The sequence below is a fragment of the Dasypus novemcinctus genome, chromosome 23 (assembly GCF_030445035.2).
Source record: "Dasypus novemcinctus isolate mDasNov1 chromosome 23, mDasNov1.1.hap2, whole genome shotgun sequence".
NCBI classification, from domain to species: domain Eukaryota; kingdom Metazoa; phylum Chordata; class Mammalia; order Cingulata; family Dasypodidae; genus Dasypus; species Dasypus novemcinctus.
In genome coordinates, this window is record NC_080695.1 from 17,836,218 (window position 1) to 18,120,797 (window position 284,580).

The 284,580-nt window shown below is 48.1% G+C and overlaps 5 protein-coding genes across 10 annotated transcripts in view; 3 read left to right on the top strand and 2 right to left on the bottom strand.

The window, feature by feature from the left end:
• The first annotated feature begins 22,115 nt into the window (after positions 1 to 22,115).
• Positions 22,116 to 167,782, top strand: HIP1 (huntingtin interacting protein 1). Of its 5 annotated transcripts, none has more exons than XM_058285919.1 (32): positions 22,116 to 22,301; positions 121,420 to 121,483; positions 124,496 to 124,638; positions 124,886 to 124,942; positions 129,476 to 129,556; positions 134,833 to 134,909; positions 135,362 to 135,423; positions 141,664 to 141,804; positions 144,068 to 144,125; positions 147,191 to 147,266; positions 147,385 to 147,525; positions 147,811 to 147,908; positions 148,277 to 148,349; positions 148,891 to 149,074; positions 149,633 to 149,721; positions 150,117 to 150,233; positions 151,772 to 151,873; positions 152,119 to 152,262; positions 152,693 to 152,828; positions 154,328 to 154,414; positions 155,008 to 155,115; positions 155,196 to 155,332; positions 156,877 to 156,987; positions 157,419 to 157,477; positions 157,878 to 157,971; positions 158,861 to 158,961; positions 159,242 to 159,347; positions 160,120 to 160,243; positions 160,581 to 160,642; positions 163,139 to 163,247; positions 164,010 to 164,089; positions 164,488 to 167,782. In XM_058285919.1, exons 1-31 carry the CDS (start codon positions 22,182 to 22,184, stop codon positions 164,060 to 164,062), a joined length of 3,114 nt encoding a protein of 1,037 aa, XP_058141902.1. In that variant the 5' UTR covers positions 22,116 to 22,181; the 3' UTR covers positions 164,063 to 164,089; positions 164,488 to 167,782. The 5 variants fall into 5 exon arrangements, with proteins under 5 accessions (XP_058141902.1, XP_012378249.2, XP_058141903.1 ...); XM_012522795.3 differs by having other exon boundaries at positions 164,010 to 164,083; XM_058285920.2 differs by lacking the exon at positions 22,116 to 22,301 and adding an exon at positions 88,789 to 88,972.
• Positions 167,783 to 193,405: 25,623 nt separating this feature from the next.
• Positions 193,406 to 220,788, top strand: LOC101436935 (nuclear envelope pore membrane protein POM 121C). Its single transcript, XM_004452131.5, has 13 exons — positions 193,406 to 194,021; positions 194,912 to 195,127; positions 195,447 to 195,605; positions 199,092 to 199,172; positions 199,731 to 199,902; positions 212,623 to 212,714; positions 213,101 to 213,174; positions 213,585 to 213,709; positions 213,873 to 213,975; positions 214,234 to 214,413; positions 215,308 to 216,948; positions 218,020 to 218,142; positions 218,513 to 220,788. The coding sequence occupies exons 1-13, from the start codon at positions 193,453 to 193,455 to the stop codon at positions 218,608 to 218,610; spliced, it is 3,633 nt and encodes a 1,210-aa protein (XP_004452188.4). The 5' UTR covers positions 193,406 to 193,452; the 3' UTR covers positions 218,611 to 220,788.
• A 111-nt stretch (positions 220,789 to 220,899) lies between these two features.
• Positions 220,900 to 226,020, bottom strand: NSUN5 (NOP2/Sun RNA methyltransferase 5). Of its 2 annotated transcripts, none has more exons than XM_012522799.4 (10): positions 225,895 to 226,020; positions 225,618 to 225,740; positions 224,925 to 225,099; positions 224,735 to 224,843; positions 222,587 to 222,725; positions 222,380 to 222,495; positions 221,836 to 221,974; positions 221,380 to 221,468; positions 221,158 to 221,301; positions 220,900 to 221,085 (listed from the first exon to the last, which is right to left on the bottom strand). In XM_012522799.4, the coding sequence occupies exons 1-10, from the start codon at positions 225,985 to 225,987 to the stop codon at positions 220,971 to 220,973; spliced, it is 1,242 nt and encodes a 413-aa protein (XP_012378253.1). In that variant the 5' UTR covers positions 225,988 to 226,020; the 3' UTR covers positions 220,900 to 220,970. The 2 variants fall into 2 exon arrangements, with proteins under 2 accessions (XP_012378253.1, XP_004452182.1); XM_004452125.4 differs by having other exon boundaries at positions 221,380 to 221,590; positions 221,796 to 221,974.
• A 13,940-nt stretch (positions 226,021 to 239,960) lies between these two features.
• On the bottom strand, positions 239,961 to 252,660 carry TRIM50 (tripartite motif containing 50). Its single transcript, XM_004452132.2, has 7 exons — positions 252,432 to 252,660; positions 251,408 to 251,820; positions 247,521 to 247,616; positions 246,381 to 246,611; positions 246,259 to 246,281; positions 245,216 to 245,340; positions 239,961 to 244,284 (listed from the first exon to the last, which is right to left on the bottom strand). The coding sequence occupies exons 2-7, from the start codon at positions 251,804 to 251,806 to the stop codon at positions 243,695 to 243,697; spliced, it is 1,464 nt and encodes a 487-aa protein (XP_004452189.1). The 5' UTR covers positions 251,807 to 251,820; positions 252,432 to 252,660; the 3' UTR covers positions 239,961 to 243,694.
• Positions 252,661 to 258,061: 5,401 nt separating this feature from the next.
• FKBP6 (FKBP prolyl isomerase family member 6 (inactive)) overlaps positions 258,062 to 284,580 on the top strand; it is a 29,355-nt gene continuing 2,836 nt past the window's right edge. Inside the window, exons 1-8 of the mRNA XM_058285922.1 lie at positions 258,062 to 258,207; positions 258,333 to 258,450; positions 258,834 to 258,923; positions 259,606 to 259,808; positions 260,884 to 261,003; positions 270,722 to 270,916; positions 271,041 to 271,150; positions 271,877 to 271,969. Coding sequence (XP_058141905.1) covers positions 258,151 to 258,207; positions 258,333 to 258,450; positions 258,834 to 258,923; positions 259,606 to 259,808; positions 260,884 to 261,003; positions 270,722 to 270,916; positions 271,041 to 271,150; positions 271,877 to 271,967 — 984 coding nt within the window. The 5' untranslated portion in view covers positions 258,062 to 258,150 and the 3' untranslated portion in view covers positions 271,968 to 271,969. The remainder of the gene's footprint in view (positions 258,208 to 258,332; positions 258,451 to 258,833; positions 258,924 to 259,605; positions 259,809 to 260,883; positions 261,004 to 270,721; positions 270,917 to 271,040; positions 271,151 to 271,876; positions 271,970 to 284,580) is intronic.

Sequence of the window (284,580 nt, forward strand, 5' to 3'; positions counted from 1 at the left end):
TCTCATCAGTGTGATACCTTTATTACAAGTGAGGAAAGAATGTTATAACTGTACTATTAACTCTAGTCCATAGTTCACATTAGGGTGTGTTTTTTTCTCCATATACCACCCTACTTGTTTTTTTAAAGATTTATTTTATTTATTTATTTCTCCCCACCCCCTTGTTTATGCTTGCTGTGTTTCTTCACTGTGTACTCATCTTCCTTTTAGGAGGCACAGGGAACTGAACCCCAGGGCCTCCCATGTGGGAGGGAGGCACCTAATCACTTGAGCCACCTCCACTCCTGGCTTTACTGTGTCTCATTATATTTTCCTGCTTGTGTCTCTTGATTGCATCATCTTGTTGCATCAGCTTGCTGTGCCAGACTGTCACATCAGCTTCCTGTCTGGCCTGACTTTTTGAGGCACTGGGAACTGAACTGGGACTTTCCCTGTGGTAGGCAGGACCTCAGTCACTTGAGCCACATCCACTTCTCCCACCCTATTATCAACACCTTGCATTAGGGTGGTACATTTGTTATAATTCATGAAAGAACATTTTGTACTATTAACTACAGCCCATCATTTACGGTCCTACGCTTTAGCTTTTAATTTTTATTCTAGTAACATATGAATGACCTAAATAACAAAAAATGACCTAAATTTCCTCCTTTCCACATTCAAATATATAATTCAGTACTGTTCATTACATTCATAATGTCGTGGTACTATCACGGCCATCCATTACCAAATCTTTTCCATCAACCCAAATAGAAACTCCATTATAATTAAACATTAGCTCCCCATTCCCTACCTCACCCTGGCCCATAGTAACCTATATTTTAGGTTCTGACCCTACGAAATTTCTTATTCAAATTTTTTCATATCCATGAGCTCATACAATATTTGTCCTTTTGTGTCTGGCTAATTTCACTCCACATGGCGTCTTCAAGTTTCATCCACTCTGTAGCACACAGCAGAATCCAACTCTCTTTTGAACCAGCGGTTACATCTGCTTGGTTCCCTCGTTATGAGTCAAATAAAATCTTTAGCACATATTCATTTTTGTATCTGTGTGTAAGTGATGATTTTTTACTTTTCCTGAAAATTCTCTTTTGACAACACACTTCAGAGATGAGGACAGAGATTCAGAGAAGTTAAGAAACTCGCCCAACTCAGCTCATGAGAGGCAGTGGTGGGAATTCCGATATCTCCTGGGACCCCAGAGCCCCCACCCCTTCCCCTGCCCAGCATCCCACACCAGGATGGGGCAAGAGAAGGGCTCCCTCTACTGGAAGGGTCAAGGAAGGCGAGGTTGTTTAGAGGCCTGGGCAAAAGAGCGTGGCTTCTGCCAGCAGAGACGGGCCCTCCCAGGAGAGGCAAGAGCACGTGCGGAAGCATCCAGAACCTGGGCATGGAAGGGCAAGGTGTGCTTGGAGAACTGGAAGGAGCACAACGGGGGGACAATGGGAGGCGGACTGAAAGCCCGCAAGAGCCTCCTGGGCTGCGCTGGGGAGTCTGGACTCAACCAGGGAAGCTACAGAAAGAGCTTGTTAAACAACCAGACCTATGTTTGGGAACATATCTCTCTGACACTGGTAGCAAACAGGCTGGGGATACATTCAAAGGTGGGCAGACTGCTGTGCAGTCCACGTGAGAAGAATTCATCTGGAGGGATGAATTCCTGAGTCATCCCAGGGCTCAAATCCTTGGTCCCCTCCAGGGCTAACCTTTGATTCTCTTCTGAAGCTCTCTGGTTCTTCTGTGCCCCACCTATGAATAATCTAAGACATCTTTGATGGAGTGCGTGAAACAATGTCTGGCACATGTTAAATTCTTAATACCAATGCACTCAGTAAATGAAGGAAGGAATAAAAAATAAAAGAGAAGTCTCAGCGGTGGTTCTTGGTGGATGCAGGGGAGGGCAAGTGGCTTCTCAGGATGGCTGGAAAGGTTTCCTAATGGGACTCGCTCCTGCTTTCAACAAAGCCTCCCCGACACCCGCGCCCTGACTCCACTGTGCTCTGAGGTGGGATGGAAGGGGGAGGGGGAGGGTGGCCGGGAACCCAAGCATCTAGGTGGAGTTTGGCTCAGTAGATCCCAGGACACTTGGAGCAGAAGAGAGACTCTGTGCTTGGGGAGATAGGAGCCGAGGACTGGAGGTAATGGGGCGCTCCTTCAAAGCCAGTTGCTCTTGTCTTCTGCCCTCTACGTCCCTGCTCTGTTTGCAAATAGCCTTGTCTCCTCCAATATTAACTCCATGAAGTTGTGACTCCACCGGTCCATTAAGGCTCCCCCCGGGCCGGCCAGGCAGCCACGCAGTGCATTAGAGCCCAGACAATGGGCCACGAGGTACCAGCAGCGGGGGCTCGGCATCCACCCAGGAAGAGCTGGGGAGCTGCCGCGCCGACTCCTCCTCCCCGCCAGCCAAGGCCCCCTCTGGACCACGCGGGTGGTGGCCCCCCTGGACCCCAGGGGCCTCCTCTGCAAGGCTTGTTCCTTCCTCTGCACACACAACCTGCGGAGAAGGCCATGAGCGTGAATGGACTTGGGGTCAGGCCGCCTGGCCTTGGACCCTTGCTCCCCACTCATCAGCGCACAGTCCTGGTTCCCGAGCCTGAGCCCCCTTGAGCGCCAGGCTCCTCACCAGTCAAATGCAGATTGCTTTGATCCTGAGCTCGTGGGTTGCTCTGAGGACTGCGTGGGCTGATGTCTAGAAAGCTCTTAGCCGACACCTTACTCCTGACAGGTAGTGGTTCGTGAGCAGTCGCTGCTTCCGCTCTTGTTTTTATTATGGTTACAAGAAAGTTAGACAAGATGGTCTGGAGGGTTCTCTCAGGCGCTAAGATTCCGTTTATTTTTTAAATGTGTATCAAACACCTACTATGTGCAAGGCACTCTTCTAGATGTGAGGATACAGGAAGGAATAAAAAAGAGAAAAATCCCTATGCTCACAGAGATCAAGTTTTAATGGAGGAGATAGGCAATAAGCAAAAAAAAAAACCGAGTAAGAAAATTATATAATATATTAGAAGGTGGTAAGACCTATTAGAGCAAGGGAAGGGGCCCAGGGAGTGGTCTGCAATCTGAATGTGGTCAGGAAAACTTCACTGAGAAGGTGCCATTGAGCAAAGACTTAGAGGTGAAGGAGAGACTCTTGCAAAATCTGGGCCAAAAAAAAAAAAAGTTCCAGGCAAAGGCAATAGCCAGTGCAAATGAGGCAGGAGAGTGCCTGGCTTCGTTGGAGGAGCAGCAAGGAAGTGACTGGAGAGGAGTGGATGAGAAGAGAAAGAGCAGGTGACATCACAGAGATAATGGGACCAAAGCATGTAGGAACTTGTGGCTTATTGTAAGGAGAGAAATGGTGGGGGGGGGGGGGGGCAGTGCAGAATTGGTAGGATCAGAGGACTGCAGGTCCCAGAGGAGTCAAGGTGCTGGAGCAGAAAGGTGGCTCATTGCACAGACACGCTTTCTCTTCTTTTTCACCAGGAGGCCCCAGGGATCGAACCGGGTCTTCCCATACGGAAGGTGGAGGCCTTATCACTTGAGCCACATCCGCTTCCCAGGTCTGTCACTCTTGATCTCTGCCAAAGAAGGGGTGAACTTACCCCTCCGGGGAGGACTCTCTGTCGGTGCCTTTTGCTGAGGCAGGAGCAGGAGAGCTGGGCTCAGCCCTCCTGACCTTGTGGGGAGCAGAGGACTCCGGGGAAGCCAGAGGCACTCAGAGAAGATGGCGCCCTCTTGACCTCATGGACAGAGGTGGAGGAGGCCTGGGAGGGGAGGGCCCAGATGTGGGTGCAACTCGATTCCAACGTGGAGCAGCACTGCCAGGTGGCGTGGCATCAGATGTCCAGAGGTGAGGGAGGTTTGTGATGGACCGTTCTGGAGGGCATCTTACCCCCTTCAGGCCACTGCTGCCTGCACTCTGAGGTCAGTTCAGGCACGGTGGACTCTGCTAATGTCTCTTCAGCATCTAATAGCCTGTGAAGCGTTTTCAAATCCCTTCTCTCAGTACTTGCCACACTTATTTTTTAATCAGGGGAACTCTTTTTCAAAATAAATCTGGAACCACGATGTAAACACCGAGTGAAGTTGAAATTTATATGGGGAAGCGGATTTGGCTCAACTGATGGAGCGTCTGCCTACCACATGGGAGGTCCAGGGTTCAAACCCAGGGCCTCCTGGCTGCGTGTGGAGCTGGCCCATGCGCAGTGCTGATGCATGCAGGGAGAGTCACCCTACATGAAAAAAGTGCAGCCTGCCCAGGAGTGGAGCCGCATACACGGAGAGCTGATGCAGCAAGATGACACAACACAAAGAGACACAGATCCCCAGTGCTGCCTGATGAGAATTCAAGCGGACACAGAAGAACACACATCAAATGGACACAGAAAGCAGACAAGGGCGGGGGGCAGAGAAATAAATAAAAAATAAATGAATCTTTTTTTTTAAGTAATTTATATTATAATTTCAGATTCATAAAGGAACTTAGGGTAAGGCCAATTTATGATCTCACCTGGGTTGAAATTTGGTGAGGCGTTGCTTTTTGGTTTATTGCTTTTAAAGAGTTAAAAATACATCACTTAAATGAAATTCTAATAAAAATGTTTCTAGAATTTCCAGGACTTCCAAGGAATTTCACTGCATTTAAAGTAGCTGCCTCTAGAAAGTGAGAATTGGCTTACACAGGGATGGTAGGGGAGGGGGCGGTGGGGAGGGGAGGGAGGGGAGAGGAGCAGAAGGAGATTGCTTATTTTTATTAGCCTTAGAGAACTATTTGATATTTTAAAAACCTAAATATTATAACTTTGGTAAACATAAAAAATTTTTAAAGAAGGGAGAAAAAGAAATATAACTGCAAGGTTTTTTTCCTTTAATCCATTATTTCCTTTAATTACTGAGGTTGGAATTAGTTAAATCCCCATTGTACTGGTAAGGCAATTGAGGGTCAGAGAGGTTAAGTGATTAGCACATAGTAAGTGGGTCTGGCACTTGGCCCAGGTCAGCTGATTCCAAAGTCCGTGCTTTCCCCCAATTACTGGAGCTCCCTCATCCGAGGAAGACGTGGCCAGCTGCCGAGGACACTTGGTGCTGGGAAGGCGCCAGACTCAACTTCCCCTTCTTTGTCTGCTACTGATGCCTGAAACTCCTTTAAGAGTTTAAATGAAATGCAAATAAAACGAAACTTCTTTAAGAGAAGGCAGAATCTTTCACTCCACAAGCACCAGGAAAAGAAGTGGCTCTCATTTGCCACTCGCTTGCCACTTTCATTGCGAGTTCCTCTTTCATGTGCTAAGAATCTGAATCCCTGAAATAGAAGTAGCAGAGATCTGCTGTATTTGGACCCTTTTCTCTTCCCAACAGCACCCCTCTCCTGATGGGTGCAGCTTTGGAGGAAGGGTCACCCGGTGCTTGCCCTAAGGCAGAAGACTGCTGCGGGAGCGGTCCAGCCCTCCTTCCTCTCACTCCCCTGCTCGGCCTCACCTACGCAAACTGAATATTGAGCAAGTGAGAAAGAAGGAATGGGTGGATCTACCTCTTTCTTTATTTTCTTTTTTTATTTCTCTCCCATTCCCCCCCCTCGCCCCCCATTGTCTGGGCTCTGTGTGCATTTGCTGTGTGTTCTTCTGTGTCCGCTTGTACTCTTGTCAGTGGCACCGAAAATCTGTTTCTTTTTGCTGCGTCATCTTGCTGTGTCAGCTTTCTGTGTGTGCGGCGCCCTTACTGGGCAGGCTGCATTTTTCTCATGCTCGGCGCTCTCCTTACGGGGCGCACTCCTTGCGCGTGGGGCTCCCCTACGCGGGGGACACCCCTTCGTGGCAGGGAGTGCGCGCATCAGCACTGCGCATGGGCCAGCTGCACATGGGTCAAGGAGGCCCGGGGTTTGAACCTTGGACCTCCCATGTGGTAGGCAACCACTGGGCCAAATCCGCTTCTCTGGATCTACCTCTTGGTTTCTGCTTGTGGCTCCTGCTTCTGTCTACTGCTGTGTAACAAATTACCCCAAAATTCAGTGACTTAAAAAATGAACGTTTACTATTTCACAGCTTCAATGGATCAATAGGGTTTCTCGTTCGGGTTCGCTTAGCGCGTCAGCAGGGTTGGAGTCAGCTGAACGTGTATGTGGCACGGGGGTCTGCCCCCCAGATGTCTCATTCATGTGGCTGTAAACCCCAGTTCCTTGCCACGTGGGGCCCTCCCTAGACTGCCTGAGCGGCCTCATGACATGGCAGCCCCCGTGTCCCAGAGCGAGCAAGCGAGAGAGGGTGAGCAGAGAGAGAGCTGCCGAGCCGGGTATGCGCTACGCTACCCCCAGACCTCACCCAGGAGCCATCTGGGCTTTCCCTTCGTTAGCAGAAGCGCGTCACACCCCAGGGGAGGAGAACTAGGCTCTGTCTCTTGAAGGGAGGACTATCAAAGATTTTTGGACGTGTTTTAAAACCACAATGGGAAAAAATAAAGAGAAAAAAGGAATTGAAAAAACAAAAACACCACACGTACCTTCTCTTGCCGCTGTGCTAACCCTGGGCTCGTGCCTTACCCTCCCACCTGCCCATTCCCCAGCAGCAGGACTTGGCTGCAACTCGTGGGTACGTGACCCATTCGGTCACCCAGGGCCGGGGCTTGGAAGGGCTCCCACTTTGTTTAAGGCCCTGCTGTTTTCTGGAAATTCGTAATAATTTTTGAATTCCACATTTTCATTTTGCTCCAGGTCCTACAAATTAGACCTGCCAGAAAGTCTTTCTAAAAATTCCCTTATATTTGAGCTAGTGAGCATTGATTTTCTGTCTCTCTCTCTCTCTTTTTTTTTAGAAGGTACTGGGGAATGAATCCAGGACCCCATACATGGGAAGCAGGTGCTCAACCACTGAGCTACAGCTGCTCCCCAACAAGAGGTGGTTATTTTCAATGATTTGTTTGTTTGTTTTTAGTTGAGCCAAATCCACTTCCCCGTTTGTTTGCTTTTAGGAAGTACTGGGAATCAAACCTGGGACCTCGATCATGGGTAGCAGGCACTTAACTACTTGAGCTATATCAGCTCCCTCACTCTCTCTTTTTTTTTTTTAGCACAGTTGTAGGTTTACAGAAAAACATGTAGAAAGGACTAAGTTCCCATATACATCTCCTCCCCAGGTTTCCCCTATTAGTAACATTTTGCGTTAGTAAAGTAGCTTGTTACAAGTGATGAACTGATATCATTCAAATTATGTTATTAAATATAATTCATAGTTTACATTAAGGTTTACTCTGTGTTGCAAAGTTCTAGGGATTTATTTTTTTTCATTTTTATTTTGATAACATATATACAACATAAAATTTCCCATTTTAACTACCTTCAATTACACAATTCAGTCTTGTTGATTACATTCACAATGCGTGCCACCATTACCACTGTCCATTACCAAAAATTTTCCATCAACCCAAACAGAAATTCTACCAATTAAACATTAACTCCCCATCCCCCACCCCACCTCTGGCAAACTGTATTCTAATAACACACATCAGCAGGGTTGCATATTCTAGTTATTTCCTATAAATGAGATCATACCATGTCTGTCCTTCTGTGTCTGGTTCATTTTTCTCAGCAAAGTGTCTTCAAGGTTCACGTGTGTAGTCGCATGTATCAGAACTTCATTCCTTTTTATGGCTGAATAATATTCCATTGTAAACCTATATCACATTTGTTTATCCACTCTTCTGCAGATGGACTCTTGGGTTGCTTCCACTTTTTGGCAATGGTGAGTAATGCAACTAGGAATATTGGAGTGCAAGTGTCTGTTCGAGCCCCTGCTTTCAATCCTTTGGGGTACATACCTAAAAGTGGGATGTCCAGTCATGTGGTAATTCTATACTTAACATTCTGAGGAACTGCCAAACTGTTTTCCACAGCGGATACATCGTTTTACGTTCTTACCAACAGTGCACCAGGTTCCTATTTCTCCACGTCTTTGCCAACACTTGCTTTTTTCCATTTTTAAAATAGTAGCTGTTCTAGTGGGTGTGACGTGGTATCTCACTGGGGTTGTGATTTGCATTTCCCTCTTAACCAGAGTTGATATTTGTGGCTTGCCACCAAAGCTCTCTAGGCTACAGTGACCTTCTCCTGTACAGATTTCTGTGCACTGTGGACCAGTTCTGGCACGTAGTAGGCACTCTACCAGTACTTCTTGATTACAGAAATCATCACACTAGTAAACCATATGCCAGATCTAATCAGTTTCTGATTATGTACTTCTTAAGGGCAGGGATGGTGTCTTCTGTGGTCACCGTTATTCCGTGGCTCATAGATAGTGATCAATAAATATTTCACTTGAAAAAGCAAGTATGGAAGGAGGAATAGAATCTAGGTATGTCTAACTCCAAGCTCATGTTTTTTCCTCTTGACACTTCTGTTTCATCAAACGGTTCGTACTGTTTTGTGTGTGTGGCATTTGTGTGCCTGTGGCCCCATATTATTTGTCAGCTAATAGTGTCTTACCACTAGACTACAATCTCCCTGCAGGAATGGACCATGCCTGCTCTTTTGCCGTGGCGTTCTTGTACTTGGCACAAAATCAGTCGTGATCAGTTGATTGACTAGTAGATGGGATCACAGCCAAGCACTAAGGCGCAAGATAGAAACATAAGCACAGGTCTGTTTTCCTGTGTTTCTTTTCTTTTTTTTAAGGTTTATTTTATTTATTCCTCTCCCTTTCCCCTGTTGTCTGCTGTGTGCATTCACTGTGTGTTCTTCTGCATCCGCTTGCATTATCCTGCAGCACTGCATCTCTTCTTTGGTTGCGTCATCTTGCTGCGTCAGCTCTCTGTGTGTGCGGCGCCACTCCTGGGCGGGTTGCACTTTTTTCACACGGGGCGGCTCTCCTTGAAGGGCACACTCCTTGCGCGTGGGAGACCCCTTTGCGGGGATGCCCCTGTGTGGCATGCCACTCCTTGTGCACGGCAGCAGCACTGCGCATGGGTCAGCTCACCACACGGGTCAGGAGGCCCTGGGGATTGAACTCTGGATGCTCCATATGGTAGACGGACGCTCTATCAGTTGAGCCACGTACACTTCCCTCTCCTGTGTTTCTTAACTGCAAAATTTGATACGGGTTGAGCAGATCATTGGAAAAGGAGGCTAAATCCCTGCATTAGAGCAAGAGGGTAAGTGTCATGGCTGACAGACCTGCTGCTAAAGGTTGGCCAGCTGGGGTAGGGGCAAAGGTGGGAAAATAGGCCCTGCCGTGTGTTCAAGAACACACAGGTGTGGCCCCAGAAAAAGCAAAAAGATCGTCCAAGGAAATGGGTTTCTTAGAGGATCTTGCATCATCACAGACAATAACTGAGAATTCGGGGTGGCCTTTGGCCCTCTTTCCCACATGCTCTGTCACCCACTTCTTGCAGAAGCCCCGCACCCAGCCCACGGGCCCTCGACCCTGCCTTGCTCGCTGCTGCTGGAGTCTGGCTGGCCCTCACCCGTCTCCCTGGCACACACCCCAGCAGCCCTTTTCAGTTGGAGACAATTAAAAATGACAGAGCCTTGACAAGAGCCTTGTAAAATAGTTCAAAATATTCTAGTTCATATGATAGTAAATTTTGAGTAAAATCACTTAAGATATTCTTTTTTTTTTTTTTTTACTTAAGATATTCTTGAGGAAAGTTCAAAAGAACATGTTTTACTCAAGAGAGGCTGTGCCTCCCCGTAATCAAGAAAACTGAGAGGATGCTGAGAATGAAAGGCTGAGAAAATGAAAGCCTGGGAAAACGCTGATGGAAATGTAGCCCAAGCACACTCTATCAGAAATAAGTCCCTCCTCTATCTTAAGCCTTGATCATGAGAATCTTGCAGTTCACAATTTTGCGGGTGTAGCAGCATCATTTTGTTTTTTTCATAACAGAGCTGAAGCTCTCCCTTGAGCCCTTGAACTTCTAGGGGGCAGGGATATCTCGGGCAGTTCGTGGCCTCGTGATACTTTTCTCCAGGGGTTCTCTGACGGTGCCAAGGCAGAGGGGCGCCCCAGGTTCTCAGTTGTCATCATCGGTCCTCACTGTTACCCCCCCACCTCCCGGCCACCCGCAGAGTCTGATCCCTGCAGGTCCTTGCTGTGTCTGCTCCATCTGGGCTGCCAGGCCTCTTGGCCCATGGCCCCCCTGACTTGGGTTCACAGGAAACGTTCTGCAGCCCCCCCGCAACCACGCTGCGGACCCTGGGCTCTGGGGTTCTCTCCGGCCTCCTCCTGCTGCCCTGGGACCCACCAGAAGGAGGCTGTGGCTCCCTCTGCCTCAGGCTCCCCACACCTGCCTGCGAGTTCTGTTGTGTCTCCTTCCGTCCCCAGGCTCAGACAGGGAAGCGGGGGTGAAGTGTCTTTCACAAGGACCCGGCCAGTGTCTGACCCTCCCTTTCAAGGTTCCCCAACTTCCTCGGTCAGAGAACGTTCCCTGGTCTCGGGATGGAGCCTCCTGACTCCTCCTCTCTTCTCCCCAATCCACCGCTTTGTGGCGTAACTGATTCTTCTGAGACTTTTGAAACCCGAGCACTAGGCTTCTGCAACGCTGAAGCATTTGCCCCTTCTTTTCCTAGTCTTTCTCTCCCCTGAGGCACTGGCTAAGGGGCAAAGGGCAAAGGAACTGTGTCTGAGTGTGTGGTGGGAAGAGGGTGGAGAGGAACCTCGGAGAGCCGCTCAAAATACTCCCCCGCCCCCGTCAGGGGACTGCTCGGGTCACTGTGCTCGGGCGAGCTCAGAGCCAATCCTGTGGCCCTGTCTGCCCTCTGACCCCGGCTTCTTGCTTCCTCCTTTTTTTTTTTTTTTTTAAAGATTTATTTATTTATTTTATTTCTCTTCCCACCCCCCCCCACCCCCCACCCCAGTTGTCTGTTCTCTGTGTCTATCTGCTGCGTGTTCTTCTTTGTCCACTTCTGTGGTCAGTGGCACCAGGAATCTGTGTTTCTTTGTTGTGTCATCTTGTTGTGTCAGCTCTCCGTGTTTGCGGGGCCATTCCTGGGCAGGCTGCGCTTTCTCTCGCGCTGGGCAGCTCTCCTTACAGGGCACACTCCTTGCGCGTGGGGCTCCCCTACGCGGGGGACACCCCTGCGTGGCAGGGCACTCCCTGCGTGCATCAGCACTGCACATGGCCAGCTCCACACGGTCAAGGAGGCCCTGGGTTTGAACCACGGACCTCCCATGTGGTAGGCGGACGCCCTAACCACTGGGCCAAGTCCGTTTCCCATCTACTACCTTTCTTTTTTTTAAGGAGGTGCTTGGAATTGAACCTAGGACCTTGTACATGGGAAGTTGCTAAATCACTTGAGCTACATCTGCTCCCACCATTACCTATTTATTTATTCTCCTGTCACACTTTTTGGAGGAGTGGCAGTCGCTGCTTCTCCAGCTCATATTTATTTTTTTAACGATTTTATTTTACTTATTTCTGCCCACCCCCTTGTTGTTTGTATTTGCTGTGTCTATTCGTCTTTCTTATTCCTTTTAGGAGGCACTGGGAGCCAAACCCAGGACCTCTGATGCGGGAGGGAGGTGCCTAATTGCTTGAGCCACCTCCACCTCTGCTCCCTGCTTTGTTGTGTCTCTCATTGTCTTTCCTTCCCATGTCTCTTGTGCCATCTTGTCATGCCAGCTCACCGCACCTGCCTGTCATGCCAGCTCACTGTGCCTGCCCATCATGCCAGCTCACTGTCTTCTTTAGGAGGCACCAGGATCCAAACCAGCGACCTCCCATGTGGTAGGCAGGAGCCCAGTTGCCTGAGCCACATCTGCATCCCTCCAGCTCATTCTCAATTCACTTCTCAACTCACCACATTTTGGGGTCCAGACATTCTCTCAAAGGCCCAGATTTCCACCTCTAGGTCCTCTTGTCTCCCTCCCCTGACTTCTCAAGCCCTCTGTTATTATCTTTTTTCTTAACAATAAAACCTGCTGGCCTTCCTTCTATTCCTCCAACTTCATTTTCTCCATCTACTTTAGCTTCTTCTCCTTGACCTCTTCTGTTTTGGTCAAGCAGATACCATGCAATGGGTTATGGGAATTTATTGGCTCAGTTCTGAGGCTAGGTCAAGTCCAAAATCAAGGCATCGTCAAGGCGATGCTTTCTTCTGAAGACTGGTGTTCCGGGCCGGCTGCCGGTCATCCTTGGTCCTGGGCTCCCCCGTCACATGGCAAAGCACGTGGCAGCCTCCCCCTTCTCTTCGGGGTTCCCTTCACTTTCAGCTTCTTGCTCCCCGTGGCTTTCGCCTCATCTGAATTTCATTCAGCTTCTAAAGGACTGATTGGGATCCATCCCATAGGGCCACTCCTGAACTGAAGTCACCTCATCACAAATCCTACCTACAATGGGTTCACACCCACAGGAATGGATTAGGTTTAAAACGCGTTTTCCTGGGGGAATACACAGCTCCAAAGCATAGAACTTCTATAGATTTCTTTGTATATGTTTCTTCTCCTTTGGCCAAGAATTATAACTAAAACTCAATAGAACTGAGGCTGAGAATTCAGAGTTCTGCCACTTTAAGCCCCCAGCTTGGTCCCCTACACCCCGCTTCTTATGCCTGAGTCATCCTGACCCATGTGCGTAATGTAAAACCAAAATCAGATAAGCCGTAATAAGGTACGCTTGTGTGGTATGTGAATACATCTCAACAAAACTGCTTAAAAAAAAAAAAAGAGGCAGGAAGCGAAGGCCAGAGCTCACGTCCCATCTCACACTTGCAAGGAGGAGCAGGGTGACCCCGTGATAGGATCAGTTGCCCTTAATTCAGAGTGTTCTGAGTGTGAGTCTCAGCTCTGCCACTAGCAGCTGAGAGGCCTTGGGCAAGTACCTTCCTTCTGTCTCAGTTTCATCATCAGTCAAATGGCAATAATAATAGCACATACCTTGTTGTCGTTCTGAGAATTAAATAAGCGCTCCAGGTATCTCTCTTTTTAAAAGATTTATTTATTTATTTATTTATTTATTTACTCCCCTCTACCCCTTGTTGTCTGCTCTCTGTGTCCATTTGCTGTGTGTTCTTCTGTGTCTGCTTGTCTTCTCTTTAGGTGGCACCAGGAACCGATCCTGGGACCTTTCGAAGTGCGAGGAAGGTGCTCAATCTCATGCACCACCTTAGCTCCCTCATCTGCTGTGTCTCTTATTGTCTCTCCTCTGTGTCTCTTTTTGTTGTGTCATCTTTTTGTGCCAGCTCTCCACTTAGGCCAGTTTGCCACACAGGCCAGCACTCCTGCGTGGGCCAGCACTCTGCTCAGGCCAGCTTCTTTTTACCCGGAAGCCCTGGGAATCGAACCCGGACCTCCCATATGGTAGAAGGGAGCCCAATCGCTTGAGTCAATACACTTCCCTCCCAGTATCTCTCAGAAGCCAACCACTTGCACAGATTTTACCATATCAACATAAGCTTTTAGAAAATGTCTCTACAGTTTGTATTTAGCCTCATTATAAGCAAAAATTTCCTTGAGTCTATGACTTTGAACTGCTGATTGTATTTATTTTAATATGGAGTAAAATAAACCTATCTATCTGTAAAAAAATGTATACTTGATGAAAGTTTTTTTTTGGATAAGTGTTTTTGCAAATATTTTCTCCCAGTCTGGGGCTCGCCCCAAGTGTCTGTCCTGGGTCCTCCTCTCCTGTCTTGCCAAGGTGCATGGCTTCACCTGTCATCTCCTTGAGGTTATTGACACCCAGATCACATCAACGATGTTGATGGCCCTTCTGAAGTTCCCACCTGCTGATGGACATCTTTGTGTGGCATTTGACACTTGCTGCGTCCACAGCTGAAAGCATTCTCTTTCGTTCAAAACATTCCTCATCTTCATTGAAGGCATTATTTGGCTAGTGCAGGATGAGGTCAACTTGCCCTGCGGACACATGACCCCAGTCCATCCCCTGGGCCAGTTCAGTGCTTTTTCCCCAGCCCTGGTTCACAGCTGTCTGTCTGGCTGCGCCTTGGGTTCCTATTTTGGCTTGGCTCTTCTGGCTCCTGGCTTGGCACAGCTCCTGGTTTTACCATTGGGGGGAGCTCCGTGCCAGCTCCCCCTGTTCTGGTCAGGTATGGGGCACCCCAGACCACAACCAGCAGGGCTCTGCTGCCCCCTAACAGGTCCCTGCCCCTCTCTGCAATCTACCCAGACCCCTCATTTACCCACCCTTAAAGCTTTGAGAACTGGCATGGACGTTTCAAAATCTGGCAAAGCTTTAAGATAATAAAGCATAAATCATCCCTACATAACTGCAAAGAAGCTTTCAAACGTGGAGCTCAGACTACACACTATTTAGTAATAAGGTGAGAGTCTGATATAACCAAAACACAAAGCACTTCTTGGGCTGTGCTTTTGTAATTTCTGTGTATAGGAACTATTTTATGTTTACATTTTCTTAATTTTATTTTTGTAAATTATAACATATAAAACAGAATATCTCCCCTTTTGCACTCAATAGCCCCCTACCTGGATTTATCCTTTCACACCTTTTTCTGAGTTCATTCCTATACACAAAGCCTATGTACAGCTCTGGGGGAATTTCACTTGCTTGTTTTTACCAAAATAGAACCATTCTGTACATACTACTCTGCAACACGCTTCTTTTCCACGTGACATTTTCCAAGTCAGTAGATAGAGATCTACCTCTGTCTTTTTTCTTATTTATTTATATAATTAATACACAGAGAGATATACATACATAGAGAGACAATTCTGCATAAACAGGATTTTATTCTTGTTTAATTCTCAAAATATCTGGAGAAACATGGCTCTCTCATACCTCTGTTTTAGCATTAACCACCTTGTGTGAGAAATGGTTTTTTTTACACATAAATCCGTGAGCAAGCAGCAGACTTATAACCTTATTAGCGCCATGCTTCCTCCAATGTAGGAGCTCAATAAATGTCTGCTGAAAGAATGAAAGACTGTTTTCTTACTCTTCCTACTTTACAGATGGGGAAGAGGTTTGGAACATTAAGGAAGTTGTCCAAGAACCCACAAATAAAACTCAATAATCTTAAGGCTCAGACTCAGGTCCCTGTCATTGTAAATCCCTGACTTGTGCTCCGGGGCCTGACTCATACTTACCCGAGTGAATAATTTAAAACCCAAACCAGGTAAACTTAAAAAAAAATTTTTTTAAAGATTTATTTATTTATTTATTTCTCTCCCCTTCCCCCCCCCACCCCAGTTGTCTGTTCTCTGTGTCTATTTGCTGTGTCTTCTCCTTTGTCTGCTTCTATTGTTGTCAGCGGCATGGGAATCTGTGTTTATTTCTGTTGCATCATCTTGTTGTGTCAGCTCTCTGTGTGTGCGGCGCCATTCCTGGGCAGGCTGCACTTTCTTTCGCGCTGGCGGCTCTCCTTACGGGGGCGCACTCCCTGCGCGTGGGGCTCCCCTATGTGGGGGACACCCCTGCCTGGCGCGGCACTCCTTGTGCACATCAGCACTGCGCATGGGCCAGCTCCACACGGGTCAAGGAGGCCCGGGGTTTGAACCACGGACCTCCCATGTGTTAGATGGACGCCCTAACCACTGGGCCAAGTCCACTGCCTAAACTTAGAAATTGAATACTTGATACATTCTAGATACAAATCCTTTGTTGGATAAATATTTTGCAAATACTTTCTCCCAGACTGGGGCTTGTCCTTGCTTTTTTGTAGCAGCGTTTTTTGAAAAGCAAAAGTTTTTTAATTTAATTTTATTTTTATTAAGTCCTATTTATTGGTATTTTCCCTTTTATAGTTCATGCTTTGTTGTTGTAGTTAGGAAGTCTTTGCCAAATGTAAGCTCACTAAGATTTTGACCTAACTTTTATAAGTTTTATAGTCTTGGTTTTTACACTTAGATTTATAATCCATTTTGAGTTCATTTTTATATATGATGTGAGGAAAGGATTGCAGTTCACTTTTTTGCATATGGTTCTCTAATTGTACCATTTGTTGAAAAGATTACCCTTTCCCCCATTCAATTGTGCCTTGCAACTTTGTGGAAAATCAACAGACTGTATACTTGTGGGTCTATTTCTAGACTCTTTAATCTTTTCTATTGATTGACATATCTGTCTTTTCACCAATACCTCACTGGTTTGATTACTGTAACGTTATAAAAGGTTTGAAATCATGCAGTGTAAGTACTTGAACTTTATTCTTTGTTTTTCAAAGTTGTTTTGGAGATTCTAGATCTTTTGCCTTTCCATATTTTAAAATTTTTAGAATTGCCTTGTCAGTGTCTATTACAAAGCTGGCTAGAATTTTGGAATTGCACCGAATCTATAGACCAATTTAGGGAGAACTGACATTGTAATAATATCGAATCTCTGATCCATGAATATAGTATTTCTCTTCATTATTTTGATTTTCTTTAATTTCTCTTACAATGTTTTGCAGTTTTCAGTGTGCATGTCTTTCACATCTTTTGTCAAATTTATCTCTAAGTATTTCATATTTTTTTATTATTGTATGTGATATTGTTTTCATAATTTCAATTACTGACTTTAATTGTTGGTATATAAATATATCATTGAATTTTATATATTGACCTCAATTATTACAACCTTGCTAAACTTACTTATTAGTTGAGTAAGAAGACAAGTAATCCAATTTTAAAATGGGCAAAAATATTTTAGGAGAAACAGGATATTATATGGTGTCATAGCATCTCCACTAAACTATGTATTAATTACAAAGGGAAAATAGAAACTTAACAGTGGGGAAATATGCTAGACATGACCTTAACCAAGTGATCAAGTTGACAATTATATGACACAGCCACACCTGATAGAATGTCCTGAAAGGGCTCATTACCCCTGTAGTATTCTTTCCAAAAATTCATAACTTTAATCTAATAATGAGAAAAATCAGGCAACTCCAAACTGAGGGGCATCTCACAAAATACCTGTTCATAAAAGACAAGGAAAGAATGAGGAATTATCACAGATGGGAGGTATAGCAGTTAGACATTGTTTATGAATTCCAAAAATAGATATTGGATTTTGTTTGTAAATTGGTCTGTTCCTCTGAGTAAATTAGATGGTCTTGGATTCAGCGGTTTCACTCTTACTTGATTAAATTATGATTAAGGCTTCGATCGGGCCAAGTCGGTAGGATGTTGAATCCCTCTCCCCTTGGTGAGTGGGGACTCACAGAGAAAATGACAAGGCAAATGAGTTAGTTGGATTTTTGAACTGGAGACCAGGAAGTAAACACACGGGAGAAAGCAGAGCAGCTGAGCCCGGAGAGAAACAAGCCCATGGTGATAGCCGAGACTTATCCCAGTATCATTATCTGCTGATACTGGAAGAAGCGGGTACAACTGAGTCTTAGAGGAAGAGGAAGGCTGAATGTCGGCAGCCATCTTGCTCCAACACATAGCAACAGACTTGGGTGAGAAAGTAGCTCACACTTTATGGCCTGGTAACTGTAAGCTCCTACCCCAAATAAATACCCTTTATAAAAGTCAACAGGTTTCTGGTAGTTTGCATCGGCACCCCTTTGGCTGACTAATACAGGAGGAGACTAAGGAAACATTATGATTAGAGACACTGTGGGATCCTGGGTTGGCTCTTAGAATAGAAAAAGGGCATTAGTGTATATGTGAAATTTGAGTAAGGTATGTTATGCAGTTAATAGCATTGTACCAATGTTAATTTCATAGTTTTGATCATTGTACTGTGGTTACTTAAGATGTTACCTTAAGGGGGTTGGGTGAGGGTTATACAGAAACTCCTTGCACTATATTTGCAATTCTTCCCTATGAGTAATTTTTCTCAAAAAGTTGAAAAAATATGGGCAAAATACTTAAGTGAACACCTCAACAAAGAGGATACAGGAAAGTGAAATAAGCATATAGAATGACTTTCAATATCATGAGTTATTAGAGAAACACAAATATAAACAATAAGATAGCACTACACACTTACTAAATTGGTTAAAATTAAAAAGACTGACCATACCAAGTGTTGACAAAGATGTGGAGCAACTGAAACTCTCCTACCCTGATGCTGGGAACGTAAAATGGTACAACCACTTTGGAAAACAATTAGGAAACTTCTTTAAAAGTTAAACACAGGGAGCAGATGTAGTAAACAAACAAATGAAAAACATAACTTTCATTGGGGAGCAGATGTAGCTCAGTGGTTGAGTGCCTGCTTTCCATGTATGAGGTCCTGGGTTCAATCTCCTGTACCTCCTTTAAAAAAAAAAAAAGTTAAACACACCTTCACCACACAATCCAGACATTACAATCCTAGGTATTTACCCGAGGGAAATGAAAGCATATGTCCATTCAAAATCTTATACATAAATGTTCACAGCTGCTTTTTAATTTGTTTTTAATTTTTATTATTGAAGTGAAATTCACATAACATAAAATTAACCATTTTTAAGTGAACAATTCTATGCATTTGGTACATTCACAATGTTATGAAACCACTATCCAGTTCCAAAATATTTCCATCACCCCCGTAGCAGTTTCATATAATTGATGAAGTCAAAAAAGAAATGTTGGATTACACTTGTAATCTAATCTGTACCTGGACATGATTGAGTTATGATTAGGGCTTGGAGAAGAACAGAGTTGAGGGTTTCTGATGTTAGAGTTTTGATGTTGGAATTTGATGCTGAAAACAAGCTGGAGCCCCGGCAAGTAAGCTCACAGTGGAAAGAGAAACCAGCACCAGGAAGAAAGGAACCTTGAACCCAGAGAAAAGCAAGCCCCAGGAATATAGGAACCCAGGAAGCCTGAACCCTCACAGAGGTCAGCAGCCATCTTGCTCCAACACATGACAATAGACTTTCGTGAAACCAAGCCATGAAGATATGGCCTGGTTTCACCAAACTTATGCTTTATGGCCTGGTATCTGTAAGCTTCTACCCCAAATAAATACCCTTTATAAAAACCAACCAATTTCTGGTATTTTGCATCAGCACCCCTTTGGCTGACTAATATAATCCCCAAAGGATCCATGTACCCATTAAGCAGTTGCTTCCTCATTCTCCCTTCTCCTTCCCCCAGCCCCTAGCAATCACCAATCTGCATTTTCTCTATGGATTTACCTATTCTGGATATTTCATGTAAATGGAACCTTAAGTTATGTGTCTTTTTGCGTCTGGCTTCTTTCACTTAGCATAAGGGTTTTGAGTTTCATCGCTTTGCAGCAGGTATTCATAGCAGCTGGAAACAACCCAAACGTCCATCAGCAGTTTAATGGATAAACAAATTGTGAACTATCTAGTCAATGAACACAATTCAGCAATATAAAGGAACAACCTAATGATACCTGTAACAACATAGACGAAATTCAAGATAATTACTCTGAGTGAAAAAATCCAACGAGAAAGAGTACATACTGTGTGATTCCATTAATATAAAATTCTAGAAAATGTAAACTAAACTACAGTGTTAGAAAGTAGATCAGTAGTTGCCTGGGCCCAGGGACTTGGTAGGAGATAGGGATGAATTACAAAGGAACATGAGGAAACTTTGGGGGTGATAGATGTTTATTATCTCGATTGTGGTGATGGGTTTGCGGGTATATACATGTGTCAAAACTCACCAAACTGTACATTTTAAATATATGCAGTTTAATCTATGTCAATTTTATCTCAATCAAAGCAATAAAAAATGTGGATTTGGGCTCCAGGACCTGTAGGAATCAGCTTCTCTCTTCTTTTACCAGATGTGCCAGGTCCAAACTAGGTGTGGGGTGGCCATAGTTCACCAGCTATGGAGAGACAGATGACGGGACACGTTCCCCTGTGGGTTTCAGGGACTTCCCAGAGATAAGGATTTCACATCCAGAAGGTAAGGGCTGAATGAAGCCAACAGAACCCTATAATAGTTTATGGCCTGGGAAAGGGTTTTGCTGCTGTAGCAAGAAGGCAAGCTTTACTTTCACCTCTCCTTTCACAGAGGAGGTAATTCGCTTGAGTCGCTCTCCTCCCCTTGCTTCCAAACCACACATTCCTGAACTCCTACTCTGGTTTATTCTAATAAGAACTAGACTATCCCTTAATCCTTGCTTAAAGGGCCCATGTTTATTGGAGCCATAAAGTCTGAGCAAAGGGTCATAAATCACTCCATATCCTGACCCCTCAGAGCGCGAGGCAGGTAGGAATGGGCACCCAGAGGTGACGTTATTTTGAATCTTGTCTGTTTCTTCAGTGTTTTCACCCCTGCGTAGCTCCTGTGGGTCCCATGCCGGGAAGCTTCATCTGCCCCTCCAGCACCAGCTCCTCCCCTCTTCTCCACCCTGCTCCACACCCATAAAGGAGAGCACTGGCTGCGCTGCCCTTGTCCTCTGGCTTCCTGTAGAAAATCCAAGGACAGACAAGAGAGAGAAACTGGGGTGTTCACTCCCCAGCTCCCTCCCTGCCAGGCTGGGTTCTCCTTCCTGGGATGTCAGGTGTCTCCTCTCTCACCACTCACCTGGCTCAGCTGGAGCACCCTCCCCTTGTCACTTCAGGCTTAGAGGTGACAACGGTTCCCCGGTTCCCCGGTTCCCCGCCGTTCTAGCTCCTCAGTGCTTCACTGTCAAACTCTCAATGCCCCCTCTGAGTGAACAGTCCTCATCCTCCTAGAACTCTGATACAGCTTCACTAACACCCCAAACACCCTGGGATCTGTTGTCTGCATCCCCCAACAATGCAGTTTCCTGAGACCTCCCCTCCTGGACTCCTGCCCAGCCCCACGCGCCCACTTGCCCTTGGTCTCTTCCTTGTTGATACTCTTCCGTCAAACCCTGAAGTCATCTCCTCTTCCTCAACCAGCTCTCCCACCGTGCTCCCGGACTCCATGTCATCTCCATCTTTCAGGACAAAGCTCACAAAGTAGGTGACAGCTAACTTCTCCCCATAGGGACCCTGGGTGGGGAAGGGTCACCCTGATGCCTCAAACACCATGCAAGTAAAGGTAAGCCCAGTGTGCTAGCTCTGCAAATAATGCCTCATGGCACACTCCATTCCCATCCCACTGCCACTTAAAACTCCTTCCTCTACAGAAATTCTGGATTCACAGCTGCCTTCCCTCTCATCCCCTTTGCCCACGCCTCATTCACGGAACGTTCCAGGGACAGAACTTTCTGCCGCCCATTCTAGCTGGAGTGTCCCCATGAGTCTCCTTCCTTCTAGTTCTCGCCCACAACCCTGTCCACCCACTGCCAGCCCTAGGGGCAAAGCACGGGCAGGCCAACGTCTCCAGGGGCTCCCTAGCACCAGCAAGTACCCACACCTTTCTCCACTTCTCTCCTGAATGTGTGCATTTTTATCAAAAGTTGTTAAAACTTAAAAAAAAAAAAAATACCCTTGACTCGCCCGACTCTTTAATGCTTAACGTGGTCATTAAAAACATCGCAATTGGACTTGCATGGAAAACGTTGAACTTTCTCAGCATCTTCTCTAAGGACCCCACTTCTCTCTGGCTGGTGGAGAGCGGGGCAGCCCCGAGCCCTGGAGAAACAGAAGTGCCCACAGGGGTTTCCGCCCACGAAGAAGTTCTGGTTCGGGTCCAGATGATGAGAGGCTGGGGAAGAAGGTGTCCGCGGCAGGTTCCCGCCGTCCTTACCCAGGGGCCGGCAGGGCTTCGGGGCAGGAGCAGGGCGGGGGAGGAGGCGGAAAGCAGCAGACCGGGGGCTGGGGGGGGGGGCCCGGCCCGACGCCGACCCTCCCGCCCGGCCTGGCCTGGGGCAGTGCCCGGAGCCGAGCCCTCGCCGGCCCTCGCCGGCCCTCGCGCGCCAGGCCCGAAAGGAGTAAACAGGCTGTTCCAGCCGGGCCCGGGCTCCCCGGGGGGGTCCGACTCCCGAGCCCGCGTGACCCCCGCCCTCCGCCCGGGAGGACCCAGAGCCTCCAGGGGCGCCTTTCACAGCGAGGCGGCGCTCGGGGCTGGGAGGCGGCGGGCGCAGGGGGGTGGCGAGGGCTGGTCGGGGCAGCCCCCAGGTCCCGCCCCCCGGCCGCCCCGTCCCCGCCAGGCGCGGCGGGGCCGCGGTGACGGACAGGCCTGCGGGCCCATCGCGGCGCGCGCTGCGGCGCCCGGCCCCGCCCAGCCGCGCCGAGCGCGCCGAGGGGCTCCGGAGGGGGCGGGGCGGGGGCGGGGCCTCGGGGAGAGGGGCAGCGCGGCCGGCCAATGGCGGGCGGGAGCCGTCCCGTTAGCGCCGGATCCCGGCGGGCAGGGCGGGGCGGGCGGCGCCGAGGGGATCCCGGGGCGGCCGAGGCCGCGGAGTCGGCGGCGCGCGGCGACATGGACCGGATGGCGAGCTCCATGAAGCAGGTGCCCAACCCGCTGCCCAAGGTGCTGAGCCGGCGCGGGGTCGGCGCGGGGCTGGAGGCGGCGGAGCGCGAGAGCTTCGAGCGCACCCAGGTGAGCAGCGGGCACCGGGGCGGAGCCGGGGCACCCCGGAGACCCCGTGTCCCGAGAGGGCTTGGAGCGGAGTCGGGGTCTTGCGGGCCGGGGAGAGGCCAGGGCCAGGGGGTCCGCGAGGGGCGGGCATCTGGTTCGCAGATCCACGCGATCCGAGGAAGTGGGGGGCCCCGGGGCATCCCGGCTGGCCTGGGCGGGGTAAAGGGTGGGAGGGGCGGGGGCCGGCCCCGAGGAGCTGGGCTGATCCGGGCCGCGGGCGAGGCGGGGGGGGGACCAGGCGGGGACAGCACCGGGGTCCCAGGGGGAGAGGAGTGGGGAAGGAGCCGGAAAGGGGCCCTAGGCGGGAGTGCGCACTGGGGGCCACGTGGGGTGCACTGGGGGCCACGTGGGGTGCACTGGGGCGGGGAGCCGAGAGGAGGGGAGCCCTTTCCTCTCCTCTCGAGCCGCCGCTCCTCCGTTGCAAGGACGTGGCCCTAACTCCTTAGCACCCCTGCGACCCCTTGGCACCTTCGACCCCTTGGCACCCCTTGCCCCACGCCTCCTGCCTGGTGCTCACCACCCCCAGCTGTAAACCCCAGAGGGCGGGGGCCAAAGGGTCTGAGCGGTGCGGAAGGAATGTAGGAAATGCAGCGTGTGGCGAGCCTGGAAGGTGACTTGGGACTGGAGGAGGGGACCGGCCCGGGGGCGCCTGGCCGCCAGCTCGCTGATGGTTGGGATGCGCTGCCCAGCCGTGCCCAGAGCCCTGACTTGGGGTTTTGTTTCCTGGCTCCAAGATGCGCCTGACAGCTCATAGGCAGAGTGCCCTATTCGTCCAGCCTGAGCAGGGCGTGGGGCCAAAATTCCTCAGTGTCATCAACAAAAAGCCACAATCCATTTTTACCTCAGTTTTTTAATGCCTGATGTATTGATTTGACTGAAGCGAGCTGACATGCTTATGCTGTGCATCGGTTCATTTGCATGTAAAATCCATTTCAAAGGGTACAGCAGTTCTTTTAATCCCAGGGCCAAGATTTGTCCTCTTGCTTGCTCTCAGAGAGGAACCTTTGCTGACCCAGCTGGGTGCCCACTCGCCCTCCCGGGGCGGGGCGTCTCAAGTATGTGCCACTGATTTCCCTCAAAATACAGTAGAAAGTTAGGAAAGGGCATTGGAGTTTCTGAAAAGAGGGTGGGGACCGGATTGGAGTGTTCTGTGTAGGGAATCTTGTGAAGAATAAAGCTGTTCACCTCAGGGGACTTCAGCCCCTTCTGGGTGCAGACACCCCTTGCCCCACACTCATCTCCTCTTCTCAGAGGGGCAGGGAGAGGTGGCCATTTCCTGCCTCCCAGGGCTGCTCCTCTGGCTTTATGGACGGGATCACTGAAAAGCAGATTTTCTCTGTCTGGCCAGGCAGTACCTTGGGTATCATGACCTGCACCAGCTGCTTACAAGACCTTTCTCGTCCCAAGGAACAGTGCAGATTTTCTTTTCTTTTTCACGGAAGAGGAAAATAAGTAGGTGTTCTTTTATAACAACCCATTCCTGCTATAGATTCAGATAAGTGAAAAACTGGAGCAATAGAGAAATACACATAGGACTTTGACCCACTGCAGGGATGGAAATTAGGTTTGTGAAAGTTTCCCTCCATAACGGGCATGTCCTCTGGCTATCCAGGGACAGCCTGACAAGGAGTCTAGGTCAGTGTTTTCCAGTATTTTACATTCTGCGAAGCGGTTGTACTTGTCCACATTGGACTTAGTGGCCTGTGTGTGTGTGACTGGAGGAGGAAAAGAGAGTTTTTCTATCGTTGAAACTACTTAGGGAAGGAGGGAAGTGAAGAAACAGAAAAGAGAATGTTCCTAAAACCCTGCATTAGCCAATCTGCAAATATGTATTTTGTTTAATGACTACTTATTAAATGTATAATGAAATACACAATTGAGTTAGAAAAAATTGTTTTTAATGAGTTACAGACCATGAGAATCAGCCAAGGCAATAATTGTAACTAATTACCGTGTTTGGCACTTTTCTAAATGCTTTACTGTATGCATCATACCTTATTTAATCTTGACGAAAACCCACAAGGCAGATATCAATCACATTTTACCGCCGAGGAAATTGAGGCACAGAGAGGTTAAAGCAACCTGCCACAGCTGGAAGTAGCCCCGACCTTTAGCCACTTCCTTAGGCTGCCTCTGAGTGTAGACTAGGATTGAGTTTATTTCTGGGCGGATGTGCAGGCCACGTGGCCTTACCCGGCCTCACCTTTCTAAGCCTCAGTTTCCTAATTGTAAAGACAATACTCGCCTTGCAGGTCTTGCGGGAACTAAGTAATACAAAATGTGTGAAGGCATTTTGTGCCCTGAGCAGTGCTATTCAATGTAGCGTGTGTTACAGCCCCACTGAGGCAGGAGACTGTAGAACAGTCTAAGCTCTTCAGTGGAGGGGCAGAAGTGATACTAGGTAGTAGGAGCCAAGAGCAAGTGCAGGCTCTGAGTGCAGAAAGGTTGGGAGCCCTCCCTGAGGACCCAGCACTACCTTCCAGCTGGGTGGAGAGGAGGGCACGGGGCTTTCCAGTAATGGGGAACCGTCTGGAGGCAGAAATACACGCGGGGTGGATGTGAATGAGGCCAGTGGGCTGAGATGGAGAAAGGGGCAAAATTGGGCCCTTCCCCCTCTGCACTCCTACAGCACATTTTGTCCACTGCGCCTCGTGTTTGCCACAGACCCTGCCCAGAATCATTACTCTCTGCGTTGCCCTCGGTAAACGGGGAGCGTCTTGAGGGCAGGCCTGGGTCTGGCGCTAGCTGAATCCTCCCAGTCTTCACATGGCCAGTCTCTCTGCCAGAGTGGGGACCCCTAAGCCCCCTGGTGGCCCAGCCACTGCTGCAGCCCCCACCTCTCAGGTGTGTCCCTCACCCACACCGTCACAGGCAATTTTCTGGCTTTAGGCCTGTGAAAAGTCGTTCTTGCCCTCCAAAGAGCTGGGGGTTCCTGCTGTAAAAGTGCTATCTTTTCGGGAACACTTTTCAGTTTATAAAGCATGTTTTTTTAGCTATCATCGAGGCTGTGTGGAGGTGAGGCTTTATCATCCTCATTTTGTGGACGAGGACGTTACAGCCCAGAGAGTTTGGTAACTTGCCCAGGGTCACTCAGTTGGTGAGTGGAAGGGTTGGGATTCGAACCCAGGACTCCAGGTTCTGAGTCTCAGACTGGCCTATTCTACCCCACTGGCCTCACCCCAGACCAGAGAGTGATCCTGGAGCAACCTTGGAGGGCCGCAGCTCACAGACAGACCAAATACCCTGTCTGTGTTTACTTAGCAGGAAAATGGTTCTCTCTGTGGTTTGTTATTCTTTGCTCACCCATTTAGTGAGCACATACCTTCCAAGGAGCCCAGAGATGAGTAAAATAAAGAGACCAGCCCCAGAAGAGCTCAGAGGGGAGGTGGACCGGAGACTGTGGGGCTCCTCTCCAAGACTCTGTAGTCCTGCAGCTACATCCCTGGATGCCATCAGAAATGCAGGAGCTCAGGCCCCACCCCAGGCCCACTGAGTCAGAGGCTGGATTTTAACGAGAGCCCTGGGTGTTCCTGTGCATGCAAATACATGGGCAGCGCTGCTCTGCGGTAGACAAGTAGGATTAGAGGAGAAGACAGGCTATGGAAAGAGGCGGGCGCCTACCCTGACTTAGAGAGTCACAAACTGAGTAAAGGATGGTAATGGATAATTAGGCATTGGGAAGAGCCATGAGACTTGGGTTCTAGAGAGGAAGAGAAAGAAACAAATATTTATTGAGGGCCTGCTGGGTAACTAGGAACATGCTATGTGATTTATATCAGTTATCCTCTTTAATAGCTCAGGCTCAGAGAGGCTAAGTGACTGGTCCAAGATCACACAGCAAGCAAAGGGTGATGCCACGACTTCAACATTGGAGGGCCAAGTCCCTTTCTCCACGTTTAAGACCAGGTTCTCAACTCTGGCTACACATTAGAACTACAAAAATACTGTGTTCTGGGCCCCAGGCTGCAGAGATTCTGCCCTAGTGGCTCTGGGGCGATTGTTGGCCATTGGTAAAGCATCTGGGTAATTCTGTGCAGGCTGAGGCTGATGTGCTCCTGCGGCTCTGGGATGGCTGAGTCCTTGCAGGTTATACCTGGAATACAAAGACGGCCCTGCGGGTGAGAAGACTCTGCCTTGGTGTTTGTAAAGTGCGAGGCCAGGTTGTATAACGGCCCCCCCTGCCTCACGAGTACCTAGGCCCCTTCTCCAGCCGCCATTGGCCAGGTGTACAGAGCATCCGCATGGCCTGAGCTCGGAGCAGGTGCCTTCTGCCAGGAGAGCTGAAAGTGAGCCCCGTTTTCGCATCTACTGTGCTTTACAATCAGAGACGCCTGCTTATACACAAGGTGCTGGGCCCCTCCCACCCCCTTAACTGGCATTGAAGACTAAGAGCGTTCTTAGTCGGTGGCCTTGAACCCCCCTGCTTTTCCTCCCACCGATTAAAACAGTAACTGCCGTTTGCTGCCCACTTACCGCGTGCACGCGGTGGAGACCTCGCACGAACCTCCCCTTCCCGTTCGTGCAGTATACACACGGATTCTGATCCCTGTTTGACCGACGGGGCGGTGGAGGCCGAGAGGGCTTAATAACCAGCTCAAGGCTACGAGAAAGTGATGGAACTGGGGCTCCGACCAGGAAAACCCGCCCCAGGGCCCAGCTTTCCACCGCTGGCTCACCTATCACCGTCTGCCCCCTGCAGTGCTCTTTCTCCTTCCACCCTCTGCCCAGGGGTCCCCAGGGCGCTGTGCTGCACCCACTTCTCTGTTTACTTCCTCTGCCTCGCCTCCACCTGATGGTCTCTGTTCTCACTTCCCTGATGCTGGCTCTGTACCTCTCCCTCCTTACTTCCCACCGGACATCCCTGCTGGGTAACCACATGCAGCCTGACTCAGCCTGCGTCCCCCAGGCCCGGACGCCCATGTCTGGTGACCGGTCCCACCGTCGTACCCTTGGCGCCGGCCCCAAGTCCTCCCTCGCTCTGGCTCTCAGCCACATCCTGGAGACTCCACCTCTGCGTGCTTCTCTTGTCCACCCCTGCTCTGCATTCCCACCCTTCCCACATCTTCCCTGGATTGCCGGAATCCCATCCTCCCTGCGCCCCACACCGTCGGGGCCAGACTGGTTATCGCCAAAGCCCATCCCTGCTGTGGAACCCCTTTTCCAAGAAACTTGGCCGACTCCCCAGAGACCTCCGCGGTGTGGCGCCATCAGGGTCCCCAGTCCCTGTCCTTCCCCAGCTTTCCCTTGCACTGCAGCTGTGCAGGAGACCCCCTGCAGGCTGGTCCCACCAGACCACATATTCAGGTGGGCGTAAGGCGCCCCCCTGCCGCCCTGCTTCTGCTGCTTTCTCTACCTGCACCGGCCTCCCTTCTCACTGCCCATCTCAGCTACCACCTCTCCCGAGACCACCTTGGCCGGTCCTCGTGGGGGCCCTTAACTACCATATGGCCCTCACATCTTGTCTTTCCTTCCAGATTCGAAACTCTTGGGGGTAGGGTCTGGGTTTCAGTGCCAAGTGGAGGCCTTTGCAGGAGGCAGGCACCGGTGCCCGTTTGCCAAATGCGGGCACGTGAAAGAGTCAGAGTTGCCGCAGGTTCTGGAGAGCCGCGGGCAGGCCCCTGCTTGCAGGGCACTCTTCTCGTGCACATTTTGGAGATGCTCGCTCTGTCTCCTTTGATTTCTGCAATGACTAATTCTTACTACGTGCCTATGTGCCAGGCCCGTGCTCCCACAGGTAAAACCCACCTAGGAGAGAGCTCAGAGTCTAACCTCGGAGTTAGGGCTCCAGGGTGATTGTTTGAGTCTCTGCAAAGTTAGGAACACTTTATAAGCATTTCCTACAACGCGGTCTTGGACTTTCCAGGACTTCTTTCTGATTCAGGTGGGACCTTCCTGAGCTAGAAAATTTCACCAGGAAGGGAGGGTGCCTGGCCAGGTGGATGGCACCGACAGGCAGTGGTCCGTGTGCAAGTGCTGGGGTTTGCAGGGAGGTTACGATGAGGGCACAGTGATATGAGAGCTCTCCCTGGAGAATGAAAATCTGGCTCTGCTACTGAATTTCTTATTACAAAATGTGGAGGGTAGAAAAGATTCCTGAGGGTCCTTCCAGCTCTCAAATATTTTAGCTCATAAAACTTCTGTAAGCAAGCTCTGACATTGTGAAATAAGGACACACATCTCCTCTGAGCATTCCACTGCTCTCTTGAAAGGTTTCCTGCTCCAGTGACGTGGGGCTCGTGAAAGTACATGTCAGAAAGGGGTGGGGAGTATCCAGGGGGGCCAGGAAAGCAGGTTCTCAGCCCCTTCTGGGTACCAAAAGGATTTCTTGCCTGGTACATCTACAGTCCACTGATGTAGACTGTTTTAAGCTTCTCCATCCAGTGGCCCATTTGTTTCATTAGTTCAGGACAAAGTATGGAGGAGACGCGGGCATGTTGGGTGTGCAGCCTGGTGCAGTGGTGCAGTGGCCTGGCGGCCAGTTCTCCTGCCTCAAGAAGGCCTGATGGCCTGGAGATTTGCCCACCTAGGAAAGGGAACTTGTCAGCCCCACCTCCCTGGCAGGGTGGAGGCTGCTTCCTGTTTCCCTGCCTGGGCAGGCAGGGAGGAGCCCTGCTGTGGTCAGCTCATGGTCAGTACAGTCAGCCGCTGCTGAGGGGAGAGACAGGATTTAAGGTGCTCCTCTGGTCAGGCAGGAGAAACGAGAGTGGTGTCTTTTCTTGGATCTGAAAGGTGGCTGCTGCTGCCTCTGCTGTCACTGCCATGAGACAGGTCAGGAAGCTGGTTGATGTCCAGTGTGGCCATCAACAGCCAGCACTCTTCATGGTTGACATAGGAACCTTATAAAGCATCTTTGCATATACCTCTTTCAAGGCACAGGACAACCATGCAATGGGCGATTGTCATTTTTCAGTTTTGCACACTGAGGCTCAGAGAGGTTATAAGTGTCTTGCCTAAGAGCACTCAGGAAGTGGCAGAGCTGAGATTTGAACCTGGGGTGTCACGTCCCAAATTCTATACATTCCTTTCTATATCTGTCTCTAAATCTGAAGCCTGTGCTGGGGCTGGTAACTTAAGAAGGGTACAGAGATTTTTTTTTTCTGAGTCCTTTCAATTTATTTATTTGGACATGTAAAATTCCTCCTGGGAAAAGATTTTTGCAACACCTGAATATACATCAAAATTTGCAAAATAGGTTTTAAAACTTTTTAAAAAGCAAAAACCCCTATAAATATATATATATGTATGTGTACATAACCTAATAGAAAAATAGTCAGCAGGAATTTCACAAATAGATGATCTCTAAATCATCAGTAAACATATGAAAAGGTGCACAACTTCATTAGTAATCAGGGAAATGCAAATTAAAATTATGATGAGATACTAATACATGTCCACTAGAATGGCTAAAATAATAATAATAATAATAATAATAAAAGAAAACTAATAGAACCAAATCTTGGCAAAGAATGGTGCAATGAATATGCTCCTGCCCTGATGATGGAGCTGGAAACTGGTACAACCATGTTGGAAACAGCCAGGTATTATCATAAAATTGAAGGTATGTGTACCTATAACCTACCAGTTCCACTAGGTTGAAAAGTATCTCCAAAAGAGATGTATCAGAATGTTCATAATCACATTGTATAATAGCTCTAAACTGGAAACAACCCAAATGTCCATCAACAGTAGATGGGTAAATAAATTGTGATCATAGCTCTTCATTAGAACACTGTACAACAATGAAAAGTAAATAAAGTATAGTTTCTTTTGACAGTATGGATGGATCTTACAAACATAATGTTGAGTGAAGAAAAAGCCATTTTTATAAGGTTCAGAAAACAGGGAAAACTAAACCAGCATTAGGGGCACTTGCTTGGAGGGTAAAACTAAGGAAAACAGGATGTGATTACCATAAAAATCAAGATAATGATGATCCTTGAGTGCATGGGAGGGTTGGTAATTGGGAGGGTGCACAGGGAAGCTTCTGAGGTCCTGCCAGTCTGTTTCTTGGCCTGATTGGTGGTTTACGGTAAAGCTGTCCTCTATCTATCTATCTATCTATGCATCCATCATCTATCTATATCTTTGATCCATCCATTTATTTACCAGTAATATTTTAATGACTATTTAGGTTTCCATTATGCACATTTTTATTTTGTGTGACTTTCTGTAAGTATATTTCAGAATAAAAAAGTTTTTTTTTTTATTTAAAAAAAAAGAAAGAAAAGAAAGCACCTCCTCCTCCAAGGGAGTAGGAGGCAGTGCCTTGCAAGGGTAAGCACCTGCTCCTAGGTGCTGCCCCTTAGATTTTCTTTCTTCCTTTGAAGTCCCTCTCAAATCCATCCACCCCAGGGAAAGCAGTCCTGATGCTGCCCCTGGGAGCTGGGAAGTTTTTGATTTATGAGTCATGCATGTCCAAACCATATTCCCAGCACTCCTGTAACTTGTAGCCGTGAAGCCGAGGCCCTGTCATTAGCCCACCCTTCGCATATCACTCTCAGCTGTCTTGCATTTGTGTCTTGTCTCTACTTCCTGGCAGATGGGCCCTAAATTCCTCTGAGGGCAGGGGCCAGGGCTCACTGGAATTCAGCGTGTGGCTCCTACACCTACCACGGGGCTGCACAAGCTCAGGATGTCTGTGAAATACAAAATAAATGAGGTGGTGGAAAGTGCTTAAAGGAGAGGAGGAGAGCAGAAGGTGTCTCCGGGCCCAAAGCGAGCGTCTTTCCCTGCAGGCTGCTGGATGGTGGGCTCCTGGAGTTCAGAACTCAGGCTCGGCTCCAGTTCCAAGGATGTCGATCAGGTCAGGAAGGTTGGAGCCAAATGAGCTGCTGTGAGAAGCTTGGGAATGCTGCCTGGTAACGTGGTGGCACTCTGGCCTGCCCCAGGGCTTCTCCAGTGCTGGGATACAGTTCTGGATGTGTGGTCCTACGGCCAGCCCACCGTGGCGGTTCAGAGTGCGAGTCCTTCCATCTTACTTACCTGTTGCGTCTCCTCTCCCGTATCGGACTGGAAGCAAATGCCTTCTCTGTCTGGTTTTCCTCTCATTTGCCTCGGCTGATGCTTATTCTTCCTTCTCATTTCCCGCCGTCCTTCAAGCACAGGCATGAGCTCTGTGCTTCCTCCTCCGAGCAGGATCCAGAGCGATTGCCTTTGTGTGGACAGTCAGCTCGGAGCTCCAGCTGGGAGGCACTCAAAAACCTCTACGTTGTAACCTCAGTTTCCTCATGCAGTGTCTGGTCCTGAGCGATGCTCGGTAAGGCTTCGTGGGATGGAGGCTAAAATATTTTGAATAAAGGACAAATGAGCATCAGCCACTGGTGGCCCCATTCCCTACCCAGGAAACCACTGTGAGCAAACGCTGAGCCTGGAAGCAAACGAGGCAAACCCTAAGCCTGGAAGTGAATGAGCTCAGTGGGAACCACCCAGGGCCCCTGAAGAGACCAGCGCTCTCACGGAACTGTGGGTGATTCCAGGGGGACTGCCTTCTGAATGTCACCGCTCCGACTCCTGCTTGGAAGTGCCCTGGCAATCCCCATTTTCCCAGCATCCTGATTCCAGGATCCTTGTACAGCCTAGGCTCCCTACTGCCTCGGTGAAAAACCCAAGCCACCTAACCTGAACTCCGGCTACTGTCCTACACTTGCTCTTTTCCCTCGCTCTCGGTTTCAGCAGCTCGTGCACCATTCCCCGATCTGCCGCTCAAGCAGAAATTTTCCCCATCATCCCTGATGCCCCCTTCTTCTCTCTTCTGGGTTGCCGTCCTGCAGAGCTCCAGTTCTCCGTCTGCACTGCCCCTGCCTCAGGTGTAGGCTGCACCTCTCGTCTGCAAGGCCCAGCTGGCCTTCCTGCTTCCAGGCTCCACCCTCATGAGATCGTCCCCCTCCCTGGCCCTGGAGCTCTCTTTTCAAAGGCACAATTGCTTCTATCACTCTTATGTTTTCAAAACCCCTGTTTGTTCCCCATTACTCTGAGCCCACTGCCCCGCTCCCGCAGCCCTCAGCGCTCTCCCAGCACATCCCCTGCCTCTCCCCCTGTGTCTTTCCAGACCTCCCCATTTCTTTCTGACCTAGCATGCCCTCCCGCTTTGTCCACCTGCCAAACTCCTCTTCCTCCTTGCAGTCCCGTCTCAGATGTCCCTTGCTCTGGGAACTTTCCCCTGCTCTTCCGTTCAGAGTCACTCGGTTGTGTTTCTGGGTCCCGGAGCTTCTGTCACACCGTGTTAACGTGTCTGCCAGGGTCTCTGCCCCACACAGACTGCAAGCTTCACTGTGGACTCCCCCACCCCCACCCCAGGCATAGTGCTGGGCACACAGTAGGATTTCAGTAAATGTTTGTTGCATGAACTGATGGTGCTTATTAAGCCCCTGATTGTATTTGATTGTTGCTGTACCAGGAAACTGAATCGGCCCGGTTCTCACTCTAAGGCCAGTGCGCCTGGCTTTGGTGAACATATCTGCTCTGTTTCAAACTGAACTGACACAGCAGCTCTGGCAACACTGGTAGGATAAAGCCGAGTGTGCTTTAGGAGAGGAGAATTCAGGGAAGATGAAGGAGGCAGCTCCTGGGATCGGTATTCCCGGTTTATGATCTGCAGTGGGGCTGGTGGGATAATTTGCCACATCTAATGGGGCAGGCAGAATAATGCCCCCTGCCCCACCCCCAGTCTTATCCCTGCTCTGACCCCTGGGACCTGTGAGCCTGCTCCATTCCATGGCAGAGGGACTTAGCAAATGTTAATGGCCTGTTAGAATAGGGAGGCCACCCTGCGCTAGCCAGGTGGGCCTGATTTAATCACATAGCCCCTTGAAAGCAAACAACTGGGAAGAGGATGTGGCTCAAGCATTTGGGTGCCTGTCTACCACATGGGAGGAGCCGAGTTCAGTTCCTGGTGCCTCCTAGAGAAGATGTGCAAGACAGCGAGCTGGTGCAACAGGCTGGCATGGTGAGCTGACACAACAAGATGATGCAACAAGGAGACACAAAGAGGAAAGACAATGAGAGACAACAAAGCAGAGAGCTGAGGTGGCTCAAGTGATTGAGCCGCCTCTCTGCCACGTGGGAGGTCCTGGTTTCGCTTCCCTAAACCTCCTAAAGAGAAGACTAAAGAGAAGACGAGCAGACACGGAGAGCTCATAGTAAATGGACACAGGAGACAGCAAGCACAAACAATGGTGGTGGTGGAGAGAAATAAATAAAGTAAATCTTTAAAATAAAAAAAAGAGCAAACAACCTCTGGCTGCAGGCAGGAGAGAGATGCTCTAGAAAGGGGAAGTCAGAGGCCCCAAGCGTGAGAAGGACTCGCCACACCGTGCCGGAGATGCAGGGCCCCACGGCTAGGATGGAGAGAGGCCTCTAGGAGCTAGGGGTGCCCCCCAGCTGGCAGCCAGCGAGGAGATGCGCATCTCAGTCCTGCAACTGCCGGGAATTGGAGGGAATTGGATTCTGCCGACAGCTTGAACGAGCTGGGAAGCGGATGCTGCCCGGAGTCCCAGTTAAGGGATACCGCCCTGCGATGCCCGCGCTCTGGCCCAGGAAGACCCCGCTTGGCCTTTTAACCTACAGACCTGTGAGATAATGAGTGGGTGTTATTTTAAGCTGCTAAATTTGTGGTATTTTTTATGTCAGTGATAAAAACCTAATAGAGGATGATAGCAGGTCACGCCTTGCTCTAGTCCATGCCTGGCTGCTCAGACAGGCCTCCCTTTCAGCCCCGGAGGGATACTTGTTATTTCATTTGTGCTCCTTGCGGCCATAGATAAAACCGTGGATTGCCACACTTGGCACTCATTCACAGAAGTTTCATCCTGGAAAAACAATTCAGCAGCCTGTTCAAAACATTCCTTCCTGCTGGGCCACGAAGTTCTTTGGGGCTGTTCCAAACCCGAAGATAACAGAGATAATTGACTTAACCCTTTTTTTTTTCTTTTTAATTAAGAGCTGTGCTGACTATGGAAAAAGGTGGGTGGGAAATCCCAGGGCTACCAGAGGCTCCTGCTGGTGCTTCTGCTGAAAGAGGGCTGACTTACAGGCAGGAAGCGGAGGTGGGAGGAGTGAGTGGCTTTCCCCGGTGAGGGCCTGGGTGTCCTGCTCCTCACTCAAGGTCCCAGGGGAGGTCAGGAGCGTCCCGGTGTTCCTGGCCGTAGCTGCAGGGCAGGCAGGAGCTCCCAGGGCCCTGCAGTGAGAAGCGGGAAGCCTCGCTGCTCCTAGTTGTGGTTCTCTCTGTTTTCCATGGTCCCCACCCCTGTGAGGCTTCAGATGGGGTCAGTGAACCAGCGGGGTTGGAGGAGATTGCCTCAGAGGCTTAGGGAATTGGTGATGCTGGGAAGGTGCAGTTACTGAAGTACCTGCCCTGCCAGAGTCTTCTGGCCCCCCCAAATTTTTTTCTTAAACTTTTTACTTTTAAAGAATTTCAAACTTACAGGACAGTTGCAAAAATAATGTAAAACCCATACAGAGAACTCCAAAATACTCCCCTCCACCCCCAGATCCCGAGATCCACCAATTTTAACATTTTGCCACATTTGCCATATCATTCTATCATCTACCCTCTATCTGTTCTCTAAAAGTTTGAGTCGACTGAGAATAGGATAGTCACTTATGTCATCACCTTTAAGTATAGTTGTCAAGTTTAAGAACTTTAACACTGATATAAAAACTTAGTCTAGGGATGCGGATGTGGCTCAAGTTATAAGGCCTCCACCTACCATATGAGAGGGCCCGGGTTTGATCCCTGGGGCCTCCTGGTGAGAGAGAAGAGAGGGCGTGCCTGCGCAGCGAGCCAGTGCCCGCGTGGCGAGCCGAGTAGCCATGCGGTGAGCCAAGTGCCCGTGTGGTGAGCTGCGTGCCCACGTGAGTGCCCGTGCGGTGAGCTGAGTGTCCACGAGTGCCAGTATGGCAAGCTGAGTGCCCACGTGGTGAGCCAGTGCCCACATGAGTGAGTCATGCAGCAAGATGATGACTCGACAAAGAGGAGAGTCAGGGTGAGGCACAGTGGAGACCAGGAACTGAGGTGGCACAATTGACAGGGAACCTCTCTCCATATCGGGAGTCCCCAGGATCGAATCCTGGGAAATCTTAGAGGAGAAAGACGAGAAGAGAAGACAAGGAGAGAGGAGGGTGCAGGGGATCGCACAGCAAATGGACACGGACAGCAGAAGCAGCAGGTGGGGGAGGGGGAGGGGGAGAAAAGAAAAAAGGGTCAGTGTATACATTTCAGATGAGTTAAGTAATTAAATTTAAAAACTGAAATAAAATAAAAATATTAAGGAAAATATATATGATTTTTTAAAAAACTTAGTCTATATTCCAACTTTTTCGTATGTCCCGGTAATGTCCTTTTGAGCCTTTTATCCTCCATTGTTAGAGCCAGTCCAGGATCATCTATTGCATTTAGTTGCCAGTATGTCTTTAGGAGCTTTTTTTAAAATTTATTTTTGTTGTTGTGGAAACATACCTGTGACATGAACTTTCCCATCTGAACCACTCTCAAGCATCCCATTGCTCCACTGCCTTTTGACAACGCCTGTCTCTTGTTATTCCAGCTTTGCTCTTCTGATTCCCGGCTTCAGACTCTGAATTCTGCTTGGCTTTCCTCTCTCTCTGAGATCCTTCCTCATGGGTAACCTCGACTGTACTTAGTTTCTAAGGGTTACTTCTTCTGTGTTGGTCACATGGACCCGTATCCCCAAAGAGCCACCCCCTCAAGGTCACTCTCTCAGAGAACTTATCTGGTGAGAACCATTTGCAGTTGGCATGGCATGTCTGCCCTGGTACCACCTGTAGCCCTCTGCTTAGGGCTGCCAGGTACGGCTGCACAGATTGGGCACTGCTCAACTTTGGGGGTATCTTCTGATTCTGGCCTGCCCATCGTTAGGCCATTAGGCCTAGGTTAGAGCACATAGCAAAAATTATTTCATCAGAGGTACATGGAGTGTCTGTATATGATGCCATGGCAGTAAGCCTGTGGCTAAATCTACCAAATCTATTCAGTTTAGAGACTGTTAGGGCTGGGAGGGATAGCAGAGATTCTTTGGTAAGTGGTTACAAGCTGGTAGCCTACAGATGTGTTTCTTTTGGACCATATAGCATTTAATTATTATTATTTTTAAATAGACCTGAAACCTGTAGACAGGAGATGAAAACTTTGCTTCACCAGGGTCTCCACCCCACAACCCCCACCACCCTGTCTGATACATGCGCCTTGACCTCCAGGCTCCTGGAATTAAAGGCCTGGGGTGGCCCGCGCATTTAGAAGAAGCTGGGCAGAATCTGTGCGTTTCTGGCTCTAAGGCAGGGGTTCTTAACCCTTTCCTTCCACGGTCTCCTTTGCCAGTTAGCTGAAAACCACGGACCCCTTACTAAGTCCACACTACACTGTGTATTATATGATAAATATATCACACCCGCACCAACATGTCCACACGATAATGTTTTTTTGAATTTTCAGTTCAAGCTCATGAAACCCCTGAAACCCCACATGGACCCCCTTGGGGGGATCCATGGGCCCTGGTTAAGAACCCCTGTTGTGGCAAAAGTCTGGACCAGAGATGGCAAGTGAAAGGATGGAGAGGCTGCAGAATTATCCAGGCTGGAAGCAGGGGGACGAGGGATTGGGGAGAATATTTTCCTGGCTCCCAGGTCAGAACACTGAGGTTGAGTCATGGCTCTGCCCCATCACTAGTTGTAGGACCTTGGTTTTTGGTTTTACATTTCATTTTCACTAAAGTTATACATGTGCGTAGTTATAAGAGGCAAATAGTTATTCAGGCTTGTTACCAAAACACAGCAATTTCCCAACCCAGCTCTTTCCCCTCTCACCAACCATTTCCTGCTTCCCAGGGGCAACCAGTTTCACTTATTTTAACTGCTTTATTGTTGACCTCCCTCTATGGAAGATAAGGCTCTAGCTTTCATTCACACATGTACCCCCGCCCCCTGCCGTGAGAAGCATGTGCCACCTTCCTCCCACAACACCCTCCAGAATTTTAACTCTGTGTCCACTGTTGACTTCATTATGACATGGGAAATGCCCAGGACAACTGGGCTGTGTAGTGCACTGAGATAGCTTTTCCTTTCTTACGTATATTCATGGAGTAAATCATTATCTTTGTTTGTTGCTTGGATGTCTGTGTCTCTAGCACTAATTTATCCATACCTCTCCCTCCAATGTGTAAACCACCACTTAATACAAAAGGTGTTCCATCAGTTTCATCATTTTAGGGTCAACTGAGAATGTGCATGTGAAGGGACTTTATAAGAATCACGATAATGCTGACTGTTGGTGACCATTGCTATCTGGAACTTTCTTCCCAAGTCTCCAAAGTAATTATAGGGCAAACGAAAGGATGCTGCACTGTGCACAGTGGGGAGCGAGGCATGTGGAACCCAAGAGACAGAAGAGGTTAAACATATTTATGGGGCCATAAGGAGTTAGTATCACTGCATAGGTGATTGAGCTGTGATCCATCATGCAGAAAAGTCCAAGCTATTAAAGGGGGTCCTTATGGCATAGAGAATGGCCTGGACCCCTTTGTGGACCTAGTTAGAGGCAGAACTTGGGGCCAGATGCACTGGACTGATCCGTCAGCATTAATGGTGTTTCTCTGGGAGGAGAAAAAAATTCCCTCTGATGCCTGGAGAGGAAGTGACTATATGATGATGATGAGGAGGAGGAGGATGATGATGATGATGATGATGAATGTGTGGTTATCTCCTTCATGCCCAGTTCCAGGGCTTGGGAGTTTTGAAAAATCGTTTATTTTCATTTATTCTGAGTACCACTTGAACATACCTCGAATGTCTTTTGTCATGGGAAATGGAAAATAAAAGCCAAGTGATGGGAGAGTCTAAAATGACTTGGGTAGTTTCCCAGCCACTCTTCTGCCTTGAGGGTTTGGGGTTTGGGGCAGGCGTGGTTGACAGCTGGCTGTGAGGCCCCCTGGGCCTGTTTCCTCTTTTGAAAATTACTTTTCACAATGGTTCGGCCTACAATCCCTTATCCACGATTCAGAAATCTCCTAAGCTCTGAAAGCCAAAAGTTCTTTTCAGAGTTAGGTACCTGACCTGAACCTGTCTTGAGACTATTTATAGTCATTAGGTGCCTGCCTTAGCATGGATAGTCTTTACATTATGCTGCAGAAACATTACTATGTTTGATTAGAGGGTGTTGCCCAGATTCTAAAATTCTAAATTCCAAAATACGTCTGGCCCCAAGAGTTTGGGATAAAGGATTGTGCCTGTAGTATCTACTCCTGCCTGTAGTATCTACTTCCCTGTGTTGTGAGAGGGTTTGAATGAGATACCACATATGTAAAAGATGAAGAACTGTGCCAGGGAAATACTATGTGCTTAATACATGTTAGCTGTTATCCTTCTTATTCATTGGTTTTCAAATTACTACTCATAGGACTAGGAATGGCTAGAGAGATTAACCACCCAAGTCCAACTTCTACATTCAGTCAAAGTCATGATGAATGAAGACCAGAAAGAATTGAAGTAGCAGCTTGTTGTGTAATAGAAAGATCCAGAGATAGAACCAGGTTCAAGTGCTGTCCTGCCACTTACCACCTTTATGACCCTAACCTCTTTGCCTCACTATTCTCATCTGTAAAATGGGGATAAAAATACTGACCTCCCAAAGTTGCCCTGACAATCCAGAGACACTCAAAAAGACAGTGTATTAAAATGAATGGGAGTTTTGAGCTGGAGCCTGGCAAGTGAACACACAGGAGAACACAGAGGAATAGAGATGGTTCCTTAGACATGGCAGAAGCCCCAGGGAGAGAGACAGAGCTGTTTGCCTGAGAGTCTATGGCTGGCCTTGTGGAGAGAGCACAGCAGCTGAGCCTGGAGAGAAACGGAGCCCCAGGAAGAGAGGAACCCAAGAAGCCTGAACTCTTTGTGGACATCGGCAGCCATCTTGCCCCAACATGTGGCAGTTGACTTTGGTGAGAATCAGTGCCTTCCAGAACAAGGTCTTAGTCATGAGGGGATTTCATCCAGCTCCAGCCATGGTGCCAGACTCGTCTTCCCCCAACCATAACAGAATAGTCAGTGGGTTTTATACCCTGTCAGGCAGGGACTACTGCCTAAGCAGCTGGAAGCAGCTACAGAAAAATGACCACTGCCCTTCAGCTCCCCCTTAAGAATAAGGGTGTCAACCCTCTGCGAGGGGAGTCGAGGCAGGTTAGTGTAGGGAAAGGGAAGACTTGGATCACAGCTGAAGACCCGGTAGAGAACATGCCTGGCAGACCACAGGGCTGTGAGACCCCACCTGAGGAAACCTCCTGAGGAGAAGGCTGCTGAAAAGATCCCACAGTACCCTGGCCATGAGGTCCCATTTGGAACTCTTTCTGGGGTCAAAGAGAAGCCCCAGATAATGCCGAACAGGCCTCCTCATTGGGCCCCTGAGAGCTAACAGGCGGGGACCGTGAGGCAGCCAATCAGAACAGCAGACAGCTGGCCCAGCATTATGAAGGGGGCAGAGTAAAGGTTTTAAAAAGGTCTAAGCCAGAGCCCTATGTGCACGAATCACCCTGTAGCATGCCTGCTGTATTAGTTAGCCAAAGGGGTGCTGATGCAAAATACCAGAAATTGGTTGGCTTTTATAAAGAGTATTTATTTGGGGTGAGCGCTTACAGATACCAGGCCGTCAGCATAAGTCACTTCCCTCACCAAGGCTGTTTCCATGCATTGGAGCAAGCTGGCTCCTGGGTTCCTCTCTTCCCAGGGCTTGCTTCTTCCTGGGCTCAGGGTTTGTCTCTCCATGGGGCTGGCTTCTCTTTCCTCTGTGAGCTGACTTCCCGGGACTCCAGCTTAAGACTTCAGCATCAAACTCCAGCATCAAAAACCCAACATTAAGAACCCTCAACTCTGTCCTTAGCCGTGCCTTTTATCTGTGAGTCCCCACCCGCCAAGGGGTGAGGACTCGAAGCCCTAATCATAATTTAATCATGCCCCGGTACAGACCAGATTACAAGCATAATCCAATATCTATTTCTGGAATTCATAACCATATTTAACTGCTGTACCTGCAATCCATGCCTCTGATTGTGTATTCTTTTCTTGTTTCTTAAACTCTTTACTCCTTTGCCTACCCTAAAAAAAAAAAAAAGAATGACCCCTGATGTGATGACCTGGGAAGGGCATGTCACCTCTGTTTTTTTCTTGCACAAAGTATATGACTTCAATCTAATCATGGAAAAGCAGCAAATTAAAATTGAGGGCGTTCTACAAAATAGCTGACCAGTGCTCTTCAAAAGCACTGAGTTCTTGAGACATCATGAAGCTTGACTACAGAGCTGTCACAGGTTGGAGGAGACTGAGGAGCCAAGCAGCTGAACACAAGATGAGATCCCAGATAGGGTCCTTACAGAAGCAGGACAGCAGTGGAAAAGCTGGTGAACCCGAATGAATTCTGTAGAATAGTTAATAGACTTGTACCTAGGTTCATGTCTTAGTTTTGATCTATCTAGGGTTATGTAAGATGTCAGTAAATATAAGGGGAGGCTGGGTGAAGACTATACAGGAACCCTGTACTATTTTTGCAACTCATCTGTAAGTCTAAAATTATCCCAAAATAAATATTATAAAAAAAGAATGTCACGTTGCCTGGCAAACTCTAGTCAGGCTGAGTAAATGTGTGTCCCCTCCTTCTCTGGGGCCTTTTACCCCTGGGGAAACCAGAGATCCACACAAGCAGCAGGACAAAGGACAGAAAGTGTGGAATGGTCCAGGATATATCAGCGTAAGGAGAGGGCCGGGTGCCTGCTGCTAAGAGGAGGTGCTGTTTGACGTTAATTTGCTTCAGCTTTCCAGCAGGATAAGGATGAAAAAGAGTTTCAGTGTTAAACCCATTCAGTAGTTGTTAGGGGCAGCTGAAAGCTGCCCTGCACCCCAGGTCTGGAGGCAAAAATGGACTAGACTCGTCTATGCTGTCTAGTAGAAACAGTCCTGTCCACCTCCACCTGTTGCAGCAGACGTAATGCAGGCAAGTGGAAAGCCTTCTCAGTCAGACAAGCTGAATTCCAGCTCCAGTTTTGTTACTTATTGTCTGGTAGGAACCTTAGGAGAGTTTCTCATCTGTAACATGAGATAGTTGTACTGATATCTGGGCTCGCGTGAACGAGAAGGTCCAGGGCAGTAGAGAATGTTGACTGTTGGTCCCCATGTCCCTACCCCCAAACACCTTCCCTAATGTTCCCAGCTGGAAATGCCTGCTGCCCTCCAAATTCCCCTTGGTGCTCACTTTGCGCCCTACCAAGGGTGCTTTCTAGGGATTACCTTCTAGTCCCATGGTTTGTGGGTCTCCTCTGCCCCAAAACCTAGAACACTTAGGGCTTTGATTGTAGGGGCCACTGAGAACATGTGTTAATGAATGAGTCAATGAATGGATGTGTGAGTGAATGAATGAACAATTGAATGAGTAAGCAAGTGAATGAGTGAGTGGGTGAGTGAGCAAGTGAATGGGCAATTGAATGAATGAATAAGTGAATGAATGAGTGAGTGAATGAACAAATGACTGGATGAGTAAACTGATGCCCCTTCGGCCTCTCTGGAAGAGGACGGTCTTCCACATATGGATATAGTATTGACTCAAAGAGTGGCCGGGTGTCAAGCTGCTTTCCAAGATGGCCTTGGAAGAATTCAGTGTAAACATACCCTTTTGTTATGACACCCCTCACCCCCATCTTTTATGCCAGTCACCTATCCGGAAAAAAACAATTAGCTCCTTTCCTTATACTGTTTGAACATCTTAAGCTTTAAAACTGTTTCGTCAGTGCCTCAGAATTCTCCCGGCCTCTCTCCTTGTTGCTGAGAACTTTTTGCCACAGGAAATCAGGCTCATTTTGCGGGCCAAATAGTCGCTAAATATAGCCTTCCAGCACAGATATTTAAAGAGCTATGTTGATGATGTTATGTCTGAACAGAGAAGGGGAAGAAAATAACTTTTTTTTTTCTGCAAGGAAGAGTGACGTTACACCAGGTTTTCCGTGGGGCCGCAGGGAGCAGAGCGATGGTGGGGTGTGAACATTTTAATTTTGTAGTTACCAGATGGACATCCTGGGACCGTCACGAGCTCAGGGTTTGGGATTTAGATTTCTGCTGCCAGGCAGTCATCTCTTGATAATTCCTTCTCGTTGCTATTTAAAAATACCTCCTGCTCTGGACAGTGACCTTGGGCAAGTGGGCCCTCCCTGCCCAGGCCCAGGAGAGCTGTGTCCGTGAGAGCCCCTTCTGCAGACTGGCCTGAATTGGGTCCAGAGATTCACCCACCCGGCTACCCGCCCTAATAGAGGCTCCTCCTCGCTTTCTCGTAGCATCGCTCCCAAGAACAAGGTGACAAAGGTCGAAGATGTCGGAGTGTGCTTGGGCCCTGGGAGCTTTGAAAAGTGAACTGCAGATGCAGAGAGCAACAAACAGTTCAGGGCGCAGAGAGACAGGTCTGGAGGGAAATGCCACTCCCCAGGGGTGTCCTGGGCCTTCCCTGGGCGCAGAGTCCCACCTGCTCTCCTCTGCCTCCACCTCGGGCTGATGGGGGCAGGGAGGAGGTCAGGAGAAGGGCTAGAGTGTACAGAGCAGGATGAGATTGTTTTTGTTTCTCAAATGTCCCCTCTAGAATGTAAATAGGACTTTTCTAGGAGTTCTTCTGAACTTTGGGTGGCAGGGAAGGAGCTGAACTTTTATATCTCTTTGGGAAAGAAACTTAAGTAGCTCTTTCTATAAGAAGCTCTGCACAGTAACTCTTTGTCTTTGTGTGTCTGAAAATGTCTCCATTTCACCATCTTTTTTGTTTTCCTTTTTTAGGTTTTATTGATACTTGTCTGGTGATCAGTACACAAATATCATGAATGATTAATGCTAATATCAAGGAGCCAAAAGCAATGTAATGCTTTGCTCAAGAGTTACTCAACTGATGTGCCAGCTTAAAGCTTGGAGACAATTCATCCACAAGTAGAGGACATTAGAGCCCAGAATCTTAAAATATTGCTACTCTAAGTCTTTTGTTGCGAATGTCTTGATAACACAGGATGTGGTATCTTACACATTATATCCATGACACATTAACAGTTACAGAAATTTTGTACTTTGCCTATCTATTACCACAGATAATATAGAATTCTGTTAGGGAGACTAAAGATCATATAAAAGACATATTATGGGGTAAACACAAATATAAAAGATAGGTAATTTAAAATGCTTGGTTGTGACTGCCATATGGGTTATGTATCATTTTAGATTTTTTATAGTGCTCTTCACAGTCTATAGAATGTTAAATTTACATCAGACAAAGCATTCCTTAATCTATCATGCTACTAATTTCTGGTTTTACTGAAATTAAATAACCAGCATATGACTTTACCTCTTTAAAAGTCACTTGTTCTTATCTAAAGATGTACTAAAACATGGGATAAGGTGGGATTCCATGCTTCTTAAAAATATGTTTCTGGAGTACAGAAAATTTGTATTAACAAAATAGTTGATTAAGCTGTTTCTTAGAATTGTAGGAGAAGGGTATGTAAGAAGTACCACTAAATCTGATACAAGACAGCTTTGTTTTTCTCCTGGTGCGTTCAGGTCTAAAATACCCTTATTTGTTAGATTCCATTTTTTGCTAGTATCCTGCTTGATGGTCCTCCTTTGCCCATTTTCTTGTGCTCCCTTTTCCCTTTGGTTGAGAATTTCCCCTTTCCTACTTCCTTTTTTTTTTTTTTAAGCTAGGATTCCATTTTTCTAGGCCAGGTTAGATGACTATTTGCTGATCTTTTGGGGGTTTCCTCTTAGTGCCCATTCAGCAAAATTGATTTTCCTCCATGTCATCGTGGCTGCAAGAGGTGACTGTGGACACTACAAGGGTACAGTGCCTAGTGCCCATGGGTGCCACAGGAGAGACTCCCCAAAGCCGTTACCTGGGCATCTCCCCTCGTGCCTGAGCTGCTGCGATATAAGGTAGAGCAGAGAGAACAGGATTAGGATCTTGTGCCTTCTTACTGCACTCCGGGTTCTTTTTCTAACTCACTCTGAAACTATTATTCCATTGTCTTCAGGCAATTAATTCATCTAATTATTGGTCCCTTGTGGATAATCCACTTTTTCTTTCTCATAGCTTTCAAGATTCTTTTCTTTTAATGTAGTGATATGCAATATGCAATGTGTTTTAGTTTATCCTGTTTGGGCATTGTTTTAGCCTTTCCTCTAATTCTGGAAAATTCTCAACCATTATCTCTTTGATTATGGTCTCTGATATTTTTCTTTATTTTTCCTTCTATAACTCTCTCTGTTCCCTGGGATGGTGATTGTCGTCATCATCTTCTTGTTAATTGTCCTGGGTGAGTCCAACAAACTGGAGAGTAGGTATGGCAACTCTGTCGAGATTCAGGGCCCGACTGGCACATGGGCAGCCCAAAGATTTAAGTCTCTTGGACATACACCTATCAACTCTAGTACTAACTATAGATTCAAATAGATGGGGCAGAAGAGCCATGTGTAGGGAAACCACCACTGAGTCCAACTCTGTCACACTGGGGAACAAATTCCAAAGTAGGACCCCCTGGCAGGGCACCAATCTCCTGAGCTGTCAGCCCTGCCCACAGTGTCTGGATGTCTCCAGAGCCCACAGGAGCCCTGCTGTTTGAGGCAATATTTAATTCGGCAGCCAATGAGATCTTGCTGAGACGTGGATAAACCTAACCTCTGGAATGACCTTCTGACTCACTTTAAAGTCTATCTTAGCCATATAAACTCATTTGTCTTTCCCCTTTCTCCTGTTGGTCAAGGTCTTTTTCCCATTGCATTGCTAGTTGGCACTTGGTTCTTTATAAAATCCACTTTGTTCTTTAGGGGACTATTATTTCTAGTTTCTGGGGTATGACTGTACTCTCTGTTGAATCTGCTGCTTGCATAGCATCTGTGTCTTTTGTAATTCTCGTCTGTGAGAGCCTCTTTGGAGGGGATTTTGTTTTGTGGGGTCCTGCATATGTGTTCTGTGTTAGGTAGTTTGATGGTTGTCCCTCCTGACCCCTACAGGGCTCAGTGGTTCGTCAGTTTTTATTTGCGTTTCCAGGACGAGTCGTCCATACTTCATGGGTAGTGGAGGAACTTGACACAACTTTCAGGTTGGAGGCTCTGGCTTCTCTCTAGTCTCTCCAAAGGCTTGTGGTGGGCAGTTTGGCAAGGAGCTCAGATGCAGATCCTGGAGTCAGTAGCCTCAACTCCCTTCCTGCATATGAAGTTTGCATTCCCTATAGTAAGTGGATTTGACTACCATTCACTGCACCGACTTTCTGGAACCTGCAGATGCTTACAAGCTCTTCTACATGTTAGATTTTTTTTTTTAATGTTATGTCTACATATTTTTAGCATGTCTACATATTTATAAGGTCTTCTGTATGACAGCTGAGTCTGCTATCTTTACCAGAACTCTTAACTCCCTACTACTCCTCTACAAAGTAGCCAGAGAGATCTTTAAAAAGCATAAATCACATCACTTCACTGCTCTGCTTACAATTCTCCAGTGGCTTCCTATTTGATTAGAATAAAACCCACCTTCGTTCAGTGAACTGTAAGATCTTCTGCCAGAGGCCTTTCACCCTGGCCAACCTCATCTTGCTCCCCGTGCTTCAGTTTCATTGGCCTTTCTGCCATCCTCACCACTTCATTTTAGAACCATCCTGCTGGCCCCTCTACCTACAGGGCTCTTCCCACATCCCTGGGGTCTGACTCCTTTTTGTCTATTTTCAGCCCAAAGGGCTTCCTCTGACTCCTTAAAGAAGCCATGCCCCACTCTCTGTGTCACAGCTCCTTGTGCTTTCCTTATGACACTTATCACTGGGTGGGATCATCCTGTCTGTCTGTTTGGGGCCTTCATCGTCTGCCTTATCCCTGTACCGTAGCAGAATGGAGGCTCTGTGAGCACCATTACTCACCATTGCTTCCTCAGCCTCCACCCCAGCGCACTGGGGCCAAAATTAACCCCCAGGCTTCTCCTCTGTCGATTAGACAGTTTAACTCCCTGCCACCTTTCCTTAGAATTTCTACCCAGAGTTTCTCTGGAAGAGCCCTGGACTTGGCGTCTGTATTAGTCAGCCAAAGGGGTGATGATGCAAAATACCAGAAATTGATTGGTTTTTATAAAGAGTATTTATTTGGGGTAGGAGTTTACAGGCCATAAAGCATAAGTTACTTCCCTCACCGAAGTCTGTTTTCACATGTTGGAGCAAGATGGCTGCCGACGTCTGCGGGGGTTCAGGCTTCCTGGGTTCCTCTGGGCTCAGCTCCTGTTTTTTCCACAAGGTCAGCTGTAGACTAGCAGGTGAATGGTTCTGTCTCTTTCCCCAGGGCTCCAGCTTAAGACTTCAGCATCAAACTCCAACATCAAAACGCCAACATTAAGACCCCCCAACTCTGTCCTTTGCCATGCCTTTTATCTGTGAGTCCCCACCCTCCAAGGGGCAAGGACTCAATGCCCTAATGATGTGGCCCAATCAAAGCCTAATGATATGGCCCAATCATTACTCAATCACACCCAGGTACAGACCAGATTACAAACATAATCCCATACCAATGTTTGGGATTCATAACCGTATCAAACTGCTGCAGCACCCAAAGTTCAGTGCTCAAGTTCAAGCTGTCAGCCGTCTTCCCCGTGGGATCTTGGGCATGTGATTTACCTTCTTAGAGTCTGCATTTCCTCATCTCTAAAATGAGGACCACCCTACGTGGTGGAGTTCTTGTGAGGATGAAATATGAATGGTCTCAGAGCCTCGGGAGAGGTGACAACAGTCATTCTTATTTAGGCGTAAAAGTGTTCATGTCCTTCTTGACGAGGGCTTTCGAGGGCACTGCCTGCCCAGGTGCCCCACGCCCTAAGTCCCTTCTTGCTGCTTTTCTCCACACATTGTCTTGCGTCTCTGCCCCGGCTCCTTGGGGTGACTCCCTGGACAGTGAGCCCCATGCCAGTCAAGCAGCCAACGTGCTGTGCTGAGACTCGTGTGTAAAAGCCGGAGCCTGCCCTCTGGGGGGGTCTCCCTGGCCCCTGGAGGGCAGGGGTCCTGTTGTCTTGCTTGGCTTGTCCCACAGAGTGGGGTCAGCGTTCTAGATAAAAGTGGTTTGGTTGGGATGCGCAGTCGAGGAGCAGACCTGCCCTTGGCAGCACTCATCATTCAGCACATGAGTTTCCCAGGTGCCCGCAGCGCCAGGGGCCAGAGCCGGGTCGCCCGATTGCTGCCTTCAGGCTGCTCCCAGACCTGAGGGGGCGCGGACAGTCCTCGACGTAACGCAGGAGTGGAGGGTGCCAGAGAGGGTGGCGAGAGCCCAGGAGGGCAGGACGCAGCGTCGTGGTGCTTTATTAAAGAGCTCCGAGCTCACAGGGTAGCCGGCGGCGCTTCTAGACGGGACAGCTTGCAGAAGAGGAGCTCCAGGCAGACTGGGGACCCCGAGGCAGGTGGGCCTGGAGGGCAGGCAGGGTGTAGCCAGGGGAGGGAGGTTGAAAAGCGTGAGGAAGCAGTGACCACTCGACGCAGGGGTCACGAGTGGCGTCCCAAGGGCTGGACTGTTTGCGGACTTGTTTTGTTTGGCCCACACAGTGGTTTTCTTAAAAATTGGAACTTCATGTCTTTATATGGAGAACGCGGTCTTTCCTTCACCACCCTCCTCACCATTCCCACTTTTCATTCTCCTCCCCCAACCCGCCTAAACACACTTATTCAAGCAACCAGGACCCCTGCTCTACCTCTAAAAACCCAGGAGAATCACTGGAAAAGTCTTAGAATGAACAAGCACATTCAGTATAAGGAATAAAAAGGTTGGGAGTGAGATAGGTATATAAAAACCAAGAGCATGTTTTCCTCTATATCAGCAACTGGCTTGAAAACATATTAGAAAACAGATCCTGTTCACCAAAGCAGCAAGACCATAAAATACCTTTTTAATAATCTGTAAAATCTACAGTTGTTCACTCCAAAAAATATTTATTGAGTGCTTGCTGTGTATTTTCTTTTAAATTTAAAAATTTAAAATGTATTTAAGTCTTTGAACAGATAATGCATTCACTTGGTTCAAAATTTAAACAAAGGAAAAAAGTGACAAAGTTCCCTCCACTTCTGTCCCTCTACTGCCTAGAGCAAGAAACACCGTTTCTTGTTTTGTCCACCAGATATTTAAATTCACATACCAGGGAAGCAGATGTGGCCTACCACATAGAAGGTCCAAGGGTTCGATACTCAGGGCCTCCTGGCTCTTGTGGTGAGCTGGCCCACGCGCACTGCTGCTGCGTGCAAGGAGTGCCGGCCCACGCAGGGACGCCCCCGTGTAAGGGTACCACCCACACAAGGAGTGGCCCCTGTGCAAAGAGAGCCACCCACGCAAAACCATAGCCTGCCAGAAGTGCCACACATGGAGAGCTGACACAGCAAGATAACAACAAAAAGAGACACAGATCCCAGTACTGCCTTATGAGAATACAAGCAGACAGAGAATGGACACAGAGAGCAGACAACGTTGGGGGGTGGGGGGGTGGGAGATGGGGAATAAATAAATCAATCTTTTTTAAAAATTTGCATACAAGCAAATAGGGATATATTGAAATACCACACAGCCCCCCTTTATGCAAAGGATTATTCAGAATCTTGCCTTTTCACTTAAAATTCCTTGGCAATCTTTTTCTATCAGCATATAAAAGACTTCCTCATACCTTTTGCAGGTGAATAGTAAAAATACAGATTTTAGATAAGACCCTGGGCTCCAGAGAAAAAATTGTCTAGATTTGAAACTTAGTTCTACCACTTATGTCCTTCAACTAATTACATCATATCTCTGGGTCCCAGTTTCTTTATGTGTAAATGGAAATAATAGGTACCTACTCACATTGTTACAAGAATTTAGTGAGATGATACTTATGAAGTGCTCAATAAGAGTGCCTGGCATCTCTGAGCCCTCTGCTAGCTGCTTTTCTTATTCTTATTATAAAGATGCCTCCTCTAAATGCAATTTAGGGTAAAGGGATAAAGAGCAACTTGGATGGAGGATTTTAGATCATGTGATCCTTATGGAAATCATGAAACTTTACTGGGAAAGATAAAGTGGGTGAATTAGTGGAGAAACCTACTTTGTTTTGGGGTGGAAATTATGGATTTTGTAATGGTGTCAGCTCTTTCTGGTATAATTTATACTTGTATAAATATTCCAATAGGATTTATTTGGAATATTTGCTAAATTGTTCTAAAATCTATCTGAAAGTGAGACTAACTTAAATAGTTGCAGTGAGGAGAGTGATTATATTGTAGTCATTAAAGCAGCAATTGAAATAATGGCTTAAAAATAAACAGATTAGTAAAACAGAACAAATAGCCCAGAAAGGTACCTTCTTACACATGTAACTTAATTAAATGGGTAAAGTTGGCTTTAAAAGTCCATGAGGATTGTGATAGTGGGTTATATCATTGGATGGAGACCCATACAATGAGAGTGAAGGTATACCCACATCCTGGGGAGGACTGATGTTCTCAAATGGAGGGAATTGTATCTCGAGAGAGAAATGGTGGCTCCCAATGCATTAGGGCAGTCAAGCATGTCACGCCCTCAACATTGTTGCAAGTATCTCTGAACATGACCCTTCAAGCAATGAAGATTGATTGTCACTGTGGGCCCTGAGGGGAGGGGGAAAGAGGTATTGAATAGATGGAATCAGTGTAACTGTGGGGCAATGGAAGTGTTCCACAAGATTATGCAAGGATGGATATAGGACATGTTAAATTACACCAAAAATGTATAGGGGCCTATAGGCTAAAATGTAAATCATAATGTAAAACATAAGATAACTAAAAATTTAGAAAATTGTATAGTCTGAAATATAAACCATAATGTAAATCCAAGTGTAACCTTGTTTGAAAGCTATTGTCTCAATATCTGTACATCAGTTGCAGTAAATATAGTATGAACATGTAAAAAGATTATTGCTAGGGAAGGGACAAAGTGTCTTATGTTGGATATATGGGAGGACCGTATATTGTATATATGAATTACTGTGATCTAAAACTTTTATGAAGACAAGCTTAATAATTAGGGAAAAAAGAAAGAAAGAAAAAGAAAGGACATAGACACTGAGGAAGAGATGGAAGAAGTTTCCTTGCCAATGCGCATACAGGGCCACACTAATTGCAGTGATGGAAGGCAAACATCAAAAACAAAGCTTTTTCAGTTTTTAGTTGTTGTTGTTGTTTTTTTTTTGTTTTGTTTTGTTTTTTTAGTATTTGATATTTATTTATTAAGGGAAATTATTCCATAGCCCACATATTCAAGTTACTTAATTCAGGAGCACAGACAGGTCAGTGATAAACATCCAGGGAACTCAATCCAAAGAAATTCTTTATGTTTCAAAATCACTTTGCACTCTGAAAGATACCAGGCTTCCTCATCTCCTCAAAATCTTTCATGGAATCATAATTTCTGTAGAAATCTGCATATGCCTTTTTTTTTTTTGGTTCAGCCACACCAAACTTATAGAGAGCTGCAAACCCCAGCAACACCACAAATGCTGCAACAGTACAAATTCACCAAAAGGCCTTGCATCTGAGGTTTTGCCAAAGCATTGGAAGGCATGGTAGTTATGCTCCTTAACACTAACGTCCTTCCTTACAGACAGAAAAATGGATCCGTTTTTAGTTTTTCGATACCCCAATTTATTTTTACTTTAATTTTTCTAAATTAGTATGTATTCTATACCTAACCTTTAAACCCATCAATAGTAAAATATTTGATTTTACTGTTAATTGAACCTGGCAATATATTGGGCTTCATTTTCAAAGAACTTTTGAATCACAGAGAGGTTCAACAATGGCAGGGGAGGAATATCGGTGTGGGATGTTATTGATAGGGGGCAGATGGTTGGGAGGGAGTTTTCCAGGGCATATATACAGGGTACGTAAAAATGTTTGGATATTTTCATAGTGGTTACAGTTAAAAATGACAACTGAGGGAGTGCTGAGTTGCTAGCCAGGGGAGGTCTATCACATTCCCTAATGGAACAGCAACAATCCCCCAAGTGCAACGGCAAATACCAGAAAAGAAGGATGGTCCAACAATGAGCCCTTGATACTAATGGCTATGCCTGTGAGCCTGTGTGCCTGAAATAACTAGGCCTAGAACTGCAAGGTGCCTAAGAGTTACCTCCTGAGAGCCTCCATGTTGCTCAAATATGGCCAGTCTCAAAGTCAAACTCAGCAGGTAAATGCAGTGCCTTCCCTGCCAGCATGGGACATGACTCCCAGGGATGAACCTCCCTGGTGCCAAGGGATTACTACCAAGTACTAGCTGATGATGTAACTAGAAAACGACCTTGAATAAAAGGGTCAACTCAGACCAGCAGTATATCTCAGCCTACATGTAATATCAGGAGTTAAAAATGCTTTTTGACCTTGAATAAAAGGGGGAAATGGAAAAGACAAATGAGTTTATATGGCTATGAGTCTCCAAAAAAGAGCCAGGAGGTCATCATCAGAGGGGTTGCCCTTACACAAACCTCAGCAGAGTCCCAGAAACAGCTAAAGTAGATACAACCCCAGGTATTGGTTCTTCTGAGGGCTACAGAGACCCACAGGTTCTATGGTCATGGCAGATGGAGTTCAGTGCCATGTCAGTTGGCCCTACTTTGGAGTTTGTGTTCCTAAGTGTGATGGAGTTGGACTCAGATGTGATCTTTGTTCACAAGCCTCTCCTGTTACTTTTACTGGACCTGTGTTGGCGCTGGGGTTTAGTGTATACTCAGGGGACCTGAATCTCTGGGCTGTCCATGTGATAACCAGGCCCTGAGCCTCAGCAGACTTGCAACTCCTACCCTCTGGTTTATTGGACTTACCCCACTCAGCTAACATGGAGGTGAAGAAGGTCAACCACCACACCAGGGAGCCAAGAGTGCCTACAACTGAAAGCAGGAGAATTGCATCCATCATCGATGTGAAATCTGAGCTCCCTCTCGATATAGATGTGGAGTGGACATAACCATTTCAGGGTCCACAGGATGGAGGAATAGAGTATGGATTAGAGTGGATTTACTGATATTCTATTCATGAACTATTGTGATTAGTAATCAAAGAAAATGTAGCATTGATGTGGAGAAAGTGGCCATGGTAGCTGCTGAGGGTAGGGAGTAGGAAGAAGAGATGTGACGTGGGGGCATTTTCAGGACTTGGAGTTGTCCTGGGTGGTACTGTAGGGACAGTTACTGGACATTGTATGTCCTCCCATGGCCCACTGGGTGGACTGGGGGAGAGTGTAAACTATAATGTGGACCACTGACCATGTGGTGCAGCAGTGCTCAGAGATGTATTCACCAAGTGCAATGAATATCTCATGATGAGGTAGGAGGTTGCTGTTATGGGAGGAGTGGGGTGAGGGGGATGTTGGGTATATAAGGATCTCATATGTTTTGAATGTAACATTAAAATAAATAAATAAAGACCAAAAAATGAGGAATGGAAAGATCATTTGGTAAATTAGGTGAGGCTAATTTGGTTAGCCGTTTGGGATGGGTGGATGTTGTATTTTAGATCTTCACCTCACACTGCATGCCTAAATAAGTTCCAGATAGCTTAAACAGTTAAGTTTATGGGGGTAAAAATCAAACCCTTAAAAAAAACAAACATTGAGTTAGGTAGAAGGAAGCATTTTATATAGGAGAGAACTTCTGAGTTTTAAAGCAGTCAAGGTTAAAACAATGAAATAAACATTGATTTCTGTGATGACAGAGTTAAAGGCTCCATGTCAAAGCACAAAAAAGGTTTCAGTTTATGTAGCAGATGAGCTACACACTTGCATTTTAGCAAGATTGACTACAATTATCATTATTGCAATAATAAAAATGATAAAGACCCAAAAGTACAAAGAGAATGACAGAGGATCTCTATCAAATAAGATATTTCAATAAATTTTGGAAAGGAGCGAGGGGTTGCTGACAGAGGAGCTCTAATGCGCTCTGCTGGGCTCGGAGAGGCTGGAACTTGAAGACGTTGCCTTGAGATGGGGGAGGCAGAAAGGAAATCAGGTGGAGAGGATGGGAGTCTGGGAGAACTGACAGATACCCCCATGTACCCACCTGTTCCAGCAGGCAGGCATTTATTTTGCAGCTATAGACCACACTGGAGAGACTGACCTGGAAGAGCTTCTACCTCGGAGACTCCATGAAGCAGAGGATGGGGTGTAGCAGCTGCTGAAGGCAGGGGATAAACTGAGAGTCTGGTACCTTCACTCCATCCAGAGGAGCCCAGTATATGTAGCTAGCTGGGCATCTACCTTCCAGATGGACAATTAGAAGATGCTCCTCTGGAGAGATCCAAGCCCTCAGAGGAAAACCCTGCTCAACCTGATGTTCGTTTGAACACCAAAGAGGGCTGACTCCTTGCATACTGTCCCTAACATGAAATTTTCCAGTTGATGAGCTCTATCATGCACATGGAACTTCCAGATAACTTTTCAGAGCCTCACTGCTAAATAAACAGCTAACCAAGGGTTGGTTGCTGTATAAGGAAATTCAAGTCTCTAGCAAGAATAAAAGCACCAAAATAAACAATTAGGAAAAAGCAGTCTGCAAGAAACAAAGAAAATGAAAGTTCTGGAGAAAACTTCAGAAACTTCTGAATAGAACTCTGATAGAGTTCAAGAGGCCAGTACATCATAAAACAAAAATAAGAAGCTATGAAAAGAGCTATAACTTTATCAGAAGGTATAGAAGATAGAGTTAAGGAAATCTCTCAGAAAGTGGGAAAAAAAAGACAAGGAGTCAGAAAATATAGAGAACAGATAAGAGACATATGGATCAATCCAGAAGGCTCAATATCAGATTACTTGGAGATCCAGAAAGATAAAACAGGCAACAAAAGGGAAGAAATGAAAGAAATAGTACAAGGAAATATCTTAGAACTGAGGAACACATCTGCAGACCCAGCACAATAAATGACAAAAGACACACCCAGGCATGGCACTGTGAAATTTTAGAATGCCAGAGTTAAAAAGGGGATTCTCCAAGCTTCTGGAAAAGAAAAATGGACTCAGGCCAAGGAATAAGAATAGAACTGCCCTGAAGTTTTCAGTAGCAACACTGGATGCTAGGTGTCACTTGCTTTCAGGCATTGTGGGGGAAAATAGTTTTCAATCTATTATTTCATACCTAGCTAAATTATTAATAAAGCATGAGTGCAGAACAAGGATATTTTCAGATAAGCTCAGATGCAAAATGTTTCTCACCATGAACCATTTTATTAAAGAAAAAAAGACAAAAGGAAGAAGAGAGCATGAGATCCAGTAAAAATGGATCCAGTCGAGGCCAATGGTGAAGGGCCCAGAGGAGGTGCCTCCTGGAAACAAAGGGCCCCAAAGAACATAATAGAGCATTAGGAAAAAGTTGAGGATATGTATGTGGAAAATTATACAAGTACAATAACAAAGGGATTATTAACTACAAAAAAAAAAAAAAAAAAACGCAAAAAGTTGAACAAGAATGGAAATGTAATGATAGTTTTCCATTTGGCTCTGTGTTGAATGACATTTATGTAGTCATAATTTAAACACTGATTAAAATATTTATAACTATCGAGAAGATGGGAAAGAGAAGATGGTCGGATGTCTAATTATATCTTATCTGTCATAATAGGAATTCATTAGATCACATTTAAAATTAGTAAATAAAAAAATAGTAGTATATTCGTTGGAAATATGGAGTTTATTACTACTTAGTAGGAGGGAAAAAGGTAAAAAGTGAGATTCCAGAAGAGTGGAATCAGGGTGTCAGAAGGGGACAGACTGTTGGTTGCTTATTAGAACCTGTCCTTACCACTAGATTTTTAAGCTATATTCATGTATGATTTTGATGATTTTCATTAAAACATTAAAATTAGTAAAAAGAATCATAGAAATTACAAAAAAAAAAAAAGAGTGAGACTATGCTTTTAAAAAACGTGATAAAGAGTAAATATCCGTAGTATATAAATCACTTATACAAACCTATAAGAAAGACACAAGGTTCCAATAGATACTGGACATGAATATACTAGATGACTCACAAAGAAAGAAAAAAATGTCTTAGATCTAAGAGAAATTAGAAAAAATAACACAGTAAGATAATTTTACATTTTTTTTTTGGTAATGAGAAAAATGCAAAATACAAAACAGCCACTCTTTTATGCTGCTGATGAAAGTACAAATGTGTGTGATTTTTTGAAAAGCAGTTTGGCCTGATGTGCCAAGAACCTTGAAAATATGGGTAACCTTTGAACCAATAATTAAACTTATGCAACACTATCCTAAGAAAATAACTTGAAATATACGAACCCCCCTTACATGCAGAGATGTTTATCACAGTGTTAGAATAGCAGGAAAAACTTGTAAACAACCTAAGCCTTCGGCAGAAGGTAGAAGGGTAATTTCTGCTACACCCAGCGTTTTGAGAAATGCCTAGCACATACTGGGCACAAATGTAACAGTTGTTGAGTGAATGACTACTTCCAAAGGATGGGCTATTAGGCAACCATTTAAAATTGTATTTATGATGTGTTTTTAAGGAAAAAATGTTAATTAATGAAAAGGAAGATAAAAAGAAAGCACACAAAAAAGAAAGGAAGAAAAATGTTACGCATTACCTCTGGGTGGTGGAATATTAAATAATAAAAAATCTGCCATCTCCTGGCTGCCGCTCCTGGGGTGGGATAGTTTGCCCTGAACTTCCGCTGTGCGCTCACTTTCTCTGTCGCACTATTTGAGTTAAGTCTTCTGTCTTCAGTAGAACAGGGAGCATCCAACTCTCTGCTGAGCATGCAAGGACTTAGGAAATTTATGGCATTGATTCTCAATTCTTACTTGTACCCATTTTGCACCAGGGACCAAGGGCACAAACTTGACGGAATCCCTCACCCCAGGCAGCTCCCACCTGAGTGCAAAATACAATCCACTGGGCTCCAGGCCACTGTCTGTGCCCCCGCAGCAGAGGACAATGCTGTTTCCAAGTTCCCTGGTGGCACCCACGGTGCACCCTTCTCAGCCTGTTCCCTCACCAGCCAGGCCTTGGGTGTCTGAGAGCTTGTGTTGCTGACCACCCTCACCCTCTGCTTGTGCTCGCGGCCTGTGATAGGGCTTCTCTGGGAAACAGACGCGGTCACTGACCGTACCACAAGGAGACTGCCCCCAAGTGCTAAGCCACAGCCTAAAAATTTACTTACATATATGCATGTGCAAATATGCATATACGCATATGCTAACGTACATCGTCCATACATATATACACATATAAATAATTTTCTACGAGTTGGTACGGCTTTTGCAGTAAGACAAAAACAAAACTCTGCTTTGTGTTCTCTCTGAATTCACTCTGCTTGTTTGCTTCTCCGTCTTGCTCCCTGGTTTGCTGTGGGTTACCCAGAGGCTCTGCAGCGGGAGTGGGGGGCTCAGTCCTGGGTATGACCTCGGTCTGGAGCTGAGCCAGGGGGTCTTGGCGAGGATGAAGGGGGCCTTGAAGAGACCCCTGTTCAGCTGCCCGTGGGAAGCACAGTCTCCTTGCCATCCACATCGGGGCCACCCAGGTGCCGCAGGACCGCCCTGCTGCCTGCTCTTGTGGAGGCTCGAGCAGTTTGAAGGCTGCTGTTGTGAGCCCCAGCTGGGGGTCCCATGCCAGCCTTTGGTGGGGCAGGAGGAACGTGGCCCACCTGCTGGTTTGTTGCAGCTGTCCCTGGGAGAGGACCCAAGCCGCTGAGGGAGGAGGCAGCTGCTGGCACGGGCACAGGGCCAGGCGGGGAGAATCCGGCAGCGGATTTGCGGCGAGGGCCTGCCAGGTGGTGCTTTGTGTCCCCGGTGCCCGCATCCGGAGGCGCGGCTGCAAGCAGAGCCCTGGCTAACCCGGCTCCCCCGCATCCGGAGGCACTTGGCCTCCTTCCAGGCGCGCCTTGCCGGGCTCGGGGCTCGGCTGAGCGCCCCACCCCTGCAGGCCCCGCTCAGCCGGTGCCCCTTCAGAGCCCAAACTCCACATCCCCTGGGGCTAATCGGCCTGGGTGAGCTCCCCTGTGGAGCTGAGAGCCTTGTGTTGATGTGGTGGGGGTTGCAGACAAGACTCACCTGTCCTTCTCCCACCCCAGAAAGTTCTGTGAACCTGCCCTGAGCCTGAGGGGGAGGAGTCCTCAGCGGGTTTGCAGTCACAGTCCTGCCATCCAGGACCGTGGCACACACAGAGGGTCGGCGACCGTGTTGGGTGCCGAGTGTGGGAAAGACCAGTCTTTGCCCACAGGTTAGTGGTGGGATGCACAGGAGTGTGAAGGAGCTGGAGGACTCTTTCCAGGTGGGGATTTAGGTATGGAGATCAATTTGGAAGTTACAGTCAAAGCCTAGAGCTAAGGAAGACCCGGGGGAGGGGCAGGTGAGGGCAGCACCAGGCCGGCTTCTGTGCCTGGTGAGGTGCCTGCTGGACTCCTGGTGGAACTGGGGTGCTGGTGGGGTTGGAGATACAGGTCAGCCCCAGTGGACCAGGCAGCCTGAAGGCCCTATTGCCACACTTAGAAATGCTACATAAAATAGAACAAAGTCCTCCTAGCTGCCTAGAAGTGCTCCTCAGATAGGAAGAGATGCTCCTTCTCACCTGCCTCGTCCTGCTCTGGGGCTTCCTGGGGCGCCCTCCCACTCCTTGCCTGTGAGTCTTGAACCTGCCTTCATAAATGATGCGGAAGCAACTGGTTAGCCATATGGAAAAAAAATAAAATTAGAATCTTACTTTATACCTTCACTAGAAATAACTTCCAGGTTTATTAAAAGACCTCGCTATGAAAACCAAAACTTTAAAACTTTCAGAAGAAAATATGAGAGGATATCTTTATGCTTTTAGGTAGAGGGGTGGGGGAAAGTTCCTTAAGTAAGATACCAGAAGCACCAAAAAATAAAGGAAAATATTGATAAATTTGATTACAGTTAAACTATAAACTTTGCCAACAAAAGATGCCATTGTAAATGAAAAGATAGGGCCCCGGCTAAAGAAGATACTTGTGATGCAGAAAATTGGCCAAGGATTAGCCATCTAAGACAAGAGTCTGTAAGTAAGAGACATGAGCCAAGTGAATGAAAACCTGAACGGGCATTTCACAGAAGAGGAACCTTGAAATACCATGTCACACCTATTTGATAGTCAAAAATTTTTAAATGCTGGCAAAACAAATACTGGCAAATAGAAGGAGTCATTTGGGCACTCCTTAGCTGGCAGAGAGAGGGTACATTGTCACCACCACTCTGGAGATCAATTTGGAAGTAAAGTTTAAAACGTATATCCCGAGTCATAGCCGTTTCGCCTCTAGGCACATGTGCACAAGGACCCGTGCATAGGGTTATTCGGGAAGTCCTGAATAATCAGTTTTTGAGTATGGAAAGTTGGAAACAACCTAAATGTCCACCTACAAGAGAATCGACAATTTGACACAGTGGAATCCTAATCAGCAATTTGTATTCTATCAACCCAATTGCTCTTTTTCAATATACATGTTGGGCACAAAAAAGCAAGTAGGAGTTCAGCATACACTTAAGATGTAAAAAAAGCAGGAATGGTACAACCATTTATATACTATTTATGTAGAGTTTGAAAACATGAAAAACAACACTGCATAATGATTTGGATACACACATATGAGTAAACGTTATGGAGACATAACAGGTGAGCAAAGAACACCAAACTCAGCGTGGTGGTTACTTGGGGAGGGTGGGTAGGCAGTGGGGTTGGGGAGGGCACACAGGCCTTCAACTCTGCCAAATGTTAAGATTCGATACTGCTGGGTGATGAGTATACTGGTGTCACTGTGTTTTTTTCTACTTTTCTGTTGTTGGAAAGGAAAGGAAAAGAAAGGATATCGTCCTGGAGCCAAGAGGAGAGGTGACATGAGGACAAGGATTTGGGGAGTCACCAACAGGCAGGACCATGAGCACATCCAAGGGGAGCACCCACATTTGAGGGGTCAGTGGATGAAGAGGGGCTCCTGGAAGAAGCTGGGGACCAGGAGAGAATTGAGATAGAGATGTGGAAGAAGAGGGCTTTGGACTTGGCAGTGAGTTGTGGCAACCGAGCTAGCAGCTTAGGTGGATGGAGAGGGCAGCAAGTAGATGCAGAGGGTTTGGAGCGGATGGTGGTGGCAGTCTTTTGAAAGAGCAGTGCCCAAAGGAAGGAAGGAAGGAGAGCAGCAGCCTGGGAGGAGGAGGGCAGACTTGAGGGAAGCTGGAATATGCAACTTCACTAGTGCCCACTTGCAAAGCACAGAGCTGGCCATCTCAGGTCTCCTGCCCGATTCAAAGCCTGTGTATGTCTCAGATCCCCAGTCTGCCCAAAGGTGACTTACACAGCCTGGGCTGGGGAGGCTGGAGGGTCAGCTCTGTCATGCCATAGGAGAGTGTTTTAGTTTCCTGGCTGCTAAAATAAATATCCTGCAATAGGTTGGCTTAAACAACAGGAATTTATTGGCTCACAGTTTTGAAGGAAAGAGTAGTCCAGAATCTAGGTGTCATCAAGGTGGTGTTTTCTCCCAGAAGACTGTAGCATCTGGGGCTGGCTGCTGGCGATCCTTGGTCCTTGACTTTGCTGTCACATGGCAATGCACACAGTGACCTCCCCTGGCCTCACTCGGTTCTGTTGACTTCTGGCTTCTTCCCGTGGCTTTCTCTCCATGAGCCTGAATTTCATTCTGCTCATAAACAATCCAGTAATAAGATTTAAGGCCCATCCTGATTCTGATGGGCCATTCCTTAACTGAAGTAATCTCATCCAAATGACCTGTTTACAAAGGGTTCACACCCACAGGAGTGGATTAAGATTGAGAACATGTTTTTCTGGGGTGCATAACTCCAAATCACCACAAGGGGTAAGTGTGGGGACCTGAGGCTGCAGTCCCATTAGGAGGGCACAGCTTGTTTTGGGACACCACCTTCAAGCTTGCTGTCTGGTCCCGCCTGGTGGCCTCTGGAAATGTGTAGCCCTCAGTCTTCCAGCTTTAACTGTCCTGCTCTCACATGACAGCAGATCTCCCTGAAGCCCTTGCACCACTGTTGTCAACTGTGGTGCTCCAGAAAGGGTGGCTTCGCAGCAGAGAACTGTGAGACTCTCGGGGAATCCTCTAATCACTCTGTGCCTCAATTTCCTCAAATGAATTTTATAGCATGTGGGTTTTGGAATGTGTATGTGTCTGTGTATTTATCTGTCATTGCCTTCTTAAGCATTCTGAGGTCATAGACAACTCCTTTCCTAGGAAATAATAGTATTAATGCCCTCTAAACTACAATGTGTTGTTGTTGTTGTTTTCTTTTCTGTAAAAGAGCCTATTGGCTTAGATTAATAGCATTGAAAACTTTTAAATGTATTTATTTAACAAGCATTTCTGAAACTCCTACCATGCACAAGCACTGACCCAACACTGAGTATGTGGTGGGTGGACAAGACAGGACCAGGTGTTGGATGTGTGACAACAGGTTGCTGTGGTTACAAAGAAGAGCAGATGTAGCGGGGTGGACATGGGAAGATGTGCCTGGTCTGCAGAGAGCAGAGAAGAGACGTTCAGACTGAGATTCAATGGAAGAGAAGGCATTGGCTGGAAGGAAAGTTCAAGAAAAACATTCTAGGTAGAGGGCCCAGCTCACATGAAGGCCGGAAGATGCCGTTCATTCCAGGAATGGTGTCAGGTGACTGTGGTGTAGAAAGGGAGGGCATAAAGGCTTTAAGGTGGGACTGAGGAGACTGCAGGGGCAGACTTGCAGGGCCTTGAGGCCCTATCGAACATGTTGTACTTTATCTTAAGGGAAGTGGAAGACTTTCAAAGGGTGTGAAGCAGAGGAGTAGTGTGATTGGATCTGCAATTTTTAAAGATCCCTCTTTCATATACTAGCAACCGTGTAAGTATTTGAATGAGGTACACTAGAGGGGCTGCTTCATTTTATTAAGAAGGTATTTATTAGCAGATTCAGGCACTGTGCTAGAAGCAGGGGATACAATATGTTAGACAGAGTTCACCCTCATGGAACTTAGGATCAGCAGGGAAATCAGTAAGCAAGTACATATATGATATAATGGCAGATTGTGATTAGAACTAAAAGGTAATAGCAAGTTATAGGGGTAGAGACTGAGTGAGAAGGAGAGGGTGTTTGGAAAGGCACCTGTAATTTAATCAGAGACCATAATGAAGTGATGGAATCAGCCAAGCAGAGATCACAGGAAAGAGTTTTTCAGGCCAAAGAAATAGATGTGCAAAGGCCCTGAGGCAGGAACAAACTTCTTGAAGACACTGCAAGAGGGCCAGAGTAGCTGGAACAGAGTGAGTGAGGCAGAGAGGGGTAGGTGGAGAGACAGTGGTGAGATCATGCAGGATCTTCTAGGCTCAGGAGAGAAGCTTGAATTTTATTCAGAAATGATAGAAAGCCATTGGAGGGCTTTGTGCAGAGGAGAGAAATGATCTTCACATCTGTAAAAGAACATTTGGGGGGTGTGGGGAGAAAAAGATCATTTTAGAGTGATAGCAATGAAGTGGCAGAGTAAGAACCTCCAAAAATGTGCCCTTCCATAAAAAGAATGAAAAAAAAAAAGGCAAAAATTGTCAGAATCAATTTTTCAGAACTCTGAAAATTAACCAAAAGCTTACAGTAACCCAAGGGAAGTTTAGTCAAGAAAAATGGCTAACTCTCAGTAAGAACAGCTTTGTGGTGTTTTAACATGCCCTAGTCCCACCTCTTGCTTTCTCATTTATCAGTCTCCTTGAAAAATACCACCCTGCATTCCTAGTACTGGAAGGAGCAGAATGGAGCTGGAGCTCTTTCAAATCCTTGTTCCCAAAATAGTCATTAGTTGACTTGTTTGGTGGTGTCCTGGAAGACCCCACTTGAAAGGCTTGTGGTTTTTTTGTTTTGTTTTTTGTTTGTTTTTAACCTCACTCAAACTCTCCCAGTGCTAAAAGCCTCTCCCCAGGGATATTTGTTGAATTTTTTTAACATCACTGCTGCCTGAGGTGATGTATAACAGTTGGGCAAAAAATGGACTAATACAAGCTTAAAAGGAAAGGCTGAGGAATGAGATGCCAATAGGGACCTTTTAAAAGCTCTGGGAAATTTCTGGGAATCTAGAAGGCCATATGTGTGTGTCAGCTGTGTGCATTTTTAGGAAAGATTTGAGAAGATACTCATCTCTCACCTCTAACTGACCTTGAGGTTCTTCACTAGCAGGATGTAAAAGCTAAAACAGAGTTGTAAATTACCAGGCTGAATGTTGAAGGTATCTGATAACATGCATTCAGAGCCAGACTGGGAAATGTATTGGTTCCAGTAGATTAAAGACATCTCTGTCCAATCAGTAGCTGACCACTAAGCTAATTGAGTAGAGAGTTCAGTGGCTACACATGGCAAAGAATACAGACTTTACAGGTTAGTCCAGAAAAGCCACTAAACAAACAAATAACAACTACAACAAACAGCAAACATCCCTGTGGAGGGGGAAGAATCAGATTTCCAGAGTTGTTGCATCATATTATTTGAAATGTCCAATTTTCAATAAAAATTATGAGACATGCAAAGAAAAAATACAGTATGTCCCATACACAGAGGAAAGCTTTCAATAGAAACTGTCCTTGAGGAAGCCCAGATGTTGCAATTATTAGACAAAGACCTTAAATCAGCTATTTTAAATATGTTCAAAGAGCTAAAGGAAATCATGTCTTAAATGAAAGCATGGCAGTGACATTTCACTAAATACAGACTGTCAATAAGGAGATAGAAATTACAAAAATAATATCTAAAGTTTTAAAGTACAATAGCTGAAATGAAAAATTCACCACAGGCAGAAGAAAGAATCAGTGGAGTTAAAGCTAGGTCAATTAAGATTATCCAGTCTGAGGAACAGAAAGAAAAAGAATGAAGGAAAATAAACAGAGCCTCAGGACCTGTGGAACACCATCAAGCATATGAACAGGAAAAATATTTGAAGAAACAATGGCCAAAGTCATCCGAAATTTGATTTAAAACATTAATGTACACATCCAGGAAGTTCAGCAGACTCCAAGCAGGATAAATGCAAAGAGAGCATACTTATACTTATCATGATTAATTGTCAGAAGACAAAGAGAGAATAAGTGAAAGCAGCAAGGGAAAAATGTCTTATCATGTACAAGGGAGCCTCACGATTAACAGCTGATTTCTTTCCAGAAACAGTGGAGGTGAGAAGACAGTGGGATGACATATCCAAAGCAATGAAAGAAAAGAAAAAAAAAACAACTGTGAACTAAGAATTCTAGACTTGCAAAACTATCTTCAAAAATGGAGAAATTAAGACATTCCTCAGCCTGATAATGGACATCTGCAGAAAACTCAGTTAATATCATACTTAATTGTGAAAGACTGAGAAATTTTCCTCTAAGAACAGGAAGAAGATAAGGATGTCTGCTCTCACCACTTCCAGTCAATATTGTACTAGAGGTTCTAAGAAAGGCAATTAGGCAATAAAAAGAAATAAAAGTCATCCAGATTAGAAAGGAAGAAGTGCAATCATCTCTATTTGCTGATGATGTGATTTCTAAAGAGTACACATGTACACACACACACACACACAGTTAGAGCTAATGAACAAATCCAGCATGGTTGCAGGATATAAAATCAATATTGAAAAATCAGTAGTATTTATATACACTAGCTATTAAAAACCCTAAAATAAAATTAAGAAAACAGTTCCTTTTACATTAGCATAAAAAAGAATATCATACTTGAGCATAAATTTAACCAAGGAGGTGAAAGACTTTGTACACTGAAAACTATAAAACATTGCTGAAAGAAATTAAAGAAGACCTAAATAAAAGGAAAGATATCCCATGTTCATAGATCAGAAGACTTAATATTATTAACATGGCATTTCTCCCCTAATTGATCTACCGATTCAATGCAATCCCTATCAAAATTCCAACTGTCCTTTTTGCAGATCCTAAAAATTCATATGGAAATTCAAGGAACCTTAAATAGCCAAAACAATTTTGAGAAAAGAAAATAAAGTTGGAGGACTCACATTTCCCAGTTTCAGAATGTACTGAAAAGCTACAGTAATCAAGACAATGTGATACTGGCATAAGAATAGACATATACAGTAATGGAATAGAATTGACAGTCCAGAAATAAATCCATATCTTTATGGTCAGTTGATTTATTTATTTATTTATTTATTTATCCCCCCCCTCCCTTGCTGCTTACTTGCTGTCTGCTCTCTTTGTCCACCCACTGCACGCTCCTTTGTGCCTGCTTGTCTCCCCTTGTTGTGCCACCCCACCACACCAGCCCCCTGTGGGTGTGGGCCATCAACTCCCCACAGGCGTGGGCCAGCTCACCCCTGCAGAGGCCCTGGGAAGCGAACCCAGGGCCCCCCATACAGTGGGTGGGAGCCAAATCAGTTGAGCCACACCCACCTCCTAGTCGATTTTTGATAGTGGGTCAAGACCATTCAATGGGGGAAGACTAGTCTTTTTAACAAATGGTGCTGGGAAAACTGGACATCCTCATGCAAAAGAATGAAGTTGGACCCCTACCTTGTACCATATATAAAAATTAACTTGAAATTAATCAAAGACCCAAATATAAGAGCTATAACTATAAAACTTTTAGAAGAAAGCATAGCTTAAGTCTTCATAGCCTTAGATTAGATTTGATAACTAAAGCACCAGCAACCAAAGAAAAAGTATATGGACTGTACGTCATAAAAATTTAAACTTTTGCATGTCTAAGGACACTCTCAAGAAAGTAAAATGACAACTTGTAGAATGATAGAAAATACTAGCTAATTACATGTCTGATAAGGATCTAGTATCCTGCATATATAAAGAACTTTTACAACTCAACAATAAAAGAACCACCTAATTAAAAATTGGACACAGGATTTGAATAGACATTTCTCCAAAGAAAATATGCAAGTGGCCAAAAAGCAAAGGAAAAGATGCTTACGTCATTAGTCATTAGGGAAATTTGAATCAAAACTACAATGAGCTATCAGTTCACACTCACTAGGATGCTATGATAATTTTTTTTAAGCACAGAAAATAATAAGGTTTGGCATGGAAATTGGAACTCTTATACATTGGTGGTAGGAATGTAGTATGTTACATACGCTGTGGAAAATGGTTTGGCAGTTCCTGAAAACTTAAACATAAAATTACCATATAACCCAGCATTTTCACTCATAGTTACAGGCCCAGGAAAACTGAAAGCAAATGTTCATGCAAAAACTTGTACACAAATGTTTGTTGCAGTATTAGTCATAATAGCGAAAAAGTGGAAACAGCCCAATGTCCATCAACTGGTGAAAGATAAACAAAATGTGGTATGTGCATACAGTAGAATATTACTTAGGCATAAAAAGGAAGTACTGATACATGCAACAACATGGGTGAATCTTGAAAACATTATGCTAAATGAAAGGAGCCCATGCAAAAGGCCACATATTATGATTCCATTTATATGAAATATCTAGGATAGGCAAATCTATAGAGACAAAGTATATTACTAGTTGCCAGGGAGAATAAAGAGTGACCATTGCTCTTTGGGGTGATGAAATTGTTCTGGAAATAGTATAATAGTTTTTCAACCTTGTGAATATACTAAAAACAATGGAATATTACCATTTCAAATGGGGAATTTTGTCTTATGAATTCTCTCTGAGATTATTCTGGCTGCATATAGAGATAGACCACAGGGGGCCAAAACGGAAACATGGAGACCAGACAGGAGGTTGCTGCCTTCTCGTCCAGTGGCGAGGTGATGGTGCCCTCGCTGGCTTGGAGGAAGGTCCAGGATCTGGGGTGCTGGGGAGAGGCCGGCCTCAGGAGTAAGAGGGGAACCGCTAACACTGAGGCCAGAAGTAAGAGGGGGCTACGGGCAGTGATGGAGGCGTTTTAGATAGTTGGGCCTTTTGGTGTGGCATAGAATGTCTTATGAGCTATGAGGGCAGAGGATGTCTGGAAGCTTCAAATATCTGTGGGTAAGCAGAGAGCATGGCTTGGCTTTCAGGAAGGCCATGGAGCCCTGGGACCGGCTGTATCCTGGGCTGCTTGTCGGGAAGTCAGTCGTCTTGAGTTGTACCAGACCACGCTTTTTGAGTTGGAAGATGGGGAGGTTATTGTAGCAGTTTGATAAGGTTATGAATTCCAAAAATAGATATTGTTTGTAATCTAATCTGTACCTGGGCATGATTGAGTTATGATTAGGGCATTGAGTCCCCACCCCTTGGTGGGTGGGGATTCACAGATAAAAGGGCATGGCAAAGGACAGAGTGGGGGTTTTCTGATGTTGGAGTTTGATGCTGAAGACTTAAGCTGGAGCCCTGGGAAGTCAGCACGCAGAGGAAAGAGAAGCCAGCCCCAGGAAGGAAGGAACCTTGAACCCAGAGTAAAACAAGCCCCAGGAACGTAGGGACCCAGGAAGCCTGAACCCTTGCAGACGTCAGCAGCCATCTTGCTCCAAAATGTGAAAAGAGACTTTGGTGAGGGAAGTCACTTATGCTTTATGGCCTGGTATCTGTAAGCTCCTACCTCAGATAAACACCCTTTATAAAAACCAACCAATTTCTGGTATTTTGCATCGGCACCCCTTTGACTGACTAATACAGTTATCATTGCTCAATAATACAATCCATAGGCTGACTTTAGTAAAATGTGTGTTTTATTAAATCAAAGTGGCTGGGTTGTCAAGAATTGGCATTGTATTTTACAATTGCAGTTTCATTTTGAATTGGGTATATGCAAATTCATTAATAAAGGAGTTGAATATAGAAATAATAATGCTGAATGAACAGTTTGATTTACAGAATTTTTCCATCTGCAGTGTTCTCACTTGGTCTCTATGACAACCATCTGAAGCAAGTTTTATTATTTTATACCCATTTTTATATAAGGAAATGAAGGCTTATGGAGTGAAAACTTTTCTGAGTGGCCTGAATCCAGGTCTCCTCAATCTCATGATCTTTCCATTATTATTCCGCGAACCAAGCAGATGACTTTGTTTTTTCAAATCCTCAGGGTTTGTTGCCAAGTTATCTTTTCCCTGAAATTCTATTTTTATATTGTCTTTTGATACTTGCCCATGTATAATAACCATGCCAGTGATTATTTTAAATAACATTTTTTTTCCTGTAAATATTAATAAGTTAATTGTAGAAAATCTAGAAAAACGTGTTTAAAAAAATCACCACCCAGATAATTACTGTTAACATTTTAGGGTATTTCTTTCCATTGTCTTCCTGTAAGTAACGTATATATATATAGAAATATATATATATTTCTTTTTTTTTTTTTTAATGTTTTCACAGAATTGTGCTCATACTATATAAACAGTCTTGCATCCTGCTTTTTAGTTTAGTATGGTATTGTGAGAAGGAGCGTAGCATAATGGTGAATTTCAGTAGGCCCTGGAGGCAGAATGCTATGTCCTGTAAGCTGTGTGCCCTTGTGGATGCCACTTAACCTCTTTATCCCTTAGTTTCCCTCCTTTGCCCCAGACACCCTCTGTTCTTGGTTTTATGTCTGAATCATAGCCACCCTTTCTTCCACTGGCCAACTGGTCCTTCAATTCAATCCGTCTTGCTCACATCCTTGGATTCCTTGCTCAGTAACTCCTGTAACACCCACTCCAGCCATGGGTCCATCCATCCTGCCTGGGTTCCCGAATGCTCCTTGAGAAGACTACCCAGCAGGGAATATTGGCATCTCTTGTCAATCCATGGTCTCCTAGTCCTTTTTTCTTCCTTTGTAATTTTTCTTTTGTTAGATTAGATTTATCTTTTAAAGAGGTATACATGCAAATAATTTTAAAATCTCTACAGTACAAGAGGGTAAACAATGAACTGTAAATCTCCCTCCAACCCCTCTCCCCCAACCTCTGGCCCCATTCCAACAGGAAGCCCCCTTTACTCTCTCTGTCTGTCCTTTCCGAGACAGTCCATGTATATGCAGGCATACTATGTGGATGGACTTGCAGCACTTTTCCTCTTAGCAATATAGATCTTGGGTTTTGTTTATATCAGAAGTGATGGCCCTGCTTTTTGTTCTCAACTGCCCTATAAGGGGAAGGCTTTTTGAAACATGCCATGGGGGAGCTAGTGTATTTCTGTGGTTGAGTGCCTGCTTCACATATATGAGACCCCAGGTTCAATCCCCAGTTACCTTATAAAAATAAAAAGCCATGAAAACCTAGAAGCCCTAAAAGAAAAGTTGACAGTTGGCTACATAAAAGTTAAATGGTTTAGTACAAGAAAAGATGCTGTAAACAGGCAAGAAACAAATGACATCCACATTCGGGGGGCCTTCAGCATTGTCAGCTGTCCTTTTCTGCACCCTCACCCCTTTCTCAACAGTCACACTTTCTCACCTTCCTGCCCTTTGGAGCTCCACCGGCCTCCCTGCTCACTCACTTGTCCCCTACTTCACCAGAAAATCAGCACCATCGTATGGACATGCTCTCTGCTTCCCACGACTGCACCGTTACATGTATTTGAACGTGTACCCATCCATTCCACCTCCCTCCATGTAAAATGAAAGGTCTCACCCCGTCCAAAGCTGACACCTCTCCTGTCGTGTCTTGCGGTGCTAGGACCATTGATGACCTGGGTAAGAACTCTAGAAGTCACCGTTGCTCCACTCCCACCCCACCCCCACTTACCTCTTCTTTCTGGATTTTACCTCTTCTTTCTGGGTTTTACCTCCTCAATATGCCCTGCTCTCTCCTCTCTTCTCTTTCCTACTTCCTCTGTGCAGGCCTGGACCATTGCAGTGCCTCGCCTCCTCCCTCGTCTCTGCTTTCCACATTGTCGTCCTTGGAACTGTCCTCTGCACAGCCACCAGTGTCTAAAACTCCGATCTGCCCATGTTCCGGGCCACATACCTTCAACTGACCATCATCTGCCTCCTCCATCAGCTAGCCTCATCTCCTGTAGTTTGGGGGTAGGAGCAGTATGAAGTGGATCTCAGAGCGCCTATGACTTGGAAAAGCTTCCTCCACCCCATTGGAGTCACAGTCCTTCAAGATTAAGTCTTATCATCCAAGGCCCTCCCCTCCATGACCCCTGATTGCCTGACTCTCCAGATTCACCTGTGAGCATCCCTTGACTTGGACTTGTGACACCAACTTGACACATACCTACCACTCTTCTTCCAAGAACACGCCTAGTAACCTCTTTCATGAGGGCAGCTACTCTTGTCTTTCTAAACCCAGCTCAAGCATCATCTCCCCTGAGCACCAGTCTGGGTTGGCTTTTCCCTCCTCTAGGCTCTCATAGCATCCTGCTCACACCTGAGTGCTCCGCAGAGCAGTCTGGTGGCCCGGCTGTCTCCTGGGAAGCTAGTTGGGAGCTGTGTGGCCCCAGCTGTTTTGCCTCTTCAGATGTGGAGCACATCACTTCACCACGTGCTCCTCAGCTTCGGGTCCCAGCAACCCATTCTGGCTCAGTGGGAAGAGGCCCACTTCCTTCCTTCATTGCTCTTGCAGTGATACTGAAACTCTGTTGGGATCACCTGTCTTTGTTCTTGCCTCTCCCGCTACAGCAAGGTGCCTTGGGAGCAAGGACTATGTCATCTTCCTCTCTGTATCTCCAGTACCTTCCCAGGGCCGGACACATACCTGGTACAGAGCCGAACCAAAAAGGAACGTGGCAAACCACAGATTGAGTTTAATGTTTTCTTGGATATTATACCAGAACAGATGTTCATAAAGACAATTTATGAAATGAAATGAAAAGGCAACTTATGAAATGAAGTGTAAACTCTTGTCGTTATATTCCAAAATAACCACCCTGCCAATATTGGGTGGGCAACGGTGGCTTGGCGGCTGTTCCCATGGTGGAAGGTGGGGGTTTTCTTTGAGGAAGCTCAGCGTGGGTCACTGGGCAGGTTGCAGGCTGCGGCTGGGATCTTAGCTTAGTGTGTCGTCTGAGACCTTCCTCTTTTGTGTCATCAGTGCTTCCCCCTCTCCCGTCCCTCCTTTCAGCCTAGAAACATCCCTGTGGTTCTCCTAACCTTTAAAACTCTTTTTTCCTACCCTGCATTGTCCTCAAGGCACTCCTCTCTCTCCTTTCACACTCTTGCAAGAAGAGTCCCTCCTCAGTGTCTCTACTCCCACACTTTTCACCCAGTTCTAATCTGAAAACACTTTTTCCCAGTTGTGCTTGCAGGACGCCACTTCCTCTTGGCTCTTCTTCACTTCTTCATCTTTCCACCCCCTTCCTCTCAGCAGACAACTTAGCCTTATTGAAAAGGTGGAGACCTCCTGGTGTGAGCTTCCTCTCCACTGCTCATTTCTCCTACCATGATGTCTTCAGATGCCTTGTCTCCTCTCCCCGCCTAACTCTTCCCTGACTGTGGCTCAGCTTGCTCTCTTGAGCCCATCTCCTCCTCAAGACCTTGCTCCATCACGCAGCTCTCCTTTGCTGCAGTTCCCACTCACCCCCTTCCTTCTGCCTACTAGCATGTGCAAATCTTTCCATATCCTTAAAAACGCTATGCCCTTCTCTGAATTTTTCTGTCCCCTCAGGAACTTCCTGTGATTCTCTGCCCATCACCAACAGCCTTTTCCAAAGAGAAGCCCACCTCCCTGCCTCCATCTCCCAGCCGCTGAATGCTAGAGAGTCCAAGTTGTGCCCAGGGGCCTGACCCACACATTTAGTGCTGCTTCCCCGGTGGCCCCCACTTCTTGTCCTCAGGGCTCTCTCTGCAGGACTTGCCAACCTCTCCTCCTTGTAGCACCTTCCTCATCTTCTCCTTGCCCTTGCTGGGTTCCTGCAGTGGCTGCTCTTCCCGTCTTAGGTGTAAGCTTCCCCCAAAGCTCTGTCCTTGGTCATCTTTCTTCTTTCCACTTTCCCCATTGTCTACAATAATAAATACAGTGATGGAGAAAAAGTCCTGAGAAGTCCTTGAGGATGAGGGGACTCCTTTGTGTTGGGTTGCTGTTCTAGGTCTTCCATTGTTCTTGTCTTTGTGGTGGTGGCGGCCTGAGGGGTTCCTTAGGCCACAGGGAAAGGGTTGGGAGAGCACACACCACAAACTTTCACTATTTTTCATTCTGAAGACAATATTTCTTTGTCTTCCGACTTTGCTTATTATTTCTATCACTTGTATCTCTTCCTGCTCTTAACCTCCACAGAACTCTGCTAATGCTTTTCTCACCAATCAGATAGGACCTTACAGCCATTTCTCCATGAATGCCATCCTAAGTACTTCACTGCTAGACTTGAGCTATCAGGACTTGACTTATCGTACATCTCCCAGAGCACATAACAGAGATCCTTGCATACAGTAGGCCCTTAATAAATGCTTCCTCAGCAGCATCAGTTAATGGAGTTTCAGATGTGAACAGACCCAGGTTGGGATTCTGATCCTGGCCTTGACCCTAATTAGTTGTTGACCTCGCATGCACTGCTTAACCTTCTAATCAAAGTAATGGTGGCCAACCATTGCCAGGATTCAGTGGGGTAATGGCTGCTCAGAGGATGCAGTCGCTCCCCTCCCTGGGATGGGGAGGAGTGGGAAGGAGTGGAGCTGGGGAGGGGCACTAGTATACCCAGTGTATTAGTCTGCCAAAGGAGTGCTGATGCAAGATAGCAGAAATCAGTTTTTATAAAGGTATTTATTTGGGGTAGGAGCTTACGGATACCAGGTCATAAAGCATAAGTCACTTCCCTTGCCAAAGTCTGTTTTCAAGTGTTGGAGCAAGATGGCTGCTGACATCTGGGAGGGTTCAGGCTTCCTGGGTTCCTCCTTTCCTGGGGCTGGCTTCTCTTTCCTCTGTGAGCTTACTTCCTGGGGCTCCAGCTTAAGGCTTCAGCATCAAACTTCACATCAAAACTCCAACATCAAAAACTCTCAACTCTCTCCTTTGCCATGCCTTTTATCTGTGAGTCCCCACCCACCAATGACATGGCCTAATCAAAGCCCTAATCATAATTTAATCATGCCCAGGTACAGACCAGATTACAAACATAATCCAATATCTGTTTTTGGAATCCATAACCACGTCAAACTGCTACACCCAGTGATACCGAAGTCAAGTAGTTTTGCAGGATTTGGGGGGAAAGGCTGCTCTGGCTTCACTGCATGAGGGATCTACAGTTTCAGCCTTGGGGCTGTCCAGTGGGAGGAGAAAAATGACCTAAAGCAGAATCTGAGCCCCGCATTGGTACTGCTTGATGTGTCTCTGCTCTGTAAGTGACTGGCCAGTTGTTGGGATTTTACTGCCCTTGATATGGCCCCTGTGACCTTCACGCAGTCCTCCCTTGGCCTGCTTTCCTGCTGTTTTTATTTCCTGCCTCCTTCCCTCCTTTGCCCTACTGCAGACGTGTCCACAGATGCCCCGAGTCCCTCTGCCCCCTTCCTAATCTTTCCTCCCTCAAGTTCAGCTGCTGATAGGACATGCCAAACCATTATCTCAATTCTGGCATCACTTCAAATAGCATCACATGAACTAGTCCTGGAGCTGGACAGATTTGTTCTCCACTTCCCAGAATCCTTTTAAAATGAGGAGGAGGCTGGCAAGCCAGCTGGTAAATCCTTTCGGAGAGATCCAGGAGCAAAGCTATGTTACGTCCGTCATATCTTGGTAGCACAAGCAGTCCCCAAGACCCCATCTTACCCAGCTTTGAATCCACCCCCTCCCCGTGGAACGTGGCTCCTGGGGGTACCAAGTAAAGGAGGCCTGGGTGAGCAGGTGGATGGACAGGTGAGCCCACACAACTGGGAGACCGGGATTCCCCCAGCCACGTAGGAACAGCGAGAGCAACGAAGTGCTGTGGAAAGAGCTTCAGCCGTCACATTTGTTGAGTGCGTAAAATGGGAGACACGAGTTTGGTTTCTAGGCGAGCCCCTCGCGCCTCCGTGTCTCATTTAGCTCAGCTGTAGGATGGTACTGTGCTCCTGCTTCCCAGGGTGTTGAGAGGACCGCGGGAGGTGGGGAGCCAAAGCCATAGGCACCCACTGGTGCTAGGGACCGTGGAGCCCTCGTGTGCCCCAGCGCCAGGATGGCGTCTTGCACGTTTGTGAAACGAGTCCATGCATGCCTTCATACGTTCGCCAAGTGTTGCTGGACGGCCTGTCCTGGGCCAGGCGCTGTGAGAGAGATGGAGGCTTGCCCTCGCCATCACTCATGGTCCAAGACAACCCCCAGGAGTCCCAACTCCCTTCTCATTCTTTTGCCATTGACTCTAGACTGTGTTGTAATCCCCCTTTTTTTTTTAACTTTTATTGCAGTATCATATATACAACCTAAAATTCCCCCTTTTAACCACGTTCAAGTATACAGTTCAGTGATATTAATTACATTCCCAATGTTTTGTTAACCATCACTACCGTCCTCTTCCATCACCCCAAACAGAAACTCTGCACCCAGGCAGCACTCACTCCCGTTTCCTCCTCCTCGCCCTGGTAACCTGTAGTCTACTTTCTGCCTCTATGAATTTGCTTGTTATAGATAACTCATCTTAGTGGAATCATGTGTTACTTGTCCTTTTATGTCTGGCTTATTTCATGTTTTCAAGGTTCATCCATTGTAATATGTATGTATCAGAATTTCATCCTTTTTCATGATTGAATAATATTCCATGGTATGTAGATACCACAATTTTTTTATTCATTAATCTGTGGGACACTTGGGTCGCGCCCACCTTTGGCTATTGTGAATAATGCTGCTAGGAAAATTGGTATACAAGTGTCTGTTCAAGTCCCTGTTTTTGGTTCTTTGAGGAATATACCCAGGAGCATAATTGCCAGGTCATATGGTTAATCTATGATTAACTTTCTAAGGAACCACCAAACTGTTTTCCACAGTGGCTGTACCATTTTCTAGGCCCACCAGCAATGTAAAAGGGGTCCAGTTTCTCTGCTTTCTTGCTATTTTCTGTTTTTAAAATAGCCATCTATAGTACAAATACGAGAATGCTCTCTCATGAACTGTAACAAATATATAGAATACTGACTCATGATATCAACAATAGGATAGCTTGTGGGAAAAATAAGCTAGATATAAGCTGTGGATATAGATAGCAGTAATATTATGATTATGTTCTGTCATCATTTGAAACACATGTGTCACAACAATGTAAGGTGTTGGTGGTGGGGTGATGTATGGGATTCCTGTATAGTGTGCGTGATTGTTCTTTAAAAGTTTGAAATTTTTCAAAAGATGTATTTTTATTTATTTCTCCCCACCCCTTCATTGTTTTACACTTGCTGTGTCTATTTATCTTTTTTGTTTCTTTAGGAGGCACCGGGACCCAAACCTAAGACCTCCAATGTGGGATGGTGGTGCCCAGTTGCCTGAGCCACCTTCACTCCCTGCATTGTTGTCTTTCATTATGTTTTTCCTCCCCATGTCTCTTTTTGCATCATCTTGTTGCATCAGCTCACCACGCCTTCCCATCATGCCAGCTTGCTGTCTTCTTTAGGAGGCACTGGGAACCTCTGCTCCCTGCTTTGTTGTGTCTCTCATTATGTTTTTCTTCTTCTGTCTTTTGTTGCATCAGATTGCTGTGCTGCCCATCATGCCAGCTTGCTATCTTCTTTAGGAGGCACCAGGAACTGAACCAGGAACCTCCCATGTGGTGGGTGGGAGCTCAGTCACTTGAGCCACATCCAATTCCCAAGTTTGAAATTAAAAAAAAAAAAATAATAATAATAGCCATCCTAATGAGTGTGAAGTGGCATTTTTTTGTGACTTTGGTTTTCATTTCCCTAATGGCTAATGATGTTGAGCATCATCCTGACTTCTTAAAACCCAGAAAGAAATGCTAGTGGAAAGCTTGCTTTTGAAGGAGTCATTTCCATGTTTAAGGAGCAGAATGGATTTTAATGTGGAGAACAAATAGACCAGGTACCCTGCAGGCCAAGCAGGTTGAAACTTCTCAGGGGGAGCCTTTTTGGGGTTTCTGTGTGAAGGGAGGAAAGAGAAGTGATTGTTGATACTGTCTGCACTGCCACCCTTGACCCCAGAAAAAATGAGGGGGCTGTGGTTTCCCCACCTTGGCTTGTAGGAATTCAGGGGACAACTGCCACCGGGCTCTCTACAAACACCAGATCTAACTAATGGTGTCCTTGGCCCCACTTGGACCCCGCTGGGAAAGAAGCCTGCTAATCTGCTTTGGTCCCTGTTAGTTTCCTGGCTGTTCAAACAAATATCCTGCAATGGGTTGGCGTAAACAAAGGGAGATTTGAGGCTAGGAGAAGTCCAAAACCCAGGTGTCACCAAGGCCACGCCTTCTTCTAGAAGACTGCGGTGGCCTGGGGCTGGCTGCCGGCGGCCTTGGTCCTTGGCCTTTCTTTCACATGGCAAAGCACATGGCAGCCTCTCCTGGCCCCTCTGGGTTCCACCAACTTCCAGCTTCTTCCCGTGGCTTTCGGTGTGTGTGTGTCTGAGTTTCTTTCTGCTTATAAAGGACTCCACTAGGAGGTTAAGACCCATCCCGGTTAATTTGGCTGGCCACACTTTAACTGAAGTAGCCCCTTCCAAAGGTCCTATTTGCAGTGGGTTCACAGCCACAGGAATGGGTTAAGATCAAGAACATGTTCTCCTGGGGTACTTTCTGGAGCTCAGAGAATTTTAAAGACATTAATAGTTTCCTAAGTATTTTCACTTATGTTCCTTTTCATTTTTCCTTTGAGAAAGGTGGCTTTAATACCCATTTAATGGCCAAACAGAGGCTCACAGAGGGTAAGATGCCTCAGATTACACAGTGTGTGTATGTGTGGGGGGGGAGTGTGGGATAGGGTCCCAACAGGTGTCAGCAACAGCCTTATCAGGTACCTCATTGCTAGTGGGGTTCCCAGAACAGAGGTGAACCCCGGCCTGGGGAAGGGGCAGGAATTCCTCAGCGTGATGGCCAAAGCATGTATTACCCAAATCGTGTGCTCCAGTGAATGCAGCTGACGTGTTTATGCTGTGCATTGGTCTTTTCAGGAGAACATGAGTAAGAGTTGCCGCCACACCCTTCCCGTTCACTGAAGGGAACGCTCCCTGGAGAGGTGTCAGTATTTCTTGTAATGGAGGGATTTTGCCCGTGCACTTGCTTCAGGGGCTTTGCTCCAAGTCTGGAAGAGCTGCTTGCCCTGGGCTGGGCTTGGAGTAAGACCAGGATCCTGCCCTCAGTCAGCGGCCCAACTGGTCCCCCTGGAGCTAGAGCTGGGGGATCACCCTGCCTGGGGGTGCTGGGGAAGCAAAGCTGACAGCCTGGGGGGAGGGGGGCTGGCTCAGGCAAAAGCCCTGAGCATGGGGTGCACCTGGGGCTCAGAGCAAGCCAGAGGAAGGCTGTTGGGACTCCCCTCCCACTTGAAAGCCATGCGGTGTCTTGGGGGATTTTAAGGAGGGGGTGAGCTGCTTAGGCCTGTGTCTCTGATGGTCCCCGTGGTGGCAGGTGGAGGGTCCAGAGCTGAGGGGACTGCCCTGCCCAGCACCTCACCACCCATGACCAGGGTACTGTGACAGAAGTGGGCCCCTGGCCTGGAGGTTCTGCAAGCCCCGGGAACACCTTCAGAGGGAGGGGGTGGGCATGAAAACCGCCGGGCTCCAGAGCACCTCGACCCTGCCAGCTGCTCAAGGCAGGCGGTGAGGGGCCTCTCCCCAGCGCCACCCCTCCCTCCAGCCTCCCCCCACCCCTGCCTGCCCGCACTCCTGCCTCCCTGCAGGAGCCCCGTGAATCTCGCCCTCCGCGCCTGCTCATTCCTCTGCTTAGAAAACCTTTAGCCCGCTTCTGGAGCGGTGCTGCTTCCTCGAGGAAGGTGTGCCTGGCCTCCTGGCCACCCCCGCCCCTCCTGGGTGTTCCCGGGAGGCCTGAACAGCCTTTCTTTGCAGACAGCCTCAGTGCCTTGAGACGATCTGTTGTCGGATCTCTGTATTCACAGCGCTCAGCCCTGGGCCATGCACACAGTAGGTCCTCAGGAAGGGCTTGCTGGGTTCATACAAGGGGTTCTGGAGCCCCAGGGGAAGGGGCAGGCAGAGGGTGGTCCACACAGTCAAGGGAGACGTCGTCGTCGTAGGCAGAGCAAGGCCAGATCCTGGCGCGCTTTGATCCGATCCACTAGCCTGCTAGACCCGTCACCAGGCCGGCGGCTTCCCCAAGCGCCTCCGCGGCGCGCGGTCCTTTGCCTTAGCTCCTTTAATCCGCCCAAGAGCGGGCGTTACCTGGTTTCCAGGGGGAGACACTCCCTCTCAGCATCCACCCCAAAACGCAGGCAAGGCCGCATCTGCACCCCATCCTTGGCAGGCGTCGAGCTGTGAGTGCACCTCACTGAAACCTTCCCTCTTCTCCCCTGTGGCTTCTATCTTCCAGCTCATCCTACTCCAGGATCCTGGTTTTTTGTTTTTTGGGTTTTTTTTATTGAAGTATATCATTTGTACATGATCACACATAAACAATGTATATAGTAAAGATTGTGAACTTACAAAACAAACATACATAACATCACACAGGGGTCTCATACATCACCCCTCCACCAACTCTTTGCATTGGTGTGAAACACTTGTTAGAAACTATGCAAGAGCAAAGTCAAAATAGTACTACCAATTATATTCCTTATCTCATATTTGGTGTATTTTTTCAACCCATATTATTATTTTTTTATGTGTTTTTGTTACAGATATTGTGAACTTGCAAAACAATCATGCAGATGTGTAGGTTTCCCATACAACTCCACAGGCTTTGTTAATTTGTTACAGATTATGAGATAATATCATCAGACTGTTACCACCAGTCATGGTCCATAGCATACATTTGGCACACTTTTTCCATACACTTCCATTATCAACATAGTACAGCTTGGCATTAATGCAAGTATATTTTAGTATTGCTGCTAACCACAGTCTCTAGGTCACACCAGTTGTAGTTTTCCCATGTTTCGCCATATTCCCATCACCCTGCAATAGTGATGTGCACCTGCTCTAGCTAACAGGAGGACTCTCTTGCATTTGTACCCTTAACCACAATTTTCAACCGCCTCGGGGTTAACTGTGTTATTCAGTCCCTAGATTATTCTTTAGCTTTCTTTCTACTGACATTTACTTCCCCAGACTACATCTTTCAGTCACAATCCCATTTATAAAACAGTTTTTACTCAATATAATGTGTTACTATCAACTCTATCCATCTCCACACTTTTACAGTCAAGTTAATTAAAACTTCTACGAACATTAAGCATCCATAGTTCTTCTCCACCCTGCTCTTATCTCCTTATAAACCTATACTCCAGGGTCCTGTTTTAAATGATTGTTAGTGCTGACAGTAATGATCAGCCTGCGTGTGGTGCCTGAATAAAAATAACAACTAACAACTAACACTAGGTGTGCCAGGCTGTTTTCTATGCTACATGTATGAATTCATTCAATCCTCAAAATAATCCTAGGAGGGAGCTACTGTTTTTAACCTCATTTTATAGTGGGGAAACTGAGGCACAGAAGGGTTGAGTGTTTTGTCCAGCCAGGCTCTCATCTGGTTTTCACCCTGGCCATTCGGCAAGTGGCTGCTGCAGGCAGGTGTTGCTCTCGGGGTTCCGATTTAGAAGCCCCTCTCCATTCAGCCTCCCTGCCGGGCCTTCGGGATCGGGGCATGTTTTGGCCATGAGGAGTGTCCTTGAAGATGCTCTTACCCTCTCTCCTTCTCACGCGGGCAGCACGCTCACAGGTGCCCCCCGCTCCCGCCTGTGTGAGCAGCTGCCTCCTGCCAAATGATGTGTGTGCTGAGCGCCCATGTTGTGACTCTTCAGAAGAAATATGTGGGAAACTCTGTACTTTCTGTATGATTTTTCTGTAAACCTACAACTGTTCTAATATTTTTTTTTTAATCTTTTTTTTTTTAAAGAAAAGAAATATGTGGAATGACCAAGCACCTAAAAATAACCCAGGACCAATTTGGGGACTGGGGTGGGGGGGTATGTGTGGCTCTGTGTCCCTTTCTCCCCCTTCCTCTCCCCCAGCCCTCCGCCCTCTCAGCTGGCAGCTGGGCCAGGCTGGCTTCCTGGAAAACTGTAATAACATGGAATTAGCCCGGCCACCTCCCTGGCCGGCGCGGATGCGGGCGCCCGGTCCCTGCCAGCGGCTCTGAGCCGATGTTTCCTGCCCTCGGCCTGGTCTGCTCTCCTGGATCACTGGACAGATGCGTCCCTGACCTTGTCCTCCAGGGGAGGAGCCGTGCGAAAGCCTCCCTGAGCGAAAGGGGGGGCCGTTCGAGGGTGCCCACAATGCCTGCCTGCCTGCAGGGAGGGGCCGGGCGGGCGGAGGCAGCGTGCTCTGGCAACCTGGGCCACTGCGTCGGGGTTTCCAGGCAGGTGTCCCGACTCCGAGACTTGGCAGAGTGGCCCCCGTCTGTCTCGGGGCCTCTGACAGGTGCCCCACCGCTGCCTGGAGAGGCCCTAGGAACCCAGCAGATCTTTGTTGCCCAGAACCCCCAGCTAAAGCAGCAGCCTGAGACCAGGCCCGCTCTCCTCCTCAGGGGACCTTTTCTGAAGAATGGAGATTGGCTCTCTGGGGTGTGCTAGACACTTCCGTCAAACTCGGCCGTGCTCTTGTCTCTTTGCCCCGTGATGCCAAACATGCAGGAAGGGCCGGCCAGTGGATGCCTCTGTTTAATATGCCAGGAATGGTAGTGGGAAGAGGGGAAAAAATTGCCAGGGGCAAAGGTCAGAGGTCTCTGCTGATGTTCAGCCTTTTCTTTTTTTTTAAATCTGTGAGGCCAAGGGATGGAAAATTCTAGGTGGAAGCTAGGAAATTCCCAGGGTAGAAGTGGTAAGGGAAGTGGCAGCCCAGACTGGGGCGGGGGTGGAAGTGGGGGTGGAGCCATGAGGCTTGGCTGCAGTCCTTGACAGTCTTGGCTGCATGTTGGAATCTCCTGAGGAGCTTTAAAATTCCGATGCCTCGGCTGTCCCCAGACCAGTTCCATCAGAACCCCCAGGATTCTCAGCATGTGGCTGCAGTGAGCCATAGCAGCCTCGGTTTCCCTCTGCCCTCCACCTGCTCCTTCACTTCTTTTTTTTTTAAAGATTTATCTTATTTATTTCTCTCTCCCCACCCCATCGTTGCTTTTACACGTGCTTGTCTTCTTTGTTCCCCTTCACTTCTTTTTGGTTTTTGTAGTTTTTTATCTTTTTTTTTTTTATAGATACATAGATCACACAAAATATTACATTAAAAAATATGAGGTTCCCATGTGCCCCCCTCCCCACACCCCCATTCCTCCCCCATCGACAACTGCTTTCATTGGCGTGGTGTCCCCTTCACTTCTGACTTCTCCAGGTCTGAGGGGCGGCCCACGTGCCCGCCGTCCTGCGCCGCAGGTGCTCGGGACCGAATGCGCAGTGCTGCTTCTGCTGGCTTAGGCCACATTCCTGGAACCAGGAGCATTTGCAAAGTACGTGGCTGTGACTTCCTTCAAGTGTCCCTTTCTAAATACTGAAGGGAAAGAATCCGTTTAAAAAATGTCCTTATGATTCAAAAGGGAAAAGAAGTTAAATGAAAGTGCCTCTCACCCACAGCCCACCAAGTGGCCTCCCGAGAGCTGCCCTGCCTTTCCCTGGCTTGGCAGGGTTGGGTTCTCATCCTGTGACCCGGTGAGCCTCCCGTGTGGTCCCCCGGGTGCCCTTGACGCAGGTGGCTCCCGGATCTGGGCCTCTGGGCTGACCTGCCCAAGCTGCAGGCCCCACCGCGTCCGCCGGACCTCCCCCGGCTAATGGGGAAGCAGCAGGTCCGACTGCAGGTGGCCAAGCCCGCGTTCCCCCCAGCCCAGGGCTGGCTCCTCCTGGCTCCCCTCCACGGCGTCATGTCCCCTTCTCCAGCCAGGCTCCCCCTGCCCCTCCTTCGTCCCTGCAGCCGGTCTCCTCGCACCCCTGTTCCCACCTGGAAGCCTGTCCAGGCTCCCACAGCAAAATGGCCAAATCAGGTATTACCCAAATTGTGCATTCTAGTGCATGCAGTTGATGGGGGTTTCCAGCCTGCTCCTGCCTGCAGCCTTCCAGGCACCACTGCCAGCAGCTGGGCCTGAGAGAATCTACCTCCCGCTCCTGCTGCCCCCACAGAAGGGACCGCAGGAGCTCCAGCCTCTTTGTGATCCACAGGCGCAGAGGTGCTCGGCCCTCCTGACCTCAGGGGGGCCACGTCCGCACCTGGTGGGCTCGCCGCTGTAGCCCACCCTATACGGCAGCCTGCGAGGGTCTCCACTGCCTTCCCAGGAGAGCCTCAGCATTCCAGCTGGAATTCTTTCCATGCTGTAACTCCCTCGAGCCCCTGATGGACCCACTCAGCGAGATGGCTCTGCTTCCTGCCCAGCACCCACACGGCTCTCCGCCACCCTGTGCCTCATGCCGCCACATCCGTCCATCCCTGCATCCACGCTCCATCCACATGCTCTGCTCCTGATTTTCTGGGCCACCAGCCTCCCCTCCAAGGCTCCCATTCACATGCTGTCGGGACCCAGGTGGCGGGGTGCAAGTGTGTGGGTGCCTCCTGCAGTCGAGGACCTGGGGCAGTCCCTGTCCGGGCAGAGCCCCCTCCCCGCCCCAGGCCAGCCCGGCCCTGCATTGCCTGCCCGGCTCGTCCTAAAGGACCTGAGGACTCTGGGAGCCCTGCTGGTGTTCTCTGGATTTGAAGCTTGTCTGCCCGCTCACTCCCCCTTTATGTGAGTGCCTGATCACCTACCTCACAGGCCGCTGGGGGGTTAGACAGCTCCGGGGCCTGGCTCACTGCAGGCGAGTTCCTTGCTCACATAGACCCTGTAGTCTGCAAAGCAGTGCGCAGATGTTTATTAGCTTCATTGCGGCTCCACAACGTGGTCGCTGTGTTTGTATTTCAGTGACTAGGCCTTTTTTCTTTTTTTTAAGATTTATATTTTATTTATTTCTCTCCCTTCCCCGCCCCCCCCCCCCCCACCATCTTCTGCTCTCTCTGTCCATTCGCTTGTGTGTGTTCTTCTGCGTCTGCTTGCATTATCTGGCGGGAAACTGCGTATCTTTTTTGTTGCGTCATCTTGCTGCGTCAGCTCTCGGTGTGTGCAGCACCACTCCTGGGCGGGCTGTGCTTTTTTCATGCGGGGCAGCTCTCGTTGCAGGGCGCATTCCTTGCGTGTGGGATTCCCACATGCGTGTGGGGATGCCCCTGTGTGGCATGGCACCCCTTGCATGCCGCAGCACTGCCAGCTCAGCACCCGGGTCAGGAGGCCCTGGGTTTGAACCTGTGGTAGGCAGGCGCTCTAGCAGTTGAGCCATGTCCGCTTCCCAATGCCTAGGTCTTTATTAAGCAGCGGCTCGGAGGCCTTGCGGGGATGTGGACAGCTCTGTGCTCCGTGATGGGAGGATCAGGCCAGGGGTCAGACCACGTATGCCTCCTGCCCCCACAGGCTGGACATGTACAGTCCCAGCAACGGGCTTACAGAGGTGGCCTTGACCCACCATCACCTGTTCGCTCCGTCCTATGAGCATCAGTGTGTGGTGGGCGCAGGGGAGGAGGAGAGCTCGTGGCCTGTTCCCCGGGGACCCGGGGCTCCTGCAGGACTCAGGACTCTGAAGGGAGGTGAGCTGTTAGTGACCTGGCCCTGCGGGACAGAGAAGGGTGAGGCTTCTGGGGCAGGTGTAGCCCCTCCGGAAGCCGAGCTGTGCTTCACAGAGGGTGTCCACGGAGATTCAGGGCTCAGCAGATCCATCCGGAGTTCGGAACCCCTGTGCCCCCAACGTGCCACCGGCTGCCCTTGCTGGCCCGGGGCTTCACCGAGAGAGTTGCTCAGCTTCACATTTTGTTGTCACCATGTTACCAGCCTCTTCATCTTGCTGAGAGGTTCCTATAAAATGAATTTTGTGTAATGAAAGCAAACAACTAAGATCCCATATAAAATTAGAAATGTGCTCCAGGAGGTCCAGGGGTTGGGTCGGCCCGCTTTTGAATATTGAGATAGGCGTCAAGCCCGTGTGCAGCCTACAGCATCGCTGTAGGGGAGCAGATTTTAGTCCCCACCTAGCAATTCCCTCTCCTTTCTAGCACTTTCTCCAATCTGCATTCTCTACCCGTCTCTGGCTTCATCTCATTCCCCTCTGGCTATGGGATTTTTTCAGCCATGCCTACTATCTCGTCCATTGCTTTCAGCTTCCTACCTAAACTGCAGTAATTTTCTTTCTACCTCATGTTTTATAGTTAATGTATATTTTAACTTCAATTTCAAAATTTGGGATACCTGGGACAAGGCCAGTGATCTCTAAAATATAGATCTGTTTAGAGTGTGGTGATGAAAACTCTGGTTGGGGGAACTGAGGAGAGCCTTGCTAGAGCCCTTCCTTGCACAGCCCCAGCAGAATCCGTAACCCAGCAGCACGGGCAGAGGGAGCTGGGACTGAAGTCCAAGAGGCCAGTTAGCAGGCCCGCATTGGAACCACAGTTCCCAGTGTCGGCTCTGCCTTTCTCTGATGAGAAAGAAGGGAAGGCAGTCACATTCACTGTATTCACAATCAACTCACAAGTTTTTAGAGCAAGGAAAGGTAACCCCATAAATAAAAACTAGACGAATAACAGCATAGTTGAAAGGCCTGCTGACCCTGGGCAGGGCAGGTGTCGGTGGGCAGGGCCAGGCCGGGTGTCGGGGACTGTGTACAGCACCGTTCAGTAGGAATACAAAGAGTGGCTGTGAGTGTGGGCTGGAACTGCGCCTGCATTCATCTCTGGCTCCACTGCTTATCAGCTGTGGCGCCCTGGGCAAGTTACTTAATGTCTCTGGGCCTCTGTCTTCTTATCTGTGAATAGGGAAAATAATACCATGACTTACCTTATAGAGTTGTTGTGGGGACATATACAAGAGATAATACTTGTATAGTGCTAGCAATAGGCCCTGGCACACAGGAAGTACTCAGTAAATGGCATTTGTTGCCAGCTGTTGTTATTATTTAGGGAATGACATGAGCCGGCCCTCCTCTCCCCGGTATCACACATCTTCCCAGTCACCGCATCACTCGAGAGCCCTTGTCCACAATGGCCAGGCCTTGGGCACAGCCTGCATCGCCCTGGGATGGGGTGGTCTGTGCCCAGCGTTTTCTCCCCACCGACTGTGAGCCCCGTCAGGCAGAAGCTTGTTTTCGGGCGCCTCTGCACCCTTAGTGCCCTGCCCCTTACTTGGCCTCCGCGGCTGTACCTCGCAGGTATTCTGAGATACATCAAAGGTCTAGGAACTCGTTTCACAGGCAGCAGAAGGCTTTTCCCACTGGAGTCAAGGAGAAGGTTTGTGGACTTGTTAGAAAAGGCCACATTCTGCCCAAGGAAAGCCAACTGGGAAGACTCTGCCACGGAGCCAGTGGGGTGCTGTGCTGTGCTGGGATCTCCGTTTGCAGGAGATTGGGAAGATTGCAGTAGGAAGATTAGGACCCACACAGCTACTGGTTGTTAGCAAATGTCCTGTGCAGTTCTTTTTTTGCCTTCCTATAACACCTATTTATTGTCATTTAAATCTAATATAGCAGAAAGGACACGATTATCATCAGCTTTTTATCCTTTTCTCTTATGAGAAAATTAATTCTGATTTAAGTTATTTTTTTTTAAGGTCATCTCAAGCTTTTCAGGAACTAACCATCTAGTGAATTGAGAGACAAGTGTGCTAGCCAAGCCCTGGTCAGCCTCCTACTGTACGGGTGCTGTGTTTATATTGTTTTGCTGAATTCTTGCATCAATCATGGATGCAAGAGTTATAGCTTCGTGGAAGCTATAATATTTATTATCCCTATTTTTCAGGGAAGGACACTCATATTCAGAGAGGTTAAGGGACTTGCATTATCTAGAAAATAGTAGAGCCAGAATTCAGCTTGAGATCTGGCTGACTCTAGAGCTTACACTTTCTTTTTTCTTTTAATATTCATTGTTATTATGCCAGTAATAATATATCATTACATACTCCTTATAACAAATAGGCAGGGGTGCGGGTGTAGCTTAGTTTGAGCACCTGCCTCCCATGTACGAGGTCCTGGGTTTGATCCCTGGTACCACCAGAAAAAAACACTATAGGCAAAGCAAAAGAACCTCTGACCACACCTCCCACCCCAGCGCCTTCCCAGGTTCAGCAGTGCACTCCTCTACAATGCCTCCCTCCCAGTTTCCTCTCCTGCAAAATAGGTGTAATAATCATCATAATATCTCTTCCATTTGCCTTACCCGATTTTTAGGATTAATGAGTAATGGACGAAAAGGCATTTTGTAAACTTTACAGCTGTCTGCATACACTTATTAATAGTAGCATAGTAAGTAACATACGTTACTTAAGGCCCTTCGTTGGGAGTATTTGTTAGCTCAGACCTCATTCCTGGGAATTAATAGGATTTCATGCCTCTCAAATACTCTCTCAGGCCCTGCCCTGAACGTCAGCGAGATTCAGGTGGTACTGGTAGAGCTGGGCTGCAGGATCACACTTTACCAGTAGGTGTCAGCCTCTACCAGAACGTATCCTCTGCACCTTTGGTGCAGAAACCTCCTGGAGCCATTCTGCTTTGTAGTGTACATGGAGCAGGGATGCGGATATGGAACACCGGCTGAAGAGAGCCCCAGGGGCTAAGTAAGAGGCAGGGCACTAAATCCCTGAGACCCAGCTTCTGACTGAGGAGGCTCACGGGCCAGAGGGGAGAGAACCCTGAGCACAGACCTTTCCACCCCTGAAGATGCACGTTGTATCCGAGGGCTGGCCACTGTGGACAAGGACTCTCTAGTGACCAGATAAGTCTGGATGGGTCAGGGATGGCTTCAGAGAGAAGGTGACATCTGAGATGGGACCTGAAGGTTGAGAAAGAATCTTCCAAGCTGAGGAAGTAGGAAGGCGAGCAGTTTGGCAGGTGGGAGGGCTGGGAGACTAGGAGAAGGTAAACTAGAATGGAGAGAGATAAGGCCAGACCATTAAAGACCACGGCTGACGAGTGACCCAGGGAAGGGTTTTTTCTTTGGGGATGGACAAGGGGAAAATGGCAAATAGATGTATGGGATATGAAGGAGGTGGGATGCGGCTGGGGGCAGGGAGGCCAATAAGGAGGTGCTGTTGGGAATTTTGGCCAACAACAGGAGCAAGAGTGGCCAGTATTGGGAGTAAAGACATGGACTTCAAACTCTTTACAAGGAAGAATTGCTTGGCCATGGAACCTGATTAGATAGAGCGGGGTGGAGGAGTTGTCAGTGGAGGAATTAAGACTAACTTTGAAGATTCTTGCTTGGGCAGCTAAGTGGAGGTGGGCCCGTTAAGTGAATCAGAAAACATAGGAGAAGGAGCAGATCCTGAAGATGGGTGGGGGAGGGAAGTTTATCTTTGGACTTGAATATGAGGCTCCTGTGAAGCTGCAGCCTGTCAGATGGAGACGTCCAGTAGACAGTTGGCTATCGTGGCCTGGAACAGATGAAGAAATGACAGAGTAGCAGCCCAAGGTCCACCGTATTCTTGTTTCTGGACAAACTGCTCCTCTTTCTGTCCAGTTTATTCAGAGGAGCTCCCCCAGCTTGGGCCAGGCGACCCAAAGCCTCAGGCTGCTAGTGCTTGTTCCACGTTAATAATCACAACCGCAGCATGGCTAGAAATGTCCTTCCTTAATAACCGGAGCCTACTGGATGCTTCCACTCTGGAGTGTAGAGTGCCAAGGCAGCCCCACCTTACCACCTCTTCTCCAAGTCTGGACCTGTCTGCCCAAGGCAGGCACCAGTCATATCTGCAAAGTCTTTACCAGATAAGGTGACATTTACTCGTTCCAAGGATTATGACCTGGTATCTCTGGTGGCCATTATTCAGCCTACTACAGGCAGGGTGTGACCCTCGGCACCACGTGTTACCCTGTTCGTTTTAGAAAAAAAAAACGAGGTTTACCAGCTAAGGTGCCAAGATCCAACGGGAAACCTTGACTGGGGACCCCTGGCCGAAGGGTTCATAACATTTTTTAAACATATAAAAATCTATCCATCATTAAATCAAGCAGCAAATAGTAGAGAGCTCATCTGTGCTGGGTGACTACAGCTGGTTCCTGGGGCCCTGCTCTCCCTGGGGTGTCAAGCCAGATATGGAGGCAGCCGTGTGCTTTTCTCCCACTCCCCACCACGCTTGAGTTACGCCCATGGGCACGCGTGGGTAGTGGGAGTGTGGGAGTCCAGCTGGTGCTGACTTCCTTGGCTGGGGCAGCCCCTGGCTGGGGCACTGCTCATGAAGGGCCAGGCAGCCCGGCATGAGGTGGGTGGTGGCCCTGGGGCAAATCACTGTGCAGTCCAAACCAGCTGGAGAACCCCTGACGGTTCCACAGAGCTGGGAATGACAATAACCACCCCAACGAAAGCCCCCTACATTCCTGTACTTCCACTTCCACCTCTTGTGGGTCTCAGGGCCTCGGTGGCTGGGGACCCAGTCCCAGCACCTGTTCATTTGAGTGGGTTTTAAAAGCTGGGCACTCCGACTGAGGGGCTGCCCGGTGACAGCCTGGCAGCTGTCTTCTGCTTGGGCTGCGTGTCCTCCGTGCTGCCTCTCCCGCCCCTGTCCCTGCCAGGGGTGGACCTGGCACAAGCCTCTCTCCTTCTCTGGGCCTCCCTTCCCTCATTTGTGTAAAGTGGGGCTTGGTCCCAGTGGGCCCTAAAGTCCCTGCTGCCTCTGCGGCTCCCAGGCCTGACTGCTTATCGGATTGTTTGAAGCAGACTGGCCTGGGGGTCCAGGCTTTTTCTGGAAACCTTGCCCCAAAAGAGCACCGGGAGCCCTTTCCCTGCCACTCCCTGCCACTAGCAGGAGTGTTTGCTCCAAGGACCCACCGGGCACCGAATGAGGAATGGAAGATGCTGGCTTGAGTGAAGGGCTCAGCTACCTGGGGATACCTGCTCCACCTTCTCTTTGCCCATCTCTTTGGAGACCTCAGACTCATTTGGGCGTCCCCTCCTGTTTAGCCACAGGAGGCACAGAACAGGCTCTGAATTCCCCCTTTGTCCAGTGAAGCCAAGTGGGGAGGGGCCGAGCGGACCCCCTGCCCCCACTGGAATGTCTGCTCGCTGCGCCCCCTCCTCCTCCTCAGACGGCCTCCCCCGCCCACTTCCTGAGCCCCACTGATCCCACCACCACCAACTCGCGCGCGCGCGCACACACACACACACACACACACACACACACACACACACACTCACACACACACTTCCTGGCGGGCTCGGCCTCTCGCCCGGGGGCTCCGTGCTCCCCGCCGCCTGGGCTCGGGGGGAAGCGACCTTTTGTTATTCAAATCACACGCTGGGCGTGCGCTCGGGGGGCCGCAGGCTCCGGCCGCGGGGAGCCGTCTGGGGGTGACCCCCGCGCCTCTGCGAGCGTGGCGGCGCCCGGGGCTCCTGCTGCTGCTCCCGGGATTTCCTCGCCCGCAGGGGACGGCGGGCGGGTGTGCGGGAGGCGCCGCGCCTCCCCCGCCCCGGGCGCGCGCTGCGGCTCCGCGCCGAGCCCCCTCCCCCTCCGCCCCGCCCCCCTCCCCCGCCCCGGTCCAGCCTCGGTGCCGCCGCCGCCGCCTCGCCTGGTGCGCGGGGCCCTGCCGGCCTCCCTCCCCACGGCATGGCACCATCGGGGCCGAATTAGCCGAGAGCAGCCTTTGGGGGAGCCGGGATCTCAAGGGGGGTGGTGCTGTGCAGCCTCGGTCATGGATGTGAGCAAAATGGTAAGTAGCAGCAGGGGCTCGGTCGTGGAGCAGACAGCCCCCCCCCACCCCGCGCGCTCTCCCGTTCTCCCTCCCGGTTGGCTCGATGCATTGAAAGTTTCTGGATTGTTGATCCTGCCAATTGGCCCCAACTCCCGGCGTGCTGGAGGAGGGAGCCGGGCCGGGATCCCGGGGGCGGCCGGGATGGCGCTCCCGGTTTCCCGCCGCGCTGCTGCCTGGGCTGCTGGGGAGATAGCCGACCCTCCAGGCAGAGGGCTGCCGAGCTCGCCTCCCAAATTGGGAAGCCAGCCCGGTAGAGGGAGGACAGAGCTGCGGCCAAGGGCCGGTCCTCTCCCCTTCCCGGGACTGGTGGGAAGATTTGCAGGGTAGGGGGGACACAGGTGACTTAACCATGGAGAAAGTGAAGAATCCTTGGGACAGATGGGGAGAGGGTCTAGATTTACCACTTGTAAATCCCAGCTTCGCTTGGCCTCTTAAGCATCTGACTCCCCATCTTGACTCCCCATTTCAGAAAAGGGCTTCCCTGGGAGGGCTCTGCGCCAGCCCCCGGAACACCACATGCGCTTCTGAGCAGAATAAATTGTAGTTCATTGATTGAGCCCGAGAAGCAGCCCTCAGCGGGTGGCAGGATGTGATTTGGAGAGCCCTGAAAAAGGGGGGGTGGGGTGTGGATCTCAGGGAGCACTGGAGACCTGGGGAACTGCAGGGTCCCAATTGGCTTCCAGTGTGGATGGAGATTTAAGGGTGTCCTTGAGCTTTAGCCCAGCACACGGCCCCCCTCCCCCAGCTTTGCAACCCTAAAGGCTGGAGGGTGCCCCTTGGGTTTCAGAGGAAAGAAGCTGGATTGGGGGGTATCTGTTTGGGGGAGGGGTCTGGGTCTGTACCTCAGGGAAAAGAAGGCTTTGAAATTTCAGTTCATTTTGTAGAGAATTAGGCTAGTTTTCCCGAAAGGGTGCCTTCTGAGGCGATCGTCACCATGGCGAAGGGCAGGTGAGTCCTGGTCCGGCCTGGCCTTGGCGCTGTGTCTTGGGAGACGGGGCATATGTTAGGGGACAGTGGTCTCTTCCTTGGCAGAAGACCAGTCTCAAACCGACTGGGCGCTGCCCCTGGAGTTGGGGGCTGGGGTTTGGGGTGATGATAATGACACCTGCCTGTCCACTGTCGGGCAGTGCCAGGAGCCCGGCCCTCACGCCGGCCCTCACGCCGGCCCTCACGCCCTATCCACCGTGTGCCATGCAAGCTTGCTTTCTCTGGGTGGCCTCAGAAAAGGAGCCTCTGTGCATCTGTGGGGTGGAGATGTGGAAAACCCAGCAGCACCTGGGCCTTTTCCTAGAGGTGTCTGTCAGCCAAACCTGCCTGGGCTCTAGAGGGGAGGGGTGAGGACTTGCTGCTCTATCCTGAGGGCTGGCTGAGCCAGCTGGTGCCCGAGCTTTCTTCTGCCCAGAACTCAGGTTCCTTCCAAAGCCTGACCTGTGAGGACCACAGAGACCTAGGTCGCTTCTGACACTGCCACCTCCCTCCCTCCGTCCCCTCATCACAGTTAATCCCTATCATTTCTTCAGCAAGTGCTGCATGAAAGGTACAAAGAAACATGATATATGGCCTCCCTGCTCCCCAGGGCCTTGAGCCACTAGGTGAGGGGTCCAGAGAGATATAGGCCAACTGAGCAGTGCGTGGTCACGACAGGTCCTGGTGGGTGGGCCACAGCTCCAAGGGCTGGGGAGGGATGGGGTGGGGTCTGAGAAAGATCTGGGCTGCAGAGTTCAGGGGGACAACGAGGACCCAAGCTGGGTGCTGTTGGCTCTGCTGAGAGCAGTGAGGGCCGTGGGATGTTGATAGAGTAGCTACAAGAGGAGTGGACTGAGCCTGTTGGGTGAGGTGGAGAGCATTTGGCTGGGACAGAGGTTTGGGTTCAGGAAATGTTGGGATTGTTGGCTGGGGACTGACCAGGAAGGCCTTAGACGCCAGCCCACCTTGGCCTGTTGGCACTGGGTAACCTCTGGGGAATTCTGAACACAAATATCACCAAACAAAGGCGATGTTAAATTCTCATGAAACATTTGAGCAGCCCAGTGCCCAGCCCCAGAAATATTGCTCTCAGCTCTTTACAAAGAGCACAGACATGGAGTAGCGGGAAGAGCCTTCCCCACCCGAAGGAATTGGCCCCTGCTTCTCATTTCTACAGGAGGCCAAAGCTACTTTCTCTTCTGACCATTAAATCTCCACCTTTTATTTGAAGTCTTCACTCTGAGAGCCTTTGGCTTCAGGGTTGACTCCAAACCCAGCATTTCAGCCACATCCTTGACCAGCGTCCCCTTAGGGATTTCTCTTGCTTATTGCTGAATGAGATAAAGCAACGAGAGTTCGCTTGACTTCCTGTGTGATTCTGAGCAAGTTTCTTAACCTCTTAGCCTTACCCGTAAAACGAGAACAATAATATCTGCTATGAGGATCCTAGTGAAGATTGAAAATAATTCTTTTCAGGCACAGGACCTGACATGGCAAGTTCTCCATACAGGGTGGCTCTTATGATAATAATGATTTCCAAGTCCCACCTGGCCCTCAGGGTGACTCTGATCTCCCCACACTCTTTATTTTCTTGATTGGCCCACAGAGCTGGGCACAGGCTGTATTTCAATTGGCTGCTCTTGGGACCAATTCTCCCAGGTCTAGTTATCTTTCTGAATGAGGGCACAGATGACTGGAGACAATGGATTCACCAGCTGCTCTGACCAATGAATTTTTGATGACATCAGATACCTCTGCCCAAGGGAGAACCGGTTAGCCAGGCACACACGGATAAAGCACCAGTGCCTTTTAGGGGGCTGATGACGGAGTCTGCCTCCACCGAACACACGGACTGCACAGGATTTCCGGAGCAGAGCCAACACTGTCAGTTCTTACCAAAGAAAATGGATGGTTTATGTAACGACTTATATTCATATAGTGCTTTACAGTTTACAAGGTATTTTCACACCTACTCTCACAACAGCCCTGCGAGGAAGGCAGGGCAGGGAGAATTAGCCCCTTTTATAGATAAGAAAATTGGAACTCAGGACAAGTTAAGCCCAGGATCCCAGACCAGTGGCAGAATCAGATTTGGTACCAGTTTTCCTGACAACCAAAATATAGGTTGTTTTAGTTTCCTTAGCCGCTCAAGCAAATACCATGAAACGGTTCTGCTTAAACAATGGGAATTTATTCGCTCACAGTTTTGAGGCTGGGAAAATGTCCAAGGCAAGGCAGCATCAAGGCGATGCTTTCTCCCTGAGTACCAGCGTCCTGGGCTGGCCGCCCGTGCGCCTCGGCTCCTCTGTCACACGGCAAGGCTCATGGTGGCGCCTCCTGGTCTCTTCTCCTGTTCCATTTCAGCGTCTTCCTGTCGCTTTCTCTCTCTCTGAATTTCATTCTCTCATAAAGGACTCCAGTGATAGGATTAAGAGCCATCCTAATGGATTAAGATGTGCTTGAGGTGGGTCACATCTTAACAAGTCGCCTCATCAGAAGCTCCTGCGTACGATGAGTTAGCTGTTCAGAGGCTCCGGGGGAAGGATGGCCTCCAAGTCCTTGCCGACCAGGAGGCTGGCTCAGCACTTGCGCTTCGGGAACGGTCCTCTGAGACCTATGGGTGCCACCGCTGAGGTCTGGTGTGGCTGGCGGCGGAGCGTTTGGCTTCCGGTGCAGAGGCAGCTCATCCTAACACTGGCGAGCAGCTCTGGAGAAGCGAGTCTACGTGTCCTGGCCATTGGCTTTGTGCCTCCGCCACTACAGCTTCAAAACCTCAGCAGAGAGAAGCGGGCGTGGCTCAACTTGCAGAGCATCCGTCTACCATATGGAGGGCCCAGGGTTCAATCCCCAGGCCCTCCTGACCCGTGTGGAGCTGGCCCATGCACAGTGCTGCTGTGCGCAATGAGTGCCCTGCCACACAGGGGTGCCCCCGTGTAGGGGTGCCCCAGGTGCAAGGAGTGCACCCCACAAGGAGAGCCGCCCTGCGTGAAAAAAAGTGCAGCCTGCCCTGGAGTGGCGCCGCACATACAGAGAGCTGATGCAGCAAGGTGAGACATAACAAAGAGACGCAGTTTCCCAGTGCTGCTGGATAACGTAAGTGGACACAGAAGAACACACAGTGAATGGCGGGGAGGGGGGAGGAGAGAAATAAATAAAATAAATCTTTTTTTTAAAAAAAAGCTCAGCAGAATATCATGGATCAGGCGGCTTGTCCCAAAGACCCCTGGAAGAAAGTCAGGTATCCTAGATGCCAGCAAGGAAGGAAATATGTTCTTTGCCTTTTTTTTTTTTAACACTTAGGAAAGAAAGTTTTTGTTTTACCATTGTTGTCATGGATCACAAGAATGACCTCTTTTAAGATGAGGTTCAGTTCAATTCCATGGGAATGCATTGAATTTCCCACTTTACTCGCAGGCCCCTTGGTGTGGATTTAGGGTTAGGGAGACAGCTGTGGCCAAGTGCTTGTCTGTTGAAGGGCTTACAGAGTCTAGGGAGAGATTTCCTTGACATGCATTAAGTGCAATGGCACGTTAATAAAGCAACTGTAGCTGCTGTATCATCTCTAGAACCCTCCACCAAGATTGTTTTCTTTTTTTTTTTAATAGATGTTCTCCAATTGTATTATTATTATTTTTTTAAGATTCATATATTTATTTATTTCTCTCCCTTTCCCCCCCTACCCCGGTTGTCTGTTCTCTGTGTCTATTTGCTGCGTCTTCTTTTGTCCGCTTCTGTTGTTGTCAGCAGCACCGGGAATCTGTGTCTCTTTTTGTTGCGTCATCTTGTTGTGTCAGCTCTCCGTGTGTGTGGTGCCATTCCTGGGCAGGCTGCACTTTCTTTCACACTGGGTGGCTCTCCTTACGGGGTGCACTCCTTGCGTGTGGGGCTCCCCTACGCAGGGGACACCCCTGCGTGGCAGGGCACTCCTTGCGCGCATCAGCACTGCGCATGGGCCAGTTCCACACGGGTCAAGGAGGCCCAGGGTTTGAACCGCAGACCTCCCATATGGTAGGCGGACGACCTGTCCATTGGGCCAAGTCCGCCGCCTCCTAGATTGTTTTCTTAACCACATTAGGAGGCGGGAATTTGTGTCCCTGCTTCACCTCTGAGAACCTGGCTTCATAAGCCCCTCCAGTAAGCCAGAGGCCAAGTTCAGGTACAAAAATGGTTTCACGACAGCCCAGCCCACTGTGCTCTGCAGTGGAGTCACCCCTTCCTCCTGTCCTGTATCCACTCTGCCAGCTCAGCTGGGTAGTTTTCTTGAAGAGCCTGGTTCCACCTTTCTTCCTCTCTCACCTAGAGTGGTCCCAGTCCAAACCCAGTCACGTGGTCCGGCAGCTGCCCCTGAGCCAAAGGAGGCAGCAGCCAGCCACAATCCGCGCTGCCCCAGGACCCCAAAGAAGTTAAGCCATATGTCTTTTAAGGAAAAAACCCCCATGTCTCCTTTAGATTCTGAAGTTCCAATGCACCTTTGATGTGGAGGTGATTTCTGCAGGCAAGTAGGGGATTTGAGCATGGGGCATCTTGGCGAATGTGGTGGCTGAGTTAGCGGGACTCCACAACTCCTTCCCTTGTGCACGGAGGACCAGGCAGTTGACTTCGGGGTCCTTCTGAGACTGCGCCAGGTGCCAAGCGTGGGCTTTAGAGTCACATTGGCCCCAGGCTAAATCCCACTGTTCCCACTTGCCAGCTCCAAGCCTGGACAAGTCAGTTGGCCTCTCTGGGCTTCAGTTTCCCCATTTGTCCGATGGGGCAGTATCTGCAAGCTTGGGGCCAGGGGGTGTTGAGATGGCCTGTTTAAAGTCCTTGGCTCACAGAACGTGCTTAATAAGCGACGGCTGTCATTATTAATATTTGTGCTCATTCATGTAGGGCAGTACATCAACTCTTAATGCTTTAGCTGAAGGTGTAGGGCATCCTTCATTCCGAATGCTCACGCTGCTGGGTGAGCTCCATCTGGTGGGCAGGCAGACGTGTTAGTACATAATTACCATATGCACAGGGTACACTGAGGCAGGGGCTAGCATAGCAGAGGGTGGGAACGACTGGCCGGCGGCTCGAAGAGAGACATCCTGAGGAAGATGGGGGGGGGGGGAGGGTGCTCCTGGGGGTAAGGAAAGTAAGGGCCTTTCCGGGCCCAGACGACCACGTGGGCAGAAGCCCCAGATCGTGAGGCCTGTGGTTGGTCCAGGAACTCCCTGTGGTCTGTGCTGGGAGAGCAGACCATCCCATCTCCACGGGATGGGCAACGTTCCCAGGACGGACCTGGAGCAAAGACACGGGATCCCAGTCTTTTCGTGCCCCCGTCCTTCCCTGGCAGTGCTTCTGCTCTTCTTGAGGCCGGGAGCAGCGATTCCATCGATGACCACACGTAACGCACAGTAGGTGCTGAAGGAATGAAGGCACCGATGCAGAAAGGCGAAGGCTTTCCAGTTGAGAGGGGGGCCCTGTGTGCAGGCTGGACAGGCGCGAACAAACCTGGGGAGCGGAGTTTGAGCAGGTTTGTTAGGAGCAGAGCCGGAGAAATGAGAGGGCAGGGAGGAGGTGAGGGGCCGGCAGGGAGGAGGTGAGGGGCCGGCAGGGAGGAGGTGAGGGGCCGGCAGGAAGGAGGTGAGGGGCAGGCAGGGAGGAGGTGAGGGGCAGGCAGGGAGGAGGTGAGGGGCAGGCAGGGAGGCCCAGGTGAAAAGGAGTCAGTCTCCAGGACCCGGAAGTGGGGCTGTCTCCGCATGGCTGTGCTCTTTGGGCTAGAAGTCTTACACGTCCTTCTGGTCCCAGGGCCTGGAAGTGGCCCTCACTGGCACCAAGGTAAGCATGGGAGCCGCAGACCTTAGACTGGGGACAAGAGTTTTGCAGTGAGCATTTCACTAACTTTCTACTGACTTGGGTCGCTCTTCGGAGCACCCATTTCTCAGAGCGGATTTTTTTTTTTGCAAGCTGTCTTCCCATGTCACTGCCTCCGTAACCCAGCCAGGCCTTGGTGCTGGGACAGCGGTGTTGCCAGTGGTTATGGCAGGTGAGGTTAAGGCACCCAAGCCCTGGCCACCATCCCTGGTGCCCTGCACACTTAGGAAGATTGTCCATTCCATCAGCAAACACTGAGGACCTACTCGGGCCCTGTGCCAGACACAGAGAATGAAAAAGAGAGTGTGGTTGTTTGAGGGATCCCGTCACCAAAGAGGTGGAAGAGACAAACAATTATAGAGTAGGATGATAAGTGCTCTGTTAGAGATTTAGGCAAAGCCCTTTGTCTAAAGGTAGGACGCAGAGGTAAGAATCATTCATCCTGCCAGGTGGTACAGGAGGTTGGAGGTGACACATCACTGGCCCATTCACTCATTCATTTATTCAAAAAATATTTATGAGCGCCTGCCATGTGCCAGGTACTGTTCTAAGCACAAAACATACAGTGATCCCTGCCTTGTAGAGCTTCCCTCCTGTGGGCAGGGGTGGTCAAGGTAAATGAGGAAGTTGTGCAGCATATTGGAAAGGTGGCAAGTGATCCGGAGAAGAGAGTGGGTACATGGCTGCAGGCGCCCTAAGGACTCATAGGTCAGCACTGTCAGAGGGGTGAGCCAGTCATTCCTAGCAGGGGCTCTTCCTTGGCCGGCAGTGCACCCGGGGACCCCTGTTCATAGTCGGCTCTTGGCCTAAGTCTTGGCTCTCAGCCTTGACTCCTGGCTCCCTGTGGAGAGACAGTGACATCTAGGCCCTGGGGCTCCCCATCACTGTCCTTCAGCTCATTCAGCTTTGAGCCCAGGGGTCAGCTGTCTTCCACAGAGGCCCTCAAACTCCTCAGTTTCCCCCCAGACTTCTTAGAAGTTGGAGGGAAGATGCTCCCTCTTGTTTCCAGCAAATTCCCCTTCAGGGAGCCTGGGGTCAGCTGAGCCTTCTCTGGCCATGGTCCTGGGTGTGTCTTTGGCGCCATCAGCAACACAGGAGGCCCTCTCAGCCGAGCGGAAATGAGGGTGGGGGCGACAGCGTTTGGTTCATGTCCTTTCAGTACCTCCTCAGAAAGAGCGTGGGTCCTGTGCTTGCTCAAGGTGGAGAAACTGAGGCTAAGGGGAGAAGTCTATCCCTGTCCTCAAGCCAGGATTCCTTACTGTGAATTCTAGGCTTTTCCTGAGGCAGTTTTGGCTTCTCAGTGCCCAAGGGGGGCCAGCCACAAGATTACTGGGTTTGCCCCGTGCTTGACGCCCCTGCACACCGCTCCACTTCTCTCCAACCTCTGGCCCCGCGGCTCTTCGCTTCCCCACCCCTAAGGAAGCGCCCCCTTCACCACTGGAGGAACAGAAGCGAGATCACCGGCTGTGCCGCGCTAAGGAGGGTGCATCACCACCCAACGACTGATGATGAAATCCACCTCCGAAATTAGCAACTACCCCTCTCTCCACTTAGAAACCTGCTTAGCACATCCTCCCCAGCTTGTTCTTACTCCCCAGGATTGGAGCAGGAAATAGCCATCAGGTGGGACCCGCCACGGCCTCCCCAGGGCCCGAGAACCTGCAGTGCTCGGCAAGACCTGTGCTATGATTCTGTGTTCGTAAGGACTTGTTCTCAGAAGCTAGGATTTTCCAGCCACCTCTGTGTTCCTGTCCATGGAGATGAGCCTGAGTCACCCTTCCCAGGGCTGGAAGGACAGACGGCTGGGGTTGCTGGCCCGGCCTGGGATGAGAGACTCTTGGCTCCATTCTAGCTGTGCTGCTTACTTGTGTGGTGGTCTGACTGGTGGAGCCAGTCGCTCAACCATCCTCAGTTTCCTCCTCTAACAGTCCCAGGATTGCTGTAAGGGTTAAATGAAATAATGTATCACCCCCCATCCCAAACCTATTTCTTCCCCGGGTCTCCCATCTCATGAATGGCAGCACAGTCCTTCTAATCTGGGAAAAAAGTTGGGCATGACCCTTGCCTCCTCTTCCTCTCACCACATGTCCCACCCATCAGTAGCTCCTGTCACCTTTGCCTTCAGAATAATTCAGATGAGACCACGTCGCAGCATCTCCACTACTGCCACCCTGGTCCAAGCCACTGTCGTCTCTGGCCTGGCTTCATGCAATGTCTTCATTGTTGTCCCTGCAGTCTATTCTCAAGGCAGCAGCCAGAGGGGTGCTTCTAACAGGTCGGATGGAGCCATTCCTCTGCTCAGAACCTTCCAGTGGCTTCCCATCTGGCTCAGAACAAAGGCCAGTCCTTAGTGGTCACAAGGCCTCTCCCACCTCTGACCTCTCCACTCCAGCCACACTTAACCTCCTGGCTGTTCCTTATACGGGGTCCTGCTCAGGACCTTTGCACGACCTGCTCCCGCTGCCCGGAAATTCCCCCCACCCCCAAGTGTCTGCAAGGTTAGAGTGCCCCTCTCGAAGATCCATGTTCCTGTATCACCGTCTCAGGACTGCCTTCCCTGATGACCCTTTTTAAGATGAAAACACCAGCCTGGTACACCCCATCCCCGTGCTCAGCCTTACTCTATTTCCATAGCACCTATCACCGCCTGACACACCATACATTTTGTTTCTGTGTTTAATGCTGTTCTCTCCCCACTAGAATATAAGATCCTCGAGTAAATGAATGAGTAAATAGGGAAGACCAGAAGAGGTTTGGGTGACCCATGAGAAACTCTTTTAGCCATTATTAGCCAAAAACAGGTGACAGAGAGCAGGGTTGTCCCTGGCTGGATAACTTTTGGAAGAAAATAGGTGACCAATCTGTATTGGGCCACTTCTATAGTTAGCCAGACTCCATGGGAGGAGAGCTATTTTTCTGAGCTTTATGTAACAGATGTGGTTTTGTATAAGTCACACTTCTGTAAACCGAATCCTATTTTAAATGTACTAGCGGAGATTGCTATTTAAAGGAAGCTGATGCCAAATTCTTTTGTAAAATGAATAATAATAATCTCCTAATTTGTACTTAGTGTCAAATCACATTTTCCAAAAAAATTCATATTTACTGATATCAAGGTATGCTTGTGTGAGGTGAAGAAATCTCTTCGTTTTCCATTTTTCCACTGTCTTCATTCTTTCTTTCTCCTTATCCTCATTCTTCCTGCTTTTCCTTCAGCTGAGTCTTTTTTCCCATAGACTCTAGCATAGAATGTTCTTCTGTAACATGACCAAAATTAAGGGTGCGATGAGCAGCGGCTGCTCCCCAGACCAACTGAAGCCACATCTGGGGGTGGAGCAAAGGAATCTGTTTGGAGTATCTGTCTATGTACCTGGGGAACAGAGTTAAGTTCCCAGGTGCTGTCCACGTACAGCCAGGTTTGCCACCCACTGACCAGAGACCACCATGTGCTATTTGCCTTTCATGCGTGCCGTCTTTACACGCCGTAGAACTGATGAGGCTGGACAAGTCCCTTTTGGGGCTTTGCAGAAGGCAGCTGGTATGAATTTGGCCAGAGACTCTTACCAGATGGGCTGATTTGTATGGGAGCTGGAGTCCCGGAGCTCAGGAATCCCCCCTCTTAGTACATCGTCTGCCCTGTTGATATCGCAGATGAGAGCAAGGTCCTGTGGCCACTGCCTGAGGGAGTTTCGTTCCCATGCTCTTCAGAGCGTCTGCCTGATGTGAACTTGGGCTTCACCAGCCTCCTACCCATCTCTGTTTCCCTTCCAACTAGAATGGGTCAGCAGGAGCACAATTATGTATTTGGGGCACTGGTGGAAGGTGTGCAAGCCACTAACACCGGCACCCGCGGCTCTGACAACAGTAGGCGGTTGGCCTAGATAGAGATTGTTTGGCCTTAGGTCTGGTCTTCAGGAACTCATTCTAGGTCTTCTGAAAAACATGCTCCTTTTGACTCTCACCAGACCACGAGACTGTAATATCTGCTAATAGGACAGCTGGGATTTTTTTATAAGATGAGAGAAATCCAACTTTAAGGTAACAAATGTGTTGAGGTCAAAGCAGAGGTTTAGTAAATAAGGTGGCGTGGCGAAGAGTGCAGTTACAACCATTTCAGCAGTGGAAGGCGCAACGTGTACCTGACTGAGCAGTGGGTTCCAGCCCCGCCCTGTATGTCTTGACCTCTCTGAGCCCCTTTGTTTATCTGTGAAGTATGCCCCAACTTCCTCACAAGGTTTCTCAACATCAGTTAGATGACATATGTGAAAGCTAAACAAAAATGGAGAAGTGCTGTCACCGTAATTATTCAAGCAAACTTCTTATTTGCAGATTTGAGTGAGCCAAACCGATACACTGGAGAATGGTCATCATTACAGAACTATTTGCTGGAGCCAAATAAGTTGTTTTCATCTAGCCACTTCCTTGTTGTTAAAAAAGGGAGTTCTGTATATTTACAAGCTGCATTTCAGGAAAATAAGGTTACAGTTATGTGACGTAAAGGCCACCACCTGAAGTGAGAAATGAAGCTGAAGAATGGGATGTTGAGAGGGGTGATACCAAAGCCAGCTGGAGGTTTGGCTTTCACAGGATCGGGAACCACTCTAGGTTTCTGAACAGGGAGAGTCCATGAGTAGAACTGTGTCTGCAGAAAGTTTTTCTTACAGCTTTATTTGGGGTCAATTGTGGTAGAGAATTAGAGACCCAGGACCAGTTATATATAGTAAAACAGGTGTGAGATGGGGGTGTTTGAGGGGCTGGGGGTGTTGGGGAGTGCGAAGCAGGAGGGCTTGGCTTACCTGGCTACTCAAGTGCCCTGTGACTCGTTCACCTCATGGATGGAGACTCCTAAGAACACCTGGAGTTGTCCTACATGATATTGCAGGGACAGATACTGGACATTATATAACCTGCCATAACCCACTGAATGGACTGGGGGAGAGTGTAAACTACAATGTAAACTATCATCCATGTGGTGCAGCAGTGCTGCAAAATGTATTCACCAAACGCAATGAATGTGCCACAATGATGGAAGACGTTGTTGATGTGGGAGGAGTGGGGTGGGGTGGGGTGTGGGGTATGTGGGAACCTCTTCTGTTTTTTTAATGTAACATTTTTTGTGATCTATGTATCTCAAAAAAAGACAGTTTAATTTTTTAAAAAACATGGGGAAAAAAGTGAATGAATTTATGGGATGGTAAATTGGTACACATTTAAAAGGACAATTTGGCAATATCTACCTTGTAAATACTTATGCTCTTTGATGAAAAACTTGTGATAGAAATGTGTGATGAAAGAAATGGACTGTGGCCTAAACACAAATGAACAAAGATATTCATATAGCTTTCTCATTAAAATGAAAAAATACCAAAAAATAAAAAAGAACCGGCCTCTGTAAGAGACACAAAGCCGAATAATGGGTGGTTCCTGTGCTTGGGGCGATGTCAGTCAGGGTTGCCTTGCCCTCGTGTTTTGAGGTAATCAGAGGAAAGTTGCTCTATATCAAGTAAAAGAGAGCAGAAAAAACTGACCTCAGAGTTAGAAATCTGGGGAAGTAAGAAGGGGGGAGGGCAGTGGAGGGAAGCTCAGGAAGTTGGGCAGTGCTGGTGGTTGGAGGTGGACACAGCAGGGCGACCAGCTGTCATCTGGAAGGCTCTCCCTGAAGCCCGAGCAAGGGCACTGCTCAGCGGGGATTGAGTGGTCAGGACATGTCTGTGGGGCTTGTCCAGGGGCTGACTTTCTAGTCAGGCCAACTTGCCCAAAGAGCAACTACCGTGAATTCTCTGGTGCAGTACTTGTATTCATGACGTTGCGGTTCTAAGGAAGGGGAACTGAAGCGTCCTCCATGACAGAACTGTGAGGAAGAGGGCTCTTTCCTCAGCCCCTGCTCCCTGCCAGTGTGAGAGGGTAGCCTGGCCAGCCTGGCCTCCTCCCTCAGACTTGCTGTCTACTTTCTTTTTTTTTTTTTTTTTTTAAACTTTTTTTTTTAATTAGAGAAGTTATGGGTTTACAGAACAATCATGAATAAAATACAGGATTCCCAAATATCACCATATTATTAACATCTTGCATTGGTGTGGAACATTTGTTATAACTGATGAAAGCATATTTTTATAACGGTACTATTTTTTTTTTGCTGTCTACTTTCTAAGACCTTCCGAACGCCTCAGAGGCACCCCAATGTGGTCAGAAGTATTCTCAAGGGGAGATGCAGCTGGGAGATGGGGAAAAGGAGGAGCCCCAAGACCAAGTCAGATAGGAAGACAAAGGTACAGGGAAAGCGGTGAGCTGTGCCTGAGGGCGCGACAGCAGGACCAGCGAAAGCTACTCTGAGTAGACCATCGGGAGAAGTGAGGGCCTGAAGATGCAGAAAGACAGATGGCATTTCCCCCAGGCAGCTGGCAATGGTGTCCGCAGGCAGGCCTGGGTCCCCCTTCCTGTCATCGGTTGCCCCCAGGCCAAACGGTCTGATTACTGTGCCTGCAGTAAACGTTCTGGGGTGCCTCAGACATACGGAGCCTGGGGATCTCCCAGCCCAGAGGCAGAGGCGGAGAAAGCAAGCCCGGGCCCCAGTGGGCAATGGGGGAGCTGACCCCGGAAGGCCTCTCCCAGCAGCGCCTGTGAAGAGCATTTGAAAGAGCAGAGCGTTGCCAGGGGGAGGCCGTTCCCCTCTGGACCCATAACTAGGGGCAGGTGGGAGAGGGGCCTTGGGTAGAAAGGAGATTACTTTTCCAGGGGCTCTGAGCATTCTGGATGATTTTTAGCAAAGGAAAGATAGGTTTTCCTCCTATCTGGCAAAAGAAAGTTCTTCCTCTCTGGCAAAGCTCCCCGACTCCCAGCCTAAAAGGTTCTGTGCTGGCCTGAACCCCAAAGAACCAGGCCCCAGCAGAAGGGACTGTCCATTTGCCAGGCTGCCTCCCAGTTCCTCTCACTCTCCCTCCCTCCCTACTGCTCTCTCTCTTTTTTTGCTTGATTTTATTATAGTTCCTGTTTTTATTCAAAATTAAAGAAAGTAGCTCCATTACCTATTAATATAAAAAAGTTCTGCATTTTGACATAGAACACAGTGACATATATCAAAGGAAAAAAATCCGGAGTTTTTTCATGACTATTTTTTAGGTGTGGTAAATACACATAACATAGAAGTTACCGTTTTTAAATGTACAATTCAGTGGCATTAGGTGCATTCACCATGTTGTACAACCATCAGCACTATCTAGTTCCAGAACTTGTCATCAACACCCTAAAAGGAAACCCTGTACCCTTAGGAGTTACTCCCCGTCTCCCTCACCCCAGCCTACCCTGCCTCCACAACCACTAATGTGTTTTCTATATCTATGGATTTGTCTATTCTGGGTATTTCACTAAAATGGGATCGTGTAATATGTGGCCTTCTGCATGGACTTCTTTCACTTAGCATCATGCTTTCAAGGCCCATCCATGTGGTAGCATGTAGCAGTACTTCATTCCTTTTCATGACCGAATAAGATTCCATTGCGTGGCTAGACCACACCTTGTTTATCCATTCATCCACTGATAGACATTCGGGTTGTTTCTACCTTTTGGCACCTGGGAATAATACTGCTATGAACCATCAAGCAGAATGTGTAGAATGTTTCATTTCAGGGACGATATACCGAGGAGTGGAATTGCTGGGTTGTATTTTAATTCTATTTGTAACTTCTTGAGGAACCACTAAACTGTTTTCCACAGTGACTGCACCATTTTGCATCCTTACATACATTCTCACTCCTTATCAACACCCGTTATTTGATGGGGGAGGGGGTTCCTTCCAATTTTCGCCATCCTAGTGGATGTGAAGTGGTATCTTATTGTGGTTTTGATTTGCATTTCTCTCCTGACTGATGGTGTTAAGCATCTTTTCATGTGCTTATTGGCCATTTGAATATCTTCTCTGGAAAATTTCTATGCCCATCTTTTAATTGTGTTATCTTTTTATTGTTGAATTGTAAGAGTTCTTTTTATGTTCTGGATACTAGACCCTTGTCAGAGATACGATTTGCAAACATTCCCATTCTATAGGCTGTCTCTTCGCTATCTTGATAGTATCACTTGATGCACAAAAGTTTTCATGAAGTCCAATTTATAATTTCATTTTTTGTTGCTTGTAATTTTGTTGTACTATCTAAGAAACCAATGCCAAATCCAAGACGGTGAGGGTTTTCCCTTATGTTCTCTTCTAGGAGTTTTATAGGTTTAGCTCTTATTTTTTAGGTCTTTGATCCATTTTGAGTTAATTTTGTATAGGGTATGAACTTGGGATCCAACTTCATTCTTTTTGCAGGTGCATATCCTGTTGTCCCAACACCATTTTTGCCAGAGACTATTCTTTTCCCCATTGAATAGTCTTGGCACCCTTGCTGAAAATCTATTGGCCATAGTGTATGAGTGTACTTCTGAACTCTCAGTTCTGTTACGCTGATCTATATGTGTATCCTTATACCCATACCACTATATTTTGATTACTGTAGCTTTGTGGTAAGTTTTGAAATCAGTAAGTGTGAAGAACTTTGTTCCTCCTTTTTAAGAGGGTTTAGGTTTTTCTATAGGAATTTGATGATTAGCTTTTCTGTTTCTGCAAAGAAGGCTTCTGGAAATTTGATAGACTATGTTGAATCTGCTCCCTTCTCTCTTCTCTCTTTTTAAAACTTTTTTCATTATGGTAAAATATACATGCCATAAACATCATTTTACGTAAACAATTCTGTAATATTAAGTGCATTGATAACATTGTAGTAACTACTATCTATGTCCAAAACATTTCCAACATCCCAAACAGAAACTCATACCCATTACGGAATAACTCCCCATTCCTGCCTCCTGCCACTGCCTGGTAACCACTGTTCTGCTTTCTGTCTCTAGGAATTTGCTTATTCTAAGTATTTCATGTAAGAGATTTCATACAATATTTGTCCTTTTGTGTCTGACTTATTTCACTCAGCTTGATGTCTTCAAGGCTCATTCATGTTGTAGCATGTACTAGTCCTTCATTGCTTTTTTTTTTAAGATTTATTTTATTTATTTCTCTCCCCTTCCTCCTCATTGTCTGCTCTCTTATGTCCATTCACTGTGTGTTCTTCTGTGTCCACTTGCATTCTTGGCAGCACTGGGAATCTGTCTCTTTTTGTTGCGTCATCTTGCTGCATCAGCTCTGTGTGTGTGTGTGCGGTGCCACTCCTGCGCAGGCTGCGCTTTTTTCACGTGGGGCAGCTCTCCTTGCGCATGGGGCCTCCCTACACAGGGGACACCCCTGGGTGGTGTGGCACTCCTTGCGTGTGGCAGCACTGTGCGTGGGGTCAGCTTACCACACCAGCCAGGAGGCCCTGAGTTCAAACTCTGGACCTCCTATATGGTAAGCAGACACTATATCAGTTGAGCTACATCCGCTTCCCTCCTTCGTTGCTTTTTATGGCTAATAGTCCATTGTGTGTGTTTACCACATTTTGTTTATCCATTTATCTGTTGATAAACACTTAGGTTGCTTCTACCTTTTGGCAATTGTGAATAATGCTGCTATGAACATTGGTGTACAAATCTCTCTCCACCTCCCTATTTCCCATCCTTTTGGAAAGATACCCGAAAGTGGAATTTCTGGGTCATTTGCTGATTCTCTGTTTAATTTTCTGAGGAACCACTGAAATGTTTTCCCACAGCGACTACGGTAAACCATTTTACATTCCCATAAAAAATGTATAAGGATTCCATTTCTCCACATCCTTGTCAACACTTACTATTTTCAGTTTTTTAAAAATAATAACCATCCTACTGAGTGTGGACTGATATCTCCTAGTTTTGATTTGCATTTCTCTAATGGTTAAAGTTGAGCAGCTTTTCATATACTCATTGGCCATTCGTATATCGTCTTTGGAGAGGTCTCTGTTCAGATACTTTGCCCATTTTTAAAATGGGCTGTTTGTTTTTGTCGTTGAGTTGTAGGAGTTCTGTATGTATTCTGGGTGTTAAACCTTTATCAGGTATATGCTCCCACTCTCTCTTACCAGCTCCGCTCACACGGGCACTCACCTAAACGGGCCCTGGACGAGGTCACCAGTGACATCCTGTTGTCAAACCCATTGGCTAATTCTCAGCCTTCATTTCACTTGCCCCTTCAAGCTGTATTTGACAGTCAGTCTCTGCATTTTGCTTGAAAGACTTTCTTCACTGATAAAGGTGGCCACTTTTATTTACCTTTTTTCTTCCCTGGTTGCTCCTGGTCCCCTGACTTCTGGCCCAGCCCAGGGCTCCATTTGGGCCTCTTTTCCTTTTCATTTACACCCACTTCCCTGCTGACCTCATTCAGCCTTGTGGCTTTGAATGTCCTCTCTAAACTGGTATCTCCCAAGTCCCTCTCTCCAGTCTGAACTTCTCCCTGCCTTTTTTTTCTCCCCAAAGATAACCATTTATTAGTAGTTTAGCACTCTTTTTTTTTCCAATTGAAAGTATTTTTAGCCTAGAGTTGTCCAGCTTAATATCTGTACCTCACTTAGCAGTTAGCATAAGCCTGATACAAGGTGATCAAGCATTAGCCATGAAGGCTTTTAGTGCTCACACATACCTTGGCAGGGAATAAGACATTGGGGAAGAGCGCGTAGGCATTCTAATTAATCACCTCCTCCGGCCTTTCCAGCATTATCTTTTCCTGCATCCTCCTCGGCTGATGCATCAATTTCCAACAGACCAACCACTTGGCTATAGGCTTTGCTCCTCTCACAACAGAAATGCCATCTCACCCATTTTCTGCCAGTCTCTGGCCATCAGGATGTTCAACCACATCTCAAGCCTAATCACAAACAGCCAAATTCCTGGTCCTTTCCCAACAAACCCGCCCCTTCCCCCGTCCTCCCGGCTGCACCGTCATCCTCTGGTTGCTGAGGTTCGAAACTCCGAGACTTCCTTGAGCCCTCTCTTTTTCTCACACCCACATGCAAACCAGCAGCAGGTCTGACAGCCCAGCCTTCAGAAAAGATCCAGACCCTTCCACCTCTCCCGCCCTGCCACCCACACGTCTAGCCTGGATTATTTTAATAGTTTCCTGATCATCGCCCCGCCCCCTCCTACTGTCAGGTCTCAATAGTGCGGCCAGAGTGCTCCACAGAAGTGCGGCTCATCGCGGCAGTCCTCTGCCTGGAGTCACCTCGCGCTGGTCTCCCAGGCCCTACCTGGCCTGGCCACCTCGCCTCTCTCTGCTTCGGCCCCGTCGGTCTTTCTTGCTGTTGTTCAAACACGCCAAGCAAAGTCTTTATTTTTTTAAGGGAACAATTCAGTGGTATTTAGTACATTTCCATTGCTGTGCAACCATTACCTCTATGCTCCAAAACATTTTTCCTGACCCCACTAAGCAGGCACTCCCCATTTCCCCTCTCCCAGCGCCTGCCAACCACTAAGCTACTTTCTGCCCTTACGGATTTGCCTATTCTGGATATTTCTATAAATGGAATCATATACTTTGTGGCCTTTTGCTCCACACTTAGAATACTTCTTTCACTTAGAATACTGTTTTGAAGGTGCACCCATCTATCAGCACTTCCTTCCATTTTATGCCTAAATAATATTCCATTATATGCATACACCATGTTTTATTTACCCATTCCTCTGTTGACAGGCATTTGGGTGGTTTCCACCTCTTGGCTATTGTGCATAGCGCTGCTGTGAACACTCATGTCCCAGTTTCTGTTTGAACACCTGTTTTTTATTCTTTCGAGCATATACCTAGGAATGGAATTGCTGGGCCATTGCAGTAATTCTGTTTAGCTTTCTAGGAACTGCCAAACTGTTTTCCACAGTGGCCGCACCGTTTTACATTCTCGCCAGCCGTGTGCAGAGGCTCTCATTTCTCCACATGCGTGGCAACAGTTGCTGTTTTTCCGTTTTTCATTATTATGGCCATCCTGGTGGGTGCAGGGTCCTGTCTTGGCACACTTGGGCTTTGCACTTGCTGTTCCGTCTGAAATGCTCTCCCCACAATGTCCACTTAGCTCCCTCCCTTCCTTCCTCCAAGTCCCTGCTCCAGTGTGGCCTCACGGGACCATCCCCTGTAACGTGGCACCTGTCCTGCCCCCACACTCCCGGTGCCCTTTCTCTGCCTCACTTTTCTCTTTAACACCATAACTGTCCACCGTGCTGTGTTCACTTGCTGTGTGGTTTGTCTGTCTCTCTCCACTAGAATGTAATCCCAGGAGGGCTTTGCTGTTTCCTCAGTGCCAAAAACAGTATCTGGCACTTAGTGGATCCCCCCAAAATATTTGTCAATGAATGAAGTTTAAGAGAGGAGAGGCCAATTATGAGGTCCCAGAGTCATGGGATCACAGGGTCCAGGGGGGCCTTAAAAACCGTCTTGTATAAACATGCCAGTGGTCAGAGACCCCCAGCCCAGGCCAAGCATCACTGCCCACCTTCCACGGTCTCCTTGTCCACCTCTCACTCAACTCGCCTTTTAAAAAAATTTTTTTATATACAATAAAATTCAGCAATGTTAGTGTTCAGGTCAATGAGTTTTGACAGTCGTGTGCAGTTAGGTAACCCCTACACAATCAAAATACAGAACGGTCCCGTCACCCCCAAAAGCAAGGCCCTCTGTAGTCAGCCTCTTTCTCCACCCCCAGCGCCTGGCAAACACTCATCTGTTTTCTCTTCCTATGGTTTTGACCTTTCCAGAATATCACATAAACGGAAATAAGTAGCATGCCACCTTTTGAGGCTGGCTTCTTTCACGTAACACGTGCTTTTGAATTTGTCCCTGTTGTTGCATGTATCAGTAATTGGTTCCCCTTCACTGCTGAGAAATATTCTATTGTATGGATGTACCCCAGTTTGTTGAACCATTCACCAGCTGAAGGGCATTGGAGTTGTTTCCCGTTGGGTTGGATGTGAATACAGACTCTGGCTTCTAATTCTCCTTCCTAGGTTCCCATGCTGGCCCTTGAGGGCTTCCCTTTTACAGCTCACCCTTTTTTCCCCATCCCCCCTCCTGCCACCACTTTTCCTAATTTTGTTCCTAATCTGGCATTCTGGGATTCCCTGTTCAAATCTGTTCACCATCCTAGTTAAAATTACCTGCTTTATCCGTATCCCTCTTAGAATGGGGTGTTTGGAGCCGAGCACATCCTTTGGAGCTCAGCAGAATCTCTGACACATGGTGGGATGAACTAATAGTACTCCACGTGTGGTTGAAACTTGCAAACTTGGGATGGATTGGCTCCAGTTCTAGGTAATATACCGCAGTTGATGTAGCTCAAATGCAAATTAACGCTTGACATTTTATTTTATTATAGTGGCCACATTGTATTAATTCAGCAAACTTTTTGGAAATATGTGCAGTTGGATTATGGGCCTGGGGTATTCTGTCGCAATGATTTTCACCCATGGTCACATCCTATCAGTGTCATCCCAGCGCGTTTCCTGTCCCTCCCAACATCAGTTGGATCACTGTCACTTAGTGGTAAATACGGGGACCAGGACCCAGGCTGGGGCACAGCACACCTTACCCCCAAGGTGATGGTGGCTCCGTACTCCGCATCCAAGCACAGGACATCTGTCCTCATGGACTTGCGCACAGAGGGCCAGATGGTAAATATTTTGGGCTTTGTGGCCATTTAAGGTCTCTGTTGCATATTCTTCTTCCTTCTCTTTCTTGTTTTCTGCTACCTCTTCTACTTGTTCAGCAAACCTTTAAAAATGTAAAACCCAATCTTAGCTCGGGGCCACACAAAAACAAGCTGCAGGCTGGCAGTCAGCAGTTTGCCAATCCCCGGTAACCCATTGTTTCTTAATCTTGTCTGCAATTAGCGGTTGAGGGACTTTGTCAAATGCCTTGATGATGGGAATTCAGATACACACCACTTCTACTCTGTTTTCCTGAAATACTGGTCTAGAAAACAACAAAGGAAATGAGGTCAGTCCCACACGACTTGTTTCCAGTAAAGACATGCTGGCTCCCAGCAATCTGTCTCCTTTTCCTTCTGGAGTCTCCTGGATAATGTGTGCAGCTTTACCTTCTTCTCTTCTGGTAAGTGATGATGAGGCCCTTTCTCTGCAGTCTTGCCGCCGGCCCTTATAGTGCTTTGCTGATCACCTTTGCTGTTCACCTTCAGCCCTATATGTTACTCCTCCAAGTCAGAAACCTTGAGAGCACCCAGCAACAGGGCTACAGGACTAATGGGACCTCTCTCAGTCGCTCTCTTTTTTTTTTTTTTTTTGAGGTATTGGGACCGGGAACTGAATCTGGGACCTCGTATGTAGAAGCCGGTGCTCAACCACTGAGCCACATCGGCTCAACCTGAGTTGTTTTTTTTCTTTCCATTTGTTTGCTTGTTGTTTGTTTGTTTCATTTTTTTGTTTTTTTAGGAGGCACCAGGAACTGAACCGGGGACTGGACCCGGGATATCCCATGTGGGAAGCAGGTGCTCAACTTGCTGAACCACATCTGCTCTTCTCTCACAGTCTCTTAACTTGCCTTGGCCTTGAGTTTTCTCTTGTCATTGCTCACTCTGCCTTTTGCAAGTCAAAGATCATTCTGGACAGAAAGGACAAATGTGATAGAGGGGCTTGTCACCAACATTATACCATTGGCCAAAAGCAGCGTGCCCATCCCTTCCTTATTCTTCTTTTTGCTTTTCATATGACAAGGTAGTCTCTGGGGTGTCCTCAACATTTTCTGGATCCCATTTTGGCTTTAGCTCCCTGACACCATTCATTAGCCTGTGCCGCCCGCTGGCTCACGGACACGAGTGATTTGTGTGCCCTGTCGGGTTCCTTTGCTTCATGAAGTGCTTTTGAAATCGCGTACTCAGAGGGAGGGAAGGAAGCAAGAGGGAACAGGAAGGAGGACAGTCTCTAACTCCCCTCCACACAGTTAGCTCCTTCAGCTGCGTGCTCCATGGCGGGGGCAGCTCGGCACCTGGCACCTGCACTCACCTGTGCTGCTCGCCCATCACAGGCTGGTGTGAGAGGCCGACCCTGGAACTCCAAGCTGCATCACGTGTGCTCCTGCAGCCCACATAGTGTATGCAGTATGTGGCAGTCCTGCCTCGCATACAGTAGGCATTCCATAAAAATCCCAACGCCCCAGTGCCTCCCACTTGTCGCATTCTCGTTCTTCAGCTATTCCTGGTGCTTCCCCATCCTGGCTGCCCTCCTCCAGCCCAGCCAACTGGAGGAGTGAATTCCGTTCTTGAATCCTCCACCTTCTTAAACCGCCGTCCCTTGCAGAACATCAGATTGCCAAGTAGCGTCTTTCTTTTCACTGAACCCTTGGCAATCTGCCTGACCCAGGCAGGTCAGCCCGCGGCATGCACTCAGAAGCCAGTTGATGTTTGAGGGCTTTCAAGTCGGGGGAAGGAGGAGATGTGATCCTAGCTTAGTGTCCCTGACCTGTGGCGCAGAGCACACAACATACTTTTTAAAAAAAGACCCTCTTATAAGAACATGCAAATGAGAACAAAGTATTTGGCTATATGGTGCCTAGCTAAGTATGAAGAGAGGATAAGAGGACAGCTGGCTCTCATTAATTAGGGCAGGTTACACTTAAATATAAGCAAGATTTTTCACTGGAGGGAGAGAAGGAATTGTGACTTGGGGAAGGTGAGGGTGAAGCATCCCAATCAGGATAAAGAATGTTCAGAAGGTCAAGCAGGCAAGGTACTGTGGGCCGGTGAGGATGTCTGCTTGGAGAGCACTGGGCAGAGCAGTGTGTGCACGGGGGCGGGGGGTGGGGGGTTGCAGAACGGCAGGGAGCTCACGTTTTAGCAAGGAGAGGCTGGCAGCATGCAAATGGACAAACGAGGGAATTGCAGGTGGCACTAGGGGGAAATAGGGTGGTTGTGATAAGGAGAAACTGCAGGGCAAGGGGTGGGGAGGTACTTTAGGTGGCAAGGGAGGCTGGCCAGGAAGTGGTATTTGAACCACCTGAAGGGGGAGAAAAATCCAGCCTTGCAGAGAATGGGAGGAAGATCATTCCAGGCAGAAGGAACATCAGGCTCAGAGAGAATTAGAAGTCTTGAGAGCAGTGGTTGTGCACCTGCTTTCCTATGTACGAGGTCCCAGGTTCAATACCTAGAACCTCCTAAAAAAAATAAAAAGGTTTGAGAAAAACTGAACAATTGGGCAATTCCACCTCTAAGTATACGTCCCAAAGAATTGAAATAGAAGTTCTACGCTCTTGTTCATAGCAGCATGTTCATAGCACAGTAACCAAAAGGTGGAATCCATTCCAGTGTCTCTCAGCAGATGAATGGACAAGCAAAATGTGGTCTGTACACGCAGTGGAACATTATTCAGCTTACTAAGGAATGCAGCTCTGGTATGTGCTACAACACGGATGAACTGTGAGGGCATCACGTTGAATGAACTGTCAGAAGTAAAGGGACAGACATTGTATGATCTCACTTAAATGAAATAATTAGAGGAAGCAAACTCAGAGAGAAAAGTAAATTGGAGGCTACAGGGGGCAGAGAGGAGGGAGGAATGGGGAGAGACTGCTTGATGGGTACAGAATTTCTGTTTGGGGCCACGAAAATCTTTTGATATTTGATAGTGGTGATGGCAGCACAACATTGTGGATATAATTAATAATACCACTGAACTGTACACCTAAAAATTGGTTAAAATGGGAAATTTTATGTATATATATGTTGCCACAATGAAACAGAAAGAAACAAGTTTGAGGAACAAAAAGGCAGGCAGAGAATGGGCGCTGGCACCAGAGCCGTACATGTGGGGAGCTCTCGGCAGCTGACCTTCTTTCACGTGTGGTTTATAAAGGTAGTGCTGGCCCATTTGGAAGGCTGTTCCAGTGGCCCAGTGGGGATGTCGTGGTGGTTTGGGCTTGGGTGAGGCAGAGGAGATGGTGCGAAGTAGGATTTTGGAGGTGGAAGTGACAGAATTACCGATGGGTCGGATCAGGGCACTGAGAAACCGCCAGTGGTTAGGGGTGACTTCTAGGGGCTTCAGCCCCAGCCACCGGGTGGTTGACGGACAGAGAAGAGCTAGGGTAGATGGGAGTGAGGGCAGAAACTGAGGGAAAAGCCATGGGACTAGTTGAGATCCCTCAGGAGTGAAGGTAGGTAGCTAGAGATCTGGGGACAAGCCACCAAAGAAACTGAGGCAGCAGCTGGCATGAGTAGGAGGTGGAGGCAGGCAGGCAGAAGACGCTGGAAGTTCCTGAGGGCAACACAGCATGGGGAGAGGGCAAGTTCGCAGGTGGAGCTGGGTTTGAATCCTGCTTCCTTGCTGCCTGTGTCACCTTGGGCAGCTTGACTTGAAGATGGGGCTTGGCTTTCCTGCCCTAAGGAGCCGAAGGGAGGAGTAGAAGCAAATCCCCAGCGCAGAGCCTGGTGGGAGGCAGAGCGTGGTACCCCTGCTGCTGCTGTTGCTGCTTGCTGCCCTGGGGACAGCCGCAGCAATGACTCTGGAGAGGTGGGTCTGGAGAGGTGGGTCGAAGCCGTGAGGCTGGGGTTCCCTCCTCCCTCCCCTTGCCCCTGCATGCTCTTTTCATTTCTTTCCTCTTTTCTTTGATCTAATTTTTCCTTTCCCTTCTGCTCTGCCTGCTCTCAGATTTTCCTTCCTTTGGCCTCTGCAGTGGGACCTCAGACCCTTGCCTAAGGCCCTGGCACCCCAATCCGGGCGCACCCCCAGGCCTGCCCCTGGGGCCTTTGCTAACAGCCTGGCCTTGGCTGCCCGAGTGCTGGGCCCCTGCCCAGAGCTGTGTGGGTGACCAGACAGTGCCCAGCTGGCCCCCGCGGAGGCAGGCCCAGGGTTTCCCCTTGGCTACAGCCTGGCCGGGGTGTCAAGGCTGGGACAGCGGCCGGGAGGAAGAGAGGCTGAGAGCGAGCTGCCCTTCCTGCGGTGCCTGCTGATAATTGGCTCTCCGGAACCGGCCCGGGACGCAGGGGCCGGCGGGTCAGGAAGTGGTGTACAATGCTGCCCTTTCAGGGGAGACACTGCGTGGTCCGAGGTCCCGTGGGACTCCAGGGAAATCTGGAGAACAGCCTGTTCTGAGGGGAAGTTCTCTAACCTAGACCCTCCCCCCCCACCCCCCCGCCCCCAGGTGAGAAAACGAGCCGGGAACTTAGCACCCTCTGCCCCTGGAGGGACCCCCAGGCTCTGGCCCATAGATGGACCGGGACCAACTCCAAACCCAATTGTCTCCTTCATGGAGGGTCTGGGAGAAGGGAACAAAAGGGACTCAATTTTCTCAAGGAACCGTGAATCCTGTACCTGGTCCTTGAGGATTTAGTGATTTATTAGGAGTCTATTCTCTGCCTTCCTACCTGTGCACCCACAAGGATAGGGCAAGACAGGGGCCCTGCCCTCAGGGATTTTGTTTTTTTTTAAGATTTATTTTTTATTTATTTCTCTCCCCTTCCCGCCTTCCCGCCTTCCCCCCTTCCCCCCCTGCCCCCCCCAGTTGTCTGTTCTCTGCATCCATTCACTGTGTGTTCTTCTGTGTTCACTTGTATTCTTGTCAGCGACACCAGGAATCTGTGTTTCTTTTTGTTGCATCATCTTGCTGTGTCAGCTCTCCATGTGTGCAGCGTCATTCCTGGGCAGGCTGCACTTGCTTTCGCGCTGGGCAGCTCTCCTTACAGGGTGCACTCCTTGCGTGTGGGGCTCCCCTACATGGGGGACACCCCTGTGTGGCAGGGCACTCCATGCGTGCTTCAGCACTGCGCATGGGCCAGCTCCACACGGGTCAGGAGGCCCAGGGCTTGAACCCTGGACCTCCCATGTGGTAGGCAGATGCTCTATCCATCGAGCCAAATCTGCTTCCCCCCTCAGGGATTTTAATCTTGGTGGAGAGAGAAAACAAAATCCTAAGTGTCAAATGCATTAAGAGAAATAGGAAGGAAAAAAGAAATAATTAGATAGATGGAAGTATTATATGTTAAAGGAGCATGATGTGTATAACTTGCTGCCATATATTTAGGAGACAATAGATGATAGATAAATGGGTGGGTGGATGGATGGATAGATAGATAGATAGATAGATAGATAGATAGATAGATAGATAGATAGATAGATAAAAAGATACAGCAAATGTGGCAAAATGTTTGTTTTGTTTGTTTTGAGGTACCGGGGACAGGGGATTGAAACCGGGACCGCGTGTGTGGGAAGCCAGTGTTCAACCACCTAACGGCTTCCCTGAGTTGGTTTTTGTCTGTTCTGCTTGTTGTTTGTTTTGTTTTTTCAGGAGGCACCGGGAACCAAACCTGGGACCTCCCATGTGGGAGGTGGGAGCTCAACCACTTGAGCCATATTCGCTCCCCTGGCAAAATGTTAAAATCGGTGAATCTAGTTATCTAGGGAGAGAGATGTTGGAGTTCTCTGTATGGGTTTTGTATTATTTGTGCAGCTGTCCTGTAAGTTTAAAGTTATTTCAAAATAAAAAGTTTAGGGTGGGGGGAGGAAATGATTGGCCAGACGAGCTTGGCAAGTCTAAAAGGTGGCGTTGGTCAGTGCTCTGCCGACGGAGCAGGGTCTGGAATGTGGACAGGAGTGGGGGGCACACGTTGTGGGGTGGGGGGAGCGGAGGCTAGCATCCCCGGCATCAAGTAGTACAGAAGCAAAGGGAGGCTTGTTCTAGCAGGGGACGTGTGCCCGGGGGCTGACACCCCAAGGCCCCAGGAGGCCCAGAGCTTGTTACAGAGCGCAGCCTGCCGAGGCCCTGCCCTGCCCTCAGCCACCGAGCCCAGAGAAGCCTGGCCCGGGAAACCGGACAGGGTACTCCAATCAGGGGACGGACCCTGCCTCTCCGATACTGGCCCAGTGGGGAGGTTGCTGGCCGCAGGACTTCGGGCTTGCTGACCGCGGTAAATGGGAGCTCTTGTGAGCCTGCCAAAGCCGAAGGCTCTGGGGCAGTCCTGGCAAGGACCGACAGGGCTCGCAGATGTCATAGAGCTCTGGGAAGAAACTTCCTTTCATAGCCCTTTGCAAGGCTGGGCCTTTTGTTGGTTGCACCGGACTATTACTGGGAGGCTATGGCTCTGAACGCCCACATACAACTTATTCCACGCATTGCTTCGTCAGGCCGCTGAAGGAAGTGACTCCTGCTCAAGAGCTTTCTGTGGCTCCCCAGTGCCCATCAGATTGCGATTCTTTGTCCTGATATCTAAGGCCCTCCGTTATCTGAAGGGCCTTTGCAGAGTCTAAAAATAGGGAGGGACCTAGAAGTTGCCTAACCGATCCCTAGCGGTCAGTCTCTTTCATCATAATCCTGAGGAGAGGCTGCCTCCCCTCTGCCTGTATTTGTCTAATAATGGGGACATCTCTCTTTTGTGAGACAGCTTTAGTTATTAGAAAGTGCCTCAATTTATCCAGAAACTGCCTTCCTGTGCTTCTGCACGTTGGTCGAGGCTTGATCCTCTGGATTTGTCCTCCTTGCACATAACAACTCTTCAGAATACTGCTCTTTCTTCTAAAATTTCTCTGTGTTAAGCTACCCAGGACACTCTCTTTTGGAAGTGGGTCTGGTTTGTCCATTTCCCTCATAAAGTGTAAAGCCTAAAACTGAATAATGTTGTAGGTGTGGCCTGATCTGCATAGAGAATTGGAACCATCCCCTCCCTCATTCTGAGCCCTACACTCCTTTTAATGCATCCAGAGGTCAGGCTTTCACTTTGATCAACCACAGCAATGTGTTAGCCTATGTTAAATTAGCAGTCAAACAAAGTGCCTACGCCATTTTCACCAGTGCTGCTTAGTCCCATCTCCCCTCTTCTACCTGGGCTGGTGAGGGTTAGACCTAAATATAGGAAATCTCCTTTATTCCTACCAGGTTTCCTTTTGTTACGTTTAAGCCAGTTTCCTAGTCTGTGCACTCTAATTCTGTGTCTGTGATACGGAGTGCCAGTTCTAGTGCTGGGACTGGGCTCCAGTCTGTCGAGTCTGAATCCCAGCTCTGCACTTGCTGGTTGAGGGGACCTTGGGTGAGCCTTGGTTTCCTCATCTGTAAAATGGACATGATTAATAATAATGCCTTCTGTTCATGGGTATAAAGTTGTAAGAGTTTGGAGCTAATCCCTATAAAATGCTTAGCCCAGGACCTGGCAGTAAGTACTTATTAGCTACCATTTTCTTGAAGATTAGAACCATCGCTCCTGCCAGGTGAGTATAATTAGGAGCACTGCTGCTTCCACTTCCTCATTCTTTTAAAAATGTCTCCTCCTTACCTGAGAGCCTCCTGGCCTTACTGTTCTTTGTTTCTTCTAGTCGTTTGCTCCCAGCATCCCTCAGCCTGAGGTGCCCTGCCTCTGTCCTCCCACCAGTCTAGGTTTAAGACTTCTGCATTGTCTTTGAGGCTTCTCTCTGCTGTGAAATTTGTGCAGCCCACCTTCTCACAGGTTCTTTGCATTTTTACCTCCATCTTCCTGGCTGGGGGCTTTATTACTTCGCTTTTATGCTGTGCAGAGCTTCCTACTTCAGCTCCTGACCCCCCAGCTCCATCCCGCCCTGCGCTCACACCTCTGCTCTGCCGGCCAGTCTTCCCCCTCCCTGCCCTTCCACACTCAGCCCCCTCCCTGGCTTCATCCCCCCACACAGATGCTAGCCTCCAGCCAAACCGGGCAGCAGGCGCAGGCTTGGTGCCTTCCCACCCTGGGGGCTTCCCGCTCCCCCCTTCCTTCCATCCCCCGCGTCTGAACTGGCTCTGGCTCTGGCCACCCGCGAGGCCCAGCACTGTGCAGAGTCACGTTGCGGGTCAGGGCTGGGTTGTAGGTGCTGGGGTTAGAGCAGAGCGCTTGCTTAGCTTTGCTGACAAACTGGCAATGGGAGGAATCACAGGTGCGTGAGACATGAGTGAGAGAAGCAGGTCATTTGCATGGGGACGTACCTGGGACAGGTAGCCCTTCCTCCAAGAAGTCTCCGTGAGCAGCATCTCGGTTTAAAGGGATTGCCCCTTCCTTTCAACATTTTGGTCCAGAAGCGTTCCAATTTGCGCACACACTGGATCTGTAGTTAGAAACTCATGATAGATTATTCTGTGTTGCTTAAAAGACTTCTAAGGTTTTTTGCACAAACCTGTGCACTTGGTCCTTCAGTATAAAGAGATATTTGTGGGATGAACCTAAATCCTTCTCAGGTCTTATCTCTGGGCCCTGCACAGTCTAAATGTCCGGCCTGCATGGCTCTCTCCTCACAGCTCAGACTGCGGACTCTACCAGAACCCCTAAGCTTGACGACATCCAGGCCAGCACCTTCCTGGATCTGAGTCTCTCTCTCTCTCTCTAATTTTTATTGTGGTTACATTCCTACAACCTAAATGTTCCCATTTTAACCACTTTCAAGTATACGATTCAGTGGTGTTAATTGCATTCACAATGTTGGGCTACCATCAATGCCTCCATTACCAAAGCTTGTCCATCACCGAAACTGTGTCTTTTTGTATCATTTTGCATTTTTATGTCACATGTAACGGCCTGCACAGTGCAGGGCAACCTTTAGGAACTCGGCAAACAGGCTGAATCTTCGCAGGGGTCTGACAGTAGCCAGCGTGCCGTCGCTCTCCTGGAACCAGGGAGAAGCCGTGTAAATTTGGGGAAATCTGAAGGAAAGAGGATGGACTGGGAGCGTTCTGGAAGCAGAAGCCAAGAATGAGGTCCAAGGACTTATTAAGGGGAAGCTGCAGGCCCTGTGTCTCAATGAGAGATGTTTTTGAAATAAACTTTTTACTTCTTTATTGCATCTCTTGCACAAGATTCCATCTTTTATTTTTTAGATTTTTAAAAATTGTAGTGAAATACACATAGTATTTACCAGTTGAGCCATTTTTTTCAGCATACAGTTCGGTAGCATTAGTACATTCACAGTGTTGTGCATCTGCCATCTCTATCTAGTTCCAAAACATTTCATCGTCCCAAAAGAAAACCCTGTACCCATTGAGCAGTCACTCACCATAGCCCCTGCCAACCATTGACCTGCTTTCTGTCTATTCTGGACATGGCATATACATGGAATCATACAATATGTGGCCTTGGCACCTGGCTTACTTCCTTCAGCATAATGCTTTCAGCTTTCATCCGCGTTGTGGTATGTATCAGAACATCATTCCTTTTGATGGTTGAGCATTATTCCATTGAGCAGGTGTACCACTTTTGTTTTCCCATTTTTCAGTTGATGGGTATTTGGATTGTTTCTACTTTTTGGCTACTGTGACTAATGTTGCTGTGAACAATGGTGTACAAGTCTCTGTTTTCAATTCTTTGGGGTTTATTCCTAGAAATTGCTGGGTGATAGGATAATTCAGTGTTAAAGTATTGGAGGAACTGCCAGATTCTTTTCCCAGCAGCTGCACCTTTTACGTTCCCACCAATAGTGCACAAGCATTCCAGTTTCTCCACATCCTCACCACACTAGTTGTTTTTTGTTTTTGTTTTTGTTTTTTGATTACAACACTGCAAAAAAAAAATTGTTTTGAGATAATTAGGAAGATATAAATCCAATAACTAACTAATTGATGATGTTAAGAAATGTTCTTTTAAAATTTTAGGTATGATAATAGTATTGTGGTTATTTTTTAAAGGTGTTTTTTTTTTTTAAAGAGGTTCATACTGAAATATTTAGTGGTAAAATGACATAAAGACTGGGATTTACTTCAGAATAATCTGGGGAGGGCAGGGTCAGTGGCTGATGGTATAACTCAGGGGTCAGTGTCAGCCAAACTACACCCCTCAGGTTGGCACCTGCTTTTGTAAATAAAGTTTTATTGCAAATCAGGTAGGTTATTCATTTGCATGTTGTCCAGGGCTGGGCAGATTTGAATAGTTGCCACAGAGACCATGTGGCCCACAAAGCCAAACATAGTTTCTAACCAGCCCTTTACAGGAAATGCTTGTCAACTCCTGGTCTAGAGGAATGTGTTTAGCTGCAGATTCTTAATGCGTGGTGCTGGGGACAGGCTACACGAGGGCTCTTTATATTTGGGGATGTTTGGGCTTCCCCATAATGAAAAGTTAAAAAACAAACACACAAAAAACTTTGATCCAGTGATCTCACCCCTAGTAAATCCCCCCTTGGAAATAAAATCACCAATAAATAAAGCTATGTGTATAGGAGTGTTCACTGAAACATAGCTTACAGTGACAGAAAAACTGGAAATGAATTGTTGGCTCACCCAAACAGCAGTGTTTGTATAAGCTCACATCCATCCACGCTGTGCAATACTACCTTGTGTTTTTTTTTAAAGAGTGAGCTAGAGTGTTACCAGTCCGCTCAGAGAGCACTCCATGAGGTATTTTTGAGTAAGAAAAGCAAGATGTAGAAAAGTCCTTACATGGCAATCCCATTTTTATAGAAGGGTGACAAAATTAGGCCCTTTGGTCTGTAAGCATTTGTGTATGTGTGTGTGTGTAGGACACGTACGTTGTTAACATGCTGTTGGGTAAGATGTCTGTGAATTTAATGGACGTAAATTATACCTCAGTAAAGCTGCTGTGACTGACTGAAGGTTAAGAGTTAACAAATAATTAGGATTACTGAATCGTTATATATAGATGACTTTTTTTCTTATTTTTCCAGTATATTATAGAATAGTCAAAACTAATACCTGAAATTACTGATCGAGTAATGCTGGATCAGCATCACCTTTGTTTATGGCTATTTAAAAACCAGGCTCACCCTTCTGTGCACTTACTACTGTGATGTATTCTCAGCTGTGTGTGTCTCTGCTGCCGTGATGGCCAGTCTAAACTAGGCTCACCCTCCAACACTTACTATTGTGGTGGGAACCCACCACCCTCCCCTGTTTGAAACCACAAAAACCCTGAACTCCTAAAAATCAGGGGAGACAGGTTTGAGACAACCCATCTCCTGTCTTCTGCCGGCATCAGTAAACCCGCTCTCTCACTTCCATCCCGGTGTGGACTCAATTCATCGACTCTGGGCAGGGACCCAGAGGGACCCCTGCGGGATCATCCTTTGCTGCCGACACGATCTGATTCCACTTAGGAGTTTATGGACATCACATTCACATAGATCAGTTCTTTGTTAAATTAAAAAGAGACCTAGGATTTTAAAATGAGTAATGACTCTTTTTCATGTCCTTTGATGTGATTAGGGAAATAAAAGGCACTTTGGTTAGCAGCTGGAAAATGGGGACCCGAGGGCCCACTGCTGGCCTGGGTGGGCCCGAGAAGGCTCCGAGCTCGGGTATTGGGGCTCGGGTATTGGGGGTGAGAAGGGGCGGCTGGATGGTCTGGGGCCACAATGGCTTTCAGATCTGAGCCTCTTCCTCCTGCTCCCGGAGAAATAATGTTTCCCCGGGGGATGAGAAGCATCTCTTTGTGCCGCCTTTAACTGCCACGTTGTTGTGCCAAGTGGATGAGTGGCAGGCGGGTGCAGCAGCTGGGCTCAGCCAATGCCAGGCAGCAAATCCTGCGCCCTCGGGACGGTCTGGGCCAGCTGGCCCGGGAGCGCTGCCCACCCCTGCCCCCAGCTGGGGGGGGCCCACGATGGGGAGGGGGCGAGGGGTCAGCGGAGCAGGGAAGGACTGGAGGAAGGGAGAGGGGTGGGGCACCGGGGATAGTCTTGAGCCTCCCCCCTCCAGGCTTATTCATCTCCTCCCTCCCCTCCCCCTCGCTCTTGTTTTTCAGACCGTCAGCATCAATAAGGCCATTAATACGCAGGAAGTGGCTGTAAAGGAAAAACATGCCAGAAATATCCTTTTGGACGTTGCTTAGAAGACCGACGCTGAGTGGGGTCAAACAGTGGGGACTGAAGTCAGGGCGAGGCTTCCCTGCCAGGTCCCCCCAGGTCTGGGCAGCAGCAGGCTCTCAGAGAGCTGGTGTCAGAGCCCCCAGGGTGCACGGCAGGGTGGAGGGGCCCCAAGAGGCCAGAGAGCCTGTCCTTTCAGCTCACCAAAGCGCCTGCTCCTCTCCTCTAGGACTTGAGATTTCAGAATGGGAAAATCTTTTGAAGTTACTTTCCTTTGAGATAGTTCCTTGCAGCCCAGGAGGGATGGTCACCTGTGATATCCTAGGAGTGACTGTCACCTCCCCTTTGCTGTAGGAATTTAGCCACGGGTGGAAGATTCCCCTGTGAGCAGGTTCAACCAATGCCAGAACCTCAAAGTGGAGTAGGGCAATTGGCGACATGAGAGGTCTTTGCCAAGTGCACCACGCCAAGGAGGCGGAGGCAAGTGGCTGCCACCACTTGGGCGAAGGGCTCGACAGGGATGTGCAGCAGCACCTCCAACTGATGGGTCCCTTGCACATCCGGGAGCTGGAGAGCTTAATCCCCGAAGGCCGAAGGAGAGAGGCCATGGAGCCAAGCCTTTAGCGCCATGTGTGCCGGGGCAGAGCAGGTGGAGCTCTGGACTTCTGTCCTAGGATGAGAAGCGCCTCTGGCCTGGGCTCGTCACGGTTACCAAAGCCGGATATCCAGCCTTGGCCCATGGGTGAAGCAGCTTGCCTTTAAGGGGAAAGTGCTTTGGTTGAGGTACAAAGGGCTTTGCTACAGGCTGGGGGCTCTAGACCCCTCCAGGGTAGTCACCAGGATGTCCTGCCAACAGTCCCCTTGCCTCACTGCATCAGGTTCGGTGCCCTTACCATGATGCAAAACAAACCAAAAAAAAAGAAAAAAAAGCCTTTATTATAAGTGGCCCATTTGATTCCCTCAGAGAGAATCACCCAGTCCTGGCCTTTACCTTCCAAGAATTTGGAATTCCAAGTCTGATGCAAGTTAGGAAGTAAGAGAGGGACATTTGTCATAGGTTGTTGTGCTTGACTGGCCTGGAGAGGACCAAGCCTGCAGCTACAGGACCACACCCCTTCAAGGGAGATATCCTGGGGGTGACAGAAGGCACCCCGGCGTGAGATTCCGGAATCCCCCCTGTGGAGCTCCTGGCTTGCTCTGGGACCTTGAGTGGGCTCAGGGGGCCTCTGTGAGTCGTAGTTCTCTCATCTGTCAAGTGAGTTGATTGAAGATTTCAAAGGCCTAACATTCTGCGAGTGTCTCTGATTGAGTTTCCAAATGATTGGATAAATGTTGAAAGGATCAACTGCACGCCATGTGGGTTTTTTAAATGCCTGCTTAAAGACATCAGAAAACATTTCTTGTTTTTTGTTTTAAAGAGGATCGACTGCCCTAGATTCCAACTGAACCAGCATTTGGAAGTCTGACTTCAGAAATGCTGTTTAGACCAGCACTTGTCACTGGTGAACAGGCTGGTCCTTCCACCACGATGTCCGTGAACGCCTGGGGGGCTGAGACCTGTCTCTTATTCTTTATGTTCCCTGAGCACCTTCTAAAATGCCTGGCACATAATTGGTGCCTGAAGATGCTTATAAAATCAAAGAATGACAGAAAATTGCCTTCTCTGCAAGGTCAGGGTGGCTGGTGTTCCACCTGAGCTGGCTTGTCTTTCGGCAGACGGCCACCTGGTGACCCCGAATCAGCCCGTGGGAAGTCAGGACGTCAGGGTGGGGGGCCGCCTCTCCAAGGGGCTGTGCTGCAGGTGACCCTGTGAATTATTTCAGGAATAACTCCAAGACCAAAAGCTGATTTCAGCTTTCAGACCCACATGCTGTGTTCAAGCTCACCCCTCTCGAAATCTGAATTTCCATCTAAGGCAGGAACCTTCCAGCGTAGAAGCAAAACCACGTGTGTTCTGGCCGCATCATTTAGTTTCTGACCCGAGGCAAGTCTTTCTGCCCTAAGTGAACCCGTGCAGCTCAGCTGAGCCTTGACACAGGCGCCTCCAGTTCCTGGACAAGAGGATATCCGGTGGATGGTGCCCAGTGTCCGGGTTCTGAGGCCTGCTTATGCTGGAGACTACAAAAGCAAAACGGAAGCCCCTGCTCGCAGGAAGGGCTCGGCAATATGGAGATCTGGGGGCCCAAACCCGAGAGCACTCGGGCCAGACAGGCGCTTGGACGTGCTGCGGGGAGGCCATGGGCAGGTGGTGGGCACGTTTTGAAGTAGATCTTGGGAGGGGGCGGCCCTTCGAGTCCAGACTGCAAGGAGTTCGGGGAGTGGGGGCGGCGGAGCCGCTGCTGAGCGAGGCCAGGGAGGTGTAGGGGGGAAGTGCGGGCCGCTAGAGGAATTTTATGCTCAGGGAACAGACGTTTTAAACGAAGGCTGCTGCTTTCAGGGCCAGGGCGGGGCTGTCTGAAGGGGGAGGATTTTGAGGAGTCGCCTTCAAGAGGAGCCAAGGGAGAGTCTGTAGAGTCAGTTGGGGGTGTGGGGATCCCCAAGAAGAGCCAGGGTCCTTGGTGAAGAGCTGAAATACCACCTCTCTCTTAAATATGGGTAAGAAAGAACTTTGAAAGCTGAAGTATGTCATTAAAATGTTAGCTAGGGTAATCGTATGATATGGGAATAGCTCTCAATAAAACTGCTTAATTTTTTTTTTAAAGTTAGCTCGGGTTGTTCCCCGAGGACCTCATCACAAACTCAGTAACAGGCAGAGGGCAGAGCATGTCTGCAGACCAACCCGCTGCCGGCCCAGAGCGCCTTTGTGCAAATGAGAAAGACACCCCTCCACCTCCTCCACTACCTGAAAACGTGGAAATTCTCTAATAAAACCACTAGTATCAGAATGAGACACCTAAGGCCATCTGCCCCCAATTTGCCAGGATAAATAGGCAGAACTGTGGTGTCTTAGCTGGGAACAGTGGCGTCACCTCCAGGGTAGGGCCCGTGCCCTTGTTTTCCATGACCCTCCCTCACCATGCATACTGGGCACCCACCATGAGAAAGGGGCGCAGACCTTTTGGTCTGTTGTCAACCGGCTGCCTCTCTCCAGCAACGCCGTGCTGTGCTGGAAGTTTTGCCACGTGTTCCACAAGCTCCTCCGGGATGGACACCCACACGTGAGTATTTGGGGCTGCCGGGGGTCGGCCAGGGAGCCGGGTGGCCCTGTGGGGAAGTGGCTGGTACAGGCTGCTCTTCACTCCCCACACTGAGGGCAGCAACTGCCCTTTCACCTGGCCTTTTGGTGGCCAGTTACAGAGGGGTGCGTCTGTCTGGTCAGCTTCTCCTCTCCATGCCAGCCCCATCTTCTATCATCCTCTGTCCTCCCGTTCTGGTCTCTTATAGGCTGTTCTCTTCCTCCTCCAGGTCCTGAAGGATTCCCTGAGATACAAAAATGAATTGAGTGACATGAGCAGGATGTGGGTGAGTCTGGAGATGCACCCCAGAGGCCCCAGAACAAGGACTACGGATTGGAACAAATTCAGCCCTTTTAATTGTTTAGGATTTCTCCCATGAGAATCAGGAGGGGCCAAGGATGCCCCCAAGTCATGCCATGATATCTGCAGTCTTGCCTGGGGTCACTGGAAGCCGCAGAGGGGTTCCAGAGCCTGGGAGCTTCTGCCAATGGAGCCTCATGCCGCAGCTCTCTGCAGGCGCTGGGACCCCTTGGCAGTGACGTTGCCACAGTTTCTGCTTCTTTTCATTCTGTCAGTCCCGTTGGAGTCACAGTGCCTTGAGAAATAGTGTATTCAGTGCTTAATGCCAATGCCTTTTCTTTCTTGTCTAAAGATTTTTATGCCTTGGGTGAGGGAGGAGGTAGGTAGCAAAATCAGAATTAGCTGAACACGTTTTTTGTTTTGTTTTGTTTTGTTTTGTTTTTAGGAGGTACCAGGGACTGAACCTAGGACCTCTTATATGGGAAGCAGGTGCTCAACCGCTGAGCTATATCTGCTCCCCTGAAAAAGTATTTTTATGCACAAGCCAGATTTCCTCTAGATTCTGATATCCCAGGAGTGTGAGTATGGGGAGGCAAGTTATTTGCACTTTGGAGAATCTCCTGGTTGACTGGAACAGTCCCGTTTGCTTCTGCCAATTAAGAACTACCAGTTTAGCCCTTTCTCAAAAATTCTTAACTGCATTCACAAATCACTCTTGAATATGTAATGGAATCTATCCACCATAGGTGAAGAAATGCAGGCTCAGAGAACAAAGCAGCTTTCCCAAAGTTATAGGCTATAGTTAACTGAACAGAGCTGAGGGTTATCCCCAAATCTCCCAACTGCATGCTAGTGAGCTTTCTATTATATCCATATAACGTGTATCACTTAGTTGTTTTTTTCCTTTTTTTTTTTTTATTATAATTTGCCTGAGCTATATTTCCATCCTTTTGCTTTCAAATTTTCTGTATTCTTATGTACTAGGGGTATTACTTGTAAGTAGAATTTAGTTAAATTTTGTAATTTTTATTCAAGATAACAGTCTGTGTCTTTTAACTGGACATTTAGTCTGTTTATATTTATTGTAATAAATATGTTTGGATTTATATCTCCCATCTTATTTTGTGCTTTCTGTTTGCCCATTTGTTCTATTTATTTTTCTCTTGTTCCTTGCCATCTTTCAGATTGATTGGGTACTTTTTTTCTCATTCCATTTTTCCCCTATTAGTTGGGCAGTATAAATAAATAAATAAATCTGCTTTTATTTTTTAAAAATTTTGATAGATTCTCTATTATGGAATGCATGCTTAATTTTTCAAGGTCTAAAATTCATCTTTATCTGTTTTCTACATAACAAAAAGGCCGTAGAATATTTTAACTCCATTCACTCCCTCTCAACTTGTGTTATTATTGTCATATATTTTCATTTTTAAAAATTTTTAAACCCTCTAAGGTCTTACTTTGTTTTGTTCTGTGTTCTTCATTTTTCCTTATATCCTTTCTGCCTGAATATCCTGCAGGTATCCTTTACTGAGAGTCTTCTGGTGGCAAGCACTGTTTTTGCTTGTCTGAGAATTACTTTATTTTACCGTCCCTCTTGGAAGAAATTTTCTCTGAATTTAGAATTTTTTAAATCTTAGTATGTGTCTAGGTATGAATTTATTTTGATATCTTTAGACTTCTTAAATCTGAGGGTGAGTGTCTTTCATCCGAAAAATTCTCATTGTCTCTTCAAATATTGCCTCTGCTCCATTTTATCTTTTCCTTCTGAGACTTCGGTTAGAAGTGTGTTAGACTTCCTTATTCTATCCCACATCTTTAAACTGCTATTTCATTTGTTCTACCTATTTGTCTCTGCTGCTTTCTAGATAATTTCATCAGATCCAGCTTTCAGTTTACTGTTCCATCCTCAGCTTGGTCTAATCTGCTGTTAAACTGCTCCATAGGGTTTTCAATTCAAGTCAATATAAAAATATTTAGTTAATATTTTTTCATTTCTTAACATTCTATTTTTTTCCAAACCATAAGCTTGGCATTCTTTATAATTTCTTATGTGCCTTCCACTTATTTTGAAATAGTCTCTTACTTCTTTAGACATATTAAGAATGGACATTTTATATATCCCTTTTAGTAATTCTATTATCTAAAGTCCTTAAAGATCTCTTTCTACCATCTGTTGTTTTTAGTGAATTTTGCTCATGTTATATAGTTTCCTTTTGTGCTTAGTTATTTTTTTTTTTCTGTGAGCTACTCGTTTTCCTTGGGATTTTTTGTTGTATTTTTTCCTTGGGATTTTATTTGTGGAATTCTTTAAAGTCAGTAAAGAAGGCAGGTTCCTTCAGAGAGTTGGCATTTGCTTCTACTGATGCCTCTAAATTAAATCCTCAGTTTGAGATTTTGTGAATCCTGGGCTAGATCCCCTCGAGGACTCAACTCGGTCCAATTCTCAGCAGCAGTTTTTTCTCTCCCTCTGCTCATAATAGTGGCTGGAGGCGGTAGATTTTCTCTGTAGCCCTCTGGGAGAGGTGTGGATGTGGTTTCCTTGTAGAAAGGGTGCCTCCTATGGCTCCTCCACTGGATCTCTCACCCTGGGCAAGCCAGAGCCCTGTGTCCTGAAAATCAAAGTTCAGGTTCACCTGGTGTGGCTAAGTCGTACCACACCCTCCCTGCCCCACCCCCGTGTTCCATCTGCCGGTTACCTGTGTTCACTCAGTCCCCATCCCAGCAGTCCTCACTTCCAATATTTTACCCTTGTTATCCAAAATGGAATTCCTTTAGGACTTTTTTTCCTATGTAGTGCTGTCTTTTCCATCTGACTTAAGAGTTTCTGGAATTTAAGAACCATCATTTTTATCCTTATGCATTTTCATGTTAAGTATAGTTGTCCTTCATGGTGAGAACATTTTCTCTCCTTTTCCCTTTTTTTTTTCTCCTTTCCAATTTCTCCATAATAAACAAATGTTACATTAAAATGAAATATTTCATAGAAAATAAAATATGAAAAAAATGTTCATCTCTGGCTGGGTGCTTTTAAGCTCCTCTGATTTCTCTCGTTCATGCCCTTGGGGTTCCTTTACTCTACTCTCGAGGATGGAGTTACTCCTAAAAGAAAATGTAAAAATCAAAATTCATGTGGAAGCCACTGCTATGCAGCTCAAGGGTTCTTTGTGCCCATTTGTCTCCTTATTTGTAGATAATGGGGAATTGCCAGCATTACTCTGCTAATTCTAGGGCATTACTCTGCCAATTCTAGGGCCTGATTACTTTGGGAGCCCCACGGGAAGATTTATTCTTTGCCAGGTTTGGTCCTGTTTCAAATCCATATCACATGCATGATATTGTAGATGTTCTTAGTTAGTTGGAGTCCACTTGAAGAGGTGTTTCCTTTTGTAACTAGAGAGACAGAAGGAAATAGCCCCTAGCTGGACAGATTGCTGGGGTGGGAGACTTAAAATTCCTATAAGAAGCCTTGTCCACACTTTATGTAAGGAAGTTTTCATGTTTGTATCCAAGATTATACTATAAGGATGTTCGTTGAAACATGCTTTTTAACAGCAAAATTTTGCCAACGAATTAAATATTCAACAGTAGGGAATTAGTTCAGTAAATTGTGGTACATATTCAATGCACTAGCAGTCACTAAAAACAATGATTAAGAAGAAAATTTAAGAATATGAGAAAACTGCAGTGTATTAAGTGGAAAAACACAAGGTGATCCTATTTTATATTTTAAAATAGAGGGTTGGTTATCCCCAAAATGTTAGCCATGATTATATCTGGTGGTTAGATTAAAGGTTATTTGAGTGTGTGTGCGCACACACTTTTTTATATTTTCCAAATTTTCAACAATGGACATTTGCCATTTTCATAATTTTAAAAAGCATATATTCGTTTAAAAGGAGTCCTGGCTCTAAGTGACATCCCAAGTGTATTAGTCAGTCAAAGGAGTGCTGATGCCAAATACTAGAAATCTGTTGGTTTTTAAAAAGGGCATGTGGGGTAGACATTTACAGTTACCAGGCCATAAAGCATAAGTTACTTCCCTCACCAAAGTCTTTTGCCACGTGTTGGAGCAAGATGACTGCTGACACCTGCCAGGGTTCAAGCTTCCTGGGTTCCTCCCTTTCCGGGGCTCATTTCTCTCTGGGCTCAGCTCTTCAGTTTTCTCCACAAGGCCAGCTGTAGACTATCAGGTGACCGGCTCTGTCTCTCTGCCCAGGGCTTCTGCCTTGTCTAAGGAGCTGTCTCTCTTCCTGTGTTCTTCTGCGGGTTCGCTTCCTGGGCTCCAGCTCAAAACTCTAGCATTAAAACTCCAACTAACTCCTCTGCTCTGCCATGTAGTTTTATCTGTGAGTCCCCGCCCCCAATCAAAGCCCTAATCATAATGTCATCACGCCCAGGTACAAACCAGTTTACCAACATAATCCAGTATCTGTTTTTGGAATTCGTAACCATATCAATCTGCCACACCAAGCATTCTTGGTGTTAACATCATACTTTCTTTTTCTCTTCCTGAAAGGGTCACCTGAGTGAGGGGTATGGACAGCTTTGCAGCATCTACCTCAAACTGTTGAGAACGAAGATGGAGTACCACACCAAAGTGAGTCTTTGTGGACAACTTGCTGCCACCACTGGCTCCCTCTAACCCAGGCCATTCAACATGGACACCTAGGCTGTCCTGTTAGCCACTGTGCTCCATGACCTCCCTTGCTTCCCATGGCCCAGAACTAAGTTAGGTTCTGAAAAGAGAAAGGTGAACAGACTGTGTCCTCGGAGTCTGTTTAGGAGAGAGGGATAGACAAGTACAATAAAGACCATAATTGAGAGATGTACAAGGTGGCACACAAGCACATAAGGGCACATCTAACCCAGCTTCAGGGGACCTGGAGGGCTTCTCAGAGGCAGCGACACCTGAGCTCAGTCTTAGAATGTTCCAGTTATCTATTGCTGCATAACAAATCACCCCAAAACGTAGTAGCATAAAACAACAGCAATCTTTTTTTTTTAATTAAAAAAAAATTTTTTTAGCCCCCCCCCAGTTGTCTGCTCTCTGTGTCCATTTGCTGTGTGTTCTTCTGTGACTGCTTCTATCCTTACCAGCGGCACCAGGAATCTGTGTTTCTTTTTGTTGTGTCATCTTGTTGTGTCAGCTCTCTTTGAGTGCAGCACCATTCTTGGGCAGGCTGCACTTTCTTTCGCGCTGGGCGGCTCTCCTTACAGGGCACACTCCTTGCGCATGGGGCTCCCCTACACGGGGGCACCCCTGCGTGGCACAGCACTCCTTGTGTGCATCAGCACTGCACATGTGCCAGCTCCACATGGGTCAAGGAGGCCTGGGGTTTGAACCCCGGACGTCCCATGTGGTATGCGGACGCCCTATCCATTGGGCCAAGTCCGCTTCCCAGCAATCTTTTATTATCTCTCACATTGATTCTCTCTCTCACAGTTTCTGTGGATCAAGAATGTAGGGACGACTTGGCTGGGCAGTTCCAGCTAGAGGTTTTTCATGCCAGTGCAGTCAGATGAGGGGTGGAGCTGGAACAATGTAGGGGCTGCAGCAGAGCAGCTGGGACTGGCCTGGCAGCTCTCTCTTCAGGAAGTCTCAGGGCTAGTTAGGGCTTCCCCACAGCTGAGTGACCTTGGACTTCTTACAGGCAAGTTTCCTGTGGGACTCAGTTGGACGTGCATGACCTTTTTATGGCCTCAGAAGTCATAGCACCACTTCTACTGTACTGAACCAGCCCAGGCAGTCACAGTGGTCTGTGCAGATTCACTGTAAAAAGGGCATTGTGTGGGGTATACCATGGCAGCTGTCTTTGGGAAATGTAGTCTACCACAGTCTGCCCTCTGGCCCTGACAATTCACAGCCCTTCCTCCTGCAAAATACTCACCTCTCCTACAAGACCCCAATCTATGAAGATTGGCTAAATGAAGAAGGGGGGTTGCATATTCCAGGCAAAGGGGTTCACTAGAGATGTGAGGGGATGGGGCTCAGAACCATTTGGCATTTGTGCAGAACTAGCAATGGGTCCATATTAGTGCATGGAGCGGGCAGGTGGAGAGAGCAGCCAGCTAGACAGTTGAATGGAATTGTCCCATCAGAGGACTCAACAGTCATCTGAACAGCTCCTTGGACTGTTCTGTGCATGTTGATGGGAGTCGAGTTGTAAAGAAGTGATGTGACAAAAAAAAAGCGGGGGAAAAATAGAAGTGACACAGTCAGATCTACATCTGAGCTTGCCCTTTTGGGGTGGAATGGAGGTGGACTTGAGGGGACCCAGGCTGCCAGTGTGAAAGACGATGAAGGCCAGAATTAGGACAGACAAAGGGGTGGGGATTTCTAGAAGACTGGCAAGAAAGGGAGCAGAGAGAGCAGCAACTAGAGGGACATGGAGAGCCAATGGGAAAGACCTGGCAAGAGGAAAAGGGGAGAGAGCGACAAGGCAGCAGTTGACAGCTGAGAAGTGGACATGGGTGCTCTGGGCTGCGGGCTTGCTCTCCTTGCACCCTCCGTGTCAGGCTCAGCATCCAGCCCAGAGCAGGGGATCAGCCAGGATTTGTTGAAGGAGGGAAGGAAGGAACCAGAACCTACCCTGGATCTAAGAGCTCACAAGCCGAGGCTGGTCCTGAACAAGGAAGGAGGCAGGCCCTACCGCTTTGAGGTTAGAGGGGAAGAGCTGGGTGCATTTGTAGCAGGGAAGCAGGATGCCGAGGCCATCGCTAGGTGTAAGAAGCAAGGTCAGGTGCTGAAGGCGACAGCACCTGGTGGAGGGTTACAGTTATTGAAGGGCAGTGGCAAGGACTAAGGGGCACCATTATGGATTGGATCACATCCCCCACAAGAGACTCACTCGAGTCCTAACCGCCAGGCCTGTGGGTGTGAATTCATTTGAAAATAGGATCTCGGAAGATCCTGTTAAGAGGAGGCCAAATCGAGTCGGGGGGACCTTAATCCAATATGACAGAGTCCTCATAAGCAGAGGAAACTGGGACCCAGACATGAGACAGATGGCCACATGGCAGTGGCAGAGGTTGACGCCAGCAAGCCTCCCCCAGGGCCCTATAGGCTTGGGAGAAAGCATGGCCAGCCGGCTCCTTCACTTTGGACTTCGAGCCTCCCAGCCGTGAGGCTGTCAGTGCCTGTGACTTAAGCCGACCTCTCCAACCTTTGTCACGGCAGCCCCGGCCAGCTGCGACGGGCGCTGAGGCTCACCAGCCGTGCGTCCTCCTCCAGGGGCATTCGGCGGCTGGTCCTGGCACAGAGCACGTGGAAAGGGTCTAGGCCCAGCGGGTTTTAGCCGTAGCGTGGTGGGAGGACCGGCAGCAAGAAAGGCAGGGCTGGGCGAGTGGGGCTGTCACCAGTCCTGGCATCCAGACTGGACAAGGAAGTAAATGTGGTTGGGGGGTGGGTGCCGACGTTCAGGGAGATGAAGTGGGCGAGGAAGGGACAGGCGTCTCCGAGGCAGAGCAGGTGAGGGGGCACATGGGTCAGAGAGGGCTGGAAGGACAGGATGTTCTCATCAGCACTGGAAGGTGGCATGGGGGACTTCTTTGGGGGACAGTTCTAAGCCATGGTAGGATCCAGGGCTGGGGGCCAAGTGTAAACAGCTGAAGTTGAGTAGAGGCAAAGGTGTCTGAAATTGAGGAGGTCAAAGTTATAATCCCAGGGTACAGAAAGAAGACACAGGCCCAGGTGCCAGGGCAGTGGCCGGTAGATTGGCAGGTACCAGCAAAGAGAAATTCAAGAGGGAATAACCGAATCGAATGACTCTTCAAGCAAGAGCCATTTTCAAGTGAAGTGGAGAAACAGCGGGACATGAGCAGACCGCTGAGCACACCTCCTAACCGTGGAACACATGGTCCTGGGACATGAGGGCACATCGCTCCCGGAGGCTGCACTGTGTTGGGAGAGCCAGGTTTAAGTGAGAGCCGGTGGATCAGGCCTTCCGTGTGGGGCTGAGGCCGGAGGCTCCCCCGAAAGTGCTGGGAGGGCAGCAAGGGCAGTAGAGGAGGGAAGGCCAGATGGCTGTAGAGCCCTGGGCGTGGGCACCTGCCACATGAGGTGGCAGAGATGAGAGTCACCAAGGGCACCTGCAGAATTCTGGAACCAAGTCCAGTCCAGCGTCGGATGCCTTGGCACCAGGCGCCCGGGAGCTGAGTCCACAGTTGGAATGAGCAGCAGAGGAGAGTGTAGCATGGCACCTGCTGAGCAGCTGGGAGCTCAAGAGCCAGAACCGTGAACCCTAAGCTCTAGCCCCCTTTTCCCTTTGACCTGGACCTACCTACCCCTGCACAGCCCCCAGCACTGGGCAGCTGCCAGGTGTACACGAAAATGGAGAAGGGGCCTCCTGAACACAAAGATGTAAACTGCCCATGGTGGAAGGGGTGAGGGGAGACAACGGGGCGGGCACAGGAGGCAGATCAGGAGAGTTCCAGGGTTGGCAGCCGAGCAGCCTCGTGTGTGCCTGGTGTGGGCAGGTGGGCATGAAGCTGAAAGCGCATGGACTGACGGCACAGACCCTCAGGGGCAGCCGTGCTGGAGGCTGGCCAAGCCTAGGGAAACGGGCACCCTCGCAGGAGCCTGTGCTGAGCTATTCCGTGGAAGTCCTGGCGTTCACAGGTCAGTGGCTGGTCTGGCTGAGACAGACCCCAAGCCAGCTCTTCGCTGTCTCCCACCTCCACACACCTATCTGTTGTGTCGATCCTCGTGCCTCCTGCACCTCTAAGCAACAAGGTACTTTTGGACCAGAATGGCCTGAGTTCAGACGTCATTTTCTTACCTGTACAACTTCTAATTGAATCCCAGTTTCCTCAGTTCTTAAATGGGACCAGTTATTTCTGGACTGTCTGAGAGGTAAATAGAGCACAGCAAACCTCCTACACCATGCTGAGCAAGCCCGAGGCACCTCCTGTGTACCCCACCCCAGTCCTGCCCCCCAGGGTGCTGTCTCCAGCGGGTCCCAGGCACTCCGAAGCCTCAGGGTTCTAGCACCCCACTTCCCCAGAGTTTCTTATCCAGCAGATCTGGAGTGGGGGCTGAGAATCTGCATCTGTAGCAGCTCCCCAGGTAATGCTGATTCTGCTGGCCCGGGCATTCCACCTTGAGAACCACTTCCCTGGACTTGGGGGTGAAAAAAAAAGCAAAAATGACAGACCCCCACCTGCTCCATCTCAGGGCTTCCGTCTTCAGAGCCTAAGGTGGTCACCCTGGAAGATAGAAGCCCTTCTGCAATGGGGTGGCCCATCGTGCCCTTTCGCCAGTGTTCCAGCAACTCCAGACTCGGGAGAGCCACGCAGATGCTCTGCAGTGCCTGATGACACACAATAACTTGTTTTGACTTGGGGGGTGCATTGTCATTGTCTCTGCCATCAGGTTTATTTTACTAATTACGTTTTGCTCAAGCTCATAAAGAAATGGGCAGCAGCTTCAGGAAATAGCCGAAGAATGGCAGGAAGCCTGGATAGGCTTCAGAATGTACTGGAAGTGGATGAGTCCCCGGCTGCCTCCCACTTGTGGATCATCGAGAGCCCGCCGCTCTCACGGCCGTGCCTCACAGCACCCCGTGAGAGCGTCTTCAGGAGATGTCCTGGGGTTCAGGTCGTAAGGGAGGAGCCCTGACCTGGCTCCGAGGAAGGGGGTGCCCCCTTCGCCTCTGCCGAGGGGTAGCGGACATTCTCCGCTGCGCACAAATCCAGGTGTGTCAGTGCGAGGCCGAGGCCGTGTGCTTTCAACCAGGAGGAACTGCCCGCACGAGTGAGTGCTGCCCGGGCACGTCCCGGGCTCAGCTCAGTGGCAGTGGCTTCCCAGGCGTCAGCTCCGTTGGGCTGTCCGCGTGGCCCCGGGCTGCCCTCTGACTTCCTTCCTTTGCCTTCCAGAACCCCAGGTTCCCAGGCAACCTTCAGATGAGTGACCGACAGCTAGACGAGGCCGGGGAAAGTGACGTTAACAACTTGTAAGTGACTGTCCTCGTGCTCGGGGCCACATGGGGAAGAAAGCATCTGAAGACGCTGCCACTTCTCCCTGGGGTCTCAGAGGGCTGATGGGAGGGCGAGTGGCGGGGTGGGAACCGAAGCTCCTGGGACCTCTGGCTGCTGATGCTTCATGTAGACCCCCTGCCAGGCTGCGCGCCCGGGCTGTCCTCTGTTTACCCAGCACCTGGCACACCCCTCCTAATGCAGCGCTGGGGTCTGTTCTCTCCTTTGCCAGTGTCCCTGCTGACTTTTTGCCTTAACCTTCAAATGGCCTTAAAACCCACTTGGGTGGGAGCTAAGGTTGGAGCTGAGGGGTGTGCGTGTGACGTGCACACAGGTATCGGGGGATAGATTATGGGGGAAAGGGGCAAGTCGAAGACTGGCCTTGGGGCTGTGACTTTGGAATGTAATTTCTCTTTCCTCTGGGGTCCAGTTTCCAGTTAACAGTGGAGATGTTCGACTACCTAGAGTGTGAACTGAACCTCTTCCAAACTGGTGAGTCTCTCCCTCCCAGCAGGCCTCGGCTCGCGAGGGAATTGCTGAATCCCCAGCCTTGTTCCCTGCTTGGACCAGCCAGCCTAGCCCCCCAGACTCCCTCTCCCTTCAAAGTTTTGCAGCACAAGGGGCAGGAAGACAGAGGTATCCTGCTCTCTTGATTCCTTATGCCAGGAGGGGACTGAAGCACTTGGTGATTTTAGACTCGGTGATTTCCTATCTGAGCAGAAAGCCCCCGCCACCCCTTCCTGAAGCCAAGGCCTCCCACAGCCCAGAGACAGGTCCCAACTCTTTGACAGCCTTCTGACGGTGGCCACAGCATCAGCCGGTCCTTCGGCACACCCTGGCCGCTCCGGGAGCCGGGCCGGCACGCCAGGTTCTTTTCTGCTCCTAAGGAAAGGCTTGTGCCTGCTGTTTGGGGGGCAGCCAGGGGAGAAAGCTGGTGGAGTCTGGTTGTCGCCCAAGTCCACGGGAGAAGCCCCTGTCACCCTCCTCCACTCCAGGAGGCAGTCCTCCCGGCTCTCCTCCGCTGGGTGTGCTGGTGCCTCCAGCTGGCAGCCCTGGCACTTCCCCGACAAGCCTGGGGAAGGAAGTGGGGCCTCCCTTCTCTCCAGGGTCCTCCCTTCCCCACACCTGCCAAGCCTAGAAGAAGCAATTTTCCAAGATTCAAGATGTTCCACAACAAGTCTCCACTTCTGTGAAAGCGTGAACTCCAAACAGGAAGTGTTCTCGCCCAGCTTGGTGACCTTCTCAGCCTTTGGGCCTCCAGGCAGGGTCCACTCTTGGGCATCTGACTCTCATAAAAGACAGGCTCTCTCGCCCTCAATTGCAACTCCCTTCAGCCTGCTCGCCTGTGCGGCAAGGGCATGCCGCTGGCCTGAAATGTCCTAGCACTGTCCTGGGCCCAGGATGGGACAGTGCCTCCCTTACTGCTGTGACCCATCAGCTCAGTGCAGGATGCACCCAGGGGAACACCAGGCGCAGCTGGAAACAGGAATTTGTGGAAGAAACGAGAAGGTACTTAGTCTACTAGCAACCAATCTGAGCAATCCTAAACAAAAATCAATAGAGAGGTAAAAATGAAACACAGGATCCTGCCCCAGCCCTAAGGCTTTCCCAGTCAGGTGGGAGAGATGGCACAGACACATTTGAAAAAAAAATCCAATGTAAATGTTTGCATAAAAGTATATGAACAAGAGGAGCCAGTGTAGCTCAGTGGTTGAGTGCTGGCTTCCCACATACGAGGCACCAGGTTCCATCCAGTACTTCCAAGAAAAAAAAAAGTATATGAACAACTGAACATTGTGGTCGTGGCTAACTTGCAAGTATTGAGCTAGTGGAGGGACGGGAGGCACACTGTGCAGAATGGGGAATTCATTTCCATTTCGCTTTGGACTGTGCTTCATTTGAATGTAGGTATGAGTAAGTGATGTAGGAATCGTCATCCTTGGGAAAGCCCAGCCCCGAAGTGTGTGGCTCAGCTGACACAAACGTGCCCCACCAGCCCCGGCCTCCTGCGGGAGCGAGAGCCTGCTGCCCGCTGCCACGGCCACAGTGCTTAGGGGGAAGCAAGTCCGACGAGTCAACCTTAGGGGCTGTCCCTTCCCAGCCCCCGACCGACAGTTGTAGTGAAAGTAAAGCAGAGCACGGCACTAAAGTCAGAAGGGCCTTGAGTAGGTGGAAGGAATGAGTAGGTGACAGGCTGGCACCACCTCATCCAGGTGCCGGCCCAGGTGTCCTTGGCGCTCCCAAGTTCCGTGATGCGCAGATCCGTTTTCATCCGTTGCCTGCTTTCGTTATTACTCTGAGGCTGAGCTCCTCGCCAGCATCTGCTCTTCCTACTCACGTTTGAATCCCCTCTGTTCTAGCCCAGTGCCTGCTAGATGCAGGTGCTCCACCCCCAATGTAAAGAGTGCTTCCTTTAGGGAAGAGGCAGGGAAGAACTCCCAGGTGGACAGAGTCCAAAGATGCCCTCAACTTCCAGCCTAATGTTTCAGGAACATCTGGGGCGAATCCATTACTTAGTCTTCTAGAGGAGAAGCTACCCGTGCTTAAACCCGTCTTTGCATAAACACCTCCGTGGTTAAATTGCCCTGGCTTTCTTGTCTCTGAGCAAGCACTCATTTCAAATCAAGAACCTTCTATATGCCTCCCCCCACCCCCATCCCCTCTTTGCCTACACGTGTGCCATAAAAATGAAGGAGCTGGTGTTGAAAGAACAGCTTCATGACAGGCCTAACTCACCACTTCAGCTGCCATAGAACCCTCTGGAGCCAGCCTCTCCGCTTCTGAGTCCTCGGCTGTGACCCTGTGAGGTTCCCACCTGTATCCTTGGAAGAATAGCACTGGCTGGCTTCCGGTGCTATGGCAATAGAAGGCAGCCTGCAGTTGACATTTATTTTGAGCACCTGCAGAGGTTCTCACAGGGGTTCCCCAGGCCAGTGGCATCAACATCTCCTGGGAACTAGTAAGAAATGTGCATTTGCAGGCTCTACCCCAGACCTGCTGACCCAGAATCTCTGGGGATGGGACCTGGCAATCCACTTCCTCAAGCCCTCCAGGCCTACACTGCCCAAAACAGTGGTCACCAGCCACTGGTAGCTATTTAACTGAATTTCTAATGAATTAAAATTAAATAGTAGAAAGTCAGGTCCTCAGTTGCACTAGCCACATTTCATGTACTCAGTTGCACAGATGAAGAGGATTTCCAGGGAAACAGACTTGGCCCAGTGGTTAGGGTGTCCGTCTACCACATGGGAGGTCCGCGGTTCAAACCCCGGGCCCCCTTGACCCGTGTGGAGCTGGCCCATGCGCAGTGCTGATGCACGCAAGGAGAGCCGCCCCACGCAGGGGTGTCCCCTGTGTAAGGGAGCCCCACGCGCAAGGAGTGCGCCCATAAAGAGAGCCGCCCAGCGCGAAAGAAAGAGCAGCCTGCCCAGGAATGGCGCCGCCCACACTTCCCGTGCCCCTGACGACAACAGAAGCGGACAAAGAAACAAGGCGCAGCAAATAGACACAGAACAGACAACCGGGGGAGGGGAGAAATTAAATTAAATAAATAAATAAATATTCTAAAAAAAAAAAAAAAAGAGGATTTCCGTTGTCCCCGCACCCTACTGGATAGTGCCACTCCAGGTGCTTTAAACGTGCATGGTCAAGTATGAGGACATTGAGCTAAGCAGCATAGGAGTGGTTTTCAGCCCTGGCTCACATTATAGAATCACCTGGGGGGCTTTTGATAAAATGCCGATGCCCCACAACTAACAAAATGATGATGGTGGACCAGCCCCACCCCAAAAGCAAGGAGTAACTCCACCTGCAAGCAAAACAATTCCTTTCCTCTATCCCAAGATATCTATGTCCTTTCTCAGCCTGAAGCAGTCAGAGTGGATATCGTCCCAAATCCCTCAAGACTGAGGCATAAACAAAAATAAGAGAAGTGTCACCACTGACTACAGCAGATTTTAAATCTCTCCGGGTGGTTCTAATGTACAGTTAAGAACCACACAATGTGGGAAGCGGATGTGGCTCAACTGATAGAGCATCCATCTACCATATGGAGGGTCCAGGGTTTGATCCCCAGGGCCTCCTGACTCGTGCGGTGAGCTGGCCCATGCACAGTGCTGCCGTGCACAAGGAGTGCCTTGCCACACAGGGGCACCCCCACGTAGGGGTGCCCCATGCGCAAGGGGAGCCGCCCAGCATGAAAAAAGCAGCCCACCCAGAAGTGGTGCCACACACACAGAGAGCTGATGCAGCAAGATGACGCAAAAAAAGGGATGCAGTTTCCCAGTGCTGCCAGATAATGCAAGCGGACGCAGAAGAACATGCAGTGAATGGACACAGAGAGCAGACAACAGGGTGGGGAAGGGGAGAGAAATAAATTTTGAAAAACCACACAGTGTGATGTACTGTGCATGATATTTTCATGCACCAGTGGGATATTTTGGCAAGATCCTTATGAACTCTACATACTATTATAATCATCTGCGTTTGACACAAGAGGAACCAGAGGCACAGAGATGTTGAGTAACTTGGCCTTGGTCATACTGTGGTAGCAGTTTCCAGATGCCAAGAGGGCCTTCCTGGATGGCAGCGGGCAGGCCGGGAGATGGAGCAGTCTGCGATTCCCTGCCAGTAGACTTGGGTTGGACATCTCTCTGTGGCAGCTGCTTTTAATATGTATCAAGAAGAAAAGCTGCCTTTTAATTAGAGCAGTTGGGGATTTTTTTTTCCCTCCAGCTGCCAGAATAGCCCAGTTAATGGGGATTAACACAGTCAGGCGAGGCCACACACGCTCTGGGCTTCCCTCTCAGGGCAGTCCCGCTGAGGAGGGCCTCCAGGGGCAGTGGGCAGCCAGCGCAAGGAGGAAGATAAGCCACGGCCACAATGGGAGCTGAGTCCACGGCCAGTCTCCAGGCTCCAGGGCAGGGAGTAATGCAGGGGGCCCTGGCACTGGAGCTTGAGGGAGAAACCTCCTCTTTGGAACTCGGGCGAGTGGAGGACAATTATGTCAAATGGTTCCCGCAAGGACCTCCTTCAGCCTTTGGTCCCTATGGGTCATCCTGCTCCCCCGGTCCCCTGCCTTGGCCCCTGGGCCCTCCGCTGTTCCCCCAGAGCTCCTGCTGCCCCAAGAACCCTCGGGCCAAAGATGGTGTCTTGACCAGCCACCCGCCAGGAAGTCCAAGGCTGAGTTATTCTCTTCTTTTCTTTTCTTTCTTTTTTTTAAGATTTATTTATTTATTTAATCCTCCCACCCCACCCCCCGGTTGTCTGTTCTCTGTGTCTATTTGCTGCGTCTTGTTTCTTTGTCCGCTTCTGTTGTCAGCGGCACGGGAAGTGTGGGCGGTGCCATTCCCGGGCAGGCTGCACTTTCTTTCTCCTTACGGGGCACACTCCTTGCACGTGGGGCTCCCCTACACGGGGGACACCCCTGCCTGGCACAGCACTGCTTGCGCGCATCAGCACTGCGCATGGGCCAGCTCCACACGGGTCAAAGAGGCCCGGGGTTTGAACCGCGGACCTCCCATGTGGTAGACGGACGCCCTAACCACTGGGCCAAGTTCGTTTCCCTCTCTTATTTTCTTATCAGCATTTGACATCTTTCCCGCATGACCCAAAGTCATCTGCCACGTGTTGACACAAGATGGTGGACAACATCTGCAAGGTTTCAGCCTTCCTCTTTCCTCTTCAGGCTCCATGGGTCCAGCTTCTTCCAATCTCAGCTGTAGCTGGCATAGGGCTCATCTCTCTTCCCAGGGTTCATTTCTTTCTGGGCTCAGCTGCTCTGTTCTCTTCAAAGGCCAGCTGTGAACTGTCAGGCGAATGGCTCATCTCTCTTCCCAGGGCCTCTGCCGTGTCTGGAGCTGTCTCTTCCTCTGTGTATCTTCTCTGTCTGTCTACTCCCATGGTCTTGATTGAACATCCATTTATATAGCCCACCACGGGGGCAGGGACTCAACCCCACATGCCCTTATGACCTGGTCAAATCAAAGCTTTAATCTTGATTTAATAAAGTAAAAGTGACCCTCTAAATGTAATACAGTCAAAGGGGTATCACGGACCAGTTTACAAATATAATCAATATCTCTTTTTTGGAATTCATAAATAATATCAAACTGCCTACTGCCAGCCCTAGTTTGGTGCTTCCCCGGGTCGGGGGTGCCCAGCAGGCCGAGCTCATGCAGGACAGGGCTGGACTGGATGTCTCTCTGGTCCCTTTCAGTCCTGAAATTCCAATTTGCCGTAAAACTGAAGGCTCCCCTTGGACGGTAAACAATCTCCCTGTTCAATCAGAAACTCAAGAGAGTCTGTTCTTGGCTGGGGCAGCGCCTCCAGGACAGGAAGGAGCAGATTCCGCTCCACCCCAGGAGCTCGCCCAGGCCTCGGCAGCCGTCACCTTCGCCCGGCCACGGGGCCACGGGGGGCTCCGCATGGGGGGTCGGCTTGTCCACGACGCCCCGAGATCTCAGCTGTCAGCAGAGGTTCCTGGTCCTCGTCGTTGTCGACTTCACGGGCTCTCTGTCCCTTAAATCCTCCACCTCCCAGCCAAGCCACTTCTGGGATCAGCGACCTCCTGTTCCCTTACGCACAGTACCCTCACCTGTGTGAGGCTCCCAGGGGAGCTCAAGGGTTCAGTACCGTGTGCACAGCCGGGGTCCTAGGAGAGCGTTAGATGCCTCCCTGCCCCTCTCAGACGGGCCCGTCATCTCCCAGCTCTGCGGCCTTTGTCCTTCCTAGTGTTCAGCTCCCTGGACATGTCCCGCTCTGTGTCGGTCACGACGGCTGGGCAGTGCCGCCTCGCCCCGCTGATCCAGGTCATTTTGGACTGCAGCCACCTCTACGATTACACTGTCAAGCTTCTCTTCAAACTGCACTCCTGTGAGTACGCTGGGCCTGTGGGGGGGGGAGGGGTGCGAAGGGGGGCCCTGCAGCCCCTCGTAGCACCCTGGGCTGCTGCTTCTGCTCCCAAAGCCCCGGGGCTTCTGGCTGGCGTCAGCCTGGGCAGGAGAGCGCTGGCTTGTCCCGGCGGTGGCTCCTCTCCCTCCACCTCTAGCTTCACCCCAACCCCATCTAACACAAAGTACGGTTCCCGAGCATGGGGTGTATTCTAGGGACCACACAAAGAGCAAAGGACCTGCCCCGCCTGTGCCCATGCACGCCAAGGCGGTGGTGTCCAGATTGTTGATCGACAGTCCCTTTGCACAAAAAGACTCCTGTGGAAGGATATAGAATATAAACCAGAGGTGCTCAGGTAAACCGAGGGCTGTGCCTTGTCTCGCTGCAGGTCCCTGGGGGGCCTCAGCAGAACCTCTCTGAAAACGACTACTCTTGCAGGCTTTCTGGTGCTTTTGGGTGCCCTTGTTTAAAATGACGTGCCTGCGCCCTGCCCAGTAGGGTCTGCCTTAGGCGGTCTGGTAGGATTCAGGATCTGCATTTTTAAACATGTACCCAAAGATGAACCTGCTGTGGGTGGTCCCTGGGCCACACTGCGGCAGCCACCAGGAAGGACACACACGGAGCACCACACGGATGGTGGAAAAGCAGGAAACCTCCAGACAGTGGAAAGGGGCAAGGGCACAGAAAGGACAAGAATGCATTTTAGCAGCTGGTCGGAGGGACTCTAGCTGCAGCCTTTGACAAACACCAGATCTGGTTATTTGGACAGGGCAAGGGAGGCGGCCTGGCCCTGATTAGCCCAGGGGGGCCTCGTGGGGGGAGGCAGGAGGGGTGGAGATTGGAATTTGGCGTTTGAGTCAGAAAGTCTTTGGGGCAAGCAGCCGGGCCTGAAGGGAGCAGAGAAGGGAGGCAGGGCTTAGCTCTGACGACAGGTGAACTTTTTAATTGTTAACAAAATGCTGCGGAACTGAGCTCGCCCAGAATACGCTCACTGCCTTCTCCTGAAGTGGTGAGCTGTTGAGAAGAGGGGAGCAGCCAAAGGTGCCTGTGGGCAGGGAATTGTGTGGCCGTGGAAAAGGGAAGGAGGCACATTTTATACAGTGTATGCTTTTCTAAAACTAAGCTTTTCATTTTAGAGGAGGCTTAGCTTTACAGAGAAGTTGCAAAGATGGCAGAGAGCGTCTCCCACACCCAGTTTCCTCCATGGCTGGCATCTTACATCAGAAGGACACATTGGTCACAGCGGATGAGCTGACGGGGATGCATTATTATTAGCTCAAGTTATGCTTTTTTTGGATTTCCACAATTTCTACCTAATGTCCTTTTGCTGTCCCCAGGTCATCCTGGATCCCGCATTCCATCCAGTCGTCCTAAGCTCCCCTTGGCTGTGACAGTTTGTCATACTTCCTTGTTTTGATGACCTTGACAGTTTTGAGGAGAACTAGTCAGGTCTTTTGTTGATGTGGGTTTGTCCTATATTTTTCTAATGGGTTGACTGGAGTTACACGTTCTTGGGAAGAAGGCCACAGAGGGGAAGTGCCGCTTTCATCTCTTACACATTTGCCCTTTTGATTATCAGGCCTTATAAATGTACTTCCTGTTTAGACCAATTGAAGGTATTACCTGTGCAAAAATAACTAAAATTGAAATTTTAAAAATAAAAGGATTGCTTGGGCGGCGAGCTGTAGCTGAAAGGCACAGAAATCACAGGATCGGGGGGTGAGACGCCGGCCCGAAGGGGCTGCTGCTTGTCCGGGGTCGAGTTGGCCGGTGACCTGGCCCCTCATCTAGTCCTGCTTCTCTGCCTTCGTCCAGGCCACCCTCCGCGTCCCTTCCAGGCTAATGTCGGCCCTCGGCTTCCCCTATTAAAGCACAGAGAACGGTCCCCCGCTCGTCCTAGGGTCGGGGCTACAACTTCATCCCACCGGGCCAGGTCAGCGCAGGGTCAGGGGCAAGCCGAGCTGGACAGTTTGGAGGACGAGTCCACTGGCTCCTGCCTCTCACCCACGCCGTAGTGCCCCGCAGAGCGCGTGCCTTGACTCCAGTCCCGCAGGCTCCTTGGGCCACTGGTCGTGGGGGCAGCTCTAGGCCAGAAGTGTTCCCTGGCAAGGCTGCCTCATGCCTGATCTGACCACCAGCGCCACCCTCCCCCCGCCGGATGGCCCCTCCCTCCTGAGCCTGCTGTGGCTTGCTCATCCTCTCATCCTCCCGCCCACCACCCTTCTTTTCCAATGTCTTCCCCCAGGTCTCCCAGCCGACACCCTGCAAGGCCACCGCGACCGCTTCATGGAACAATTTACAAAGTAAGTGGCCAAAGTGGTAGGAGCAAAAGCAAAGCCAAGAGTCCTAGAAAATCAACTTGTGCAAGAGCACTTGCTTTAAAATACTCGAAGGGTGAGGGTGTCTGCATCTGAAGGCCCTAAAGGGAGGGAGAGTGCTTAGGCAGGCAGCATACACCTCGCCATGGCTGGGGAAGGCACCGGTTCACTAATAAATCCCACAGAAGCTTATAGAAAAATGAGATTTCTGTATGAATGAACGTTTTCGTTTCCTAGCTAATAAAACAAATATCATACAATGGGTTGACTTAAGCAAAGGGAATCTATTGGCTCTCGGTTCTGAAGCAAGGAGAAGTCCAAAATGGAAGCACCTGCAAGGCGATGCTGGGTCCCAAAAGACTGGCGCTTGAGGCTGGCTGCTGGCAGCCTGGTTCTTGGCTTCTCTGTCCCCTGGCAGTGCACGTGGCAGCCTCTTCTTTCTCCTTTGGGTTCCACTGACTTCAGCTCCCTTCTGCTCCCTGGAGCCTCTCGTCATCTGACCTTCCCTCTGCTTACCAGGGCACCCCCTGAAGTAGAGCCCGAGGCGGTTCAGTGGGACCACAGCATAACTGATGCCACATCTTGAAGAAGGATCCTATTCACACAGCCAGGACCGAGAGCGTGTCCAAACTGGAGCCCACAATTCCCGTGGCCGCAGGGAATTATGATCTGCTTTATGCCCAGGACTTGGTCCTCTTCTCCCTCCTCTCGCTGAGAAAACTGACCTGCCGCTGCCTCCCAGCCCCCTATCTCTCGCCAAATCTATCCTCTGCACTCTCGGCTCACATATCCGATTGTCTGACATCTCTACACCAAAATTAAATCTCAACCTGAACTCAGGCTTTACCCCCAAAGCCCTCTTTCTTCCCAGTCTTTTCTGTCTCGATGAGTGTTGTCATCGATTCAGGCCAGAGGTCTGGGGCTCACCGTGTCCTCGTCGCCCATGTGCCAGCCAGCGGCGGGCCCGGCCGGTGCTCTGCCAGGGCATCCTGGCTCCGTCCCCCTCCACTCTTCAGCTGCCTTTGCCGCTTGCCAGGACCGCTCCTGCCCCTACAATCCAGTCCTCACCCGGCACGCAAAGCGGCCTTGTGAAAACAGAAATCCCTCGCTCAAAACCTTCTAATGGCTCCCGATTACATTTAGCATAAAATCCCAACTCTTCCCCACGGCCTCTAGGCCTGCCTGAGCCGACCCCTGCCTCCCTCTCTGACCTCCTCTCCATTGCTCACAGCGGTATAGTCGCCCACGGTCTGCTTTTAGCACACACACACACACACTCCCACACTCTCACCAGAGAGCCTTGCTCTTGCTGCTCCGTCTACCTGGGCTGCTCTTCCCTCTGCCTAGCCAGGACGTCCTTTGTCACCTCCTGCCACCTTCGGTAGGTCAGGTCTCCTTCCCTGTCCCCTGTCCCTCTAACCCTGTCCCACCCCAGGTTCTCCCTCACAGCATCCTCTTTGTTTCCTTCATATCCTCAGCACAACTTTGTCTTTTGGACTGTCTCTTCCATTATGCATCTGGCACATAGCAGTCAGTTAAGCATCAGGTGCTCAGGAAACATTTGAACAAATGCATGAGCTAATAAGCCAGCTAGCTAGTCTTAAGAGAGAAGCTTGGCTGGAAAGAACTTGACTGGCTGAGGGGTAAATTATTCAGTGCATTTGGGGAAAAAAAATAATAGCTGATGAGATGAGAGCTCCTCCTTTGAGTAAATATGCCCAAGAGGAGGAAAAGGGATGGAGGGAGAGGTGGGAGGACAGAGGGAGCCGAGAAGGCTCCTGGCTGAGCACTGTGTATTTTGGCCCTCTTGTTTCTCCTGTTAATTTCTCCATCCTTGACAGCAGGGAAACCCTAGCTCCCCAAATCCCCAGCCTAGGCTGCTCTTGCTAGTTCCCCAGCAGCAACCGGAGGACAAGTTCAGGGTTGTGCTAACCTTCTGGTTTCCTTGTTCCATTCGAGAAGCCTCATTACATACTCCATAATAAATGACTTATTAAGTCCTAGGGGACAGGCCCTGAGGTTGATTTCCTGGAATGTTAAATTCCGGTAGCTTGTGAAAGCAGTCGAGCCTATTACTGTTGGCTCTATCCCAGAAAGAAGGGGACGCGTGGTCAGGTGATTTTATTTCCTTTACATTTTTTCTAGCTTACGAATACAGCGCCTCCAGTGAGCAGCTGCCACACGTTCCCTTCCCCACTGGCGTGGCCTCTGCACCCTCACTGTCCTTGAACACAAGGAAGGTGCATTGAAGTCACAGGACACACTGACCTCATGGGGTCTCAAAGACTGTGACGAGACCAGGGGGTGGCTAGTCGATTGGGCTGAGCTGGAGAACGTTCTGTGCCGCAGAAAGAAGGTGCTAAGACCCATGATCCTCTTCCATCTAAGAATAAAGAGCCCTGGATGCTCTTGGCTTTCTTGGACCTGAGTTTAGGTTCACAATGAAGATGTGTGAGTGGGTAAAAATCGTTGGCTTCTTCATGCTCATCCATAATCCAAGATTAGAGCACAGGACGGATTGAGTGACTTTCTAAGCTGGTGCTGTGGTCAGCCTAGCTCAGCCCAGCTCAGTCCCTACCCTCAAGAAGCTTATAGTCTAATCAGGGAGAAGACCGGTAACTCCAGAACAAAGTAAATTCATTACCTTAGTCATTAAGTTCCTTTCCCCTTCACTATGTTCAATTGGTTTATACTCAGAGAAAGTAAGTCTATTTTAATATCACCCTAAGCCAGACATTCCTGAGAAGATAAATCCGGAAAATGACAACATATATTCTACAGTGATATAGAAATTAGTTTGGAGTGACCTACTCTTCCAAGGGATGTGTGGCACACATTACTCTTTCCTCACCTCCAGATGGCTTGGGACTGGCTGTAAATAATCCTTGTCTTATGGCATCATAATTGAATCCTAGTGCCATGGAAGCCATCTCCTTGGCAGCCTGGGCCTTTGGACTGGAGAGGTGGTATGACAGCTGGGTGGCTGCACTGCCCCTCTCCCGGGGCTGAAGAAGACCCCCAGCACCTCCAAGTTCCTTCTCTGCCCCTAGGTTGAAAGATCTGTTCTACCGCTCCAGCAACCTACAGTACTTCAAGCGGCTCATCCAAATCCCTCAGCTGCCTGAGGTAGGGGTGCCTGGCCACAGCCCTGGGAGCAGTGGAGTCCCAGGGCACCCAGGGCTGGTGGGGCTGGCAGTTGACCAGGAAAGGCGACCTGGCTTGAGGCTCTGTTGTTCCTCCTCAGAACCCACCCAACTTCCTGCGCGCCTCGGCCCTGTCTGAGCACATCAGCCCAGTGGTGGTAATCCCAGCAGAGGCCTCGTCCCCAGACAGCGAGCCGGTCTTAGAGAAGGATGACCTCATGGACATGGATGCCTCCCAGCAGGTGAGGAGTCCCTGGGAGAGAAGCATGGCCCTTCCCTTGGCCCCCAAGCACAGGGGAAGAGGAAGGGAGCAGTTCTGGCCAAGGCACGTTGGCTCAGGCTCTCAGTGGCCACCTGTGGGGGCAGCGACCTAGACTGAACTCCCTGCCTTGGGATCCCCGGGTGGGCTTCTAAGTGGGTTTGAACCATGTTAAGAAAGGGCCCACCCTTCCATGTCCTTCCTGTCCCCCACACATAGAATCCTCTGGATCTCTAACTTTGTTCTCGATCCCTTCTGATCACCACAGAATTTATTTGATAACAAGTTTGATGACATCTTTGGCAGCTCATTCAGCAGTGATCCCTTCAATTTCAACAGTCAGAATGGCGTGAACAAGGATGAGAAGTGAGTCCAAGCTGGGTTAGGGCAGGTGGTGCAGAGATGAAGTGAAACCGTGATCTGGCTTGCAACACCTAAGCTAGGAGGAATTCTTCATGTTCCTTGTGCTTCAGAGATATCAGTGCAGAGAAGTCTTGACCCTCACATATTGACCCCTTTAATCCCAAAAGAAAATCAGCTGATGCCAGAATAGCTGTGGACTCATGGGTGTTAGATTAATAGCTGATAACACTTAGAGTATAATGTAAGGAATTTAAAAGAATTGACCTTTATGTATCACCACCTTCAGACTTCCTTCCCTGACCCCCCAGCTCCCATTTAAAGGGGAGAGGTTGAAGCAGGTGGAAACAAATTTGTTCTCCTTCTATTTCCAGGGATCACTTAATTGATCAGCTGTACCGAGAGATCAGTGAGCTGAAAACCCAGCTGGAAAACATGAAGACTGAGGTTGGAGTTGCTTTTATGCATCACCAAAACATGACAGATTTTAATATTTAGATTTGCTCCACATAGACGTATGTTGGACCTTATCTGACATATGTAAGGAGGTTTGATACATAGAAAAGCCAAAGCCAGAAGAACCTGGTCTTCCCACGATCACAATTATGATTTCCATTATGCTCACCTTTAGCACAGCACTTAAGCCAGGTTCACCGATAACTGTGAGCACCACCTGGCCATGCAGCTGTGGTGAGAAAGACCAAGTCTTCTCCCACGTGATAAGAAGTTTTCTTTGGAATTCTGGTGACTGGTTGCAGCGTCCAGTGCTGTATATCTGTCTGCCTCTCAGACCCAGAGCTGCTCAGTTATTTGGGTGACTTGTAGTGGCTAGAGCTCATTAAGGGCCATGAGACCTTTGGAGTTAGCTTGTTAGGACAACCCTAGCATTGATTTAGTCATGGAAACATGGTAGGACACGCTTCTTCTGCTCAGCACCCCCAAACCATGGCAATATGGCGCTTGGCCTCACACCAAGTCCCTTCCACAGAGCCAGCGGGCAGTGCTGCAGCTGAAGGGCCGCATCAGTGAGCTGGAAGCCGAGCTGGCCGAGCAGCAGCATTTGCGGCAGCAGGCAGTCGATGACAGCGAGTTCCTCCGGGCAGAGCTGGACGAGCTCAAGAAGAAGCGGGAAGACACCGAGAAAGCTCAGCGGAGCCTGACGGAGATAGAAAGTGAGAGACTGCCATGGAGGGGAAGGGTGTAGGGTTGGGCAACACGGAGTCCAGCTAGACTCAGGGTGAAGGATGGAGGTGGGGTGGCAGGGCCCCAGCCTTGGGTCTTTCCAGAAGGGCTATCAGGAATGCCAACTCCCATCATCAGTCAGAGGGCAGATTTGAATCCAGCAGGTAGAGAGCCCTTTGTGAGGTGGTGCTGACAACACAGAGATGGGGATACAGAAGGTGATATGCATACCTGCCTTTGGGGAGCATCTGTCTGAAGGAGAGGGAGAAAGGACACATAGCCTGAGAAAATGAACACGAAAACCTAAAACATGGGTGAAGTAAATGCCATGTATGTGACACTGAGGTGTGGATCCATGGAGTAATTTAGATCCAGTGAATTTTTTTAAAGAAAAGACTTCCCAGAGAAATTTGTATAAGGATTTTGAGGGAGAAGGTACATACATTTGCAAAGAGAAAGGAGGACATTCCAGGGACCCTGGCTTATTGGAGAAAAGGCAGAGGGTCCCGGGCAGGGCAGCCTCCTCACCTTGGTCCTTGACAATACAGGGAAAGCCCAAGCCAATGAACAGCGGTATAGCAAGCTAAAGGAGAAGTACAGCGAGCTGGTTCAGAACCATGCTGACCTGCTGCGCAAGGTAGGACCCTCAACCCCTCTGGCCGTCCTGCAGACCCCACACCAAGAAGGAGAGAGCAACTCAGGCCTGTGGCTTCTCCACGTCCAGTGCCCCCACCAGTTTCCAGGGGGTTGCCACCATTTCTTGGGAACCACAGCTTTTTAAGCTCCCTTGCCTCCCATAGCCTGAGCTCTGGCTTAGAGACCAGCCCCACCGAGATCACCTGTCATCTTTATTATCTTGGTACATATTTGCGAGTCGAATGTCTGAAGATGATGGCTCTATTCCGGGTAGGACAGGGATTCCAGGGTCTGACGCCAGGGAACCCGTTGTCAGAATGCTATCACTTGTTCCAGAAGGAAGATGTCCTTTCAGCCTAAGATAAGCCAGTTCAAGACACTGCTCTTCTCTTACAGAATGCGGAGGTGACCAAACAGGTGTCCATGGCAAGGCAAGCACAGGTGGATTTGGAACAAGAGAAAAAAGACTTAGAAGATTCCTTCCAGCGCATAAGTGACCAGGCCCAGCGGAAGGTGGGTAGAGGTTGACATGCCCAGAGAGGTGGAAGGGAGGGGTCTCTGTCTCCAAGTTTTGAGGCAGTTCTTGAGCACTGCACCTATCAAAAGACTGTCAGGGGAAGCAGATGTGGCTCAAGTGATAGAGCTTCTGCCTACCATATGGGAGGACCTGGGTTCGATCCCTGGTGCCTCCTGGTGAAAAAGAAGAGAAAGCATGCCCACGTGGCAAGCCAGTGCCCACGCAGGTGCCCACGTGGTGAGCCAGTGCCCTGTGCAAGTGAATCACGCAGCAAGATGATGATACATCAAAAGACAGACAAGGGGAGAGTCAAGGTGAAGCGCAGCAGAAACCAGGAACTGAGGTGGCACAATTGACAGGGAACCTCTCTCCCCATCAGAGATCTCCAGGATCGAATCCCAGTGAATCCTAGAGGAGAGAAAATGAGAAGAGAAGACAACACAGACAGCAAAACAGCAGGGCAGGAGGAGGAGAAGGGGGGGGGAATAAATAAATAAATAAATAAATCCTTTGGGGGGAAAAAAAAAGACTTTGTTGGGGAGCAGATGTCGTTCAGGTGGTTGAGTGCCTGCTCCCTGTGTATCAGGTCCCAGGTTCAATCCCCAGTACATCCTAAAAATAAAACAAAAACCAATTCTCATTGGGGAGCAGATGTAGCCTGCTTACCGTGTATGAGGTCATGGGTTCAATCCCTGATACCTCCTAAAAAAAATAAAACTGTCTTCCATCTACTCCATGGGCAGTGATGTGGGTTAGTTGGTGCTACCAGGGCCCCACGAGAGTCCCACCGAGGCTAGACAGAATAGCAGTACCTGGTTCCCCAGGGCACACACAGGCCCGGGGCAGGAGGTCAGGAAGGGTAATCAGCCAAGGCTTTCCAAGGTGAGTCTTGAGAGTGTGAGGAAGATGAAGCACAAGGCAAGACAGCAAGAGCCTTCCCACAGACGTGCAGCCAGGAAGACGCCCACTGTGTTGTAGGGAGAAAGGTCCAGGGGAGGCTGGGGTCAGGCCCATCAGAGGCGCAAGGCCAGAGCACGAGACGTCGGCTGAGCCTAGTTGCTGTCCACACTTTTCTGGCTGTGACCCAACAGAAACAAAAAGACGTAAATTTAATGGAATAGCGTTTCACCAAGAACGCACTTGGATTTTTTTGTTCTATTTTTACTTCGTTTTGTTAAAATGCTAGTTGTGAATTCTAACCAATGGATCACAATCCACTCTTAAAAACACAACTTAGAAATGACATCAAAGGAAGGGAATCATTTCAAAACGGAAGATCCAGTTCTCCTTTAGTTGGCGTTTTGGGCTCAAGCATGACATTTGGAAAAAGTCCCTGACATTCCACCATTAGTGAGAAGAAAAACGGTGGCACACTCAGGTCTCCTCTGCCTTCCTCCCTTCCTTCCACTTTTTGTTGAGGCATAACTTATAATAGAACACATGAATCTTTCATTTAGTGTGAGGAGTTTTTACATTCGTTTACCCCTGTAACCACCAGCCAGATCTGAAGCCGCCTGCTTTCCTCCTCTTTCAGACTCAAGAACAGGCAGAGGTTCTAGAGAGCTTGAAGCAAGAACTTGCCACCAGCAAACAGGAACTCCAGGTCCTCCAAAGCAGCCTGGAAACTTCTGCTCAGGTGAGCTCCTCGTGCTTTGTCCTTCTGGTTGCAGTACTGCTGGTACCTGTCCCCCAGTGTCCAGCATATGGCCAAGCTGGTCCTACCCATAATCGGTGGGAAACAAAGCAAAATGGGAACGAAAGTGGTAGGTTAAAGAGGTCTTACTTCTTGTTCCTATGGCCTGGGGGTGGGTTTGGACTTGTGGGAAGGGGACAGGTTAATCCTCCCAGCATCCCCCTCTTCCCATGTGGTTGCCACTGTAGTCAGAAGCAAAATGGGCCGACCAGATCGCTGTACTAGAGAAGGAGCGGGGCAGCTTGGCCACCACAGTGACTCAGCGAGACGAGGAATTGTCTGTGCTTCAGGAAGAGCTGAAACACACCCAGGTCCAACTGTCCAGCACACAGGCAAGTGTGATGACCACAGGGCTGATCAGGTCTTGACCTCCGAGTGGTCGTGGAGGCGGAGAAGTGGGGGCTTCAGCCTGATCACGAGGGCCTTGCGTAGGCATGGTTCCCAATGCCAGCGTGCCCTGTCTTGCCCACAAAACAGATAAGGAAAAGCAAAGTGCTTTCACGTGAGAAGCTCATGGTCAAAGGGATGCACTCGGTGTTCTCTCCCCAGGAGTGGAGAACGGTTGCAATGATCCCTCCCGGTGCCTGCTGTGGTCAGTAGCACATACCTGTAGACAAAGTTATAGGGTTTTTCTCGGTGTCTAGCTAGCTAGCTGGCTTGGAGCTCATTGGCCACAACCTGAGCTAAGATGCAAGGAATCCCAGCCCTGTTACAGGTGGGTGCTGCTCACAGAGCAGTCTCACCTCCCAGAACCACTCCTAGGAATCTGTGGAGCAGCTTGCAAAGGACCAACGAAAAGCACTTCTAATGGAGTCCAGGAAGGCCGCAGAGCAGATGATAGAGGCGGCGCTGAGCCAGCTCGAGGAGCCCGCTGTCATCAGCTGTGCCGGATCTGCAGGTACGCCTCTCATGGCCCAGCACTCAGGGGCTGCGGCCTTAGAGCCAGTGACTACCTGTCCGTGTTGAATCCCACGTGACACTTAGCTCCGCTGCCTGGTAGAATCACCTGGGGAGCATTTAAAAATACCAAAGCCTAGGCCCCATCCTGGACAGTTAGATCAGAAATCTGCCTGGGCAAAGGGCCTGGGCCGCAGCATTTTCTCAAGCACCCCAGGTGTGATTGGTGGTGCAGGTGTGAACGGCTGCTTTGGTCAGCGGGTCACACTGATGGAGCAGCCCTCGGGAAGCACCCTCGAAACAACTGAGAAGGCGAATCGGAGGAGAAGCAGGCAGGCGTGTGCCTCTCTCGGGAGGGAAGTGGGGTCTGAATCAAGGCCTGTTTGCCCACGAGCCAGGTGGGCAGGCCTCAGACGCCTGGAGGGGCAGACAGAATAAAGTCCCAGCAGCTGGCCACTGCTAAGGGCAGGGGCTCCACAGCGTGCCCGACACTTCTGGGTGCTCAGAGTCAGGGAAGTTTCTTGGGGCGAGGTGGGGCCTTTGTGCACCGAGGGTGGGAGAACGTCCCTGCAGAGGGGACTCGTGAAGTTGTGGACAGTGCTGGGGACCACTCTGACGACCGCTCGTTCTCCAGCCGAGGGGACATGCCGGCCGAGTCCTGCACGTCCCACTGACGGACAAAGAGGAAAGGAGGGAGCAGCTGATGGGTGGTTTTTATCAAATAGAAAGGCCTCGACCAAGGATATGGCAATGACTGTCAGGCGTATTCAGCAGGGAACCCATCTGGAAGGAAGCACCACAGTTACAAACGAAGGAGGGACTGCCAGGGAGCGGCAGCCATGGGGGGATTCTGGGAAGAGATGTCATGAGCTGGGTTTGGAAGGAAGAGGAGCGATGTGAACCGTTGTGGGGGGTGATGATAATAAAGCAGCTGGCATCTACCGAGCTCCTCTCTGCTCTTCTCACCATGGCACGTGAAGCAGAGCTGTCGTCCCGGCCTGCTGATGAGGAAGCCTGAGGTCACCAGCCGGGAGTGGCACCTCGCAAGAGCTCGTGCTTTCCACTCTTACAGGCGCGGGGTGCAGAGGCACAGCTGGAGGGCGACTGTGCCGGGTGCAGAGCTCGCTTGCAGATGAGTCTGATCGAGCCCAGGGTCTGGGCTCCAGAGTAATAAGAGTCGAGGCCAGAAAGACTTACCAGGAAAGTTTGGATTTGACGTCAAGGGCAGTAATGAGAAAGGAGAGGCAGACTCCAGGCTGGGAGGGCTGCTGCCCTGGTTCCCGGCTAAGGACCAGACACACTCAAAGGCATAGCAGTGAAGCCGCGTAGGAAAATCACGTCCAGCAGCGCAGCGGGGTATAGCCAGGTGTCCCGCCTCCCTCCCCTACCTTAGGGCAGCTCCTGCAGGGCGGGAGCCACCCCCTAGGCAGGCTGGTCCTAGCTGGGTGAAGATGGCTCTGAGAATGCTCCCTCGACTTTGCCCCGCCTCCCCTCCCGCAGATCACCTTCTGTCCAAGATCAAGTCCGTTTATAGCTGCATTGAGCAACTGGAAAAGAGCCGGAGCCAGTATCTGGCCTGCCCAGGAGGTAAGAAGGGAGGAGGATGGGACTGTCACTAGCGACGGCCATGAGGGTTCGGAAATGGGCCTTATGTGGAAGTAGCGATGGCCCCTGGGCCCCAGGGCAGGAGTGCGGGGACTCACAAGCAGGGCAGCCGGGCGTCTCAGCCTGCAGGGCTGTTGTAACAGACACCACCGCCTGGGTGGCTTGAACAGCAGGAAGTGATCGCCTCAGCTGGAAGTCCAACACCAAGGTGGCAGCAGCCCTGTGCTCCCCTGAAGCGGGCAGGGAGCTGGCGGTGGCCCTCAGTCCATGGTGCTCCTTGGCTCGTGGCGTAACACAGTTGCTGCCTGTGTCACACGGCCGTCCCTGCCTTTCTGCCTCGCACCAACCGTGTCCAAACTTCCACTCCTTAGAAAGACAGCAGTCAGACTGGGCGAGGGCCCGCCCTGATCCTTTGGCCTCATCTTAACTAATAACTCTGTGAATCAGTCCACAGTCACAGGACTGAGGCTGAGGACTGGAACGTGTTTCCTGCGGGGACACTATTCAATCTGACACGCCCCCCCCCCCCCGCCCCCCAACCGGGACTGAGAAACTGTCCTTTCAACCCCCGGCAGATATCAGTGGACTCCTGCACTCGGTCACCCTCCTCGCCCACCTGACCAGTGACACCGTCCTCCACGGGAGCACCACCTGCCTCCGGGCCCCTCCGGAGCCCGCCGACTGTGAGTGCCAGGGCGCAAGGGGCCGTTGGGGAGCGAGGGCGAGCGGGGGCCTCTAAGAGGCTGTTGCTTTGCCTCTCCAGCACTCACTGAGGCCTGCAAGCAGTACGTCAAGGAAACGCTCGTCTACCTGGCTTCCCTGGAGGAAGAGGACAGCCTGGAGCGCGCCAGCAGCGCGGCCGTGAGGAGCTGCCTCAGCAGGATGGCGGCCATCGGCGAGGTAGAGTCAGCAACGTGGCCGAGGAAAGTCCCGCTTGCCCTTGGGTGCCAGGGCTGCTCTGTTGCCAGGAACCAGCGGTCGTGTGAGCCAGTGCTCTTTGTACTTAACTTGATTCTCAAACATGGTCCAGATTTTATAAGATGAAAGATAGAGGTTAAGGGAGATGGAGGAGGGAAACGGGCATAGCTCAGTGGTTGAGCACCTGCTTCCCATATACAAGGTCCCAGGTTCAATCCCTGGTACCCCCTAAAAACAAATAAGAGAAATGGAGGATAGAATATTTAACTTGAGTCTCAGAAGAACCAGAAGGTAATAGAAAGACCATGCCCTTTTTTCTCCCTAAGTAATACAGTCGGTTGGGCATGTTTTCGACTGCATAAGTGTAGTCACACTCTATTCTTCTACAAGTGGCTTTTTCACTCACCATTCTGTCCATGAGCTCCATCAGTGCTGATAGATTTGTTTCTGCTCTGTAGTATGCCACTGTGCGAATCTGCCATTGTTTCTGTATCTGTTCCCTGGTAATCGCTATCTGGGTTATGTCCAGCTTGGGGCTATTGTGAATGTGCCATTTCAAACACTCTTGTACATGTCTTCTGAGGCACAAGTGCCAGAGTTTCTCTAGGGTGTTTACCTAGAAATGGAATTACTGGGTTACAGGGTTAAACTCATACACAGAACTGTTGAGTGAAAAAGCAAGGCACAGAAAAATACCTACAGTATGATTGCTTTCCTATAAAGATCAGAATCTGCCAACTTAATATAGTTTAGGGATGTGTCCATATGTGGCTAAGAAAAATACTAAGATGTGACAACCACTGCCCTGAATTCTGCATTGGTCTGGGAGTGGGGATTAGGGAGGAAGGGAGGTAGAATCAGGGCAGGATACAAAGCCACTTTCAAAGGCCTCGATAATGTTTCTGAAGCTGCTTCTTGAGGTGGGTGGTGAATAGCATGTGTCTTTATTTTATACTCCTGTGTGTATAATACATAGTGTTTAGAAAAGATCACACACTCTACAGTCAGACAGACTTGAGTTCACATCCCTGCTCTGCCATTTATTTGTGGTGTCACTGGCCAAGACCTTGGCCTCTCTGAGCCTTGTTTTCCCATCTAAGAGCAGGCATAGGAACTGCCTCGTATGATTGCTGTGGAAACGGAGTTAAATAAGGAGCCGGATGAATGGTTGGGGACATCATACACACTTCACAAGGTGTTAAAATACCTGCCAAGCAGCAAATACAGTTGAGGCTGTGCAGCTGTGGAGTTAGGGTCCAGGGGGCTGCAGCTGAATGGCCTCGTGGAGTTGGGCTGCACTTCTGGAAGGAGGGAGGTTCTGAGTGAGCACAGTGGTGGGGGAGGAGCATGAGGTTCCAGAGTTGGCATTGTAGAGGGTCCCAGATGAGGCCCAGGAGGGGCATCCCTCCGTGGCTTACAGAAGCAGGTTACGTGGTGGGGTCCCTGCCTTCTGCCACCTTGTCAGGGCTCCAGGTCTGCCAGAAGAGATCAAAGGGTCATTTCGGCCTCGGCGATGCTTTTCCCAGGAGCTCCTGCCCAGAGGCCTGGACATCAAGCAGGAGGAGCTGGGGGACCTGGTGGACAAGGAGATGGCTGCCACCGCTGCTGCCATTGAAGCTGCCACGACCAGGATAGAGGTATGGAGGTTCCTGCAGGCATTTATCTCAAGGCCAGGCACTTAGTCAATCCTAAACGTTAATGATGTCTCAGGGGAAAAACTGAATGGGGTACCATTTGAAAGGTCCTGCCTTGGTGTAAGTGCCCGCCACTAGGACCTGGGAGCAGTCTGCACCCATTGGCACAGGCACCTTAGATCTCAGAGGTCGTGCACGTCAGCCTGGATGCCAGGAGGTCAAGACACTCACCATCGGAGAGCCAAGCTGCAGGCGCTCAATCCCCCCTAATAGATCAGAAGTCTGGAGTCTCCTGACTCCAGCAAGGACTTGGGTGGGTACACCTAGACATGGATTTCTCAGCTACTGCAAGACGTCGGACTCAAAGTGTAGTAGAACATCAGTGGATTCTCAGGACCCGTGATGTAACCAGAGACCATGCTTCTTTTTAACAGGAGATGCTCAGCAAATCCCGAGCAGGAGACACCGGAGTCAAATTGGAGGTGAATGAAAGGTCAGTCTGAGCAGCATGTGAGCAGGAGAGCTCTTTCTTGCATGGGATTAAACCTCCTAGGGCATTAGCAGCTACAGGGAAGGGCTAAGTCCATAGCACTGGAAATACTATTGCTACTGCAGTGGAGGGGAAATATTCCTTTCCCGTCTGCTGGCTGTAATGTTAGTCCCTACCGCATGGGGATGTTGTAAGAGGCAGTATTCCTTAGGAAGAGGATCCCCAAGCAAGTCTTCTCACCCACCTGGTATTACCCCTGGGACTTCACCCCCCGAGTTTTCCAGCAATCTCAGTTCTTTCCCTGCCACTCTTTCCCATTCCAAGTTCGCCTTTGTTGAGGATTAAGAGAGAGAACCGCCTTCTTCATCACTGCTGGTCTCTGCCCCTGACCTTTCTTTCACAGGATCCTTGGTTCCTGTACCAGTCTCATGCAAGCCATCCAGGTCCTGATCGTGGCCTCGAAGGACCTCCAGAGAGAGATTGTGGAAAGCGGCAGGGTAGGTGTGGCTGCGGGCCCAGAGACGAGGAGAACAGACACCAGTTAGATCCCACCTCCCTGAGAGGCTGTCCACTCGCGCCGGCTCATCCAAAGTCAGTGCGCTCTGGTTCTGCCGCCTTCACGTCCTCTGTGCCATCAGAGGAAGTGGCCGCCACTCCAGTGGACATGAGCAGAAGCCATGGGCAGAAGTTGGAGCACTCAGATCCCTAGGGAGCACTCAGATGGTGACAGGCAGCACCTGCCATGGAAGGAAACTGGGCAAATCAGAAATGCAAAGGTGGTGCCATCCCCTGCTGCAGAGGCACAGCAGGCTCCGCCTGGCCTCCTCTGCGGTCGTTAGTGCCAGGAGACTGGTCTTCTCGCCCCTTGCTGGCGTTACGGTCGTCATGTTTTTCCCTCACATCCCTGTACGAGGCTGCTGCTTGGGAAGTGTAGGTACAGGGCGGTGGGGGTTCTGAGCAGAAAAGGAGTCTATAAAGAAAGAAGCCATATCTGCTTTTACCAGCCTGAGAGGTGATGTTCTCTGCCTCAAATAGAAAGAAGAACTGAGCAAAAAGTACTTGTAGGCTCAGACTGTCAGGCACCTCTAGAGCATAAAAGCATTTTTTAAATCCAAGTAGATGTAATTTTTTAAATATTATTCACTATGGACATTCACTTTGCCCTTTTGGCAAAGCACGGAGAGTGGCTAGAATCCTCTCAGATCATGGTATTCATAGGTAGGTAGGTAGTATCTTGCTCTCTGAATCCTGGTTTTCTTATCTGTAAAAATGGGAATGCTTACCTTACGGGATTAGTGTAAAGACCATATAGGATAATATATAGAAAAGCAGGTGGCATACAGAAGACACTCAGTAAAAGGTAGTTACTGTTTTCCATTGTCCTAGGGTACAGCGTCCCCTAAAGAGTTTTATGCCAAGAACTCTCGGTGGACAGAAGGACTCATCTCAGCCTCCAAAGCTGTGGGCTGGGGAGCCACCATCATGGTGTAAGTGTCTGGCCAAAGGCTCCTCCCCCATCCCCATTCCACTGATCCCCCTTTTCCCCCCAAGAATAGCTGAGGAAAAAAATCTGCCCCCTGGAAATGAACTGTTGATCCAGGAAATCAGTAGGACCAACAGTTAAGAAGGAGCCTTGTCTGCTGGGGCAGCACAGGGAGGGGCAGGCTCTCTGCCCCCGTCTGGCCTTATGATAGGAGTGGTCTGGAGCTGGGGTTAGGAGGGGCCGCAGCTGTCAATGACGTAGTCCGTCTTATCCTCTCCTGTCAGGGATGCAGCTGATCTGGTGGTACAAGGTAGAGGGAAATTTGAGGAGCTGATGGTGTGTTCACATGAAATTGCTGCTAGCACAGCCCAGCTTGTGGCTGCATCCAAGGTAAGGCCCGTCCTGGGCTCCCCGGGACACCCAGGCCTAGCTGGGTTAGAGAATGCTCAGTCCATGGAGCTGGCGCCAGGAACAGGATTTATCCAGGTTCAAGTAGGCTGGGTCTCCAATACAAACTCTGCCCTTCAAGGGTCTCTTCCTTCACCTCCTCCCCCAGAAGCCTTTCATCTGTTGGCAAGAAGCCCTCCACCCAGCTCACCGAGTGAGCTCCTCTTGGCACCTGGCACTTTTGTTCCAAGTGGACTTTGAGGGCTCAGCCTTGCCAGCCTCTGGCTAGCAATCACAGCATTCAAGGAGGCCCCAGATAAGGAAGGGTCGGCACAATAAGTAGATTAGCTGGCTTGGCCCTGCGGTTCCACAGCCAGTGTCTGCCTCATCTCAAGACTCTCCAAATTTGAACCAATTCCCTGGCTTAATCCTAGTGCAAAGCTCGTAACCAAAATCCTATCCTGGAATTGCATACAACTCCATCCAATGAGTGTTCTCTTATTGTCCTTAGTTATTGTTGTCCCAAGTTGGTTTCCACAGCTGGAACATTTTTATCAAAGTAAGTGATTAAGCTAGAGCTTGGGGGCGACCAAGCAAGTTAAGTCAGGAATATTTTTTTATATTACATGATATGCCAGGAGTTGCCCCTGTAGGTGGCAGTTTTTGAGAAGTTGAGTGATGAGTACAGTGGACCACGCATATTTGACAAGAACCATCAGACCAACCGATTTGATCATTTGTGTTGTGTGAACTTAAGTCTGCTTCGTCCTGGCAGGTGAAAGCTGATAAGGACAGCCCGAACCTAGCCCAGCTGCAACAGGCTTCTCGGGGAGTAAACCAGGCCACTGCCGGGGTCGTGGCTTCCACCATTTCTGGAAAATCACAAATTGAGGAGACAGGTAGCTTTTCCAAGAAAATGCTTTCCTTACTCAGCCTATGCAGTCCTTCTTTCTACTCTACCCCTCCAAGGTGCTGATTTCCCACAAATTTGTTTCTCATTTCCATGAGACTTTTCATCTTTTTACTTTCTTATTTTCTTGTAGGGTGGGGTGCCACATAAATATACTGCTTCTGTGGCGTAGTCACAGGCCCTCAGTAGATTTTTCCATTTAGATGTTTCTCAGAATTCAAAGAATTGACATTCAAAGTTGACATTACCTGACTCTCGGCCATCTCTCAGGCGAGAGTCGGCCAGGGACGTCATTTGACCAGACCTCCTTGTTTCTGCCCCTGCAGACAATATGGACTTCTCAAGCATGACGCTGACCCAGATCAAACGCCAAGAGATGGATTCCCAGGTTGGAACTCCAAGTCTAGTCGGTCTCTATTGCCTATGACATTGCCCCCAAGATCATTCCCGTGAAAAGGAGCCAGGGAGAGACTGGGGAAAATGAACACAGATGTACCAACTAGCCCAAGAGTGAATGTAAATGATCCCGTAAGGAACAGTGGAGGTGAAAAGTCGTGATGAGTGACGGTCAGAATCTTAACTCTTGCCCACTGGTCTTGGCCTAAACATCACAAGGGTCTCCTAGCAGTCCATAAGCTGTCATTTAATAGACTTATTATACACAGTTTTGAAAAGTTTTCTATAGGAATGATTTGGATATGACCTTTAATTAAATTTTTAAAAAATCAATTCATTTTTAGCCTATCAAATGCAATGCTGTTAAGTAAAACTGTATCATGCAAAATTGAAATCAGTGGCATCCTGGAAAAACTCTGACATCCTTGTTCTAAAATTACTGATCATCAGCCATAGGGTAAAATTGGGATTGTAAGTAAACAGATGGGTCGCTCAGCATCTTGAGAAAAAGGGCGTGTAGCCAGATTTCTGTCTAAATACTGAAAGGACCGCAGTCGGTCCTAATCCCCATCTCTGTCTACACTCTCTTGCCTAGTGGTCTCATCCATCCCTCTTGTCCTTTACTACCATCTATATGCTGATAAATATCAAGTTCTCCCCCTTGATCTTCTCCTTGAGCTCTTTATCCAACTGCCTACTTGATATATCCGGTTGGATAACTAATAAGTATCTTAAACGCAACATCGCCCAAACGGATCTCTTAGGTTTCCCCACACCCAAATCTGTCCCTCCCCTAGTTTTCTCCATCTCAATAAATAGAACCACCCACCTGGGTGCTAAAGTCCACAACCTAGACCCACCTGGATCTTCTCTTCCCTCACCCTCCACATCCAGTCCATCAGCATAGCCTTGATCTCTACTCCTTTCCTCTCCCTACTCTAGTCCTAAGCCACCATTGTCTCTCCTAAACTACTGCAAAAACAGCCTAACTGTAGTGCATGCAAGTAATTGTTTCAAAGTAATCCCGGAGCAGGGGTACGTAGGAAAGAGTACACAGCTAAAGCAAGCCTGGCCATGGGTTGATAACTAGGGAAGCTGGGTGAAAGGTACATGGTGGGGTTCCCTGGATTAGTCTCCATACTTCTGTTTATGTTTTACTATTTCTGTAAAAAAAAGTTTACAAACAAAAATTGAATCACCTACCTGGTCTCCTCACTTCCCTCTTGCCCCTTCACAGTTCATTCTCCACATAAATATTTTTAAAACATAAATTATAAGATGGCACTTCCCAGCTAAAAACCTTCCAGTGGTTTTTCTTTGCACTTAGAATAACATCTGTACCCTTTACCCTGGTTTCTGGGCACGGGGCAAAAGGATCCTTACCCATTTCTCCCACCTCATCTCGGGACCTCTGGCACACATCAACTGCACAGCACCTCAGGCCCGTTCCTGCCTTAGTTTCTCGACTCCTACTGTTTCCTCTGCCTGGTTCTTCCCTACTTCTTTGAACAAGTGATTTCTTCTGGCCATTTAAGTTTCAGCTTAAATGTCACTGCCTCAGGGCACCTCTGCCAACAACCCTTGTCACATCGCCCTGTGTTGTTTTCTCTACAATTTGATCTTGTCTTGTTCGTTTGTTTGCCTCTCCCCCCTACCCCTCTTCAGACCTTGTCTCTCCATTCCCATGGTCTCCAGCACATAAAACAGCCTGGAGTACATAATATATGCTCAGCAAGTTTTTTTTTTTTTAATTCAAACTCTATTTCAAATTCAAAAACTAAAATAATAGACAAAAGACAGCTCAGCAAGTTATGGAAGCATTACTTCAAAAACATTCTGTCCAGGAACTTTCTCATCAGTTCCAACAACTAACTTAATTGTTCCTCCACTGTTAAGAAAGTTACACAGATGAATACAGATTAGTTAAATGGTATAGTCGGGGTCTCTTTATTAATGAAAAAAATGAAGAGAAAGCAAAAATTCTTTTAACATATTCATAAAATCAAACCCCATATTCTTTTTTTTTACCTTTAGCATTAATATACCTTCTTTGCTTTTGCTACAAAACCATTACAATGTTGTTAACTATAGTCTATAAATTAAATTGGTTATATTTTCCCCATGTTTCACCACATTCTTCACACCCTGTAGTAGACATTCCTGTATTTATATTATTAAACACAATCCTCATCTACCACCAAAATCACTGTTATACATTCCCTATATTATCTTCCAGCTGTCCTCCAAGTACCATAACCTCCCCAGACTACTTGTTTCAGCCACAGTCATATCCATAAAATAGTGTTGGTTACATTCGTTATGTGCTACCTTATAACACATAAGGAGAGTTGAAATTGAGAACTGGTTAAGTTAAGGAAATAGGACGGATAATATGGAAGAAGAAAATTATAATATGGAGGAAAGGGATAAGTCAAAATAAGGCAATTCTCAGATAGATGAGCAGAAAAAAACCCCACTTTTCCTACAGGTTAGAGTGCTGGAGCTAGAAAACGAATTGCAGAAGGAACGTCAAAAACTGGGAGATCTTCGAAAAAAGCATTATGAACTTGCTGGTGTTGCTGAGGGCTGGGAAGAAGGTAAGTTACCTCTGGGTACCAGCATGCACCCACAGTGCGATGAGGAGGAAGTGTGATGAGGGCTTACCCTCTGCTGGATCAGAATGAGGAATCCATTTGGGTTGATGACTTCCTCTTCTCTATGCACAGAGCATATTTTCTCTCCAGTGGTGAATAACCTTTAGGCCTAAAACTCTGGGGTAAATTGTGATGAACTGAAAACTTCCCTTGGTCACCTTTCAAGACCTGAACATTGACCAGTGGACACACTTATCACTCACTCTCTGCCATCCCCTCAAGGCCTGGTTAGCCTGGTTGACTCCCCATAAGTTTAGGTTCTGGCCAGGATAGAAATGAATGTGAATGGTTAGTGATCAGTGAAAATCCAGTAGTCTGGAGTGAGTAGATAACAAGGGTCTGTCTAGGGCCAGTGATGGGCAACAATGGCCAGGAGATAGAAAGGGTCAGGAGCTGAGAAACAGAGGGGAGTAATTCCTGGCCCACCAGCCTAGAGACTCACCTAAAATTTGTGTGTGCTGCTTTTCCAGCAGATCCACATGGCCAACTCGATCACAACCAAGACTGTTGATTCTTGTTGAATTTTACTGACTCTGGGAACTAGCCACAGACACAGTGTAGTCATTTCTAGACACTTCTCTGGGGGAATAGATACCACACTTGTTATTACAGAGCATTTTAGGGCCCAGCATGGTGGTGGGTTTTGTTGGTTAAATGACTACATGCATGCAATGCTACAAAACATCTATTGTTATTGTCTTTTAGAAACTGAAGCATCTCCACCTACACTGCAAGAGGCGGTAACTGAAAAAGAATAGAGCCAAACCAACGCCCCATAAGTCAGTGTAAATCCTTGTAACCCATCTGTGTGGTGTGTTTGTTATTCCCCCCAGCTACAGACTAAATCTTTGGAGTCCCAGTGGTAACGACACCACTCCCATTGACCTGTGCTGAGAACCTGCATGAGCCTCCCAAAGACTCCCTCCCCAGTATCACCCTTCCTGTTTTGAACCCTTGATCTCTACTCTTTCACTACCTCCCTAGTGTCTGGTCTCTGCTGCCCATGAGCAAGCCCAAGCCCCAACTGGATGAGAACAGGGCCACTCCAACAGAGAGGACTTCCAGCCCGGTCCTGCCTACTGTGTTCCCACCCACCAGTCTGGGTCTTAGTAGAGGGGCTTGTTGTTACTGACAGCTCGAAGAGGGAAGACCTTATGCATTTTCTTTTCTGTTTTCTTCTCAGTCTTTTCCGTTTCATCATTTGCACAAACTTGTGAGCATCAGAGGGCTGGTGGATTCCAAACCAAGACACTATCCTGAATATGTGCAGAGTCAGAAGAACAGCAAGAGTGTCCTGGCTGAGAAGGCCAAGGCATTTCTCCCACTTTGGGCAGTTCCATGGATTCCCACTGCTTCTTATGGTAGTCGGTTGGGTTTTTTGGTTTTCTTTCTTGAAGTCTCATTCATATAGCCAACTCTCCCAAAGGGAACACCCCGGAGCACTGAGTTACCGGGGCCCCTTCACCACAGCAGTTAACAGTGATGGTGCTGCTCAGGCTTTTCCTTGGTGCTCCACGTCAGCCTCTGCGCTGAGGGTCCTGCTGAGGGAGCGGGGGTCAGCCAAGGCCTCTCCCCAGAGTCAGGCAGAGCTGCCGAGTGACAGCTTTCCTCAAAAGGCAGAAGCAAGGCGAGTGCCTTTCCTTCCTAAAGCTGGACCCCAGCTGAGAGCCTCAGTCCACCTTCCCAAGTGAGAGGGCTACAAAAAGAGGGAAAGGGGGGTACACCTGGCCCAGGACTTCAGGATACACCTTTCTTAGGAACTCCTGTGACCAGGCTGAAAAAACCGATCACACACTTGAATGGAGCTGGTGAGAGTAGCAACACTACTTCCCTTGGAATGAATCTTCCATTGCCACATCATGCTGGCCACCTCCCTTCACACCCAGCCAGGGCCCTAGGAGAGAGTATGTGAGGGATTGCCAATTCCTTTCTCCATGTGTCTGCCTTGGCATCCCCTTGAATCTGAAGAAGATAGCTCCATATTCTACCTAGTTAACAGACCCAGAAGATCAGGTGAACTTGCTTCCATCAGGAAGGAACCCTGTGCTTGGTTTGGTACCTTTCATATTTATTACTAACCTTTAAGCTGCAAACACCCTATGAAACGATGCTTGGAGCAATCAGGATTTCAGGTGTGACTACAGCAAGGTTTGCATTGTGCCCTTGTACATCAGCTTCAAGAATCAGAAATAGGCCAAGATGCCGTCTCTGGACTGTTAGCAGCCTGGATCCCCGATTAGGCAGGTTCCTCAGAGCATCTGGGCCAGGGAAAAAGAGAAGGGTGAACCACTGGCTCTGACCCCTTCCAGGCCCAAGGTCCAGGCTTTCGTGGTCCTGCTGGTGGGATGAGGCCAGAGGGTGCGGGCGGCTTGACAGCACTTGGCCACGCCCAAATGGACCCCAGCATTTAAGTGACCTTTCGATCTCAGAAAAACGTCTTCCTTTATCTGTAGCAACTCGTAAGTAGTAGCCAAGAAGCACTTCCCGGGACCTGTCCCAGAGGAACATGCTAAGTTGTGCTATATGACGGGCTGTGAGACCCCTGTTTGATCACTGTGAATCAAACCCCTTTTCCTAACCCACCCCTTGACTCCCTCTCTGTGTATTTTCTCAGTGGGAAACTCAAAAAACTGTCTCCCGGAAACTCAAATTACTCAGAAGTGTGTTCATACTGGGCTAAGGAGGTAGCAGCAGCAGAATCTGAGCAGTTTTGAATGCTGCTTTGTGGTTGGTGACTTTCCATTCCAGGCAGAAGCAGTGGCGGATGGCATCCCTGGCCCAGCTGCCACTTAAGTTGGTGTGTTCTCAGTGTGGGTCATTGGTTGCTAAGATGGCTAAGGCTTCCCTTCTAGAGGCCTGGCCACTCAAATTTAGGCTCCAGATTACCATGGGAAAAATCAAGTATATTGGACCAGATTAGGATTCTGTGCCAAATACTCCCCCTTAAAAGAAGCCACAGTCATTTTTAAGGTCTTCAGGGCCTTAGCTAAGTCATAAACCAGTTAAGAAAGCACCGAAGCAGGAGCACAGGCTAATTCAGTCTCACAGGAAATAAACCTATCAGATGTAGAATAGTTACTTTCGGAGTATCTCAAGTTAGAAGCTAGGCCATTCTCTAGCAAAAATTAAATGTCCTGCCTTGGTTTTTCTCAAAATGAGTGTGTCAGAGGTGAAAGACTTAGAACAGGAATCACTTCTGGAGACTAAGAGTGAACCTCACAGCCTTTCCAATTAATCACCTACCATCATTCATGACTGAGGGTGACTATGTCTCATGGGTCCTAACAAGGAAGGACAAAACTTGTGATAAGTTGAAATGCAGCTGCATCTGTTTAATTCTGAGAAACAGTGCTCTAATACCTCTCAGGATATGTGTGTACCTAATAAGGAGAAAATAGAAAACACGTACCTTACGTACCTTTGTGGGGCAATTTTATATTTGCTTTGCAAGGGCAGAGGGACAAAGAGTTTAAATTAGACCATGAATTAGATTGTTTGCCAATCCTGCTGCCCACAGCAGTTTCACCAGGATCCCACCTAACACGAGCCCTTAACCCAGTGGCTAGAAGAACCACTGTACAGAGGGTCCTTTTTTGGAACTGTTTCAGCTACCAAATCAGATACCAAGGTTCAGACCAGGTAACAGGGATCACGGGTACATGTCATTTCAGTCAGGTTCATTTGCTTTGGCCTCAAGTCAAACAAGGAGCTGGTTCCGAGCTTGCACCTGGCTCATTCTCACTTCTTGGTCAGCTCCTTAGACTAGAAGGGTCTACTGGCTCCACTCTACCCTGGTCTTTAACAAGTGGTAAATTTCTTGCCATGTTCGACCACCTTTCCAAATCTCTGCAAGTCCCTTCTGCCAATGAAGGCCTTCAACCCCAAAATTGGCCTTCCCTCTGGACCAGCCTTTCCCTCTCTCTGCCATCCTCGAGCCTCCAGAGACTGCACTGCCCGTAGCAGAGAAAACCACCACCAGGGGCCTGTCAGCCATCGAAACAGCAAATGGCCAGCTGTTTGCTGCTCAACTCCATCTCCCAGGTCCAGGAGCCAAAGCAATTGGTTAGGTGCGGTTGGGTCCGATTCTGGGCGTAGGTATTTCCAGACATGTCTTTCAGGTGACCCTCAACTACCTCAGGTTTGAAGGCCCTAAATTAAAGCTGATTACTACTCATAGGGACAAACCAAGAGGGTTCAGATAAAACTTGGCGATGACACAATTTTTCAAACTTACAAGTCTCACATTTAGGTTTGCAGGGATGGGTTTTCCTTTGTTTTTAACCTTTCCCCAATTTTCCATTAGAATAGTTCCTATAAATGAATTTCATTTTTCACTGAGTGCCTACCTTCCCAGGTCAGGTAGCCACTGGCTTTTGTTTCCTTCCAACAATAATTTTATTATGGTATTAATATCTTTCTTTGTATAATACATTGCATCTGTGTTTTCAATTTTTCAAATAAATATTTCAACCTGGCAATGGAGAACAGTGATAACTGACCAAAGTGGTTTGAGGTCTGGGGTTCCAGTAAAAAGCCTACATTTATACCAGGAGCTTTACTGTATCCACTTTGCACCTTTGGGAATATATCCTTTAAAATATATCCTTGCATTTCCTTTGCTGCTTTAGAGAAAAGCATTCCATTGTACTCTCTAAACATGTCCTGTCCTCTGTTTTATCTTCTCCCTGGGGCAAGCAGGGAAATTACCTAGAAGGCCAGTTCTCTGCATGAAACCTGGGGGCTCACTGTGGTTACTCCCTTCTCCATACACAAGATGTAAAAGTTGCCTACCTTAAAAATGGATGCAACTAGTTCTGTTCAGTGACAGAAGCTTCCAGTCAGAAAGGAATTCAGAGCAAGCCAGAGGATATGGAGAGCAGCTAACAGTGTGGCTGGGTTGCAACCCAGCACTGCCAAGGGGACCTTCAAGGGGAGAGATGGGGCAGGCCTGAGGTTGGTAAGCAGAATTGGCCCAAATGATTTTTCAAGTAAGGAGAGAATGAGGCAACTAATCAAAAGCTAGTGTACAGCCAAGAAGGTCAAAGGGCCAAGAAAAGGACAAGGGAAGAGTGCTGACACTGCCTGCTGAGAAAATGATCTGGCTGAGTAAGGAAGAAGGGGAGCATGTGCTGGCAGCGCAGTTCCTCTGCTCCCCAGAGCAGAATGTAAAGGTGAGCCTGCTCCATTTCAAGCACTGCTGTTACAAGGGCAGTTCTTGGTGACAGCTCTCTTGTAGGGTGTACCCAGATCTCAAGTGGGTAGCTGACCTTGAAACAGTACTTCAGCAGGCAGAAGGCCCTTCTCTGGACCCAGCACCTCAGGGGTCCCAGGCTTTGTTGCTTCATCAAAACTAAGTACCCGGGAAGCGGACTTGGCCCAATGGCTAGGGCATCCACCTACTACATGGGAGGTCCACGGTTCAAACCCCGGGCCTCCTTGACCCGTGTGGAGCTGGCCCATGCGCAGTGCTGATGCGCACAAGGAGTGCCGTGCCACGCAGGGGTGCCCCCCACGGAGGGGAGCCCCACGCACAAGGAGTGCGCCCCATAAGGAGAGCCACCTAGCGCGAAAGGAAGTTCAGCCTGCCCAGGAATGGCGCCACACACACGGAGAGCTGACAGCAAGATGACACAACAAGAAGAGACACAGATTCCCATGCCGCTGACAACAACAGAAGCGGACAAAGAACACGCAGCAAATGGACACAGAACAGACTGTGGGGGTGGGGAATGGAGATAAATAAATAAAAATAAATCTTTAAAAAAAAACAAAGTACCCTTATTTAGGTCTGCCAGGGCCAGCAGTGCCTTTCAGGCTGAGCACTCTGAACCCAGACCAGACCCTGTGGGCCCCAGTGTCCCTTTTGCCCTTGCAGGTACACTTCTGCCTGCCCTCCCCCTCGACACATGGTGAGTCTTCCTGCGTTCCTGGGGCCAGGCCACAGTTCCAGGAGGGCGATGTGGCCAGTGTCATTTATCTTAGATGACCACCAAAATGATGCTAACCTGCCATCAACAAAAGAGAAAGAAAAGGGGTTAAGGTTTGCATAACCAGGTACCAAATTTGCCCAGGGCTTAGGAGTAGCCCTGCCAAGATGAAAAGGGAAAAAAAATTAGGCAAGTGAGAGGATAGTCTTGGTGAAAACAGGCAAGGGATGATTTAAAGCCTCTTTAAGGTACTAAAGATATAGTACTTGGGGCACAGCCCACTCCCCTCAAGCTTGCAGTCAAGTGGGACAATTGATACTGCACAAGCGGGATGCATGTCCCAAAGCAGGAATAAAAAGGAGGAAATGACCAGGAAACTACTCTGAAGGGAGTCAGGGGAAATCTCCATAAGGAAAAGACATTTAAACCAAAGTCAAAAAACTATCAACCAAGAATTCTGTATTTCATAAAATTGTCCTGAAAAAATGAAAGAAATTAAGACATTTACACAAAAACAAAAGCTGAATGAGTTTATTACTAGAAGACCTGTCCTACAAGAAATGTTAACAGGAGTCCTTTAGGTTGGTAGAAAAGGACACTGGCACATAACTCAAAGCCATAAGAGAAACAAAGAACATTGATAAAGGTAACTACATAGGTAAATATAAAATCCTGTATTGGATTTTCAGTTTGTAGTTGCTTTTCATTTGCTTTGACTAACAGGTAAATATGTAAAATAATATTTATAATCTATGTTAATGGATATACAATGTATAATGTAATCTGAGAATATAAAGGGAGAGGGACAATATATAGGAGTAGAGACTGTATACTCCTGAAACTAGTTGGTTACTAGTCAAACTAGGCTGTTATTTGTTTAAGATGTTAATGGTAATTACAAAGGTAACCACTAAGAAAATTAAAAATATAGAGAAAAGGAAAGAAGGGGTAATAAGCGTACACTACAATAAAGCAACTAAATACAACAAAGGTAGTAACAAAGTAATTGAGGAACAACAGGTGTACAAGATACACAGAAAACAAATACCTAAACAACAAAAGTAAATCCTCACTTATTACCTTAAATGTCAATGAATTAAACTTCCCTATTAAAAGGCAGAGATTGGCAAATTAGATGAAAAAACATGATCCATCTATAACTCTCTACAAGAAACTTCAGTTACAAAGACACAAAGAGGTTGAAAGTAAGAAGGTAAATAAAATAATCCCATGAAAACAGTAATTGAGAGAGAGCCAGAGTGGCTACATCATTGCCAGACAGAACAGACTTTGTCCAAAAAATGATAAGACAAGGATACTATATATTGATAAAAGATTCAGTCACAAGAGGATATAATGATTATAAACAGACACACCTCACAATAGAGCCCCAAAACATGAAGAAAAAAAAAAAGACTGAATTGAAGGGAGAAATAAATTGTTCTGCAATAATAGTTGGAAACTGCAATACACTACTTTCAATAATTAAAGAACATCTACAACAGAAAATAAGAAAATTAGAGGGCTTCAATAACACTTAACAAGTTAGACCTAATGGAATATATAAAACTTGCAACCACCAACAGCACAATATACACTCTTCCCACATGGAACATTTTCCAGTATACAGCACATTAAGCCATAAATCAAATCTTCAGTTTAAAAATACTGAAATCATACAAAATATCATCTTGGACCACAATGAATAAAGCTAGAAATCAATAACAGAAGGAAACCTAGGGGAAGTGGACTTGGCCCATGGATAGGGCGTCCGTCTACCACATGGGAGGTCTGCGGTTCAAACCCCGGGCCTTCTTGACCCATGTGGTGCTGGCCCATGCGCAGTGCTGATGTGCGCAAGGAGTGCCCTGCCACACAGGGGTGTCCCCGCATAGGGGAACCCCACGCGCAAGGAGTGCGCCCCGTAAGCAGAGCCGCCCAGCGCAAAAGAAAGTTCGGCCTGCCCAGGAATGGCGCCGCACACACAGAGAGCAGACACACAAGATGACACAACAAAAAGAAACACAGATTCCCATGCTGCTGACGACAACAAAAGCAGACAAAGAAGAACACGCAGCAAACGGACACAGAGAGCAGACAATGGGGGGGGGGGGGGTTGGGGGGAAAGGGGAGAGAAGTAAACAAAATAAATAAAATAAAAAGGAAACCTGGAAAATTTATTAATATATGGAAATTAGATAGCATGCTATTAAAGAACCAATGGCTCAAAAAGAATCACAAGGAAAATTAGTAAATTTCTTGAGAAAAATTAAAACAACACACCAAAACTTGTGAAATGCAGTGAAGGTGGTGCTCTGAAGGAAATTTATAGCTGTGAATACCTACATTAAAAAAGAGGGGGGAAACGGACTTGGCCCAGTGGTTAGGGTGTCCGTCTACCACATGGGAAGTCCGCGGTTCAAACCCCGGGCCTCCTTGACCCGTGTGGAGCTGGCCCATGTGCAGTGCTGATGCGCGCAAGGAGTGTTGCGCCACGCAGGGGTGTCCCCCACGTAGGGGAGCCCACACGCAAGGAGTGCACCCATAAGGAGAGCCGCCCAGGGCAAAAGAAAGCGCAGCCTGCCCAGGAATGGCGCCGCCTCACACTTCCCATGCCGCTGACGACAACAGAAGTGGACAAAGAAACAAGACACAGCAAAAAGACACAGAGAACAGACAACCGGGGGGGGGGGGGTTAAATAAATAAATAAATAAAAATTAAAGGAAAAAAAAAAGAGGGAAAGCTTTGTTCAGTGACAGTATTGTAGCCAATACTGGTTCATCCAAGGCACAATTATTGCTACTGGAAAAAAAAAAGGGAAAATAACAAATCAATAACCTAACTTCATACCTAAAGGAAACTAGAACAAGAAGAGCAAAGTAAACCCAAAGTTAGTAGGAGGAAAGAAATAGTTAAGATTAGAGCAGGGAAGTGGATTTGGCTCAACTGATAGAGCATCTGCCTACCATATGGGAGGTCCAGGGTGCAAACCCAGGTCCTCCTGACCTGTGTGGTGAGCTGGCCCATGCACAGTGCTGATATGCTCAAGGAGTGCCGTGCTGTGCAGGGGTGTCTCCCGCGTAGGGGAGCCCCATGTGCAAGGAGTGTGCCCCGCAAGGAGAGCTGCCCCATGCAAAAATGCAGCCAGCCCAAGAGTGGCACCACACACACAGAGAGCTGATGCAGCATGATGATGCAACAAAAAGAGACACAGATTCCCAGTGCCGCTGACAAGAATGCAAGCGGATACAGAAGAACACACAGCAAATGGATACAGAGAGCAGACAATGGGGGGGGGGGAAGGAAGGGAGAGAGAAATTAAAAAAAAAAAAGGTTAGAGATAAATGAAACAGATAAGACAAAAACGATAGAGTCAACAAACCAAAGGTTGATTTATGAAAAGATCAATAAAGTCAGCAAACATTTCACCAGACTGACAGAAAAAGAGAGATATCAGGAATGAAAGCAGGGATGTTACTACTGAACTTACAGAAGTCAAAAGGATTATAAAATGCTACTGTGAACAATTACATGCCAACAAATTAGAAAACTTGGATGAAATGGACAAATTCTTTGGAACATTCCTTGAAACATGCCTAATATGACACAAGAAGAAATAGAAAATCTCAATAGCCAGGGGTTCTTAACCAGGGGCCTGTGAGGTTGAATTGAAATTCAAAAAAACATTATTCTTGTAGGGACATGTTGGTGTGGGTGTGATATATTAATTAAATAAAACACAGCATAGTGTGGGCTTAGTAAGGGGTCTGAGGTTTTCACCCTGACTGGCAAAGGGGTCTATGGAACAAAAAAGGTTAAGAACCCCTGAAATAGACCTATAAAAAGTAAAGAAATTGAGTGGACAATTAAAACCTTCCCAACAAAGAAAATTCCAGGGCTGAATGATTTCACTGCTAAATTCTACCAAACACATTTAAAGAAGATTTAACACGAATCCTTCTCAAACCCTTCCAAAGAACAGAAAAGGAGGAATACTTCCTTAACATATTCTATGAGGCCAGCATTACATCCTCATACCAAAGCAGATAAAAACAGCACAAGAAAAGAAAATTACAGACCAGACCAGTATCACCAACATCCCTCTATAAATGCAAAAATCCTCTACAAAATACTGGCAAACCAAATCAGATAGTATATTAACAGGATTATACAATGTGACCAAGTAGGATTTACTTCAGGAATTCAAGGATGATTCAACATAAGAAAACCAATCAATGTAATACACATTAGTGGAATGAAGTTTTAAAAATAACAAAACTACATGTTCATCTCAATTGAAGTGGAAGGCATTTAACAAAATCTAACATCCTTTCATGATAAAAAAAAAAAAACTCAGAAAACTAGGAATAGAAGGGTACTTTCTCAACCTGATAAAGGTATTTATGAAACACTCTCAGCCAATATCATACTTAATGATGAAAGACCAAGTTTTCCTTCTTAGATCAGAAAGAAGACAATGCCCTTTGTCACCATTGGTATCCAACATTGTATTGGAAGTTCTAGCCAGAGCAATCAGACAAGAAAAAGAAATAAAAAGCATCCAGATTGGATAGGAAGAAGTCAAATTATCCCTATTTTCAGATGTAGAAAGTCCCAAAGAATCCACAAGAAAACTACTAAAGTAATAAATGAATTCAGCAAAGTTGCAGGACATAAGACAGACATGCAGAACAGTTGAGTTTCTATAGGCCAGTGGCGAACAACAGGAAAAGAAAATCAAGAAAAAAATCCCATTAACACAACATCTAAAAGAATAAATTGCTTGGAATACATTTTTTTTTAAGATTTTATTTCTTTTCCCCCTTTCCCCTCCTCCTGCCCTGCTGTTTTTGCTGCCTGTGTTGTCTTTTCTCATTTTCTCTCCTCTAGGATTCACCAGGATTCAATCCTAGAGTCCTCTGATGGGGAGAGAGGTTCCCTGTCAATTGTCCCACCTCAGTTCCTGGTTTCTCCTGTGTTTAACCTTGACTCTTCCCTTGTCTCTCTGGTGTGTCATCATCTTGCTGCGTGACTCACTTGCACGGGGCACTGGCTCACCATGCAAGCACTCGCATGGGCACTGACTTGCCACACGGGCAGGTTTTTTCTTCTTTTTCACCAGCATGCCCCAGGGATCGAACCCAGGTCCTCCCATATGGTAGGAAGAAGTTCTATCACTTGAGCCATACCTGCTTCCCTACTTAGGAATACATTTAACCAAGGAGATGAAAGATGTGTACACTGACAGCTATAAAACAAGACTGAAATTAAAGACCTAATACATGGGGAAGTGGACATGGCTCAAGTGACTGGGATCCTGCCTACCATATGGGAGTTCCCAGAGTTCTATTCCTGGGGCTTCCTGGTGAAGGCAAGCTGGCCTGCACATCAAGCTGGCCCAAGCAGAGACCTGGCCCAAGCAGAGTGCTAGCCCGTGCAGGAGTGCTGGCCCATGCAGCAAGCCAGCCCAAGCTGAGAGCTGGCACAGCAAGATGACACAATGGAAAGAGACACAGAGGAGACAATAAAAGACCCACAGACCAGGGAGGTGAGGTGGGGCAAGAAATTGAGCACTTCTCTCCCACTCCAGAAAGTCCCAGGATTGTTTCCTGGTGCCACCTATAGATAAGACAAGCAGATACAGAAGAATGCAGAGTGAACAGACACAGAAAGCAGCCGGGGGCAGGGGGGAGTTGTGAGAAAGAAATAAATGAATCTTAAAAAAAAAAAGACCTAATAAATGGAAAGACATCCCTTGCTCATGGATTGGAAGACTTAATGTTGTTAAAATGTCAATACAGCCTAAAGCAATGTACAAATTCAATGCAATCCCTATAAAAATTTCAGCAGCCTTTTTTGCAGAAATGGAAAAGCTGATCCTCAAATTTATATGGAATCTCAAGAGGGGTCTGAATAGTCAAAACAATCTTGAAAAAGAAGAACAAAGATGGAGGACTCACACTTCCTGACAGATTACGAAGCTACAGTAATTAAAATGGTGTGGTACTGGAATAGAGACACACATACAGACCAATGGAATAAAATTGAGAGTCCAGAGACAAGTCTACTCATTGGTCAGTTGAACTCAACAAGGGAGCCAAGTCCATTCAATGGGGAAAAGAATAGTCTCTTCAACAAATGGTGCTCCACATGTGAAGAATGAATGTGGACCCCTACCTCTCACCATATACAAAAATTTATTCAAATGGATCAACAATTTATAAGTAAGAGTTGATACTATAAAACTCTTATAAGACATAGGGAAATATCTTCAGGACTTGTAGTAGGCTAAGGATTTTTAGGTTTTACACCAAAAGCACAAGCAACAAAAGGAAAAAAAATTACCCAAATGGCCTTTGTCAAAATTTAAAACTTTTGTGCATCAAAGGACATTATCAAGAAAGTGAAAAGACAGCCTACAGAATGGGAGAAATATTTGCGAACCATATATCTGATAAAGGATTAATAACTAGAACATATATATTCTTTATAAAGAACTTCTACAATTCAATAACAAAAAGACAACCCAATTTAAAAATTGGCCAAGGATTTGAAGAGAAAGAAGCTATTCAAAGAAGATATTCAAATGACCAATAAGTATATGAAACAAGCTCAACATCATTAGCCATTAGAGAAATGCAAATTAAAAATATGAGATACCTTGTGCCGCACACCCACTAGGATGGCTAGTGTTTAAAAATATGAAAATAACAAGTGTTGGTGAGGATGTGGAAAAATAGAAACACTCATACATTGTTGGCGGGAATGAAAATGGTTCAGCGGCTATGGAAACAGTTTGGTGGTTCCTCAAAAAGTCAAACACAGAATTACCATTTGGGGAATGGATATGGCACAAGTGGTTGAGTGCCTGCTTCCCACATGAGAGGTTCCAGGTTCAATCCCCAGTGCCTCCTAAAAAAAAAAAAAAAAGCAAACAACAATAACAAAAAAAAAAACAACTAAGGGGAGCTTGTGTGGCTTAGGGTTGAGCTCTGGCTTCCCACATACAAGGTTCAATCCCCGGCCCTAGTACCTCAAAAAAATAAAAAGAATTAACATTTGAACTGGCAATCCTACTCCTAGGTATATACCCAAAAGAATTGAAAGCAGGGACTCGGACAGATATTTGTATGCAATGTTCATCGCAGCATTATTCACAATAGCCAAAAGGTGGAAGTAAACCAAGTGTCCATCTACAGATGATTAAATAAAATGTGTTATGTCCATACAATGGAATATCATTCAGCCATAAAAATAAATGAAGTCCTGATACATGCTATAACATGGATAAACCTGAAGGAATCATGTTGAATAAAATGTATCAAAAACAATAGGGCAAATATTGTATGGTTTCTCTTATATGAAATACTTAGAATAAGCAAATTCATAGAAACATAAAGCAGAATAGTGATTACCAGGGATAGAGGAAAGAGGGTTAGGGAGTTATTAGTAAATGAATGTGTGTTTTTGTTTGGGATTTTGAAAATTGTATGGAAATAGATAGCAATGAAAGTTACACAGTGTTGTCAATGTGCTTCATGTCAAAGAATTTTCAACTTAAAATGGCTAAAATGATTTTTGTTATACCACAATTTTTAAAAAAATTTTAAGTAAAAAAAATTACAGTATTGTTTAAGGTGAGAGAGAAATAAGATGAACCAGGATTTCTGTCTTAAGCAGAAGGGTAAAATGATGGTACCAGTACTGGAAACCATATAGGAGGAGCAGGTTGGCTGAAGAATGAGGAGGGGCAAGTGGAAGATGACAAATGACAAGTTCAGTTTGGATTTATCGAACATCCAAGTGGAGATGGGCATGATCGTCTGAATTCCAGTAAATACGAACAGGATAGAGATAAGTATTTAGGAATATTTGGCACATAGAAGATGTAAATATGAGCATCCATGCACATACTTGCTGGGTTTGCCAAGAATGTAAGGTTTTGACTGTTTTTTCCAGGCCATCTGTCAGAGTTATGTTTGAGACAAGCAATGTTTAAGGATGAGGTAACATTTTCCCCCAAAGGGCAGGCTTGCCCACTGTTCATTGTACAGTCACACCTTGGAGATATTGAGGGTTCAGTTTCAGACCATCACAGTAATGTGAATATTGCCATAAAGTGAGTCATACTAACTTTTTGGTTTCCCAGTACATATAAAAGTTATATTTACACTATACTGTAGTCTATTAAGTGTACAATAGCACTATGACTAAAAAAAATGTACACACCTTAATTAAAATGTGACAGAGACATGAATTGAGCACATGCTGTTGGAAAAATGGTACTCCTATACTTGCTTGATATAGGGTTGCCACAAACCTTCAATTTGTAAAAAAAAAAAAGGTAATATCTGTGAAGCACAATAAAGCAAAGTGCAATAAAATGAGGTATGCCTGTAAAATCAGGGATCCTCTTCTGAAATGCAACCCAAAGCATGAGCAGGCATCCACCCAGGTCCTTCTACATCACCATAATGGGTGGGGCAGGAGAAACTGGGGCAAACATCATGCTGACACTCTGGTTACTGTTTTTGCTTAGTAGAAGTCTTTTGTCTCTGACCCAAGAATCTCTTGTCTTCTGCCAGCATCCATGGAATGGATAGCCTATTTGCTTGTAAGCAGGGTAAAATTCTAGACCCTTCACAGTTCTTAACAAAATAAAGTCATCCAAAGGATGAGATTGCCAGGGAGATGGCATAAATGAGAGAATGTGGGGCTGGACTCGAGAAATTCCAACATTTAAGGATTGTATGGAGAAAGAAGACAGAGAAATAATATTGAAGAATAGCCAGAGAAGGAAAAGAGAAACCGGGAGAGTATGGTGTCATAGAAATCAAAGGAAAAGTATATTTTAGCAAAGAAGAGTAATGAAATACTAGGAAGACAAATTTAAATTCTGGAAAGTGTCATTTAGAATTGATGAGCTTGGTGGGCGCAGTTTGTGTAGAATTGTTGATTAAATAGGATTGCTGGGTTTAGCAACTAAGACATAGGGTATCCAGTTAAATTTGAAATTCACATGAATGAATGATTTTGAGTATAAATATTTCCTGAATATTAGATGTGTCCTGTATTTTATCTGACAATCTATGGATTAGGAGAAATGAAGAAGTGGAGATGGCAAGTGCTGACTGTCCTTTCAAAAAGTAGGACTGGGAAGAGAAGAAAAGAGATAAGATGATAGCTGGTGGGAGAATTGCTTATTTTATTCCTTAAGAAGGGTCATTTGTAGAAGTATAAGTGCTGATGGGAAGGGGAACAGTAGAGAGGCTGAACATACAAGAAAAAGAAGATAATCGAAGTGGTGGAAGAAATATAAAGCAAAGATGAAGGACTGGTCCTTGGAAAGGAAAGGAAATGTGGCCGATATGACTTTGCATTTTCTCTCCCAACCCCTCCAGGTCTTTCCCCTCCCAAATTGCAGCAGCATTCTTGAATAGTTAAAAAGGCAAGCCTTGGAAACTGACGGTAAAGTGGTGACTCATCAGTAGATCTAATACTGCATACCTTAGAAGTCCTGCTGCCCTTCACATGACTTCTCCATCTGCACCTGGACATGCATTATAAAAGACCCCTCTCATTTTTCATCGCGTGCCAATGATCCTCAGAAAATGCTGTCTCTTTTCCTGCCACCAAGGAGGAAGACCCCATGTAAGCCCCCTAAATAAATGCTCATTACTCTCCAAGCTGGATTTGTCTGAGTCTGTCTTTGGTCTGACCGATCTACCTCAGTTTGGTGGGAAGCCGTCGTTTTTACAGCTTAAAAAGTGCCTTTCTATATTCAAGACAGGAGATACAGCTTAAATAGGCAAGAATAAGAAAGAGGTAAAGCTATGGAAAAACTGAGGTAGAGTAGGGGTGGGGAGGTTTGAAAACATTTGTCTTAAATGATGAAATGGTCTCCATCATCTCAGTACATAATGATGCAATAGAGAGGTCTAGTCACTACAATGAACCAAGGTGATTCTGGAAAATGACTCCCTTGGATTAAAAACATGCAAATGTAGGATAGAATATAAAATAAAATACAATACCTAATCTCAAAAGCAGGAAATTAAAATCTCCAGGTGTCAGGATGTCAAGCAAATGGAACACATGTATATTGCTCTCAGAGGTGTAAATTGGTTCAACCACTTTAGAAAACCCCTACTCTTAGACTCACAATTCCATTCCTGAATACAGACCTAGTAGAAATGAGTGATATATAGAGCGGAGTGGCTCTAGCAATTGAGTGATACTCTTCCATATGGGAGGTCCCAGGTTTGGTTCCCTGTGCCTCCTAGAGAGAAGATGAGCAGACAGAGAGCATACAGTGAATGGACACAGAGAGCAGACAGCAATTGCAAACAACGAAGGGGGAGGGAATAAATAAATTAAATAAATCTTGAAAAAAAAGAAAATACATCATGCTAGACAGATGCTTCCACAAAAGACAGGTACAAGAATACTCATATATTTATTCAATAGCCCCAAACCGGGAGCGACTAAATGTCCACTTACTGCAATGGTTTTCAATGGGGGACACTTTTTTACCCTTAGGGGACATTTGGCGATGTCGGAAACATTTTGCTAACATGCTATTAATATAAGGAACAGGACAGTCCCCTACAACAAATAATTATCTGGCCTAAAATATCGACAACGCCCAAGTTGAGAAAGCCTCTACAGTAATGAAAAAGAATGAACTGCAGCACGCAACCACGTTTGAGCCTTTCAGACATCGTGGGAATGAAAGAAGCAAGACACAAAAGATAACTTACTATCTTAATCTATTCAAACGTAGTTTTAAGAACAGGCAAGACTGTCATAGAAAACAAACCTAAAAACAGGAAATCTCCAACTCTGGGTGTTCTGTTCCAGGAGATTCCAGAAAAACCTCGCACCTCAAAGTGTTAGATCTGCGGGAGGATTTGGGACTCTTAGCCAATGCGTTTGCGGAACTCACTAACGTAAGGAGCGAAGGAAACTTGGGATTGAGTTAAATCCCCCCTTCCCGTGGAAAAGAGCAGTGGAATCGCGCTCCCCGTCTGCGTGGTGACGGAGGGAGCCTCGCGGTGCGCTCTCCTCGTCCTTGTCCGAAGACTCCCTTGGCCCACTGGGGGCGAGCTGGCAGGTGGGGCGGCCTAGCTTCGTTACCCGGCAACCGGTTTCGTGGCGTCCTTTTGGCGGGAGTCGCCGCGCAGTGACGCAAGGCGCGCGTGGGGCACGTCGGGGACCGCGAGGTTCCCGCCTGCAGGGGGCGCTCGCGCCCCGGAGGCTGCAGGGAAGGCTGCGGGCCAGGCAGCCAGGCTGGGGGCCGGTCCTTGTGGCTCCAACTGGCCCCGAGGCTGCGCGGTCCGCAGCCTCTAGGGCCGGCGGGGAGCTGTGGCAGGGGCCCGGCCATCAGCCTCTGGGACCCCGCCTGGAGGTTAGCCGTCTGGTAAGTCCCTTAAGTCCCTTCCAACCCTTGGGGCAGTCCAGGCCTCTCCCGTCCGCCAGGTTCACTCTGGGTAGGTCGACCACCAGCGCGGCCGATTCAGATGACCTGGTGGACGCAGAGCGTTGTTGTCTTGGGTTTGTAAAGCAGCTTACAATGAAAGGCAGTTCCTGCGAGTAGTAGGTGCAGAGCGTTTGTTGCTTAGTGATCGAGCCATCCGGTGGCTCTCGTCCTCAGCCTTCATCCTCACTGGTTTCTATGCTCCCACATTTTTGGGTCCTTCGATGCCACTTTTTCGATCATATTCAGCCTCTTTGCTTCTCTACTTGCTCTGCTCTCCCTGGTTTTCATTCCTCAACCCAGCCCCATGCTGCTGTTCTCCAAGGTTCTGTTCCTGGCACTCTTTAACAGATGTTAGGTCTTCTACCCACCCTCCCCCACGTTCTCAGTATTGTTTAGATCGCTCCTAAAAGTTATTGTCTAACAGGCCTTCCCTCTTAAGTTCTAGAACTGCATTTCTTCTGCTTGGAGGGCAGATCTTGGTGCCTTTTTTAATGGTTCAGATGCTTTCTCTCTCAGCCCACTCCTATTGTGTTCACTAAACTCTCTGCGGTCACAAAGGCATGAAACTGCCAGATTTGACTTTTAAGCCACCTCTTCAGCTCCACCATTTTGTGAGGTGACAGGTCCCATCCAGCTGTACCCATCATTTTATTCTTTGCATTCTTACTATCCCCACCCCCACCCCCAAATTATGTTTACTTGCCTATTATGCAGCCTTCTCTGGTTCTACACTTCCCATCTCTCTGCCATCATTCAGTCTACATGTATTTATGAGAGTAATATTCCTAAAGATAGATCTAAATATATCACTTATCTGCTCAAAAACTTTAAATTCATTATCTTCAAAATAGAGTCCTCATTCATTAGAATGGCATTCAGGCTTAAGACACACGGTTTTCAAAGCCTGGCTTTGAGGTACATCATGGGTTCAAAGGGGATAGTAAGGATAAGAAGCTGAATTGGTGGATTCTGACTTTTCAACCCTGTGTCAATCTTTAGTTCTATCTGTTTTTCATATTGTGCTTTGTTTTTGTTTCATGGCAGCTGAAACAAATACTATACGTTGGGTTGGCTTGAAGAATGGGAATTTATTGGCTCATGGTTTTAAGGATAGAAGTCTAACATCAAGGTATTGGCAGGACTCGCTTTCTTCCTGGAGACCGTGGTATTATGGGGATAGCTGCCAACAATCTTTGGTCCTTGACTTTTCTGTCACATGGCAGTATGTAGAGGTGATGTCTTCTCCTTTCTCCTCTGGGTTCAGTTGACTTCCAGTTTCTTCCCCTGTGAGTCTCTTTCTCTCTGGTCTTTTCTGTGAGCCCTCAGCAGGATTAAAACCCACCCTGGTTCTCTTGGGTCACACCTGAATCATAACCTCATCAAACGGTCTTTGTTTTTGTTGTTGTTGTTGTTGTTGTTTTAAAGATTTATTTTATTTTTATTTATTTCTCTTCTCTTCTCTTCCCCCCGCCCCAGTTGTCTGTTCTCTGTGTCCATTTGCTGCGTATTCTTTTGTCCGCTTCTGTTGTTGTTAGCGGCACGAGAATCTGTGTTTCTTTTTGTTGCGTCATCTTGCTGCGTCAGCTCTCCGTGTGTGTGGCGCCATTCCTGGGCAGGTTGCACTTTCTTTCATGCTGGGCAGCTCTCCTTATGGGGCACACTCCTTGTGTGTGGGGCTCCCCTACGCGGGGGACACCCCTGCGTGGCAGGGCACTCCTTGCGCACATCAGCACCGCGCATGGGCCAGCTCCACATGGGTCAAGGAGGCCCGGGGTATGAACTGCAGACCTCCCATGTGGTAGACGGATGCCCTATCCACTGGGCCAAGTCCGCTTCCCTAACCGGTCTTATTTACAATGGATTCACACCCACAGGAACAGATTAAGATTCAGAACTTGTTTTTCTGGAGTACATAATGCCAAGACACCACATGTTTAAAAATTGTTTCCACTTTAAAAAGAAAAAAGTCTGAAAACCACTGCAGTGAATTAGTCAAGCTAAACTATAGTTTTGGCGGTAGCTCCTACTATTTACCACTCCACAAAGTCCTTAATTCATACTCATATTAGAAATGCCACCTTCATTCAATAAATATTACTAAGCATCAGCAATGTGCCTGATGCTGTGAAGTGCTGAGGACAGACCAGTGAGCTGAACAGACACAGTCCTTGCCCTCATGGAGTTTATGCTTTATTGCAGGAAAATATAGACACACACACGTATATATATTATATGTATATCTTGAGTCCTGGAGCCCTTTATAATCAGGATGAATTTCAGACATGGAAAAAACCACGGAAAAAAGCTGAAAGTCAACGTCAGTGGAACCCAGAAGAGAATGGAGAAGATGCCACCAAGTGCATTGCCATGTGAACTAAAAGCCAAGGGCCCAAGGATCGCTGACAGCTAGCCCCAGAGCAACACAGTCTTCAGGGAGCACTGCCTTGCTGGCACCTCAATTTTGGACTACTCTTAGCTTCAAAAACCATGAGCCAATAAATCCCTGTTGCTTAAGTCAACCCATTTCATGTTTTTGTGATTGCAGCTGGGAAACTTAAGATAGAGGGGAATTTTTGGAGGCTGAACAGAGGAGTAACAAGACTGGATTTGATGTTTTTTAAAAGATTACTTTGTCTGCAGTATTGACAGCAGTCTGTAGGAGGATTTGGTAAAAGCGGGGGCCTAGTTATGAGGTAATAATCCAGGCAAAAAGAATCTAGTGGTTTGCACCAAGCATAGCAGCAGATGTGGTAAAGTGGTCACATGCACAGTGTATTTTGAAAGTAGACCCAAGAGATCTGCAGAATGATTTGTACATAGTGTGTGAGAGAGAAAGGGAGGAGTTCAGAATGACTCCAAGGTTTTTGGATCAATCAGCTCTTCAAAATGGAGTTGCCATTTACTGAGCTGGAAGACTGCAGAAAGAACAACTTAGGTGGGGGAGTGGAATATCAGGAATTATGTTAAATGTGAGGCATTTGTGAGATAGCCAAACATCAAGTAGGCAGTTGGATGTATTAAGTCTAGAGTTTAGGAGAGAGATTGGGGCTGAAGATATAAATTCAAGAGTGTTCAGTTGTGGATTGTACTTGAAGTTTGGGGGTTCCCAAGACTACCCTCATATTCAGTAACTTATCAGAAGGACTCACAGAAAAAGACTCAGCAAAGCTGCTCTCCTCATGGTTATAGTTATTATAGTAACTGGATACTGTTTAAAATCAGCATGGGAAAAGGCACATAGGATAGGATCCAAAACAGACCAAGCACAGAGCTCCAGTTTTTCTCTCCATGTGGAGTCATACAGACAGCGATTTTTTTCTCCCAGAAAATGTGTGACAATATACAGAGTACTGTCAACCAGAGAAGCTCACCTGACCTTTGGTGTCCAGAGTTTTTCTTGAGGGTCAGTGTGACAGTTTGAAATTCTTTTATGAATCTCAAAAAGAGAAAAATTATGTTTTTTAACTAATTCATTCCTGTGGATATGAGACTCTTCTGACTGAACTACATCAAAAGTGAGGCATAACTTAGATTGAATTTCTGCCCTCTTACTGAAGCAGATGTAAACAGACACACAGGGAAAGGGAGTTGCCATAATTGGTCCTGCCGTGCAAGAGAAAAGACTCCAGGTTCATCCACAGATGAGCTCAGGGAGAGAAGCCCTGAGGACTCAAAGGAGCCGAAGCCCAGAGAGATGAGCCATATGCCTGACAGCCCATAGCTGAACTCAAGAAGAAAGCAGAGCAGCCAAGACTGGGAGGAGGCCCAGTAAGAGACAAGCCTTATGCCTGGTTGCCCACAGCTGAGCTCCAGGAGACAGTAGCTTCTGGAGGGGAAGGCAGAAACCTCAGCAGAGATTGGCATGAATGTGCTAAAACCATTGAATTGTACATTTTAAATGGGTGGATTGTGTAGGATCTGAATTACATCTCAATAAAATTGCAATAACCAAAAGATACGGGCACATTACTAGAGTTCCACTCAGTCATGAAAACTTGGTCCAGGGAAACGGACTTTGGCCCAGTGGTTAGGGCGTCCGTCTACCATATGGGAAGTCCGTGGTTCAAACCCCGGGCCTCCTTGACCCGTGTGGAGCTGGCCATGTGCAGCCCTGATGCACGCAAGGAGTGCCGTGCCACGCAAGGGTGTCCCCCGCGTGGGGAAGCCCCACGCGCAAGGAGTGCACCCGTGAGGAAAGCCGCCCAGCGTGAAAAGAAAGAACAGCCTGCCCAGGAATGGTGCCGCCCACACTTCCCGTGCCGCTAATGACAACAGAAGCGGACAAAGAAACAAGACGCAGCAAATAGACACCAAGAACAGACAACCAGGGGAGGGGGGGAATTAAATAAATAAATAAATCTTTTAAAAAAAAAAAGAAAACTTGGTCCAGTCTGTCATCATAGTGTATGACCAAAATATCCCCCAGAGCGGTCACTCAGATTTGCAGGCTTCCATTCGACCTTGTCAGGTTCCAAAAGTAGGAGTGGTCTTGGCAAATATATGGCTTCCCCCTTCTGGGTATCTGGTATAATTGGGCCAAGAGACAGCATCATCTTTTGTTCTGAGCAACTCTTGTGGCCCTGTTTTAGTCTGGTAGGCTGCCAAAGTAATATACCAAAAGTGGGTAGGATTTTACAAAGGGGATTTATTTGATTACAAGCTTACAGTTCCAAGGCTGAGAAAAAAATGTCCAAATCAAAATCAGGAAATACTTTCTCCCTGAAGACCGACTGCTGACAATCTTGGACTCCTCTGTCACATGGCAAGTCACATGGCAGCATCTGCTAGTCTCTCCCTTCTCTTCCAATTTCTTTACTTTAGCTAGCTTGCTCCCATGGCTTTTTCTTCCTTCATCTGAATGTCATTCTCTTATAAAAGACACCAGGAAGAGAATTAAGAGCCACTCTGGGCCACACTCCAATAGAAGTAACCTAATCAAAATATCCTACTTACAATAGGAAATAGGAAAGGATTAACTTTAAGAACTTAATTTCTAGGGAAACGGACTTTGGCCCAGTGGTTAGGGCGTCCGTCTACCATATGGGAGGTCGGCGGTTCAAACCCCGGGCCTCCTTGACCCGTGTGGAGCTGGCCATGCGCAGTGCTGATGCGCGCAAGGAGTGCCGTGCCACGCAAGGGTGTCCCCCGCGTGGGGGAGCCCCACGCGCAAGGAGTGCGCCCGTGAGGAAAGCCGCCCAGCGTGAAAAGAAAGAGCAGCCTGCCCAGGAATGGCGCCGCCCACACTTCCCGTGCCGCTGACGACAACAGAAGCGGACAAAGAAACAAGATGCAGCAAATAGACACCAAGAACAGACAACCAGGGGAGGGGGGGGATTAAATAAATAAATAAATCTAAAAAAAAAAAAGAAAGAACTTAATTTCTGAGGTCTTATTCAGTCTCTAACCATCAAAGGCACCAATGTTATACTGAATTTCCCTCATTACATAATCCATTTATGCATTCCTTTACCCTCAGCTACTATTCTTCCTTCTCTTCATTTGTCATTGATTTTACCCAAACTTTCCCGCCTTCAGAAGGTATGTTAACTTGAGCCACTGTGCAGCAGCAATACTAGCTTAGCAAATTGCCTCCCCTCAGTCTGTTCCTGTTCATACAGAGTAGGGTTATATAGGAAAAAACTAGTGGCCTGTCTCTACCAGTAAGCAGTATAGCTGCATTCATCATCAACCCCAATTTTGCCAGATGGTGTCAGGCCCTTAAGAATTCTGACATAAAAATTTAAAGGTATAATTAACTGTTACTTGCTTTGGGATCATCCCTGCTTCTGGTACCCACTGTTGCAGCCCTGGTCCTGTGACCACTATATCAGAAAAAAGGAAAGTTGAAGTGTTGTGTGGAAGAATTGTATGATCATACCAGCATCCTCCCCAACTGCTTTTCCCAGATCCCCCGGAAAAACAGGGGAATCTATTGAATGGGTATCTTCTCTTGCCCCACCCCCCACCCTGATGTTGAATGAGCACAAATCCTTTAGCATGTAAGCTAGCCCTTCATGTCTTTTTTTTTCTCTTCAACAATTTTCTTTCTCTCCCCTTCCTCCCCCCCCCCCCCCCAGTTGTCTGCTCTCTGTGTCTATTCACCGTGTGTTCTTCTGTGACCACTTCTATCCTTAGTAGCACCAGGAATCCCTCATGCCTTTATCCCCCATCCCGGCCCCCCCAAAAATAGGGCCATTACTCTCTGGTTGATACACAACATGACAATGTCCATTTGATGTGATACCTCTTTGTCTGTTGGTAGACACTATGGGCTGTAAAGTGTGTCCCTTGGTGGAAAGATAGGTAACTCAGTGGTCCAAATTGGTACTGTAGGGAAGCGGACTTGGTAGGGCGTCCGTCTACCACATTGGAGGTCTGAGGTTCAAACCCCAGGCCTCCTTGACCTGTGTGGAGCTGGGCCACACGCAGTGCTGATGCGCGCAAGGAGTGCCCTGCCACGCAGGGGAGCCCCCCGCATAGGGGAGCCCCATGCGCAAGGAGTGAGCCAAGTAAGGAAAGCTGCCCAGCGCGAAAGAAAGTGCAGCCTGCAGGAATGGCGCCGCACACATGGAGAGCTGACACAGCAAGATGACGCAGCCAAAAGAAACACAGATTCCCGTGCCACTGACAACAACAGAAGTGGACAAAAAAAAAAGAACATGCAGCAAATGAACACAGAGAACAGACAGTGGGGGGGGGAGGGGGGAGAGAAATAAAAATAAATCTTTAAAAACAAAAACAAATTGGTACTGTAGCTTTTGTCTTGGTGCTTTTATACTATTTTGAGCATTTGCAAATACTACTGGGTATGCAAAGCCCAGTCCAGAGTGTTGAATCCTGTCACGACCCATTTATACCTCTTGGAGCTACTAGCATTTTTCTGGTTAGTTTACTTGCCACTATACATGGGGTTTTCCCTCTGGGGAGTCTGCCCCATAGCTTTTGCTGGCAAACAGAACAGTACTTATTGGCATTTTGTGTTTCAAGGGGTACAAGAGGAATATATCTTGACTCAGCCAATTTCTGCAGCTCCCCCTCCCCCATGCCCACTCATTTCATAGACCCAGGTGGCCACCTCACTCTCAATTCCAGGATTGGAAGGGGGTTCCTGTAATGGGCATCAATATATTCTATTTTAATGTGCCCCTTAAATTCCCATAATGATTTCCATAGTGCTGCACTCCCTATGGGCATCCTTTTAATAGTCCAGTTTTCCATTGCCCATCTGCCTGACAATATGTTCAAGCCACTAGCTACTGCCCATGAGTTGGGAAAAAAACAAACATATGTGCTGATTTGTTTTTGCCTTCTTCAATCAGAGTGGCAGCCTTCAAACAGGATGCTATTTGTTCACCTTGGAATTGCCAACTACTAACCAAGCAACTCTTTGTTGGTCAATAAGGAGCTGTTCATAAGACACCACCCAAGTGACCATAGGATCCAGCAATTTCTCAGGTGGTTCCAAAGTTAGCCCTTGCAGAAAAAAGGCCACTTGCTCATGAATAGGTTGAGTATTCCTTGCATTCTCATGGTGGCATGTTCCTGTATAAACCATTTCCATTTTATTATGGAAGTCCCCTAGGCACTTCCCTCCCCAATAGATTGTTTCTCCAACCCAAAACACTGGGGAAATTTCAGGTTTCAAGATTATTTTATGGGAAACGGACTTGGCCCAGTGGTTAGGGCGTCCGTCTACCACATGGGAGGTCCGCGGTTCAAACCCCGGGCCTCCTTGACCCGTGTGGAGCTGGCCCATGCGCAGCGCTCATGTGCGCAAGGAATGCCCTGCCATGCAGGGGTGTCCCCCGCATAGGGGTGTCCCCCGCGTAGGGGAGCCGCAAGCGCAAGGATTGTGCCCATAAGGAGAACCGCCCAGCGCGAAAGAAGTTCAGCCCAGGAATGGCGCTGCCCACACTTCCCGTGCGCCGCTGACGACAACAGAAACAGCAAATAGACACAGAGAACAGACAACCGGGGGAGGGGGGGAATTAAGTAAATAAATAAAATCTTTAAAAAAAAATAAAATAAAATAAGATTATTTTCTATCCTTCACTCCTAGGGATCATTTCAGTGTCCAATAGCAAATAGTAATTGTCTCTCAAGTGGAAACTTTCTGGTCCAAAATCCCTTGGGTGGCACTCAAAGTCTTTTGCCATAAGCCCCAGTCTGCTGTTCACACAACAATATTGTACAAAGAATTGGCTGATACCAGCACTCCCAGCTTCCAAAATGTCACTAATTAAAGTGGTCTTCTCTTTTTTCCCATCAGATACTCTGTACTGTTTCCAATTAGCAATCTTTGTGGACTCTCAATTTTATAGCATGTCCAATCAATATTGGCTGAAGGCTGGGGAAGCGGATGTGGTGCAAATGATAGGACCTCGACCTACCATATGGGAGGACCTGGGCTGGATCCAGGGGGCCTCTTGGTGAAAAAGAAGAAGAGAAAGCATGCCTGCATGACAGGCCAGTGCCTACGCAGTGAGCCAAGTGCCTATGTGGGTGCCCATGCAGCAAGCCGAGTGCCTGCATGGTAAGCCAAGTGCCCATGTGGCAAACCTAGTGCCCATGAGTGCCTGCATGGTGGGCAAGTGCCTGTGCAGTGAGCCGGTGTCCACATGGCGAGCTAAGTGCCTGTGTAGCAAACTGAGTGCTCATGTGGTGAGCCAGTGCCTGCACAAGTGAGTCACGCAGCAAGATGATGATGCAACAAAAGAGAAACAAAGGGGGAAGTCAAGGTGAAGTGCAGCAGAGATTGGGAACTGAGGTGGCATAATTGACAGGGAACGTCCGCAGGATCAAATTCCAGTGAATCCTAGAGGAGAAAGACGAGAAGAGAAGACAAAAAGTGAAATAGATATAGATGATCACACAGCAAATGGACACAGCAAAAACAGGAGGGTGGGGAAGATGGAGGGGGAGGGGAAGAGAAAAAAGTAAGTAAATACCCTTTTGGAAAAAAAAGCTTCAATGAGATATCATTTCACACCTATTAGGCTGGCCACTATTAAAATGTCAGAAAACTGTAAGTGTTGAAGAGGATGTGGAGAGATAGGAATGCTTATGCACTGTTGGTGGGAATGTAAAATGATACATCCACTGTGGACGACTGTTTGGCAGCTCCTAAGGAAGTTGAATATAGAGTTGCCATGTGTAGCAGTTTGATATTATTGATGAATTCCAAATAGAAATATTGGATTATGTTTGTAAACTGATCTTTTCCTCTGGGCATATTAGATTATATTGGATTCATAAATTTCCTTGATTAGGTAATCATGTATACCTCTTGTGCCAGTAGGGCACAGATAAAAGGGATGGCAAAGGACAGAGTTGAGGGTTTTTGATGTTGGAGTTTTGATGTTGGAGTTTGATGCTGAAGCCTTAAGCTGGAGCCCTAGGAAGTAAGCTCACAGGGGAAAGAGAAGCAAGCCCCAGGAAGACTAGAACCCTGAACCCACAGAGAAGCAAGACCCTGGGAAGGGAGGAAACCAGGAAGCCTGAACCCTCACAGACGTCAGCAGCCATCTTGCCCCAAAACATGGAAATAGACTTTGGTGAGGGAAGTAACTTAAGTTTTATGGTCCGGTATCTGTAAGCTCCTACCCCCAAATAAATACCCTTTATAAAAACCAACCAACTTCTGGTATTTTGCATCAGCACCCCTTTGGCTGACTAATACACAGTCATAAGGCCCTAAAGAGTCTTACTCAAAGTTACTTCCTCACCCAAAGTCTATCCCAACATGTTGAAACAAGACAGCAGGCGATATCTGCGAGGGTTCAGCCTTTCTTCTTCCCTGTTAAGGCTCAGTGGGTCCAGCTTCTTCCAATCTCAACTGTAGGCTGGCATAAGTCTCATCTCTCTTCAGGGCTCTTTTCTTTCTGGACTCAGCTGCTCTGCTTTCTCCACAAGTCCATCTGTAAACTATCAGGCAGACAACTCAGCTATCTCCCTGGGTCTCACTAGTATCAAAACTAAAACTCTCTTCTCTGCTATGTCATTTTCTTTGAGAGTCCCCACCCACCAAGGGGAAGGATTTCAGGGGGTCCGTGAGCTTGAATTGAAAATTCAAAAACATGTTTTTCTTGTGGGGATGGGTTGGTGTGGGTGTGATATATTTTTAAAATAATACACAATATAGTGTGGACTTAGTGTGATTTTTATTTTGATATAGCATGTTCTGAGAGCAATGGATCACTGCCTGCAAAAAAGTTGGTAAGGATGGCAGAAATGGTTTAATGACACCATGGGAAAACTCAAATTTCTAAATGTTTGCCAAAAATGACCATTTGAACAGATGTTGAACTGTATTAGGTTATCAGCTATTGAAATTATGGGAAAGTTGTAAAATGGAATTTTGAATAATCCTGAACTTTAATTTAAAGACATGCCAATGCCGAGTGTCATAATACTATCTGCTGCTACTTTCTGAGAAGAGGTCCATGGTTTTCACCCGCCTGGCAAAGGGATCTGTAGAACAAAAAAAGGTTAAGAACCCCTGGTTTAAATATATACATGGGATTAAGTAGTTTAGTGGGCGAGATGGAATATCCTTAAGAGCTTCTTTTTTTATTACTAGTTTGATTTTCCAAATCTTCTGATACTAAGAAAAGGGTCCCTTGAATTGTTAATATTGGAGACACTGGAAAGGACAAATCAGTACATTGGTTTCTTGTTTACACAATTCTTTCTTGTGAGTTTGGTTAATGTGAGGCAACCTCCTCTTAATCCCTTCATCCCTCTGGGATGGTCCTGATTTCACCAAGGTAGAGCCACTGAGGACAAATAATGTATTTGGACAATATTTCCAGTATAGGGGTCAATAAGATTGTTTTTCTCTAATGAAGGGATATTTCTATTTTGAGAATGGATCCAGCAATATAAAATTAAAAGTTTCAATCTTATCTGTACTAGTCATAGCTTCTCAAGATTTTACCCTGGTCCAGGTTGTAGGCTTTGTTCCATGAGAGGTTTTTTTTTGTGTGTGTGTTTTTTTTTAAGGAGGTACCAGGGATTGAATCCCAGGATCTTGTACATGGGAAACAGGCATTCAAACCACTGAAAACCCCTCCTTACTTTAACTAGCTTTTATTTTAGAGATTGCTGCTTTTCCTTATGTGGTTTTCAAATTCTGGTGGTTAGATACTGGGCCTGATTACTTGCCAGTGAGCACTACAACCCATGCAGTTTTTAGGAGGTCTTGAAACTTCTACATTCCTCTTGATTTGTTAGAATATAAAGAACAGTAATCATTTGTTGTTTCAAAAAGAGTAAAGTACTAGGAATCTGGAGTTCTTTTCCATGTTCCTGACTTACTATGTAGCATTGGATAAATTGTTACTTCTTCAAATTGGGCTTCCTCATCTATAACTGAATTAGATTTTTTTAAACAACTCAGCCCATACTCCTTTCTTTTCAAATGAAGTCTTAGGTGAAATCCCAATATACTGAACAGATCAATTCTAGCAGAATTGCTCTGGCAATGGAGCTGGGGAGGTGCTAGAACCCTACTTTTCTCACCTCTCCAAATGGCTCCAGGGACATCTTTGCTGAGCTCTACCTTTCCAACTTCCCTGTTCCCCCAAGCACTCTAATTTCTGCTAAACTGAATTAGTTGTAGACTCTTGGATCATGATCCTTTCCACATCTGTGACTTTACCCAATGCTCTTTCTTCTGCCTTGAACTTGGCAAATGCTGGACATTATATACCCTGCCATAACCCACTGAATGGACTGGGAGTGAGTATAAACTACAATGTAAACTATAATCCATGCGGTGCAGCAGTGCTGCAAAATGTATTCACCAAATGTAATCAATTCACTACAGTGATGAAAGAGGTTGTTGATGTGGGAGGAGTGGGGGGGTGAGGGGTGGGGTATATGGGATCCTCTTCTATTTATTAATGTAAGATTTTTTGTGATCTATGTATATCTTGTTTAAAAAAAGACAAAAATAATATGTATATATACACAAAGAAAAAAAGGAAAAAGAATGACATGAATAAATTAATGGGTGAATGGCAGATTATGCTGAGGAAGTTGAACTAGGACAAAGGCTGGATTGGCAAATCACCAATTTTTTAAAAACCAGCTTTATTAAGATGTAAGTCACCTACCATACAATTCAGTATCTTTTAGTAAACTCACAGGGTTGGTGCAACCACCACAATGTAACTGTAAAACATTTTTGTCTTCCCAAATAGAAATCCCTTACCCATTAGCAGTCACTCTCCATCCCCACCCCATTTCCCAGCCCTAGATAACCACTAATTTACTTTCTCAAACCACCAAATTTAACATAGGTAAATTGGTCACAAATTTTCAAAATCTACTCCTGATGTCTGGACCATGATGTAAAATTTGGCAGGTAACTGTCTGCTTTACCAGTTGGTACTGCAGAAAAGCAAATTCAGGGCCTAGGTAGCAGCCGTGGGGACTGTTTGATCTGGTACTTAGTGGAATTAAACCCACAATTAACAAGGGTGGTTGATTTGGGCTTAAGTTTCATTACTGCTACCTCTGGGTAGACTCGAGGGAAAACTCAAGCATCAGAACTCTTTTTTTTAAGTAAGGCCGCCACTTTCCGTATCCGGTCAGGCTCCAAGGCGTTGCCAAGCAATCTACTTTCCTCTCTGGTCGCGCGTCCAAGTCGCGCGCGTCGTGACGCACCAGGAGCGCGGTGACGTGCGCGGCGCGGTGCACGCTGGGATATTTAAGTCTTCTCCGCGGCGCGGAGCCGCGATGTCTCCGGCGGCTGCCGCGGCTGGAGGAGGCGACCGGCGGCGGCCACTAGCGAGTGTCAGGGCCAGCCGGGGCCGGGGCCGGGGCTGCGGCGGGCCGGCCGGGGCGGCGCTCCTTGGACTGTCGTTGCTCGGCCTCGTGCTGTACCTGGTGCCGGCGGCGGCTGCGCTGGCCTGGCTGGCCGTGGGGGCTACCGCGGCCTGGTGGGGACTGAGCCGCGAGCCCCGAGATTCGCGCGCCTTTTCCTCTCTCGTTCGGAGCCCGCGGCGTCAACGAACACTGCTCAGTTCGCCCCCGGTCAAGTCGGCAGTCAACGGAAATCTCCTGGAGCCGCGGACCCTACTCGAAGGACCCGACCCCGCTGAACTGCTCCTCATGGGCAGTTACCTGGGCAAGCCCGGCCCTCCAGAGACTCCCTCCCCTCAGGAGGGCCGAGACTTGCGAGAGAGGCCTGGCCGCCGCCCACCCGCGCGCACCCCGCAGCCCGCCGTCCCGCTCCCTCGCGTTCACCCGGTTCACTCCCCTCTCCCCACGCCTCTTCTCCGGTCCTCTAGGAGGCTGCCCCGCCGGTAAGATAAACTCATCTTCTCCAATCTTTATCTGTAGATGCTGGCGTTAAATTGATTTAAATCGGATATGATCGTTTTCATTAAGTCCAGAGTGTATTCTTTGTGGTTTTTTCGTCAGATGCGTACGGTGTGTGTCAGCCGCCTTCTGCCCTCCTTTAACTCTTGGAATGAGATGTTGGCGAAGCCAGAGCTAGCCTCTCCCTTCCCATTCTTAAAACTGTCTGAATTTTAATGCAGTATAGATTTAACAGAATATTTGATAAACCACTAAAGTATCCCCACTTTGGCTGAAAAGATTTTTTCTTTCAAGTTTAGTCCTATATTTTGTTACATTTCTGTTTCCGAATCAGTAGGAAAAGTATAATCAATTAGCAGAGCCCAAAGAGGTGTTCCCAGAAAATAAATTTGTTGACGAATAAAGGTGGTCAAATTAAAGAGACATTTTTTTGTCATAATAGCTGAATGATAAGAGAATGCAAAAATGGGATGAAAATGCTGTATTTCTTGATAAACATGTCTAATTGAGAAAATGAACGTTTCGGTGTAGAAAGAATTAAAAACATTGACTTTGGGTGTGTATTTTCTGAAGTTCTTTCCCAAACACCTGCAGTGCACGATTTTTATCCCATTGTAGTTTTACTCATGTAAGAAAGGTTTTCAGTTTCCCTCTCAAATTGTTGAAGTTTATTGAGACAGCTGTGAAGCAGCTGCCTCTTTCTGCCATTAGGTGGAATGGGAGAAAGTTGCCATAAAAATACTTTGTTTTCTAGCTAAGAAAGATTTAAGCTTTCTGGAAAATGTCTGAATCCACATGGTTCTTGAGGTGTTTACATTTTCTGACATTCTTTTAAGCTTCTTTGGTTCCATGGTATGTCTTTCATTCTCTGCAGGGATTGTGGGACTGTATCAAGTCGGTTTGTAATAACACCTCGAAGACGATATCCAATCCAGCAGGCCCAGTATTCCTTTCTGGGGGTACTTCCCACAGTCTGCTGGAATGGTTATCACAAGAAGACTGTGCTATCTGCTCGTAATTCCAAGATGGTGTGCAGCCCAGTGACAGTAAGGATCGCTCCTCCGGATAGCAAATTGATGCGTTCTCAAATGTGAGTAGAACTGTTGAAAGAATAGACTGCATTTTGTGTCCACTTTATTCGTCTAGTTGTTCTTCTGACGAAACTATAAAGCAAAGAGGAAATAGCTGCTTGTTTGAATGAGACATCGTCAAATGTTAGTCATTGAACCTTTTATTTTTCATGTTTTTACTCTTGACAATAGATTTAGTTGCTAAGGGCAATTTCTGCAAATTTGTAAAGGTATGTTTTTGCTTGCTAGGTTAGCTGCTGGCTTCCAGTGCCTTAAGTCTACGATAAATGGTGTGGTAATTAAACTATCTTAAAACTAGAGTTTTGTCTTTCATTGCAGACCAGAGCAGATAATCAATTCAACACTGACCTCATCATCAGATAATACCCCAGACCCATGTGCAAAGGAGACTGTACTAAGTGCCCTCAAACAGAGGAAGAAAAGGACAGTGGAGGAAGAAGACCAAGTATTCACTGATGGTCAGGAAAATAAAAGAAGGTAATAGGCCCAGTGGAACACTGACCAGGTCTGCCTGGGAGGAAGTTTGGGACAGATAAATCATTCCCAAAAAAAGATACAGAGGCCAACTTCTTTGGCTTTCCTGAAAGAGCTTGGTTTAATAAACAAGGACTTTACTGGTATTTCAGCTCTTCTCAGTAACAGGAAAATCTTTTTTTTTTTTTTTTAAGATTTATTTCCTTTATTACCCCCCCTCCCCCATTGTATATGCTTACTGTCTGGTGTCTGTGTCCATTCATTGTGTGCTCTCTGTGTCTTTGTCAGTCATCTTCTCTTTTGGAGGCACTGGTAACCAAACTGGGATCTCCCATGTGGGAGAGAAGTGCTCAATCACTTGAGCCACCTCTGCTCCCTGCTTTGTTATATCTCTCACTGTGTTTCCTCTTTGTGTCTCCTTTGTTGCATCAGCTTACCATACCAGCCCATCATGCCAGCTGACTGTCTTGCTCCTCTTTTCCGGGAAGCACTGCGAACCAAACCCAGGACCTCCCGTGTGATAGCAGGAGCTCAATCACTTGAGCCTCATCCACTTCCCAACAGGACAATCTTTTTTTTTTTTAAAAGATTTACTTTATTTCTCTCACCTTCTCCTTCCCTGTCATATCCCGTCCCCCCTCTCCCCTCGTTGTTTGCTCTCTGTGTCCATTTGCTGTGTGTTCCTCTGTGTCTGCTTGCATTACCTGGCAGCACTGGGAAACTGCATCTCTTTTTTGTTGTGTCATCTTGCTGCATCAGCTCCCCGTGTGTGCGGTGCCATTCCCAGGCATGCTGCACTTTTTTTCGCGCTGGGCGGCTCTCCTTATGGGGCGCACTCCTTGCACGTGGGGCTCCCCTACGCAGGGGGACACCCCTGCGTGTCACGGCACTCCTTGCGCGCATCAGCACTGCGCGTGGGCCAGCTCCACACAGGTCAGAGAGGCCCGGGGTTTGAACCGCGGACCTCCCGTGTTGTAGACGGATGTCCTAACCACTGGGCCAAGTCTACCGCCTATTAGGCATATTTTTGATACAAGTGTGTTAAATTTTATTATTTATTTATTTATTAAAGATTTATTTTTTATTTATTTAATTCCCCTCCCCTCCCCTGGTTGTCTGTTTTCTGTGTCTTTTTGCTGCGTCTTGTTTCTTTGTCCGCTTCTGTTGTCGTCAGCGGCACGGGAAGGGTGGGCGGCGCCATTCCTGGGCAGGCTGCTCCCTCCTTCGTGCTGGGCGGCTCTCCTTAACGGGTGCACTCCTTGCGCGTGGGGCTCCCCTACGCGGGGGACACCCCTTTGTGGCAAGGCACTCCTTGCGCGCATCAGCACTGCACATGGGCCAGCTCCACACGGGTCAGGGAGGCCCGGGGCTTGAACCGCGGACTTCCCATGTGGTAGACGGACGCCCTAACCACTGGGCCAAAGTCTGTTTTCCCAAATTTTATTTTTGAGAGAGAATGCTCAAAGTCATCCCTTCGTAATCTTGTGGTATTTAATTATTCGGGTAACCACCATTTAAATGTCATAATTGTGCTGAAGGAAATGCTTGGCAAAGGAAAGTAAAGGCTAGGGTATGGTAGATTTATCAGTAACAAGGAAAAAAAGCAATTTTATTATTTGGGTTATTTGATAACTTAATGAAAATGGTGAAAACAATCTGTTTCCTAAGTGTAGACCAAGGAGGTTGAAGTGGCTAGTCAGAATGTAGAACTGCTTGTGGCTTTCCAAGGAGTCAATTAAAGAATCCCCTCATTGTTCATTCAACAGATATTTATTAAGCTCTCACTATGTGCCAGTGTCTGTTCTAGGGACTGGATAAAGCCGTGAACAGACAACCCATCCTCATAAGACATTTTTGAGGGAGACAGGAAATTAAAATACAAATGTCAATTAAAGGTGATTGTTTTAGTCTCCTAGGCTGCTCAAAGCAAATAGCTTGAAATGTGTCAGATTAAACATTGGGAATTTTTTTACTCTTGGTTATGAGGCCAGGAAAATGTCCAAATCGAGGCTATGTTTCTTCCAGAAGACTGGCTATTCACGATCCTGGACTCCTCTGTCACATGATGGTGTCTGCTGGTCCTCCTTCTCTTCCGGGTTTCCTTGCTTTCAGCTTCTTGCTTCTGTGGCTTTCGCGCTGTCTGAATTTAATTCCACTATGAGGACTCCAGTAATAGGATTAATACCCATTCTGATTGAGGTGATTTGCCTTTAACTGAAGTAGCCTCATGAAAACATCCTGCTTACAATGGGCTTACACCCACAGGAATGGATTAACTTTAAGACTTTAAGAACATGTTTGTTTTTGTTTGTTTTTTGTTTTTTGTGGTAAATACAGCTTCAAACCACCACAGTGATTATAAATTATAAAATTATATAAGTATATAGGGTGGAAAACTAAAAAGCAGGATGATAGAATAGGGTAATGAGAAGGGGACTTTTTATATAAGATAGTCAAAGAAGGACTGACTCTCTGAGAAAATATCAGATCCATGCATGAAAAATATAACATTGTCCCTATGATCCTAGACCAGATTGTACATATCTGACAGTATCAAAGTTGGCCATCTTTGATCCTGTAGATGACAGAATTAAGTAGGGGAAATCCTAATAAACAGAAGTGTGTATGTAATATAGGAAGATCAGGTAATCCTGACTAGAGATAGGGTTTTGTGACAAGTGATCAATTTGAGCTAGTGTCAACAAGCTAACCAGGAGGGGCAAGAGCTATTTATTTATTGGTGGTAGGGTGTTAAATTTGTGATGGTAATACTTTGGTGTGAAGTTAGCATACAAAGAATTGATACACTTGAAGTATTCAGAAGGCCTTTTTTTTCCCCCCCAAAAGATTCATTTATTTATTTCTCTCCCCTCCCCCACCACCCCTGTGGTCTATTCCCTGTGTCTATTTGCTTTGTCTTCTTTGTCCGCTTCCATTGTTGTCAGCGGCACGGGAATCTGTGTTTCTTTCTGTTGCGTCATCTTGTGTCAGCTCTCCGTGTGGGCGGCGCCATTCTTAGGCAGGCTGCGCTTTCTTTCGTGCTGGGTGGCTCCTTACGGGGCCCACTCCTTGTGCTTGGGGCTCCCCTATGCAGGGGCCACCCCTGGGTGGCACGGCACTCCTTGCGCGCATCAGCACTGCGCATGGGCCAGCTCCACACGGGTCAAGGAGGCCCGGGGTTTGAACCAAGGACCTCCCACGTGGTAGGCAGACGCCCTGGATCCATTGGACCTAGTCCACTTCCTGTTTGAAAGGAAGAGGAAGTGTGGATGTGAAAGGTCTTGAAGTATTAATAGTTCATGCTTTCCTTATTAATAGAACAATCTTAGATTAAATTTATCTTTTATAATCTTAGGGATTTGAAAAAACCCTTTTTATTTTCTAACATGGAATACATGCTCCATAGATACAGTATAAAATTCCAGGAATATGAGAATATGCTTCAAGAAAAAAATGTTATTTCATTGAAAATTTTTGAATTTTTCACAGGCGCCATGATAGCAGTGGGAGTGGACATTCAGCATTTGAGCCCCTAGTGGCCAATGGCGTCCCTGCTTCTTTTGTGCCCAAGTAAGTGAGAGACCATATGAATGGAATATAGACTATTTGGGAAAAGAACATTATCAGAGCTGTTGTCCTGTAGATTTTCTTTGCTTTTTGCATTGCTTCATAAGTTCAGGTTCTGGTCTATTGTCACTATAGATTAATTTGCACTTTCCAGAATATTATATAGGTAGAATTATACATTTAATCTTTAAATATTTAGCTTTCTCTTCCTGACTTTGTCAGATATATTTTGCTGTATTGTTAGGAAAATTAGAGTGTATCCTCTTCCCTTTAGCTATATTAAGAGAGGTGCCTGAATTGATTGTATGATGCTTTAGAACAGGGGTTCTTAACCGGGAGTCCACAAGCTTGAATTGAAAAACATCAACTTATTATTTTTATTTTCTCTGACCTCCAGTGTTGAGTGTCATAAACCTTTCTGCTGCTACATTCTGAGAAGGGGTCCGTGGTTTTCACCTGACTGGCAAAGGGGTCCATAGAACAAAAAAAGGTTAAGAACCCCTGCTTTAGAAGAATGGTATCTTCCAGGGCACAGCTGATGATCTTTTTCCCTTTTATTAGGCCTGGGTCTCTGAAGAGAGGTCTCAATTCCCAGAGCTCAGAGGACCACCTGAATAAGCGATCCCGCACCTCTTCCATGAGTTCCTTGACGAGCACATACACGAGTGGCATCCCTAGCTCCAGCCGTAATGCCATTACCAGTTCCTACAGCTCCACTCGAGGTTTCTCTCAGGTACAGTAGCTCTTGTGTGTTACAAATGGGCTGCAATGTTGAATGGTTTCTAAGCTAACAGAAGATACAAACTCTTGAATGATAATTAAGTGGAACAGACTGGAAAGCACAGAAGCAAAGCAGTGCGTATATGAAAATCTGATGTAAGACAGAGCTACAATTGTGGATAAATGGGCAAAGGATGAACAATGCACCAAGTGGTACTAATTTAACTTAAAAGGTAGATTGAGGCTGGATTGCATTGGGTCCCCCCAAAAATTTATCCCATAGGCGTGGATTTAGTTTGTTTTCTGAACAAGAAGTGGTTGTAATTCTGTCTTAGAAAAGGGACATAGCATAGAGTAGGGAACAGAACAAGCTTTGCTGCCAGACAGACTTGGGTTTGAATCTTTGCCCTGACACTTAGTAGCTGTAGGGTCTTATGCAGATAAGTCACTTAAACCCTTTTTCTTTTTGATTTCTGAAGGATTATTGTAAAGGTTAGAGGTAATATTTGAAAAGCTCCCTGAAATGTGCCTATCAATAAGTAGGTCACCAATATATACTAGCTTAAAAAAAAGACAAGGCCTGTATGGAAGAGGAATTTTGAGGGGAGAAAATTTGAAAGCAAGTTTATCAGTCCAGAAGGCTATTACACTAATGTAAATGAAAGGTGAAGGTCCGAGCCAGAGCACTTAATGGGATTGAAAAGAGAATAATAGTAAACTTTTATTTTGAGTACTTTTTCTGTTCTAGGCCTTAATATTAAGCACTTTATATGCATTTCCTCATTTAATCATCACCATAGACCTATTAAATACGTATTATCCCTATTTCTAAATTCTTTATTATGTACAATTTTAAATATACTTGAAAGGAGAGAAAATATAATAAATCCCTGTATAACGTCAGTAATATTTTGTCAGTCTCTTCCACCAGTTCCCCTCAAATTGTTCTTGCTCTAGTTTTGGTTGTTTTTTTTTTAAATAAAGACTTATTTATTTCTCCCCCCTCCCTCCATTGCCTGCTCAGTGTGTCCATTTGCTGTGCGTTCTTCTGTGTCTGCTTATATTCTCATTAAATGGCTCCGGGAACCGATCCTGGGCCCTTCTGGAGTGGGGGAGAGGCGATCATTGTCTTGCCACCTCAGCAACCTGGTTTTGCTAAGTCTTTTATTGTCTCTCCTCTGTGTCTCTTTTTGTTGCGTCATCTTGCTGCGTCAGCTCTCTGTGTGGGCCAGCATCCTGCATGAGCCAGCTCACCACGCGGGTCAGCTTGCCTTCACCAGGAGGCCCTGGGTATCAAACCCTGGACCTCCTATATGGTAGATGGGAGCCCAGTTGCTTGAGCCACATCTGCTTCCCATTTTGCTCTAGTTTTAAAAGCAAATTCCAGACATGTTATTTCGTCTTTTGGAAATTCAATGTATATTTGACTGTTAAGGACTTTTAAAATCAATTAATAACAATTCCATTATTAGTTAATATCAGTCTGTGTTCATATCATCCTAATTACCCAAAACTCTTCCTTGTTTGAATTAGGAAGCAAAGATCAGTTCATTACATTTAATTGATATGACATGTCTCTGAGGCTCTTTAATCACTTTTTCATGCTTTTTGAAGAAAAAGTGAATCGTTTTGTTCTGTAGAATTTCCCACGTTTGAAATTTATTATGCATCATCATGGTGTCCTTTTAACATGTACTCTGTCCCTTGTTTTCCTTGTAAATGTATAGTTGGATGGTGAGGTTTGATTAGGCTCAGGTTCACCAATTTTTGCACAATACTTCAAAGTTGATGTGTACTTCTCCATTGCATCAGTAGGTAAATAATATCCTGTTGTCCCTTTTTCAGTGATGGTAATATTGATCACTGCTGTCAGGTGTTGTCAGTCTGATTTACTTATCTTACATTTTCCTAACAATAGCTTTTCATCTGTTGATTTTAGCAGCAATTGATCATCTTTACCTGAACCCATTGTTTCATTGGGTTGCCAAGTGGTGATATTCTAACCCTGTCATTCCTTCTGTATATATTAGCTGAAATTCTCTGTAGAAACATTCCCTCATCAATAATTTGTTTACAGTGAAATAAAACACCTATAGGAATGGCAGGATAATAAGTAGGTGTTGGTACCATAGCTAACTCATGGTGAACAGAGTTTTGCTGTTTACTTCATAAACTGCTGACTTTTTATAAATATTTCATACTTTTCAACACATTACAGTTATTCCTTTTGATGCTCAGACTTTTCCAGCTTTCACCAGAAGTCACTTTATATTGGCTCCTATATCCTTTTATTTTGACTTAGTAGTCTTTGATAGATACATATAACTTCATTGCTTTTTAAACCACCACCCCTCCAAAAAAAAATGTCTTGGCCATTTCCAACCCATAACTAAAGTTAGTTTTTTGTTCAAGTAACCGTAGTTCTTCAGTTGGAAATGATATTTATTTAGAGACTACAGTCTACAGAGCTAAATTACACACATCCTCTAGAAAGAGGGATTAAACCATTAGTTCATTCTGATATTTCTAATGCAGATTTAAAATTTCAGGATTTTTTCACATAACTTTTAATGTTTTATTTTTGTATATTCTTACACTAAAATTTTTTCATAATTATTTGATCCTGATACATATAATCTTAATAACAATATCAATATCATTATTAACAGTAAGACTTCTGAAAGCAGTTTAAGAATTATTTGTGATTCATTTTGTCCTTAGTATGTATCCTCTATTGATACTAGGGATGTACAATCAAAATAATTGTGCTTTAAAGTAATGTGAATTAGTCTTTGTTTTGCCACACTCTTTTTTTTTTTCAAAGATTTATTTTTATTTAATTCCCCCCTTCCCCCGGTTGTCTGTTCTCTGTGTGTATTTGCTGCTTCTTGTTTCTTTGTCCGCTTCTGTTGTCGTCAGCCGCACAGGAAGTGTGGGCGGCGCCATTCCTGGGCAGGCTGCACTTTTCTTTCGCGCTGGGCGGCTCTCCTTACGGGTGCACTCCTTGCCCTTGGGGCTTCCCTACACAGGGGACACCCCTGCGCATCGTGGCACTCCTTGCTCGCATCAGCACTGCGCGAGGGCCAGCTCCACATGGGTCAAGGAGGCCCGGGGTTTGAACCACGGACCTCCCATGTGGTAGACGGACGCCCTAACCACTGGGCCAAGTCTGTTTCCTGCCACACTCTTAATACATATTAAGTTTATTCATTATTCTGAAGTTTAAGGAATTGCTTTGTTTTTCTTTCTGATGAAGTTGTAATTATGTAAAATAAAATACTTAAATCATCCCAAAGAGCATATAATAAAACAAGATATGTTTAGAGAAACCTGATTCCATCCCTTTTCGTATTACCTGTTCCATCCTCTCAATTTTTATTACTTTTTGTATCCTTCTATTTTATTTTGAAACTATATGCAGATCAGTGTATTTACCTGTAAATCTTCTACCTTCTAAATAATATATACTGGTGTGAACCAGTAGGTTTTTGGTTTTTTTTCCCAATATATACCAGAGATCATAGCAGTATATAGAAATTGATCTTTTTTTATTTATTTTAACAATGGTGTAATTACTTTAGACCTCCAACATTAGGCTTGTTCCATTTTTCTACTACTACAGATAATACTACCAAGAATACTTTTGTTCATGTCCTTTCACACTTCGGCCGTGCATTCATTATATTTCTGGGATAGATTCCTGAAAGTCAGATTTCCATGTCAAATGTAAAATAGAAATGCACATGTAATTTTGCTAGATATTGTACAAATCCCCTTCATAGTGTGTGTGCCATGTGGCATTCCCATCAGCATTGTATAAGAGTGACCATTTCCCCACAGCCTCACCAAAAGATTAGGTTGTGATAGTTTGGGGTTCTTCACTAATTGACAGGTGAGAAATAGTATCTAATTGGTGTTCCTTATGAGTGAATTTGAGCATCTTTTCATGTGTTCAGTCATGATTTTCAGTTCTTTTTCCATAACTGTTAAGTTACATCTTTTACCCCTTTTCCTGAAGAGCTACTGGTCTTTTCAAAAGTTTTCATATATTAGAGAAGCATTATCCAGAGGAATTTATTTAAACAGAAAGTAGAGATTGTAGAAATATTAGATGAAACAGGTTTCTCATGTGTTGTTTGTAAGAGTGTCAGTTGGTACAGTTCTCTGGAGGGCCATGTGGTGGTAATTGTCTTAGTTTGCCACAGGACTCCTGATGCAAAGTACCAGAAATGTATTGGCTTTTATAAAGGGGATTTTTTTGGCGTAAAAGCTCACTTCTAAGGTTGTGAAATGTCCAAATCAGGGCACAATCAGAGCCAAAGTCAGCGACTGGTGACCTTGGGGTCCTGCCACCTGGGAAGGAAGATGGCAGCCAATCTCTGCCGAGGTCCCTGCCTCCGCCTCTGGGTGCACCATCTCCCAGAGTGCCACCGTGGGTTATTAGCCATAGGGCTTGTCTCTTTCCAGGCCTCTTTTCTTAGTCTGGGCTGCTCTGCTTTCTTCCTGAGTTCAGCTGTGGGCTGTTAGGCATATGGCTGTCTCTTCAACTTTGAGCTGCTTTGTAGGCCCAGACCCTCGGGGGCCTCTTTCCATGCCTCTGTTCTCTGCTGACTTCAGACTCTGAGATCTGTCTCAGCCTCTTGGGACTTCTTCTTTCTGCAGCTGTAGGCAAATTTGGAGTCCTCTTTCTCACATGGCTGGGTCAAAATGGCAGAGCTCCCTTTTCCTGGGTCCAGCAAAAGGTCAGAAACCCAACCTGTGTCACGCCTCCCTATAGTCCAGTCAGAAGAGCTCCACACCCACAGGAATGGATTAGTTCAAAAACATAATCTTGTTCTTTTGGGGATTCATAAAAGAACTTCAAACTGTCACAATAATTGTCAGCATTAGTGTGTGCCCTTTGATCCAGCAGGTCAACTTTTAGAAGTTTATCCTACAAGGACTAAAGACATGTACAAGGGTGTTGATTGTAGCATTGTTTTAATAGCAACCTCATGGAAACAGTGTAAATATACCTTTTCAGGGCACTGTTGAGTAACTAACTTATAGTACATCTATAAGTTGAAATACTATGTAACTATTAAAAAGGATAAGGCTGCTTAATAGTACTGATGGGGAATGATCTCAAAAATATGTAGAAGAACAAAGTGCAGAACTGTGTGTCTAGTATCCTATTATTTGTGTTTAATTTTATAATCAAAGGATAATTCTGGCAGTATATATTAGAAACTGGTAACAGTTACTGAGATAAGGAAATTTACTTTTAACTCTATACATTTTCCCTCATTGGAATTTGTAATATATAAAAGTATTATCTTTCCTGATTTCAAATTATTTTTAAGTATAGATAACAAGTGAAATTAAAATTTTCCTTACCTGGCTCTCCCAGTCTACATTCCATAGGTACCTGTTATTAATATTTTTACTGTGTGTACAAATACAATAATATACCTAATTTTTGAACTGTTTTACACAGATGAAATCATACTATGTGTACTTTTTCACATCTTTTTCTCTTAGCAGTACATCTTACATGACATTCCATATTATATAATCACCTTTTTTTTATTTGAGTCTAATGTGCAGGAAAACATGACTTGTAAATGTACACCTCCATATAACCACCGCCCAGGTCAAATAAGAGAGCGTTTTCAATACCCAGAACATTTCCACACACCTATTCCCAATCACTACTCCTTCCCTCCTTCCTTCCTGAACATGAGCAGCATGTATAGTTTTCCATGTTTTTGAACTTTATATAAATGAAAACATAGAGTATGCATTCTTATGTGTTTGGTGTCTTTGACTTAACATTTTCTTCATGGGATTTATCCATTTTGTTACATGGAGCAGTAGATAATTTGTTTTCATTTCTGTATACTGTTCCATTATATGAATATACCACAGTTATATATTTATCCATTCTACGAATAATACTGCTGTGGACATTTTTGCGTAAATCTTTTGGTGCAAATGTGTGGAGTATGCATATGTTCAGTTTTAATAGATGTTGCTGAACAGTTTTTCTTTTTTGAGTGAGTGCTCCATTTATATTCCCACCAACAGTGCATGAGGTTTTGTTCCTATTGTTCCATATCCTCATTAACGCTTGGTATGCCAGGCTCTTTAATTAGCCATTCTGACACATGTGAAGTAATATTTCATTGTGGTTTCCATTTGCATTTTCCTGATTTACAGTGAGGTAGAGGTATGTATGAACTGTTTATTGGCCTTTTGTATATCCTCTTTTATGAACTGCTTGTTAAGTTTCTTGTCTGTTATCTATTAGATTGTCTGCTTTTTTCTTACTGATTTGTATACGTTCTTTATATATTCTAGATAGAGGTCCTTTTCCAGCTGTATGCATTAGAACAAATAAGTGTCCTACTCTATGGCTTGCCATTTCACTTTCTTAGTCTTTTCATTTATGGTTAGTGTATTTTGTGTACTATTTAGGAAATGTCTGCTTTCCCAAAGTCATGAAGATAATTTCCTATGATACCTTCTAGAAGCTTTATTATTTTACCTGGAAACTTTATTATTTCATCTGATTTTTATATATCATGCTAGGTGTTTATATATAAATATCCATTTGACCCAGCACTGTTTATTAAAAAGGACCATCCTTTCTTTACTGCTCTGCACACCGTTAATTGTTGTAGTTAAGTGACCATGTATGTGTGGGTTCATTTCTGAACTCAGTTCTGTTTCATTGGTCTATTTTTTCTGCCTTTATGTCACACAGACTTATAGAGACATAAAAAGTCTTGATATCTAGTAAAATAAATCCTCCCACTTTCTCATTCCTCTCATTCTTCTAGAGGATTGTCCCTTTGCATTTCCATACAAATTTTAGAATCAACTTAGTTTCTACCAAAAAAAAAACTTGCTGAAATATTGAAATTGCCTTGAATCAACAGACACATTTACAGTATGGAGTCTTCCAATCTGTAACCATGGTATAGCCTCCATTTATTTAAGTCATGTAGGTCATCTTTAACTTTTCCAAGTAGGGGTTTTCCATATCTTTTATTGGGCTTTTTCTTTCTTTTTTTAAAGATTTATTTTTATTTCTTTCTCTCCCCTTCCCCCTCACCCCCATTGTCTGCTCTCTGTGTCTCTTCGCTGTGTGTCCTTCTGTGTCCGCTTGCATTCTTGTCAGTGGTACTAGGAATCTGAGTCTTTTTTTGTTGCGTCATCTTGCTGCATCAGCTCTCCGTAGCTCTCCGTGTGTGCGGCGCCACTCCTGGGCAGGCTGCCCTTTTTTTGTATGGGGCAGCTCTCCTTGTGGGGCACACTCTTTGTGCATGGGGTTCCCCCCCATGCATTGCTTGCACACATCAGCACTCTGCATGAACCAGCTCACCACATGGGTCAGGCAGCCCTGGGTTTGAACCCTGGATCTCCCATATGGTAGATGGATGTTTAATCAGTTGAGCCACATCTGCTTCCCGGTTTTTTCTTAGATACAGGGTTTTTTATTGTTAGAAATAGTATCTTTCTGTAAAATTTGATTGTCTTAACTGTTGTTTCTGGTGTATATAATTGATTTTTGTATTCAGAAATTTTTCTCAATTCTGAATATTTGTGTGTTTTTCAGGATTTTTGTGTGTACACAATCATGTTGTCTAAATAATGATAGTTTTTCCCCATCCTTTCCAATAAACATTGGTTTATTTTTTATTGCATTCGGCTAGGACAATGTTTCTCAGTTATTGTATAACTGAATGGAGGTGGTAGCAAACATCCTTGTCTTATTCTTCCTAATCTCAGAGGGAGCATTTTCTAGATTACATATTACATGTGATTTTGGTAGTTTTTTTCTGTTGTTGTTGTTGTTGTTTTGTTTTGTTTTCAAAGATATCCTTTATTGGATTAGAGAAGTTCCTTTCCAAGGTTATATTGTCATTGTCAAGGAATTAATCTTGGGGACCATTCCATCTTATGTTTTTCTGTTTTATTTTTTAATTTCTGCCCTTAAAGATATTATTTCTTTTTTCCTAGTTTCTTTGTGTTTGATTTGCTGGGATTTTTTTTTCCCTAACCTTAATAGGGATTCTTAGATCATTGGTTTTTTTCCCCCCAGATTTTTCTCTCTTCTACCGTATGTATTTAAGTGCTACATTTCCCTCTGAATTCACCTACAACTCCATCCCACGTGTTTTGAAATGTAGTATTTTCATTTTCATTCACTTCACAATATTTTTTAATTTCCATTGTGCCTTTTTTTCATTGACCCATGGGTACTTAGAAGTATATTTATTAAGTCTAAACAGTTGGGAATTCTCTAGTTATCTTTTTGTTACTGATTTCTAGTTTAAATCTACTGGGTCAGTGGAGATATGCTCCTTTCAGTCTTTGAAATGTTCTCAGACTTGCTTTATGGTCAAGCATTTGTTTAGTTTTGATAAATGTCCCAACATCATTTGAAATTTTATTATGGAGTGCTTAGTTATGGTTTATTTTTCTTGGAGTTCATTGTGTGACTTAATATCTTGTGACAGTTTTGAAAATTCTCAGCTGTTTTTTATTAGAGCAGTTTTTAGTTTACAGAAAGATCATACAGAAAGTATAGAGTTCCTTTGTAGCTATTATCTCTTCAGATACTGTACTACCCTGTTTTCTCACCTATCTCTGGTATTCATACACAGATGTTAGACCTTTACACTGGGTCCCTTGTATGTGTTGTACTTTTTTTGTGTTTTCCATTGTTTTGTCTCTGCAAATTTCAGTTCTTCTAGTTTACTAATTTTCTTCAGCTTTTTGTAATCTGCTCCTTAACCCATTCATTGTGTTCTTAATTTCAGGTATTGCATTTTTCCATTCAAGAATTTCCATTTTATTTTTTTTATTAGTTACCATTTGTCTGCCAAGATTCCCCATATTGTCATTTAAACCCTTAGAATAAACAGTTATTTTCAAGTCTTGTCTGATAACTCTAATATTTGAATAACCTGTGGTCTGTTTCTCTTTTCATTCATTTCCCCCCTGCCCCCCCACCACTTGAGCTTGCTGTCTGCTCTGTGTCCATTTGCTGTGCGTTCTTCTGTTTCTGCTTGTCTTCTCTTCTCGTCTTCTCTTTAGGAGACACTGGAAACCGATCCTGGGACCTTCCGACATGGGATAGAGGCACTCATTTGCTTGAGCCACCTTAGCTCCCTTATTTGTTGTGTCTCTCGCTGTCTCTCCTCCGTGTCTCTTTGTTGCGTCGTCTTGTGCCAGCTCACTGCACTGCACAGGCCAGCTTACTCTCACCAGGAGACCTCAGGAATCGAACCCAGGACTTTCCATATGGTAGACGGGAGCCCAGTCACTTGAGCCACATCTGCCTCCCTGGTCTGTTTCTAATGTCTGCTTTTTTCTCTCTTGGCTTGTGGGCTTCTTATGTATTTGATTTTTGTTTCGTTTCCCTGCCAGACAATGTACATGAAAAAAGTGTAACAGTACTTAAGACTTTGAATGATGGTATCTTCCTCCAGAGAAGCTTTAGTTTTACTTCTGGCAGTCAGCTGGGATAGGGCAGATGACTTCTGACCAGTGCAAAATGACGTATTCAGACTTGGTTGTCAGTTATTGTGACAGCTGGTCTATTCCTGATTTATCCTATATCCTATAGGTAGTCTTTTGGGATCCCAGCCAAGCACCTGACGTGTTTATTATTAGGTCTCCTCAACCTTGGAAGGCCCTGAATTCCATTTTTTGGCCTTCCAGCCCTGTGAGATTGTTGAAAGCTTTTCTTAGCTTCTCAGATTCGCAACAGCAGTTTTTAACTTTTGTAATTGGCAGTCACCTTTAGGGAAAAAAAAGGTCCAAATGTGGGGCTCACCTCCTGGCTCCTTTTCTGTCTTGTCTCTGAAATGTCTCACTGCTTTGGTAACTCTTTCGTACCTTCAGATAGATATATTTCATGTTTACTTTGGCATTATCTAGTTGTCTTCAGTGGGAGGGTTGGTCCAAGACAACACAGTCAGCCATTGCCAGAAACATGGTCAGATTTTGTGTTAAGCAACCCTTGTTCCTGGTGGACCTTGTGACTTACTGCAAGCAATATACTCAATGACCCTGACAGCTGCTGATGGTCTATTGTAAGTAGTTACCAGTTCCTTACTGGTGTGTATTAATTTGAATATTTGAATATAGGACAAATTATCAGAAGTAGAATTGCTGAAATAGGGAGCCTATTGCATTTTCAATTATGAGCATAATTTTTTTTGAAATGGCTTAGATATTAGCTATTTTTAAATCTCTTAATTTGTTTATTTTGAAGGTACTCTTTGAAAGAAATTTTTAATAAAGTAGTGAATCCTTTAACTACTTGGTGTAAATGGTAATGAAGATACTTAATTGTATTTTTTCAGAGGAAAGCTAGTAAATACCCAAATCTGCATCTGTCCAAATATAGAAATTGTAGCTTTGATATTATAAAATTAGAAAGATTTTTTTTTTTTAAGATGTATTTACTTATTTCTCTCCCCTTCCCCTGCCCTGGTTGTCTGTTCTCTGTGTCTATTTCCTGCGTCGTCGTCTTTGTCCACTTCTGTTGTTGTCAGCGGCACGGGAATCTGTGCTTCTTTTTGTTGCGTCATCTTGTTGTGTCAGCTCTCCGTGTGTGTGTGGCACCATTCTTGGGCAGGCTGCACTTTCTTTCATGCTGGGCGGCTTTCCTTACGGGGCGCACTCCTTGCGTGTGGGGCTCCCCTACGCGGGGGACACCCCTGCGTGGCAGGGCACTCCTTACGCACATCTGCCCTGCGCATGGACCAGCTCCACACGGGTCAAGGAGGCCGGGGGTTTGAACCATGGACCTCCCATGTGGTAGACGGATGCCCTAACCACTGGGCCAAGTCCACTTCCTGAGAATTAGAAATGTTAAAACCCATGCTTAGTAATAGAAGATAAACTTCCTCAGACCTCATTGTGCCTGGCATTGATGTCTTCATGTGTTCTATTAGACTTACCATTTTCCAAATTAAAAAACAGTAATCCTACCAAATCCAATGGATGTGTCATGATGATGGGAACGAGTGTTGTTGGGGGGGGGAGAGGGGGGGTGGGGGGGTGGGGTTGAATGGGACCTCACATATATATTTTTAATGTAATATTATTACAAAGTCAATAAAAAAAAAATCACACACACAAAAAAAAAACAAAAAGTAATCCTGGCATTTGAAGCTTCATATCCCTAGCTTGCCTTCTTTTTTTTTTTTTTTTGTTAGCTTGCCTTTCTAACCCTGTCCCTTATAATTACATACCCTATGTTTAAACTATACTGGAATGTGTATTACCTTGTTGTTTCTTAAAGATTTATTTTTTATTTATTTCTCTCCCCTTCCCCCTTTCCCCGCCCCGTCTGCTCTCTGTGTCCATTTGCTGTGTGTTCTTCCGTGTCTGCATGCATTCTTGTCAGCGGCACCGGGAATCTGTGTCTCTTTTTTTGTGTGTCATCTTGCTGCAGCAGCTCTCTGTGTGTGCAGTGCCACTCCTGGGCAAGCTTTTTTCACACAGGGCAGCTCTCCTTATGGGGCACACTACTTGCATGTGGGGTCCCCTGTGCTGGGGACACCTGTATGGCACTTGCTCCTTGTGCGCATCAGCACTGTGCATGGGCCAGCTCACCACACCGGTCAGGAGGCCCTGGGTTTGAACCCTGGACCTCCCATGTGGTTATCAGTTGAGCCAATTCTGCTTCCCTAATCCCACATTTTTTAAACCAGTGTTTGCTCGGCCTTTCCAAATGACTATCCTTTCTTGTTCTTAACCTGAGCGTAATATAACAATCTGTTACTGAGGGAAGTGGCTGTGGTTCAAGCAGTTGGGCTCCCGTCTACCATATGGGAGGCCCTGGGTTTGCATCCCGGGGCAACCCTGTGAAAGCAGGCTCTCCCACATAGTATGGAGAGCGGCCTGGCCCACAAGCGCCCCCAAGTCCCGCCCATCTGCAAGTGCCATAGAGAGCCGACTTAGCAAGGTGACGCAACAAAAAGGGTGACAAGCAGTAACAGACATAGAGCAGACAGTAAGCAAGCCATAAGGGGAGGAGGGGAAATAAAATAAATACAAACACAGAAGAATGCATAGCGAATAGACAGAGAGAGCAGACTGCGCAAGGTGGGGGGATAAAAAAATGTTATATGATCATTTTGCTCAAGCTTATTCTGGGTTTCCTGGTATTATTTTTATAGAGTGCTCTCCTATTTTACCACCTGTCTTTGACTTTAGGCCCCTCTTTTCCTCTTTCAAACTCTGATTAATTGTTGTCTTCCTGTTTGTGCTTGTGTGATACACCTATTACTAGAAATCACTAGAAGCATTTCAGTAGGAAAAAATGTCTAAGGTGATAGTATCCTTGTAATCAGGTAAAAAGACTTATGAAAATATTTGCAGAGTGCTTCCTCTATGTCAGTTACTTTGCTGCTGGGCCCTTTTGAAGGATGCAGAGATGAAACAGACCATCTCTACTATCAGGGGATTCCACCTGGTAGAAGAGATAATAAGTACAATACATTTCTTAGTTAGCATTCCATTAGTTTTTAGATTTTATTTTTTGCTTCCATAATTATTAATACTGGCAATTGATCTTCCTTTGGGTATTCTCCACAAAAAAGAAACATGTTTTTTAATAGCTTAGAGACTTTATTTGCAGTGATGAACAGAAAACTGCAAAATTATGTTGAGGGTCTGGTGCTAAATTATCAAGTAGGCTCAGTCATACTACTTTCTGTCTGACTTTTAGCTATGGAAAAGAAGTGGTCCCAGTTCATCACCCTTCTCTAGCCCAGCCTCATCCCGCCCCCAAACACCAGAGAGGCCAGCAAAGAAAATAAGGTAATTGGCATTCTTCTTCATTTCTTATTTGCTATATGGACTAATGGGAGATTAGGAAGGGAGGGATATTTACTTGGCTTTTGGGCTTTGTGTTCTTCTGACTTGGAGAATCAAAGCAAGATCTAGGAGGCCAGTGAGGCATGCTCTTGAATTGTTTCCGATTCACAGCACTTAAATGTTCGAGGAACTGCCTCCCTTCAAGTCTGTAGGAATTTTCTTTTAATTTTTTTAATGCAACATCTGTTTATTTTGTAGCCCAGCATACTGAGATATGAAATTGTGGTTGTTCTAGGCTTTAGATCCTTGGTAGTTAGAAGGGTACATGAAGTTGTCCAGTACTTTGATCAGGAAGATGTTTGAACTTAATTTTGTCTTTCTTCTTACAGAGAAGAGGAGCTTTATCATCATTCTAGTTCTTCAACTCCACTGGTAACAGACAAGGAGTCTCAGGGAGAAAAAGGTAAGTTTATGAATGAGCAAGAGTAGTGTGTAATTGTGGTGTTAGACGTGCTTATGGAGGAAAGATAGTCTAATACCTACTAAGAATTCAGTCTTGTCTTGAGCCTTGCTGTGATTTAGGGCATGTAGATACAGAGATAGATTTTCCTGTCCTTCAGAAGTTATACCCTGATAAGGGAGAAAAGTAACATAGACAAATTCAGAATAACACACTAACTATGAGGTGGAGATCAGCTAAGTTTGAGGTTTCTGTGAGAGAGCCAGTAATTATTGTCCACTGAGCAGTTGTATGTGTACATTTGGAGCAATTATCTCTTTATATCCGTTTGACTATTAGAAATAATCTTGCCAGCACCATCCAGGAGCCCAAACTATGGAAGAGAGAAACTTTATCTTTATTTCTTTCTCCAGTTGCAGATACAACGTCATGGAAGAAACAAAATTTGTGGAATTCCCCATGTTCACCCAGCAGCTCTGGACAGCGTAAACGGAGGATTCAGCTACTGCCCTCGAGGCGAGGAGAGCAGCTGGCATTGGTATGGTCTTTTCTATCTACCCATCTCCACTCTGGTTTATCTCTCCCAAACCTTAACCAATGAGTTTTTGGAAACCCAAGGACAGATTATTCTTAAGAAGGGGAAGTACAGGTTTTTTCCAGTTTCTTCTGATTTACCTGACTCTTGTTTTTCTCTTTGGTAGCCTCCACCTCCTCAGCTTGGTTATTCAGTCACTGCCGAAGACTTGGACTTGGAAAAGAAAGCTTCATTACAATGGTTTAACAAGGTCTTAGAGGAAAAGACTGGTAAGGAATATAGATGTATTTCACATACCAGGCATGGTTTTGTGTTGTTGTTTTAAAAGGTTGCACTGGTAAGATCCTGGGAAAATTTCCATGTTTTCTTCTAGTCTTTCTCATCTGAGAAGTCCATTTGGGTCTTCACTGAAGCCTTGAGAATAATGAGCATTGAGATTGAGGGGAAGCATTTCTGGATGAGTTATACTGAGACCTTGAACACCCCCAAACAAGGGAAGGTGATTGTACCGCTTTTTTCTTCCTCAGATGCTGCCTCAAACTCTGTCACTGAGAACCCACCTATCACTCAGCCTTCTTTTAATTTTACCCTGCCTGCTGCTGGGACTCCTTCCTTATCAGCTCCGCTCCCATCCCCAAGCACTAACCCACTCCTCGAGAGCTTGAAGAAGATGCAGAATGCCCCAAACCCAACATCTTCCTGCCCAGGTGAGAGGGAAAGGTTCCCTTGGAGCATGTGATAATTTCAGCCTTTTTGAGCACCAGCCTTTGTTTAGGTCAAAATGAAAGCTATTTGCCTGTTGCTCTCTGGATATTATTCTAAAGGTTCAGCCTATCCTGGCTTACCAAACTTGAGCTGGGCAAGGTCAGACCTCAAGAATTCTCTATCAGGAAATTTTAGAGAGCGTGCACTGTTACATTAAAGCTGGGGAAGGCAGCTTAATTTGGGTAATCAAATGGCTCTTGATTTGAAACCAGTTCCCTTAGCTATTCTGAGCCTTACTGTCTTCCTCTGTAAAATGAGCATAATGCTTTCCTTATAATGTTTCTTTGAAATGTAAATGTGCTGACATGGTTAATATGTCCTGTTCCATGGCAATTAGACCACAGACACAAAATAATACTAATTCCTTTTCATTCTATTTTCAAAGGCCCTATTGACTGTCTCATTCTTATGCCTTCCTGACACTGCATGCACACCTGTCATTGCACTGACACATGGTAGTATAGGTTAGCTGTTCCACTTCTCCCAGGGCTCCAGGGCAGACACTGTCTGATTCTTGGTTGTGTGCTCTGCACTTGCACATGGTAGGTAAACATAGCAAAGCTTTGATGAATCAGGTGTATCTAGGTAAGTAACAAGACTTAAGGGTTCAGGAGATTGGATATCCCTCATTCTCCATACATGTAACCCCCATATAGGGCAAGTTTTATTCCCTTCTGTATGTCTTATGATCTGAGAACACTTCTGTGACTTAATTTAAGGGCCTGTGGTCTAGACTTAGTCATTTGTGAGAGGAGGATACAAAAGTATTGAATCCCATCACATTTGAAGCACCCTGAATTCACTTTCTCAGTAAATCCCTCTACTCTTCTTTCCAGAATCTGCTGGAGTGGCAACCACTGTGGCCCTTTCACCTCTGAAGACGCCCAGCCTTCCGGTCCCTCTTGGGTTTTCACAGTCAGGGCCCCTTCCGGGCACCTCTTCAGACTCAAAATCCACAGCCACTCCCACAGGGCTGATCCCTGCTGCTTCCATGATGCCAGACCCTGACACCACCAAATCACCTCCAGCCCCTCAGGCTGAGACATCTACCACATCCCAAGCCCCATCTGCCCTGTTCCCCACCCCCAAACCAAATAGTCTGTTGGGAATGCTGAACACCTCAACTTCTAGCCCTTCTGCTTCTGCAGTTCCTGCAGCTCCTGATGTGTCTTCAGCAACTTCCATGTTCAAGCCCATTTTCACAGCCCCACCCAAAAGTGAGAATGAAGGCCTCTTGCCTTCTGGTCCTTCAGTTACAGCTGCAGCATCTTCCAGCTCTGCCCTTCCCACGACTTCTAGCACCTCAACCCCCACTTTCAAGCCTATCTTTGACAGTCTGGGGCCACCTGCATCTGTGCCCTTGCCTGCTCCTTTTTCCTTCAAGCAAACAACTACTCCAGCCACTACCACAACTGCCCCTCTCTTCACTGGCCTATCCAGTGCCACCTCTACAGTGGCTTCCATCACCAGAGCTAGTACATCCACAGACTCTGCTTCAAAGCCTGCTTTTGGCTTTGGTGTGAATAATGTGACTAATACCACTACTTCCACCTCTCAGCCTTTCCTCTTTGGGGCTCCCTCTGCCTCTGGTGCCAACTTTACCCCAGCTGTGGGCTCTATCTTCCAATTTGGCAAGCCTCCTGCCATGCCTACTTCAACAGCAGTCACCACCTTTGGCCAGTCCCTTCCCAGTGCTGTTCAGACAGCCCCCAGCAGCAGCACGGCCAGCTTTAGTGGTTTTGGCAGCACCCTGACCACCTCTACTCCAGTCACCACCAGCCAGCCCACATTGACATTCAGTAGCACCACCACCCCCACATTCAACATTCCCTTCGGCTCAAGCACCAAGCCCCCTCTACCGTCATATCCAGGGGCCAACCCCCCACCCACATTTGGGGCCACTGATGGGCAGCAGCAGGGAGCCACCAAGCCAGCCCTTGCCCCCAGCTTTGGCAGCTCTTTCACTTTTGGAAACTCTGCAGCCCCAGCCCCAAATGCAACTCCAGCACCTACCCCAGTCCAGCCCAACTTTGGCAGCGCCACACAGTCAGCTTTTGGTGGTTTGAAACCCACAGCTTCTACCTTTGGCACCCCTGTCAGCACCCAGCCAGCCTTTGGCAGTACCACCGCTGTTTTCTCCTTTGGTGCAGCCACCAGCTCTGGCTTTGGAGCTACAACCCAAACCACCAGCAGTGGGACAAGTAGCTCAGTGTTTGGCAGCACAACTCCATCGCCCTTCACGTTTGGGGGATCTGTAGCCCCAACCAGCAGTGGAGGCTTTGGGGTCAGTGTGGCCACGCCAGGCACCAGCACCACCCCTGGAGCATTCAGCTTTGGAACAGGACAGAGCGGGACCACTGGCACCACAGCCCCCTTTGGGGGAGCCTTGAGTCAGAGCACGTTGGGCACACCTGGCCAGAGCACACCGTTCGCCTTCAGTGTGGCCAGCACGCCTGAGAGCAAACCTGTGTTTGGAGGTAAGCTGAGGAATAAGTGAGCCTTCTGGGCCAGGCACTGCCTTTAGTGCTAGCACAATATCTGCTCTTAGGGAGCTTCCACAACAGCGTGGCGCCATTAACTGTAAATAAACAAAACGTCAGGTAGCAATAAATGTTTTGATAAAAATGGATAACTAATGACTATGGAGGAGCTATTGTTGATTTCAGTGATCAAAGATGACTTCTGAAAAAGTAACAACTTTAAGCTGAGACCATATTTGTAACAAGAAGGGGTTGGGAGTATAGGAGGCAGCAGAGGAAGAACACTGCAAGCACATGGTTAGCTAGTGCAGAGGCTCAAAGGCAGAAGCCAGCTTGGGATTTTCACAAACAGAAAAGGCAACCATGGCTAAAGGTTTAAAATTGAGGAAAATAGTACAGAATGAAGTTGAGAGGCAGAACCGAGTCATTCGTGGCCAGGGTTCAGTCAGTGTTTGGGTTTAAGTATTCAGGAAAAGTCATTGTGTGATTGCAAGCAGAGTGGTGTGATGTTATTTGCCATATGGGTCTGAGACTGAAGAACAGCCTGCCCTTGGGAGGGGACTAGAGTAATGTCATTCCAGGACAGCCAGGAGTTAGGGCAAGAAGGTGAGGGGAAGGGAGCTTGCTGATGACTGCATTTCTAGAGGGCATCACGGGAAGATTAAGAGACCAAGGGGTGTAGTGGAAGACTGGCTTCTAGAGGGGAGGGGCAGGTGAACAGGGAGAAGAGGCAGGGAGAGTAGTCCTGCTAGAAAGAGGGAGCCTGATCAGGCCAGAAGAGGGGGGGACAGCATGGCAGCACTGAGTGTTCACCCACTTCCCTCAGGGCCAGGAAGGCAGATGACAGCAAGTAGGGGGGTTCTCTCAGGCAGGGAGAGGTGGGCTCACCTGAAGCACCAGGTCTGAAGACGTGTCTCCTGCAGTCCCTATGGTGGCATGAGCCCGGAACAGGCATCCAGCACTAAACACCCTTCTGACCAGGGAAATGCCCCAGCGGAGAGCAGACCTCCCACCCAGAGTCCTTGTCTGCTTTAATGCCCTCTGCTCACTTTAATGCCCTCTCTCTAGGCACTTCCACGCCCACCTTTGGTCAGAACTCTGCTGCCCATGGAGTGGGCACATCAGGCAGCAGCCTCTCCTTTGGGGCATCCTCAGCACCTGCCCAGGGCTTTGCTGGAGTTGTGCCCTTCGGTAAGCAGCAAGTCTCTCTGTTGTCAATGACCTGCTTAGCTCCTCCCTGAGGAGGGATTGGGGTGGCAGATTCCTGGCTAGCTGGAGATCGGGGTCGTATAAGTGTGGGAAAGATGTGGTCAGGCTGGGAGCATAGAAGTGGACAGCAGAGCTGAAGGTAACCACTTCAAGCGGAAGTTTCTAGGCCTCACTCTCTGACAGTCTTACCCACAGTTCTGAAATACTGTTTTAAATAGCACCCCTCAAGTGATTCTGGTGCCACTTTGGAAGCTCTACTCAGGCACTTAATGTTCTACTATCTGCCTAACTTGGCAGAGATGTGTTCTCAGGTACCAGCTGCCCTGATGAAAATTTTTTTAAATCTTTCCAGGATCGACAGCCCCTTCGTTTTCCATTGGTGCGGGATCCAAGACCCCAGGGGCTCGACAACGACTGCAAGCCCGGAGGCAGCACACCCGCAAGAAATAAGACTTTGTCCTTTGCCCCCAGTTCCCCCCCACCCCACCCCCATTTCTGGACCTCAGCACCTGCTGGGAAGAGCCTCTACTCCTTCTTGTTCCAAAAAAACAAACTTGCCCCAGATCTCTGACTTCAGCCACGAAGGAGGTAGTGGCCGCCCTGGGGACCCTTTCCCTCCTCCTTAAGGAAGCAGAGGCCTCAGGCCTCAAAGCTGGGAGGCAGGATGTGGCAGGGCAGAAGCCAGCACCTTTACTTGAACAGTTCCAAGGGTGAGGCTGGAGAACTAAAACATCTGTACATATCGTCCGCTTACTTCCCTGACTCGTTTAGTGTATAAACTTAGTCAGGGGCCTCCCTTCCCAGCCTTTTCCCCAAGAGCCTTCATTCCTGGAGGGGAGAAGGTACAGCTCTTACCCACCTGCACCCCTGGGTATGCATATGATGGGCATGGGGGGAATAGGTTGTCCCTAAAGCTTTACCTTGCTTGGCTTGGCTGTAAGAAGTGGTTCTCTTCCTCTGTCCCTTTAGGGGACACTGTTTCCCCATTTCTTGCTGCTTTATCCCTCACTGGTTCCCTGCAGGATGTATTCCTTTTTAAATGACCTTGAACCTAGCTTTGCCTTGGAGAACCCTGTGGGTGCTGCTCCTGCTGTCACTCTTCCTCCTGCCAAGTCTAAGTCAGTGTTTCATCCCCAGCCCTCTGCCAGTTTCGCCCTAAAAGCCTGGTGGCTCAAGACTGTTAGCCTGGCAGACACAGAGGTGAGATACCTCGCTCCAGGGGAGGGAAGCCCTGGACCAGTTTTTCCCCAGCCTCGGAGCAGGCAGGATGCCCACTGCTGCTTTCAGCTGCCTCCTCCCCTTTGGTCTGCCTCATTGGGCCCCATGTCTGCCTCTCCGGGATTGTATGTTAAAGCCTTGTCCTGTGTTACTTTGTCTGATGCTCATGTCTAATGCTCTTTGAATCGAGTTTGGAGGAAGAATTGAATTGTATGAGTGGCGGCATGTTGGTAGTGCCGGACTTAACTGTTTCAAGTTTTCTGGGGCCTAGCTAATTGAATGTGGAAAGTAGCACCATGTGACAGCTACTAGTGCTGACTCCTGAATTTTCAAATGGTGTTTTGACTTTAAGGGCTGGCAGCCCAGGAGGATGGGGCCCACAGGGAGCAAAGACCCCTTCCCTCTGCAGTTTCTCCCTCCTCTGACCTCACTGTAGGCGGCTCACTCCTAGTATATATTAGGATACCTAAGTTAACGAACCATACTTTAAAATTGTATTTTGTTTTTACAAATAGAGCCCTCTCCACCCCTACCCCTTCCCCTTTTCTTCCTTTGCTCCCAAACCACATGCCCCAAACCCAAGAGCCTTGCTGCCATGCCCATCCTCTTTGGGAGAAGTATGAATGCGTGTGTCTAAATTAAAAGAAAAAATATTTAAACATTTTTTAACAAAATAAAAATTTATTTTTGTATTTAAGCTAAATTGCCTTTTAAATTCCTTCAAGCTTGGTTCATTGAGGTGGTTAAGTATAAAGCTATTGACTAGGAATTAGCTGTATAGTTAAGTTATGCCTGTGTGAAGAAGAGACTTAAATGCTGTCCCTGGCAGTTTTCCTGAGGGACTAAAACTTCTTCTGACACGTTATATAAAATGTAACTTACTTTATAATAATGTGATGTAGATGTAACAAGCCTCCCCTCCCCACCTTGTGACTGAGGTTGAATGTTTAGTGCAGGGACTGCCCCTTCCCACCCCCAAGAAGAGCGCTGAAGTCCACCATGTTGGTTTTCAACCGTGTGGAGCTGAGGAGGGAGCCTGAGCCTCAAGTCCCAAACACCTAGTAGGATTGGAGGGGTAGGGGTGGGCACGGGTATAGAAATCAAGCCTCTTCCTACCTGTACTTTATGTAAGGTAGATCCTTAGTTTTAGTACTGAGCTAGTTTTACCTCAGTTCCGCAAGCAGGACAGCTGGTCCAGGAGCCCACTGCAGAGGGTGTCCTGGCATGGCCTGAGTGTGTGTGTATGTGTGTATGTGTGTACATGTATGTGCAATGGATAGGAACAGGAGGCTGGGTCTTTCCATTACAAATAAAGACTTAATTCCTGTTGAGTCTAGTTGAGTTTTTAGTATGAATGTGCAAGTTTTCTCCTTGCTTATGTCATTAAGAATAAAAAAAAACTGTGACCTATCATAGACCATGTTCTGCCTTTTATTTTTATGGGCCACACTCCTACTTTCTCACCAGCAAGAACACAGGAAGGGACCCAAAGAGCTAAGAAAACCACTCTGTCTTGCCAGCTAGAGAAACAGGAATAGCAGTTTATTCCCTACAGCAATAAAGTTAAGTCTTTGAAAACCCTGGAGCACCTGCTATGTGGAAGGAAGGGTGCTAGGACCAGCTGCAGGTTTTCGCCGCTGCTTCTTTCTCTTTGGGGCTGGGCTGGGTGTAAGTCCTGGCACCAATGCTTTGGTCTGTGAAGCTGAGCTAGAAAAAAAGTAAAGAAATGAGATGTGACCCAGTTCCAGGATCGTACAGGCAGGTTCCCACCTCACTCACCTTGGTATCTCCTCCACCCGTTCGAGTACAGCAATGAAGAAGCCACCAGTGAGTGTGGTCTCAGGGGAGGCCCGGAGGCAGTGTTCAGCTCCTGGAAAAGTGCTCAGGCCTCGGTGGGGCCAGGAAGGTAGGGCAGGAGCTAGCCTGTGGAGAAGAAATAGCAGACTTTGAAGTGAAAGAGCAGCTCCTCCTTCCTGAGCCCTTGGTGGATTAACCTGTTACCTGAAGGTGCCCGAGCTCTGCTGCAGGGCATCTCGTACTACATCTTCATTCTCTTCCTGGCAAAGGGAGCACGTGGAGTAGACAATGCGCTGCAAGGAGGGGAAAGTGAGCGCATGGCAGAGGGCGCGCTGCTGGAATCCTGCCAGGGCATGCAAGCGTTCCTTGCTAGGGGTACCTGCCCCAGGCTCCTCCAGCTGTCTGGTCAACATACCTAAGGAAAAGCGTGTGTCAATTCTAGACCTTTCCAGGCTGCCTTAATAAATATTAAAATCTGTACTTTAGAAACAACAACATTTGCCCAGGGACACGAGGTATAAAAAAGAACTAAATCTATGACCACAATGAACTATAACCCCTTCAGCTCTAGGCTCCTCTGGATCTGTGAGCCCCTCTGCCACACCTGCTCCCCATCTCACCAGAGCCACTACAAGAAGGATCCAGCAAGATGTACTGGACCTGGCGGTAACGGTGGTCTGAGGGTGAGACTGCCAGGAAGTCCTCCTCGGCTAACTCGCAGCAGGAGACTCCTGCCCGGGCCAGCAGGGTAGCCATAGACGCCAGCCGCTTGGCATCCAGGTCAAAGGCAAAGATCTTCCTGGGGAAAAGGTAGAGTAGAGGTGAGCTAAGGATTTAGGGAGCATCTAAGAGCCACTGGTGAGGGGAGAGATGACTTTCCTCAGAGGAAAACTTGATTCACATGCAGCGCACATGCTTCAAAGAGGCTTATCCGCAGTTCTGCCATGTATTGCTACGATGTACATGAAGTCAGGACACACAGGAAAGAGTGTTTAAATGGCCTACAAAGGGCTGGTGATCAGAGGTGACTGGCCAAGGATCCTGCCCTGGGTGAAGGATCCATATCACACCTGTAGTCCAGTGGGCGGTATGGCCTGGGTCATACAACAACCTGCCCCCAGTCCAGAAGTCCCTTGTTCTCCTTACAAAACACAGCATCAGGTCCCATCCCTTCCCTCCGCCTCCCACAGACCATGGCACTCACCCTTGGTTCTTCAGAAGAGCGGCCAAGTGACTGGTCTTGTTGCCTGGGGCAGCACATGCATCAATGACATGGGACCCTGGTGGAGGAGCCAGCAGCATGGCAGGGAGGCAGCTGGCCTGGTGAGCAGAGCACAACTGCTGGGTGAGCTGAGACCCCAGGCCTGTCACTCTCTTACCTGCTCTTCCCTTTTCCACTCTTCTTCCCTACCTTGTCTTGCAGGATGAGGTGACCAGCCTGGTACAGGGGATGTTCGTGCAGATCTGTCTGGGCAGGAAACACAAGCAGCTCTGGCAACAAGGGATCCAGAAGAAAACATTTCCCCTTCAGGGCCCTTATGTCATCGAGGCTGTCAGGAAAGAGGTGAAGGACAGGGAATAAGAACTATTAGTTCAACATACATTTTCTGAATTCCTCGACACTGGGCACGAGGCTGGATACTTTACAAGCTTCCCCACATTGTACTGCCCAGTCATGCAACAAGTATTTACTTCAACTGTGAAAAAACAGCCTAAAAAGATGGAGGCAGCAGTTAAAGGAATGGATTCTCAAGCCAGGCAGTTGCTTCAGGATCCCACCTCCACCATTTATTAGCAGCAGGAGCTTGGGGAAGTGACGTAATCTTAGCCTCAGTTTGCACTTCCATAAAATGGAAAATAGCTACCCCAGAGGGTGGTTGTGTGATTAAGTGAGTTAATACATGCAAAATACTTGTGAATAAGTACTTGGTGCAAATTAAGTACTGGATAAGCATTAGTCATTACTATTAAAACATAACCTTGGGGAAAGGGTATTATTTTACAGGGAGGAGAGAGATGCTGAGAAAGTGAGACCTGAGCTGATTCCTGATGGACAAAGAGTTCTGTGACAGAGAGGGTAAAGCTATATTCACTATAACTTTCCAAGGGAGTATTATCTGCTCCATTTGATGAATGTAGAAACAAGCCTAGCAAATAACATGCCTCAATTCAGAAAGCTATCAAGTGGCAGAGGTCAAATTCAAACCCAAAGTCCTTCTCTACTTTACCACCCTGGTCTCTAAACAACATGCTAAGAGGCAGCAGAAGGAACATGTAAGATACACTGGTGGAAAGACAGAACAGAGAAGGCATCTCATAGTTGCCAAAGGACAAAACAGGAGGTGGAATGTGATAGTCCAGTGGTAGGGGTAGCATTCTGGGCAGGAAGCAGCAACTGCTGCTGCAGCACCAGGTATGTGGAGCATCATGGCAGATGGGCCTGGAGGGGAAGCAGGAGGCACAACCCAATGGAGAACCAAGAAAGGGTTTTTGGCAGGCCAGTAACAGCATCAGATCTAATTTTAGAATTTTCTGCAGTCAAGCTACAAAGTGAGAGAGGATGGACGTAAGGAGGCTGGTTTAGGAGATTCTTTGGCCAGTCTTGATAGGAAATGATGAGGGTAGAAACCCAGGCAATGTCCAAGAGGATGAAAAGGAATGGATTTGAGAAAGATGCTAAAAGTAAAGGACTGCAGGGAGGAGTGACATATCTAGGATGATTCCATTTCTGCTTGGGCAGAATACTTAGAAATGGTGCTATTCATTAGGTTAAAATAGAGTCAGAGTTTGAGGTAGAAGATGAATTCAGTTTGACACATGCTATGATTGTGTTGTCTGTGGAACATTCAGATAAACCTGAGGATAAGAATACAAGAGAGGGAAACGGACTTTGGCCCAGTGGTTAGGGCGTCCGTCTACCATATGGGAGGACGGCGGTTCAAACCCCGGGCCTCCTTGACCCGTGTGGAGCTGGCCATGCGCAGTGCTGATGCACGCAAGGAGTGCCATGCCACGCAAGGGTGTCCCCCGCATGGGGGAGCCCCACGCGCAAGGAGTGCGCCCGTGAGGAGCCGCCCAGTGTGAAAAGAAAGTGCAGCCTGCCCAGGAAAGGCGCCGCCCACACTTCCCGTGCCGCTGACGACAACAGAAGCGGACAAAGAAACAAGATGCAGCAAACAGACACCAAGAACAGACAACCAGGGGAGGGGGGGAAATTAAATAAAATAAATAAATCTTAAAAAAAAAAAAAAAAAAAAAAGAATACAAGAGAGAAGCCTGGACTGAAATCACCATGTTAGAGCCGAGAAAGAACTGAGGAATACTTTAGAAAAATGGACGATGGGACTTCCAGTAATATCAATGTTTAAGGAATGCGAGGAAGGTAGGCCTTGGAAGGAAACGGAGAAACTGCTGGCAAGTAGAAAGAAAAACCAGTGTCTGTAATCACGACCACCCAGCCCGTCTCTTCCCACAGGATGGATCCCTATTTCCCCAGGCCACCCCTGCTCATGCACCTTCCTGGATGAAAGCAGCCTAGAAAGGCTGCCCAAGCTCTCACCTGGAGGCCCGACCCTTGTAGGAGAAACCCTGTCTCTTGAAATAATCAACTGCATCATCACAGCAAGTCTTGAGGGTGTTCACGCGCACAAAGCGAGGCACCTGGGAGGCTAAGAAGCACTCAGCAGTGAGGAGCAGGACCACCGCTCTCCCCGCTCCCATCCCCGGGGGGCGGGCTCCATGCAGCTCACCTGGGCCAGGCCTGGATCCCACTTCCAACAAGTCCTCATTCCGGCTCACACCCCGGTGAACTTTGAGCCGGGCCAACTCAGCTTTCAGCCTTGCCTGGTGCCGGGTCAGCAGAGGCTTCCACTTGCCCCCACCCCCTCGAAAACCCCGGCCCAGCAACAACTCATACACCAACACCTGGGGACCGGGAAAGGAAGAGAAAAAAACTAAATACTAATGCCTCCAATAGTGTCGGAACTGGAAATCTGAACTGACCACCTGCCCAGTCCCAGGTTAAAGATGAGGTACACTGTCCAAAATCTCAGGAAAAAATGAGAAGTGGGTACAGGATCAGAACCTGGTGTCCTGCATCCCAGTCCTGGGCTCTTTTCAGGTGGATCCTCACGAGCAGAGCCCGGGATTCCAACCCTTCTCGTCAACATTCCCCTTTGGTTTCAAGACTTTACGCCATAGCTAAATTTGTCCTCATTTAAACCTTCGTACAAGGCTAGAAGTTTACAAAGCATTTTCATCCCACCTTAATTTCTAACCCAGTGAGGGGACCCTCATACTCAGTTGAGAAGAGCAACTTGCTTGAATTCACACCGTGAACGGTCGCAGAGCTGGGGCCAGGTTACAGACCCCTGACCCTCGGGGCTCGCGTCTGCGGGGTAAGAGGGGTTCTCTCCCTGGCCCGGCCCCGCCCCACCCGTCACCTTGGCCAGGTGTGGCCGCAGCTTCTTCTCGACGCGAAGGAGTCCGGCGCTGGCGATCACGGCGTCCAGCACCGCGGAGTAGCGCTGCGTCTCGCACACCAGCGCGTACAGCTGCTTCACATTCTGCGCGCCCGAGAGGAGACACGCTAGGCCGGGGAGCCCCGCCCGGGGCTCAGTCACCCGCCGCCGCCCGGGCCGGCCCAGCGCCACCGTCAGCCCCGGGCCCCCGGGACCTCGGCCCCTGGACCCCACCCCTCCTGCGCCCGGGTCCCGTTACCTGGAAGCGACTGCCGTACACCAACCCCTTGATGGAGCCCTGGCGGTTATCGACGCCTGCCAGCACCGCCGCCGCCGCCGCGTACAGCGCCATGCTTCGCTCGCGCCCGGCTTTACGGCTCCGTCGCAAAGTGCGCTTGCCTTACGCCCGCTTTACGACTGGCCCCAACCTTCCAGATTTCCCGGGTCGAAGGGTAAGAGTGTTTTGGTCTCTGGAGCTCCGTACTGCGGTTTAAGTTCCCCAGGAGGCGGTTATCAGTTCACGCTCCTGCCAGTATAAGGGATTCGAATTTGGGAGCCCATTTTCCCACTTCCTCGTAGCTCCTCGATATTTTCTTTCAGTCTTCGCAAAGCTGGTAGGGAAACAGCGGAATTTTACCGGTGTCTTAATTTGTTATTGAAGTTGAACATAATATGTTTATTAGGTATTTGTATTTTTCCTCTTAAGATAACTCTCTTTTGCTCTCTTCCACCATCCTTCTCTTAGTGCCCTTTAAATTTTTCATAGTTTGTTTGCCTTTTAATGTGGTTTATATTTGTTTTAGACAATGCCATGTTTTCATTTTAAAAATCCTTTTTGTGGTTTCTGCCTTTGATGTCACTCTTGAAAGCCCTTTCCCACCTTTACAAAGTAGAAATAACCACTAATGTTTTACTCTACTATTATTGTAGCTTCATAGTAATTTTTATAATTACATCTTTAACCCATTTTTAAAAAAATTTTTATCTTTTTTTCCTCTATTTTTAAAAAAATATGAGGTCCCCATATACCCTCCATCCCCTCACCCCACTCCTCCCATATCAACAACCTCTTTCATCATCATGGGACAGTCATTGCATTTGGTGAATACAGTTTGGAGCACTGCTGCACCACATGGATAATGGTTTACGTTGTAGTTTACACTCTCCCCCAGTCCATCCAGTGGACCCTGGCAGGACATACAATGTCCAGCATCTGTCCATTTAAAATGTAAACATATGATGTGAGGAGGGCTGTAACATTGTTTCCAAATGGCTACTCTTTCATCCATGTAATGACTGTAATGATTCCTTTATAGGAATGTCTTCCCTATCCTGAACTCTGGGAAGACAGGGGTGTGCGGTATTTGCCTCTGTGTCTCCAGCCCCCAGTGCGGTTACTAGTACATAATAGGTGCTGTTGGTTGAACAAATTTAATACACTCAACACACATGTATCTCAAACACTGGAGTAGACTTACCCCCGTGGAATAGAATAATTAACCTTCCTGAACTGCATTGCCAACAGCACATGTGCAAGGATTTTACAAAAGGTAACTCTAGGTAACTTCTTTTAATGTGTCCACTAGAAACCTTAAAATTATATATGTGATTCATTATATTTCTATGGGACAGCACTGCTTTAACATCTCTGCCCTAAAAATGCCTTCCTTTAATCCCACTGTCTCTCAAACTCACAATCATGTCTCTTCCTATCAAACTTTTTAAAAGAAGAACCAGAAATCACTGCCTTTACTTCTTCATCAGCTGCTTTAAAAAAAAAAAAATTATCGTGGTAACCTATGTAACATAAAATTTGCCATTTTAACCATTTTTAAATGCAATTCATTGGCATTAGTTACATTTACGATGTTGTGCTACTATCACCACCATCCATTACCAACAATTTTTCTTCACCAAAAATAGAAACTCTGTATTAACTAAGCAAAAACCCCATTCCCCCTTCTCCCAACCCTTAGTAATCTCTAGTCTACTTTCTGTCTCTATGGATTTGATATTCTAGATATTTCATATAAGTGGAATTATATGTTAGTCCTTTTGTGTCTGGCTTGCTTTTCTTAGCACATTGTTTTCTGGGCTTATCTGCATTGTAGTGTGAATCAGAACTTCATTCCTTTTTATGACTGAATAATATTCTGTTGTGTATATATATACCACATTTTGTTTAGCCATTCATCCAGTGATAAAAACTTGGGTTGCTTCCACCTTTTGGCCATTGGAGTAATGCTGCTCTGAACACTGGTGTACAAACGTGTGTTTGAGTTCCTGTTTTAAAGTATTTTTGTGTATATACCTTTAAGTGGAATTGCGGGTCATATGGTTATTCATTTGACTTTTTGAGCAGCTACACCATTTTACATTCTCACCAGCATGCATGAGGGTCCCAGTTTCTCCACTTTCCTGCCAACACTTATTTTTGTTTTTTCTTTTTTTTCATAATACTATCCTAATGAGCATGAAGTGATATCTCACTATGATTTTTATTTGCATTTCCCTAGAGGCTTTGGGGGCATTTGTCTGTCTTCTTTGGAGAGAGAACTTTCTAGTCAAGTCCTTTGCACATTTTTTAATTGGATTTTTTGTCTTTTGTTTTTGATTTGTAGGAGTTCTTTATATATTCTGGATATTTAGCCTTTATCACATGCTATTATTTTGACTTCTGGAGATCTGCCTTCAGCCACACTCCACTGAGTCCCATTCCTCTCAGACCTTTCCTGCTCTACTGTGGTTTCACAGTCCTGCAGAGCATACCCTTTGTTGTCTAGCTCTCTCCCTTTGACTTCCATGGCCTGCTCCTGGCTGGCATACCCACCCCATTTCTTTAACCATGTCTAAGTCTCCTTGGTCACATCGTCCAACCTACTCACTATGTTCTGGCATTCCATTCACTGCCGTCCTTTTTTTTTTTTTTTTTTGGTTAAAGATTTATTTATTTATTTATTTCTCTTCCCTTCCCCCCAACCTGGTTGTCTGTTCTCTGTGTCTATTTGCTGCGTCGTCTTTGTCAGCTTCTGTTGTTGTCAGCGGCACAGGAATCTGTGTTTCTTTTTTTGTTGTGTCATCTTGTTGTGTCACTTCTCCGTGTGTGCGGCACCATTCCTGGGCAGGCTGCACTTTCTTTCGCACTGGGCGGCTCTCCTTACGGGGCACACTTCTTGCGCGTGGGGCTCCTCTACATGGGGGACACTCCTGTGTGTCACGGCACTCCTTGTGCTCATCAGCACTGCGCGTGGGCCAGCTCCGCACGGGTCAGGGAGGCCCAGGGTTTGAACCGCGGACCTCCCTTGTGGTAGACGGACGCCCTAACCACTGGGCCAAGTCTGCCACCTCACTGCCTTCCTTTTAATCAATCTGTGTTCTCCCTGGGCAGTCTCACCCACATCCACACTATCTTTATCACTACATAATAAAGTTCTTATGCACAAAAGAGGCACTGGTGAACTTCCCTAGTCCAGTCCGCATCCCCTCTCCAGCTAGAGCTGTCTCTCCATGAACCTAGACCCCAGAAACTTCTCCTCTGCCTCTATTCCATTTCTTTCAGCTCAAATGCTAATTCCTACTTGAAGAATTAGCAGCGCTTTCCTCTGCCCTCTCTTTATCAGATATGTGTCTCAGTTAAGACCTTTTGGTTGCAAGACACAAATGCTAACTCTGGCTAACCAAAAAAATAGGGAGCTATTGAAACTTCTGGAAAGATGGAGGATTAGAGAGACATAGGATCCACTTCTTTCCCTGAAAAATAGAGGACAAGCAGAAATGGTCAGAAAAATAAGTTGTTTTAGGGTTTAGGGTACCAGGAGAAGGCTGGCCACCACCCAGAAGAAAGAGGAGGAAAGGAAACAAATCTCAATGGGAAAACTCTGTGAGTAAAAGCTACAGCTGACAGTACCCGTCCCCTCCACCCTTGGAACAGACAACTTTGAATCTCCAGCATCTGGCTGGCAGTTATGGACAGAGGGGGCTGCAGGGGTCCACCTCCCCAGAAAAGGGGAAAGAGAGGGATGGAGCCTAAGGGTGATTCAGTCTTTGGCCAACAAATTTGGTCTGCTGTCTCCCATGAGCCCTTCTATGCCAGAGGGGTGGGGTGGGGGAGTCAAGGTACCATTGTTTGCCCTGGGAGCCTACAGGGGATGAAAGAGAGCCACTTTTCACGAACGCTCTCCCTACTGAGGACATCATCCCACTGTTGAGGATGCAAAGGGGAGTGGAATTATTTCCTACCAGGGTAAAGGGAGGGGACTTCCTGCAAAAGTTGGAGAACAGCCTCTGAGTTTGATCCGCAAGGCTCTGAATAGCCTTGAGGCAGGATCTTCTGTCACAGTGTTGTAGTTGGGCTTGCAGTGAACACATTTCTGACCAGAGTCTGAACTGAGAGGGTTGCTGAAGAGCACCATCTGCTGGTGGACAAAGGAAGTGCATGAGAGAAAGTTTAAATAAGAGGCTTTTTCTGCCTTTAGGGCCTCCCTCCCCAAGGCCTTTGAAAGTGGGTCTGCAACCCATTACTGGGTCCATGGCCCTGAATTGAGCAACTAAACAGGCATAATCCTGAAGAGCTAAAACAGGGTGAACCAAGTATCAAAGAATAGCAGTAACACACAGCCTCCTGTCACTAAATCCCTACACAGGAGAGAGAAATTGATCATCAGAATAGACTCACAATCATAATCAGAGGTGGGAAGCGGACTTGGCCCAATGGGTAGGGTGTCCGTCTACCACATGGGAAGTCCGTGGTTCAAACCCTGGGCCTCCTTGACCCGTGTAGAGCTGGCCCATGCACAGTGCTGATGCGCACAAGGAGTGCCGTGCCACCCAGGGGTGCCCCCCACTGGGGATCCCCATGTGCAGGGAGTACACCCTGTAAGGAGAGCCACCCAACACGAAAGAAAGTCCAGCCTGCCCAACAATGGCACCGCACACACTGAGAGTTGACACAGCAAGATGACACAACAAAAAGAAACACAGATTCCCGTGCCGCTGACAACAACAGAAACAGACAAAGGAGAACACACAGCAAATGGACACAGAGAACAGACAGCTGGGGCAGGGGGGTAAGGGAAGAAAAATAAATAAATCTTTAAAAAAAAATTACAAGCTGTACTAAGGAAATGGAAGATATGGTCCAAGCAAAGGAATATATTAAAGCCCCATATAAGTCACAAGATTTAAGGCACCTATTAATAATTAACAAGGTTCATACAAATCTCCTAAGTCATTTCAATGTGTTGAAAGATAATACGGCTGAAGAGATAAAGAACCATTAAAGACACTGGGCAAGCACAAAGAAGAATTTGAATTAAAAAAATAACAGCTTATGGGAGTAAAAAACAAAGTAGATGAGATAATAACACATTAGATGGAAGAAATTATATCACTGATGTGGATGCAATGGCCACTAGAGGTTCTGAGGTAGGGAGAGGAAAAACAGGTGTAATACGGGGGCATTTTCAGGACTTGGGAATTGTCCTGAATGACATTGCAATGACAGATAGAAACCATTATACATCTTGCCATAACCTACAGAATTGTGTGGGAGAGAGTATAAACTACAGTGTAAACTATAGTCCATGCTTGGTGGGAATACTCCATGTATTCCTCAATTGCAATGAATGAACCACACTAATGAAGGATATTGTTAATGTGGATAAATGTGGGCAGTGTGGGGAGTGGTGCATATGGGAATCTCCTATATTTTTTATGTAACATTTATGTAATCTAAATATCTTTTTAAAAAAAAAACTGTTGTTAAAAAAAAACATAAATTAGAGGCTTATCAGATTAAAAAAAAACACATTTAAGGCAGAGAAGAAAGAATAAGTGATACAGAAGACAGAACTGCTGAACTTGAAGAGAGAGATCAGAAAGAAAATAATGGAAAAAATTGAACAGGGGCTCAGGGAGCTGAACGGTACCTCAAAGCACAACAACAGATGTGTCAGGGAAGTTCCAGAAGGAGAAGAGAAGGGAAAAGAGGCAGAGTATTTGAGGAAAGAGTGGCTGAAAATATCCCAACTCTCATGAAAGAAATTATTTTATATGCCCAAGAAGTACAGTGTACCACAATCAGAATAAACCTGAATAGACCTATTCCAAGACACATACTATTCAGAATGCCAAACATCAAAAATGAAGAGAAAATTCTGAGAGCAGCAAGGGAGAAGCAAACCATCACATGCAAGTGATGTCCGGTACGACTTAGTATGAATTTCTCATCAGAAGCCATGGCGGCGAGATGACAGTGATATGATATAATTAAAATACTGGAAGAGAAAAATTGTCAACCAAGAATTCTCTATCCAGAAAAATGTCTTTCAAATAATATGAGTTTAAAATATTCACAAAAGGAATCTAAGAGAATTTGTAAGAATCCACCTTTGCAGGAAGCATTAAAGGGAACCTTATAGTCCAAAAGAAAAAGACAGGAGAGAGGCTTAGAGGAGAGTGTAGAAGGGAACACTATTAGAAAGGATAACCAAAAGAGTAAAAAGACAGATGAAAATAAGATATGGCATGTGAAAGTCAAAGAATAAAGTGGTGGAATTAAATAATGCATTTACAGTAATATCATTGAATGTGAACGGATTAAACTCCCCAGTCAAAAGATACAGATTGACAGAATGGATTAAAAACATGAGCCATCCATATGCTTTCTACAAGAAACTCACCTTAGATCCAGGGATACAAATCGACTCAAAGTAAAAGCTTGGAAAATGATATTCCACGCAAACAGTAACCAAAAAAGAGCAGGGGTAGCTATACTAATATCATACAAAACAGACTTTAAATGCAAAAAAGTTGTAAGAGATGCAGAAGATCATTATATATTAATAAAAAGGACAATCCACCAGGAAGATGTAACAGTCATAAATATCTATGCACCTAACCAGGTGCCCTAAAATATATGAGACAAACTCTGGCAAAACTGAAGGTGAAATAGACATCTCTATAATAATTGTTGGAGAATATACCTGTCTACATATAATAACAGGAGTTAAAAATGCTGTTTGACCTAAAGTAAGGGGGAAATGGAAAAGACAAATGAGTTCATGTGGCTATGAGTCTCTAAACAAGAGTCTGGAGTTTGTCAGAAGGATTGCCCTTATGCACACCTGAGCAGAGTCTCAGAGATAGATAAAGTAGATACAACCCCAGATATTGGTCCTTTTGAGGGCTAAAGAGACCCACAGGTTCTATGGTCATGGCAGATGGGGTTCACTGCCATGCCAGTTGGCCCTTCTTTGGACCTGGTGTTTCTGCGTGATGGAGCTGGACTCAGATGGGATCTCTTTTCACAAGCCTTTCATGCTACTTTACTGGAATTGTAGTTGGTGCTGGGGCTTAAGATATATCTAGGGGATTTGAATCTCTGGACTGACAATATAATAGCCAGGCCCTGAGCCTCAACAGACTTCAGCTCCTATATTCTGATTTATTGGACTTACCCCACTCAGCTAACATGGAATTGAAGAATGTCAACCACCACACCATGGAGCCTAGAGTGCCTACAACTGAAAGCAGGAGGATTGCATCCAATATCCACGTGGAATCTAAACCCCCTCTTGACATAGATGTGGAATGGACACAACCAAGCCAAGGTCCACAGGAAGGAGGAATACAGTAAGGATCAGAGTGGACTTAATGATACCCTATTCATGAACTATTGTGGTTAATAATCAAGAAAATGTGGCATGGTGTGGAAAAAGTGGCCATGGTGGCTGCTGGGGATGGGGAATGGGAGGAAGAGATGAGATGTGGAGGCATTCTTGGGACTTGGAGTTGTCCTGGGTGGTGCTCCAGGGACAATTGCCAGATGTTGTATGTCCTCCCATGGCCCACTGGATGGAACGTGGGAGAGCGTGGGCTATGGTGTGGAACACGGGACATGGGGTGCAGCGATGCCTGGAGATGTACTCACCAGACGCAATGGGTGTGTCATGATGATGGGGGAGAGTGTTACTGTGGGAGGAGTGGTGGGGTGGGGGCAGTGGGGGTGAATGGGGACCTCATTTTTTTAATGTAATATCTTTAAAAAAATGGATAAATTGAGTACAATTGGGGTGAAAAAATTGTTGGAGACTTCAGCACCCCACTCACATCATTAAATAGAACAACTAGTGGGAGGCGGACTTTGGCCCAGTGGTTAGGGCATCCACCTACCACATGAGAGGTCCACGGTTCAAACCCCGGGCCTCCTTGACCTGTGTGGAGCTGGCCCATGAGCAGCGCTGATGCACGCAAGGAGTGCCCTGCACACAGGGGTGTCCCCCGCATAGGGGAGCCCCACGCGCAAGGAGTGCGCCCCGTAAGGAGAGCTGCCCAGCACGAAAGAAAGTGCAGCCTGCCCAACATTGGTGCTGCACACACGGAGAGCTGACACAAGATGACGCAAGAAAAAAGAAACACAGATTCCCGGTGCCTCTGATAAGGATAGAAGCGGTCACAGAAGAACACACAGCGGATGGACACAGAGAGCAGACAATTGGGGGGAGAGAAATAAATAAAAATAAAATAAAATTTAAAAATCCTAAATAAAAAAAAAAAAAGAACTAGACAGAAGATCACCAAGGAAACAGAGAACTTGAACAATATGACAAATGAGCTAGACCTAACAGACATATACAGAACACTGTATCCCAAATCAGCAGATTATTCATTCTTCTCAAGTGCTCTTGGATCTTTCTCCAGGATAGACCACATGTTGGGTCACAAAGCAAATCTCAATAAATATAAAAAGATTGAAATTATACAAAGCACTTTCTCAGATTATAATGGAATGAAGCTGGAAATTAATAATAGAAAAGAGGGAAATTCGCAAATGTGTAGAGGCTAAACACGCTCCTAAACAATCAGTGAGTCAAAGAAGAAATTGTAAGAGAAATTAGTAAATGTCTTGAGACAAATGAAAATGAGCACACAATTTTGTTAAAAACTTATGGGAGGGAAGCAGATGTGACTCAACCGATTGGGCTCCTGTCTACCATATGGGAGGCCCTGGATTCGCGCCCCAAGGCCTCCTTGTGAAGGCAAGCTGACCTGAGCCTGTGGAGAGCTGACGGCCCACGGAGAGTTGGCACAGCAAGATGATACAACAAAGGGAGACAAGCAGACCCAGAAGAATGCACAGCAAATGGACACAGAGAGCAGACAGCAAGCAAGCAACAGTGGGATGGGGAATAAATTTTAAAAAAAACTTATAGGATACAGTAAAGGCAGTGCTGAGAGGGAAATTTATAGCCCTAAATGCCTATATTAAAAAAGAAAAAGAGTTAAAATCAAAGACCTAACTGAACACCTGGAGAAACTAAAAACAGAACAGTAAATTAATCCCAAAGCAAGCAGAAAGAAGAAATTATTGATTAAGATTAATTATTGATTAAGATTAGAGCAGAAACAAATGAAATTGAGAACAAAGAAAAAAAAAATGAACAAAACCAAAAGCTGGTCTTTGAGAATATCAATAAAATTGACAAACACCTACCTATACTAACAAAGAAAAAGACAAGACTCAAAGTCAGAAATGAAAGGGGTGAAGTTATGACTAACCTCACAGAAATAAAAAGGATCATAAGAGGATTTTATGAGAAACTGTATGCCAACAAATCAGACAACCTAGATGAAATGGAAAAATTCCTAGAAACACACAAATAACCTACATTGACTCTACAAGAAATACAAGAACTCAACAAGCCAATTACATTTAAAGAGACTGAATCAGTCATCAAAAATCTCCCACTTGGAAACGGATATGGCTCAAGAGATTGAGCTGCTGCCTACCACATGGTAGGTCCGGGGTTCAGTTCCTAGTGCCTCCTAAAGCAGATGAGCAAGACAGCAAGCTGATACAACAAGATGATGTGACAAGAGATGCAAGGATGAAAACATAAAGCAGGGAGCGGAGGTGGCTCAAGTGATTAGGTGCCTCCCTCCCACATTGGAGGTCTGGGTTCAGTTTCTAATGCCTCCTAAAAAGGAAGACGAGCACACAACGAACAGACACAGCAAATGCAAACAACAAGGTTGTGGGGAGAAACTAATAAAATAAATCTTTTTAAAAAAATCTCCCAACAAAGTCCAGGACTAGATGGCTTTACAGGTGAATTATACCAAGCATTTTGAAAAGAATTAACACCAATCCTGTTTAAACTTTTCCAAAAAATTGAAGAGGAGGAAAAATTATCCAACGCATTTTTTTAGGAGGTACCAGGCATTGAAGCCAGGACCTCATACGTGGGAAGCAGGCACGTAACTGCTGAGCTACATCTGCCCCCCAACAAGAGTTGGCCTTTTGATTTGTTTTTTAGCAAGTACCGGGGATCAAACCTGGGACCTCATACATGGGAAGCAGCTGCTGAACCACTTGAGCTGCATCTGCTCCTACCAACACATTTTTTTAATCAATTTTATTTATATACACTAATAAAGCATACAATCCATTCAAAGTATATAGCCCGTGATATTTGATATAATCACATAGTTATACATTCATCACTTCAATCATTATTAGAACATTTTCATTATTAAGGGTAGAGCTTTTTTGGTTTGTCTATTTTCTATGATTATTGTGATATTGGAATTATGAAATGTTCCAACACATTTTATGAAGCCGTCACCCTAATACCAAAGCCAGATAAAGATACTATAAGAAAAGAAAATTTCAGTCCAGTCTCTCAAATGAACATAAATGCAAAAATTCTCAACAAAATACTTGCAAATCAAATCCAACAGCATATTAAGTGAATTATATGCCATGACCAAGTGGGATTTATTCCTGGTATGCAAGGGTGATTCAACACAAGAAAATCAATTAACAGAAATATACCACATTAACAAACTGAAGGGGGAAAAACCACATGATCATTTCGATTGATGCATTTGACAAAATTCAGCGTCTTTTTTTGATAAAAAACACTTTGAAATATAGGAATAGAAAGTTCCTTAATATGATAAAGGGCATACATGAAAAACCCACAGTTAACATCATATTCAAAGGGGAAAGGTTGAAAGCTTTCCCAGTAAGATTGGGAACAAGATAAGTATGCCCACTGTCACCACTGTTATTCAACATTGTACTGTAAGTTCTAGCTAGAGTGATTAGACAAGAAAAAAAAAAAAGGCATTCATATAGGAAAAGAGGAAGTGAAACTCACTTTTCACAGATGACATGATCCTATATTTCGAAAATTCTGAAATGTCTACAACAAAGCCACTTGAGCTAATAAACAAGTTCAGCAAAATGGCAGGATTTTGTTAACAGTATGCTTGCTATTATGGCCAATATATATATGTTACTCCAAATACATATTCATATACCTTGTAACTTAGTGACATTAATTGAACATTTGTATGGGTATTTGTGAAGTTGTTTGCATCAGTCTTTTTTTTTTTTTCATTTACATTTAAAATTCCAGCTTAAGGGACAGAGCAGCCTTAGTTTTCAGGAAGAGAAATCAGAGGTGACAAGTTCTTTCAGCAAAGACCCAATTATTTATTTGCCATTTTCCAAGGTGACCGACTCCCAATTACATGGCTATGTGTGACTGATAGCCTGCTTCATGTTGTAGGCAGGGAACTCTCCTAGGTTGGTGTGAGCTGAGCTGGGACAACAGACCCCTCTGGTCCCTTCCACTCCTCATCTTTCTTTCAGAAACCAAATGCACAGCTTTGCTCTACTATGGAAATTCTGCAATCAACTATTAGATATTTTTTAAATATTCAAAAGTGGAGTGGGGATGGGGGGAACAGAAACCTTGATCAACACACAAAAATCATTAATGTTTCTGTGCACTAGTATTGGACAATCTGAGGAGGAAATTGGAGGGGAAATTCCATTTACAATAGCAACAAAAAGACTCAAATATCTAAGAATCAATTTAACCAAAGAAGTACAGGACCTATATGCAAAACTACAAAACAATGCTAAAAGATATCAAAGAGGACCTAAACAAATGTGAAGATATTCTGTGTTCATGGATTGGAAGACTAAATATCATGAAGATGTCAATCCTACCCAAACTGATTTGTAGACTCAATCAAAATTCCATCTTCCTTTACAGAAATAGAAAAGGCAATTTACCAAATTTATTTGGAAAGTAAAGGGTACCTGAATAGCCAAAAACATCCTAAAAAAGAAGAGCAACGGGGGGGGGGGGGGGGGGGGGAATTTCACTGCCTGACTTTGAAACATATTACAAAGCTACAGTGGTCAAAACAGCATGGTATTGACATAAAGATAGACACATTGATCAGTGGAATAGAATTGAGAATCCAGAAATAAACCCTCGCCTTTACAGTCAACTGGTTTTTGACAAACCTAACAAGTCCATGTTACTGGGACAAAACAATCTCTTTAACAAATGGTGCTGAGAGAACTGGATATCCATAACCAAAAGAATAAAAGAGGACCCCCATCTCACTCCCTAAGTAAGAATCAACTCAAAATGGATCAAAGACCTAATTATAAAAGCCAGGACCATAAAACTACAAGAAGAAAATATAGGGAAACATTTTAAAGATCTTGTGGTAAGTGGTGGTTTCTTGGACCTTACACTCAAAACATGAGCAACAAAAGAAAAACAGAATAAATATGACCTCCTCAAAAAGAAACACTTTTTGCACCTCAGAGGACTTCATCAAAAGGGTGAAAAGGCAGCCAACTCAGTGGGAGGAAATATTTTGAAATTACATATCTGATAAAAGTTTAATATCCATGATATATAAAGAGATGCTACAACTCAACAATAAAAACAACCCAGTAAAAAAATGGGCAAAAATCTTGAATATTTTGTCTAAAGAAGAAATGTAAATGGCAAAAACACATGAAAAAAATGTTCAACATCACTAGCAATTAGGAAAATGAAAATAAAAACTACAATAAGAATCATTTCACACCTCTTAGAATAGCCACTTTTAAAAAGACAGAAAACTACAAATGTTGGAGAGGATGTGGAGAGAGAAGAACACTTATTCACTTTTGGTGGGAATGTAGAATGACACAGCCACTGTGGAGGACTGTTTGGCAGTTCCTAAAAAAGTTGAATATAGATTTGTCATGTGACCAAGCAATACTACTATTAGGTATACACCCAAAAAACTGAGAGCAATGACACAGACATCTGCACACCAGTGTTCATAGTGGCATTATTTATGATTGCCAAAGATGGAAACAACCCAGGTATCCATCAACCAATGAATGGTTAAACAAATTGTAGTGTATACACATGATGGACTATTACGCAGCTCTAAGAACAAATGAAGTTGTAAAGCATATAAAAACATGGATGAACCTGGAGGACATTATGTTGAGTGAAGCAAGCCAGACACAAAAGGACAAATACTGTATGATTGTGCTATTGTGAATTAAATATATTGTGTATGTGAAGCAGACTTGGCCCAATGGATAAGGCATCTGCCTACCACATGGGAGGTCTGCGGTTCAAACCCTGGGCCTCCTTGACCCATGTAGAGCTGGCCCATGAGCAGTGCTGATGCGCGCAAGGAGTGCCGTGCCACGCAGGGGTGTCCCCCGCATAGGGGAGCCCCAGGCTCAAGGAGTGCACCCCGTAAGGAGAGCCGCCCAGCGCGAAAGAAAGTGCAGTCTGCCCAGGAATGGTGCCGCACACACGGAGAGCTGACACAACAAGATGACGCAACAAAAAGAAACACAGATTCCGGGTGCTGCTGATAAGGATAGAAGCGGTCACAGAAGAACACACAGTGAATGGACACAGAGAGCAGACAACTGGGGGGAGGGAGGGGAGAGAAGTAAATAAAAATAAAATTAAATAAATAAATATATTGTATAAACTAATGGAGTTAATAAATAGAATATAGGTCACCAGAAAATGGAATGAGATTAGAGAATGGAAATTTGAGGGTTAATCCATACAGAATTGGTAAAAAGATTGTTGGGAAATCTTTGGAAATGAATAGAAATGGTGAAAGCACATCATGGTGTTTGTAACTACAGTGCTATTATGTGGGTATGACTGGTTGAAAGGGAAAGTCTAAGGTCATGTGTATTACCAGAAGGAAAGCTAAAAAATATAACATGGGACTATACAGCAGAGCGAAACCTTTGTGAAATATGATTATGGGTAATATTGCATATATAAGACTGTTTTTCATTGAAGCTGAACAAATGTATGCTAATATTACAAAAATACAACCAAAGCAAAATATGGGCAGGAGTGTATGGTAATATATTAATAATCTACCATTAAGGGTTTTAAAAAGGAAGTACACTAAGTGAAAGAAACTAGACAAAAGTTGCTACATGTTGTTTGACTCCATCTATACAAAAGATAAAGACTTATTGATTAGAGCGATGGAAACAGAATCGCAGCTCTGAACTGCAGGGTAAGCAGAAGGGTCTGAGGCTTCCTGCCCACTTGCCTTGGACTACAGCTGCAGACTATAAAACTGCCGCGTCGCTGTCTAGAATTGACTCCTCGGCAGAGGGGTCTCCCCCATCTTGTGCTGCAGACATCTGGCCCTTGCGAGTGTTTGGGACAAAGACCCAGGGATCTGGACCTCTTGGATCCTTGGCTGTTTATGTGAGTAATAAACTGAATCTGAGAGGGCCCTGTAGTATCTGTGCTAGATGAATCTCTCCAGCCTGGCCTTGGCCTTGCCTGCTGTGTGCTTGACCCCTTCCAGGCCCAATTGGGGCTCTTCATCTCTTCCTTCCTTCACTTCCTTCACTTCCATGCCAGGGCTGAAGAGCCGTGCCCTCGGTACCGACACTCCCACCTTCTCCGTCCTGCTCTGGGTCCTGGGATGCAGAACCTCCAGGGCTCCAGTGGGTTCAGGAGATCCGAGGACAGGAGAGGGAGTTTGAAGTTTCTTCTGTTTTCCCTCCTGCTGAGCTCGGAGTTGGCGGCCTCTCTTTACCAGAGACTCCTGACAGGCGGCCCTCTCCTTCTCTTAACTCTTCTTCCCTCGTCGCTTCAGGCCCAGGGATGGTAACGGTGAAGTCATGAGCCCTGAGAGCTGCGCCCTCACCCGTAGGGTCCCACAACGTTGACCATTCTTTTATTATAAACAGCCCCTTTCTTAAACTGTCCTCAGTTATTCTGTTTGAGTGCACCTTTTCTGTCCGCAGCTACAACGCATACCTCCACACTCATTTCAGTACAGCCCCCCTTTTAAAATTAATCTTATTTATACTTCCTAATAAAGCATGCAGTCAGTGGTATTTGGTATAATCACAGAGTTGTGCATCCATCACTTCAATCGTTATTAGAGCATTTGCATTATTCTAATAATAGAGTAAGGGAGGCAAAGAAAACTGTCTCCTGGGGGAGTGAGACCAGCGGGAGACACTTGAGCCATGCTCTCACATTCCTGGAGGATCACAAGGTGTGGCCATCACTCAGACTCGGGTCCCCACCCCTGCCTGCGTGGCCAAGGTGATGTTGGCAGGGCACATGGCTGAGCTGCAGCTCCCCAGACCTCAGGGGCAGAAGGCGTCATGCCTCAGGTGGTCCAGCCGTTCTCTCTCCCAATTTTCAGGTTCTCGGGAGAGAATTCCACTGTCCCACATTGGTCTGGGATTGGCATCTGTCCCATTGGCTGTGGCCAGGGGCAAGGTCACTATGAACAGACCAGTCCCACTCCTGCGTGCCAGCAGTTCTCAGGGGTGGGCAGCTCCCCCTGTTTGGCTTCTGCTCACTTGTGCCTTGAAGTAGTGTCATTCCAGGTCTGCTCTCCTCATCTGACAGAGGGAAATGGAGAGATGCCTTTGAGGAGAGAGCATTTTATTTATCTCCCCAGGCCCAGGACACAGCAGGGGAATACCAGATATTTCTGTGGGATGAAGGATGGAGTAATAGGCGTGATTCCAACCTCAGACCAAGCGGGCAGGGGGCATATGTGAGATCTGGCCCCACCAGAGGATGGAGCTCCTTTTATTTTTTTATTTTTAATTAATTTATTTTTAATGATACATTTAAAAAATTTGTGGTCCCCATTTACCCCCCACCCCCTTCACCCCACTCCTCCCATAACCACAACCTCCTCCGTCATCATTGGACATTCACTGCACTTGGTGAATACATCTCTGAGCACTGCTGCACCACATGGTCAATGGTCCACATTACAGTTTACACTCTCCCCCAGTCCACCCAGTGGGCCATGGGAGGACATACAATGTCCAGTAAGTGTCCCTGCAGTACCACCCAGGACACCTCCAAGTCCTGAAAATGCCCCCGCATCACATCTCTTCTTCCCATTCCTACCCTCAGCAGCTACCATGGCCACTTTCACCATCTCAGTGTTACATTTACTTTCACTACTAATCACATTAATTCCAGAATAGAGTATCGGTAAGTCCTCTCTAATCCATACTCTATTCCTCCATTCTGTGGACCCTGGGATGGCTATGTCCACTCCACCCCTCTATCGAGAGGGTACCTCGACTCCACTTGGACGATGGATGCAATTCTCCTGTTTGCAGTTGTAGGCACTCTTGTCTCCCTGGTGTGGTGGTTGCCCTTCTTCACCTCCCTGTTAGCTGGCTGGGGTAAGTCCAATAAACCAGAGTTGCAAGTCTGTTGAGGCTCAGGGCCTGGCTATCACATGGACAGTCCAGAGATTCAGGTCCCCCAAGTATACACTAAACCCCAGTGCCAACCACAGGTCTGGTAAAAGTGACAGGAGAGACTTGTGAACAAAGATCACACCTGAGTCCAACTCCGTCACACTCAGGACCACAAACTCCAAAGTAGGGCCAACTGACATGGCACTGAAGTCCATCCGCCATGACCATAGAACCTGTGGGTCTCTGTAGCCCTCAGAAGAACCAATACCTGGGGTTGTATCTACTTTAGCTGTCTCTGGGACTCTGCTGAGGTGTGCATAAGGGTGACCCCTCTGATGACCACCCGGCTCTTTGGAGACTCATAGCCATATAAAGTCATTTGTCCTTTCCATTTCCCCCTTTTATTCAGAGTCAAAAAGCATTTTTAACTCCTGATATTACATGTAGGCTGAGATAATCTGCTGGTCTGAGTTGACCCTTTTATTCAAGATCATTCTCCAGCCACATCATCAGCTGGTACTTGGTAGTAATCCCTTGGTGTCAGGGAGGCTTATCCCCAGGAGTCATGTCCCACGCTGGGGGGAATTTACATGCTAAGTTTGGCTTCGAGACTGGCCACATTCGAGCAACATAGAGTGGAGCTGCTTTTAAAGACCCATATGTGGGAAGCAGATGTGGCTCAACTGATAAGAGCATCCGCCTACCATGCGGAGGGTCCAGGGTTCAATCCCCAGGGCCTCCTGACCTGTGGTGAGCTGGCCCACACACAGTGCTGCTGCGCACAAGAAGTGCCGTACCATGTAGGAGTGCCCCCTGTGTAGGGGAGCCCCACACGCAGGGAGTGCGCCCCGTAAGGAGAGCTGCCCTGCGCAAAAAACGCAGCCCACCTGGGAGTGGCGCTGCACACACACAGAACTGACGCAGCAAGATGACACAACAAAAAGAGACACAGAATCCTGGTGCTGCTGACAATACAAGCGGACACAGAAGAACACACAGCAAATGGACACAGAGAGCAGACAATGGGGGGTGGGGAGAGAAATAAATAAAATCTTAAAAAAAAAAAAGACCCATACGTAAGCAGTTTGGGTGTCCAGTAATTAATATTTACGAATTATTTAAAGAGAAAGAAATAATGTCAAATTTACTATCCCTAAGAGCTGTTTAAAGTCCATACTGTCAAGGCAGAATCGTGGAGGGGACGTTTTCAGGCCTCGGCTGAAAGTGTCAGCACCGGCAGCGTGGCCAGGAGGGACGGAGGGCAGCTCAGCCTGACCGCAGCGGCCCAGGCCCAGCTGAGCTCCCGTGAGCAAAAAGGTGAAAAAACACTCCCGCAGCTGGTGGGGAGGGGGCTGTGGTCCCTTTCTCCCCTCTGTTAAGCGCTTCTAGGGACAAGCAGGCGGAAGACCTCCATCAAGACCTCTCTGCTCACTGGGCCCGGCGGAGCCCCTCGAGTCCCCGGGGCCCAGCTGGGTGGGCCTGAGGGCAGGCGGGACCACGGGCAGCCCTACAGCTTGGTGGGCTGCGGGAGAGCGGGGTGGCCAGGCCCGCCGGGTGGGGGCAGCACCATGGGCAGGGAGTTGCTGCCCCGTTCGTGCCAGCACGTGTCCAAGATGGGGTAGAGCTTGCCCTGGAAGTCGGCCTGGAACGTGTAGAGCGGCCGCAGGTCATCGGGGCGGTCGGCGTCGAAGAAGGTGAGCTCCCCCTGCTCGTAGTGCAGGTAGACGCCGATGCGGTGGGGGTGGCCCGCCACGGGCAGGGGCACCCGCGGGCAGCCGAAGGCCTCGTAGGTCCGGCCCTCCTTCAGGCCGATCAGCCACGCCCCCTGCTCGGGGGACTTGCTCAGCTTGCCCTTGCGGCTGGCCGTGCCCTTGATGACCCCCAGGCGCCAGTCGCTCTTGCTGCCCACCACCACCTCCCAGTAGTGGCGGCCGCAGGAGAAGCCCCGGCTGGCCAGGACGCAGGTGCTGTAGTCGAAGCGCTCCGGCTGGCTGGCCCGCCGCTGAGCCAGCAGCCCACACTGCACCACCGTGTTGCCCTTGGAGAGCTCGAGGAGGGGGTGGGCGGTGGCAGGGTCCAGCTTGAGGGACTCCGGGGCTAGGAAAGAGATGGAGAAGGCGCGCTGTCCAGGCCCCACCGAGAGCAGCAGGACGCAACTCGGACGGCACCCGACCCGGGGCCCAGAACAGACCAGGACCAGAGGACATGCCCAAAGGGGGTTGCCAAATGAACAAATGATGCCTGAAGGGTGGGCAAAATAGCTGTGAGCCGAGGGAGTCCAGCATGGGAAACGGTGCAGACCGGCCCACCGAAGGCAGAGGAGCTGACGGCAGGACCTGGAGAGAAGCCTGCCACGAGAGCCCTGCAGCTAAACTCTCATGACAGCTGCACTGGTTTCTCTGAGACCCAGGTCAGCCAATCAAAAGATGAACTATCCCAACTGACTCCTTTGCTAGCTGCCAGCTAATCAGTTTATCCAATATATGTGCAGACAAGATTCACTGGTAACACACTGCAGGAATTTTTCTTCCCCTCCCCTTTTTCTCTTATACCAACCTTGTTTCTGTCTTTGTTGGATGAAATCAACCTAACGATGGATCCCTCATGTGCTAGTAATAAACGAATTAAATGTGTTTTTTTAAACAGAATACTGCCATCTATAATTAAGTACTAAACTGTTAATGTATTTACACGTGTACACATCATATTACGTGCTTATATTATACACGTGTGTGCATATGCCTGTTTATAAACTACGTGCCTGTTAATAGCCCCTCTTTACAGATGAAGCCCAAGTGGCTCCGAGAGAGAATGCAACTTGCCCCCATCACCCAGCCAGGAAGAGATGGAGTCGAACTTGACCCCAAGCTGGTGGAAACCCAGACCCGTGCCCTGACCACTGCCCTAGGCCAGCCCCTGCCCCTGAGTTCTCTGTAGCTTGAACTCCTTCTGATGCCATCAATGCGCCGTGCTCCCCGCTGCCAGCCCCGCAGCAGCCTGCAGGGGGGAGGATGGTCCAGAACCTCACCTGGCAGAACTTTGCGAAAGAGCCTTTTCCATACGGTCAGCTTGATGTCGGCCTGGTGGAGGCTGGGCTTGAAGGAGATGGGGCTGAACGCGCCCTCCACAGGCCGGGCCTGCTGGAGCTCTGCTCTGGAGGCGACGGCGAAAGTGATGGGAGAGCTGGGTGTCCTAGCCCCGCCCGGCCCTTCTCCAGCCCCTCCGGAAGTCCCACCAGCCGAGCCCTCTGCTCGGAGGACCGTGTGCTCAGGGCACCCGCCATGTCCTGCCCTCCCACAAGCCCTTCCTGCAGGGGGCGGCGCTCTACACCAGGGCTCTCAACAGGCAGGCCCCAGAGCCGGGCCCGCTGAGGCTGCTAAAGGCTGAGAACAGCAGTGCTGGTTTGGGTGGGGCAGCCCGGGCCGGGCCCCAGCCCCAGCTGGAGCGGACGCCTGCTCCATACGTTGCCAGCCGTTCACTCTCCATTCGTTAAAGCCATTGCCTCTTAACTGTCTCTAACGAAGGGGACATTTGAGAAAACAAGCAGACTTAGAAACAGGGTCTGAGGAAGGCTCGGAAACCGCATGGGTTGTTCCTTTGTTAGGACTAGAACTCAGATCCAGTTCCTTCCCACAGTCCACAGCGCGCATTTCCAGTCCCCTCGTTCTGGCCAGGACCCACCCCCCACCTCATTTCCCATTCCTCCCGCATCCGGCTTCCCACCCCAGCCACCTGGAGCTGCTTAGAATGCTCCAGAGGCCGCACACCACCCCCTTTCCCCAGGACTCCGGCCCCACCCAGCTGGCCTGGCCTGCTCCCGGCCCCCGCACCCTTCCTGTCCCCTCCTGTGCACCCCCTCCTCCGTTTTCTTTCTGAGCTTCTTGGCGCTCCTGTTGCTTCATGCACCCACTGCCCACGTGCAGTCAGTGCTCACTGCCCACCTCCCGGCCCGCCTGTGCCACCCCAAGGCAGGGACCCCACGTCCAGCTCTTCTCCCCAGGGCGCAGACAGAGCCACCCCAGGCAGCCCCCAGCCCCTCCCCGAGATCGCTGCCGGCACCTGCCTTCTCACCTGGAGGCCGTGGAGCAGAACTTCTGCAAGACAAGACAACAGGTGTCAGGGCGCCCGAGGAGCTGCGGGGAAGGAGGGCACTGGGCGGGCATCAGCGTGGGGGGAGCTGCCCTTCCACTCACCCGGATGAAATCGTGGTGGCTCTCGTTACTGAACTGCTCCAGCGCCCGCCCGGCCTGGGCCAGCCGCTCCCGAGTCCCCCGGGCCTGCGCCAGCTGCATGTCCAGGGAGGCCACGAGGCCGCGGGTGTAGCCCTCCACCCCCTCCAGGCAGCGGGCCTTCTCCTCGTCCACCAGGTGGTGCAGCTCCTGGAACTCGCGGCGGATCACCCAGCTGAAGACATCGGACTCGTTCTGGGACAGGGAGGCAGAGCTGCAGGGCTTGGGCGCGGGCGCCCGGGGACCCGGCTGGCTGCGGGGCCCCTTCCTGGGCCTCCTGCTCGGGTCCTGGTACCTGACTCCCGCCACGGCATTCAAACTGCGCCGGAGGATCCCTCGATATTGGAGGGACATGTGGCCCTGGGGGAGGGCAATGTGTGGCGGGGGAGATCCCGGACCCCCACCTCCTATTTCAGACTGGCCCTGCTCTTGCCTGTTTTAACTATTAAACATGCACATCACATTTCCCCCCACGGGTTCCACCTCTGGAAAGCCGCGAGAGACCCTGGGAGCATCTTTGGAGACTGGAGGGAGATGGAGCAGGCGTCCCCACGTGCCCTGAGCTCTGCCGCCTCCTCCGGGTGATGAGCTTAGGAGACTGTGGATCTAGCTGGCTCCCGGTTCTGGGCCCCGTTTGAGTCCCTCTGGGTGGTCTCCACACCCTCCCAGTCCTGGAGTGCTCTCGTTAGGGAAGGCGGACAGCTTGACCCAAAGTCCTGGGGCCTTTCCAAGCCTGGGCCTCGCAGCTGTGGAAGGGCACAAAGATGAGCACCCCCACCCCCCACCCCGGAGGCTGTGAAGGTCAGGGAGACGCAGGTGGCACAGGGGGTGGGGAGAGTCATGCCCGGTGGCTGTTTACCTCCGGGCTTGAGTTCTGGGTTATCTCAGCCCCAAGGTCATAGAGGACAAAAGCCGACTTGGAGCCATTCCCGACCACTGGGCTGAATTCTGCTGAGGGATTTGCTCGCTCCGCACCCAGCCCTGGAATGCTTTTGAGTGGAAGGCATGGCCTTCCGTAAAGGACAAATAAGAACTGGCCGCTGGGGGACAGCGGCGGCTGGTGCCAGCTCAGGGGCAGAGGGGCCCGGGGCTGCGGCTGCTCACGATGACGCGGGTCCTGTTGTTGACCAGCTTGGCGATCTGCTCCTCTGCCGCCTTCTGCTCCCGCTGCAGGTCGGAGATGAGCGTGGCCAGCTCCTCCTGGGGGCAGCAGGCGGGGCCCGTGAGCAGCCGCACCCTCCTCCCATGCGGTGCCCAGTGGCCCACTCAGGCCGCGCCCTCCTTGGCCATATCCGAGTGGCCCCCAAGCACTTCCCAGCGAGACCAGGGGTGGCAGATTGTATTATGTACCCCCAAAAAAACATGTTCTTAATCTCCACTCACATAGCTGTGGTGTGAACCCGCTGTAATCGGGGCTTCGTCAAGTTTTGCTTTTTTGTTTGTTTGTTTATGGGTTTTTTTTGAGGTACCAGGGCTGGGGATTGAAACTGGGACCTCATATGTGGGAAGCTGGTGCTCAACCACAGAACTATATCGGCTCCCCTGAGTTGGTTTTGTTTAATTGCTTGTTATTTGTTTGTTTGTTTGTTTTTAGGAGGCACCAGGAACCAAACCCAGGACTTCCCATGTGGGAAGCTGGTGCTCAACTGCTCAAGCCATAGCTGCTCCGAAGATGTTATTTCATTTTTTTTTTTAGGCCAGTAAAAAGAATTTATTTGGGAAATGGGGGAAAGAATAGAGCTTGCTGAGAAATAGGAGAGAAAGATGGAAATACACACTGAGATTTGGTGTGGGCTCCTCTAGACAGAGAGGCCCAAAGATGTTAGTTTAAGGTCCCATGTGGCCTAACGGAATGAGGCTGGGTCTTAATCCAGATTACTAGAGAACTTTATAAAAGAAGAAATTCAGATATAGGAGAGAGAGCCACAGGGAGGAGACAAAAGATGGAAGTCAACAGAACCTGGAAGGAAAAAGAGAGACCATGCCCTATGATGGGAAAGCCAAGGCACCCAGGGATTCCTGGCCTGGCAGAACGCTGCCGGCCCTGGGGAGCCATCCTGCAAGCTGCACAGCCGTGGCCCATAAATGCCTGCTGTTAAGCCAATCCACTATGGGTTGTCTATCATAGCAGGCAGGAAATGAAGAGATCAGAGCTGCCCAGGGGCCCAGGATCCCCAAAGAAGTAAGATTTTTCAAGAATGTTCCACATCGTCTGCGGGAATTGCCAAGGCAGGGGAGGACCATGTTGCCATCCCTCTCCGTGTCACAGAGAGAGATGCTGACTATGGTGACAGCTACCAGAGGTCAGCACACACCACCCAGGAGTGCTGCCTACCAACCTGCAATTGGCACAGCATGCTACGGTACCCAGCAGATCCAAACTCAGTGGCATTGGAGCAAGAGTCATCACAAACAGGCTGGCCCCTAAATCTAGGGCAAATGGGGCAAACACCAGCTAACACTGGTGACTCCCCACTCCCAGCAAACACTGAATCCATCCCCAGCTGGCTGGGACCCAGCTGGATGTGGGGGCCTCTGCTGGGTGAAGAGAACTCACAGGACCCAGATCTGACCTCGCCTTCGAGGGACCTACCAGGCCCACCGGGAGACCTGCCTATGGAACTCTACCCCTTGAGCAGAGCCCCTGCCAGTTTGTGCCCATGGCGGGTACAGACTCGGGCTGAATTTGTTCCCAAGCAGAGGTCAGCTGCAGGAGCCTTTCTGGAAGGGAGGAGAGTGAAAAATAAAGCAAGCTCAGGGATAAATGGACACAGAGCCTGCTTCCTGGATAACGAGGTGCTCTGAACATCTCACAGCCGCCCAAGGCAGAGCAGGGGGACAAGTTCCTTCCCACCAACTTGGCCACAGCAAAGGGGAAACTGAACTACGCAGAAAGAAAGGAACGCACCTCCAGGTGCCATAAACCGGAAATCAGGAAAGGAATCTGATAAGGGCTACAATATAGTTCCATCACCGAGCAGGGCTTTGGGACCACAAAACCCAAACCCAGAATTGTCACCCCAGCGGGGGTCCCTGCTCCCAGGAAGAAGTGGTGAGCAAGCTCCAAGTCAGTCTCCTGGGCTCCTGCCATCAAAACTCAGACTCAATCTCACCCTCCTGCAACTTGGCTTCCTGCCTCTGCTCCCTCCTAAAACTAATCTTGCCAAGATGATCAGCTCTGCCTGCTGACTTGGAGAGGGCCTTTTCCGCCCCCACCAGCCACTTCACACAAGTGAATTCTCCGATTCCCACACTCAGCCAGTGCTCCCACCTCCTGTCGCTCATCTCTGTCCCTTTCGGGGGTTCTCATTCTCTACTCACATCTTAAACCTGGTGCTCTCGGGGTCGCCGTCAGCATCTTCCCTTGTCCTTCTAGACACGGACCCTGTGACTTCAATTCCCACCCATCTGTAGACAACTCTACATCTCCTCCCTCCAGCTGCGGGCTCTCCTGGGCCCTAGCCCCAGCCGCCTTTTGGATGCTCCCTTCCTTGGACATGTCTGTCTGTTAGGCAAGGGGAATGTCCTGTGTTTCAGGCCCGGGGGTCAGAGTCATCTCTTCCCTTCCCTCATCCCCACGTCCCCTCACCAGGGTGTTTTCCTACCTTCTAAATTTCTCCTGAGTGGACCCAATTCTCTGTCCCTGTTCCCACTTGCCTGGTTCAGATGCCCTCAGAGCTTGCTCCTGCCCTCCAGCCACATCACCACCCACTTAAAACCCTCCAGTGGCCCCCGCCACGGCCTTGCAGTGTGCTACCTCTCCTCCCCTTCTCGCCCTCTGCTCTCTCTCCCTCCAGCTTTATGGATGACTCAGGTTCCACCAAATGTTCTGCTTGGGCTCCGGCTCTTGTGTACACACTGTCTTTAGGCTTGAAACCCTTTCTCTCTCTTCTTTTCCTATCAAGTTCTGCTTGTCATTCAGGTCTCAGCTTCGTGGTCCACTTCCTCCAGGAAGCCTTCCTGACCACCTACCACCTTGTCAGATCCCTGTTCTGGGCGGTCTCACCACTGCCCCTAATTAACCTTGACAGCAGCCCTCGACACACAGACCTCCCCGCCAGACCCCAGACTGTGAGCTTCCCAGGACAGGGGGAGCCTCTGGCCCACCGTTGCCCCACGGCGCACAGCACAGCCCCTGGCACATACATATGCCCAAGAGATGTTTGTGGGTAGAGGTGCCAGTGGACAACGTGCCCAGCCCACAACACACAGCCCAGGAAGCCTTGGGAGTGGCTCAGAGTGGGCCCCTCTGCCACCCACCTTGAGGCACCGTCCTTTTTCTGTCCCCATTCCACCGTCAAGTTCATCCTTCCAAGAGCCCCTCCTGCCCGATCTTGATCTTATGGCAGTGGAAAGAAAACTGGCCTGGAGGTGAGTCCTAGCTCTGCCACTTACAAGTTGTATGACCTTGGAAAAGAGCTCCACCTTCTCTGTCAAGTGCAATAATGACCCTGCCCTGCCTGTCCCCACAGAATTGCTCTGAGTAAAGGAAATTGTGTGGGTGAAGCTGTTCTGTACCCCGAGATCAACATCTTGATCTCAGCTGGCGTTATTATGATTACTGTGGTTCTTAAGTGATGTCTGGCTAGGTCTGGGCAGGGAGTAACTGGTCGGGCAGGTATAATGTGAGCTCTACGTCATGCCGGGTGCTACGTGCCAGACACAGCTCTAGGCGCTGGGTTATGGCAGGAGCCAGATGCCAAGGGCTGCGAAGGAAAAGCAGAGCAGAGGAAGGGGCTAGCAAGTGATGTAGAGGACTGTCCGTCACGGGTGTGGCTGTCATGCCCAGCCCCTGGTTTTAGCAGGTTTTGCTCAAAACGTGAGTTATGAATGAGCGTCCTGAGAGCTCTGCTCCAGGGCAGGCTGGAGGGAAAGCGAGTCTGGCGTTTTCTGGCCAGGTGAGGGCGCTAGAGGGCCCTGGGGCCGGGCTCGACGGCGCAGGCCCTGCCCGCTCCCTCCCGCCGAGCCCCGCTCGCCAACCCGCTTCCCACCTTCATGCGGCTGTAGACGGTGGGGACCGGCGTGACGCGGTGGCGCTGGTGCGCGCCCAGCAGGCCGCAGAGGCCGCAGATGAGCTCCTGGTCCTTCTCGCAGAAGAGGCTGAGCGGGTTGCGGTGGTGCGCGCAGACCTTGGGCTCCGGGTCCCCGGGGAGCCGCAGGGCTTCGATCACCTGCGCCAGGGAGACGTTCGGCGGGGAGCTGCTGCCGTCCACCGCCTGCCGGCACACGGGGCAGCGCAGCTCCGCGTCCAGGTGGTGGCACAGGGAGCCCAGGCAGTCCTTGCAGTAGGAGTGGCCGCACTGCAGCATCAGGGGCTCCTTGAAGACCTCCAGGCAGATGGGGCACTGCAGCGGGTCCTCCAGCTCCGGCACGCTCACCTGCCAAGCCATGCACGCTGCCCCGGCTGAAACACAGCGCAGGAGGACTGCAGCCTCCCCTCCCTCTGCACGGAGCGCCCCCCCGGAAGCCCCCAACCCCTGAGGGCGGCTGGGATTGTAGATGGATTCCAACCCTAAGCCCCTGAGACCTTAAGCCTCAGTTTCCCCATCTTAAATGTGAAAATGGCCCCTTAGAGAGAAATGATTCCACATTTTTTACTCAGCGTTGGCGGTCCACTGAAAGGGGTCATTTGAAAGTGACACTGATAATGCAAGCTCCAGCAAAGGTCCCTGGAGGAGGTAACCCTTGGTCCTTCCCGCCTTCTAGAATAGTTCTCAAGCTTTTGAGCGACTGCTGAAAGCATCGTTAGAACGGAGATCCCCCTACGGCCACCTTCAGGTTTCTGCTTCAGGGGTGAGGCCCAGAAATCCGCATTTATAACAGACACCAGCAGGGAATGCTAAACCAGGGGATTCTCTACTAGAACAATGCTGTTCCTGAGAGTCCAAGCCCTGGAAGGCTCTATCCCAACCCCCCACCCACTCCCCAGTGCAGTGGAGAATGACGGGCCAGGGGAGAGGAGATGCACCACGCCGAAGCCAGGGCAGGCCCAGGGAGAGCCAGACCTGGTCCTACCTGGTTCTCACAGCCCTCTGAGCCTCCGGTCCTTTCCTTCTTCCCGGGGAGAACAGCAGGAGCGGAACCCGGGAATTGCCGCTGGATGTCTGCTCCACCACTACTAGCCTCTGCCCCTTTCTTCATGCGCATTCCCTTTCCCAGCAGCACCCCCGTGTCTTCAACCCCCATGTCCTCAAGGTCACCCAGTATCAGGTGGAGGAAACTGGGCCACATCACGGGACTGGGGGAGTGTGGCAGCCTCTGCTGGGCCGGCTCTGATAACTGCTACATTTGAATGCTTGCTTTGGCCAGGCAGGAGGGGTGGGGGTGGGGGTGGAGTGGGGGCAGGGGCAGAGAGGCTGGGCATGCCAGCCACACCTGCAAGCCCCAAACAGGAGGGGACGCGTGCCCCAACAGAATTCTTTCTGAATCATGTTTTTTTTTTTTTTTGGTGGAATTTTGAAGGAATTTAAAAAATCCGTTTCACTTAGATTTTTTAAATTGAGGTATAACTTCCATAGAGTGCACAAATCTGAAGTCCATAGTTTGATGTACACTTTATATACGTATACTCTCCCTCAAGGTCAAGATGCAGAATGAATGTGTCCAGCACTCAGGAGGCTCCCGGTGTCTCCTGCCAGGAGCACCCCCCAAGAGGGGCAGCTGCTCTCCCGACACACATTGTTGGAGATTGCTGGGGCCTGTTTCCGAAGTTCCCATGAATGGAATCACACAGTATGTGCTTTTTTATACCTGACTTACATCATACGATATTATGAACTGTGAACTTTTTAATGTGAAATTTAGAAGTTCAATAGTATTTCATTATAGTTAATATTATGGTCATATGTATTAATATATATATTAATATGATGGGGGTGTGGTGGGGAATTGTTGATTGGAAAAGACACGCGCAGGGGAGGGTCCCCAGGAGTGTTTAGAAACAGGAGTTCTGGGAAACGGACTTTGGCCCAGTGGTTAGGGCGTCCGTCTACCACATGGGAGGTCCGCGGTTCAAACCCCCAGCCTCCTTGACCCGTGTGGAGCTGGCCCATGCGCAGTGCTGATGCGCGCAGGGAGTGCCGTGCTACACAGGGGTGTCCCCCGCGTAGGGGAGCCCCACGCGCAAGGAGTGCACCCATAAGGAGAGCCGCCCAGCGCGAAGGAGGGAGCAGCCTGCCGAGGAATGGCGCCGCCCACACTTCCCGTGCCGCTGACGACAACAGAAGCGGACAAAGAAACAAGACGCAGCAAATAGACACCAAGAACAGACAACCATGGGAGGGGGGGAAATTAAATAAATAAATCAATCTTTAAAAAAAAAAAAAAAAGAAACAGGAGTTCTATGGACAGCGGGTTTTATCAGCTGTCCAGCAGGGCCAAGTTCTGGAATAGGCAGGCATCGCCCATTTTATTTATTAATTGAACAGCTACTTAGTAAGAATCTGCTACGTGTCAAGCACTGCACTGGGGAAACAGTAGAGAACAAAACAGACCAGTTTACTGTCCTTCTAGAGTTTATTATAGTTTGTGGTGGTGGTGGCAGTGGTGGTAGGTGGGAAATACATAAACAAAACTATAATCATGCTGAATGCTATTTAGAAAGTAAACAGAGTGACGAGAAAAAGGGGCTGGGGTGGGGGTTTGCATGGGGTACCCCTCTAGAAGGAGGGGCATTAAGCTGAGACCTGAAGGACACAAAGTCAGCTGCCTGAAAGGCTGCCCAGAGGGGGGACAGTCCAGGAGAGGGGAGAGCAGGGGCGAAGGCCTGGGCTGCAGAGTTTGGTGTTTCTGAGATACACTCGAGTGGAGACCTGGGTAGAAGGAGCCTAGTGAGCGAGAATGGGCATCAAGAGCTGAGGCCAGCAGGGCCCAGGCTTTGGATTTCATTCAAGGGCCCTGGAAGCTACTGGAGGGTTTTTTGGGGTTTTTAAGAAAGATTTATCCCCCCACCCCACCCCCCGTTGTTTGTGCTCGCTGTCTGCGCTGTGTGTCCATTCACTGTGTGCTCTCTGTCTGCTTGTCTTCTCTTTAGGAGGTACCGGAAACCGAACCCAGGACCTCCCAGGTGAGAGAGAGGCGCTCATTCACCTAAGTGACCCCCTCTCCCTGCTTTGTTGCATCTCTCGTTGTATTTCCTCTTTGTAGCTTCTGGTTGCATCATCTTATTGCATCAGCTCACCACGCCAACTTTGCTATCTTGCTTGTCTTCTCTAGGAGGCACCAGGAACCGAACCCAGGACCTCCCACGTGGTGAGCAGGCGCCCAAATGCTTGAGCCACATCTGCTTCCCTACTGGGGGCTTTTAAGCAATGATATTTATATTTTTCTAAGATCTCTCTAGCTGCTGTGGAATGAATTATAGCAGTGTGAGCATCTGGGTGGATGGAGATTAGGGAGGATGGGGTGGAAAAGGGGGGCAGGGGGGAATTCAGAGTCAGATGCCCGAGGACATGCAGCTGGAGTAGCTGAATGCCCAGTGGTCTTCCCCCATCAGCAGTCCACAGGATCACCGGGAGGGCCCGTTGGTCACGTCTCTAGAGTTTCTGTTTCGGGAGAACAGGGATAGGCTCAAGAATCTGCACTCCTAGTAAGTTCCTAAGTGGCACTGAGCTCCTGGTCTGGAGACAACACTTTGAGAGCCAGTGGAGGAGGCAGTTGGACACAGGCATCTGGAGCCTGGACTCAAGTGGCCCGAGGCTGGCTAGAGGTCACCGACTGAAACCGAGAGGAGAGGGTGGGCCTCTTTCCCAGGGAGAGAGAACAGAGGGAAGGGCAGAGGTCCAACGAGGAGGCTCTGGAGGTGCCAAAAGGAAGAGGAGGGAACAGCCAGGGGAGTTAGAGGAAAACCAGAAGAGTGTGGGGACCCGGAAAGTGTGGTAGGCAGCAGGGCCTCCTGGCGAGGTCCTCACCTTAATCCCAGGACCCTACGAAGAGGTGACCTGGTATGACAAAGGGGCTTAGCAGGTGTTAAACAGGCCACAAACCAGCATGACTTGGGCAGCCCAGTCTAATCACATGAGCCCTTAAAAGCAGACCATTTTCTCTGGCTGGAGTCAGAGAGATGCTAGAGAAGGAAAAGTCGGAGAGATTCCAAGTGTGAGAAGGATTTGGCAAGCTGCTGCCGCCTTGGAGACGTGGGGGCCTGCGGGCAAGGACAGCAGCTAGGCCTTTGGGAGCCAAGGGAGGCCCCTGGCTGACAGCCGGCGAGGAGACAGGGACCTCAGGTTCACGGCTGCAAGGCCCTGGATCCTGCAACCTGAACGGGCCTGGAAGTTGCTCTCCCCAGAGCCTTCAGGAAGGAATGCAGCCCCAAGGATGCCTGCATTTTAGACACCAAACCTACAGAACTTGAGATAACAGACACTCTTGTTTTTTTTTAACGAACCAATTTTATTGGTACATATTAGTAAAGCATAAATTCAACCAAAGGATACAGCCAATGGTATTCAGTGTAATCACATATTAGTGCATTCATTCCCTTGAGTCATTGTTAGAGCACTTTCATTATTCCAATAATAATAAGCAAAAACAAAACTCATCACCCCTCAATCTCTCTATGCTTCCCCTGCCATTCAAAGCTGCTCTTCTTTTTCCTTCTCTCTAATATATTTTCATTTATATTTTGTAAAAACAATCTTATATATCCCCCATATTTGTGTTTTACATGAGGTTTTACTATCTTATACAGTCCCATGTTACATTTTTTAGCTTTTCTTCTAGTAATATACATAACCTTAGACTTTCCCTTTCAACCACTGTCATACAATAATTCTGCTAGTTACAAACACCATGATGTGCTCTCACCATTTCTATTCATTTCCAATGATTTACAAACAACTTTTTAACAATTCTGCACAGATTAACCATCAGCTTTCCATTCTCTACCCTCCTCCTATTTTTTGGTGACCTATTTTCTAATTATTAACTTCACGAGTTTACACAATATATTTAGTTCATAATGGCACAATCATACAGTATTTGTCCTTTTGTGTCTGGCTTACTTCACTTAACATAATGTCCTCCAGTTTCATCCATGTTGGCTTATGCTTCACGACTTCATTTCTTCTTACAGCTGCATAACATTCCATCGTGTGTGGGGAAGCAGACTTGGCCCAATGGTAGGACGTCCATCTACCACATGGGAGGTCCGTGGTTCAAACCCCGGGCCTCCTTGACCCGTGTGGAGCTGGCCCATGCGCAGTGCTGATGCGCGCAAGGAGTGCCCTGCCACGCAGGGGTGTCCCCCACATAGGGGAGCCCCACGCACAAGGAGTGCGCCCAGTAAGGAGAGCCGCCCAGCGTGAAAGAAAGTGCAGCCTGCCCAGGAATGGCGCCGCACACACGGAGAGCTGACACGACAAGATGAGGCAACAAAAGAAACACAGATTCCCGTGCCGCTGACAACAACAGAAGCGGACAAAGAAGATGCAGCAAATAGACACAGAGAACAGACAACCAGGGCGGTAAGGTGAGGGGGAAGGGGAGAGTAATAAAAATATTTTAAAAAACAAACAAAAAATACCACATTCCATCGTGTGTATACGCCACAATTTCTTTAACTGTTCATTGGTTGATGGTCACTTGGGTTGTTTCCATCTTTTAGCAATAATGAATAATGAAGAAAAAAATGCATCATGCTGCTATGAACATTGGTGTTCAGATCTCTGTTCGTGTCACTGCTCTCAGTTCTTCTGAGTATATACTCAGTAGTGGTATTTCCAGGTCACATGGCAGGTCTATAGTCAACATTTTTAGAAACTGCCAACAGTCCTCCACAGTGGCTCTACCAGTGTACATTCTCACCAACAGGAATACGAAACATTGTCTTTTTAAGCCACTAAGTTTGTAGCAAACTGTTAGGATGGTGATAGGAAAACATACCAAAGACAAGAGGGGGAAAAAGTGCTTGAAGGTCAAGAGAAGTCAACTTTGGCAAATGCTGACTGCAGTCAGGTAAACTGAGGACAAAGAGGCGTCTGATGGGTCTGGCAACAAGAGCAGTCAGTCTCTGTGGCACCCGCAGGGGCTTTAAAGGGGTCGTGGTGTGGGGTGAAAACGGAGGGGGAGGAGACCGGGACAGAGCAGTCAAAAAAGCACAGCAGCCACTCATCCCAACAGGTTTTCTGGGAAGAGGAGGAATGGAGCCCCCTGGAGCAGGAGGGAGACGTGGGCAGGTACAGTACGAAGCAAAAGATCCCGCAGTCAAGGCAGGATGGATGCGGGAGGGGAGAGAGGGGAGCCAAAGGGTCATGTCTCGAGTAGGAAAGAGCCGAGGGACCCAGGGAGCCAGCCGAGGCGGCGGCAAGGGGAGAAGCAGGTGCGGCGGGTCTTGGGGCCTTGGCTGCTGGAAGCCGAGGAGCCGCATGCCCCCCCCGCCCTTAGCAGGGGGCCAGTGCGCGTTAAACCCGGAACCCAGCGGGGAAGGAGAGGGCGGCCCTCGCGGCCTCCCTCCACCTGAACGGCCCCGCCCCCCGCCCCGCCCCCAGCGCCGGCCCCGCCCCCAGCCCCGCGCGCCGTACCAGCCACGTGCGCCGCGTGGTGCCCGGCTCGCGCCCGGACGGCTCCGCGGGCCGTTGACGGCCGTTGGCGCCACGCGGGGAGCGCCCCCTAGCGGCTGGCGCGCGCAGTGCCGCTGTCGGGGCGCGCCGTGCGGGGAGAAAGGCGCCGCCTCGTCCACGGGCCCGAAAGCTCCCCCGAGGCTCACGCGGGCCACGGAGGCAGAGCCGGCGCCGGCATGGGGGGAAGCGCCCGCAACCGGGGAGTCCTGGGAGGGGATGACGCCCCCGGCCAGGTGGGGCGACCGAGGACCCCACTTCTGGGGGCGTCGGGCCCTGGGGGGGGGGGGTGGCTGGCGGCGGGGGGTCGGAGCGGGGCCGGCCTCGCAGTGCGCGCGGACTTGTTTTTATTCTCCGCCAGTCTGCGTACCAGAGGTTGAGTCAAAGGATGCTGGACGTTTCCGGGGACCGCGGCGTGCTGAAGGATGTCATCCGCGAGGGGGCCGGGGAGCTGGTGGCCCCCGACGCCTCGGTGCTGGGTACGGCTGCAGCCCGGCCGGGGTCGGGGCTCGCGGAGGGGGCGCGCGGGAGCCAGTGGCGGTGCCAGGCCCAGCCCCACCCGAATGGCAACCCACCGGTTAATTACACTCCGCTTTGGGTGCGGGAAGGTTGCAGTTTTCAAAAAATAAGAGACCATTTTATGCCCGGAGTGTGATCCAAGGGAAGAGCGAGGGCTCCGCCGCTCCCCTTTGCACCACGCTGCGGTAAACAGACGCTGAGAAGGGACTCCCCTCCTGGAATTCAGCGTGCCGGGTCGTTTAAGCGCGTTTGCGTGCGTGGTTTTGGTGTGACAATTGAAGAGCTCTGCTAGAGAGCCCCCTGGCTCTGTCTTCTCCCACTGAGTCAGTTTCCTCCATCCTAGTGAAATATTCTGGGTACCTGGAGCACGCCGACAAGCCCTTTGATTCCAACTGCTTTAGGAAAACACCTCGGCTCATGAAACTGGGAGAGGGTGAGTTGGCCTCGGGAGCCGGCAGAGGGATAGGGGTGGGGAAGAGATGAGGGAGATGCTTTAGGACTGGAAAAGCCGCGCAGCACAGGTTCCTTGAGGGTCCTCGAGTTGGCTTTTCTGAGGCTGGGTTTTGCTAAGCCAGCCGTGTTGGCTCCCACAGCCACCCACCCAGAGCCCTCCGTATTCAGGAGACAGTGAAGTTTTCTTTGTTCATTCACCAAGTAAGCATGCGCCCCACACACAGTGCAGGTGAAGAGGAAGGAGATACCCAGATGGTGAGAACCTTCCCCGGGTGACATGTTTTCAGCCAAGTAACCTGGGAGAATCTGTCCAGTGCCGTGGAGGTGGAAGCACTGTTATGGGAGTGCCGGACAAAGGCACAATTAATCCCAGCTGGAGGGATCAGGGAAAGCTTCCCGGAAGAGGGGGCATTTGAAATGAGCCCTGAAGCTTGCATCAGCTTTCAGTAAACATAGAAGCCGGGCATGGGGTGAGGAGGAAGATGTGGTAGGAAGAAAGAACAGCAGGCCTTGGGAGTGGCGGTGGCAGTGGGAAGAAGCGAGGCTGAGAAGAGGGCTGGGACGGTCACGCGGAAGGGTTTGGATTTGAAGGGGGACACAGGTGTCGGCACCGGCACAGGGTCCCGGGCAGGCTCGGACCGCGTTCTCCACCCCTTGTGCAGACATCACCCTCTGGGGCATGGAGCTGGGGCTGCTGAGCATGCGCAGAGGAGAGCTGGCCAGGTTTCTGTTCAAGCCGGCCTACGCCTACGGGGCGCTGGGCTGCCCGCCCCTCATCCCCCCGAACACCACCGTCCTCTTCGAGATCGAGCTCCTCGACTTCCTCGACTCGGCCGAGTCAGACAAGTTTTGCACCCTCACGGCTGTAAGTTGGGGGGCACAGACCTGAGGCCTCGAGGCGGGGGTGGGGGGCGGGCTTGCTATGGAGCGTTCTTCTAGAGCCGCCCCCACCGCTGAGCACCTGCCCCAGGTCCCACCCTGGGCTCCTGCGTGGCCTCGGGCCTGCACGGCCCTGGCTCCCAGGCCGAGGTGGGGGGCGGGGTGTGGTGGTGACCGACCCGCAGTTGGAGGCGACCTCTCCGCCATCGTTTGCCTCGTTCTCGCCGCGAGACGGTGGCCATCTGCTTCCCAGCGTTGTTTCCCACCGTGTCCGGCATTGTTAACCCGTAGCTAGGGTGACCGTGTCGTTTATTTTCTAACCCGGGACACCCAGGAGTGAAGGGGGCTGTGCACTGGATGGGCTACCAGACCTCAGGGGGCCCCCGGGACAGGCCCGGTGAGACTCGGACGCGGGGCCACTGCCCTCAGAACTTTGGCCTGGGCTTTTCCGTGGAGCCTTTCACGGAGGCCCACCCCACGGGGCCGGCCTTGGAGTGCCATCTGCAGGCGTGTCGTCTCCCTCTGCCTGGTTCACGCGGCCTTCCGTGTCCATCCCAGATTTTTCGTCTGTGTAGGGTGTCTCCCCAGCCAGACTGGAGGTGCCCTGAGGGAGGGCTCTGGCCTCAGAGGTGAGGCCCTCGCAGACGCGTGCGGCTCCCCTCTGGCGTACGAAGTTGGATCCTCCGGGGATGGGGCCAGGACGTCCCTGGGAAGAAAGAGTCTTTGGCGGTGGCCACGGCTGCAGGGCCGGGGTGGAGCATCGTGGCGGTGAGGCCAGCAGGGCCCTGAGGAAACCGAGACCCGCCGAGGGTCTGTTGGAAGAAGGATTGTTTGCGAGCTCTGGTTTCCGTGCTGGGCACAGAATTCCTGAATTCTGTAGGAAACTGCTTCCTTCCGGCTCTGGGCTGTAAAATGGGAGCAGCCGGGCCCCCTGCCTGCCTGGGCTCCTGTGGGAGCCCCGGGGTGGCCGGCGGGAGGCAGCACACCCAAGCCCGCAGAGCTGAGGTGGCGCCCCTGTGGCTGCTGCTGTGTGGCCGCGACTCCTTGCCTTTCGCCCTCAGGCGCAGCAGGACCAGTTTCCACTGGAGAAGGTCCTGAAGGTGGCGGCCACCGAACGGGAGTTTGGCAACTACCTTTTCCGCCAGAATCGTTTCTATGACGCCAAAGTGAGATATAAACGGGTAAGAATGCTTTGGAAATTAAGGCTTAGACCCTGTAAACGTCCTTAAAAGGCATGGAACGTGCCTCTCTCCCTCCTCTCCGTGGGCGGCCACGAAGACAGATCTCCTTCAGGCGTCCTCAGGCCAGAGGGGACGGGGAGCCCCGGGGCCTCGAGGAGCCTGGCGAGGCTCTGTGTCTGGTCTGGAGGCTGCTTACACGGAGCGTTCGGGTCGGGAAGATGGCTGAGCTGTATGTTTGTTTCTGTACGTACCTGCTCGTGTACGTACTTCAGTAAGAACCTTTGTAAAACTCCCATCCCGGTCTAAAGCCCTCCTCCAACTGGCTCATTTCTCCACCCCATTTGCCACCTTCATTTCATGTCTTCGTCTAACTCTCAGAGGCCTGGCTCCACTCCCACTGAGCTTCTGATCATGATGTGGCTTTTTGTGTCGGTTATGGGACAGGAATTTTCTGCTTCCTTGGTTGTATTAGTTAGCCAAAGGGGTGCTGATGCAAGATACCAGAAATCTGTTGGCTTTTATAAGGGGTATGTCCTTGGGGTAGAAGCTTACAGTTACCAGGCCATAAAGCATAAGTTACCTCCCTCACTAAAGTCTTTTGCCACGTGTTGGAGCAAGATGGCTGCCGACGTCTGCCAGCGTTCAGGCTTCCTGGGTTCCTCTCTTCCCCGGGCTCATTTCTCTGTGGGCTTAGCTCCTCTGTTTTCTCCACAAGGTCAGCTCTAGACTATCAGGTGAACAGCTCTGTATCTCTCCCCAGGGCTTCTGCCGTGTCTAAGGAGCCATCTCTATTCCTCTGTGCTCTTCTCTTGTGTGTTCACTTCCTGGGCTCCAGCTCGAAAATTCCCACTATCTCTTCTGCCATATCATTTTCTCTGTAAGTCTCTGCCCACCAAGTGGTGGGGATGCAATGTCCTACTGACGTGACCCAATCAAAGCCTTCATCATTATTTGATCAAGTAAACCTCTGAATCCAATATAATCTAATATGGAAAAGATCAATTTACAAACATAATCCAATATTTCTTTTTGGAATTCATCAATAATATCAAACTTGCTGCACTTGATAATTTGTTCATACACTATTTTCTGAGTGATTTCTGCATACCAGACTCCATGTTCTTCAGGTTCTAGAGGCAAATGGGGCACGTGGAATTCCTACCTTGTTGAGTTTAGAGTTGAGGGGCCTTCTGACTTTATATCTCATTTGCATACTGACCCTAAGTCATTCAGGATTTACGTTCAGCTGCAAGTAAGAGAAACCTGGAAAATACTATTGTAAATAGACTAGAGATTTCATTTTTCTCATGTAAGGAGAAGTCTGCAGGAAGGCAGTCCAAGGCTGGCAGAGCTGTTCCATGAAACCATCAGGGTCCAGGTTCCTTCTCTTTTCCTGCTCAGTCAGTCTTAAGTGTGTCCTTGTCCTCACCACCAGCCTGGTGGCTCCATCTGCAGCATCATGGGGTCATCGGGGCAGGAAGGAGAAAAGGGAGAACAAGGATCTGGTGTTTCTGTTTGTTTACATTGAGGGGTTTCCAGAAAGTCCCACCCAGTGATTTCCCCTTATAACTCATTGATCAGACCACTGTTGTATGGACACCCTTATCTTTCGGAAAGCTGGGAAATGTAGTTTTTAATTACTGCCTTCAATTAAATGGGGCTTCTGTGAGTAAAGAAGGGAAATAGACATTGAGAAGGAAACTTTCCTTCACATTTGGTTTATATGAATGTGCTCCTGGGAAAAAAGGGGAGAGAAAGCGTACACGTTTTCTTTGGAATGCTGACAAAATCAGGTTTCTATGGTAGGTACGGAACCACGGATTCTATTACTTTGCATAGATTTTTTTTTTCCAGGAGCAGGGACTGAACCTGAGACCTCATATGTAGGAAGCTGGCACTCAACCACTGAGCCACATCAGTCTCCCTGAGTTGGTTTTTTCATTTGTTTTGCTTGTTTGTGCTTTTGTTTTTTTTTTCAGGAGGCACCAGGAACCAAATCTGGGATCTCCTGTGTGGGAAGCAGGTGCTCAATGGTTTGAGTCACATCTGCTCCCTGCAAAGGTTCTTGAGAGAGTCTGCTGGCTTAGAAAAATTCACCCCCTCACCACCCCAAAAAAGACACAAAAAAACCCCAGATCATTTTCCTCCCTCTATCCCAAGTCCTGTTTCCTGGGTCTGGACCCCAGGGCAATCACTTTTCATTTTATCTGTCATTTTTTTCCTCTGGTATTTTGTCTACATTTCTAAATAATGTGCTTTTGTTGCCCTTTTTTTTTTTTTTTTTTTTTTACCATTCTGATTTCTCATTTTGGAAGGTGAGACTATTTCTATTTCTCTTGAAAACCAGTTGCCCATAGACCGGTGGTCTTATTTCTGAACTCTCAGTCTGGACTCCCCTTCTCTTCCATTGGTACATCTGTCCTGTGGCCGCGCCACACCGTCTCCATCACTGTGGCCCTGTAGTAAGGTTTGAGATCAGGAGGAGCGAGTCCGCCAAAGTTGGTCTTCTCTTTGAAGATTGTTTTGGCTATTCTGGACCCCTTGAATTTACATTCGAATTTTACATTCAGCTTGTCCATTTCTGTGATGAAGGCTGTTGGTATTTTGATAGATATTTCTTTGAATTTGTAGGTGAATTTGGGGAGTATTATTATCCTAACCATAGTAACTTCTGATCCATGAACATGGGTGTCCTTCCATTTATTTAGGTCTTCTTTAATTTATTTCAACAGTTTTGTAGTTTACAGTCTACAAGTCTCGTTGCTCTTCCTTGACTAAGTTTATTCCCAGATATTTTATTCTTTTTATACTATTTCAAGTGAAGTTGTCTCAATTTTATTTTTGGGTTGTTCCCTGATAGCTCATAGAAATACAACTGACTTTTGTATATTGAATTGTATTTTGTAAATGTAGAACTCATTTTTTTCCTATTTTTTTTTTAGATTTATTTTTTATTTATCTCTCCCCTTCCCTGCCCCGCCCCCAGTTGTCTGCTCTCTGTGTCCATTCGCTGTATGTTCTTCTGTGTCCACTTGTATTCTTGTCAGCAGCACCAGGAATCTGTGTCTCTTTTTATTGCACCATCTTGCTATGTCAGCTCTCCGTGTGTGCAGTGCCATTCCTGGGCAGGCTACACTTTTTTCGTGCAGAGTGGCTCTCCTTAGGGGGTGCACTCCTTGCGCATGGGGCTCACCTCTGTGGGGGACACCCCTGCGTGGCACGGCGCACTCCTTGTGTGCAGCTGCGCTGCTCATGGGCCAGTTCATCACACGGATCAGGAGGCCCTGGGTTTAAACCTTGGACCTCCCATGTGGTAGGCAGATGCCCTATCCCTTGGGCCAAATCCGCTTCCCTCATTTTTTAGCTCTAATAGTTTTTTGGTGTATATGTGTATGGTTTCTTTAGGGTTCCTGTATGTAAGATTATCCTATATGCAAATAGAGTTTTACTTCTTCCTTTCTAGTTTAGATACCTGCTCATTTTTTTCCCTTGCTTAATTTCCCTGGCTAGAACCTCCATTACAACGCTGAGGAGAAGTGATGAAAGCAGCGATCTTTGTCTGGGTCCTGGTCTTACAGGGAAAGCTTTCGGTCTTTCACCATTAAGTACGGCACTTTTCATAGATGATCTTTATCAGGCTGAGGAACTCCCTTCTATTCCAACTGTGTTTTTTTTTTTTTTTTAAGATTTATTTATTTATTTAATTTCCCTCCCTCCCCTGGTTGTCTCTTCTTGGTGTCTATTTGCTGCGTCTTGTTTCTTTGTCCGCTTCTGTTGTCGTCAGCGGCACGGGAAGTGTGGGCGGCGCCATTCCTGGGCAGGCTGCTCTTTCTTTTCACCCTGGGCGGCTTTCCTCACGGGCGCACTCCTTGCGCGTGTGGCTCTCACGCGGGGGACACCCTTGCGTGGCATGGCACTCCTTGCGCGCATCAGCACTGCGCATGGCCAGCTCCACACGGGTCAAGGAGGCCCGGGGTTTGAACCGCGGACCTCCCATATGGTAGACGGACGCCCTAACCACTGGGCCAAAGTCCGTTTCCCCCAACTGTGTTTTTATCATGGACAGGTGTTGGATTTTGTCAGATGTTCTTTCTGTGTCTTTTGAAATGATCATGTGGTTTTTGTTTTATTCTACTGTTATTTTATTCTTCTATTGATTTTCAGGTGTTAAACCAACCTTGCACTCCTAGGATAAATGTTTCTTGGTCATAATGTATAATTCTTTTTATATATCGCTGGATTTAATATGCTAGTTTTGTAATAAGGTTCCCTCGGGAACAGAATCAACTGGAAATATCTGTAAATAATATGAGATATCATGAAATTCTCTCACATGACTGTGGGGATGCACAAGTCCAGGTTCCGCAGGCAGGCTGCAAACCAGGGGCTCCAATCAAAGTCCAGTGAAGGTCCTTGATGAGTTTCTGGAAGACATTGGCTGTCCAAAGATAAGCTGGGAAATTCTCTCAATGCTGAAATTACTTCCCCTTTTACGCCATTCAACTGATTGAGTGAAATGTCACTTATTGCTGATGGCCATCTCCCTGGTCATAGATAAAATCCACCATCTATCCAGTAAACTCAACGATGACTAAAGCCCATAAATGTCCTTGTATTACAATTAGCCCAGTGCTTGCTTGACCAAAGAACTGGGCACAGTTACCTGGCTGAGTTGACACATTAGCCTAACAATCACACTAGGATTTTTGGGGGAATGTTTGCTCCTATATTCATAGGGGACATTTGTCTGTAATTTTCTTGTGATGTCTTTGTCTGGCTTTGGTATCAGGGTAATGTAGTGACCTTGTAGAATATGTTAGGAAGTGATTACTCTTTTTTTAGTTTTGGGAAAAGTTTAAAGTGCTAGCATTAATTCTTTTGTAAATGTTTGGTAGAATTCCTTAGGGAGCCATCTGGTTCTTTGTGGTATGTTTTTTTATAAGAAACTCAATCTCTTTACTTTCATAGATATGTTTGTTTTACCTATTTCTTCTTGAGTCAGTTTTGGTAGCTTGGATCTTCCTAGGAATTTATCCATTTCATCTATCCGTCACCTTTTTTTTTTTTTAATATTTATTTATTTATTTATTTATTTACTCTTTCTCCCCACCCTGGTGTCTGTTCTCTGTATTTATTTGCTGCGTCTTGTTTCTCTGTCCGCTTCTGTTGTCAGCGGCACGGGAATCTGTGTCTCTCTTTGTTGCGTCATCTTGTTGTTGTGTCAGCTCTCCGTGTGTGCGGCACCATTCCTATGCAGGCTGCACTTTCTTTCACACTGGGCAGTTCTCCTTACGGGGCACACTCCTTGCGCGTGGGGCTCCCCTACGTGGGGGACACCCCTGTGTGGCAGGGCACTCCTTGCACACATCAGCACTGCACATGGGCCAGCTCCACACAGGTCAAGGAGGCCTGGGGTTTGAACCGCAGACCTCCCATGTGGTAGATGGATGCCCTAACCACTGGGCCAAGTCCGCAGCCCTGGTAGTCCTTTTTGAGTGTAATGTCTGATACTTTGAAAATGTACACACATGGTCTAATCTTCCTGGTGGCTCAGTGCAGTCTCTGTTTAACAGAGGAGAAAGCTGAGGCCAGAGGGGTTAAGATCCCTCTCACTGCTGGCGCTGCACAGTCTGAATTCTGTGTCCCCCAGTCTCCCCTCCTTTAATACTTTAAAGAAATATTAATACTTTAATAAATTATTCATACTGTGCTGGTAATACTTTAGCATGCTGTACCACTGGAGGCTGGCAGAGGGCGTAAGAGCCTTAGCCAGCCTGAGTACCTGGTACCTGCGGGGTCAGGGTGGGCAGGAGGCTGCTGGGCTCCAGGGAAAGGGCGGCTCCCTCTAATTGGGAGGCTGAGGGACGGTCTCGTGGAGGAGTAGCATCTGAGCCGGGACTGGTGACAAAGATGGAATTGCTGGGCAGGGGGTCACATGTGAGGTGGATGGAGGGAGGGCATGGGGGCCTGGTGGTGAGCCAGGCGGGACGGGAAGAGGGACGAGGAAGGGCTGGCAGAGCTGCTGCAGCCGGGGGCAAGGACACCGGGAGGTCAGGTGCGTGGAGTGGGGGGCGCCACTAGGTAGATCATGCGTGTCTGAGAGGGGAAGGGCGGAAGGGGGAGCTGCCGAGCAAGCAGGCGGGCACGGCTGGGGCGGTGCTGATAGGAGGGTGGGAACAGATGACTGGGAGAGGAAGGCAGGGGTCAATGTGGTGCTCCAGTGGCTGATGTGCAATGGGAGAAATGGGAGATCCTGGAGGCTAGGGAAGGGGCTTCAGCTGTGCCAAGGCTGAGCTTGTTGGTTTGTTTTTTTAACTTTTTTTTTTTTTTAATTTCTTTTCCCTCCCCTCCCCGTATGTTCATGTCCATTCGCTGTGTGTTCTTCTGTGTTCGCTTGCATTCCCAGCAACACTGGAAATCTCTGTCTCTTTTTGTTGCGTCAGCTCTCCAGTGTGCAGTGCCACTCCTGGGCAGGCTGCACTTTCTCCACGCGGAGCGGCTGTCCTTGTGGGGTGCACTCCTTGTACGTGGGGCTCTCCTACGCAGGGGATACCCCAGCGTGGCATGGCACTCCTTGCACGTGGCAGCACTGTATGTGGACTAGCTCACCACATGTGCCAGGAGGCCCTGGGTTTGAACCCTGGACCTCCTCTATGGTAGGCGGACACTCTCTCAGTTAAGCCATATCCGCTTCCCTGTTTTTTTTAACTTTTAGTTCTGAAATAATTTCAAACTTACATGAAAGTTGCAAAAATAATACAAAAACCAATATAAAGAACTCTAATATACCCCCTACTCAGATACCCAGATTTACCAACTTTTAACATTTTGCCACGTTTGTTTGTTCAATCTTTTTTTCCTTTTTCTCTCTTTTTCTCTCACTTTCACACTTTTTCTTTATCTATTTTCTAAACATAGGAGAGTGGATGTATACATCCTGCTCCTTGAACACGTTCATGTGTACTTCCTGAGAGCAAGGATATTCCCTCTGTGACGGTGCTAAGCAGGAGGCCTCAGCTTCTGCCTGCATGGGCCTCCCCACGGGGCTCTTGACCGTTCCCCCTGCACGGGGCTAGCACCCCCAGCCTCTGTGATTTAAGAGGGAGAGCGCGCAGATCAGAGGAAGCGGCAGCCTTTTGGTGTGCTGGCCGTGGAAGCCACGTAGCGCCGTGTCCCCCACATTCCGTCTATTAGAGGTGAGGTCACTTAGTGCAGCCCACATGGAGAGGCAGGGGTGCGGTCTCACGGTAAAAACCATGCCCTGAGCTTCCAGAGGTTTCCAGTGTTGCTGCTGGACAGTCTGCATCCCTGCAGATATCCTTGGGGGAAGAGAGAACCCAGAGTGAGATGCGACATTCTGTGGGATGCTGAGGCTCCCACCCTCCACCAGCAGCCTCGGCGCTGCGGAGCCCTTGGTGGCCTGGCCAGGTCACAGCCCTTTGTGTGACCGCGGGCGATCCCTTCTCTGGGCCTTGCTGATCGTGTCAGGCAGTCTTGCCTTCTACATTGGGCTTTTAACTGTTAGGTTGGTGGGCCTTGAAGGAAAAGCACATGTTTCTGTAGGCCCACCTGCTTCTACCACTGCTTGGCTGGAAGAGTGCTTCATCAATGAACACCTTCTGAAAGGAGAAACGAGGTTTCCTGCACTCGTGGATTCAGCTAGGCTAGTAGGGGCTTGTCTGACTGATGCGAGCACGAGTTGACCCCAAGAGGTTGAGAGCTTCCGCACATCAGGGTTTAGGCAGTGGTTATGTGCTCCTCTTGTTGTTACTTGATTACCCTTTTTTTTTTTTTTTAATTTCTCTCCCCTTCCCCTCCCTGCCCCCAGTTGTCTGCTCTCTGTGTCCATTCGCTGTGTGTCCTTCTGTGTCCGCTTCTATCCTTAGCAGTACCGGGAATCTGTGTGTGTTTTTGTTGCATCATCTTGCTGTGTCAGCTCTCTGTGTGTGTGGCACCATTCCTGGGCAGGCTGCACTTTCTTTCGCTCTGGGCGGCTCTTCTTATGGGTGCACTCCTTGCACGTGGAGCTCCCCTACGCGGGGGACACCCCTGCGTGGCGCGGCACTCCTTGCGCGCATCAGCACTGCGCATGGGCCAGCTGCACACGGGTCAAGGAGGCCCGGGGTTTGAACCTCAGACCTCCCAGGTGGTAGGCGGATGCTCTATCCGTTGGGCCAAGTCCGCTTCCCTTGATCTCCTCTTGATAAATTAAGGGAAGGCCTTCTAGGTACAAGGCATATTGTCCTTGGTGGAAGGGGACGGGATGACAGAAAGATACATGAGAACTTACAGTTGCTCCCTCCGAGGGAAAATGTTGGATTTCTCTGAATTATGTAAAAAAACAGTTGTGCGTCTCTCAGAAAGCTTGGGGTTACCATAAAAATGTAATGGGACCAGCTTATGAAAAACAGAGAGCTGCCCACAAGAGCTGCAGGGTATGAGGTGGCTGACGTGGGAAGTGCGGACACCCAGGTCTAGATGCTCAGGGGACCTGGAGAGCAGTCCCTGCTGCTGGCTCGTGCCCACAAGAGCACAGTCTTGTTTACCACGTAGAGAAAGCTCTGCTTGAAGGAACCCTGGTGAAACTTGAGTGAGGGAAATGTTTGACCAAAAAGAAAAAGAAGTTCCCACTTCATGCAGCTGGAAATCAACTTAGGGTACTTATTTCCATCACTGTGGTTTAGCAGAAAACACAAATAGATTCAGAAAGGGGGCGACCGGATTGCTCATTTATACAGTCAACACTCAAGCCCCTACTGCGTATTCGAGGGGGTTGGGATAGTTCAGTGAACAAAACAAAAAGACGTCTGCCCTCAGGCAGCTTACATTTTAGCATGGGAAAAAGAGCAGCAAACGATAAATAAAGACGAAGGTCAGTTATGCTCGGCTAGAGGATGAGCATAATGGTATTAGGAAGAAGGAGAAGGAGGGGGCAAGGAGGATGGGGAGCGCCGTGCTTGTGGCAGAGGTGGCCCGGGTAAGCCTCCCTGAGGTGATGTTGGAGCAAAGAACTGCCTGGCATCATTTCCCCTAAAAATCTCCACGTCAGTGCCAACCTTGGGGACTGGCCCCCAGGAGGCCCATCTCACCGCCCCGGCTTGGTGGGGCCTTCGGCTCACAAGGTGGCCTTTTTGGGGGGTTCTTTCCGTGGTCTGCTTTGATGGGGACAGTACGTACCGCGGCCCCCAGATGAGTGTCCCAGATGAGGCCAGCCTGCATCCCGAGCTGGGAGCAGGTCCTTGGGGGCTAACCGCTTCGCTCCCCAGGCTTTCTCAGATGGCTCTGCCAAGCCGTGACCCGCGTCTGCCCACTGCCTCCCCCACCAGCAGTTTTGTTTCTTGGTCTTTGACGGCTCGAGCTCCGTGATGTCAGGCTCCTGGTCTCTGACTGCTGTGTCCCCAGTGGGGGGAGCGGCACCGGGGACCTCGGTACCCTGGTTAGACTTTGCTGAAAGTTTCTGCTGCCTTCGGCCATCTGTCTTCTGCTTTCTCCCAGACCTCGCCATCTCCCTACGCTGGTTCTTCTGTAGCATCCGTCTTCATTTCCTCAACCCCACAAAGATATGATTTCTTTCTAAGACAATATAAGTCTTGGCCCGTATTTCTGAAGTCGGAGGCCCCACTTGTCCACACGGTGACCGTGCTCCAGCTCCAGCCAGCCCCCGACTCGGGGGATGGCACGGCTCGCTCCCCCAGCCAGCTGCCCTCCCTCTCCACAGGCCCTGGTGCTCCTCCAGCGGCGCTCAGCCCCCCCCGGGGAGGACCACCTGGTGGAGGCCGCCAAGCTGCTGGTGCTCCGGAACCTGTCCTTGACGTACCTGAAGCTGGAGCGACCCCCCCTGGCCCTGCGCTATGGGGAGAAGGCTCTGACCATCGACCCCAAGAACGCCAAGGCCCTCTTCAGGTGTGGGCAGGTGAGTGGGCGGGCAGGGCCTTGGGAACGGACGCCCAGGAGGCGGTGGCAGTGGTGCTCCCCTCGGGCACAGCAAGAGTGCCGTCCTGCCGGGGTGGGCTCTCAGAAGCCCGCTTCCACGGCAGGCCTGCCTCCTCATGACCGAGTATCAGAAGGCCCGGGATTTCCTAGTCCGAGCCCAGAAGGAGCAGCCCTTCAACCATGACATCAATAACGAGTTGAAGAAGCTGGCCAGGTGAGCCCCTTGCTGGCACGTACCAGGGGAGAGTGTCGCCCAGAACGTGCTGTGGCAGCCCCGGCCCCAGCTGGCACCCTAAGCCAGCAGCTCCCACCGGAAGCAGCAACAGACCTGCAAACGCTGTGGGTCTGGATCAGTTTCCACCTTCCTGTTCCCTGCCCCTCACAAGTAAGCGCCCCCTGGACAGGGGGGCGGCAGACATTTTTAATGAGCGCCTTGCTCTTCAGCTCCTCCTCCCCGCTGCCTCCAGCTGCAAAGTGCAGCAAATGGGCGCTGGGCAGGTTTGCTCTGAAATGGATCTTTGCGCTCTGGTTCGCACCAGTGGGGTACGTTTGTTGTTATACCCATCTCTTGGTGGTCAGAATTTTTTCTGATATATAATTTACACGTTCATTATGGGAAGCTTTGAAAATATCGACATGTAACTAGGAGTCACCCGTAACTCCGTTACCTAGCGGTAGATCCTCTGTAGGTTTGTTGGTTTGGATTTTTGTTGTTGTTGTTCTGTGTTTACAAGATTCTCTCTCTTCTTCTCTTAACATTAAATATTCCCCCCAGATGGCTGGTTAAAGCTCTCTCGGCATTGTCCTAAAGCCCCCAAGCAGCTCCGGGCAGCCCCTCCTGATTCCTCTGGAAGCCTGCTGCGTTTCCGGTGTTTCTGGGGAGAATTCCCGCCCCCGCCGGCACAGACATTCTCTAACACGTGTGCGTTCCTCCCCGCAGCCATTACAGGGACTACACGGATAGAGAGAGGGAGATGTGTCACCGCATGTTCACGCCCTCGGACGAAGGCCCTGCAGGAGGAGGAAACTGAAGGTAGCACGGAAGGCTTCGGCGTTTTGTCCAGTTTGGAGGGATTGCAGCTGTCCTGGGCCCTGTGGCGTGTGGCTGTCTCCGACGGGGGTGGGGGTGGCAGCTGGTGACAGCACCAGCGCAGACCGCGGCCTTTTGGGACAGAGGGGGATGGCCAGAAAGTCCTCCCAGAGTTGGGAGTCAAATTTCTATGTTTGGGAGGCCTCGAGCTTTCAAATTCGGAAAACAAACCCAAGCCTTTTCCACGTCTTGTGTTAAGCCCGCTCTCACAGTGGCCTAGACTGCGACCCTGGGCACAGGCTCGTCCAGGGGGTGCCCAGCTGGGCTCTGCAGCCAGGGGAGTGCGCGCCTTACTCTGGCACTTCTGAACACTGAAAGCCCCCCACACCTGACCTCACACCTCCCACACTCCTAAAGAAGACAAAACTCAGGTGTCTGGGGCGGGGACGGGCTGTGAGGGGTTCATGTCGTTTGCCTTTAAAGTCAGAGACTGGAAGCCGCTGGAAGCTGTGGGGAGCAGCGTCCCCCTTTCCCACCACGGCCTGCCCTTGTGACGGAACAGGCACAGAGCTGAGTCTCCCAGAGCACCTGAGATAACCCTCCCGTCTGCTGTTATCTAAGAAAATTGATGGAAACAAAATCGCCTGCCTTGAACACCTGCTTAGCTGGGTAGATAACTCCGTTCTCTTGAGAGAAGTTAAACAAGGCACAACAAGAAAGCAGCTGCCGAACGGGTTGGGCTGTGATAAATCTCGCCTTTGTTGCCACCTCCATCTCCCTTCAAAAGAGCTCGAAGGAGGAAGGCAGTGAAAAGGCCCATTCATCGCGGCCAAGGCCTGTGAACTGCTGCCCTGTCGGATACCGCCAGTCAGCCTCAGAAGTCCGCGTGGCTGCCACCACTGGCCCTGGCCGTGTCCCTCTTGCTTTCAGTTCTTCCGGGGATCATGGAAATACTCTGAGGCCTTCTGAGCCAAGGCCCGAGCCATAGGACTGATGGTGACCAGTCAAAATGGAGGGCTGAGGGCATCCTGCCGCCAGCGCAGACCCAGCTTCCGGGGTTGTCCTAGAGCCGGGTCTTGGGACACCTAGCAGGGCGCTGGGTCCTCCTTCAGCCTTCTGACTGCTCAGTCTTCTCCATCTGCGAGGCTTCTGGGGACCTGATGGTTTTTAGAGTCCCCACGTATTCCTGACTCTTGACTGTCAGTCTTATCACCGGTAATAACTGCATCCGGTCTGCTGTCTGCTCTTTACATTGGCCGAGCCGGTCAGATGCCCACGGTTACTGAGGTTGTAAGACATATCAGCTTTCGTGTCTGGTGTTCTCCGTGCTTCCCCTTTTTTGTTATACTTGTGCCTGGTTATTCACTTACAATGCAGATTTTTAGAGACTTTGGACAGTCTAGTTTGGACTAACTAGGGCCACGTAGAATGTTGTTCTTGTATTCAAAAATGTTAGATTACTTCTACTGGAATGAGTGTTCTCAGTAACATTCTCTAAGCCTCTCTTTGCACTGGACTGTTTGTTTTTTTTAAGCCAGAGGTCGTATCTTTTTCATCCTGTAGTTTCTACCTCTAGAATCATGCCTGGCACCCAACTGGTGCTAGTAAATGTTGGTTGGATCGATTGTAAATAGCCGAAAGGCTCGGCTGACCTTCTTGAAACCATATCCTCCAGGCTGGCGCTTGAGACTGTTGTCATTGCCAGTGACAGAAGCTTGTCTTTAACTGGCATCAGCCAAAAAAAAAGGACTTCCTGAAGGGATCCTGGCTCAGCCCACAGAATCCAAGGAGGAGCTGACTGGCTAGTACTTGGCAGGGGGAGACCAGGCAATTCCAAGAGCCTCGGGGACCCTGCCACTCTCATCTCTGCTTCACTCTCTCCATCCATCAGGAGTGCCCAGGCCCCCTTTTCCACAGCCTTTCCATTTGAGAGACAGCTCTTACCCCACTCTGCCCTCCTCTTCCCGTGCCAACCAAAACCCCCGTTTGAAAACTGGCCTGGAGAGGGCACCTTTTCCTGGCACCACAGGGTAGGATTGGGGGATGCAGCCTGCCAGAGGAGGGCTGCTATTTCCAAAAACCAGTGCTGTGGAGAGGTTGGGCAGTTAAACAGGAAGGTCTCCGTCACTGATGGCAGGCTGTGACAGTCCTTACTATTCTGCTGAGTCTGACCTCAGTCAGGCTGTGATCAGGTAGTGGACCATTTGGCTATTTGGTCAGTGAGGAAACTCTTGCAGCTCCTAGTGCTGGGAGATCAACAGTAGATGGCACAGCCACGTCCTTAGTTCTCTGCCTCATGGTTTTCCTTAGTTTGGATTTCCAGAGGGCGTGGTACAAACACACCCCTGGATGGAAGCTTGCCTAGGAGAATCTAAAAGTCAAGCTTGGAGGTTGGCATTTAGAACCATGTAGATCAGGCGGCATGTAGGTGAGATGGCATGTAGCTCAGACCCATGTTAGCCAACCCCAGACTAACGTTTGATCAGCTGTCCTGAGCTGCTTTTCATGTGGCTTGCAGTACGTGGAAGCAGCAGTGCTTTGTAGGTGCTACGTTAAAACTCGGTAGGTGGCCGTTTCCCCACTGTCTACTAGTGTAAGACTTCACAGAGCCCATTCATGGGAGAAGCAATTTTACCAAGAGCACAAAGAGCTCTTCTAACAGACATGGCCACAGTTGGAAACACTTGGCATGGTCTTTGTGTATTTTTCTTAATTCGTTTCTGTACCTTCAATTGCCACCTCAAGAGTAAGAGTTTTGTCCATGTCCGAGGCCTCAAAAACATGTAAGTGACTGGGATTTTTGCCGTAATTTTCTTGTGTCTAGAAAAGAGATGCAGAGCAAACACTACAGCTATTTTCAACTATTTAAATAGTTGAAACTATTTTATATTATTTTATATTATATATAAATATATGATGAGAATATTATTCACTGGAAAGTCTTTGTTTCTATTTTCTTAGAGTTTTTTGGGTTTTTTTTCCCTTCTACAATTTCTAATTGCATTTCTTTTTTTTTTTCTTGCACTGTTTACTTTTGTCATAGCCTTATCTTTTTTAAAACTCAGTGGTATCATATAGTCCATGAATCCCCTTTCTTCTCACGGACCCCATTCCTGGAAATCTTATTTGTATAACAGTCTGTCCAGATTGTTCCACAGGCCTGGAGCACAGCTGTCATTCGGGGTCCCTTTTTATCTCCTGGTTTAAATCCACTGGTTCCTGGATCCCTTTTCTTGATGGTTTACTTCCTTGTTCTGATGGAGTATATTTTCAAGTAATTTCCTAAAACTGAATATATAGGAAATAAATTTTCTGAGTCTTTACATGTCTAAGCCATGGTTTAATCATACCTTAATGCTTGATTGAAAATAGTACCTTGGTATAGATTTTAGAATGAAAAGAACTTCCTCCCTTTTCAGAACCTTCCCCCCCTCAGAACCTTCTTCTGCTTTAGAGCCTTCCCTCCCTCATTCAGTGCCCCCCCAGAAGACCGCCCCCCTTCCGTCTCTGAAGATACCCTCCCCACTCAGGCTTTGCCTCCCATTCACACTCCCCACATGCACATCTCGCCCCCTCAGATCTCCTTAGGCTAAGACTTCTTCACCCTCCCTCTGCTCAAACCTCTTCCCTGCCTCACACACCTCCCTCCCTGTACACACTTGCTTGCCCCCCACCTCATTTATCCCTCACTCCCTTCTCAGTCTTCCCTCACACCACTTCCTCCCCCTTTGGAATTCACTTCCCTCTCTCAGAACTCACCCCCATACACATTCAGAATTCACACATACCCCATATATCCCGTCACTATTCCTTTCTTCTCTTAGGACTGCTCATCAGTGACTCCAGATCTTAGGAACAAGTCTGAGGCAGACTGTTTCTTTGGATGGTCATTCTGAGAAATCTGTTTTTTCTTTCCCTATGGAATCTTTTAAGATCCCTTTATTCTTGGTCATCTAAAATTTTACAAGATGTGTTCAGGTACCCTCTAGAAGTTCAAGTCCTTTGCTAGGCACTTTTAGTGCCAGAGGCTTAAGTGCTTCAGAGCTAAGGAATTCTTCTGGAATATTTCTTTAATAATAGTTTCTTCTTCTTTTTTTCCTCTGTTCTCCTGTTTTAAGACTCCCGTTAGTTGGGTGTTGGGCCTCCTGCAGGGATCCTCTGTGACTCTTTTATGTTTTCTGTCTTTTTCTGGGAACTGTCGCTTATTTTCTGACTCTTCCATTGCCTTTTTTATTTCAGCAAATTTTGACTCAAAGAGCTCTTATCTGATTTCCCTTGTTTATAGCATCCCATTCTGGTTTTCCCTTCATATTTTGGGAACTAATAAACAAATAGAGTAATGTAATGATCCCCCCATACTCACCTCTAGTATTTAATGATGACCAAGGTAAGGCCATTTCCTCCCCATGCCAGCACTGCTGGATCACGTGAAAGCAAATCCCAGTTACCAGAAGTTTCATCCATAAGTACTTCTGTATGTATCTTTAAAAGATAAAGAGTATGTAATCTAAATAACTTTAAAAAAATTTTTAATATATTTTTTAAAAACCTTTTCTTACACATTTTCTTCTATTCCCTGAAATGTTCTGGTTTTTTTCCTGCTTATTTGTTTTGACCTTTCAGGCTTTCCACAAATGCCTGGTGTTCTTGGTTTGCCTATCCACATTTACACGTGAAACCATATATGCCTTACAAGTACTCAGCTTCTCAATCAAATACCAGAAGGAAGGCGTGCACGTTGGGTACCAGTCCCTATGCCAGCTTCCCTCATTTTCCTCAGATGGATTTTTTTTTCTGAAATAGTGGATACAAATGCTTTATCATTTTAATCCATATTTCTCCAATTTCCAGTGAAGCTGAGCATCCTGTGTATTTGTGGGCCATCTGCATTCTTTCTAGTAATGGCCCATTCACATCCTTGGCCCACTCTTCTGGGCTGTTTTTCTGTTGTTGCTTTCTAAGAACCCTTTCTTGGTGAGGGACAGTAATTTGGACTCTGTATGTAAGTCCACATAAGACCACCAAGTTATTTTAGCTGGTTTTGAAATATAGCCACACAGAAATCTTAAATACACAGTTCAGTGTGTTGCTTTTTTCTTACGGTATCTGGGATTCGTGTTGTGCTTGGGCTTGACAGACTCGTTTCTGGGCAGGAATCCTCAGGGTGTCCTGTCTGTAGGGCTTTCTAATGCCCACGAACCCTTTCATACTCTTCCCAGCGTTCTTGTGAGGGAGATGATGATTATTTCCACTTTACAGACTGGGGACGAAACCAAGTTCAGAGGATCTGGACGCTTCCCGTCTGTGTAACTTTTGTGGCCATTTCCATTGGAGGTGAAACGCGAACCCCTGCTGAGACCTGCAGCGTCAATTCAGATTCTCCATTCAGTTGGAGCATCACCCTGAGTGCCCATTGCTTTCTGTCCTCCTCACAGATGCTTTAGAATTTCCTCCTCCTCCTCTGCTTTCCAGGCTTAAGAGAAGCTGAAGCCTTTGGGCTGTAGAATTAAGAGGATTGAGCCATGTTGTTTGGCCAGCTTTAGGGAAAGAATATCTTAATAGAATTTTATTGAAATACGTTTTCCGGGCAGTCAGAGCAGCTCTCAGGAGGCCTGGCTGCGGAGCACACGCTCCTGTTGGTTGAGATCCGGGATTTGCTCCCCAGTCAAAGGCTGCTTGCCCAAGGCAGGCCCTGGAGCAGCGGGCACGGTGGAGCTCAGGGGCCATGCGGGGCCAGGGTGTCCTCTGAGGGTAGGGGTTCCCTTGGTCCAAAAAGCCTTCCCGTATCCAAACCAGACTGGCCAGTTGCCAAGAAATCCCCAGTATGGCTCATCCTCTCCTCACAGTCTGTGATGGATCCAGGTTGGGGGGGGGGGGGGCTGTGTTCTGTTTGATCCCTTTCTTCCCAAAGAGATTAAAAGGAGAAACTTCAAATCTAGCATCGAGTCTACAGAGCTGTTCCAGGCCTCCAGTTAGACTGGGCCGAGTCCTGAACAAATAGAACTTTTCTGTTTTGTTTTGTTTTTTTAAGATTTATTTTTTTATTTATCTGCCCCTCCCCCCCGCCCAGTTGTCTGCTCTCTGTGTCCACTCGCTGTGTGTTCTTCTGTGACTGCTTCTATCCTTATCAGCAGCACTGGGAATCTGTGTCTCTTTTTGTTGCGTCATTTTGTTGCATCAGCTCTCCATGTGTGCGGTGCCATTCCTGCGCAGGCTGCACTTTCTCTCACGCTGGGCGGCACTCCTTGCATGTGGGGCTCCCCTACATGGGGACACCCCTGCGTGGCAGGGCACTCCTTGGGCTCATCAGCACTGCGCATGGGCCAGCTGCACACGGGTCAAGGAGGCCCGGGGTTTGAACCGCGGACCTCCCATGTGATAGGCGGACGCCCTAACCACTGGGTCAAGTCCGCTTCCCTGTTCCTATCTTTGTAATTTTATATTAGGAATTCACTTTCCTTTCCCTCTCTGTGCCTCCACTCTTCTCCCTCTCTATCTTTTCTCTCTTCAAAATGGAGGTGCCTCTTCTGGGTCACTGGGCCAGGCTGGCACTCTCTAGTTGTCAGATGAGGGGCGGGCCCTGTGGTTTTCCAGCATATTGTTAGATAGGCTCCTGGCTTTTGGATATCGGTGAAAGGAGTGCCCTCCTCCCTGCTCAGGCGGTGTCACTGAAGCCGTCTCCTGCCTGGGTGACTGTGAATAACTTACTAAGTTAGTGCCTCTTTGTTGTACCGCGGAGCACCCCTGGCCCCTTCCCTCTCTCCACGCCCTGACTGGGCAGTGGGAAGGGGCCCAGACCCGCGCCCCCCCAACCCGAGATTCACGTTGGTGGAGCCGTCTGTGTTCTTTGTGGGTACCAAAGAGGGCCCCTTAACTAAACTCTGGAGAAAACTTGGGTCCTCTTCCCAGTCTTCAGAATGAGCCATCGGGAGACCTCCCTTTATGAAGTGGGCTTTGGAGTCTTAGGCCGGCTCTCCTACTCAGCAGCCAGGTCATGGAGGCTCGTGGGCCTCCTCAGGCTGGGTGTCGTTAGGGCCCTCAGATGCTGGCTTAGTCTGGTTTTTACATTTCTTGGGTTCATTATCAGGCTCAGAAGCCCTGCCTCAGGCCTGTGTCATCCTAGACACCAGCTTAGATAAACAAGGGTACAGACAAAAGAAGTGAGCCTAAGCAGTGAGGAACGGGCCCAGCGCGTGTCCTGGCGCCATCTGGGGGAGAAGGTAAGGAGCCCTGCGGAGTTTCCCTGATTGCCCTACGCAGGGTCTGTCCTAAGTTCTAGGGGCATGTTGACCTTTGCCCTCCTGACTTCCGCTTGCGGCTTTTCCTGACTTTGACTTTCAGTGGCCTCCTACACGCCAGAGCAGCCGTGTACCCAGGGTGAAGCTGACGTGAACTGGGGTGAGCCCAAAAGTTCCAGAGACCCAGAGAAGGGTTTTCACATCTAGCAGACGGGGATGAATGGCTGTGAGCAAACCATCTCTAGCAGAGAGGGCAAGGCGAGAAGGGAGCGGTCTACCCCGGTACCGTGAGCGCGTCCGCTGCGGTGCCCGTCAGCGGCACCGGGAGGCCGGCCGTGGCCGTGCAGTTCTGCCTGGCACCCTGCCTGTCGTTGGGCTTGGTCTTTTGGGGAGCTGGATGGGACGGCCACGAATGTGAGCAGATCCCTCTGTACAAGTTCCCTGTCACGGCTCTGACAAATCGCCACAAACGTAGAGGCTGAAAACAGCACAAACTTACCCTCTCATGGGGCTGGACGTCGGCAGTCTAGGGTGGGGCTGCAGGGCTTGTCCCTCTCCCCGCTCTGGGGAGGGTCCTTGCATTGTCACCCCTGTGGAGGCCACCCCTGTTCCTTGGCTCGTGGCCCCGCCCACTGTCTTCAGGGCCAGCAGTGTCACATCTTGGTGTCACCCTCTCCTCTCCTCTCCTCTGCCATCAGCTCTCCTCCTCTCTCCCTCTTAAAAGGATCCCAAGACTGTTACATTGCGGGCCCACCCCGGAAATCCAGGAAAACCTCCCAACTCAGGACCCTAACTGACTCACACCTGTAAGGCCCTTTGCCATGCCAGGTGACAGTGTCCCAGGTTCTGGGAATTAGACGTGGGCATCTTTGGGGGCCCTTCTGTCTGCCACACCGTCTTGCATATTCAGCATCCCTGGGGACCACAAACCCCTCTGACGTCAGGAGAACTCAGAACCGTGCATGCCGAACATTTTCAACCTAATCCTTTGGGTCCCTGGCAAGAGTGCCCTGACGGCCTTCTCTGGAACATTCCGTCTCTTGTGTACTGAGCCCTTTGAGAGGCATCAGGATGAAGGTGGAAGCAGGAGACTTGCCACCCACAGCTGAGAGACAGGGGCTCAGACCCCGACAGCGGGATGGGCAGGGGAGGGGAGGGGGCACCTCCAGTATGGTGTCCGGATGGGGCTGGATGAGAAAGCAACAAGAACGATGCCCAGTTTCCAGCTCGGGTGGCTGGGTCACCCCTGGAGCGGGTGGGGGTTGCTGGTTTGGGTTTGGAGCTTGTTGAACTTGAAGTGTCCCCAGGACATGTAGGTGGGGGTGGAAGGGGACAGCTGGATGTGCATCGGGTTAGAGAAGGGGCCTGGCCGGAGAGGGGTGTGGCCGTGCCCACTGTGATGGGGGGTCGGGGAGATCCCCAGCAGATGTCGAAAGAGGAAGGTTTCAGAGGGTCACGAACCCCCAAAACCCTTGTGCTCCCAGAGAGCCCTTTGTTTTCATCAGCTCCTCAGTGGGGTCTCTGAGAACTTCCGGGGGGGCTCCCTTTCAAAGAATAACCAGCCGGAAGCAGAGGGCAGGCAGCAGGGCCTGGCGGCGTGCGGGCGTGGTGGGCACGGAGCAGGACTGCGGGGCGCGGCGGGAACGGCAGGTGAGGACGTCCAGTGTGGGCTGGCGCTCCTCAGCCCTCAGCAGGAGGAGCCCCTGGAGGGTTGTCAAAGCCGATTCCAGGCCCGGGCACAGAGGTCCAGGTTCATTCGCCGAGGGTGGGCCTCAAGCGCTGGCCTTTCCCACAAGCCCCCAGGTGGCGGGGCGCAGCTGCTGGTGGACCTTGATAGCACAGACCACTGGCCTGGCCAAGGCTATTGATTCAGGACACCCTCGGGGCAAGAGGAAGAGGGGTTGGGACCAGCACCCCCTCTCACATTCAGACGTAAGCCTCGTTTTGCGGTGGTTGCAACTGTAGGGGTGTCCTCTGACCCCTCTGACTGCACACTGCGCTGCCTGCACGCAGGCGCCGTGGCGGCCGGTGACACTGAGCTAGGGTATCGTCGGAAGAGTCTGGCAGAGCTGTGCTGGGAGTGACAGTCATACCCCAAGTGGGGCCGAGGGGCCTAGGAAAGGTGGGCTTTGGGGGGACCACTCCAGGAGCTTTCTCTGTGTTCCCAGCAGGTGGGGGACTCAGCAGGTCGGGAGAAGAGCTGGAGGACTGGGGGCACTGGGACTCCCCCCTGCCAAGCAATGGCGCCCAGGGAGGGGCTGGCCGCTGGCCTGGAGGACACCTGTGAGGCCGTGGGGGGCGGGCAGGGCGGGCTGGAGGGGTGCTGGGGGTGCAGCAGGGAGCAGGAGGGGCCGACCCAGAGCCACAGAGGACGGGGCGGGGGCGCCTGGTGACAGGCTTCTCCTTCAGGAGAGAGCCAGACTGGGTTCTGAGGATCCACTGAGGAAAACACTTGAGTGTTAAACGGTTAAACGGCCGCGGGGAGGGGCAGTGGATCCCTGAGTGTTTGTGCGTGCTCTGGGGCCTCTGCGAGAGACCCGCGGCCCCCTCCAGGTTTCTCAGAGGGCCGTGTGACCCCCGCAAGAGTGAGACCCTCCGCCCCGCGGTTTCCCTGCAGCCAAGGTCTTCCCTGGCCCGCGCTCGCAGAGCCATCGGGGGCGCGTGGGAACGCCGCTGCCGCCCGGGCTCGCTGCCTTTGTCCTCGGGTTTCCAGCGCGACCTCCTGGGCTCCGCGGCCTCCGGCGCGGGGTGCCAGGATGACCTCACTTTCCGTCGTCTCCGTTACATGTTCACACTCTTCTTTGGTTACGGTGCATTATTTTGTGTGATTGTCGTGGACGCCGATCCCAGCGCTGCTCGGGTTTCTCTCTCGGCCGCGTCGGAAGCAGCCTGCCCCGCGTTCAGCGCAGCCCGCCGGCCCCGCCGCGCCCCGCCGGGCTCACCGCGTCTCTCAGCCTTGGGGCTCCTCCTTCCCTGACCCTTGGCACAGGACAGCTTCTCCCCCTGGGGCTTTGCGCCTCCGGGTGCCACGGGTATTGGTTTTTCCAAGTGAAATGTGAGCCCTTATGTTTGGATACCTTCTCGTGTATACACAAGCGTTACTTTTTATTGGTTTCAATTTGGAAGTTCAAGTAACTGACCCTTGTAAGATCAGGAGGGCCCTTGGATATCCTCAGCGCCCACCTGCATGTCCAACTACAAGTTCATGCTCAGAGAGTATCAGTTACAGGCCTGTTTCCAGAACCATTTCATCGGACGCAGACTAGATTGAATCTGCCTTTTTCTTTTTACACTTGATGATTATTAAAAACTTTATTAGGGAAACCTGCCAGCCTGTTCAGAGGCAAGACCGCCCAGGGCTCACGGCTCATCTGTGACAGCTGCCAGCTTTCTGCCCTCCCTTCCCTCCAGGCCCCTGCTTTCCCCCCCATATAATAAACTTTATTTATAGAGAAGTTTTAGATTGTGTAAAAGTTACATTGAAAGTATAGGGGACTCCCATATACCCTCCCACCCCCTCCCGCATTTTCCCCTGTTGATAACATCTTACACAGGTGCAGTACATTTGTACTGAGGCATTGTGACTAACCAAGGTCTATAGTTTACATTATGGTTTACACTTTTGACCATACAGTTTTATAGGTTTTGACAAAACATATAATGTCCTGTATCTGTCACTATAATATCATGCAGAACAATTCCAGTGCCCTAAAAATGCCCCATGTTCCACCTATTCTTTTCTCTCCCCACCCTCAGAACCTCTGGTAACTACCATCATTACATCAATGTGACAAGTTCTTTCATTACTACTATAATAATAAGTCTACTTTGGTCCATGGTTGTCATATTAACCCCTTATGTTTGTTTATTCCTCACCTACTTTCTTGGTAGTACTCAAAATTTTTTTTTTGCCCCCTTTATTTTTTGTTTAAATGTTACACTAAAAAAATATGAGGTCCTCATATACCCCCCACTCCTCCCACATCAAATAACCTCTTTCATCATCGTGGGACATACATTGCATTTGGTGAATACATTTTGGAGCACTGCTGCACCACGTGGAGAGTGATTTAAATGATAAAACTGCTACATGCTTTGGAAATGTCTGGGATTGCGTCCATCGCTCTGCCATCATTTGTATTGTTAGACTTGTCATCTTTGCCATTTGGGAGGCTCTGAAATGGGATCTTAGAATTTGCATGTCCCTGACATCCACACGTGGAGAGAGGCAGGCGACCCTGTCTGTAAATGGCCAGTCTGCTTCTCTGCCCATTTTTGGTAACCAGCTGCCATTCTGAATGTTTTCATTCATTTTTTGGTCTGTCAGTTGCTTTGCTGGGTGTTCCAGGCAGCTGATCACCCTCTGCACCGAGAGTAATTTTCGTCTTCTCTCCACCATTTTCAAATCTTAGGTAATTCAGAGCTTGTCCACGTGCGTGAGCTGGTCCTGCCAGAGCGAGGCTAGCAATGGCTCTGGGCACTCCATGACAGCCCGGTAATGAAACTGCCTCTTGCCACACCATTAAACGTGGTGCTGGCTTTCAGTTAAGACATATTATTCATTGTTGTTGTTTTCTTTAAATCATGTTAAGGAAATGTTTCTTTACTGCAAGCTTTTTTTTTTTAGGCGGTATGGGGGTTGAACCGGGATCTCATACATGCAAAGCAGGTGCTCAACCACCGAGCTATACAGGTGGGCTGTCTCCACATTTCACCTCTTGTGAATAATGCCACTGTGAGCACTGATGGACAAGTATTTATTCAAGTTCCTTCTTTCAGTTCTCTTGGGTGGCTTCTTAGGAATGGAATTGCCAGGTCCTATGGCAATTCTGTGTTTAACTTTTTTGAGAAACCACCAAACCGTTTTCCATAGCAGACCTTCTCATACTTTTATGGGTTTAGTTTTTATGTTTAGATCTTTAAACTATCACCAGTTTATGTACAGCCTTAATTTTCAAGTAGGGATCAAACTTGATTTTTATTCAAATGTCTCAGCAGTTGTACCAAAACCCTCTGTGTACTGATTTTAAATGCCACCCTATACTCTGAACAAAGGGTTGAAAGAATGTAAAGTAGACTGATCCATTCTTTACTTTAAGGACAATGCCTTTTGCATGTCTGTGTAACAGAAAGTGGGCAGTGACATAAATCCCGTTAGTGGTGGTCTCGTTAAATCACGCTGCCTCAGTGAGCTGAGTGGCCTCCCTCTCCCTTTGCTGGTCTGTGCTGCTAGAGCTCTGTTTGGGTTCCCGGGTCGGCGCTGGGCCTGTGAGTCCTGTTGGAAGTCAGGTGGACAGCAGCTCCACGCAGTCGGAATGTCAAGTTGGTCTGAGCCCCACGGCTGGCCATTTCTTGGTGTAACTGTGCCAGAGAGAT

What these genes read in the sequence shown, in the direction of transcription:
- HIP1 (XM_058285919.1), top strand. Translation starts at nt 22,182, where the DNA reads ATGGACCGGATGGCGAGCTCCATGAAGCAGGTGCCCAACCCGCTGCCC. An exon ending in ATGCTGACCTGCTGCGCAAG is followed by an intron (nt 149,722 to 150,116) that starts GTAGGACCCTCA and finishes CTTCTCTTACAG; the next exon opens with AATGCGGAGGTGACCAAACA. An exon ending in TCCAACTGTCCAGCACACAG is followed by an intron (nt 152,263 to 152,692) that starts GCAAGTGTGATG and finishes AACCACTCCTAG; the next exon opens with GAATCTGTGGAGCAGCTTGC.
- NSUN5 (XM_004452125.4), bottom strand. Translation starts at nt 225,987, where the DNA reads ATGGCGCTGTACGCGGCGGCGGCGGCGGTGCTGGCAGGCGTCGATAAC. An exon ending in ACCTCATCCTGCAAGACAAG is followed by an intron (nt 222,496 to 222,586) that starts GTAGGGAAGAAG and finishes TCTGCTCACCAG; the next exon opens with GCCAGCTGCCTCCCTGCCAT. An exon ending in TCCTTCTTGTAGTGGCTCTG is followed by an intron (nt 221,591 to 221,795) that starts GTGAGATGGGGA and finishes GCTTTTCCTTAG; the next exon opens with GTATGTTGACCAGACAGCTG.
- TRIM50 (XM_004452132.2), bottom strand. Translation starts at nt 251,806, where the DNA reads ATGGCTTGGCAGGTGAGCGTGCCGGAGCTGGAGGACCCGCTGCAGTGC. An exon ending in ACAACAGGACCCGCGTCATC is followed by an intron (nt 246,612 to 247,520) that starts GTGAGCAGCCGC and finishes TCCCTGTCCCAG; the next exon opens with AACGAGTCCGATGTCTTCAG. An exon ending in TTCTGCTCCACGGCCTCCAG is followed by an intron (nt 245,341 to 246,258) that starts GTGAGAAGGCAG and finishes CGTCGCCTCCAG; the next exon opens with AGCAGAGCTCCAGCAGGCCC.
- LOC101436935 (XM_004452131.5), top strand. Translation starts at nt 193,453, where the DNA reads ATGTCTCCGGCGGCTGCCGCGGCTGGAGGAGGCGACCGGCGGCGGCCA. An exon ending in TCTAGGAGGCTGCCCCGCCG is followed by an intron (nt 194,022 to 194,911) that starts GTAAGATAAACT and finishes CATTCTCTGCAG; the next exon opens with GGATTGTGGGACTGTATCAA. An exon ending in CCACTCGAGGTTTCTCTCAG is followed by an intron (nt 199,903 to 212,622) that starts GTACAGTAGCTC and finishes TCTGACTTTTAG; the next exon opens with CTATGGAAAAGAAGTGGTCC.